This window comes from Balaenoptera physalus (genome assembly GCF_965194825.1).
Source record: "Balaenoptera physalus genome assembly, chromosome: 20".
Lineage (NCBI taxonomy): Eukaryota > Metazoa > Chordata > Mammalia > Artiodactyla > Balaenopteridae > Balaenoptera > Balaenoptera physalus.
In genome coordinates, this window is record NC_138901.1 from 50,373,605 (window position 1) to 50,603,388 (window position 229,784).

The 229,784-nt window shown below is 50.2% G+C and overlaps 2 protein-coding genes and 1 long non-coding RNA gene across 7 annotated transcripts; 1 reads left to right on the forward strand and 2 right to left on the reverse strand.

Annotated features, from left to right (window-relative positions):
* Positions 1 to 18,590: 18,590 nt before the first annotated feature.
* On the reverse strand, positions 18,591 to 24,176 carry LOC309651176. The gene is made up of 2 exons (XR_014257962.1): positions 20,609 to 24,176; positions 18,591 to 20,047 (listed from the first exon to the last, which is right to left on the reverse strand). It is a non-coding gene; the product is annotated as an uncharacterized lncRNA (long non-coding RNA).
* An 18,772-nt stretch (positions 24,177 to 42,948) lies between these two features.
* On the forward strand, positions 42,949 to 221,521 carry ABR (ABR activator of RhoGEF and GTPase). 4 transcript variants are annotated; one of them, XM_082443417.1, is made up of 23 exons: positions 42,949 to 44,179; positions 127,617 to 127,801; positions 149,806 to 149,904; positions 156,522 to 156,707; positions 161,870 to 161,977; positions 164,810 to 164,870; positions 169,642 to 169,694; positions 170,278 to 170,418; positions 172,075 to 172,196; positions 174,141 to 174,306; positions 177,506 to 177,628; positions 177,988 to 178,063; positions 178,553 to 178,657; positions 179,579 to 179,653; positions 182,173 to 182,270; positions 182,675 to 182,806; positions 212,208 to 212,267; positions 212,526 to 212,635; positions 213,314 to 213,453; positions 214,530 to 214,664; positions 215,728 to 215,833; positions 218,025 to 218,172; positions 218,805 to 221,521. In XM_082443417.1, exons 1-23 carry the CDS (start codon positions 43,144 to 43,146, stop codon positions 218,892 to 218,894), a joined length of 3,555 nt encoding a protein of 1,184 aa, XP_082299543.1. In that variant the 5' UTR covers positions 42,949 to 43,143; the 3' UTR covers positions 218,895 to 221,521. The 4 variants fall into 4 exon arrangements, with proteins under 4 accessions (XP_082299543.1, XP_082299544.1, XP_082299545.1 ...); XM_082443418.1 differs by lacking the exon at positions 42,949 to 44,179 and adding an exon at positions 87,511 to 87,848; XM_082443419.1 differs by lacking the exons at positions 42,949 to 44,179; positions 127,617 to 127,801 and adding an exon at positions 140,230 to 141,267.
* A 1,901-nt stretch (positions 221,522 to 223,422) lies between these two features.
* On the reverse strand, positions 223,423 to 229,305 carry TIMM22 (translocase of inner mitochondrial membrane 22). Of its 2 annotated transcripts, none has more exons than XM_082443629.1 (4): positions 228,737 to 229,305; positions 226,144 to 226,340; positions 225,446 to 225,518; positions 223,423 to 224,027 (listed from the first exon to the last, which is right to left on the reverse strand). In XM_082443629.1, the coding sequence occupies exons 1-4, from the start codon at positions 228,972 to 228,974 to the stop codon at positions 223,951 to 223,953; spliced, it is 585 nt and encodes a 194-aa protein (XP_082299755.1). In that variant the 5' UTR covers positions 228,975 to 229,305; the 3' UTR covers positions 223,423 to 223,950. The 2 variants fall into 2 exon arrangements, with proteins under 2 accessions (XP_082299755.1, XP_082299754.1); XM_082443628.1 differs by lacking the exon at positions 223,423 to 224,027 and adding an exon at positions 224,487 to 224,776 and having other exon boundaries at positions 228,737 to 229,036.
* Between the last annotated feature and the right edge of the window lie 479 nt (positions 229,306 to 229,784).

The window sequence follows — 229,784 nt, forward strand, 5'->3', positions numbered from 1 at the left end:
TTATTGGCTGGGCTGTGGTTCCAGCCACCCAGTTTCCTATAATTCTAATGAGTTTCCCAAACTTAATCCCATTAAATTTTCTACTGATCCTGTGAGCTATCTCAGAGCTGCCCAGCAACTTCCTCTTCCTCTTAAGTGAACCAAGTTGGGTTTTGTTGTTTATGACCAAAATCCTGACAATCTAGAGCAGAGAGTAAGTAACTTCCCTGTTGCTCCTCTCTTACTCCCAAATCAGTCCCTGTACCTACCATTTACCAGCTTTGAGACCCGGGGCAGGTAACTTAACCTCTCTGAGCCTCAGTTTCCTCAGCTACAAAATGGATTTGTAACTGCCTCATAACTGGAAGGCCCTTGGTGCAATGCCTGGCATATAGTTGGCACTTCATAATATTTAGTTATTGTGTTATTTTTATCCTGTTTCTGGAAGACTTACTCAGCATCCCAGGGGTACTTTCTTCCAAGCTTATGTAATATCCCTTTCCCCTGTCCCTACTCCCAGCCCACAAAGTAACATCACTCAGTCAAGCATCTCCTGACTGCTTGTTCCTTCTTGGTCTAAAGCTAGAATATTTCTTGGACCTTCACCTACACTCACCTCTGCTGTGCCTATAACAGTGAACAACAGAGTGGATGTTTGGGCTCTGGAATAAGACCATCATTTATTAACTGTATAGCCTTGGGTAAAATGCTTAATTAACCTCTCTGAGCCTCAGTCTCCTTATCTGCAAAATGGGGATATGCAATAATACTGCTTCATCAGATTAGTTGCAAGGATTAAATAAAACAGATGCTATGCTCTCATAAGAGGTCCTGGCTCTAACTTTCTCATCCTCCTGCAGCTCTGCTCCCTTCCCCAGGCAGCCTGGCACTGCAGCTGTAAATCATCCAGAAGCCAAGAGCACCCTCCTCCCTCCCACCCCAGTACCAAACTCCTCATCACCTCCACCCACTAATGACCTGGTGATTGGCTTCTCATTAAAGCAATGACAAAGAGGCCTCTGTGCTTTTAGCTGGGCTCTAATCAGCCATAGATCTGCCCCAGGGTCAGTCAGGGGTGAAGGAGGGATTCTCGTTCCTGGGGCCTGGCTTGGCGTTGATGGAGGGCTCTGTCTTCCTGTCTCCTGGGAGAGGCAACCACTGCCCTGAACTGGAATTCTCGGGACAGGGTCCTGCCATTGTGGGGAGGAGAAACAGGGCTCCTACTCAGTGCCCAGGAGACTGAGAGCCATGTGTGGTCTGCCTTCCTGAGATGCAATTTTCTCTTCTGTCAAGTGGGAATAATAAATCATAATACCTACCTGGTGGGGTTGGTGTGAAAATAGACATAAATAAATCAAATGTAAATTTCTAAAACTTTGTAGGTGTCCACAAATGGTAGCCATTATCGTTGTTGTGATTGCTTTCATTATTATTGGATTTTTATTTTTATTGGAACCCAAGTGCCAATTTTTCCACCTCCATTTGGTGAATAGTTTATTATGTCTCCAATGATTCGTAATGTCACATCTCTATAATGCCACCTCCAGCCATCTCTGTTTAATGCCTGTCTGATCTGGCAGTCCCTTGGCCTCATTGCTCATTTTCATAATTTTCTTGAGTATTCTTGGCTCTTTACACTTCCATGGGAATTTTAGAACCCCTTTGTTTAATTTAATCATCCATATGATTATTCTTCTGTGATTCTTTCATATCTCTTCTATGTATATTTCTTTCTCAAGGTGGCTTCCCTCATGGTGGCAGAATGGCTGCAGGAGTTCTAGGAATCACATACATACTCCATCATGCACAAAAGGGGAAGAGACTTACCCAGGTAGGCCGCTTCTCAAATCCTGACCCATAGAAACTGTGAAGTAATAAATATTCATTGTTGTTTTAAGCCAATATGTTTTGAGGTAATTTGTTACATAGCAATAGATAATGAATACAGCAGTTATACCATTTCCCAGCCTTTCCTGCAGTTGACTGAGTTCTCCTCTTAATATGAGTGGAAGTGATGTGTATCACTGCCAGGCCTGTCCATGATAACTTCCCATATGCAGCCTCCACACTCCTTCACCTTCCTCCTGGCTCAAAGACCTAGGGCAGCCATGGGAGCCACAAGCTAAAGATGATAGAGCCAAAAGGTAGAAGGAGCCAGGCCCTTCATCGCCTGGAGGAGAGCTGCCCAGGAAAACTGCCTGACCGGGAACACCCACAGTGAATGATTACACAAGTGAGAAATAAATTTTATGTTAAAGCCTTTGAGATTTGGGGATTTATCTCCTACAGCATTTAATATCATCTTTCTTTTTTGATGTGGACCATTTTTAAAGTCTTTATTGAATTTGTTACAATATTGCTTCTGTTTTATGTTTTGGTTTTTTGGCCGTGAGGCATGTGGGATCTTAGTTCCCCGACCAGGGATCGAACCCGCATCCCCTGCATTGGAAGGCGAAGTCTTAACCACTGGACCACCAGGGAAGTCCCTATTATCATCTTTTTTAAAAAAATTTTTTGTTTTTGGCTGCGTAGGGTCTTTGTTGCTGTGCGTGGTCTTTCTCTAGTTGCGGCGAGCGGGGGCTACTCTTCGTTGCGGTGCGAGGGCTTCTCATTGCAGTGGCTTCTCTTGTTGCGGAGCGCCGGCTCTAGGCGTGCAGGCTTCAGTAGTTGTGGCTCGCGGGCTCTAGAGCACAGGCTCAGTAGTTGTGGCGCCATGGGCTTAGGTGCTCTATGGCATGTGGGATCTCTCCGGACTAGGGATCGAACCCATGTCCCCTGCGTTGGCAGGTGGATTCTTTTTTTTTTTTAATATAAATCAGATTTTTTAAAAAAATTTACTTATTTATTTATTTTTGGCTGTGTTGGGTCTTCGTTTCTGTGCGCGGGTCTGTCACTGTCGCGGCCTCTCTTGTTGCGGAGCACAGGCTCCAGAAACGCAGGCTCAGTAGGGATCCTCTCTGGTCTCCTGTCCTCCCACCCCTCCCACCCCCGTCACCCCCGCCCCTCCAGGCTCCCCTAGACTTGCCCAGCCACAGGACGCAGCCCGCCCCGCCATAAATCAGGCCCTGCAGACCCTGGGTCTGTAATTAACAAGCCGAAGTGGGCGTGTCTGGGTGACCCCGCCCACCCCCGTCCCAGGGGCTTCTTGCTCCCGAAATCCTCCCCAGAAGGGGGAGGGAGGGCGCAGGGAGGTGGGGGGATCTCTCACACCCCACTAATTTATCGCCCTCTGTGTGAAGGAGATTTACGAGCTACGAGACCGGGAGCAAGTACTGTGAGGAAGGGGTGGAGGGGAAGGCGAGGGGGGGACCCAGGGGCTAGGCGAGGAGGCAGGTGGTCACCCGCCTAAATCCCGCGCCTAAATCCTGCAGGGTGGCCGTGCGTGTCCTGCCACAATTCCGGTTCATGGTCGCCAGGTCCTGGCGCCTCCCTCACCAGGGTCTCCCAGGGCCAGGCTCTGAGCTGGGGGTTCCACGTGCTTACTGATTCTTGACGATATCCTGCAGGTTCTGGTATCTGTCGCCCTTTTTTTCTGATGTGAAAACGAAATCTCAGAGACTTCGTTTGCCCTGACTCCAAAGCTTCAGTTCTGTCTATTGTTCCATCCTCAATTACTTCTTGGGGGTCGATATGAAAATTTTCCTCCAATTTAGCTGTATCATTCCCCCATAAAGGAAAGAGCCACCTGCTTGGGGTGGGTCAGGGAAGTGGGGAGAGGGAGCAGACATTCTCCAGGCACTGCAGAGGCCTAGCTTAGCTTCAGGACAGCCCTTTGCCGTGACCATTTTTATGCCCAGTTCACAGAAATGGAAAGAGTTTGCAGCTTTGCCAAATCTATTGACACAGAATCCTTTTCTCACAGAGCATCTCCCAGGACAAGCTTTCCAACACACACACCTGTTGAAAAATTGTTAATTGGTTGATTGTTAACTGAAACCAAGTAGGAATAGGGCTACTCTCAATAGGAAGGATCTTCAGATAACCTCCTTTACCTCTCTGAGACTCCATTTATTCCTCTGTAGACGGGGTAATAATAACCACTACCTCAGAGGTGATTTGTGAGGATTAAATGAGACACGCTTGGCACATCACAGGACACACAGTAGGTCCTCAATAATGGCGGTCGTGTACACTGCTTTGCCGGCACTTCCTGGAGGGAGGAGGCAAGTAAAAGACATTAGCTCTGAGACACATAACTAAATTCCTGCTCTTCAAAGGTGTTCCTTTGGGCTAGTTCAAAGAGTTTGTCGTCCTTCAAATATGGCTGGCTCAAAAAAGAACGTTTTACTCTTGGAATCAGAGAGAAAATTGGGAGATCTAGGACCGGGTGTGGAAAAGTTGGGCGGTGTCTTGGCGTCCTCTGCTGGTCAAGTAGTGGAACTCCAAGGAGACGGTCCAGCTAAGCCTCTAGGCCTGCGGCCCAAGGCTCTGACTTTTGGGGCAACATAAATCTGTGACGGGAGAGGAAATTGCTCTTTTCTGCCCCTGGTCAGCTTCCTCTTGCACTCCTCTCAGGGGCTCTCCAAACTTTTGCCACTTGCAACCCACAGTTTTTCTACATGCCCTCTCTCAGCAGATAGCCCACCCTCACCTCTTGTGTCATAAAGGAAAAACTGAGGCCATCAGGTGGGAACCCTCAACTTCCTGCTGAAGGCCTACAAAAATATCTGTCTGCACCCACCTGCGCCTCCTTTCCTCCTGCCTTCTGAAGCTAATTCCCCTCCTGGGGAATACATAAAATAGATAACTGATGAGAACCTACTGTATAGCTCAGGGAACTTTACTCAGTGCTCTGTGGTGACCTAAATGGGAAGGAAATCCAAAAAGAGAGGGGCTATATGTATACTTATAGTTGACTCACTTTGCTGTACAGTGGAAACTAACACAACGTTGTAAAGCAACTATACCCCAATAAAAATTAATTAAAAAGTAAAAAATAAAATAATTCCCCTGCTAAGCTGGGAAGCCCCTCCCCTCCCATCTCTTACAAAACCTACACTTTGTCCCTCGCTCTCCAATATTTTTTAAAAACTTTTTGAAATAGACTATCTTTTAAAAATAATTCTAGATTTACAGAAAAATTGAGAGGATAGTACAGAGAATTCCCATATGCTCTGCACCCAGTTTTCTTTATTATTAACCTCTTACCTGGTACATTTGTTACAATTAATGAACCCATATTGATACATTATTATTATTAACTAAAGTCCGTAGTTTATTCATATTTCCTTAATTTCCTAATGTTCCTTATCTGTTCCAGGATCCCATCCTGGATACCACATCACACTTATTTGGTGGAATTTCAAATTATTTGGAATTTTTCTGCACTGGAGATTTGTCTCTTCTCTCCTATTCATTCATTCATTCATTCATTCATTTCATTGTGGGCTCATCAATATTTATCTTGTATAATTTAATATAACTTTGGTTTAATACTACTTTATTTTGTTGCTTAAATTTTTCTCTGTCAAATATTTTTAACTTCTTCCTTCTTTGGTGTCAGACACATAGTGATATTATCAAGGCTTGTTCCATGATATTTATCACAGCACTATTTCAAATAGCAAATATTGGAAATAACCTAAATGTCTATCAGTTGGGTTAGAATGATTAAATGAGTTTTGGGTATAACCATTTTATGAAATACTAGGTAGCTCCCTCCAACTCCCTGTCACTTTCTTTCAGTGAAATAGATCTTTGTATACACCTGCATGGAAAAATATAGTGATTAAGGCCACAGGCTCTGGAGACAGGCTGAGTTCAAATTTTGGTACTATGGCCTTGGGCAAGTTACTTAACCTCTCTGAGCATCAGTTTTTTTAATCCATAAAATGGTGATTACAAGAGAACCTATTTCATGGGATTGTTGTGAGAATTAAATAATACATGGCAAGTGCCCAGAACTATGCCTGGCACATGGTAAGCTTCAATAAGTGTTAATTATTATTGGTATTATTATGGAAAGATCTCCAAGACATTGTGTTGAGTAAAAGGGGCAAGTTGAAGAAAAATACTTAAAGCATGTTACCATATGGTATACGTATGCATTACATAATACATAATAATAGGTAACACCATGTGCATACAAAATGTGACACTGGATCAAGTCTATTCCATATGAGGGGAAAAATCTCCCTCTGGCCGGCATCTCCTGCCATGTATGCTCCTAGAGGGAATAGTTTCTATTTATATCTCTTTATCCCAGCGACTGGGAGAACTGTGGGACAGTAATAGTAATAAAAATAGCTAACATTTATTACTCTTGGCTCTTGCCATGAGCCAGACCCTCTGCTAAGCTCATTTTATGGATTCTTTCATTTATTTCTCCCAAAAAGCCTATGCAGTAGTTGCTGCTAATACCTCCATTTTACAGGTGGGGAAAGTGAGGCTTAGAGAGGTTTAGAGCTAGCTAGCAAGCAGTGGAGCCAGGATTCAAACCCAGGCAGTTAGACCTTCCATAATCCTTTACCTAGATTCCCCAATTTTTAGCATTTTGTCCCATTTGCATTATTATTCATTTGCTCTTTATATATGTATATATTTATGTTATTTTCCTCCTGAACAATTCAAAAGTTACAGACATCCTATCCTGCTCCTTTTACCCCTAAAGACTTCCATGTGTATTTCCTACGAACAAAGACATACATAACCTGAGTACGATTGTCAAAATAATCAATACTATTATCTAATCCACAGTCCATATTCAAATTTGTCAATTGCCTCATTAATGTCCTTTTGAGCTCTATATTTTTTCCCCCTGGTCCATGCATTGCCTTTAGTTGTCATGTCTTTTTAGCCTCCTTTAACTGGGGGCAGCCTTTCCCTGTCAGAGGCCTCACTCTCAATCCCCATGTCACAGGGGTGAAGCTTAGCAGAGCAGGAATGGCACCTTTGTTTATTCGGGAAGTGCTACAGAAATTTTCAAAGCAATGACTATCTCACTTATGCAAATAAAATTGAGTCCCAGGTCTACAAGAATCAGACTGATGGGTCTTTTCCTAAGAACAGAAAAACTCCCCCCTGTGCATGAAGTTGAGGCAAGCAGATATTATCAAAGGTATGCAAACTGCCTGAGAACTAGGGGTCTAGTGGTTGAGGGAAAGGCAAAGAGAAGTCTTGACAGGCTGCTGAAACCTGGCAAGCATTGGGGGCACCTGTGAGAGGTGGGGAGTCAAGCCTTTCCTCATCCTCTCCAAGGCTATGTGGTCTCTGACTCTCTTGCCTGAAGCTGTTCCAGCGTGAAGGGGCCAAAGAGCCTTCGAGAGAGGCGTGAACAGCATCCACAAAGGAATTGCTGCTCCAAACCACCACCTCCACCCACAGAGGAGCTGGTGGGGGTTTCTGGGTGTTTTCCTGACACCCATTCCCTCTTCTCCCACCAAAATGATCTTCATTTTCTGTTAGAGGTTCACTGCTCTTTCATTCTCAGCACACTGGGTGGGATCCCGTCAGGCGGTCTCACCCTCTTGGCTGTAGTACAGGGTTCAGGTGTGGGCAGTTGCCAGCTAAAGCCAATAAGAAGCCCAGAGACGTTCGCTGGAGCTTCCAAGAATCTCAAGCCTCCATCGTCCTGTGTGGAAATTTCCTGAGTAGACTCACCTGCTGGATAGGCAAGAGCCTGGCTCCAGCTCTGGGGGATGGTTATTTCCATCTGGCAACCATGGCGGAGAGCAGGCCTGAGAATGGAGCTAGCACCAAGGAAGGAGAGCCAGGAAGGTTGGTAAGAGAAAACCTAGGTTCCTGGTCACATTATTTGAAGACTAGATCAAGCCAGACTTAAAAATCTACCCGCGGGCTTCCCTGGTGGCGCAGTGGTTGAGAATCTGCCTGCTAATGCAGGGGACACGGGTTCGAGCCCTGGTCTGGGAAGATCCCACATGCCGTGGAGCAGCTGGGCCCGTGAGCCACAACTACTGAGCCTGCGCGTCTGGAGCCTGTGCCCCGCAACGGGAGGGGCCGCGATAGTGAAAAGGCCCACGCACCGCGATGAAGAGCGGTCCCCGCACCGCGATGAAGAGTGGCCCCCGCTTGCCGCAACTAGAGAAAGCCCTCGCACGAACCGAAGACCCAGCACAGCCATAAATAAATAAATAAATAAAAATTAAAAAGTAGCTATAAAAAAAAAATAGTGTCTTAATGTCAGCTAGTTGGTGGGGTTAACATGTTAAAAAAAAAAAAAAAAATCTACCCGCACTGTTCAGTTGCATGAGCCAAAATAGTCTCTTTATTATTTAAGTAGTGCCTTCAGATGGAATTGTTGTTTGTAAAGAGTCCTAATGAATACAGATGGTCAGATTCCATTGATTCTATTTAATGGGTATTTCTTGATCATCAGGCTTTTCATGAGGGGCTGGGGAAATGCAAAGATAAACAAGAGGGGGTCCTGTCCTTAAAGAGCCCCTTTTCAGTCTGGAGAAGAGGAAGAGGGAAGAGAAGGACCCCTTGAACTTGAACCCTGCCTCTGAAATGCAAATATCCCTCTGAGGAGTTCACACAGCTCCTATAATCAATTAATAGACTCACCCTAAGCAGCCCAGCTGTGAAAGCCCATCTCTGGACATTGCTGGAGACGCTGCTGGAGAGAATTAACATCTGATAGTTTTGCTCTAAGGATTTGAGATTGAGTAAGTCAATGTGTCCATCAAGGAAATAGCAGCTGATGAAAACCCAAATCCCACATCATTCAATGTGGTTAACAAGGCTTTACTTTTGATTTTAAAGAATGAGGCTCCAATTTTGCACCTAAAAGCTGCCCAATTTGACCTTGCTAAACAGCAAAATGAAGAGCATCCTTCCACAACTGATAAAATAAAGGCAGTTAGGTTGCAAGACAAACTGTCATTACAGATGAACCCAGCTTGCTCTTTTTATTTTTTAATTTTTTTGGCCGTGCCATAGGCCATGTGGGATCTTAGTTCCCTGACCAGGGATTGAACGTGCGTCCCCTGCATTGGAAGCACAGTCTTAACCACTGGACCACCAGGGAAGTCCTCAGGCTTGATGTTTTTAAAAAATCAAAGTTTTCAAGAAAAATTCCAGCTCTGCAAGCCCAGATATTTCTGTATCCTAGAAACATCCTAAAGAATGAAGAGATACGACACAAAACGAATGCTATCAAATGCTCCCTTCGGCAGCACATATGCTAAAATTGGAAAAATACAGAGGAGATGAACAGGGCCCCTGTGCAAGGATGAGACCCAAATTCCTGAAGCATCTCATATTTTTCAGGTGCACTCATCACACACACAAAACAGTGATTATGTGAGGAGATGTATGTTAATTAACTTGACTGTAGTCATTTCACTATGTATATCAAATCACCATGTTGGACCCCTTAAATATATACAATTTTTATTTATTGAAAAAAATTTATAAAGAAAGAAAGAAAAGAGTCATCACCATAAAAACAAACAACCAAACAACCAAACATAATGCTATCAAGATAACCTTCCTCTCACTGGAAGACACAAAATAGTGTAAAGTAGTTTCTGGAATCCCTAAGCATTACAAAGTTTTGCTCCTGTTTCTGGTGAATTCACAGCAGTGAAAAATGAATATTTTGCTTTTTTTTTTTTTTAATTTTCTTTCTTTAAGGCAGCCTGTTATCTGGGATCAAATAAGAGCCTGAGTAGGAAAATAGTCCAGACCCAGGGAGGTGCCTTGTAGTCAGGTACGCCAGAGAAACAGAACCAATAGGATATGGTGATATTGTGATTTATAATAAGTATATAGTTGGTGTTCATCCCCATTCCTGGCACAAAGCTCCTAAAACCCTCGGAATTTCCTAAGTGATGAGAGTTATAAACATGTCTACTGTTGTATTAATGAGGTGACTATTAGACTGTATCTTAGGATGGGGGCTGGTTGCCAGGAGAACCGACCATGTGATTAGAGTATTGGAACTTTCAGTCCCCAGTTCCTCTGGGGAGGGGAGAGGGGCTGGAAGTTGAATGCATTGCCAATGGCCAGTGATTTAATCAATCATAACTCTGTAATGAAGCCTCCATCAAACCCCAAATGGTTGGGTTCAGAGAGCCTCCAGGATGGTGAACACATGGAGGTTTGGAGAGAGTGGCACACCATGCCCTTTGCCCATACCTTGCCCCATGCATCTCTTCTTCCTGGCTGTTCCTGAGTTCTAGGTAATAAGCCAATACTATAGTAAGTAAAATGTTTCAGAGTTCTGTGAACAGCTCTAGCAAATTAATTGAACCTTAGGAGGGTCATTGGAACCTCCAATCTATAGTCAGTCAGTCAGAAGCACAGGTGACAACCTAGACTTTTGATCGGCATCTGAAGTGGCGGGGCGGGGGGGTGCAGCCTTATAGGACTGAGCCCTTAACCTGTGGGAGCTGATGCTACCTCCAAGTAGATAGTATCAGAATTCAGCTAGTGTCAGAGAATTTTTTGGTGTGTGGAAAAAGGCCACATGTCAAAACTGGGTGCAGAATTGGAGTTTCTGGTGCAGAAAACAGTGTTGGGTATGGAGGAAGCTGGGTCAGGTTGACTGGAGACAAAAGGACCAGCAAAGAGACTACTGCACCAGTCCAGGCAAAAGATAATGGATAATGGAGGCTTGAATTAGAGGTGGAGTAGTAGGGTGGGTGGGGAAGAGGGAGTAGATTTTTAAATAGACAAGCCTTGGTGCTTGATTGGATGTACGGAGTGAAAAAAGGGGAAAGTCTAGAATGACTCCAAGGTTTCTGGCTCAAGCAACTTAAGTTGTAAAGGAATTGCCTGAAATAGGCAACTTTGGAGGAGGAACGAGTCTTGTGAAGAAAATGAGAAGCTCAGTTTTGGAAACGTTGACGTTGGGGTGATTGTGGGACATCCAAGTGGAGATATTCACAACAGGCAGAGGGTTAAAGAAGCACGAAGCCCGAGGGAGAGGTGAGTGTGGAGGTATAGACTGGAGAGTCATCGGCACATGCTGGTGGCCGTTAACACCAGGTGAGTGGATGAAATTGCCCAGGGGAAACGTGTAGAGTGAGAACAGCGGTGAGTCATTAAGAACGTTAAAGTAGTGGGTGGTAAAGAGGACCCTCAAAGGAAGCTGAAGATGGAGGTCAGAGAGGTGGAAAGGAAACCACGAGAGAAGATTCATGGAAACCAGTGAGTAGCACATTTCAAGAAGGTAGCCACGGTCGTGAGCTAGAGGCTCTGGAGAAGTCAAGTAAGATGATTAACCGTCGGGTACCGGCTGGATTTTGAGGTTGTTTCAAGATACAAGGAAGGGACTTCATTTACCTTAGGACAGTGGTTCTCAAGCCTAAGCGTGCATCAGAATCACCCAGAGGGCTTGTTTAGAACATGCCTGGCTTCCAGAATTTCTGATTCAGTAGGTCTGGGGCAGGGCCTGAAAATGTGCATTTCTAACAAGTTCCCAGGTGGTCCTGATGCTGCCGTAACGCCTTCGGCGTCACCATCCTCAGGGAAGTGAGGTAGCAGGGATGCCTTCATGGCAGCCGTACAGTGACCCAGGGACACAGGGAGAATCAGGACACTGGCTCGTTGGAATTCCCGTCATGGAGGAGGTTCTGGTCTAACAGAGGGTTGAGAAGACAGGCTCCCTCTGCACAGAGTGAGGCCAGTTTCCCTCCCGGCAGCCATACCTGAGAGGGCATCACCCTTACGGAGGGCAATTTGGCAACAGCTATCAACATAGCACTTGTATATTCCCTTTGACCCAGCAATCCTACTTTTGTGTAAAATAAGAATATACATGTTTATATATAAATATATGTACGTACTTGCATTTGCATAAAGAAATTCTTTTTTTTTTGCATGAAAAAATTCTTGAAGGATAAATGAGAAATAATAGTGGTTTCAGAGACTGGGGTGGGGGGTAGGACTGGAAGGATGGAGAACAGAGGTGGGAGATGAACATGTTACTGAATACTCTTTTATGCTTTTTTAAAAAAGCATTTGGGCCATGTGACTCTATTATCTTTTTAAAATAGACTTTATTTTTTAGAGCAGTTTTAGATGCACAGCAACACTGAGCAGAAGATACAGAGATTTCCCATATGCCTCCTGCCCCAACACATGCACAGCCTCCCCATTATCCACATCCCCCGTCACAGTGGTGCATTTGTTACAGTCGATGAACCAACACTGACACATCATTACCACCCAAAGTCCACAGTTTACAATAGGATTCATCCTTGGCTTTGTATATCCTATGGGTTTGGATAAATGTATAATGACATGTATCCATCATTATAGTATCATACAGAGTAGCTTCACTGCCCTAAAACCCTCTGTGCTCTGCCTATTCATCCCTTCTTCCCCCTACCCCCTTCCCCTGGCAACCAAGTGTTATCTTTTTAAAACTTAAAAATTTTTATTATTTAAAGAAATAGACTAATATCTTCAGTCCCGCTGCCTGGGTTTGGATCTCCTCCCTACCATGGCTGTGTAACCTATGGCAAATGGATTAACTTGCTTAAGCCTCTGTTTTCTCATCTGTAAAGTGGAGGTGCTAATAGTATCTATGTTGTAAGACTGCTGAAAGATAATCTAAAATTTGAGAAGCATTCGGCCAGGCACCTGGCACATAGTAAACACAAATCCAGGTACGTATAGTTATCATTTGTCATCTTGTCATCTCTGTGGAGGTCGCCTTCCATTGTCCCAGTGTGCATCTCACATTCATCCCTCCAGAGAAAATCTGATTGGGTGACATTGTCATTATCCAATATAGAGCATCTCTGTTAGACAGACTCTCAGAGACCCATATCATGGGTGGGTGGTCATTTTGATGTCCAGCCTATCCATAGCCACTTTGGGCTTGGGCCCCACCCCCAGAAGAAACCACTGGCACCAGAAGCATAGTCCAGTGATATGACACAAGACAAAACAAGAACTGCCCCCCACCAATGTAACCGCTTTCCTCAGAGGAGGGCTCTAGGGGTAGCAGGCACTCAGAACTCTTTGGCTTGTGCAGTACAGTTGGTTAGGAAAAGAAAAGAATCCAGAAAGAGCCTGGAAGAAAATGAGGGGGGACTTCCCTGGCGGTCCAGTGGCTAAGACTCTGTGCTCCCAGTGCAGGGGGCCCGGGGTTCGATCCCTGGTCAGGGAACTAGGTCCCACATGCCACAACTAAAGATCCCGCATGCCGTAACTAAGACCCGGCACAGCCAAATAAATAAATAAATATATATTTTTTAAAAAATGAGGGAACAAGGGATTAAAAACTCTATTATTATTGGTTTAGGGTTGTTGGGAGGATTAATGGAATCAATCCACATACAGGATTTCTCAAAGTGCTGGGTGAATTGTAAGCACTCAATATGTGGTAGCCTTGAGGATGACAATGTTGATGGTGGTGATGACGATTATGACTGTTATCAGGTCTATTTGAGGCTGAAGAACAGGTACAGGTAGAATGATGGGGAGAGGGAGATAAAGGACAGATTGTACTCAAGAGAAGGGCCATTAGGGTTTAAGGTTTCAAAGCAGGAGTAGCTTCTGGGGATGTAACAGCCCAAGCCAAGGTCCTAAAAGTGGCAGTGTGACATGCATACACCTGGCAGCTCCTTCCTCCCTGCACCTACAGATAGACTGAGTGTCCAAGATCCGTATTCTCCTAGGGTCTCACCCAGTGCCCACTCCTCCTGCCTCGGATCCATGGGGAGTGCTCTGCCACTACCTGATGCCTTTTCAGAGGTACCCAATTCTCTCCCCTCCTAGGACTTCAGAAAAGGGCCAGTGTTTGAGGTCCTCCTGCCTCAGAGAATGAGTGCTCCTGCAGAGCCACTGGATGGCACGTACTGGCAACTGGTGCGAGCTTGGGCTGCGGGGGAGGTTCCAGAACAGGAGACTATTTATAGCCTGGCACAGATGCCCAGATTCCCAGCTAAGGGAGGGGGCGTGGTAGGTGGGAAGCAGTCGTGCTTCCATCGTTTATTGTTTTATTAACCACTTAGGATACTGTATGCAGTGAGCATCACCTGGTTTCATCTCTAGTTTTCCTGTTTGCGATTCCTTCCTGCTTGTTACCTCAAGAACAACATTCTTCCCCAGGGGCCAAAGAGGGGCCAGGGAGAAAATGAAATTGACCAAGTGACAATGAATGAGGGCAGAGAAGGGATAAATATTCATCCTGCTCCATCAGCAGTGGGAGTGGGTCCAAAAAAACACTTAGCCTCACAAATTGCTCACTTATCCTCCCCATAGTGAGTTTGCTCCAAATGGTTTGGAAAACTATTGCCGCTAATCAAAGGCGTCAGGCCCTTTGCTGGAAGGGGGCCATCATGGGCCCAGCAGGAGTCTGAATTGTGCCTGGATTCATTATCTAGTCCAACGTTTTAGTGGTAGGTTTTTGTTTGATTTCAAAGTGAGATGGTTAGGTCATTATTTGTTAAATTATAGCTTTTAATTAGCAGCTCGATTAAAATGAAAAGCCTAAGAGAGGCTCACATGCCTCTAAGTTTTTGTTTGGAATTTATAATTGTTACTATTTGGAAAAGATTAGTTGGGGGCGTTAAAGTTTGTTTTTTTTTTTTTTAGAGAAAATCCTCAAATTATATGCTGTTGGGGAGGGAGTGATGGGGGATGCCAGTAAGCTAGATACAAAGGCCTTAGAAGAATGCTATCTGTATTATTACCCATGGCCAGTGTTCTTATATTTGCAGAAAAAGAGGGGGGACAGCTGTTTTATAATAATTCATACATTTTTCCCCAGGTTGAGCCCAAGATGGGAATTGAGGCATTAAGTGGTAGTGAATTTGCCAGAAGAGTGGTTAGCCAAGACCCTGGTTACAGATGGAGTTTTGTTCACCGCTTACCCATTCCTGATTCCCCCAGAAGGTTGGGAAGATGGAGGGCCCTTGATCAGCCTTGGTAGATTTCTTCCCCTTGGCAATTTGGTTTCTGCATTTGGGAGGGAGGAGGAACATTCCTTATTCCTTGCTCCAACTTTGCGGCCATCCTCCCACCTGGTTTAGCCCTTGTTCCGCTAGTTGCAGAACAATCTTAGATCCAGCAGGGGGCGCGCCACTGCCTGATTTAGAGCTCGGGCCTCCCTCCCTTGCGAAACCACACCCCCACCATCTGCACAGAAAGTGTGTTTTCTTCCCGTCTCTGTGTTCGTTTTCCTTCTCTGGTAACAGCAAGGATGTAGATTACAATCTCTGCACGTTGGGCCTCGGGCTGGGAGCGGCTGTCAAGGCAAGCGCCTCGGTTTTCTTCATCTTTTCACACCCAAAGAGAGCATCGCCACCCACCGCATGCGGGCTAAGGCAAAGAGAGGCCCCCCCGGAGTCTGAGCCATTTCCCTCAAGACTCCTTTGCTTCGTGCTCTGCAGGTCCCACCGACAGCAGGTGCGAAGCGTCTCTAGAGCGCAGGGTGAGCCCACATCCATCACCCTTCATCCGATCTCCTGTGGTGCTTGGGCATCTTGTACCATTGGGCCACAAATCCCATTAGAGCAAAGATCAGGGTTGTCCTCTGATCTATTACCGACACAAGGCTAACACGGATACGTGATACATAATGAATGAATGAATGAATTCATATAAACCTTTCTTTTAATTATTTCATTCTTTCATGTACTGAGCAAGCACTCTGTGCCAGACACTGAGGAATCAGAGATTAAAATATAATCCCAGTCTTCAAGGAGATTATAGCCTGGAGACAGAGACAGACATGAATCTGGGCAGCTAGAATTTCTAGCTTCCCCTAGTTAGTGGTTAACTAACTTCATTTAGCCAGCAAAATCACACCAGTCACATAGTAAGGGTACATACTGGCTGGACACGACAACATCCTTCTGAAATTCAACCACCTCTTACCTTGGCAGTGACCTTGACTCCCACCCTCTTTCCCAGGGTTGTGGGGCAGGGGAGGTTCCAGTGCAGATGCCCTTAGTCTCCTATTACTCTGAATCTCCAAATTACGCTCTACATCCCTTATCTCCTATGGAACCCCAGGCCACCTTGCCGAGGTCACTTTTGACCCAAAGCCCTTTCGCTGTGCGTCAGAGTCTCTGTGAGTGATTTTTCCCTCAGGAGGGGAGATGGGAAAATAGCCCATTAATAAATAACACTTTGTCCTAAAGGACTTTTGGGCTTATGCTGTTATTGAGGTTTTGTTTGTTTTGATTTTGCTTTAGAGTATAGATTTGATGTTCCACCTCCCCATCTTGCCGTCATCTTTATTCTTAATGATCACATTTCTTCCACTTATAGGAGTAATCAAAGAGGTAAAACCTTCTGCCTGAGGGGGAGAACAGCACAGATAAGAAGCCCAGAAATAGGAACTGTTTTCTGATGAGAAAATGTCAAATTTTATAGGAGATTAGCTTTGGGTATTGGAGGGAGGGTTATCATTATGGCCTGAAGCAACTATACGTATCTCTAGAGCTCTGATGGCCAAGAAAGGTGGAATAAATGTTTGGGAAGTGTTTTAATATTTTGATCTCTGAAAAAGGCTAGAGCATGAAATAAGTAAACGAAAAGACTTTAACGTTTTTTGACTCTTGGAGCAAAAAAAAAAAAAAAAAAACCCACAAAAATTTAATCTTTATAATTTCATGGTATTGAAATTTTACTAGAATTAAATTGTTTTAAATCACACAATTGCTCCAGCTGCAGCTGTGTGCACTGGTTTGAATCAAATACTGTCTGTCATTTAGATTACACTTCTCCCCTCCATAGCCCCCCAGCAAGGGTCCCAATGACTACATTTAAAACCACTGCACTACATGGTTTCGCAAGGGAATTCTAACAAACCTTTAAAGAGAAGATAATCCCAGGGCTGTTTAAACATGCTATAGAAAAAGAAGGAAGTTTTCCAAAATCTTTTAGAAATATGAGCACAAGACTGATACCAATCCAGTGAAGACTTCATTAAATATAAAAACATAGGTGCAGGTCATTAATTACTATTAATGCAAAAAGTTCAATTACAATATTAATAAAAAGAATATAGCATATTAAAATTAATATATCATATGGAGTTTGTTCCAGGAGTTCAAGGGTGGTTCAACATATGGACCTCTACTACCAAAACCCAGAACTTCCTCTTCTGGTATTAGTGGACTAGGTAATTTGGAAGAATACTTTCCACAAAGAAAAATCTTTAAGTTAGACAAAGTATAACAAAAATATTTTAATAAGAGTTAATAAGATAGGGATCAATTACCGAATGAGGTCTGGGAGGGGTTGGGAAAGCGGGTTGGTGAGCAGAGCACTTGGGGTCACTTTTTCCAGAAAATGTGCTGAGAGTCTAAGATGTACTTTGTGCAGTCCCATAGGGATGGGGGACAAAAGATGGAATCCACCTAGGGTAGAGACTATGGTTCCATCCCATAGTATTTAATTCAGATAGAATCTAGAAACAGTGGGGGAATAGATTGATTTCTCAATATGTAGTATTGGAACAACTGGGTAGCCACTTGAAAAACAAAGTTGGATTCAGACTTTACACTGCATATGAGGATAAATTCCAATTGAATCAAAGTTTGAAATGGAAGAAAAATGAAATCATGAAAATAATAGAAGAAAATATGAGAGGATTCTCTTATAACTCCAAAGGGAGCAAGGCCTTTCTCATTATATCACAAAATCCAAAAGCCACGAAAAAGAAATTGATAAATTTGGCTACATAAAAAAATTTTTCAACGCAAAATATAAACAAAGTCAAATGATAAACTGGGAAAAATATGTTCAACTCAAATCACAGGCAAAGAGTTAATTTCCATAATATTTAAAGAGGAAAAGATTACTAGCCCAAGAGAAAAGTGGGCAAAAGATATAAACAGATGGTCCACAAAAAAGAAAAGAGAAATGGCTCTTATTATAAAAAGATGCTCAACCCTAGTCATATGAGAAATGCAAATTAAAACCACATTGAGGTATCATTTTTCACCCATTATACTGGTAAAAATCCAAAAATTTGATATCAGACTGCATGGGTCAGAAAACAAGCATTCTCACACATTACCAGTAAGAAGGTAAATTGACACCCCCTATCAAGGGCAATTTGTCAGTATTTATCAAAATTACAAATGTTTGTACCCTCTGATCTAGCAGTCCCAGAATTTTTTCCTGCAGATATCCTTACACATGTGCAAAATGATATTCATAATTATGTAATGGCAAAAGAATGGAAACAGCTAAATGTTCAACAGTAAAGGATTGGTTAAATAAATTATGGTCCCTCCATATGTTGGAATATTATACAGCTGTAAAAAGAGAGTAAGGAAACTCCATGGGGCTTCCCTGGTGGCGCAGTGGTTGAGAGTCTGCCTGCCAATGCAGGGGACACGGGTTCGAGCCCTGGTCTGGGAAGATCCCACATGCCGCGGAGCGACTGGGCCCGTGTGCCACAACTGCTGAGCCTGCGCGTCTGGAGCCTGTGCTCCACAACAAGAGAGGCCGCAATAGTGAGAGGCCCGTGCACCGCGATGAAGAGTGGCCCCCGCTTGCCACAACTAGAGAAAGCCCTTGCACAGAAACGAAGACCCAACAAGCCAAAAATATAAATTAATTAATTAATTAATTAATTTAAAAAAAAAAAAAGAGGGTAAGGAAACTCCTTATGTATTTTATGGAAAGTTCAGCAAGATACATTCTAACAAAAAAAGGCAAAGTCCGGAGCAGTGTGCTACCATTTGGGTAAAAAAAGAAAGAGAGAAAAATAACATATACCCATAGTAGTTGGTATACACATAATTTTTCTAGAAGGATAAACAAAAAACTAAAATCAAGAGTCACCTATTGAGGGACATGGCCACTGAGTGGATGGGAAAAGGGTAGGAGGGAGACTTTTTACTCCCTGTGTTTTGTTTTATTTGATGTTTGAACAATGTGGATGCCTTATTTATTTACACCTCTGAGGTGTAACCTTCAGTGTCATGGCCAACCTCCTAACCCACTATTAAAGTAGCAGATGGACTCTATTTCCCAGCAACCAGAAGAGATTGCCCTGAGATGAACTCTCTTCTGGCCAAAGGCACTAATTTCTAATCACCAGCTGGGCTTGGAATGCAGCTGACATGGTTTATAAGATAGAATGGAGCTAACAGGCCCCTACGTCGATTTTACCTCTCACTTTGACTTAAGAAACAATTTTTTAATCGTGGTAAAATATACATAATATAGAATTAACCATTTTAACCATTTTTTATTGAAGAATAGTTGATTTACAATGTGTTAATTACTGCTGTACAGCAAAGTGATTCAGTTATACATATATATACATTCTTTTTTTAAATATTCTTTTCCATTATGGTTTATCATAGGATATTGAGTATAATTCTCTGTGCTATACAGTAGGACCTTGTTGTTTATCCATTCTATATATAAAAGCTTACATCTGCTAACCCCAACCTCCCACACCAGCCCTCCCTTAACCCCTCCCCCTTGGCAACCACCAGACTGTTCTCTATGTCTGTGAGTCTGTTCCTGTTTCATAGATAGGTTCATTTGTGTCATATTTTCTTTTATTAAAATTTTTTTTTTATTTATTTATTGTTGGCTGCATTGGGTCTACGTTGCTGCGCATGGGCTTTCTCTAGTTGTGGCGAGTGGGGGCTACTCTTCATTGTGGTGCACGGGCTCCTCTTGTTGCAGAACACAGGCTCTAGGTGTGTGGACTTCAGTAGTTGTGGTACACGGGCACAGTAGTTGTGACACACGGGCTTAATTGCTCCATGGCATGTGGGATCTTCCCAGACCAGGGATTGAACCCATGTCCCCTGCATTGGCAGGCAGATTCTTAACCACTGCACCACCAGGGAAGTCCCCTGTGTCATATTTTAGATTCCACATATAAGTGATATCATATGGTATTTGTCTTTCTCTTTCTGACTTACTTTACTTAGTATAATAATCTCTAGTTGCAATCATGTTGCTGCAAATGGCATTATTTCATTCTTTTTTATGGCTGAGTAGTATTCCATTTTATGTAGGTACCACACCTTCTTTATCCATTCATCTGTTGATGGACATTTAGGTTGTTTCCACGTCTAGGCTATTGTGAATAGTGCTGCTATGAACATAGGGGTGCATGTATCTTTTTGAATTATAGTTTTGTCTGCATTTTAACCATTTTTTTTAACATCTTTATTGAACTATAATTGCTTTACAATGGTGTGTTAGTTTCTGCTCTAAAACAAAGTGAATCAGTTATACATATACATATGTTCCCATATCTCTTCCCTCTTGCATCTCCCTCCCTCCCACCCTCCCTATCCCACCCCTCTAGGTGGTCACAAAGCACCGAGCTGATCTCCCTGTGCTATGCGGCTGCTTCCCACTAGCTATCTATTTTACATTTGGTAGTGTATATATGTCCATGACACTCTCTCACCCGGCACATATATACAATGGAATATTACTCAGCCATAAAAAGAAAGGAAATGGAGGTATTTGTAATGAGGTGGATGGAGTTAGAGTCTGTCATACAGAGTGAAGTAAGTCAGAAAGAGAAAAACAAATACAGTATGCTAACACATATATATGGAATCTAAGGAAAAAAAAAAAAAAAGGACATGAAGAACCTAGTGGCAAGATGGGAATAAAGACACAGACCTACTAAAGAATGGACTTGAGGATATGGGGAGGGGGAGGGGTGAGATGTGACAGGGTGAGAGAGTGTCATTTTAACCATTTTTAAGTGTACAATTCAGTGGCATTAAATACATTCACAATGTTGTGCAGCCATCTCCACCATCCATCTCCAGAAAATTTTCATCATCCCAGATAGAAAGTCTGTACCCATTAAACAACAATTCCCCATCCCTCCTTCTCCCCAGCCCTTGGTAACTGCTGTTCTACTTTTTGCCTCTATGAATCTGCCTATTCTAGATACCTCATATAAGTGGAATCATACAATATTTGTCCTTTTGTGCCTGGCTTATTTCATTTAGCATAATATATTTTTCATAAATTTAGTTATTCATTTATTTTAATTTTTGCCTGCATTGGGTCTTCGCTGCTGCACGTGGGTTTTCTCTAATTGCGGAGAGTGGGGGCTACTCTTTGTTGCGGTACACGGGCTTCTCATTGTGGTGGCTTGTCTTGTTGCAGAGCATGGGCTGTAGGTGCGTGGGCTTCAGTAGTTGTGGTTCGTGGGCTTCAGTAGTTGTGGCTCGCGGGCTCTAGAGCGCAGGCTCAGTAGTTGTGGTGCACGGGCTTAGTTGCTCCGCGGCACATGGGAGCTTCCCGGACCAGGGCTTGAACCCGTGTCCCCTGAATTGGCAGGTGGATTCTTAACAACTGCGCCACCAGGGAAGCCCCATTCAGCATAATATTTTGAAGGTTCATCCATGTTGTAGCATGCACCAGAATTTCATTCTTTTTTTATGACTAATATTCCATTGTATAGATATACCACATTTTAGTTCTTCATTCATCAGTTGATGGATATTTGGTTTCTTTCCACTTTGCGGCTATTGTGGATAATGCTGCTATGAACGTTGGTGTCCAAGTATCAGTTTGAGTCCTTGCTTTCAGTTCTTTGGGGAACATATACCTGGGAGTGAAATTGCCCTTATTTTGGCTTTTAACCAAATGAGCTAACCAGAGCAACACTCCTCAAAGATTGTGAAGACTCTTGACTGCAAGGAAAATCAGGAAGAAAGTTAAAATACAAACAATTAAACAACGTAAAACAGCCAAGCACCGTCTACACATAAATGCATCACAACCAAAATGAACGCGAGGCAACTGAATGCCACGGGCTTTGATGTCGTCGACTTTTTCCCCACAAATGATCCACAGCTGTGTTGGTATCTCAGGTTTGTCTTCATCCCAGGGCTGGAAGGATTTCAAAGGATGCCTGGCACTCCCCCTATAGGAAGCACAGATGGGTCTGCAGCTTCTACCTACTCACAGGTAAATTGGAACCTGAGCTGTGCCTCATGGGATTTTTGGCACTCAGCAAAGCTGCCCCGTGGTGACACTAATGTATCGTTTGCTGATGAGAACTCTGAAAAAGGCTGCTGGCAAGCTTAATAATTTGCTGATGGCGTTCTGACCTCCTCTGAGAGGGCTTCTGGGCAGGGGCATCCTAAACGGCATTAAACCTGAGCCAAGGTATCACCAAATTTGTGAAATAAGCACGCTGCCCTTCTCACTCCTCTGGCATCAGTTTTTACTAATCCTGAACAGTGGGTGAGTGGCTATTGGCAAGGCTGTTTCCTCTGTGTAAAACTTCTCAAAACCCTCCTACAGTGGGTCACTTCTGAAGTCCCACAGTTGGCCACAGAGAAGCGCCTGTTAGGTACGTAGCTGCCCCACATTCACCCTGTATGCAGTTCACACTGTGGCTTGCTGCCAGGCAGATGGCAGAAGAGGCTCACCCTTAACTCCAAGAAGATAAGGGAGGGATCATGTATGCAAAAGCAGCTTCCTCTGCCTTGAGGAGGTGAAAGAATGACACAATGAACTCTTGGAATCGGGAGAGCTCTTTTCTGAGGACCCTTAGTTCAACACAGAGCAGATATTTTTGTTTGCCAACCCCTCTTCTGTCCACACCACCCTAATTTCTCATGGGGGAATTAACCCTTCCCTGGTTCGCAGCCATGTGGCACTTTTTGTTTTTTGGTTTTTTATAGCCGTGCCACATGGCTTGTGGGAGATCCCTGAGCAGGAATCAAACCCATGCCCCCTGCAGTGGAAGCACGGAGTCCTAATCACTGGACCACCAGGGAATTCCCTCAGCCACGTGGTTTAGATATAACTAACCCCGCCCCACAGTTCCAGGGATGGATCCTGATTAGCTTAAGACAGAGTGTCCCAGCCCTTGGATGCAGTGATTAGTGTAAAATGAGTAGTTAACCCAAGCCAGTAAGATGCAAGGAAATGTTTGCTGGTGTTTTGGGGAAGGAGAAGCCCCCTTTTGGGGCAGAAGTATGCAAATAAGGAAGGATGTAGCCTCAGGAGTGCCTGGCAGCCATTTTGCCACCATGAGGGAGAGCATGCCTGAGATTAAAACTGAGGACGTTGAGAAACCAACAGAGAGAAATTGGGCACACTGTTTGAACCTATATCAAGCCCCACCTGAAGTTAACCCCGTCTCTGAACCGTTCAGTTATGTGAGCCAATAAATGACCTTTATTTTTTTTAAGCCAATTTGAGTTGGAGTTTCTATTATTTGCAGCATAAAGTTTTCCAGCTAATTCAAGCCTTCATAATCAATGCTACAAGAAATATAGATCTTCCAGTGAGAGAAAATTGTTAGCTGTTTCCGTGATGTGTTACTGGAAGTTCAGCAGAGGATAAGGGCAGGAAGATGGAAAGCATGTGAAGAGGAAGTTTGGTGTCTGGCCCAAGGAAGTGAGAGTCCCTACTGAAGACTACTTATTCAGGAGGGGAGTTGCTATGCCCCAGGTGATGGCATGAGAACCATTCTTGTATAAATTGAAGAAAGAAGACAAGTTTGTCTTGGTCTGATCTCCCCCTACTATTCTCATTTCCTCTATAAAATGAGGATGTTGGATTTGGTGAGCTCCAGCATTCTTAAAGAGCACAGGCTTCTGAACCTCACATACCTGAGATTGGATCCTAACATCAGCTGAGCAACCTCAGTCAAGTTACTTAACCTCTCTGAGCCTCAGTTTCCTCAGCTACAAAATATTGATATTGATTATACCTTCCACACAGTGATTTTTGTGACGACCAAATGAAATACCACGTATGAAGGTGCTAGCACAGTGCCTGGCATGTGGTAAATATTCTATAAATATCAGCTCTCCCTCCCCCATCCCACTGCCATCTCTGTAAGTATAGAACAAAGGGTGGGCAACCTCTTGCTGATGGGGCCAAGTCTGGCTCCTGCTTTTGTAAATAAAGCTTTATTGGAACACAACTGTGCTCATTCATTTACACATTGTCTGTGGCTGCTTTCTAGCTCTAAGCAGAGCATTGAGTAGCCAGGACAGAGCCTGTATGGCCCACAACACCTAAAATATTTACTGTCTGGCTCTTTACAGAATAAGCTTCCTGATGTAGAACATAAGGCCTGATCTAGTTTAAGGAACCTGAGTCATTTTGCCAGCAAGGAGGGGAAATATTGGGAAGGTATAAAGAAACTTCTTGATGCCTCTTGAATCTTTCATGCTGACTCTGGCAGCCAGTCTCAAAGGAGAATAACCCACGGCAGGAAAAAATCCCAGGGAAATAGTCAAACATGGTTCAGGATTCAAACCTTCCCCAGCACTTGAGGAAAGGGGCTGAAAGGAAGGTTGTCTCTCTAGATATCACACACACACACACACACACACACACACACACACACACACACACACACATGCACACAGCTACAAGGACGTGATCAGACTTTTTTTTTTTAAGTACTTACACAAAAATAGTAAATGTTGCAATAGGTCTTGGATGCTGTTCTGGTGAGAAGAAACAACTTCCTTTGGGGCAGTATTTTCTGTGGGTGTGGCATCTGGAAGAGATTATCTATGTCAGGGTCATGAGCATTGGTTGATCACAGGATGCTTGGGTGGCCCCAACACTGACTGTTTGGAGCTGAGCTTAGTGCCCCAAACAGGTTACCTGACCCACCGTCCAGAGCAATGTATGGTTTCCTCTGTACCTGTAACTGTATGAGAAAATGGCCCGCCCCGCAGATCTATCTGTTGCTCTTCTAGGTGGTACGACCCACGGTAATTCACCATGACTTTCCCTGCAGATTGGGTGCAATTTACACCCCTCTGAGCTGCACAGCCATCTCCATAGAAGATACCATCACTGGTAACTCAGCTTCTTCCTTAAACAGATAACATGAGGCACGCATGCCACTGAACAATGTGTTGTGTTTTTTTCCCTTTTTAAATTGAAATATAGCAGACATACAACATTATGCTAGTTTCAGGTGGTGGTGTTTTTCTTAGCAAGACACATCTTACTGGGTGAGGCCGGGGGGTGGGGGGGGGCCCTGGCCCTGGCCCTGGCCCTGGCCCTGGCCATGGCCCTGCTTGAGTAACAAAATACCTCAAGGCACTTTTTTTTCTTTGTTTTGGGTGGTTTTTGTTTGTTTGGTTGGTTTTTTTTAGCCTTTGCTCTGTGAGAGAAGCCCACCTCTGTGTATCCCTGCGTACTCGGGGCTGGAGACCATTCCCCGACCCCATCACCCCCACCTCCTGGAGAAGTAGTTCTGATTAACTTGCTCTGTCTTTCTTCCTTTCTCCCTCTCTCTCTTAGAAACACATAAACTGTGTGCTTACCTCATGGCAAGTCTCACCCTCTTGTGATGATCACACAGCCTGCATTGCCCTGACCCCAGCCCCTCCAGGATCTGGACGGGGCTGCTTTAATGCTTCAGCTGCCCTTTGGCGCTTCCTGTGCTCAGGAGCTGGTTAGCTGCTTAGGTGTTAGTTCTGCCAGTGACACCAGAGAGAGGCTTGCTGGTGTGGACTGGAGCCACCCAGCACCAGTCCTGAGCCAGGAACTCTGAAGGGAGAAAATGTTTCTAAACTAGGAACTCTCAGTGCATGGAGATGGAAGGGGTTCCAAACCTTGCCTTCAAACCTGGAAGGGATTTCAAATCATTTCCTCCAACTTCCCCATTTTATGGATGGGGAACCTGAGGGCTTGAGGGGTGGTGTGGTTTCCCCAAGACACCCAGCTGGCTCTTGGCAGCACTGCAAATCAAGTCCCAGGTCCTCTTTTCCACATCAAATGGTAAAGCACATTATTGCTGTTGTGCAGCTGCATCCAGCACCAAGTGAAGGCAGGCATTTGGTCTGGCTTTTCTCAGAACGTGGTCTTTCTCATGAAAGATAGGTGGGCACGGGGCAATGACCGACGTCTCTCCTCTCGTTTTCATCACAAAATGCCAAAGCCTGTAGGGTAGTGATTCCCAGAGTGTGGTGCTCATACCACAGGTGGGTTGTACATGAGATGATTTCAGGTGGTACCCACTTATTAAATGTTAAGAGTAATGTATTTATGTTAATGTGCACTAGGGAAGTATATAAGTGGACACCAAATCTATTCATGTTTATTATGCTTGTGTATGACTACTTAGGAGGGGGGTGGTGCTCATTAACTAAAACTATATTCAGTCAATAATAGCATGGGTGATTTGTTAATTGGGAAAAGACATACTAAGCAGATGACTGAGGTTCAGGAAATGCGGTGTGGAGAATACCAACAATTTGGGGGAAGAGACTTAAACCACTGACTTGCCAGTGATGAAGAAACACCCCCTCAGCCTCATTAATCACCAGAGAAATGCAGAATGAAAGTAGAATGAGATACAATTTTTCACCTTTCAGTTTGGTCAGGATTATATAGTTTGTTCTCACTTCAGTGGCACATATACTAGATTTAGAATGACACAGAGAGCATTGGCAGGGTCCCTGGGCACAGATGACATGCAAAGTGATGACCGATCCCGTGAGGCTGTTATGTGAGTAATCGAATTAGTATTATTGAGAACAAGGGCTCTTTTCTGAGGAGGAAGAAGGAGAAAGTGAGATCTTTGAGAGTAAGTGAAAATTCTGTCATCCTGAATATTAATGGCAAAATTCACTATACACTCATGACATGGTTTAAATATATATATTTCTTAGCTTTTTCCCCTGGAAAGACCTATAAACAATGACCAATCCAATAGCAATAAACGCCTCTAATACCTTGACTGAGGTCTCCAAATGCCATTTCCCACTAAAAAGAACCAGAGCTCTTTGGAGAAACAGCTGATTTTATGTCTAGGACAGGAAATATATAAGATAAGCCTGAAATATCTTGTCAAACAAGAAAGCAACAAAACTATCAAAGACTACTAGAGTGATGTCAAAAGGCCTCAGAAGTTACCTTGAAGAAGCTCCCGCTGGCCAAAGATGGGACAATTTGAATGTCAAGAAGGATAATAACTATAATAGAACAAAATGCATAAATACAGTTAAATCCCTGAATTTATCATTACACTAAAAACAAGTCAAAACAAAAGAAAACCTCACTGGTTACTTTTCAAGGATACTAGTGAACCAACTCATTTTTAAAAATTGGAAATAAAGGTAAAGAGTCAAGTAATCATCCTGTGTTTCATATATGAACTATACCTCTGGGTAAACAAATAGCTGATGAGGGGAAGTTTCCTTTTTGTTTTTTGGGTTTTTTTGCTCTTTTTAAAAACTTTATTTATTTATTTAATTTTGGCTGCGTTGGGTCTTTGTTGCTGCACACGGGCTTTTCTAGTTGTGGCGAGTGGGGGTTACTCTTAGTTGCAGAACACGGGCTCTAGGCGCACAGGCTTCAGTAGTTGTGGCATGCGGGCTTCAGTAGTTGTGGCTCACGGGCTCTAGAGTGCAGGCTCAGTAGTTGTGGCGCACGGGCTTAGTTGCTCTGTGGCATGTAGGATCTTCCCAGACCAGAGCTCGAACCCCTGTCCCCTGCATTGGCAGGCAGATTCTTAACAACTGCGCCACCAGGGAAGCCCGGAAGTTTCTCTTTATAGGCATTTTCCTGCTGCTACATGGAGAAGGAATGATGGCATAACACCATTTGCACTCATCATGAATGGCTGCTAACATCACAAGAAAAGACATGACGACATGATTGCCATCTGAGGGAAGAACACAACTCCACCTGCAAAGCAGTCCTACCCTCTCCCCCATATTAAATCTGATCAAGCCTCTAGATCTAACTACCAATTCACAGGAGGGACATATTAAAGGATTCCATGAGCAAAATACAGACTGTGGGAAACGCTACAGGATAAACTGTCTAATGTCTTTAACAAATAAGTTAAAAGGACAGATGAAGGCAGGGGTTGAGGGGACATGGAAGGAGAACCTATAAGTTAAAAGAGACTTATAGACTGTAATCGATGGGATGTTTTGAATCCTGATTCAAACAAACTACCAATAAAATTATGAGACAATAGGGAAATTGAAGACTGATATTTGATGATATTAAGGGACTATTTTTTTATTTTATTGAAGTATAGTTGATTTACAATGTTATGTTAATTTCTGCTGTATAGCAAAGTGATTCAGTTATACATGTATATACATTTTTTTGCATATTCTTTTCCATTCTGGTTTATCACAGGATATTGAATATATTCCCTGTGCTATACAGTAGGACCTTGTTGTTTATCCATCCTATATATAATAGTCTGAATCTGCCAATCCCAAACTCCCAGTCCATCCCTTCCCCACCCCCTCTCCCCCTTGGCAACTACAAGTTGCTCTTTGTCTGTGAGTCTGGTTCTGTTCCATAGATAGGTTCATTTGTGTCATATTTTAGATTCCACATATAAGTGATATCATATGGTATTTGTCTTTCTCTTCCTGACTTACTTCACTTCGTATGACAATCTCTAGGTCCATCCATGTTGCTGCAGTTGGCATTATTTCATTCGTTTTTATGGCTGAGTAGTATTGCATTATATGTATGTACCACATCTTCTTTATCCATTCATCTGTCGATGGGCATTTAGGTTGTTAAGGAACTATTGTTAATTGATTGAGTTGTCATCAGGGGATTGTGGTTATGTTTTTAAAAAAATTCCTGTATTAGAAATACATACTGAATTATTTACAGATGAAATGTTTTGTGTCTGGGATTTCCTTCAAAATACTCCAGTGACAGTAGGGAAGACAGTGGAGTTTAGATGAAACAAGATTGGCCATGAGTTCAAGCTGGGTGATGGGCACATGAGAAATCTTTATAATCATCCCCTTTCTTTTGCACAATATATGAAATTTTCCACAACAACATTTTTTAAAAGTTGAAGGGGCTTCCCTGGTGGCGCAGTGGTTAAGAATCCACCTGCCAGTGCAGGGGACACGGGTTCAAGCCCTGGTCCGGGAAGATCCCACATGCCGCGGAGCAACTAAGCCTGTGCGCCACCACTACTGAGCCTGCGCTCTAGAGCCCGCGAGCCACAACTACTGAGCCCATGAGCCACAACTACTGAAGGCCGCATGCCTAGAGCCCGTGCTCCGCAACAAGAGAAGCCACTGCAATGAGAAGCGCGCACACCGCAACGAAGAGTAGCCCTGCTCACCGCAACTAGAGAAAGCCCGCGCGCAGCAACGAGGACCCAATGCAGCCAAAAATAAATAAATAAATAAATAAATAAATATATATATATATATATATATACACACACATATATATTTACTAAATAAATAATAAAAAATAAAAGTTGAAACATCCAGGGACTTCCCCAGCGGTCCAGTGGTAAAGACTCTGCGCTTCCACTGCAGGAGGTGTGGGTTCCATCCCTGGTCCGGGAACCAAGATCCCACGTGACCCGCAATGTGGCCAAAAAAAAAAAGGAAAAAAAGTTGAAACATCCACTTTTGATAAGGGTCTGGAGAAATGGTCCCTTTCATTCACTACTGTTGTGAGTACAAATTGGTACAGGATTTTTAAGGGCAATTTAACAGTGTCTATCCAAATGTCAGGGGTACATATACTCTGACCCAGGAATTCCACTTCTGGGAATCTAACCTAAAGGAATACTCAACAAGGATGTTTCCTGCAACTTTGTTAGTGTTTGCAAGAAAACTGCAAATACTGACAACATCTATCAATAGTGGATATTTCAATAAACCACTGTTAGCAATAGCAGGAGTAGGCGAACGCCTGCAATGTCTGTCAATAGCAGATGTTTAAATAAATTATGGTACATCTATACAGTGGACTGCCATGAAGCTATTAAAAATAATGAGGAAGATCCACACCTGTGGTAAAATAAAAAATAAGCCTTTAGTCTTTGTCCCTAGTTCCTGGCTCAGAGCTCCTAAACCCTTGGAATTTACCGTCTGTTGTAAGTTAATGAGATGACTCATGATAGGGGGCTAGATATCTTCAGGATGGGGACTGGTGGCCAGACAAACCAACCACAAGATTAGAGGCTTAGAACTGCCTCCCACTCTAGGGAGGAGAGGGGACCTGGAGGTTGAGTTCAATCACCAATGGCCAATAATTTAAACAATCATGCCTGCATAGTGAAACTTCCATAAAAACCCCTAAACAGCACAATTCAGAGAGCTTCTGAGTTGGCGAACACATCCGTATCCTGGCAGGGTGGTGAACCCCAACCCGTGCTACACTGAGGACCTTCCAGACCTCTCCCTGTGTACCTCTTCACCTGGCTGTTCATTTGTAGCCTTTATAATAAGCTGTAGTAGTACATATAATGTTTTCTTGAGTTCTGTGGGTTGTTCTAGCAAATTATCAAACCTGAGGGTGGGGTATGGGAATCCTCAAATTTGTAGTTCACTGGGCAGAAGTGTGGGGAGCCTGGGCCCCCATTTGTGGCTGGCATCTGAAGTAGGGGCAGTCTTGTGGGACTGAGCCCTTAACCTGTGGGATCTGACTTACTTCAGGAAGTTGGTGTCAGGATTGAATTAAATTGTTAGTGTCAGAGAATTGTAGAATTGATTGGTGTCAGAAAGAACAAATCACACAACATGTATTGTCATAGAAGGATCTCCAAGACCTATTTGAGATTAATTTTTTTAATAGCAATTTTTGGTTCATTGGGAAGAGTGCAAATTCTCTTATTGTAAAACAAAACATTTACAAAGCCACAGTAATAAAAACTATGGTGCTGGCATAAAGACAGACACATAGTCCAATGGAACAGAATAGAGGGCCCAGAAATAAACCTTCATATTATGGTCAAATGATCTTTGACAAGAGTTCTAAGACCACACAATGGGGGAAAGAACAGTCTTTTCAACAAATGGTGCTGGGAAAACTGGATATCCATATGCAAAAAAAATGAAGTTGGACTCTTACCTTATACCATATGCAAAAATTAACTCAAAAAAAAAACACCCACAAAAAAACAAAAACAAAAGCCAGACCTAAATGTAAGACATAAAACTACAAAACTCCTAGAAGTAAACATAAAGGGAAATCTTCATGACACTGGACTTGGCAATGATTTCTTGGGTATGACACCAAAAGCAACAAAAGCAAAAATAGACAGATGGGACTACATCAAACTTAAAAACTTTTGTGCATCAAAAGAAATAGTCAATAGAGTGAAAAGGTAACATGGAATGGGAGAAAATAATTGCAAGTCGTATATCTGATAAGAACCTAATATCCAGAATATATGAAGAACTCCTACAACTCAACAACAACAACAAAAATAACCCAATGAAAAAAATGGACAAAGGACCAGAAGAGACATTTCTCCAGAGTAGGTATACAAATGGTCAACAAGCATATGAAAAGATTCTCAACATCACTAATCATTAGAGAAATGCAAATCAAAATGTCATTGAGGTATTACCTCACACCCATTAGGATGACCACTATAAAAACAAAACAAAACAAATAACAGTTGTTGGTGAGGATGTGGCAAAACTGAAACATTTCTGCACTGTTGGTGGGAATGTAACATGGTGCAGCCACTATGTAAAGCAGTATAGAGGTTCCTCAGAAAACTAAAAATAGAAGTATTATATGATCCAGCAATTCCACTCCTGGTTATATATTGAAAAGAATTGAAAGCAGGATCTCAAAGAGTATTTGCACGCCCATGTTCGTTGAAGCATTGTTCACAATAAGCAAGAGGTAAAAGCAGCCCAAATGTCCATTGACAGATGAATGAATAAAGAAAATGTATATACATGCAATGGAATATTATTCACCCTTAAAAACTAGGAAATCCTGTCACATGCTACAACATGAATAAACCTTGAAGACATTATGCTGAATGAAATAAGTCGATCACAAAAGGGCGAATACTGTATGGTTCCACTTATATGAGATATCTAGAGTAGTCAAAATTATGGGAACAGAAAATAGAATGGTGGTTGCAGGGAGTAGGGGAAGTGCAAGTGGAGAGTTGTTGTTCTGTGGATATAGAGTTTCAATTTTGCAAGATGAAAAGTTCTAGAGATCCGTTACACAGCAATGTGAATATAGTTAACTTTATTGAACTGTACACTTAAAAATGGTAAAGAAGGTAATTTCATATTATATGTTTTTATTACAATTTTTAAATATAATAAAATAAGAAAAATTTAACCAAAGAAGTGCAAGACCTGTACATTAAAAACTATAAAACATCATTGAAAGAAATTAATTAAGACCTAAATAAATGGAAGGATATCCCATGGTCATGGATTGGAAGACTTAATATTGGTAGGATGGTAATACTCCCCAAATTGATCTACAGATTCAGTGCAATCCCTGTCAAAATCTCCTCTGATTTTCTTTTGCAGAAGTTGACAAGCTGATCCTAAAATTCATACGAATATGCAAAAGGCCCAGAATAGACAAAACAATCTTGAAAAAGAAGAAAAAATTAGGAGGACTCACACTTTGTGATTACAAAACTTACTACAAAGTTACAGTAATCAAAACAGTGTGATAATAACACAAAGATAAATGGTATAGATAAATGAAATAGAATTGTGAGTCCAGAAATAAACCCTATGTTTATGGTCAATTGATTTTCTATTTCTCTTAAAGTATAGTTGACTTATAATAATATATTAGTTTCAGGTGTACAACATAGTGATTCAATATTTTTATAGATTATACTCCATATAAAGTTGTTATAAAATATTGGTTATGTTCCCTGTGCTGTACATTACATCCGTGTAACTTCTTTATTTTATACCTACTAGTTTGTACCTCTTTATCCCCTTAACCTATCTTGCCCCTCCTCTCACCCCTCTCCTTACTGGTAACCACTAGTTTGTTTTCTGTATCTTTGAGTCTGTTTTTGTTTTGTTATATTCTTTTATTTGTTTTATATTTTAGATTCCACATATAAGTGAAATCACACAGTAATTGTCTTTTTCTGTCTGACTTATTTCACTAAGCATAATACCCTCCACATCCATCCATGTTGTCGCAGATGGAAATTTTTCATTTTTTATGGCTGAGTAATATCCCATTGTATATATATACCATATCTTTTTTATCCATCCATCTGTTGGTGAACACATATGTTGCTTCCATATCTTGGCTATTGTAAATAATGCTGCTATGAATATTGGGGTGCATGTATCTTTTCAAATTAGAGTTTTCGTTTTCTTTGGATATATATCCAGGAGTGGAATTACAGGATCATATGGTAGTTCTATTTTGATTTTCAGTTTTTGAAGATTTTCAACAAGAGTGCCAATATCATTCAATGGGGAAAGAATATTCTCTTCAGCAAATGGTGCTGGAAGAGCTGGATACCCACCTACAAAAAAAGTGAAGTTGGGGCTGTATAAAAAATAATAATAATAAAATTCAAAAAAACAGAAACAAAAAGGAAAAAAAAAAGTGAAGTTGGGGAGCTTCCGGGTTGGTGAACACATGGAAGTTTGGGGAGAGTGGTGTGCTCAGAGAGGGCATGGAAGCTCCTTGCCTTTTTCCCATACCTTGTGTGATGAGAAAACAGCTATTTTGAGTTGCTGCCTGAGCACTTTACAGTATGACAACCTTGCACACACCCAGAGTCTGAACATTTAGATAAAGACCTGAGCTTAGGATTCCCACCCCAAGTTCCCACTTTGCTTCTCCTAAGGCATCTTTTAAAAAAATATCACGTAGTGTTGAGCCTGTGAGAAATTAGTGACCTCCGCCCCAATCACCTTATAAGTAATAGATGCCTGCTACTGTGCTCTCTGTCTCCTACTCGCTCCTGAACTGGGATGAAGGATTGCCTTCCCCCAGCTCATTGTGCCCCACCCCACCCTCTTCTGGGATCTGTAAGTAATAAATCTTGTGACTACTTCCTTTGTGTGGATGTATTGAAAGTGCACTTTCAATCAAAATGACCCCATGGGTTTCATTTCTCCAAAGTGGAAGCTCGAATGTTGAGGGAGCTACCTGCTGACCCCATGTTGGTGGCTTGAGCCCCCTCATTCAGCAGGTTATAATCTGCATATTCTTAATTCAGTATACCAGCTCCAGCTTCTCAACACACTTACCCTATGCGTCTCTTCCATCTGGCTGTTCTAGTTATAAAGCTGGGGGAAGAGAACAAAATACAACTGCAAATAACTACCTCACACCTCTTAGACTGTCTATTATCAAAAAGACAAGATAACAAGTGTTGTAAGATGTAGAGAAAAGGGAACCCTTGTGCACTATTCAAGAATGTAAATTTGTGTAACCACCATGGAGAACAGTATGGATGCTCCTCAAAATTAAAAATAGAACTACCATATGATCCAGCAGTCCCACTTTTGGCTATATAACCAAAAGAAATGAAATCACTGTATTGAAGAGCTATCTGCACTCCCATTTTCATTGTTGCGTTATTCACAATAGCCAAGATATGGAAACAACATTATGTCCATCTTTGGATGAAAGGATAAAGAAGATATAATATACATATATATAATTATATATATTATAATATTCCATTATTAATAATAATAGCATAATAATTCTGTTATTATTATATATATAATAATATTCCATTGTGCATATATACACAATGGGAAAAAGGACATCCTGCCATGGATAGGTCTTCAGGGTATTATGCTAAGTGAAATAAGTCAGCCAGAGAAAGACAAATACTATATGATCTCATTTATACGTGGATTCTAAAAAAGCTGAACTCATAGAAACAGAGTAGAATGGTGGTTGCCAGGGGCTGGGGAGTGAGAGAAATGGGTAGATGTTGCTCAAAGGATACAAATTTCTAATTATAAGATGAATAAGTACAGCATGGTGACTATAGTTAACAACACTGTATTATATATTTGAAAGTTGCTAAGAGGGTAGTAGATCTTAAATGTTCTCACTATGGGGAAAGAAATGGTAATTATGTGAGGGGATGGAGGTGTTAGCTAACCCTATTGTGGTAATCATTTCACAATATGTATGTGTATCAAATCATCATGTTGAATACCTTAAACTCAAATGTCAATTATATATCAATAAAGCTGGGGAGAAAAAAAAGAATAAAGTTGGACCCCTATCTCAAGCCGTATATTGAAATGAATCAAAGACCTAAATAGAAGAGCTAAAACTACAAAATTCTTAGAAGAAAACATCAGGGTGAATCTTCATTATTTTGGGTTAGGCAATGGTTTCTTAGATATGACACCAAAAGCACAACCAACCGATGAAAAAAATAGATAAACTGCACTCCATCAAACTTTTAAATTTCTGTGCATCAAAGAACACTATAAAGAAAGTGAAAAGACAATCTACAGGATGTGAGAAAATATTTGCAAGTTATATATCTGATAAGGGTCTAGTATCCAGAATATACTAAAAAAAAAAAAAAAAAAACCTCTTACAACTCAACAATAAAAAGACAACCCCAACTGAAAAATGGGTAAAGGATTTGAATAGATATTTCTCCGAAGAAGATATACAAATGACCAATAGCATATGAAAAGACATTCAATATCATTAATCATTAGGGAAATGTAAATAAACCAAAGCCACAATGAAATATCACTTCATATCCACTAGGATGGCTATGATTCAAAAAAAACAGAAAATAATAAGTATTGATAAACATGTAGAAAATTTTGGAACCCTCATACATTGCTGGCTGGAATTAAAATGGGGCAGCCACTTCGGGAAACTGTTTGGCAGTTCCTCAATAAGTTAAACATAAAGTTACCATATGATTCACTCCTAGGTATAGACCAGACAGAAATGAAAACATATGTCTACACTAAAACTTGTACATGAATATTCATAACAGCATTATTTATAATAGGCCAAAAGTGTAAACAACCCAATAGCCATCAATTGATGAATGGATGAACAAAATGTAGTATATTTATACAATGGAATACTATTCAGTTATACAAAGGAATGAAGTACTGAAACATGCTACAACATGGATGAACCTAGAAAACATTATGTTTAGTGAAAGAGGTCAGATGCAAAAATTTCTTTTGGGGTGATGAAAGTATTCTGAAAATAAATAATAGCGATGGTTATAGAAGTGAGAAAATATACAAAAAAACACTGAATTGTACACTTCAAAATGACAAGACTTACAGCATGTGAACTGTATCTCAATAAAACAAAACAAAAATGTAAAAACCCATAATGAATCTACAATAAAGTTACTAAAACTAATGAATAAGTTTAGTGAGGTCCCAGGATATAAGATCAATGTACAAAAACCAATTGTAATTTTATATACCAGCAATCAACAATTAGAAAATGAAATAAAAAACAACTCCATTTAAAATAGCATCAAGAAAAATAAAATACTTAGAAACTGAGCAAAAGATGTGCAAACCTACACACTGAAACTTGAACTATTGCTAAGGGAAATTAAAGAAGATATTAATGAATGGGGAGATACACTGTGTTCATAGTTTGGAAGACTTAATATGGTTAAGATGGCAGTTGTCTCCAAATTTATCTATACATTCAATGAAATCCCAACCAAAACCCAAACAGACTTTTCTGAAAAATTGACAAGCAAGCTGATTTTAAAATGTATATCAAAAGGCAAAGGACCTAGAAATAGCCAAAACAATTTTTTAAAAAGAAGGACTGTGGGAGGACTTACACTATCTGATTTAAAACCTACTATAAAACTACAGTAATCAAGACAGTAAGGTATTGCCATGAAGATAGATATATACATCAATGGAACAGAACAGGGTCTAAAAATAGATCCATACTTATATGGTCAACCGATTTTTTTTTTTTTTACAAAGCTGCCAAAGTAATCTGATAGGGAAAAGAGTCTTTTTACTAAACGGTGGTGCAACAACTGGATATCCACATGGAAAAAAATAACCTCTACCCTTATCCTATGTCATACCCTAAAATTAAAAGTGGCTTAGAAACTGAAGCATAAGATCTAAAACTATTAAACTTCTAGAGGAAAACGCCAAAGATTGGAGAAATCTTTGTGACATTGGGTTAGGTAAAGATTTCTTAAACAGGACACAAAAAGTGCAAACTATTAAAAAATTGATAAAATGTACTTCATCAAAATTAAAATGTTCACTGTTCAAAGGTTACAGATAAGAAAATGAAAAGGCAAGCCACAGACTTGGAGAAAATTATTTGCAAAACATGACAAAAGGTCTGAATAAAGAATATACAAACTATTACCACCCAATTATAGGAAGACAAACATCCAATAAAAAATTAACAAAAGATTTGTATAGATTCTTCACAAAGAAGATATACAGATGGCCATAAAGCACATGAAAAGATGCTATACATCACCAGTCATCAGGGAAATACAAATTAAAACCATGATGAGATACCATTACACACCATCTAAAATGGCTAAAATGAAAAGACTGACATCACTAAGTGTTGACAAGGATGTAGAGCAATGCAACTCTCAGACATTGCTGATGGTAATGGAAAATGGTACTGGTATGGTCAATTTGGAAAATGTTACATAGCGGTATCTTCTTTTTTTGTTTTGGCTGAGCCGCATGCGGGATCTTAGTTCCCCAAACTGGTGCCACCTGCATTGGAAGGGCAGAGTCTTAACCACTGGACTACCAGGGAAGTCCCTAGCAGGATGTTATAAAGTTAAACATATAGTTGTCATCGACCCAATAATCCCATTCCTATGTATTAGTATTTTTTAACAGAAATGAAAACTATGTCCACAAAAAGACAGCCAAATGGCCAGCAACTGGAGAATGGATAAACAAATAGGGGTATATTCATAGTATGGAATACTGCTCAACAATAAAAAGGAGGTAATTTATACCAACTCTCTCCATCTCATCAAACCAAAATTTATTTATCTGCAAGGTGGTGATAATACTTCTGTCACAGCACTATGATGGGGGTTGAATGTGACAAAGTACATTAAAATGCCTATTCACTTCACCCTGGGGGGAGAGGGAGGGAAGGAATGAAATATAAATACACGTAACAGATGAAACTCAAAAATAGGACACTGAACTTCAGCACTCAAACACCAAATATACATTCATTCATACAAAAATCTGGAAAAGGCAAAACTATAGTGACAGAAATTATAGAAACCAATTATTGCTTGGTACTGGGAGTCAGGAAAAGGGGTTGACTGCAAAAAAGCAGGAGGGAACTCTTGAGCGTGATGGAGCTATTCTGTATGTTGTTGTGGAGATTACACACGTGATGGTTTGCAATTACCAAAATTCATCAAACTGCATACTTAAAACAAAAGAATCTATTGTATTATACCTCAATAAAGGTAAAAAAAAAGAAAAGAAAATACCGATGTGAGGTCCCATTCCTGAGATTCTGGATGAATTGGCATTGAAGCAAGTCCAAGGCTGAATAGTCTTAATTGCTCCCCCAGGTTATTCTAATTTGTACTCAGGAGAACTCCTGCATTAGAGGAAGCAAGCCTGGTAGAGAGGGTCCCCAAAAAGAGGGGCCTTTTTTCTGTGTTCACACCTTTAGCACTCAAAGATGCAGGCCTCATCCTAGCCCAGTCCTCCCCAGGTTACCCTTCTCCTTCCGGCTGCACTCTGCTTCCATTCTCCTTCCTAGTCCAAACTCCCAGCCCTCTAATACGAACCTCAGATAACTCTGGAAAAAGCAAGGGAGAAGCAGTTCACACTGAAGTGTGAATGACTGATAGTCACATTTTATATTTCCATAGAGGCTGCTTGTTAATCTAAAGGAATTTTGTAAAAAGCAGAGTTCCTGACAGCATGAGCTCAGAGGTGTCTTCCCACTTTTCCTTTGGGTAAGGGTGGTTCTGATTTAAGACAGCGTGAGGTTATGGTGTAAAGAGTCCACTCACTCATTCATCATTCATTTATTCCCTTAGCAGATGTGTACTAGGCACTGACTCTGGCACCGTGTCAGGGGCTGTGGCAGTTGGAGGAATAAGAGGTACCAGCTGGCTGGAGCCAGGATTTCCTCAAGGAGCCATGGAACTAATTACAATGTGGCGTGACTAAGTTAAATCCCTCTGTAGACAAGCATGCCTAACTGGACCTGGGGAAGGGAAGGCTTCAGAGAGAATGTCACAGGTGAGCTGGGCTTGGACAGGTGAAAAGGGATCTATCTCATCCTTTCACATGGGAGGAAGCAACATGGCAAAGGAAGACAAGAGAGATGGGGGAGTAACTGGGGGAACGGTGAAGTGCCTTGTGTGGCTATCAGAGAGGGTGTGGGGAGGCTGGAGGGTGTCTTAGTGGGGGGATCAGAGGGGCAAAGCAGGAACTGTCACAAGGACCCGGTACAAATATTTTAGTCGGGAGATTATCCCAGGAAGCAGGATTGAGGGAGAGGGAGACAGACAAGAAGGGAAAGCCAATAGAGAGCTCATTATGGATTGATTACCACTGTGAACAATGGGGGCTCATTCCTCTTGGAGACCACTGAGCAACCATGCAGAATATGCCTCAGGTCCTCCAAAGACAGGAGCCTGCGGCATTTATTAACCAACTCCCATTTCCACTGGCCATGGGATGCCCCAGAATAACTTCCCCCCATAGAAGCTTTCATCTGGAATGCTTGAGAAAAACCCTAGGACAGAAAAGTGGAGAGTAGTAGGGTTGGGTGTTTGAGGTGAGACCCCAGCAGCCCTTGGGAACTGTCCACTGCAGCTGCCGCAGGAATCCAAGATGGGCCAAAGGGAGGTGGCACAGAACAGAAAAGGCATCTTCCCTGGGGGTGACTCAGATTGGGGGCCTGAATGGGTGCAGCAAGCAGAAGAAATTCAAGAAATGGGGTTGGACAAGTAGGCTGGGGTCAGAGGATCCATTGTGAGGAGTCTGATATACCAGGTTACAAAGTTTAAACTTTATTTGCCAGGCTCTGGAGCTTAATAGGTGCTCAACAAATATTTATTGAATGAATAAATGCTAATGACCAGATGCACCTGGGCCAAGCCCTTGCAAAGCTACTGAGCTTTAGACTCCAGAAAATTAGCTGTGTGACCTCTAACCTCTTTGATCTTCCATTTCTCTCTCTCTCACTATCTTGACAATAATACCTTCTTTACAGGGTTGTTCGAAATTAGATGAGATCAAAGATGCATGGCCACTAGAAGTGTGGACTCAATAAATGCCAGCCACTCTACCCCTGCCCCCATGATGACCCAAAGCCAAGTAATAAAGCTGAACTATCCACCAGCTAGAGACAATGAAGGTTGCTCCTGGGATCTGTTTACAGATGATGAATGCTGGCATTTCTGGCTATATTGGTCCTCGTGGAAAAAATTAGTGGTATTGGTAACAGCTTCCTTGGGCCAAAAGGGAATCATACTGCTGCTTTAATTAAAGGACAGAGTTGAAACTATCCTCCCAGGGAAATTACAAATTCAGAAATTGATGCTTATAGTAACTTACAGGGTTTTTTCCTTTCTGCATTTAAATATACATATGGAAACATCTTCCAATCAATATGCTGTTGACTGGGGTTATCCATGTCTGCTGTGCTGCATTTCTCCCCCATTCTGAAATCTTAACAGAGGCCAAGATCCTTGTGGACTCTGCTTGATGGAATACCCTGCACTGGCTGGCTGTAGGCATTGGGAGCACCTCAGTCCCTCCCAGTAGACAAAGATGGCGGTGGCCTCTCGGGACGTAGAGACAGTCTCGTCAAAATACGAAGCAAAGGTGGAAGAGAAAGCAGCTTAAGGGACTAGGTGAAGGACTGAGAAATCACACAAGCTGGGGAATACACAACAAATGTTGTTTAAAACATATCCATTTCTCCATAGCAATCGGGCCCAAAGACAAACACAGAGATGAGTCATACCAGTGGCACACCAAATTTAAAAAGAAAAGCAGGAAGGCAGGAAGGCAGGAAGGCAGGAAGGCAGGAAGGAAGGAAGGAAGGAAGGAAGGAAGGAAGGAAGGAAGGAAAGGAAGAAAAAGAGAAGAGAAAAAAAGGAAGAAGGGATATTGGGAAAGTGAGTAAACACAGACTTTGTCAAGGAAGGAAATTCCAGAGTTGAGAAGTTCTGTGGGAAGCACATCTGCTCCCAGCCCAGAGTGATTCACAACTGGAGCAGCCAAGCAGGAACTGCAAGGTGAGGATTCGGTCATCTGCCTGTTCATTCATTCATTCATTTCATTCAACAATTATCAGCTATCTGTCGGTCACACTCTGCAAGGAGCAGCAAGAATACAAAACTGGAAAAGACACAATCCCTGACCTTGAGAGCAGCTATGAGAAAGGGAAACAAAAGATGTCACTAATAATTGCCATAAAGTGGAACAAGGGCAAAGATAAAGACATGTACAAGATGGAGTGTGACACAAAGAGGAGGGAGAGGGGCCAGAAAAGTTTTGTCATAGGTGGAGCTGGGTCTTAAAGGAGGGTTGGAGTCCCCCAGGCAGCAGGGAGTTGGTAAGGCTAAAGCCTAGGAGAAAGGCAGAGCGGTGGGCAGGGACCCAATTTGGGAGGACCTCCTTTGTCAGTGGAGTCTGGACTCCATCCTGGAGGTTTGCGTCATGAGCCACTGGAGGGTTTTGTTTGTTTGCAGATTTTGTTTTGTTTTGTTTTTTGATGTGGACCATCTTTAATGTCTCCATTGAACTTGACACAATACTGCTTCTGCTCTATGTTTTTGGTGTTTTTTTTTTTTTTTTTGGCCGCGAGGCATGTGGGATCCCAGCCCCCCGACCAGGGATTGAACCCGCACCCCCTGCGTCGGAAGGCGAAGCCCCAAACACTGGACCGCCAGGGAAGTCCCTGCCACCGGAGGGTTTTGAACAGAAGCATGACACTATCTCATTTGTGGTTAAGAAATACTTTCTCGTATCTTTCCAACATCCAGCCTTGAGGGATAGGCTGAAAGGGATTGGAAGGTGGGAGAGGGATGGCCTGTTCACATGGTTCAGGTGAGCGGCTAGTGGCAGGGATCTGGAGAGAGAGGTCGCTGAGTTTAGCTCCAGTCCCCAAAGGGCACTGTGGCCAGGAAGAATTTCCAGCTGCCAAGTCACTTAGTCTCTTACAGGATCAATTTCCTCATCCTTAAAACGAAGAAAATGTGAATCACCGACAAGGTCCTCCCTTGCGGAGAGCACGAGACGGTTTATCAGGCCCTCTCTCTGCAGACAGTGGGACCTCACCGAAGACCCTAGAAAAGTGGTGCAGCCAGGTGTGAAGAGGAGGCGAGGCGGGAGCCCTCCATCCGCCCCACCCAGAGTGTCAGGCCAGGCGCCGGTATTCAGCTTTTTTTTTCCTCCCCAGGGGAACTGTTGAGGCCATAAAGAGGAAGCGGAGTGGAGGGTCCTTTTAGACGCCCAGGTGTCTAAGGCCCCCGCCAGTCATGGTTTGATTCCGTCACACCAAGTCACATGGGAGGATCCTCAGCTTTGAAGTCACAGGGGCCTCTAAGCAGAGCCACTTGGAGCTGTCACCCTTGCCTATTTCTCACCCGAAAAGCTCTAGTGAGCAGTGGAGAGAAAGCTTTAAAGGCTCTCAAAAATAAAAATAAAAACCCACCAAAACAGGTTTATCCCCAGCTTTGGATTAAGCAGCTCCGTGATTTTGGACAAGTTAGTTCAAGGCGCTCAATAAATCCCAGCTGAGGACAACCCCGCCGGTCAGCGCTGCAGCACCTGCCCTCGCCGCCGCACCACATCGCCTTTCCCCCACCTTTTCCTTCTCGGCCCCAGGCGCCGCCCGGACCCTAGACAGGCGAGGCTGCGGAGGGCCGGGCGACCGGAGGTTGGCTGCGGCCCAGGGCGACCCTGCGCGCTCCCTCCCCGCCGCTCCCGCCTCCCCGGCCGCGCGGCCCCGCGCTCGGCTGCAGGGAGCCGGCGCGAACTGCGCCGGCGGCGGCGGGAGCGGCGCAGCCCGACAGGCCAGGAAGGTGCGAGCCGGGCCTAAGGCGGCCAGCTTCGAGTATCGCCGGCGCCTCCGGAGTGGGCAGCACCGCAGGCCCGCCCCGCCAGGCCCTCTCGCAGCCTCTCGGCCGCCGGCGCAACCCAGAGCTCGCCCGCGAGGCTCCGCCCCCGCCGCGTCTCTCCAGACACCGGAGCCCGCGGGGCGCAGAGCAAGGCGCGGGGACTGCAGATCGCGGGTTCCGCGCGTCCTGCCCGGGGCGGGCCCTGGGCGCCCAGGCGCCCGCCTCCGCCGCCGCCGCCGGTGGCCGCTGACGTCAGGGAGGCGAAACCCAGAAGAAGAAGAAGAAGAAGAAGAAAAAAGGCACGAGGGCGGAAGGGGAAAAACTTTATTATTTTTTTCTTATTCTCTTCTGGGGCTGAAGTGAAGGGTAGGCCACTGCGCCAGCGCGGAGAGAGCCGAGCGCGACACCAGCCCGCTGCGCGCGGAGGAGCTGGGCCGCGGAGGCCCGAAGGGGCTCCCGGCATGTGGGACCCCCAGGACTTTGAGCGCCACTGGCAGGCCGAGTTCCCTGGGGAGGAGGCGCCCATCATGCAGCTGGACTCGGTGCTGGACATGGAGCGCGAGCTGGAGCGCAGCAAACTCAACCTGAAGTGGCTGCAACAGGTGCTGGCTGAGGAAAAGTTCAAAGTCGTCTACCTGCAGGCGGCCCTGGAGAAGCGGGACCTCGGCTGCGGGCGCCTGGAGGGCGGAGACGGGGACAGCAGGGGGGCCTCGGCTGATGAGCCGGCCGGGCCGGAGAGGGAGCCGGCACCGCGCGAGGAGGAGGGCGCAGCGGGCGGCGGCGGAGAGCCCCCGGGCCCCTCGCTCCCCTCCACGGAGGTGGCCGCGAAGGCCGAGAGTCCCCCCTACCTGTGCCGGGACCTTCCCACCTGGCCCAGGGCGGCGGGGGCTGGGGGCGCGGTTCGCAGCTTGACCGCCGCCATCCACCAGCAGCTACTGCAGCCTCGCCTCCTCTTCAGGCCCCGGGAGGACTGCGCGCCCCCCGGCCACGATGGCACAGTTCCCAGCGCCCCGGGAGAGGAGCGGTCCGCCCGGACCCGTGCGGGGCGGGGCTCGGAGGAGGACGAGCCGGACGCCTCGGGCGCGGACGATGGGGGCGACAGCAGTGACCACGACTTCGAGATGGTGGATTTGAACGAGAAATTCACCCTCAGCCAGTTGCTCGTGACTCCTTGCCGGCCCGGGACCTGCGATGAGGCGGAAAAGCCAGCGCGGGCGTACAGTTCCCATCGCTGGATGCACCTGATCCTCGGGAGCCGGCGGCATCCGCGCGGGAGCCGCGACTTGGAGCAGCTAGAGGCAGAGGCCAAGGACGGGCGGGGCTCGCCCCCGGCGGCAGAGGAGCTCCCCCAGCGTAGGGGTCGCGAGCCCCTCCCACCGTGGCGGCGCAAGAGGTTCCTGGGGCTGCCCGAGCGGGACTCGCCCAGCCACAGCTCGCCCGAGAGGGGCAGTGACTGCAGCCACAACAGCTCCGACCACGAGGATGGCTCCTTTGCAGGTAGGCGCACCCCTCTCTAGATCCCCGCCTCTTGTATCCTGGGCCTCGCCTGCTGGCCGCTTCCCCACCCCTCCCTGGCACACCTCGTTGGTACTGCTTAACCTCAGGCGCCTGGGCAGAAGGGAGATAAAATTTACCTGTTTACCTTGAAGGCACTTGTGGAACTTAAAAAAAAAAAAAAGAGGGTGCAAAGTGATTTCGGCTTGGGCGAGTTTAAGAAAATAAGCATTATGGCGATGGGAGGGGATGAGGGGATGATGCATGCGCTCGACCAGACCAAGGGAGGAATCTTTCACTTCAAGCCTCAGCCTTTCCACTGTATTGCAACATCCCCGCCCTCCCCGCCCCCCCCCCCAACTCATCCTCTGCAAGTCGGTGAGATTCCCTTGCACCACCCACACTGATAGTATCCTTCTCTGCACAAACTCCAGTGGTTCCCATTTCCTCCAGATTCCTTGATGTGGAAGTCTAAATCTTCCACTTAATGTTCTGAACTTATCGCTCATCTTCTCCAGCCTGTACCTTGTGTTCTGGCCAAAATGAAAGAACCTCTCACTGTGGGAAAGGTACATAATAATCCTCACCACCCCCTTCCTTTGCTGACTGTCCCCTTCCTAGGAGGCACCACCTGATCTGTCAGCTTCCTAGGCGCCTAGGAGCCTGAGTGGGAAAGGGAGGGCTTGGAATCATAGAGTTGTTGAGCTGGCCTAGTGCCCAGAGATCATGTCTAGAGCAGTGCCTTCATTTGATAAAGGAGGAAACTGAAGCACAGAAGGATTAAGTACTTGTTGGAGTGAGCTGGGACCTCCACTCGGGCCTCCTGTCATTTTCTTGCTTCTCCTCACATCTGCCCTCTCTTCTGAGGACAGGAACCTGGTCTTAGCCATGTTGTGGTGGAATCCCCTTTCGGTGGTCAGCACAGTGCCTTGCATACAGTAAGTGCTCAATAAATATTTATTGAATAAGTGGATGATTACATTGAATTTTTCTTTTAATTTTATTTAATTTATTTATTTTGGGCTGTGTTGGGTCTTCGTTGCTGCGCACAGGCTTTCTTTTTATTTGCGGCGAGCAGGGGCTACTCTTCGTTGTGGTGTGCCGGCTTCTCATTGCAGTGGCTTCTCTTGTTGCGAAGCACAGGCTCTAGACGTGCAGGCTTCAGTAGTTGTGGCGCATGGGCTTAGTTGCTCCGCGGCATGTGGGATCTTCCCGGACCAGGACTCGAACCCGTGTCCCCTGCATTGGCAAGCAGATTCTTAACCACTGTGCCACCGGGGAAGCCCGATTGCATTGAATTGAATGTGTCTTCCAGCCACCCAGCTCCCCATAGGTCGGGAGTGGGAAAAGGGCTAAGGAGGAAAGGGCAGATAAGGATGTGGGCTGTCCTGTGACTGATCCTTTGCTGCCCCAGGGACTGTCACGGTCTCCTCAGCCATAGGGAAAGCATAAATTGTCATCTGATTGGGTCAAGCTGTGACCAGGAACTTAAGATGCCTTCCTGCTCAGTGAAGGAGGAAAAAAAAGAAATCACTGATGCTGGGATTCTTCCAAAATCTCCATTATTAGATCTTATCTAGGTGAGCTTGCATTTGAATGAAAAAAACTGTCCACTTTGCTAAAAGCGCATTTGGAATGGCCATCAAGTCATCTGTTGTGATCAATTACACTTATTCATTAGCAGAGAATGGCTGCTTTTCCCATAGGTAATGCTTTTGCTGCCCATGCTAGTAACATTTTTATGTGCCCCTTTAACTTAGAGTCTGAAAATTTCACTCTAGTGCCAAGTTCCAAATGCCCTCAATGGAGGCTACCCAAGTGGCCCAGAGCTCCTTTATTATTTTTTAAATTAATTAATTAATTTATTTATTTATTTATTTTTGGTCACGTTGGGTCTTTGTTGCTGTACGTGGGCTTTCTCTAGTTGCGGCGAGCGGGGGCTACTCTTCCTTGCAGTGTGTGGGCTTCTCACTGCAGTGGCTTCTCTTGTTGCGGAGAACGGCTCTAGGTGTGCGGGCTTCAGTAGTTGTGGCTCGCGGGCTCTAGAGCTCAGGCTCAGTAGTTGTGGCACACAGGCTTAGTTGCTCCGCAGCATGTGGGATCCTCCTGGACCAGGGCTCGAACCTGTGTCCCCTGCATTGGCAGGCGGATTCTTAACCACTGTGCCACCAGGGAAGTCCCCCAGAGCTGCTTTAGAGCTGGCCCCAATCCCGTCTCCCCCCCCAGACCCACTTCAATCACCCTGCCAGGTGTGCTTGATGCACTGGATTTTCCCCGGGGAGTGACTTTTATTTCTGTGCTCTGTCTCCTCTATTCTTAAGGGCACTCTAGCACATAGAGCACCTTGATTCAGATTAGGAACTAGCATTCCCTCTGGCCTAACAGTTTACAAGAGGTGCTCCCTCTGGGTGGACCAGTGATAAAAAGATTTTCCTTCCTCTGACTGAAGACTCCAGCCGGGGCATATGTCTGGCGCTTGTGGCATTGGCTCACAGTGCCTGGGCTGTTTTTTAGGCCCCATACAGGACCCCCTCTGCAGGGCAGGCTTGTGTAGGGAACCCCTGGAAAGCTGCATGTGGGAGCCCTGCCTCCTGTCTCCCAAACGTCCCCAGTGAGGAAGCGAATGGGGTGGGCATGTGTATGCATACATGCATGCAGCGTATCCATGCATGCCTATACATGTATACACATGTGCACGTAGTCACATACAAGTGTGCACGTGTGCACAGTCTAGGAGGAAGAGCCTCCAGACATATAGGAGGCGCTGGAGTGGAGACATTAAGGGCCAAGGTTTTCCCGCTGTGGGTGACAGCCCACTGAAATCAGCGTGGTGGGGAGTGAAAGCATCATGAGGCCGTCTCTGGCCACCCTTGGCCTTCCCTGCTTTACTTTCCTCCGTAGCACTCACCAAATTACCGCCTCAGATGCTACGATTTTGCACGTGGATCTTATTCACTCTGTCTCTCTGGTAAAATGCAAGCTCCAAGAGGGCAAGGATTTTTATCTCTTTCATCCACTGACATAGCCCCAAAGCCTAGAACAGTGTCTAACACATAATAGGTGTTCCATAAATATTTGTTGAATGATATTTTTTTTTAATGGAATAGAATAGAAAACATCAGAGTGCACTGCACATGGTAATGGTGAGTAGTATTCTGTTTTAAAGCTTTGTTTCAGTTCTATATAACTGTGTGAGTGTATACTGGGTCCTGATGTAGAATGTATTTCATGCCGTGGGTTGGGCCAAAATGTTTGAAAATGCTGATAAAGACCGTGGGCTCTGAAGCTAGACTGCTTGTGTGACCTTGGGAGAAGTTATTTGAATTTTCTGTGTTTCAGTTTTCTCATCTGCAAAATGGGACTAATAAATACAGATTACATCGTACCATTGATATGAAGAGTAAATGGGATATTATTTCTAAAGGGCTTTGAACAGGCCCTGACACATAGTATGCACCCATAGTATTAACTAACTACAACTGTGGGTCATTTTCTTTGAGTTAATGCTTCAAAGCTTCCCACTCCCAGATCATTCTGGATCACAGATGATTCGGTTTTCTTTTCTTTGCTTTTTTTATTGGGGTATAGTTGTTTTACAATGTTGTGTTAGTTTCTATGGTACAGCGAAGTGAAGTAGAGTTCCCTGTGCTACACAGCAGGTTCTCATTAGTTATCTATTTTATACATATTAGTGTATGTATGTTAATCCCAATCTCCCAATTCATCCCACCCCCCTTTTCCCCCCTTGGTGTCTATATGTTTGTTCTCTATGTCTGTGTCTCTATTTCTGCCTTGCAAACAAGTTCATCTGTACCATTTTTCTAGATTCCACATATATGAGTTAATATACGATATTTGTTTTTCTCTTTCTGACTTACTTCCCTCTGTATGACAGTCTCTAGGTCCATCCACGTCTCTACAAATGACCCCATTTCGTTCCCTTTTATGGCTAAGATTCCATTGTATATATGTACCACAACAGATGGTTTGGTTTTCTATGATGCATGTGTTTTTTCTAGCAAGGCTCTGGCTCTTTCTAGAACCTTCCAGGAGCAGGGCAGGACCCAGGGCAAAGTGGTAATCTTGGCTCATGAGGCTCTCTTGCTGGGTTGGCCCTCAAATTGTTTCTCCCTCTCCACCAGCAATCAGGCCCATTATCTCTACTCAGAGAACCTCACCTGATGGGGTTTTATTGCACAATTCAGACTTTGCCTTCCTCTCAGGGTTTCGAGGAGAGCATGTGAGGCCTCACATAAAAAGGCCCAAAGGCAGAGGTTCTCCCCTCCTTGGAAAAGGCCCATTTTCTCTTAGCTAAGGGGCAGATCCCCATACCAGGACACACTTGGGTTTGTTCTACACGTAGTAGGCAAATCAGGGTTTAAGTCAGTTAGAATGCCAGTTCTTTTAGTATCTTCCCTTCAGCACCTTGCAGGCTTGGTCGGTACCAAGAAAGACTAGGCCACGTTGGCATGGATGCGGGTGGTAATGTGAATGGGGTGGGGTGGGGGTCGCAGAGCCAGAATCAGCCGTGCTGGGTCATGTGTGCTTTGAAGACAGACGTGTGTGTGAGCCCAGGCTCTGCCCCGCAGCAGGTGTGAGGCCATGGACAAGCCACTGGCCTTTCGGCACCTCAGTCTCTATTAACAGAAATAACAAGAATAGCTAATCTTCCTGGGGGCTTACTTTCTGCCCACTCCTGTTCTAAGCATTTTACACGTATTAACTCATTTATACCACACAGCAGCTTCATAAGACAGGCACTATTATTATTTCCATTTTACATATGATAAGCATGAGGCTCAGAGAGCTTAAATAACCCTGCCCAAGGTTACCCAGCTTGTAAGTGGCACTTGGGATTTTGAATCTAGGCAGTCTGACTCCCAAGTCCGTGCTTTTAAACAGCAAACTATACTGCCTCAAACAATAGCACCTACTTCCCAGGGTAGTTATGAAAAGTACCTAAAATAAAATACTTAAAGAGTTTACTTTTTACACACAGTGACCATTAAGTGCATATGTGTGTATGTGTAATGTGTATGCATTATTATTATTTTCTTTATCACTAAAGTCCCCAGCAGACCCCAGTTCATCCATGAGGGCTGCCACCTGCCCATGGGGCTCCTGTGTGGACTTGGTCTCACAGGTGAGCAGACCACCTGCTGGATTTTAGATCTCCCCTCCTCAGCTGGGAGCTCTTGGGCAGACACAACTGCACACCCACATGTGGAGGTCTTGGTAGTTTTGCTTTCATGTTGGCATGCTTCTGTGCCAACCCTGCCAAAGAGGTTGGGTAACATGTCCTTCTAGGAGTTTACATATCCCTCCTGTAGCCTGTGGCATCCCCTATGCCACACGTGGACCAAAGTGCACTCGTCCAGCAAAAGCCCAAGTCAGGCATCCTTTTGACTGGCAGCAGCTATTCATCTGGTATTCTGATGTAGTTCAGATGACAAAGTAAATATCATTAATATTTTAAATTTGTAGCGTTTTCTCCTTGCATTAAACTTTGCTTAGTGGAGGATGAACAGTCATTTTTGCCAGCCCTTGGAAATCCTTCATTCATTCACTTGTCCATTCCACTCGACAAGGATTTATGCAGGTCTTACTTTGTGCCGGGTCTGTGTTAAGGGTCAAGATGGCAAAAGTCGGTGACCTGCCCTCAAGGTTCTCACTGGCATTTTTGCTTCCAGGGTGGAAACCAAAGGTTTTTAGATAAACAACTTTCCAGCAGGTAACTTGTTAAATCCTGAAATGAGTGACTGAGTAAGGACTGCCATTTAGAACCTCAGTGACATGCGAGAGCCAGAAGAAGAAAGGATCTTAGATTTGGTCTAAGGATCTTCCTGGCCCTCTCCAGACAGATGAGGACCCTGGAGCCCTAAAAGTAACCTCAAGGTCACACGCTCATGACCCTCAAGGCAGCGTCTAGGAGCCAGATCTAGGCTCTTTTCCATTACATCCTATGGCCTTTTCTTTCTTGGAATTTTAATCAGAGAAAACTTAAGATGTGAGTCCTGTCAAACAGCAGTCCCCAACCTTTTTGGCACCAGGGACTGTTTTCGTGGAAGACAATTTTTCCAAGAACCAGGGCGGGGGGATGGTTTCGGGATGATTCAAGCACATTACATTTATCATGCACTTTATTTCTATTATTATTACATCAGCTCTACCTCAGATCACCAGGCATTAGATCCCAGGGGTTGGGGACCCCTGCTGTCAAAATCATAGTAACAGGAGCAGCAGACTGTCTCACTTAGCCTCATTTAGTGGGTGGAAGTTATTTGTCCCACTCTATAGGTGAATATGCCGAGGCTGGGAAAGGTGAGGACATTTACCCAGCATCAAACAGCTCGTGGTGGAGTCAGCATTGGAACTTGGGTCAGGCTTACAAAGCTGATACTCTTTAACTTCCAGCATGTAAGGCTGTCCTGGACCAGCTGTAGAATTCCAGATTTCTCTACTACTTGGGAGGCCCTGGCATCTGATTCTCCCAGGCTGCCAATGGAGACTTTTTAATCTTCATGGGAAATGCATTTCCTACTAGGCACTTATGTTACCTAGTTCATTTGGAACCTGATGGGTTTTTTTCCCCTTCCCATTAGTGACTAATAAGATTTTTGCTCCAGGAAGAATTCCTTGTGTTCATTGGATGTGTCTGAATATCTTAAGTCAAAGTATTGAATTTTCAGCCTTAGCTGTGAGGGAGTAATTTTTTTCCCATTCCCTGTTGTGGAGAGATATTAAAAAACTATTTGAGACACATGAGCTGGTGGTTGGCTACGATTCATCTGTAGCCAGAGCTGACATGGCCTCACTGTTTGCTTGGTTCTTTAATGCGTGCTATGCCCCACTCCTCCCCCCCACCCACCTTCTTAGCAACATCTACACCTCATGAACATCATTCGGCCAGGGGGTGTGGGTGGGTATGTTAACAGTGTCTTCCTGCTCTACAAGAGGTAAATGTAACCAAGCCTGAAAACTTTTCTATTCCTCTCATCTGTTTTTCTTCTGGTGAAGAGACTATTCACAAAGCAATTGGCTCTGTGTTTGACTCTGAATCTTTTGTGTGTGTGTGTGTTTTTTTAATAGATTTTATTTATTTATTTATTTTTGGCTGTGTTGGGTCTTTGTTGCTGCGCGCGGGCTTTCTCTAGTTGCAGCGAGTGGGGGCTGCTCTTCGTTGCAGTGCGAGGGCTTCTCATTGCGGTGGCTTGTTGTGGAGCACAGGATCTAGGCGTGTGGGCTTCAGTAGTTGTGGCACACGGGCTTCAGTAGTTGTGGCACACGGGCTTCAGTAGTTGTGGCTCGCGGGCTCTAGAGCGCAGGCTCAGTAGTTGTGGCGCATGGGCTTAGTTGCTCTGTGGCACGTGGGATCTTCCCGGACCAGGGCTCCAACCCGTGTCCCCTGCATTGGCAGGTGGATTCTTAACCACTGCGCCACCAGGGAAGCCCTCTTTGTGTTTTAAAGTCAGGATCTTCATACCTTTTCTTTTTTTTCTTTTTTTTTTGGCTGCGTTGGGTCTTCATTGCTGTGCGCAGGCTTTCTCTAGTTGCGGCAAGCCGGGGCTACTCTTCGTTGCAGCGCACGGGCTTCTCATTGCGGTGGCTGCTCTTGCTGCAGAGCATGGGCTATAGGCGCACAGGCTTCAGTAGTTGCAGCACGCGGGCTCAGTAGTGTGGCTCGTGGGCTCTAAAGCACAGGTTCAGTAGTTGTGATGCACGGGCTTAGTTGCTTTGCCGCATGTGGGATCTTCCTGGACCAGGGATCAAACCCATGTCCCCTGCATTGGCAGGAGGATTCTTACCCACTGCACCACCAGGGAGGTCCCCCATACCTTTTCTTAGCTTTGAAAGAATGGTACAAACACTTTCTGCATCTGAAAAACGGGCTGGATGTTCCCCAGCTTGCAGGGTTGTGAGGCTTACCTTGGACAAGTTACTGACTCTCTCTAAGCCCCAGTTCCTTGTCTGCCAAATAGGGGTGATAATGATAGGACTGTGTCATAGATTTGTCATGAAGCTTCAGTGAGATAATGTGTATAGGGTGCATAGCACACAGCAGAGCATGTAAGTGTTTAATAAATCTTAGATGGTATTACTGTTACTGTCTTCAGTCCAGGAACTTTCAGCTGGCTGAACCAGGCCACAGCTCATACTCACATTTCTTCATGGAATAAAGTCCCCAAGCCTCTTCATCTGCCTCTTTGTTTCCTTTCTTACCCGCCTCCAGCTCCAGAGATGTTTTGCTCCTTCAGAGGGAAACAAGCTTTCTCAGCCCTCTGTGGTCCCTGGTCCTTCCCCAGTCAAGCCCTGTCTCCCCTGCAAAACCATCATCTGTCTTCTCCTTATTTCCTACTCTCTACCCACTTGGCTTTGGCCAGTGCTCCTTCTTGCCAGTGTCTTTTCCAGTGCTCTTTCTGGCATTTGAGATGCCCTCCCCGCTTCACTTCCCCAATTGCAAAGCCAACCCTTCCTTTAAGGCCTGGCTTTTCTGTGGAACCTTGTATTGGTCAAGATATGGGTTTGCTGCATTCGACAAAACCCAAAAAAGCAAGATAGATGTTTACTTATCTCTCATGTAAAAGAATACTAGAGATAAGCAGTCCAGGGAGAGAATGGTGACTCTATGATCATCAGGAATTTAGGCTTCTTTTTTTTTTTTTTTTTTAACATCTTTATTAGAGTATAATTGCTTTACAATGGTGTGTTAGTTTCTGCTTTATAACAAAGTGAATCAGTTATACATATACATATGTCCCCATATCTCTTCCCTCTTGCATCTCCCTCCCTCCAGCCCTCCCTATCCCACCCCTCTAGGTGGTCACAAAGCACCGAGCTGATCTCCCTGTGCTATGTGGCTGCTTCCCACTAGCTATCTATTTTACATTTGGTAGTGTATATATGTCAATGTCACTCTCTCACTGCGTCCCAGCTTACCCTTCCCCCTGCCTGTATCCTCAAGTCCATTCTCTAGTAGGTCTGCATCTTTATTCCCATCTTGCCCCTAGGTTCTTCTGACCATTTTTTTTTTCTTTTTTTAGATTCCATATATATGTGTTAGCATACGGTACTTGTTTTTCTCTTTCTGACTTACTTCACTCTGTATGACAGTCTCTAGGTCCATCCACCTCACTACAAATAACTCAGTTTCGTTCCTTTTTATGGCTGAGTAATATTCCATTGTATATATGTGCCACATCTTCTTTATCCATTCATCTGTTGATGGACACTTAGGTTGCTTCCATGTCCTGGCTATTGTAAATAGAGCTGCAATGAACATTGTGGTACATGACTCTTTTTGAATTATGGTTTTCTCAGGGTATATGCCCAGTAGTGGGATTGCTGGGTCGTATGGTAGTTCTATTTTCAGTTTTTTAAGGAACCTCCATACTGTTCTCCATAGTGGCTGTATCAATTTACATTCCCACCAACAGTGCAAGAGGGTTCCCTTTTCTCCACACCCTCTCCAGCATTTATTGTTCGTAGATTTTTTGATGATGGCCATTCTGACCGGTGTGAGATGATACCTCATTGTAGTTTTGATTTGCATTTCTCTAATGATTAATGATGTTGAGCATTCTTTCATGTGTTTGTTGGCAATCTGTATATCTTCTTTGGAGAAATGTCTATTTAGGTCTTCTGCCCATTTTTGGATTGGGTTGTTTGTTTTTTTGATATTGAGCTGCATGAGCTGCTTGTATGTTTTGGAGATTAATCCTTTGTCAGTTGCTTCATTTGCAAATATTTTCTCCCATTCTGAGGGTTGTCTTTTCGTCTTGTTTATGGTTTCCTTTGCTGTGCAAAAGCTTTGAAGTTTCATTAGGTCCCATTTGTTTATTTTTGTTTTTATTTCCATTTCTCTAGGAGGTGGGTCAAAAAGGATCCTGCTGTGATTTGTGTCATAGATTGTTCTGCCTATGTTTTCCTCTAAGAGTTTGATAGTGTCTGGCCTTACATTTAGATCTTTAATCCATTTTGAGTTTATTTTTGTGTATGGTGTTAGGGAGTGTTCTAATTTCATTCTTTTACATGTAGCTGTCCAGTTTTCCCAGCACCACTTATTGAAGAGGCTGTCTTTTCTCCACTGTATATTCTTGCCTCCTTTATCAAAGATAAGGTGACCATATGTGCGTGGGTTTATCTCTGGGCTTTCTATCCTGTTCCATTGATCTATATTTCTGTTTTTGTGCTAGTACCATACTGTCTTGATTACTGTAGCTTTGTAGTATAGTCTGAAGTCAGGGAGCCTGATTCCTCCAGCTCCATTTTTCTTTCTCAAGATTGCTTTGGCTATTCGGGGTCTTTTATGTTTCCATACAAATTGTGAAATTTTTTGTTCTAGTTCTGTGAAAAATGCCAGTGGTAGTTTGATAGGGATTGCATTGAATCTGTAGATTGCTTTGGGTAGTAGAGTCATTTCACAATGTTGATTCTTCCAATCCAAGAACATGGTATGTCTCTCCATCTATTTGTATCATCTTTAATTTCTTTCATCAGTGTCTTATAATTTTCTGCATACAGGTCTTTTGTCTCCTTAGGTAGGTTTATTCCTAGATATTTTATTCTTTTTGTTGCAATGGTAAATGGGAGTGTTTTCTTAATTTCACTTTCAGATTTTTCATCATTAGTGTATAGGAATGCAAGAGATTTCTGTGCATTAATTTTGTATCCTGCTACTTTACCAAATTCATTGATTAGCTCTAGTAGTTTTCTGGTAGCATCTTTAGGATTCTCTATGTATAGTATCATGTCATCTGCAAACAGTGACAGCTTTACTTCTTCTTTTCCAATTTGGATTCCTTTTATTTCTTTTTCTTCTCTGATTGCTGTGGCTAAAACTTTAGGCTTCTTTTTGCTTTTCTGTCTCAAGGTTGCCTCATGGTCCAAAATAGCTGCTGGAAATCCAGCCATCACATTCATGTTTCAGACAAGAATTAGAAGAAAGGGAGAAAGGCCATAAGAGTGAGTAGCAGCTGTTGGTCTGCCTTTTAAGGCACTTTCCTAGAAGCCTCTCATGACAATTTCTGTTTAGATCTTACTAGCCATCTCTAGCTACAAGGGAGGCTGGGAAATGTAGTATTTTATCTGGGCATATGGCCACCTCAAATAAAATAGGGGCTCTGTTACAAGGAAAAATGGAAGAATTGATATTGAGTAGGCAACTAGCAGCCTCTGGCACAAGCCTTTTCCAAGTACTCCAGCCCATCTTGTGGTTCTTAGAGTGAGCCCCACATGTACACAATTGTTTTATTATTGTGCCATCTATTAATTCATTGACCCAATGAACAAATAACAACTGAACCACTGCTCTGTGCAAGGCACGATGCCTTTTATATGTTCACTGTTAAGTGTTGCTCTCAAACTAAGAGGTTAGCTGGCTCCTTGAAAGCAGGGATCAGGGCTTATGCTTCGTTTTCTCCCTCACAACAGTATCTTTCACAAGGCTGGGCACACAGCAGGTACTTGAAAAGTACCTGGTTGATTTTCTAATAGTCACAAAAGAGAAGCTCAGTGAAGACTTAAATTCCCTAATGTGGTACTGTGCCCAACAATTCTGGTTGTGTAAGGTTTGTTTTGGGTTCAGTCTGGTTTTGAGGAACCATAGCAAGGAGAGTGGGGCCTGGGTCATCTCTAAACATCAGGGCTGTGTTGTGGCCACACGGACTTGTCCAGGTGTTGGGGTGGATTTGGCTGTTTTGGAAACTGGATTCTGTTTGTATACTAAACTAGAATGATAAGCAGAAATGTCTGCACCCGCCTGACTTTCCTTAACACCGCTCTGTCTGTGTAGCTGTTTTCACACTGCATGAATCGCTCCTGTTATTTCTGCACTGCATAGCTGCAGAGTAAATCTTCAGTCTTTCCGCAGTGAGCGTCAGCTTGTTTGTGTTCCTGTCTTCCCATTTGATCCCTGCTCTTGTCTGCCTGAGATAAGACTGTCTGAAGGGAGGTTGTCTAGAGCTTATGTCACATCTTACGGCTGAGAAAATGATTGTTTTAAAATTTTTATTGGCACTTAGGAAGAAAGGAACTAGAAGATATTTTGCTTCTACTACCTGCAAGGCACTGTGTTACATGCTTAACCTACATGGTCACATTTAATATTCAGAACAGTCTACTGTTCTGTTCTTACTATGAAGAAAGTAATACTATTCTCATTTTGCAGATGAGGAAACTGAGGCTCTGACCTGTTAACCAACAAGCCCAAGTTTGCTTAGGGCTAAGTGGTGGAATTATTTTTTCTCCCATTAAAATAATTAATTAATTTTATTGAGAGATAATTCACATACCATAAAATTCACCTGTTTAAAATGGATAGGCATGGTTTTTACTATATTCACGAAGTTGTGCAGTCATTGTCACTCTCCAATTCCAGACCATTTTCATCAGGTCAAATAGGACTGTTTTGAGCCTAGGCTTCTCCTACAACTGTGCCACTTCCTTTTCTAATTTGCCACATGCAGTGATTTAAAATAACTAGACTGGATTTGGAGGAACATCAGGGCTTGTTTGGGTGAGATATATACATAAAAGGAGCATCGCCTCTTAAGTCACTTTCTTCCCATTACTGCAACAGTCCTGGTGCCCCTTGACTTGCTGCAGAATGGGGCTGGCTTTAATTTCTCTGGGCCCCATCCTACCCCATTTGTGTTTCCTGAACTTGGGGCAGGGGGCAGAATATCTCAAACTTGAGGTTCCATGAGCACCCCTCATTCCTGCCCTGGGGTTGTGATTGACATGGTGAGAGGCACCCTTATTCTGACCTGTATCTTATTTGTCTCTGTAGCCCCAGAATGTCGTAGTGCCTGACATACGGGAGATGCTCAATAAATGTTGATGAATACCCAGAGGTTTATTCCATTACCTCTAATCTAAATCACTGCTATAACTTATTGTTCTGCCCTTAGCTTTTCTCCTCCAGCCCCAGTTATCTTCCACATTAAAGACAAAGCGATTGCTCTAGCCCCTAAATCTAATGAGATTCGACTGCAGTGATCATACTGGTTGTCTGTCCCTTTAAAAGACTTTCCCCCAAGTCCTACCTAGCAACTGCTACTTCCATGCTATTGGCCAACAGTGGGTCATATGGCCCTTAGCTGCAAAGAGGGCTGGGGAATCAGGAATTTTCACTCTTCAGCCTCTATAGTAAAGAGTGTTATGGGAGAAGGGGACTGTGAATGGCTTTTGGAAAACCAGCCCAGTGTTGGCTCCACAGTCCTCCCCTGAACTTGCACATTCATTTGAGCAATTGATTTAAAATGGTTTGCCTCTCTGTTTTCCCCACTGGATTCCAAGCCCCTAAATTGTGTGTTAGAGGATGACCATTTTTTAAAATTCTAGTATCCCTGCCCCTAACACCATACTGGCATACTGTGTTTATTGAACAATAAAAGAAAGATTGTACATTTTCAAGTAAGAATTTTGTGGGATTGGGAATACCTGGGCAGACTATCGGGGTCTTTAAGCTTTTAAAACGTTTTTCATTTTCTCTTCCCCTTCCTCTTCTTCTTCTTTACCTTTATCTTCATCTCTTCTTCTCCCTTCTCCTCTTTTTTTTTGGACCAGTAGGACCAATCGATAAGACGTATTCTAGAGCTGTGATTCTCAAGGGATGTGGTGGCTTTTTCTTCCTGAAGGTATTTTCAAACATTACATGCCCCAAGGAGATTTTGATGTCTGCCCTTCTGGCTTACTACCACATCCACCTGCCCACCAGTTGAGAACTTGCCATTTTGTGCCCCTCTTCCCGAGAGGAGTGTGCTGTTTCCTGAAGGTGGTCAATGCACAGAAAGGCCGATATTCAAACCTGCCCAACTAGGCCCTCCCCAGCTAATGAAGAACCGTGCTAGTCATTAGGACCATAAACTAAACATTTTGGTTCCCCTTTGCTCTCCAGGAACGTGGTAGGTAGGATTATATTCCTGGTTCCCTTGAAGTTGAGTAGGACTATTTGCCTAGTTCTAACCAATGAATTTGAATGGAAGTGATTGTGCAACTTCCAGACCAGAGCATTTCATGCTGGTCTGGTATGAGACCCTTCAGAGCACTTTTTTCCCTTTGCTATTGCAATGTATACTGTTCCAAACGGTGGCAATTTTGTCAGCCTGGGTCCTAGAGGGAGGGCAATACAGAGCAGAGCTCCTATTCAACCTTCAGTGGACATGTCCTAGAGTGAGAAATAAACCATTGTTATTTGAAGCCACTGAAATGTTTGGTGCTGTTAGTTACTGCAGCATTACCTCATTTATCTTGACTGACACAAACACCTGACTTATTTTCATACAGAAGAATGGTTCTCTGAGCCTCAAAAATCAAAGTAATTTCCTGAAAACCTCTAAGTTCCCTTCTCACTAAGGCCAAGTGGTAACCATAGCTGTTTGTATGTGTATATGAGAGGGTATGTCTCAAAAATGTGAAATACAATGTTAGAAATGGCTAAGCAGTTTCACCATTGTTTCATTCAGTGATTTGCTGGAGGGATTTATAAGACTCAATAGCAGGTTGTACTCATGGCTAAGTTTTTTTTTTTACAGAGGATACAGAGCAAAAGCAAGAAAAAATATATGTATCAACAGACTCCAGAGAGGTCCAGCACAGGCTTTTGATGTCCTTCCTTGTCTTAGGCCATATTGGAATGCTCTCTCTCTAACAGCAAACGTGAAGACATATATGGAATATCTTCCCCTAAGGAAGTCTGTTTGAGTCTCAAGGTTTGAGACTTTTTTTACTATAAAGAATAGATTATATCTATGCAACTTTGTTTATTTGATTGACAGAATAAAACACACTTTAGGATAATATTTTATCCTAGTATTTATGCAAATAAACAACCTAACCTTACACCTAAAGGAACTAGGAAAAGAAGAACAAACAAAACGCAAAGTTAGTAGAAGGAAAGAAATAATAAAGATCAGAACAGCAATAAATGAAATCGAGAATTTAAAAAAATAGGAAAGATCAATGAAACTAAGAGCTGATTCTTTGAGGAGATAAACAAAATTAATAAACCTTTAGCCAGACTCATCAAAGAAAAAAGAGAGAGGACCCAAATAAGTAAAATCAGAAATGAAGAAAGAGAAGTTACAACCAGCACCACAGGAATACAAAGGATCATAAGAGATGACTGTGAACAATTATGTGCCAATAAAATGGAAAACCTAGAAGAAATGGATGAATTCCTAGACGTGTACACTCTCCCATGACTGAATCAGGAAGAAATACAAAATATGAACAGACCATACCTGTAAAGAAATTGAATCAGTAAAAACAACAACAACAACTCGCAACAAACAAAAGTCCAGAACCAGAGGATTTCACAGCTGAATTCTACCAAACATTTAAAGAATTGACATCTATCCTTATCAGACTATTCAAAAAATTGAAGAGGAAGTAACACTTCTGAACGCATTCTACAAGGCCAGCATCACCCTGATACTAAAACCAGACAAAGATACCACAAGAAAAAGAAAATTACAGGCTAGTATCACTGATGAACATAGATGCAAAAATCCTCAACAAAATATTAACAAACTGAATTCAACAGTATATTAAAAGAATCATACACCATGATCAAGTGGGATTTATCCCAGGGATACAAGGATGGTTTAATCCCTGCAAATCAGTCAATATGATGCACCACATTAACAAATTAAAAAATAAAAATTATATGATCATCTCAGTAGATGCAGAAAAAGCTTTGGACAAAATTCAACATCCATTTATGATGGTAATATATTAACTTCATTTGTGATGTTGGAATGCCTAAATGTCTGATTGCCCAGATCTCTGAGAAATGTGATTTCCTCAGGGATTTTGCACATTTGGAATGAGCACGACACTCAGAAAAGTTTCAGGAGTACAGTGCAATTTTCCAAGGTCTTTGTCTGTTGATTAGATCGGGGGTGGGGGGCTTCCTCACAACCTACTCACCACTTACACTGTTATTTCAAACCATAAAGAACAGACTTGTAAACAAAAGTTTGAAACTATCAATCTGTGATTTGGGGATACCTGACTATAATGATATGGTTTTGCCATGCCGAGTGTTTAGTACAAGTATATATTACACACGTACTTTAATCAGTATAGTCCCATAAGACCAAGTATTATTATTCTTATTCTATAGTAATAATAAGTCTAGAAACATTGAGTCACTTAGCTAATAAACAACAGGGCTAGGAATAGAGCCCAGCTCTTTCTGGGGCCAAAGTTACTCTACTCCATCTCACCACTAACTCTTAATTTTTCCAGGCTACAGCTCCTCATCTCTAAAATAAGGTGATTGGACTAGATGATTTTCCAGGCCTACTTTTATGAACACCAGTAAATTGGATGAGCTGCGACTCTGTACCAAGTAATGGTTAAGAGCTTGGCTTTGAATCAGAGGAACCTGGTTTGGATCCAGGCTGTAGGCTGCTTGTTATTTTGTGCCCTTAACCAAGTTGCTTCACTTTTCTATAAACCTATTTCCTTTTCTGTACAACGGAGATGATTATATCTCACCTGATGTTGTAAAGACTAAATGAAATAATGTACAGAAAATATGTAGCACAGGGCCTGGCATACAATAAGCTCTGTATAAATGCAAACAGCCGCTGGTATGGTGCTCAAGAGCATACTGTCTAGGACCACATTGCTTGGGTTTGAATCCCAGCTCTGCCACTTAACTGCTATGTGACTTTAAGCTAGCTTAAATTTTTTGTGCCTCAGTTTCCTTATCTTAGACTGAGTGATAATAATATGATATCAATACCTAATTAAGTTTGTGTGAAGATTAAATAACTTGATATATAAAGCACTTAGCACCTGACACTTAGTAAGCAGAGCGTGTTGACTAATTTTATTATTATCACAAACATTACTGTTGTTGGCCATTTGCATTGCTGAAATAGACAATAAGGGTGAAAAACGGTATCTTGCGCATCTTGTTGCCTGGTCATATCCTTAATTGAAACCCGAGGCTTCTGGAAATCCTGCAGTTTGAATAATCCAAGAGCTGCAGCAGTGGAGCATCCAATTACGGATGCCTCACAGCTGGAACCCTGGGGAGGAAGGTGAGGTCTCACCATTGTCTAGCTGAGGTTGTGGTCCTTTTAGGAAGAAAGCCCTGCTTTGTATGCAGCTGCCTTGCCTTCGGTTTGGCTGCATAATTGCGCCTTTTTGTTTTATTTTAAAGCATCTTGAGGAATTCAGAGCCCTCTCCCGCTGACAGCAGAGAAAGCCACTGAGTGTCACATCTCTAATGAGCCTTGTGGATACTCTGATGGCCCCACTGAGGCAGCCAGGCAGGGAGTGTGCAACACAGGTCTGTGCCTACATGCACAGGTTCCCTTTGAGCACAGGCCACCACGCTGGACTTCATTATGGGGCTCCCTGTGCACCCCCAGGATCCCCCATGCCTGTCCTCATTGTCTCAGAAGGCCATGGCATTCTTCCTGAATGCCGGGCTTGTTGGTAACCTTTGTGGGCTGGCAGTAAGAAAACAAATTAATTATTCATATCAGTGGGCCTGAAGGAGCTGTTGTTTGCGGAGTTGAGTCTTCTTCTGGCTACCAGACCCAGAATTCCCCAGGGCCTCTGGACAAGCAGAAGGTAGTGTGATCCTTGGAGACAGCTGCTCTGAAAGCAGGGATGGCAAGTGGCTGGCCCCGGGCTGCATGCAGTCTGCTGATGTGCTTTGTTTGGGCTTCAGGGGGTTAAAACAAAATTGAAACAATTTAAAATTGGGAGATTTTTACATAAAATCTGGATTTCTGAGTTTTCTTGAAAGATGGGAAGGTCTTCAATACATGGGAAATTATGGGTAGCGCTGAGTAGCTGATCCCTTGAGATTGGACATGATTTTGCTGATTTCTTCAGCTTCATCTGGCCCCTTTATTCACTCACATTGTGAGAGGTGTGTGTATATTGTAGTGAACAGAGCTGCCTGGCCTTGCATCCTGCCTCTGCCACTTACTAGTTATGTGACCTTAGGCAAATTACTTAACCTCTGTGGGCCTCAGTTTCCGCATCTGCTAAATGGGGATTATAACCGTTTACCTCACAAATCTGTGAGAACTAAATGAGTTAGAATAAGTGCTTGGAATAGTGTGCCTGTCACATACTAAGTACTGCTTAGGTGTTAATATGTACTAGTATTACACTATGTACCTGCCTAGTGTTTTAGGCATTTGAGATGATAATCCTTATGTTACACAGTTTCCCATAGAAGGAAAAAAAAAAATGTATTTATTTCCTAGTGTGTGTCTTAACTCACTAATAAGTGTTTACTCCCTCCTCCAGCTCCTAATCTCAGCACCTTGGAATGTAACAGAGTAGTGCTACCCACCGTAACAAAGTGTCAGTGGCTTAACAGGCTAAGTGTAGTATATGCACATGTTCCTGATGGGCAGGTTTGCTTCCCACGGTTGCTCAGAATCCAGGCTCCTGCACTCTTGTGGATCTGCCCTCCTCTAGAGCTCTGTGGTTCTCAGTTATCAGGGGGCACTGGAGAACCAGAGAGTGAAGACACACTTGCTTCTTAACTCTCTTAGCCCAGAACTGATATCCATTTCTTCTGCTCATATTCCATTGGCAAAGACAAGGCACATGTCCCCTCTTAGAGGCGGGGGTCCCGGCAAGTGTAGCCCCTGACTGGGCAGGTGGTTCCCAGCAACGGCCCTACTCTGGGGAGGGGGCTGGGGCAGGAATATTTGGTGAACCCTCAACTGTCTTTGCCACCACGGTCATATTAAATAAGCGCCGAATCAGCATCTCCCTGGACCTATTTTCTTGTTCCTTTTCGCCTATGAAATGTCTCCAAGGGTGACTGCCTTGTTTTTGTTTGGTTTTTGGGGGGAAGAAGGAGAGAAACAACCATTTTATTTTTTCATTTCATGCTTCAAGTTCATATATACCATAAAAGCATTGATTTAGGATATCAGAATTAGACTTGAGCAGTAGTATTTCGTCTGGGTTACTTACTTGGAGGAAAATACAACTTAGCCATGGTGCTTACATATACATTGAAATAGCTGGCAAATTAAGGGAAAAATGACATTTACCATCAGAATTTTTATATTCAAATCTTAAATCTCTCCGTCTTTCTTCCTTTATATTGGGTTAATTGTAGACATTTAGCATTTGGCCTTGTTAAGGTAGGTAATTTAAAAATTAAGGGAGTTACTCATGGGGAAATAGGAAGAGAGAGAGAGAGAGAGAAAACAATAAAATATACTAGATAAATTCTAAATATTGATGAAAGCCAAAATAAATTTTTAGGTTGGAGGAGCTCTCTAATAGCTAATCTTTAGGATTAAGACCAAAAAAAAAAAAAAAAAAAAAAGGAAAAGGGGCCTCATAGAGCATTTCATATCTCCTCAAAATAAAAAGTCTTGCCCTGCCTTTTTTTAACCAGTTTGTTTCTTTGGAACCACAGAGCCTGTCATCTTTGAAGACATGGCGATCACTGTGGGGTTAAGACAGTGTCTCTGCTGCAGTTCACACACCATCTCTGAGAAGCCAGCACAGAAGAACTTCTTCTGAGTTAGAAATGACCTTCAACCTCTGTGGCCTTAATTCAGATGAAATAATATCTGCTTAGTCACCTAAAACAGGGTCATCTTCCTGATTTTAGATGCCCCTGAATTTGCTATTTGGGTCCCAAACTGACTGACACCTCTCTCCGTACCCTGAATCACAGTCTTTGGGTGAATCAATTGCCGGCACCACGTGGAAGGAAAATCCAGAATCTTCAGTTTCACGTCTGACCACTTCCCAGCCTGACCCGACTCCCACCCCAAGCACATTACAAAATAAAGAGGTTTTAGAAACTGAAAAGTGGAAATAGCCAGGTTTCTCCCTTGGTCTCAGGCTGCAGCTTGTTTGGTGCCACGTCTTGAAGAAAGATCTCTGTTAGGAAAAAAACCTCTGTGGATCTGTCTCATGGTCAGATGGGTTGATTCTCTGTGATTCCATTCCAGAATTTGCTAGGGAATTTCAGAGTCCTTTCACTGTTTGATGAAAAGGTGAAAAATCTCTGGAGTCCAAACTGTGGTCCCAAATATGGCTCCTCCCCCAGGACTTGTCTTTGCGTCTCAATTTAACACTTGTATCATTCTGCCCCTTATTATGATCATCTCAGGGATTCCCCCATCTCACAAGGCTTGCTGAAGGTAGGAACTGGCTTATGGTGGTAAACAGTGCAGGCAGGCTGTGGCATCAGATTTACTAGTTGTGAGGATTTTTAAAAGTTATTTCGCCTCTCTGTACCTAGTGAGCACTCAATAAGTAATAACTCATTATTATTTACCCTCTGTTTTCCTAGCATCTGCCACAGTATCTTTTGTGTCTTGCCTACTTGACAAATGTTTGCTGATTAACCTGAAAGAATAATTGAGGAACTTACTAAACTATCATCCTTCTACTTCTGGAATAATCGAGATGAAGTACTGACTGCAAGTCAGAATTCTCTTTAGGGACACTGTAAAAAGACAGATTCCTGTTACCACAGCCCACTGAAGTGGAATCCCAGTGGATCTGGGCAAAACCTGGAATCTATATTTTAACAGGTCCAAGGGGATTCTCAGCAGCCAGCCCAGCTCCCCAGAGTTCGGCAGGCTTTGCTAAGTGCTTGATATGAGGTGGTGGTCGGTGTCTGGTGTTTTTGTTGTTGTTTTTGGTGTGCACTTTTATAGTTTGTTTCATTGAAAAAGAAATTGTATTACAATTACCACCAAATGTGGAAAACAGAGTTAGGCTACGTACATTATGTCTCTGTTTTTTTTTTTTTCAAAAAATGTTATTGTGTTAAAATACACATAATATAAAATTTACCATTTTTAACCATTCTAAGTGTACAGCTCAATGGTATTAAATACACTCATAATATTTTGTAACCATCACCACTTCCATCTCCATAATTCTTTTCATCTTGTAAAACTGAAACTCTATACCCATTATACCCCACCCTTCACTTCCCACTGGCTCTGGCAGCCACTATTCTACTTTCTGTCTCTAGAAATTTGTCTACTCTGTGAGTACCTCATGTAAGTGGAATCATACAGTATTTGTCTTTTTGTGACTGGCTTATTTCACTTAGCATAATGTCCTCAGGGTTCATCCATGCTGTAGCAGATGTCAGGATTTCCTTCCTTTTTATGGCTGAATAATATTCCATTGTATGTATATGCCACATTTTGCTTATCCATTCATCTATCGATGGACACTTGGGTTGCTTCCATGTTTTAGCTATTGTGAATAATGCTGCTATGAAATTGGTGTACAAATATCTTTTTGAGACCCTGCTTTCAATTCTTTTGTGTGTATACCCGGAAGTAGAATTGCTGGTATATGTCTGGTGAGGCCCTTTCTGTCCATACAGCCTAAAGGTTGACATTAAAAAGGAAGCCAAAAAAAAAAAAAAAGGAAATCTCCAGTTTACTTAAGAACTTTAGATGCTTCTAAGCAAAATGTGGAAGGAAAAGCCCTTTTGTGTTTGTGTGATTAGATAAGGAGTTGCCAGACAGTCGATTAAATAATCCATTTGTGTTAGGAGCCAGCAAGCAGTTAGAGGGAGGAAGCAGCCCAAGGTGACCTTTGGCCCGGAGAGCAAACACAGTAGCAGAAAGCTGAGTGACACTTGGATGGTGGTACAGAGAAATCCATTGAGATCTGCTATTTCAAAACACCTGGCCAGTTGTGATTTGAATTATGTAGGTGACCCTCTTGCTGCCCCTAGATAGTGATCATGGTGTTTGAAGGTGTCAGGTTCCAGGTGTGAATGCTCACCCACATTCATTCTCCCTGCTGAGCTCTGGGGAAGGAGGTCACTGGGGTAGGGTCACTTCTTTCCAACCAGGTGACAAGCGACAGCCCCTAAGTCCCAATAGGCAGGCTGAGTTTCTGCCTCTCCGAATTCCATTACTTTCTGCCTCTCTCAAAGAGATCAGCCTTCACTGATTTATCAGTAGATTTAGGTGGCATGAAATACGTGTGTGTGTGTGTGTATGTGTGTTTTCTTTGACAGCAGAGATCAATGTGATATTAAGATGACAGTTTTGCTGCAATTTGTAAATTTGCTGAGTTTATAAATAGGCAAACCTGGCGGACTTTGATAAATGGAACTTTTTCTGGTAGTTTTTAAAAGTCACTGTGAGAGCATGGAGTACTTATAACCTCCAAACCCACCAATAAAAAGGTCAACAAAATACCTTTAATCTCAATGTTTATGGGGTATCTAAATCACCAAGTATTAGAGGGTTAAAAGAGAAGGATTTGGACAATAAAACATCACCTACTTCAAAGCAGGTTCCCAAGAGTAAAGCATTGCATGTCTGATTTTATGGCCCCAAGAGACCAATTCTGGGCTACCATAAACTCCTTCTATCTGTGAAAAAGGGATGCAGGCACCATTAAAGCAACCTTTATTGACACCTGAATTGTGCCAAGCAGTGAGCCCAGGGGAAAGGGTTCAAATCTCTGCTTCAAGAGCCTTCAGTCTCACTGTGGGACTAGGCTGGTAAGCAGGTTTTCACCACCTAAGTGTATAGACAATAGAGACCCATGCTAAGGGCTCACCATCTTCAACTGTCTCATAAGACCCAAGGTAGGTCTTTATAAACTGTTGGCAGCCACTGCTGTTCAAATACCAACCACACCTTTGCTGGATGACCAGTAGTTATGAAAGTGATAGCACCGGCTCCACCATCTTGAGGGCACATCATTTGGCACTTTTCCTTATTTCTTCAGCTCCAGTGCCCACGTCCCTTCCAGCAGTTCCTGAAGCTCTCCGTCACAGAGTCAAAGAAGTCGCAGTGCTTGGTGCCACTACACCCAAGTCTCCTTAACAGGAGGGACCTCTCATTTCACAGGCCAACAGATGTCCCTGGTACACAGAGGCAGTGGGAATGCACTGACTGAGACCTAGCACAGGCTGCTGCTATTCTTGGAGAGAAGACAATGTCCATTCCTCAGTGCTGAGCTCAGCTGGGGACACCTGCTCCTTACACCCACATCCTTCAGGTCACAGGCAGAGCTGCTTCCCATGTGTCAATCTGCCCAGGAAGGCCAGGCAGGACAAGTTCTAGAATCCACCACTATATCCTTTCCATCGCTGGGGACCCATCTGGGGGGGTCAGACTACTTTTCAAACCCTCAGAACACAGGGGGGCCTCTTAAACCCTCTTTCATGTCAGTGGCTCCAAAGTGGTTGATCTTCTAAGAGAAGCTGTCCAAGGAATTATAAGGTTATAAGGTCTGTGATTCCAAGACTACTTTTTTCCCAGCACTCCTCTTGCTAGAGAAAAGGCAACAGGGACAAATCTAATCCTCAGCAGAGTATCCCAATTTCTGCTATTCCAAACAATGCCACAGTGAAAAACCACGTGTGGTACACAACCCATGTGTGCACCTGCGTGAATATTTCTCTAGAGAATATCTAGACATGGAATTGTAAAGCTGAAATGTGCATTTAAAATATTAATAGATATTGTCAAATCGTCCTCCAAAAATGTTGTTCCAGTTTATACTCTCGCCATACTTTTTGAGAGAACCAGTTTAGTCCCTCACCAATATTTGTTATTATATTTCACTCGTGCCAATCTAATGGACAAAAAAATGGCATCTCAATGTACATATGACCCCGATTACTAATAAGGTACAGTATCTTTTCTTGTATTCTTTGGCTATTCGTATTTCCTCTTCTTTGTGCTATTCTTTGCCCACATTTTAGGTTTAATGTGAATACATTTAACACTTCACCTTGAATAGTATGCTAATTCTAGATTTCCCTAAGTTAAGGAAATTTGTTGTAATTTTTATCTCTAGTTTCCAGGGGTATTTGTTTTTTCTGTTCTTTTTAAGCAGAAATAGGTGTTAACTTTTAACAATGTTTCTATCAAATATGTTAAGATATGAGAAATATGTTTTTTCTTCCTTAATCTATGAATATGGTGAATTACACAAATAGATTTCTAATGTTGAACTAGGCTTATATTCCTGGGATTAACCCTATTTGGTCTGATATACAGGGATTGGGGCGGCTCAGTTGTACACTACACAACTCACTCACATGGCATCAAGTTGTGCAGTACACAACCTGCACAGCCATGCATAGTGGTTAGTTAGGTAGCTCCCAGCTGTTTCTATGTCCTGAAACAGTTTTTATAACATGGGCATTTTCTGTTGGTAAAGGTTTGGAAGCTCTTGCAGGATTTTCCTCTCAAACCGTTATCTGTATATTTTCCTGGAAAACTGATCATCTCAAACTTTTGATCAAGTTCATGCTGTGAATTCATGCTTTAAGTTTATCCCTCTGCTCTAAACAAAGGCATGATAAATAAAACATTTTTTTAACATTTAAAAGGTATAGGTGGGCTAAAAAATAAGATATATATCTCCATGAACCAGAAATGGAATAAAAGCCAAGTGTGAAAAAGAGAGCTAGAGCCAGAGCCTGTTGGGCTCCTCCTGCTTCCTCTCCACTTGTCTCCCAGATAGCTGTCCCTGGAAGCTTTCCTGCTCCAGGATCTGCTTCTTCCCTGCGCCCTACCCCACCCCACGTGTTGGCAGCAATCCTGTCCTAGGCATGCTGTGACCTGTGGCTTCCTCTTTCAATCTAATACCCACATCCCCTCCTTTCAGGGATTACTTAGAATTCCTCATCCTTGCGAGTACCCTGTGTTATTTTCCTGGGCTGTTATAGGTTTGGGGTTACTATGTGACATATCATGTCTAGAGATTTGGGTTAAGAGGGAGAGGCATATGAGAAATTTATCACAATGGTGTAAAACAAACAAAAAAACTACATGCATTCAGTTTTCCACCTTGAACCAGAAGTTCCAAAGGAAAATTAAGTTAGAACTAAGATCTCAGTTTTAAAAATTAACATCTGAGTATCTACCATGAAGCAGTCCCTGCGTGAAACATAAATGTATTTTCAATATAAAAGATGCAAACAGTACTGAAGTCTTTGGAGTAGAACATGAAAGCTCTTGTCATTTCTTCCCCACCACTTTCAATCCTCTCTCCAGAAGGAACCTGCAGTTAACAGTTTGTTGTAGATTTTATATCCTTCTAGTCCCTTTTTGGCACATGTACAAGTATTTTTCTAATCTTTGCATTGCTTCATTTATTCTCACAACAACCATAAGAGGTTAGTATTAACCCCATTTTTTGGATAAGAAAACTGAGGCCTAAGAAGATTGGGTAATGTGCCAAGGAGCACACAGCTAGTTAGTTTGAACCCATGTTTCTCATTTTGAAAAGAGCCAGTGCCTCTTTTTCAGGAGATGGAGGCACTACTCTTGGGTGGGAAAAAAAAAAGAATGAGTCTTGTTCAGTGGTGTATTTCTAACAAACCCAAACCAGTCTGAGGGAGTCCCAAGGGACACTGGGGTCTCTCAGCTCAGCTATACTCTCCTCGAGCAGCTGTCCTTTGGGAGACCTGAGTGGGCAAGCCCTTGATTTACAATTTGAATTTCAGGCCACCCTCATCTGGATTTCAGATCTTCCGTTTTCCTAGGGCGTGTTGAAAAGACATCCTTGAAGTGCCTCCAGGAAAAGTTTTCGGGTGCTGGGGACCCTAACTAACAGTTCTTCCCCCAAGTGCCCTGGGGGAAATCCGGGAGACCCTGGCAGTGGCTTCACCTGGGAAGAGCTGGAGGAGAAGCCAAGAGGAAGTGGGCAGGTGGGCCTGTGCTTTCTCCCTCATTCCAGCTCTGCTCCACGGACTTCCACAGTGGACCCAGCACCGAGGCCAGAAAATGAAAGCTGTTTGATCTATTTATTTTTAAAGACAGAATAAAGGTTGGAGGTGGTTTCACATCCCGCGTCAGGCAGCACCTCCCTGAACGTCGCCGCTTCCTGGTGTTTGGCCGAGGCGTGTCAGCTCCCACATAAATGCCACACCCACGTATTAGGGAGAGCCTGGGCCTCCCTTCACCACCACCCCCAACTGCCGAGTGTGTAGAGAGGCCCCCAGAGCGTTGTGGCATTTGCCTTCCTGCGAGAGTCACAGAAAGCAGGCCCAAGACTCGGAATTCACCTGCATTGCAATAACTGCGTAAACCTCACAAACCCAGGCTGCCTCGCCTACCCGGCTCCATGAGCTGCAGGCCACCACGGGGTTTCTGATTTGATGTCGGATTAATCATGCGTGCAGACTGTGGCAGCGCCGGTGGCCCTCGAGGTTTAGCTGCGGGTGCTGGATTTCACATTTAAATGCCGCAGCCCCCGTCACGTGACTGCGAGCCTGCGGCCCCACCCCGTGGGAGCTGGCGGGGAGCTGGCCGGGAGCCCGGCTGCGAAGCCCCATCCGATCCGATGCTCACGTGAGCTAATGGAGAAGCTAGCAGGGGGCGGGGAGAGTTGAATTTACCATTGCTGCAGGCGTCTGGGGGCTCCTCGTTTAAATGAGAGGGCCGTTTGTCTGCAAGCCAACTGTTTCCAGCCGCAGTGTTTCTAAACAAGCCCTAAACCTAGGCAGGCTTTCATCAAGCGTCTGCGGATTAGGAATAGATGATTATGAATCGTCTTCCCTTCCCGAACAGGATCATCAAATTTCATGCAACATTTACCAAGGGCTAATATGTGGAAGCATGAGAAGGCGATGTTACACTCTGGTGGGCACACCATGGGGGAGGGGGGTATGATACCTTCAGAAGAGAGTTGGGAAGCTGTGCCTCTTGTCCACAGGGGAAATACCCTTAAATGCCCTTAAATGTGTGCCCTTAAAGGTGTGTGTGTGTGTTTTCCTGGCACATCTGTGTTTGGAGACTGTTTGCTGAAGAGTATATGAAAAGGCAGGAAGGATACCCTTTCAATTTGCAATTTAGAATGAGCCATCACACTGAAGTTCAAGATGAGTAATAGACATAGACGAGAGATTTTCTCTTTAGTGTGAGCTGTGGGACTCTAGCATAGCTGAATCTGTTATTATAAGAGGTCCTTCTGGATCACATGTCCCTATAATAATACTCAGACATGCCCTAAAATTTATAATTTATTTGTGTAGAATTGTGTGTAGTGGGGAGGGGGTACACTAATTTCTGATTATAAGAAAATATTTTTGGTCCAGGATTTTCATGGAGTGTTTACTTTGGGTAAACCAAGGTTTATAATTTTAACATAAAATTACTCATATATCTTTTTTTTTTTTTTGAACACATTTAAACACTTCAGACCTCAGTTTCCCTTTTACTCAAAGAGGGTACTCTACATAGGTGCCCTGGAGAAAATTCTGTTTGTCAGGAGAGCTTATATACTGTACTCGACTTTTCAGCTTCCATTGTCCTTGAAATCTTTCAAGGACAGTGATCTTTAGCAATGTAGAAGCTCCTGCCTCTCTCAAGTATGACAGCCCTGACTTGAAGGCTAGGAGATTATGTTTTTCTAGATGGGATCTTCTTTTTCTTATTCCAGCTGCTACTGAATAGCAAAGTATGGAGGGGGCACACTTAAGAAGAATAGTGTTGCTTTGTCTCTTAAAAATGCTAAAAAATTAACTCTGCAGTGACAATGAGACATCTACAGGAAACAAAGTGTGTGGTTTGGCTTTGGTGGGCTCAGTATAAGTCACAGTATCTCTTCTTTAGGTTTGTGGTAATCTTTTCAGCCAGGCTGTTTCACTTTTTGCCTTGTTTGGCCCTCAGGAGAGAGGTGTGAAACGTGTGTGTGTGTGTGTCTGTGTGTGTGTGCATGCAAAGTTCAACCAACATAATGATAATAGCTAACTTTGCTTGGGTGGATATAATGGGGCAGGCACTGCCCTGAGGGGTCTAACATCTGTTAATCTCATTTGATACTTTCAACCATGAAGTTGAGGCAGCTACCATAACTATCATATTACCATGAAAGAAACTGAGGCTCAGAGGTTGAATTGCTTAAGGACACCAGATCTTGAACCCAGGTCCGTTCTATCTCCAGAACCCACATCCTGACCTACACCATTAAGCTCTGCATCCGGAACAGCAGCAGCCCAGAGGCTGGCCTCTTGAAGCTGTTGCTGATGTGAGCTGCTTTGGGTGATGCAGCTGCTTGCAGGGGACCGAAGCTCCTGGTAGCAGTGCCCAAGGGAATTAGCAGGTGTCCCTACCCCCAGGCACCTGGAATGGGGGGATGGGCTAACCCAGGCCGGGAGCATCAGAGAAGAGCTGCTAGTGTGTTGGCAGTTCTGCATTTGTAAAAGTAAGTATCAGTCTCCACCTTGGCCAGGAAACAGGAACTTTGTGACAAGATCGGCACAACCAATGTCTGGCCCAAGCCGTGGCATTCTCCTCCAGGCTGTCAATTCTGCCTTATCAGCAGCCATGCCCAGCAGATAGGATGTCCTCCTGGGCAGTGTGCCCTCAGCCCCATTGTCTGGGTGTGAGGGTGAATTCACCCGGACATTGCCTCGTTTCACCTGCTATGGGGGCTGGCATTGCTGCCTTAGAGGGAGTTTCACTGGCTTTTTCTTGGCATTGTGGGGGCTTCTAAAATCTGAAATGCTTACGAAGCCTGCGGTCACTTGGGAGGGTTTGTTGGAAGCAGAAGACCATCTCTCCCCACTCCCTCTCCCAGGGCTTCCCGATCTGTGTGCCTAGAACAGGCTGAAGGTGTGGGGAAATACTGACATCTCAGCTTCAGGGCAAGTCATGGGGCAGCGGAATGGCCCCCCTCACCTCTGACAGCTGGCAGCTTTGTCTGCTTATGGCAGCATGCTGTGCAAACATTGGCATCTCCTGCACACGCCACCGTGTGAAAAAGTTTGGCCAGCACTTCTCTGTCCTGCCTTCCTGAGATGGGAACGGCAAACCCAGCCCTCCACTCATTCCGTCCCTGTCAGGGGTTAGGGTTTAGGCAATGAACTCCCACCTAACTTTGTCTTTACCATTCTCCCTGCTCCTCCCTCCCCTCCTCCTCCTCAGTTTCCTTTGCTGAAGGGCTGACATCACTAGGACAGCCCCTCTGAGGCAGGTGGGTAGCCCTGGCCAACCCCAGGACTCCCTTCTCATCTCCAAGCTGACACCCAGCCCCGAGGAAGTAAGAGGCCTCGGGCCCCATCAGGAGCAGCTCTCGGCTTCCTACCAAGGACACTGCAGATGAGACTTTATCTCTGGTGTCCCTGGTGGCGCTGACAAGCGGGTGATGTTCCTCCCTCCCCCAAGGAACCAGAGACATCTTACTTGTACTGTGAACAATCTTGGATGGCGAACTAGAGTTTCCACACACGGGCTCATCTTTGTGTCTGGGGCCAAGGTGACCCTGAGCAGAGTGAGGTCATAGCTTGTCTAGGTAGCACTTGCCCTGCTGGACGTAACAGGACAGGGGCAGAGAACGAAGGCTGGACCAGCCGAGGATCAGTAGCCTAGAAACTCCTGAGCACACTCCGGAGAGCCCTGGTGCACATACCAGAAAGGGCTGAAAAATGCTAGTGGGGTGGTGCATTAGCAGATCACATTTTACTCTTTTACTGTCTAAATTTTATTTTAATTGTGGCTTTATTAGTTTCACAACAGGAAAAACAAATTGCATAAACTTATAGTTAAAAAAACCCAACAGCATATATGCCTCACACCTTCTTTGAGGCCTCTGATGACCTGTGAAAGGCATACAAATGAGCAAATGACAGGGTGCTAATTGCAGTGTGGCTTCTGAGCCGACAGCTTAGGTGTTCTCCACAGCAGGACCTCAGCCCGGTTCCTGTTTCCCCATTCTTCCCTGCCACCTGCAGAGCGAGAGAGAACTTGTTTTCCAAAACGAGGTGTCTGTGACCCTGACCACTCCCGACAGAAGCTTCCACACCTTCACCAGCCGCGTGGGAGAGAGTGTCTTGTCCTTGGAGCCAAGCACCTTTGCCAGCAGGATCAGGCAGCCCAGGTGGAAAGTCAGCTGCCGTTAGTGGCTTGGGCCATGTTCTCCTGGACAAGGCAGAACCTCTTTGTTTTTGGTCCTAAGGCCACGTTAGAAATCAGCAGAAGTACTGTCCACGTGTCCTGCTGTTGGGGTTCATGGTCTTGTAGGAAGTCAGAGCTCCTTGTGGCTGGGCCTGGAAAGAAACGTGGCCTGCCTGCGTGTGCAGTTCCATGTGTGGCCTCGGGAACAAGGAGCCCCACCAGAGCTCCTCTGTGGCTGCTTCCTCGTCTGTGGTTCGCTGTGATGGGAGGCACATAGAGTCTCTTTTTACAAAAGCGGCCCAGCTTACCTCCAGAAAAAAACCAGCTAAGCCTCCCTGAGGGCCCCCAGAGAACTAACCTCCTGTGTGGAGGCCCTAGCCAGCCAGGAAGCCAGCCCAAAGGCTCCTGTCTCAGCAGCTTTGCTCCAACACTGCATTTGTCCCAAGAGCCAGGGATCTGAGGGGCAGAGCGGGCCCGGAGCCAGGGCCAGCTGGTGCTAAGAGGAGGCACCATGTCCTTCCTGGCCTGTCCGGAGTGGTTGCTACTGCCTTCTGCTTTGGGCTGCCTGACACAGAGCCCATGTTCAGGGGCCTCCTGCAAAAGAGACTGCTCTCTGGGGAAACTGGAAACCAAGTCAAGATCTCATTTGGGGCTGCACTGTCTCCCCCGGGTGGTCCTGGGCTCCCTGGGATGCTGGCTGCTCGGAGTGGAGAGCCACTACCCAAGGCTCTGGGGTCCAGAAAGGGGACTCTTCCCAGCACCCTCTCCCCCCCACCAGTGACCTATGGCTACCCCCATGTAACGAGCATGTGGCTTCTTGGGGGAAAGAAACTTGAGTAATCAGATAGAAATAGGAACCTGGAAAATAACTCAGCGGGGCATGTAAGGGATTGGGCAATGAGTTGTCTAGAAGACTTTGGGCCGTGAGAGGGGGGTTAGGGTGAGGAACCATGTTGCATCCGAGTCATGGCTAAGATCTAAGGAAGTGTCCAGGGCTTGAGACTTTGGAGGGGTCAGGGGGCAGAGGGACAGGGTCTTCCTGTTTGCCACCTGTCAGACTGGACATTGGACATGGGGCCCACCCTGGAAGGCATGTGCAGGGGCAGATGTTTGAAATCATTCAGAGGAAGCTGAGGCTGCTGCAGCTCCCACTTCCCAGCCCTCACCCTCTCCACGCAGAGCTTGAGATCAGGCCCTGTTTCCCGGTGGCTCTGGAATAGGAAGGATTCTCTCTAAGTGCTCCTTAATAATTCTCAGCTGAGCCTGGGCCAGGCAGGGCTGTGGGCTGCCTTTGTGGGAGAGATGCCTCAGAGATTAGCCAACCCCTGCAGCGCTGAAAAGTGCTTCTGCCCAGGTGACACTGCAGGGGCCAGGGTCAGGGACTGAAATTCCTCAGAGCCTTTGCCTTTTGAGATTCTGTGGGAAGGTTTCTCAGAAGCACAGTGTCCTTCTTTAGGAAAGTGAATCTCTTATCCCTCACAATGAGGTGTTACCTTCCCCCAAGGCCTCTAGCTCTGTTCAGAGAACAAAGAATTTTCGAGAAAGTTCTGAGTGTACTGGTCTTCTTTTTTAGGGCCAGGGCAGTGGAGGCATGAAAATTTGGATAAGGCAGGATGTAGAGCTGATACCCCAATTTTCTCCTGCATTCCCCTGACAGGTTCGCTAAGGGATGATTTTCCTTAAAATGCTCCTTACAATACTTGGCTGAACCTGAGCCAGGCAAGGCAGGGGCCTGCTTTTGTGAGAGACATACCCCAGAGACTAGGTAACTCCTATTGCATTGCAAAACACCTTCACCACCAGGGACACTCCAGCTACAGGCCTCATGCCCAAGGAGTAGTCGAAAGATCCCAAAGCTTGTCAGACTTCAGTTGAGGAGAAAGAGGATGGAAATGTACCTTTGTGTCTTCTTTGGGTTTTTTTTTGTTTTTGGCCACACCAGCAGCTTGCGGGATCTTATTTCCCCAGCCAGGGGTTGAACCCGTGCCCCCTGCAGTGGAAGCGTGGAGTCCTAACCACTGGACTGCCAGGGAATTCCCTCTGTGTCCTTTTTTGTCTGGAGAATAGCTTTAAGAGCTCTGCTGATAAATTCATGTTAGTGTCAGGTGCCAAATCTGCCTGGAATGCCCGGGAACTTGGCTCCCTTGCCAGTGAAGAATCTTGTGATGTCAAAGGCTAGGATGCCTTATGCAGTGTCATGACTGGTGGACAGGCACAGTCCATGGTAGGTATCTTGATCAGCTCAGGCTGCTATAACAAAATACCATAGACTGAGTGGCTTAAACAACAGGTATTACTTTCTCACAGTTCTGGAGGCTGGGAAGTCCAAGATCAAGGTGCCAGCATGATCGAGTTCTTGGTGAGGGCTCTCTTCCTGGCTTGTGGTCATTGCCTTCTTGCTGTGTGTCCACATGGCAGAGAGAGAGCTCTGCTCTCTTCTTCTTATAAGGGCACCAGTCCTATCATGGAGACCCTACCCTCATGACCTCATCGAAACCTAATTACTCTCAAAGACCTCACCTTCAAACACCTTCACATTGAGGATTAGGGCTTCAACCTATGAATGGAGCGGGGGGGACACAAACATTCAGTCCATAAAAGCTGTTGAGGACCTAACTCACCACTGTAAAGCAATTATACTCCAATAAAGATGTTAAAAAAAAAAGTCAACTGGAAAAAAAAAAAGCTGTTGAGAGCTTGGGCTCTGGACCCAGTCAGATCTGACTGTGAAGTTGGCTCTACCACTTACTAGAGGTGTGACTTTGAGTCTCTTCTATAAAGTAGGGATAATGATTGTGTCTTCCACATAGAAGTGTCATGTATTAAAGGTTAGAGTTACATAAAAACAAAAAGTAGAATGGTGGTGAGCAGGGGCTGGAGGACGGCAGAAATGGGGAGATGTTGGTCAAAGGGTACGAACTTTCAGTTATAAGATGAATGAGTTCTGGGGTTCTAATGTACAACACGGTGACTCTAGTTAGCGATACCGTATCGAATACTTGAAATGTTCTCAGAGAGTAGATCTTAGATGTTCTCACCACACACATACACACAAAGTAACTATGTGAGATAATAAATGAGTTAACTAACCTTATTGTGGTAATCATTTCACAATACATTCTTATATCAAGTCATCACACTGTATGCCCTAAACTTATAAAATGTTATTTGTCAGTTATATCTCAATAAAGCTGGGGAAAAAAAGTGAGTGAAAGTCATGTGCTTAGCACAGTGCCCAGAACATAAATATTGGTGAAGCCAGGGACACATTGATGGAGGGGCTTTCAGGAATTAGTGCCTCTGCCCCACAAACTCACAGGGAGGGGAGGTGGTCCTGAACCTTTGTGGGCGTTGCAGGGGGAGGAGGTGTCCCAGAAAGGTTTCTTTATAAAGACAGGCCTAAGAAAAGCTGCAGATTCTGTTGTGTCCCTGATTCATGCTGAGGTTGCACATCAGATTATCAAGTCTATATTCTCCCCCAGTTCCCAAAAGAACCTTCTCCCCAGTCATCCATTCTGGTCCCCCTCCTCATCCACTTTTTGCCTCTGTGTAATTGCTTATGCTTCCCCTCCACCCCCCGCCAGAATGCCTGCCTCCCCACCCCACCATTTTTGCCAGTGAAATATGAGATGTCCTTCCAGGCCCTCGTTCAAATGGCACTTCCTCCAAGAAGCGTTTAGTCATCAACTCAGTTCCAAGTGGTGACCCTCCCCACTCCCTCCATAACGTACTGTCTAGACCACTCTCTGGACACAGCAGGGGCTGCCTTGCCTCTTGGTGACTTCTGGGCATGTCTCAAATCCACTGTCATAAGCATCCTGAGCAAAGGAACACAGTCTTATTTATATAGGGTTCAGGGAATATTCGATGAGGTAATGAGTAACTTTTCTAGCCCACATAACCCATGGAACTTCCTGAAATCTTGGGCAACTGAGGCGTAGGAAAGAAGAAAGTTTTCCTCTCCCTTATCAGCTGTTTCCTGGTCATCTCTCAAGGAATGATAGACTGGGCAACCTTCACCCATGCATGTCATGGTGAGGAAACAGAGGCCCAGAGATGGAAAGAGAGTTCCTCAAGGTCACACAGCAGGTTAGGGGCAGAGCCAGGACCTGGATTCAGGGTGTGCTCAGTTTAGTGTGCTTCTGTTGGGGAGAGGAAGTAGAGTGTTGAAGGGCAAAAATTTGGATTCTGGGGTAGTTGGGGGTTACTGTGATAATTCAGTGATTTAATACATGCAGTCCTCAGATCAGCCCTGGCACGGTAAGCACCATGTGTTTGTTGCTGTCACCTTTATTGCTCTTCCTCTGCCCTTGGTTGTCAACCACTACCTCCTCCCGGCAGGTCCCTTCATTTCAGGGAAGAGAAGAACACAAAGGGTATTAACTACGCCAGAACTTCTTTACTAAGCAGTAGGTGAGAAGTTGGCAGGTAGCTTAGAGGACTAACCATCTGGGTTACAGACCCCAGTGGCCTAGGGTGATTTCCTGTACCATCAAGACCCAAGGCCCAACAAATCAGACCTGGACGAATAATTGGGCATTGTATTTGTTTCTGTTTTGGTGAAGGGAAAAATGAAAAGAAACCTGCTTCCCTTTTCGCAGGTGCCCAGCAGACCGGGTGAGTCTGATGTAGTGCCCTCCAGGGCTCTCAGGTCTGCCCAGTGATCACCATAGCTCAGTGCAAGCAGCAGCCACAGAGGGTCTGCCCAAGCCCTGTCCGTCTGTCTGTCCGTCCGTCAGGCAGTCTGTAGAACCTCTCAAGCTGGGTCCTCAGGAAGACAGGGTGCCCAGAATCAGTTTCCATCCTCCTTCTCCCATCACTGAGCTGAAAGCAAGATTTCCCATCTGTCTGGTTGAAGGGGCGTCAAAGTTATCACTGGAAGCTGGTGAGTGACAGCTTCAGCCTACAGCCCCCTGGGACAGGGGAGTTCAACGTAGCTGCAGGCCACTGGCATCTTCTTTCTTGGACTCCCAGTGTCCGCACCCTACCAGGAGGAGAGACAGGACAGGAACGTACCCAGAGACTGGTTTTTCCCAGAAGAGAGCTACAGTTTGCCTCCCTCCTCTAAAAACAAAATTAATTGCAAATTTGGGACAGGCCTAGGAGAAGGACTCTGAAAATTGAGACCAAAGTTCCCTTAGTGGGCTGAACCATTTCTCAGTTTCTATTCCATTTCCTTGTTGGAGTCTGATTGGGTGAAAAAGAGTGCAACATCAAATGCTGGCTGCTTAGCAAGGGAACCCTGGACACTGGGGAGTTTTTAGTTGGGATTTCGTGTGAGCAGTTAGAGAATTAATTGGAACAGCAATTCTTCTGCTCTAGATATGACTCTAGGATCCTGTTGTTTTTCTGCATCTTTCGGAGAGTGAGACCATTCTCGACATGACATTCCAACTGGCTTTGACCGTTGTCTTTTTTTTTTTTTTTTTTTTCCCTGCACTGCTCAGCTTGTGGGATGTTAGTTCCCCAGCCAGGGATTGAACCCCGGCCCTCAGCAGTGAGAGCGCAGAGTCCTAATCACTGGACCGCCAGGGAATTCCCCCCGACAGTTCTTTCCAGTTGGAGCTGGGTCGGCTGAAGCTTCTGTACTCCCGCATTCTAAGGTCTTTTTGACGAGGAGCATATTTGGTCATTCATTCATTCATTTACTTATTCATTCATTGAAACCACTATTTCAAGGTGCCAGGGGTACAGTGGTGAACAAGTGAGATGAGCTTCATACCTTCTCGGAGCTCTCAGTCTAGCAGAAGAGACAGGCATTAGGTGATTTACTAGAGCACTGAGTAATCTGAAATGCAGGCCTCCCCGGTCTGGTGGTTAGGGACAGCTTCCTAGCAGAAGTGATATTTAAGATTAGAGGGAAGATAGGAGATATCTGGGCAGAGTTGGATAGAGCATTTTAGCCAGAGATGTCGTCCTGTTCAAAAGTTCTGAAAAAGCAAGAGAGAACCAGGAGAAGAATGTGCCAGATGAAGCTGAGAGGAGGTGAGGGGCCAGGCCACAGGGCCTTGTGTGCCACTAAAAGGATGTGGTCTTTATTCTGACAGCAATGGGAAGTGTTCTCTAGTTGCTGTTTGATGCTGGAAAACTTCTTCCTCCAATTGATCATTCTAGCTATGATGTCAGCCTCATGAGCCTGCGACTTCTCAGACCAACAGGCCCAGCTCAGATGTGACCACTGTGTGGCTTCCACTGACCACTGCAGACGGTGTTTCATTTTTTTCCACTCTCCCTTCATTAGAACATATGTCACATGTGTTGGTTTCTCATGTCAGCCACTGGCACCAGACAGTGTTCATGAACCTGAGCTGACCAGCCCAGACCAGGATGCGGTGAGCTTGGGGAAGGAGAAATTAGGACTCACCGGGTTTCACGATCAGTACCTGAAAGTGCCTTATGTAAAAGACGGGTGTCACGGGACAGTTTGAGACAGAGAGCAAAGCTAGGTTGAGTCATCCATGTGGGAAGGAAGGCAGGGTGGTCCCTTGGGGGAAGGAGGGGCCGGTCTTCTGTGATTCCTTCTCGGAGTCCATCTGCTGCTTCCCAGCGGTCTGAGTTAGGCTGCCAGCCTGTCTGCCTTCCCCATCTAAGGGTCATAACGACCCAACGCACACTGGGTGCAAGTGTGTGCCTGGCTTTGGGGGAGGGGCAGCCAGGGGCACTGGCATTCCTTGTGAAGGGGGCCTTGGCCAGATCACTCCCTCTCTCCACCTCTACGGTTATAAAGGTAAAATTTAGGGAGGACGCCAAAGGCAGAATGATGGGGAATAGAAGAACGGTGGGGTGTGTGGGTGTGTGTGTGTGTGTGTGTGTGTGTGTGTGTGAGCTTGCTAAGAAACAAGCCTCTGTTCCTCCTAACCAAGTGGTGCTCTTAACACTGTTGGCATTTGGGGACAGACATTCTTTGGGATAGTTCTGCATACTGCAGGACATTTTAACATCTCTGGCTTTAAAATGCTCCTACACATTTTCAAATATACTTCCTGGTGGGGCAATACAAACTAGCCCTCCCCTAATTGAGAACTACTGTTCCCAGTGTTTATGGGAACAGGATACATACAGGCCTTATGTCCTGCGGATGACCAGCAGGGAGACTGGATAAGTCCCCCAATTTCAGAATATCTTAGGGAAGCTTTGGTCCAGTGGGATGGTTATTCTTCCCAGGCCACTCATGGGGGCTCCTGCTGTCTCCTGACCCCAAAGGGAGTTCCTCCTGACTTCTATAGCCTCATTGCTCACAGTGGTAACCCAAAAGCCCAGAGAAAAATCCGGTGGACGAAGCTGAGATTTTGGTGCGGCTATTTCCAGGCCTCTTGGCTGGACTGTGTCCAGGGTGGCAGGACTGTGTGTGGTGGCTGAGGTGCTGCTCTGTTGGACCACCAGATGGCGCTCGGGAGTCCCTGTTGTCTGCCGCAGGACCACTGGTGGCTGGAGTGACTGCAGAGGGAACTCCTCTTAAAGAGGCCTTGTCCTTAAAGAGACAGGGCCACACACCATGAACTTAAACGGTAACCCCAGAGCAAGACTGCACTGATGACAAGCACCACTGGCTAGGCTCTGATGCTCCTTTGTCCTCACCTTCTTGAATGTTGAGTCACCACCTCTTGGAGCCGGTCTCCTTGATAGCCAGCCCTCAGCCCCTGCAGCCACTCCTGGGCCTGACAGGGACAGGGCCAGCCTGGCGGGTGGCGTCAGAGCTCGTGGCAGAGCAGCGCAGGGCTGGGAGGCACCTGCAGAACTCTGGCTGAGAGAGCAAGAAGCACAGCCAGCTTCAGGGGAATGGTGACCACGGGAGGGCAGAGGGCCAGCCTGTGAGCTCTGGCCCCAGATAGACATGCCTCTACTTCACTTGGAGCTGATAAGGTTGGAACCATTGAACTTTGTCTCTGGGTTTTGGGGACTTGTAGAATCCTTCCGTCTCTTCTGCTTGCCTCTTTCCAAATGCTGACGGGGATGCTGTGGTAAGTAAATCAGGAAGGGGGCTCCAGGCCCTACTGTTGAGCCCTCTGATCTGCTCTCGGAAACCTTGCATGTTGACCCCTGGGTGGAACGATCCGAGCCATGTCAGGTGAGGGCCACTTTAGCTGGGGCTTGGCCCGAGACCCTCCTGAAATTGCAGCTTGCTTAGTATACTCCAAGGCAGCTACTCTTCCGGGGATGCTGGACTCACTGTGGCCCTAGCCATGGGAGTGGGGCTTCAACACAGCCCCCGAGAAATGTGTGGGTGTCTGTGGTGAGGAGCTTCACAGCTACAGGGACCTGGATGTCACCGTGCTTCTCCCGACCATGGTGCCAAGGGAGGCAACAAGGAGGTGAATGTAATCCTTTGGTTTACATCTTGCCATGACTCTTACATCTCTCCTGTGACTCAAGCTGACACAAAACTTTGGAAGAGACATGAATAGCGAGGAGGGCTTCCAGTAAGCCTGTGCTTCCTGTAGATCTCGCTGTCTGCTGGAAAAGTGAGGAGACTCGGAAGAGATGGGGAGGAAGAGGGCAAAGGACAGACTGTTAGGCCAGAACTTCCCACTTAGAGGTGACCCAGGAGAGGCCTGGGGAATTTTCTTCTTTCCAGGCCCAAGGGGTGAGGGTGAATCTTAGAAGAGTAAATGCTGATTTACTGTACAGAGGTTAAAGGAAATGAAGCAAGGAGACAGAAACAGGCCAATCTGGGGTCTGCCAGGGTAGATAGGAAGCCTGGAGGTCATCTCTCTGCTCCACCTGGGTGCCCACCTAGAGATGTGAAAACTGAGGCTGGAAAGTGGGGTTTGGCGGGGACTGGAGTTCAGGAAATTGTCATCGGATTGATTGCAGCTAGCTTGTCTCCAGGGTCATCTGCCCTGTTGTAGTAGATGTGGTTTTCTTTGGGAACCAGTTCTCTTTCTGCTTAATCATTGGTGGCTCTGGGGAGTTCTGGAATTACATTCCTCCTGTAGCTCCAATTTCATCCTCCCTGAGTTTAACTTCATTCTGTTTATTCATTTATTCACTCATTGCAGCCCGGTACAGAGATTACACATGTGGATTCTGGATTCAGAATCTCGGTTCATTTCCAAGTATCACCACCTGCTAGCTGGCCAATAGCATAGCCTTCCTGCTTCTGCAGGAAGGAATGGAGAGAATAGTAGTGCCTATCTCCTTGGCTTATTATGAGGACTAAGAAAGGTAGTCTATGTGAAGCAGTGCCTGGCACTTAAGAAGCACTCAAAGTTAGCTGTCATTAGTTTTATTTATTCAACATGTATTACTGAATGCCAATCTATTGGGCTTTTGGCAGAAAGCTGATCTGGGGGCGCAGTGTAGTAACGGCTGCCTTGGAGGTCTACCTGAGCTTCATTCATCCACTGGGCTGAGTGCAGTGAAAAAAGATGCAGTCCCAGCTTTTATTTATTTATTTATTAATAAATTTATTTATTTTATTTATTTATTTTTGGCTGTTTGGGGTCTTCGCTGCTGCGCGCGGGCTTTTCTCTGGTTGCGGCGAGCGGGGGCTACTCTTCGTTGCGGTGCGCGGGCTCTAGGCGCGTGGGCTTCAGCAATTGTGGCTCGCGGGCTCTAGAGCGCAGGCTCAGTAGCTGTGGCACACGGGCTTAGTTGCTCCGTGGCATGTGGGATCTTCCCGGCCCAGGGCTCGAACCCGTGTCCCCTGCGTTGGCAGGCGGATTTGCAACCACTGCGCTACCAGGGAAGCCCTAGTCCCAGCTTTTAAAGAGCTGATCTGCCAGGAAGGGTACCAAAGGGTTTTTGACTATCACAGTCTGATTTTGTTTTTGGTTTTGTTTTGTTTTGTTTTGGCTGCACCATACGGCATGCAGGATCTTAGTTCCCTGACCAGGGATCGAACCCATGCCCCCTGCAGTGGAAGCAAGGAGTCCTAACCACTGGACCACCAGGGAAGTCCCTTGTTTTTGTTAATTTGAATGCGGAGCCCACCACCACCCCACCCCTGACCACCTGTACCTCCAGCCTGCTCACACTGGTGCTCCCTGCGGGCCTCAGAGTGGGAAGAGGTGAATGGACATCCTCTTCATCAACAGTGACCCCTGCAAGGACTCCCAGGGGACTTCCTACTGTGCACAGTGGAGCTGAGTTGCTAACAGCAAGGAGGGAAGAAAAATGGAAATACCCAGTTTTGTTTCTAAGCATGGTCACCCTTTTCCCATTGGAGAGGGAGTGAGTAGCACAGCCCTGGGGATTAAGGGCAAGGCCGCTGACCTTCAGGATGGGATATATCTTCTTCCCACTCGGCCTCTCATCATCAGCCCAGTGATCCCAGCAACCTACACTTAAATCCCCCTTAAATCTGGTGGTGAGGCAGGAGCAGGCCCGTTGCTATGGGAAGCAGGGAGCCAGGACAGACTGAGTGCACAGGCCAGAGGGGAAGGAGAAGCATGTTCACCCAAAGGACTAGACAGCAAATGGTTAGTGCAGGCTTGGAGGACGAGGTGTGATGGGTGCTGATTCAGTGCCTTGGGGTGCATGGGCAGGTCCACACTTAGCTGAATCAGGGTGGCCTGTCCACGGAACGTCCCCCTGCTGCTCTGACAGATGGGGGTTGCTGGCAGAGCACTTCACCTTTGGCACAAGGCGAATGAGAATGACTCTTGTAACTCCCTCCTTCCTAGGATGTGGTATTGGGTCTCCCCCCACCTCCTCTCCATCCTCAGTGCCAGGAATCTGGAGGCTTCTGTCCTGGTCTCATATCACCCTGGTGCTTCCACACACTTGTCTCTGTAGCCAAGGTTAGATGTTAATGTCTAACATGTGTGATGTTAATGTCTTTTGGAAGCCATCCCATATAGGCATCAAGGGATCTTGAAGTAACTGCCCTTTCCTGGGACACATGTGTGAGACAGTTGTATGGAGATGGAAGAGGATTGGGAGAGTTTTCTAGAAGGTGGTCTCTAACCCACGGACCCGTAAAGATTTCCAGGGACCTTTGCCATCCTGCTTTCAACCCTGACAGTGGAGGCAGCATGCATGGCATTTTAACTGCACGAGTAGACTGCCAGGGTTCAAGTCTCAGCCCTCCACTTACTGTCTGGACAGGTTACTTAGCTGACCAGTGCCCCAGTTTGCTCATCTGGAAAATGGAAGGAGCTGAGATAACAGTGAGTTTGTCATGTAAACAAAGCACTAAGATCCAAGCCAGGTCCACTGCAGGCATTCTCTGTTAAGTATTAGAAGTGTTCCTCCTTATTTGCCTCCAAGATCCCTCTCCCCTCTCCCCTATATTTTGTTCTGGATTGGGAGGTCCAGGACAGGCTTGGACAGAAGGTAGAAAAAAGCAAACTATGGCAATGTTAAGGAGAGCAACTGTAACATTTTAGCCTGAAAATAGCTTGTTCCAGCCTTTGTAGATAAAAATGTAAAATGTATGCAAATGTATGTGACTCACGCAGAAACATACATCCATGGCCTCCTCGCAGTCAGTGCCCAGATGTGGCCATCAGGCAGTGTGCAGAGAGGGCCCAGGCTGCCTTGGTGGGGATGGGGGTTCTTGGGGAGGGGGCAGTCAGTGCTGCTGCTTCCCTGGGCTGGGCTCCTGCTTGCACGTTTCTGCTGGGTTCTGTGCCTTCCGTGTGGCAAGAAGAAAGGCCCTGGGCTCCTCTCTGCTCCTCCATCTCACCGTCCTCCCTCTGGTTCCTCCAGGAGCCCATTTGCTTCCTCTCCCATCCTGGCTCTATTTCTGGAGCATCTCATTGGAGATGCACGCCCCCCTCTCTGCCAAGCTCCAGGTGCCTGCTTGCTTGGTCCTCCCAGTCTTGTGTGCAAGTCAGAGACGGTGGGAGGGTGACAGCTGAGCAGGGAGACCCACAGGATCCAGAGCCTGAGCCAGGAGGCCTGGGGTGGGGGAGAGCCAAGTGGATGCAGTAAGGGGACAGTGTCACCTCTAGGTTGAAAAACACCCACGCAGCCACCTGTGGAGGCTTTTCACTCCCCAGAGCATCTTCCCCTGCAACTCCCAGGGGCTCACCCGACCTGCTGTGAGCCTAGTGGCCACCACGTCCCCTTGGGCAGTTCTGGAGGCCGCTACCTAAGCAGCTGCAGGGGCTGGGTGCAGGCTTCCTTTCAGCATCATGGGTGAGGGTCTGCTTCTCCTCTTAAGAACAAGATCTGAAACTAATATAATATTGCATGTCAACTATACTTCGATTAAATTTTTTTTTTTTTAAGAACTAGATCTGTGGTTGTTTGAGATGATGAGGCCCCCCCACCACCACCAAATGCTCTGGAGGTGCTGACAACACTGCCCCCTATAGAGGCCAGGGTGAGCTTCACCTTGTAGCCCTGTCCATTGACCTGGGTCCCATGATGTCTTTGCCCTTAAAGCTGCTTGGAGATGAGGGGTGGGAGGGTCTGCTCCATTATCAGAAACCTCACTATCTGAGGTAAAAGCAGGGTAAATGGTCCAGGGCAGGGTTCCCTGTGTGCCCGCTGCCTCCCTTCCCTTGGGTTCAGGAAAGGAGCTTTAGCCCCACTGCCCTGGACCACCCTAGCCTGACCCTCCCTCCCTCCCTCCTCTCCAGTCCCTTCTCCAGGGTCCTTTGTTCCAAGGAGGCCTGTAGGACCAAATCTGTAGCCAAGTTGCCTTGGGTCATTTAGAACCTGCACCCAGGGCACAGGTGTAAAACTCCCTCACTCCAACCTCTTCACAGCTTTGGGGGGGGGGGCGGCGGGTCTTAGAAGGAATTTTGTTTCTAAAGGTCTGTTCTCAAAGGCATCTTGACCCCAGCCTTCCCTCAGCTTGTGATTAGGCATACATGGTGTCCCTCCTTACATGGGCTGCGACTGGGATCCCCAGAGAAGGCTCTTGGAGGGAACCCAGCGGAGACCCTGGGGTCTCTCCTGTAACCCAGTTTATCCTCCACAGCCCCTCGACGAGCCCCGGCCTCCCGCCTTTCTCCAACCGCCGCCCCCTGGTGTGTAGGGCAGGAACCGCCCGGCCTTTAGGTCAAGGGTGTTTAAATAGATGAGGCACTGTTAAGGTTTGGAAGGAAAGAGTCTTAGGGCAGCCAAGGCTTCCCGCGGGCGGGCAGGACGTTAACCCCGTCAGCGCCGCTCCCCAGGCTTGCCTAGGGGAGGGGCCTGGGAGCCTCACTGGCCCCTGAAACTGCGCTTAGAGATCCTGGGGTGGCAGGTGATGTCACCCCTGCGGGCTCGTAGGTCTCCCCGCGGCACCTAGTCAGCGGGTTGCCAGAATTTGGCCGAGCCCAGCGAGGGGAGGAAGAGGATCCTGGGCCTGCGCCGCAGCCCGGAGACCCCCCGCGGACCACTCCTCCGTCACCGGCTGGAGCGCCTCTCGCGTGGGGACCCCGGCTGCTCCCCACACCCCTACCCGGGTCTGGAGGCGTGCTGCGGGGAGGGGGCGCGGGAGCCTCGCGCCGATTGGTCGCGGCCCCCGCCCCCCCGCCCCTGGGCGCCGTGCAGCCCCGGAGAAGTTGCTAGTTGGCGGGCGGGCTGCGGGGCCGCCGCTCTGGGAACCGCAGCGGGGCTCGCGGCGGTCGCAGGGGCCGGAAGGGCTCCCGGGGGCGCTCGCCGGCCCTCGCCCGCCCTCCCCTCCTCCTGTGCAGCTCCGGCTCGGTCCTCCCTGCTACCTGTTTCCCCGCCTCCCCCGGCTTCCACCCAGCGCTCGGCAACTTCGGCCTCTGGAGCTGGCCGCCCGCCCGCCGCCCGCGCCCTCCCTCCTTTGTTGTGCGATGAGGGTCGGGTTTCCGATCTGACGGAGCCGCCGCCGCCGCGCGGAGCCGCGGGCATGGAGCCGCTCAGCCACCGGGGCCTGCCGCGCCTCTCCTGGATCGACACCCTCTACAGCAGTACGTGTGCGCTCGGGCAGGGGAGGCCAGGCGGGAAGGGGCCCCGGCGCCCCGCGCTGCGCCTGGACGGCCCCGGGGCCCGCGATGCCGGGCTTCTCTGGGGAGTCCCGCGCGGACTGGGGGCTGCGGGCACGGCCGCCCAGGTGCCCGGCGGGCCGGCAGGCGGGCGAGCGGCGTAGGGTTCCGCGATCGGCCGCGGATGGGGTCCCTAGAGTGGACTTCAAGCCGGAGGGGGTGCGCAGTGGACCGACGGGCCCAGGAGAGCTGTGTCACCCCTCTCCCACCTGTTGTGTAACCGAGCAGTCCCCAACCCTGGGGAAGAGGGGAGAGCCCTTGTAGGGTGCTGCCTCCGCTCCTCGACTGGCTGCTCCTTCTGTCCACGTTGAAGCAGAAAGGCCATTTTGGTCTTGGCGCCTGAGTTTGCCACCTCAGGGACAGCCTGAGACCAGTGTGTTTCGGGGTGGGGGTAGGGTCGTGTGGTAAGGGAGACTGTAGGTGCACATCTCCGTGGGGGCCATTTGGATGAAGGACCTGAAAACCCCCAGCTCAGCAGTACTTCCTGCCAGGCTCATCATTATCCGCACTCTCCCCCTCCCTCCCCCTCTCCCCTCCTTCCACTCCCCCAAAAAAGAAAAAAAAACTAACCTCGGCGGCGTCTCCACCCCCTCGCTCCCAAATCTGCCGCGATCACGTGACTGCACTGCCGCTGGGGATGTGTTAACTGAGCGCTCGTACCTTCTGGGGGCTTGCGCCCAGCGTTGAGCGCCCCGACCCCGACCCCGACCCCGACCCCGACTCTGACTCCGACTTGCTTAGGTGGCTAAAGCACTGCATTTCTCCCACCCCTCCCTTGAGACACCTTCCCCTAGCTTTCAGTGGTACAGGAAGAGGGTCCTGATAGCCCCTGAAGAAGATAGTAAGTGGATTTCACCCTCCCTGATCGGTTCAGTGGGACCCTCCCACTCTCTCTTGCTAGGTCTCCTAGCCCAGAGTCCTGAGGCAGGGGCAGGGGTTGGGGGAGATAGGTGGAGCCAGGTTCTGGTTCTGGACACTGGATGCCATGGGACAAGGACATTTTTAAGGGTTAACCTGGCTCGAATTCCTTGGTAACAGTCTTATGGTGGGCGGAGTGGACAAGGTGATGCCTTGAACCCCAAAGGCTTGCCCTGGAGGCTCCTCAGTACTCAGTACCCAACCTCTGACCTCTGTATCCCCTTGGGTCCCCATCATTCCCCATACCTTTTTCTTCTCCCTCTTCTCCCTCCATCCTTTTTCCTTTCCTTTCCTCCTTCCCCCCATCCCCATCCCCATCCTTATCCTTTTCCCTTCCCTTTCCTCCCCCCAGGAGCTCTCCTTGTGATGGTCCATTCTGCTTTGGTGTTTCAACATCAAAGGGACAAAGCTGGATCCCCTGGGTGTCGGTCCCGCGCCGAGCCTAGCCACTCCACCTGCTCCTTCCCCTGCAGAGGCCAGCATCGTTGGGTGAAGGTCAGGGCCCACGGTCGCTGTGTGGTGTGTGTGCACGTGTGTTTGCCTGAATGGGGCACACATCTGTTCAGAGCCCTGCTGCAGATCAGCTCCTGACCCAAAGGAAGGATTAGTGACCTTCTCTTAGCTGTGCTCTTGCAAATAACAGTCACAACAATGCCTCATATTCACATGCAGCTTATGTTCCTGAATATTTCTGACTCTTTGCAAAACCCAGTACTGCTTTCCCTATTTCCCAGAGCATAGAATCCTATGGAAACCTGTCTCTGGCTTTCTCTTCATTGCCTTAAAGAAGACTCCCCCACCTGATCATCTGATCATTTCCAAGTTTTCCTACCACCCCCCAACCCACCCCAACACGTAACCCCACACACATACACAACCTGGAGCAAAGGAGCAAAATTGCCTGAGGGTGCTTTGAAAATTTCCGACTGGAGGAAGGTGGGATGGGAAAAGGGAATTAGACCGAGGCCTTCTTTGGGGGTGCCTGTTTATCAGCCCTGACTCAGGCAGGCTGGCATCTGAGCTGTCTACCCTTCTGCTGCTGCCCTGGCCTCTGGGCTCCTGGGGCAGCCTGGATGGAGGGGAGGGGGGACACCAACTTGGCAGCAATGTGAGGAGGAGTCCTTGCCTCCTTCTTCCAAACAGCTGATTGGAGAGCCGTAGAATGAGGCTTCCTGGGGAGGTGCTGTGCAGTCATGTTTGGGCTGTTAGCCATGAATTTTCCTCTTGACAAGAGCCTAAATTAAAACAAATACCCGAGCTGTCATTTGCCTGGCAGCATGGTTCTGTGGCTCCCAGAGGAAGTTCCTCTGCCTCTCAGGAAGCTTTCTGCTTACAGGCTCACAGGGTGGCAAGTCCCCACAAAAGCCACATCCATCAGGAATTGTAAAGGGGATGTACCCAGGGCACAGGGTAGCCAGTGTACTTCTTAGGGATGCGAATGACCCGGTGATGGAGGCTCCTTCTAAGCACTGCTCCTGGTGGCAGTGATAGTGGCATCTCCTGAGGACCTACCCTATGCCAGCACTGAGCTAGGCACTCCATCCAGTCTCTCCTTACCTCACAACTCTGCAAGATAGGTAGTCTTCTCTCCCTTTTACAGGAAGAGAGGCTGAATAGGCTAAAACCATTACCCAAGGTCACGTGACTGGTAAGTGACAAAGCTGGGATTTAGATCATACCCTAGGAAGACCCTGAGTGTCACCTAGATATGTCTGAACTTATTCAAGGTCTTGGGGTGTCATGGAATGGGGGACATCTGTCTCTTTGGTCCTCTGTCAGAGTTCTCCCCAGAATGGTCCAGCAGGGTAAGTGGTCTGAATGACTGAGCCTAACTTGACTCTGTGTCTCTTGGAGGAACTGGGGGCTGGTCCTGGAGCCAGGGCAGGGGTGGTTGAGGCTCTGTCTAATTTCACTGAGGCTGGTGATTCTCTACACCTAAGATGCCAGGCTAACAAACAGCCCCTCCCCTCACACACATCTTACCTTTGGAGTTGTCGGCTCAGTCTTTCTGGCTTTAGCATATGTGCACACTTCCACTGCAGGCTGATATGGTCACTTGGTAAGGGGTGAACCTCAGACCCCCTCTTTCCCCTATAGTAGAAGTCCTGAAGGTCTGTAGTGATGGTGATCTGTCTGACTCGAGGAGATGGGTTGGCTCCCAGCTGCCCGTGTGATCTGGGACTGATTGGAGCACGGTCTTTGCCCCTGGTAAACTAGTGTGATGAATGAGGGTTCCAGCCACCCCACCTCCTGTCTCTGGACCGTTCATTTTCCTACATTAACGTGATAGTGTCAGCTTTGCCGCTCAGTGCCTTGCCTAGATTCTTTCCCTGGAGCTGGTGTGTGTCTCTCTGCACGTGTTTTCTGCCTGTGTTCTTCATTTTATCTTCTCTCTGTCTTTCTCTCACCACTGTTTCCACTAAACACCACTTTCTCTTGGTTTTCTTCTATACCAGGGATCAGGTTGGATCATACTAAGTTCTATGGAATAACAAAAACGGGAGGTGCTCTGAAACTTTCTCTGTTCCTCTGAGTAGAGACGAAATCTTTCAGGATCTGTGTAAAAGAGAACTGAGGGCTACATTTAAGGTCTCTTCCTTTGCCATTCCAGCCTCTTTTTTGTCCCAGGCAATTTAGCTCTGGCCTCAAACAGGCCAGACTATGGAGCCAAGCAAAACCTCTAGTTATTTGGACCTCATAGAAGGCAGAACATGATCATCTGTAGTTATTAGAACCTGCCTTTGGATCTCACTTCTGTTACCCCAAGCGACATTTCCAAGGGAAATCTCTGGTGATATTTTTATGCCCCTTACAGACTCAGTGCCCTGTCCAATAGCCAGGAAAGCATCTGGGGCTGTGGGGATAAAAACTCATCTCCAGATGATCATGAACCTGCCTCAGTTTCCCACCTTATTCCTATATTAGCTGCACCAAGGACCAGGCCACTGGCCTGACAGTCGGTGTGGACCTGCAAATGGATGCTTTCTTGTCCTGTGACTAAGCCTCAGTCATGTATTCCTGCTTGTCAACACCAGCCCATATTTGACGTGGCTGCTGGAGTCCCAGAGGTGGGCCTGGCAGAAGAATTAAGTCTCCTAGTCAGAGAAATGTGATTTTTTGTTGCTGTTGTGATTGCTGCTGTGATTGTTCTTTGGAAAGAGGAAGGAATGACAGGAACATTTGTGAAGAATTAGCTAGGTGGGTAGAAGAAGGGGGGAGAGCCGGTAGGATGGAAGACTTGGGCTGTTCTCTGGGTCCAGGGGTGATTCTGGTACCTTCCTTACTCACACTTCTCTGTAAAGTGAGGCTGTGATGTCTCACGTGGGTGCCACGGGGATTAATTGGTTAATGTTTCTCAAGTGCTTTGAAGATGAGGAGTGCTATTGAACTGATCAGCTGTCCAGCTCTTCACGGCCTTTGTCACTGAACAGGGATCCACGAAAGGCTTGCAGAGGAGTTTGGAAGGGGCTGGGAAGTGTGTGAAGGGACAGGCAGGGTCAGAGTGTTGGACCAGGTTCTCAGCTGGTGCCTAGCCCAGTGCCTTGTGCCATAATAAGCCCGCAGTAATTTCCGGTTGTGTGAGTGAGTATGAGAGGGAAAAGAAAACTTCTGGGTTCTTGGCTCCTTTAACTCCTTACTCCACCAGCAAACCCCAGAAACCCATTAGCTTGTCCATTCATAAGTTTCTGGCTGTGTGGATTTGGTAATTGTAGACCCCCCAAGGGAGTCCCACGCATTGCTAGGGCTTGTGATCATGTGATTGGAAGCCTTCCCCACCAATGTTGGTGCTGCAGCTCTTTGGCTCAGCTTGAGCCCTTTGGGGCAAACCAGGAGGAAGGCAGCTTCAGGACAACTGCATGTCATCTCCACGACGTCTGCCTTAGCCGGGCCCCTGGCTCTGGTAGGCTGAGGGGAATCCATGGGGCTTGGACTTCCCACCACCTTCTACCTACAGGGTCTTGGCACTTTCCACTGAGTACCAGGGGGAGAGGCCTGCAGGCTTACCTGTCTCCAGGGCTGGATAGGAGAGGCTGATTGTTTTGACTTGTGGCCTTGGTCTGCCCTAGCTTGCATTCCTTTGGGCAAGATATGGTCTGATGGAGCCATGGATGGCCCTGATTGGCAGTGGGAGCGTTCTGCTTGTCTCTGAAGCTTGGGGAGAACCTGATCCTGTAAATGGGGAAGAAGAAGGAAATCAGGGCAACAGGCAAACTAGAGGATGCACCCCCATAAGAGGGTTGGGGATAGACACCCAAGCCTACTACTCCCTGCCCAAGGCATTTGGCAAAGAGCCCTTTGAGGTGGGGCCGGCTGCAACCGTGACCCACTGCAGATGGGACAGCCAGTTCTCTTCCCCCAGGTTCAGACCTCATTTGGGCCTCTCACTCGGTTTTCTGCCCCTGTGCTTTATTTCTGTCTTCTCTTCCTGCGCTTCCTTCCCTACCACACTGCCGGACGAAAGACGAATATGGGTTTACTGGCCATATAGAAACTAACAGGGTCAGTGTGGTCTTCGGGAGACGGGGCGGGCTCTGTGGTGACCTAATCGATCAGGTGCCCTTCCCCTCTTTCCTCCACCTTCACCTCTGCGGCTTCCGTGTCCCTCTAGACCACAGGTAGACGTAGCAGATGTGGTCAGGCATTTTGTCAAAGGTGAGCAACGTCTCCAGAAGGGGTTGGGCAGCTGGGAGGACTCAGGTGGACCAATGTCGATGGAGCTGAGTCCGTGTTACTCCAGGCAGCGTAGCTCTTGGCCTTCCTGGGGTGTCACTGGAGCTGGTACTGCCTAGAAAAGCCCCAAATTGGCTAGGGATCTGTGGGTTTACTCAGGGCTGTTGGGGAAGGATGTGGCCATAATTACCTTCATGGGATTGAAGGGCTGATCCTATTAGTGTGTTGGGCTAACCCCTTCCTCCTGGGCATTGCCTCCTGGCCAGCAGCAAGGGTTTAATGGATCAAGATTATGGAGACTGAAGATGTTGCACAATTAAGCCTAGTAATTTCCCCAGCTGGGGGATAGCTACCACCCACAACAGCAATTGATTGCCTCACTTGCGGTCACTGTTCAGGTGCAAGTTACCCTGGGCCTAAGCAGCATAGAGTCCATCTTTTTGAGTGAATTTCTCCCTTGAAGGTACAACTTTGTGAGAAAGATCCCTTTCTGAGAGGTTTGGGGTCTGGGTGGCTGTGTGCTCTTTGTGACGGCACCCCTGGAGTTGTGCAATGGGGACCTTTTAGGGAAATGTGTCTGAGCTCTGCAAAGGTACATAGAAACCTCATCCTTGGGGCTCTCACAACCACTGGGCCCAAGGAAAAGAAAGCCCGTTAGTCCGACCAAGTTCATAGAAATTAGATTTTTCCATTTGGTCTAGGAAGAGTGGCAGAAAACATAAAGTTTAACCAGTCGTACTATGTGCCAGATGCTGTGGTAGGTACTTCCTTACATTATCCTAACAGCCCACCAAGGTACCTTTTATCATCCCCCTGGTCTGTGGATGAGGAATCTGAAGCCCTGAGAGGTTAACTTATTGCCGAAGGTCTCCCAGTTTGAGCCGCATCAGATCTCAGATGGCTCCAACTCTGTATATAGCCCACTGAGCTGCCAGCAGCAATAATGATCTTAGCCAAAGCCGATGAGGACCTACTATGTGTCAGCACGGTCCTGGGCACTGCCCATGTGTTATCGCTAATCTTCAACAGCCCCTACCTTATGAGGTAGGAAGGAATTATCTCTATCTTATAGGGAGGAAACTGGGACTCAGGGAAGTTAAGTAATTAATTCAAGGTCCTCGCGCTAGAGTACAAGCCAGGAATTGAGCACAGGGTTAGCCTGACTCGAAACCACGCTTCCTCCCAGACTCCCTTGCCTTTCACGGCAGCTGGTATTTCGCGGAGATTGATTGATCTGTTCATCTCTCTAGCTAGAATGACAACTGTGGAGACTGTCTTGGCTGCCCCCGTGGTATTCGGGCAGCTCTCAGCCTCTGGGTTCCCTGTAAGTGCCCACCAGCTGGACTGCCTCTTCCTAAGGATGATTCCCAAGGAACTCTCCCCATGGGTACTTGGAACCCATATCCCAGAGTTACCTCGTCCCTGGATTATTGGCAAGAGGCACTGTTTGTTAACCCCAAAATAAATAAAGAGGAAGGAGAGAAAATAGACTCTGGGGTTAGGGATGGGGTACAGCAAAGGCCCAGTTTCCAGAGCAGAGCAGGGCAAGGGACAAGTAAGTGGGAACTAGAGGAAGAGAGGACTTGGCAGAGCCCAGGCACGCTGGCTCTGATCTCAGGCCTTTTAAAATTCACCCCCATAGTTTCCAAAGGAAAATAAAGAGAGCTCTCGGCCATAAATCAGGCCACTGCGCACCAAGGTCCTTTGCTGAGGCCCAGGGCCAGTTGGGCCACAGATCCAGCTTCTGCATTTGAACTCACCCACACAAAGCATGCTAACGATGGGGCAGCTCCAGTGCAGACCCAGAGTGCCCTGCCGAGAGTTCAGGCCTCTGGAGGAAGCCTGTGCCTGGAGCCTTCCACCTTAGCAGACCCCTCTTCGGCTGGAGCCAGAAAGGCTAAAACAAGATAGGAGGGCTTGTTGTACAAAGGGTTTGCATGTGGAGAGTTTTTGGGGTATGATAAAGGGGGTGAAAGACTGCCTTGAGCTGACAAGCGAAGCAGGAAGGTAAAAGTGGGGACATGGGGGAGGGGAAGGGGTCCCACAACTCCATTCTCGTCCTTTCCCTTTGCTGCTCAAGATGTCACTGGCAGCTTACTTCCGTCTCTGAGTCTGTGGGCATTTTTAGGAATTCCTGCTTGGTAGGGTGTAGGGACCCATGAACCTTCCCCTTGGCTCACTCGTCTGTTTGTAGGGGGGCTAATGTGAAATTTCAGCTGGCGCTGGGGCCTTACGTGCTCCTGACCCCTTCCTCCCCCCACCTTGAACTTGCTGCCCCAGCCTTCTTCCTCCTGCTGCCCTGGCGTGCTCCTGCCCTCCCTGTGGGTCCAGGATGCAGCCGGCCCGAGGCTCAGCCTTGACAAGTCCATCCTTCAAGTGCCACCCTGTGATGAACTCTATCCCCTCCCCCACCCAGAGCTTTCTCCTGTTCTTCCTGCCCTTCCCCCAGCCTCCTTCCCCCTCTCCATCACTGCTCTTCAAGGGAAGAGACATCTTTCAGGGAAGACCAATGAAACAGGGCTGCCCAAGCCTGGGAGGGTTCAGAGGGCCAGGAGAGCAGATCCTGGTGATGGGGATCCTGTCCCTCCAAAAATGACATGTCTTCATGCTAGTGCATCTCCACACTTCTTTCTGTGCAGGTGCCTGAGTCTTTCCTCACCTCAGCGGGGCTGGGAAGCATCCATTTAATAACTTGTGGCAGGGGCTACTGTTGTCAGTTCTGTCGTGAGAGAGGAGCCAGAGAGCTGTGGTGGGACCTCGACACATGCTCATGGATGGTCTGGCCAAAGGAGTCAACTCCTCCCCATTGGAAATAAGTTAGCAGAGGCCAGGGGCACCTACCAAAGGGAGAGTGGACTACATGAGTGGCTTGCTAACTCTTTGGACCACAGCCCATACAGAATACAGACATTTTACATTGTAAGCCAGGACACACACAAACTGAAACAAAAGTTTATGGGATAGTACTTACTGTTTTATCACATTTGCAATGTTCTCGTAATTTTATGCTCTTCTAGTCTATTCCATTCCATTCCACTCCATTAAAACAAACCCAAGAAGTGCTGGTCATGACCTACTACATTGATTTCATGACCTGCAATATGAAAAAAGTGGATGAGCTGATCTCAGAGGGCTCTTATGAATTATAAGGGATAATAATTTACCAAACTGCCGTGATTTATATACGTGTTGTGATTTTTGCCAGATTCACACACTTCCGTTATTATGGACCTAACTGTTTTTCTTCAATTTGACTCATTGTTTTAAATATCATTTACTTAGAAAGGAAACGAATGGAAGATCTGTATCTCTTGCAATAAATAAAAAGTTTCCTTACAAATAAATGCACTAAACACTCAACAGTGTTATTAATTCTAGTTATACACTGTTGCCCTTGGAAAGCTCTAGGTCTGAGCCTCCTATGTCTCTGTTTAAGGGAAGGAAACAGAGAATCAATGTTAAAGGCATCTAGTACCAAACAGTAGTGGGAAAGATTGAAAGGAATCAAGAAGGGAGTAATTTTCTCAACATGTGCTCTCGTGTGCTTTAATGCAGCATGGCAAGCAAGCAGGAGCTAATCAAAGGGCCCTGCGGCATCAGCATCCTCTACTTCTATCCACCCGGAGTCCTGGGCCCCGTATTTCCTGAGGTGGGAGAGGAGAGGGGAGAAGATGGTTTTTTCCTAGGACCAAATATACTAGAGCAGAGTCTCAAACTCTACTGTGCATTTTAATGGCCTGGGGATCTTGTTAAAATGCAGATTCTCATTCAGTAGGGATGGACTGAGGCCTGAGGTTCTGTATTCTAGCAAGCTCCCAGGTGATGCCAGTGCTACTGTTGACGATCTAGGGACCACGATCTGGGTAGCAGGGCTCCAGGGTCCTTTATAACCTCTCCTAGGGGACTGACTGTGGACCCTGAACCAAGTCAGACCCTTCTGTTTCCCAATAAAAATAAAAATAACAAAGCAATTGATGGGACACCTAGTGGGTACCACACCTGAGCTAGTGTTCTCATGTTCACAATCTCATTTAATTCTCAAAGTAAAGCTGAGAAAGGTTGTTAACCTCATCTTAAGGATGAGAAGAGGGAGTGGCCTCTTGTGATTGTGATTGGTCTCTGCTGGGGACTTCACCATGGGAGGCACCCACCATGGGAGACATACCAGGTTTCCTCTGCCCACCCCCTTCCTGAGTGGCAGAAGCCCAGGCATCTGGACTTTACGAGTTCCTCTGTCTAGACAAAACCCGTCCCGCTCCACCCCCACCCCCCCGCCAAGGGCCAACGTCGGTGTTAATGGAGCAGAAAGCCTTAGTTGTTAATTTTCTAGTGCATCATTGAGAGGGTTAATGAGAGACCAGCTGGTGTGCCACCCAGCCATGTGGAAGGGCCATTTCCCCTGGCATTTGGTCTGCAGACATTTTGCAGACCCTGTGGCAGCTCCTGACCTGGATGGGTCAGTGGGCATCGTGTGCCGTCTTTGGGTGCAGAAACTTTAGACACCCGAAGCAGGATCTTGTTCTGTCTCCTGCACCCTGGAAAGGAAGGATGGGATGCAAATTGGATGAAGAGCTATTTCTTGCCTGGGGACCCGCGGTGGCTGCCACCACAGCCAGGCCCTTGCTGCGGACACCTGAGCATCCTCAGGCCCCCTCCCTGATCTGAGACACCACTCCCCATCCAGTTGCCTGTGACTACACGAAACCTACTTCCATCCGCCTCTCCTTTGCCCAGAAACCTTCAGTGAGGCATTTTCTTTCCACATCCAATCCAAACTGCCTTCAAGATCCCCCATGCTGGGGGACACGTCGCAGTACCCATCCATTAAGATCTGCCAGCCTCCCAGCACGTGCCCCCTGCTCTAGCCAGTGAGACCCTCACCATTCCACAGCCAACCAATGTGCTCAAGCCTCAGCTCAAGCTACCACCACCTCCAGGAAGCCCCTGTGCGTGATTATAGCACCGGCCTTGGTGAGCAGCCCAGTTCAGAACCCAGCACTGCTTGCTGGGCCACAACAGTGAGTTCTTTCTTATTTACTGTTTTGTAGTGTTTACCTATGTAGGCTTTGTGCCCGTTGTCATTTCCTCTCTGCCAGACTCTAAACTCCTTAGAGGCACAAAGAAGAATAACAAAGGCTGCCATTTATAGGGTGCCAGACACTGTCCTTAAGCACTTGACAAACAATGTCCCGTTTAATCTTCAACACCCCCTGCAGAGGTCTCAACTATTTTTATCCACTTCTGTGGATGAGGAGACTTTTTTTTTTTTTTAATGATCCTAGAGAGGGTAAACAGTTTTCCTGAGGTCACACAGCCTAGGAAAAGCTGAGCTGGGCTCTAAACCCAGGTCTGTGTGATGCCGGAGCTTGTGCTCCTCACCAAAGGTGCTCAAGTGCCAGGGCCCTCGGCATGAGAACCTGGGGTTGGGCCCAGCATCTGTGTGTTTGCAAAGCTCTTCTGAACATCCAGTTCAATTTGGGGACTGACTCTTAACCGCTGCGTGCATCTATCTCCCTTTGCCCCGAGCACGTGGGAGCTTGGAAATGCTTTGTGGTTGGTGAGGGGGTATGAAGAGAAGGATGTTCTCGGGGGCTGCGTTCTAGCACAAGGGCCACCTAAGAGAATCACGGAGCAGGGAGGACGCAAGGAGGCAGTAGAGCTGAGCATGAGGAGGGCAGAAGGGCAGTCAGAAAAGGCTATTGGAGAGGTCCAACCAGGGACCCTCTCTCCACCGCAGCCGTAACTCAGGGCCTCACCTAGACATACGGATCAACTGGGGCATCTTGTGAGGATGCAGATTCTGGTCCAGCAGGTCTGGGGCAGGGCCTCCTGTTTGGCGTTTCTAACAAGCCCCCAGGTGATGCCCATTCAGTAGGAAGGCCCTGGGGTCCTCAAGCCCTCCTGGAGGATCTGATTCCCTCCCTCAGTAGTCTAGCACCTTCCCGCCTCCCTCCTTCCTAGAGGATCAAATCTAAACTCCTAGCACAGCACGGGAGCCTTTTCAGACACCATCTCCAGCCTCATCTCCTGGCTCTCTTAACCACACTCCCCACCCTGCCGCCGCACGGAATCCTTCACTGTTCCCCAGACACGCCATCCCCAGCCAGAGTTTGGTGCTTTTTGCACAAGCCATTACTTTGCCTGGAGGAATGTGCTTTGGCCTTTCTTGGCCAGGGGAGGAGGAAGCTGCATGTCACCTTCCTGGGAAGTTACAGACTGGGGAACGGGCTCTAGACTCCTGGGTCTGGAGAGAAGCCCTCCAGAGGTTCCTGGACCCCCTTTCCTGTCCTTGCTCCCAGCAAAGGCCAGCCATGGTCCCTGGCCCTGCAGAGGCGTGGAATCAGGCGACTTGATTGTCCTGCTTTGAACATTCGTTGTTTCTTGTCACCTTCCAGTAAAAATAGAGCTGAGAATGACTCAAGTGAAGCCGCAGCTTGGAGCCTGGAGAGCAGAGCGGAGCATGTGGGGCATTCTGTGGAGACCGGGAGGCCAGGCCATCTGCGTGAGCTCTGGGGAGGGGGCCCTGTGACCTGCGCCGGGGCTACCAGCATGCTGTGGTCATACCCCGGGCTCTGAGAGGCCAGCCCATAGCTGCTTTCACTTTAAACTTTTCTCTCCTAGCTGTGGAAATATTTCAGGACTTCCGGAGAAGTTTCCTTTGGTGCTTCCTGAGTTTTCTCCTGTGATTTTTTGCCTCCAGATTTCAGCCCCAGGCAGGGGCAGCTCCCGGAAGAGCTGCGGGTGCCGCCCTGGCTGACTGCAGCCCTCACGGGACCTCCTCCCCGTCGCCTCCCAACCTCCCTCCCCTGCAGGAAGGCTCCCCGTACACTGGTTTTGGGGAGCAGTAGCCCCCCAGCCTCTCTGGGAAAAAAAAATATCTCTTCCTGCATTCAGGCTCCCGCCTGGGGGCTGAGGAGCACATCCTGGCTGCGGGCAGGTGATCGAGGGCTGTGTCTCTGGCTATAGGCCTGTCCCCCTTCTGAGAGCAGAGCAGCTGTAGGGAAGAGGCCTGCTGCCGAGGGGGAACTAGAGCCTTTGAATACTTGCTGGGACAAAACTACCTCGGGCAATTTACTTCACCTCTTTGAGCTTCATTTTCCTCACCTGTAAAATGGGAAGAAGCTTACCAACCCCACCAATAGGGTTGCCAAATTTTTTAGCAAGTAAACATACAGGATGCCCGGTTAAATTTGAGGTTTAGTTTAACAATGAACACTTGTTTAAGCATAAGTATATCCTATGCTATATTTGGGACATACTTGAACCAAAAACTTGTTACTCGTCCAGAGTTCAAATTGTACTGGGCGTCTTGCATTTTATATGGTGTCCCTATTGCTGGATTAAATGATATGTATTGTATGTAACACTTAGCAAGGGCCCCATCTAAATGTTCCTTGCTAGTTTCATTACTTTCTTCTCTCCTCTGTGCCACCCTCTGACCCCTAGAGGCCAAGCTGATGAGATATTTCTGTGAAGCAGTCACAGAAATATTGAATTTTTTTTTTTTTTTTAAGAATTACAACATTGAAATTTTTTTTTAATTAATTAATTATTTATTTATTTATTCCTGGCTGCGTTGGGTCCCCGTCTCCGCGCGAGGGCCCTCTCCAGCTGCGGCGAGCGGGGGCCACTCCTCATCATGGTGCGCGGGCCTGTCACTATCGCGGCCTCTCTTGTTGCGGAGCACGGGCTCCAGACGCGCAGGCTCAGCAGTTGTGGCTCACGGGCCCAGTTGCTCCGCGGCATGTGGGATCTTCCCAGACCAGGGCTCGAACCTGTGTCCCCTGCACCGGCAGGCAGACTCTCAACCACTGCGCCACCAGGGAAGCCCTTGAGATTGTTTTTATAAAATTGACACAAAACAATGAGTGATTAATGGGAAAGTGCCAATAATAATAGCTGTCACTTACCTAGCACTGGCTATGTGTCCCACGCTGTTCCAAGCACTTTCTGTATATTAATCCCCTTACTCTTCACAATAATCCTATGAAGAAGATGCTTATCTCCACTTTACAGTTGAGAACGCAGAGGCACAGGTTAGGTAAATAAGTTGCTCAAGGACACATAGCTAGTAAGTGATGAGCTGGATATGAACCCAAGCAATCTGGCCCCTGTGTTCTTGGTGTTAAATAGGACATATTGCTGCATCTTGCCTACCAACTGCCACAGTTAAAGATGTAAAGTTTCTTTAAGGTCAGGGACATGGAAACCTACAGGGATGGTTTCACAAAGCAGGTGATAACACAGCACGCTCCCAGAGGGAGGTGTGACTTCCCGGGTTCCCCCCGAGATCCTTGCATGGAGAGAGGGTTCAGCCAGGCATGAGGAGCTCACGCTGCGGTTTATCTCTTCCTGCCCACCACCCCTGAATGTCACGGAGGTACTGGCCATGTGCCAGCCTGTCACCAGGTGAAAGAGCCTCCAGCTCATACCTGAGGTGCTGCAAACCCGAATCCAGGTCCTTTGCAATCTTAGTAATTCACAAATAACTGTGCCACAATGTGATGTCCTCTTCTTCTTGAGATTCTTCATGGTTCTCCAGGATAGAATGTGTTTCCTTTTATAAAATGAATGCATGTAGTTATTGAGGACTAGAAAAATACCTAAAAGTAGAAGGAAGGCAATCCATGTGCCACTGACCCACCCCCTGAGGTGAGTCTTCCTCCTTGCTCTTCTCTGTGGCCCGGGGTCTGGTCACGCAGCCCAACTGTGCGCTCTCGGCAGAGGCCAGGCTACGCGCCAGAGCACGATAGAAAACTCAAATGGCCCCATGTCCCAGCACCACCCCTGGATGCCTGTGCCAAAGGGGATGAGTTGGAAACAGGGTCTGGAAACCAGTAGGTGCCATCTCGCCTTCTCTAGAGTCCTGGCTGGCTCTTTGAGACAAGGTGAGGATCAGGTGCCCGCAGCTCCCTTCTCTCAAGGGCATCACGTGCCCGCCTGTCCTCACCCCCACCCACCCCATGAGTAGCAGTGCAGAAGTGCCCGTTGTTGGAAGGGGCTGCCCCGTCCTGTCCCAGCTTATGACCAGAGATCAGTTTCCCGAACGCTTTGTAGGTGGCACTAGAGGCTCTGCTGGCCCGAAGCCCAGATTCCAAGTCTTGCCACCTCTTTTCCCACCACAGGCCTCCCCCAGGCCCAGCTTCTCACTGTTGTGGTCTTTCCCCATATTCTGAAGGTTAACTCCAGTTAATTCAAAGAGAAATCTGAGACCAAGAGCTTGGCCTGTTGCCTCTGCTCCTACCTCCTTCTGTGTCTCTGCCATCTTCCTTTTCTCCCTGTCCCTTCCCCACATGTCCCCAAGGGACTATTCAGTAGATGCTTGTTGGCAGGTTCAGAGAGGCCCTCGTTCATTCATCAGGAGACCAGAGTCCCCAACTTAACTGCCGTATCTCTCAGCGTCCAGCGGGAAACAGATGACACACCCAGCTTGGGGGGTTTGGGGAGAGCTTGTAACAAGACTACGACCAAAATGTGGGCAGGGTGAGGGGAGCGTCTGGTTTCCCATACCTGGAGACACAGAGGCCATGTGGGCGGCTTCCTGGCAGGAGCTGCAACACAGCCTGGGTAGCCCACAGGGAGGAGCTGCGGGGGGATGTATTCCAGCTTCCCTTGCACCCCTCCCTTCCTGTGATCTCCTGCTGGGGCAGAAAACAGGGTGGAGAGGCAGGGAGAATGGACCTGGAGGGGCGCACTCCAGGTAAAATCATTCTCTCTGCATCTTTCCCCATTTGCAAAGGGAGGGTTAGAAATCCCTGCCCCGTGTATGTCCTGGGGTTGTAAAAATCAGCTAAGATGGTGAATGGTGACAGTGTGTGTTCATCATTTAATACCAGAGTAAGGGATAATTCTTATTATTGATAAACACTCACTAGGTACCCCCGACAGAATGAGTCTTACACGTTCTCACTTCTGCTGGGGAGCCTCTTATCTCCAAAGGACATATGGGTAAAGGAACAAGAAATTGCAGAAGCCTGAATTTTAATCCCAGAGCCCCTGCTTAATGTTCATATGGCATCAAGCAAGTCGTTTAATGAGCCTCCCTGCGGTGAAATGTACCTCATTGGAGTTCAGAGGAGAATGGATGCCGTCATTACTTTCAGCAGCCGCGTAGGGGGTGCTTGGAGGACCTACCAGCATGCCTCATCCCTCAGCTGAGTCCAGGCCCTGCAGTGGTGCCCAGGCTCTGGGCTGTGGATCCCTGGGTCTCTCTTCTCAGTACCATTGACCCCAGGCCCAAGGACATGGAAGCAGCTCCTAATGTTAACGGTAATAACCACCACTGACTTTTATTGAGTGCTTACTGTATACAGGCCCTGATCAGTTCATTCTCTTGGACTCACTAGAGTCCCCATGGCTAGAATAGCATTTTAATATAATTGATTTCCTTTATAATCCTGTGTATTTAATGCATTTCAAAACATTCTTAGCAAAAGGGACCATTGGCTTCACCAGACTACCGTGGATAGATCAAGGCATGAAAGAGTGAAGGGTCCCTGCTCACTCCCAGAGGACTGCGAGTTCCAGGTTCCCTGTACTCTGAACAGAATTCAGCCTTTTCTGGGTACCTCTGGGCCATGGCTGTGATGGTGGCCTTCACTGAACTGGGAGGCAGGAGACCGGGGATCTTCCCCTGGCTCAGCTACTCCCTGGTGACCTTAGGCAGGTCCTCTGTGCCTTCCACTGCAAAATGTCATGGCTGGACTACCCCTACCTGGTTTTTATTTCTATTTTATACAGGAAATGTATCATATATACGAAAGAGCATATAAAATGTCTGGGTTTGGATTAATAAAGACTTACAAGACAAACATCCATTTGCCCTCCATTAAACTTCAAGAGACCATTGCCAGTCCTGAGAAACTGCTGTGTGCCTCACTGTATTTATTTGCTAATACAAAGCACCGCAGAGTAGAGGGGCTTAAACCGCAGGGGTTGATTGTCTCACAGTTCTGGAGACCAGAAGTCTGAAATCAAGGTGTCAGCTGGGTTGGTTCCTCTGAGGCTCTGAGGGCCATGCCTCTCTCCTGGCTTCTGGTGGATTGCTAGCAAGCTTTCGTGCTCCTTGGTTGATCTGTAGATGCATCACCCGATCTCTGCCTTGATTAGCTCTATAAAGACCATGTTTCCAAAAAAGTCACATTCTGAGGTACTGGGGGTTAAGACTCCAACAAATTTTGGGGGGGACACAATTCAACCCATCAACCTCACTGCCCCCCGCCACCGTCCTGAATTTTGTGTTAATCATTCCCTCCTTTTCTTTAGAGATTTACTACATAAGTTATGTGTCCCTAAATAATATAAATGTAGTTTTGCCTGCTATTTATATAAATAGACTCATAGTAGAAGTATTTTTCTGTGACTTGCCTTTTTCTGCTTAAAATTATGTTTTTTGGGATTTGTCTTTGTTTTTGCCTATAGTTCTAGATTATTCATTGTCAAAGCTGCATAGAATTCTATTATAGGAATAAACTACAGCTTATTTAGTGGTAACAATGGTACTTCTACATTTTTGGACAAAATCCTTAGTAGGGAAATCATTTTATACTGCAACACAGCTCACACACCTTATATGTGTGTGTGTGTGTGTGTGTGTGTGTGTGTGTGTGTGTGTGTGTATCTGAATTAGCTTCATAAAACTATCCTCCCTTAGTGTGTGAGTTGCTCCTTTTCAGTCCATTTCAAAGGTGACCTGCCAAACTGATTGCATGATCCACTAACGGGTCAACCTGCAGTGGCTGCACGCTCCCCGTCATGTGTCCGGCGTGGTGGCCCTGTGGTTCCGTGCCCAGCAGGCAGGCGCACGGCATGGCCTTGCTGCTCCCCCCTGGGCTGTCTGCCTGCACACCCCTTGGCACCAGACCACGGAGGGTGCCTGCTGGTTCTTATTCTTCCATCTGTCTTGGCTGTTGTCTTCTCCCTGCTCCTGCTGGGCATGTTCTAGCTCTGGCCTTGCCCTTGTAGTTGCTGCATCTCATGGGCCGTGACCTGAGGGACCAGACCCTGCGGCATGTTAGAAATGTGTGCGCTGTAGCATTACTGATTTAGTCAGGTAGCAAGAGAGAGGGTAGTGTCTGGAATCAGACTGTCTGGATTCCAAGCTTAGCCACTCGGTAGGTGTGTGTTGGGCTCAGTTGGGGTGCTACTGAGCTCACCTGTGCCTCAGGGCTGAAATCTATCTAATTCTTTGTTAGTATCTCTGGGCACAGTAGCTATACTAGGAAGAGGTCAAAACACCCAGTTAAAAGGAAGCTGGAGGTGGATAGAAGAGCTGGTTCTGGGACTTCCCTGGCGGTCCAGTGGTTAAGCCTCTGTGCTTCCACTGCAGGGGTGTAGGGGCGGGGAAGTAAGATCCTGGATGCCCGGCGGCATGGCCAAAAAAAAAAGAAGAAGAGCTGGTTCTGCACTCAGGCTGCTTGTGTCCAGATCTCAGCTCCATTATTAACTAGCCAGGTAGCCATGAGCGAGTTATTTGACCTTCCTGTGCCTCCTCTTACTCATCTACAAAATGGGGGCAATAATAGAACTCACCACTTGCTTGTTAATAGGATTGAATGAGATAATGCTCATAAAGCTTTCAGTACAGCATCTGGCTTCGCCTTCTACCTGGTTTCCAACCTGATACTCAAGAGACAGCTGGCTTTTTCGGGGTTTTTGTTTTGTTTTGTTTTGCTTTTTGCTGCGCCATGCGACATGTGGGATCTTAGTTCCCTGACCAGGGATCGAACCCATGACCCCTGCACTGGAAGCACGGAATCTCAACCTCTGGACTGTCAGGGAAGTCCCTTTCCTTTCTTTCTTTTTTTTCTTTTTTTAACATGAAAAGAGGTTTATTTTCTCGCTGTGACCCCATGTGGAGGGAGCAGCCACCTGGCCCCAGGTTCCCTCTCAGCAAAGTCTCATTTTTTGGCACTGCTCCACTCACAAGCCCACTGCAGCCAGAGGCCTGCCCACCCCCCGGCCCCCCACAAAGTGTGTGGTCCTTAGAATACTCACCTCCCCTCTGGTGTGGGCTGGTGGGGTGGGTGTGGAATATTCGCCTTCCCTCTGGTGTGGGCTCTGGGTTGGGTGTCTTCATTCAGGTCCCCACAGGGCTCCCGTTGTTTTCAATGAGGATCACGTTGGAGTCCAGCCTGGGGGTCATCTGGGCATAGACATGTAATGCCCCGCAATGAGCACTTTTCCTTCTGTCCCTTGATAGCCAGCAGATGCCCCCCTACCCATCACCCCGCATTCTTGTTATAGACATGGATGCAATGAGGTGGAGGATGGTGTGGGGTGTTCCCAGTGCACTGCTGTCTACCACATGCACCCGAGTCATCGTTTCTCCCCAGCCCTCCACAGCTGGTCAGCCAGACCACCTGCCTTCCCTTGGAACCGCCTCCCAGCCACCTTAGGGTGTCCCCAAACCAAAATCAGATCAGGTCCCCCTCCTGCTGTAAACCCTTCCGTGGCCCCCATTGCCCTGTGGGAGGGAGGGGTCCCGCTGCCCAGCATAGCCTCTGGGCCTGTGTGGCGGGCCGCTGGCTCCTCCAGCTGCATCACTCTCCCCACCCCTCACCTTGCACTTAAACCTTCTACTTTAGTACTGCCGGCCCTCCCCCACCCGAGTGTTTCCCAAACTCTGCGTGGATTCTTCCCTCTGTGCCTCTGCAAGCCTTCTTCCCTATTTGCTTGCCTGATGAAGACCTTCAAACCCAGTTCATGTCACCTCCCTCGAGCAGCCGTCTCTCACTCCCAATAGAATGAATCACTTCTAATAATACTCAATATCAAGTAATTGTTGAGAACATGGACCCTGGAGAAAACGACCCTGGGTGTGAATCTCAGCCCCACCATTTACTAGCTGTGTGATCTTGAGCTAGTTACCTAACCTCTCTGTGCCTAAATTTTCTCATCCATAAATTGGGGGCTCTCAGAGTACCTAGTTCACTGTGGGGATTGAGTGCGTTACTACATGTACCAGGCAGGTGGTAAATGTGTACTATCTCTCCACTGGGTGTAAGTCTCCTGAGGGCCGAGGCTGAATCTGCTTTGCCTCCAAGTTGTGTCCCTATTGCCTGACACAGTGCCTGGCACATAGTAGGTGCACATCAGATATCTGTCAATCGAATGAAGGGAAGCCGTGTTTACCTTCCTTGGAGAAAAGTCCATTCAGATCCTTTGTCTATTTTTTGGTTAAGTTGGGTTATGTGTCTTTTTATTGTTGAGTTGTAAGATTTCTTTATATAGTCTAGCTACAAGTCCCTTATCAGATATATGATATGCAGATTTCCCCTATTCTGTGGGTTGTCTTTTCACTTTCTTTTTTTTTTTTAATAACTTTATTTATTTTATTTATTTTTGGCTGCGTTGGGTCTTCGTTGCTGCGCGCGGGCTTCCTCTAGTTGCGGCGAGCAGGGGCTCCTCTTCGTTGCGGTGCGTGGGGTTCTCATTGTGGTGGCTTCTCTTGTTGCGGAGCACAGGCTCCAGGCGCGTGGGCTTCAGTAGTTGTGGCACGCAGGCTCAGTAGTGGTGGCTCGGGGCTCTATAGCGCAGGCTCAGTAGTTGTGGTGCACAGGCTTAGTTGTTCCACGGCATGTGGGATCTTCCCGGACCAGGGCTCGAACCTGTGTCCCCTGCGTTGGCAGGCGGATTCTTAACCAGTGTGCCACCGGGGAAGCCCCTCTTTTCACTTTCTTGATGGTGTCCTTTGAAGCACAAAAGTTTTAAATTTTGATGACGTCTAGTTTATCTATGTTTTCTTCTGTTGTTTGTGCTTTCGATGTCATATCTCAGAATCCTTAGCCAAATCCAAGGTCATGAGCTTTACCCCTGTTTTCCTCTAAGAGTTTTACAGATCTTCGATCCATCTTGAGTTAATTTTTGCATGTGGTGTGAAGTAAGGGCCCAGCTTCATTCTTTTGTGGTGGATATCCACTTGTCTCAGCACTATTTGTTGAAAAAACTATTGCATGGTCTTGGCGCCCTTGTCAAAAATCAGTCGACCATACATAGATGTGTTTACTTCTGGACTCTCAAGTCTACTGCATTGATCTATATATCTGGAGAGCCACCTCCATCTCTAACAGTTTACCGTCTCTGCCCATCTGCTCTCGGCAGTCCTGGAAACTCCCACAAGAAGCGTTAATGGGACATCCCACAGCCAAGCGCCATCTCCCGAGTGGCCCCCCTGGAGTTAATCACTTTCCGCATTTGTCAGGGTGACCACTGGGAGGACCCAGCGTGACCCGCCCTTGAGAGCATGTGGGGGGGATGCCACGGAGACGTGCTTTCTCTCCCCTCACCTGCACGCCTGCACATCTCCTCCCAGACCAGGGTGCAAGGTCCCAGGGCAGGGCCTGTTTGTGCTGAGGCCCAGCTCCTAATTGGGTGGATGCCCTTGATGCGGGCCAGGTAGGAGGGAGCAAAGGGCGGGAAGTGGCCGCTGGGATGGAAGGGAGTGGGGCCTGCAGGAGGGGAGCATTCCTGGCACTAGAGGCATCTTCACCAGGACAGCGGCGTTGGGAGGGAGAGCCTGCGTCAATGGGTAGGCGCTAGGAGCCTAGAGAGGGCCACTAGCATCGCCAGGCTCTCATCCTAAGGTGGCTTCCGTCCCTGTTTCCTTTGTGTGTGTGTGTGTGTGTGTGTGTGTGTGTGTGTGTGTGTGGCTTGACCCCCCCCTCCTTTCTGAGGGCTTGTTCCTTCTGGTTGGGGGACTTGTGTGCTTTAAGAGGTCAAGTGGCTCTTGGCCGGTATGTCCTTGGTGCAGGACTGTTGTCTCACATTGACTCTAGCCAGTGAATAAGACTCCCCAGGGCAGCCAGAGACCCTTGCGGAGCGGGATGGAGAGCTGGGAGGATGGCGCTCTGTGATACCACGGGGACATTCTAGCTTGCAGGGAGTTCCGGATTTATGGGTGCTTTAGTACAGCTCGGGCAGAGAACACAATTGAGCAGAGAATTGTAAAGCTGCACTATACAACTTGTTGAATTCTACAGGGCAGGGCTGCCTGTGAGCTGAGAGAAGCGGGGGTGCTTAGCTGGTGGGGTGCTGGCTCAGAAGGAGAAAGGGGCCACGTTATAGTAGAGAGGCCCATGGTACAGTGTGTTCCCTGCCCCTCCAGACCTCCTAAGGCTTTGGAGATGAATCTTCCTCAAGTGGCAGCCACTGCAGTGACATTATATTTGTTAGGGACCCAGGAGTGGAATCCACTTCTTCCTTCCTTAGATCCCTAGAAGCAGAACTGGGGGAGAGCAGAGATTTCTGTAGAGTGTGTGCCCATCTCCTCCCTCTTCAGTTGTTCTCCCCACTCGCCCGCCCCTGAGTGGGAGCAGAGCAGTGTGATCTGGGTTGGAGTTGCTCGCTGTCTTAGAATTGCATCAGCCCCGCCTGGCAGGCTGGAGCGGGAGCCTGTTGCTATGGTGACCACTAGGCTTCAAACCAGTGAGAAGGATGAGTTAGTTAGTCGCAGGGTGTGGTTTTCTTGTCTTGTGATAGGCACACAGGGTCTGTATTCCCAGCCCTTCCATGGGGAGATGTGTCATCTGCTCAGGTGGGCATGATAGACAGCTGCTCCAGAAACTGTGGGCATTGACCAGGTTGGTTATGTGTGACAGAGGACACAGTTGGCTCCCTTCTGCCTCATTCTGGCGGCAGTGGGTGATTTGACCAAGTAAACCAGATTCTGGGGGAAGGGAGGGGACCAGGATGCAACCTGTCACCCAGAACGGAGGGCTGCTCTGAATCCCAGCCAATGAAACCTGCCCAGGCTGTGTCATGATTTTTTTTCGAAACCACCTGACAGAGCTCATCATCTTGCTAAAGGTAACGGCTGCTTGGCCAAGCCAGCACCGTACTTATTAGTTCAGATCTCTCCTCTCACATTTTGCCTGCAGTGGGAAAGGAGGTAAAAAAGTCTACATTCCAGCCACATTGAGCACCTTCTGTGTGCTGGGCACTGCACTAGACACTGCCTCATCGTTTTATCATCTCCTTACCTCTGCACTCAGGAGCAGGTGATGCTGTCCCGGTTCTGCAGGGGAGAAAGCCCTGGGACCCAGAGAGTTTAAGTGACTTGCCCAAAGACTTAAACCGAAATCTTTGGGCTTTATGACTGGTGTTCTTTTGGATTCCAGATGCCCTTAGAAACAGGAATTCTTAGGATGTCCAGTAACGAGACACACTGTACATCTTCTAGTGGAAAAATCTTGGCAGTGTCTCTCCCCAGAGAAACAGTTTCTATGTGGCGAATGGTTGACTGGAGCTATTTCTGATTTCTGAACGGGAAGAATGAGAGATGTGGGCGTTGCCTGCAGACAGAGGAAAACCTGGGAAGCGGTTGGTGAGGTCAGGGCAGGGCGTTGACAAAGCCCAGACTTGGTACAGAGACAGCCTGGGGTTTCTGCCTGAGGCCCTCTACGGGTGTGGATCAATTGTCAGATGAGTTCTCAACAAAGAGGGGTCTGGTGAACTGGTCCAGGGTAAGATGTAGAACCAGAAGAGCACTAGGGCCCCAGCGAGAGCCTGGCAGTCATAAGATCTGACTTGCTGAGCTCATGAGACATAGTAACGGCAGCTAATTCTCAGATGGTGCCGTCACTCTTCGAAGTGCACTTTAGATATAATTACTCATTTCATTTTCACAGAATCCCTGGGAGTTTGGTTGCTATTATTCCATTTTGAAGATGAAACAGGCACAGAGAGGTTGAGTGACTTGCTCAAGGTAACACAACTGGTAAGAGGTAGAGCTGGGGATTCAAGCCCAGGCAGTCTGACTCCAGAGCATGAACTCTTGACCAAAATGTTCTACTGTCTCTGCTCGTACCTTCTGGAAAGATGATAGCGAGTTAGCTTGTGTGGCCCACCCTGAGGAGGAGTATATACACCCTAATATACTGGCAGTGGGAAGGAAGGCTCGTGGCTGCACTTGTGAGCTTCTGTGTATTGATGGCTGTGCCCTGTGCATTTGCGGGGGCCCAGGGAGACCTGTACCTGCGTGTGATGCTCCTCCCTTCTTCCCTGTCTCCCTCCCTTCGTGTTTCCCAGGAGGCTGGGTGCTCTGCCCTCTCTGGTGTAGAGCTGTGGAGGATATTGCTGCAGACCTTGTGCCTGGATTGCTTGCCTAACTGTGTTGAAGGGCCCTGGGCTCCCAGGAAAGAACTCAGATCTAGCGCTGAGCGTGGACAGGGGCCCCAGGAGGAGCAGGCAGGGAAAGTGGGAGCACAGTTGCCGTGTGGGGGGGGGCATTCTCTTGTGCCTCTTTTGGTGCTTGGGTCACCTGTCTGCTACCCACACAACATGCAGTTGCTTCCAGACAAACTGGGCTTCCTATCTTCCCCAGGGCCAGGATTGTAGGGGGAAATAATTAAGATAATAATAAAAATAAGGAAATCAACAATAACAGCAACTAACCTTATTTACTACATGGCAGGCACTGTTCTTAGTGCCTCTACTTGAACTAACTCATTTAACTGTCACAAAAGCTCTATGAAATAGTTTTATTATTAGTAGCTTCATTTTATAAAGGAGGACACTAAGGCACAGAGAGGTTAAGCAAGTTGCCCGAGGTCACACAGCTAAAAGTGGGATTTGAATTCTGGTAGCCAGGCTGCAGAGCATATGAAAACACAGTACACAACTATGTCCTTTCATGCCTCCTAGGGGAAGCCTCCAGACCTTGTAACCCTTTTCTGCCCCCAGTTTAGAATCTTGTTTTTATTTTCCTGAGAGACTGGGTTGTGCTCACTTGCCTGCCCACAGGTCCTGTGTATGAGATGTGGCCTCTGACATCAGCCAGTTTTTATGGGAATTGTGCCCCTTCTCTCCTCTCATGCTCAGGTGCTCAGGCATGGAAGGGACGTTTCCAGGAGCTCTCCTGGGAGCAGGGGTAATTAACTTTGGCCATTGCTGCTCTGGCCTCATCCCGCCAGTCTGCCTGCACACAGATGGTTCCAGTGTAAACACCTGGGGCAGGGCAGGTCCTGCCAGCCCTGGAGGCCCTGCTGCCTGTCTCTCTCCTGTCCTCTCTGACATGTGGTCTACAGCCGCCCTTGTTATGAGAGCAGAGTTGAAACATCTCTTTTTCCTTTCCACCACTTGTGACCCCCAACCCCCCCATCTCCTGTCAGTCCCTGGGCCATGTCTGGTCCTGAGCTTGATGCTTGGAGGAGGCTGCCTTCCTGTGGGAGGTAAGGCTGGCATCTCTTGCTGCCAGGTGGGAGGATGGAGCTGTGTGGATCTGAGTAGAGGACTTGGGAGGTGACAGAGGGATAGGGGCAGAGCCAGGGAAAAGGGGTGACCTGGGGGAACTTTCATATCCAGCCATGACCCCTGGGGTTCTGCATGCTCCCCAAGACATTGCCATTGCCATTGGAAGGTTGAACTTGTAGTGGGTGCCCAGGTGCTGCCTGATGGGGGAAGGAGTATTGGAATTGAAGCTGACAGATGCCTGGCAGCCCCTTCCTAGGGCAGAGCCAGGCTTGTCTTGTGCCAGGAAGTTGGCAGCAAAACAGAAATGAGCTATGGAGGTGGAACCTGGCTTTGTTACTCAGAAGGTGACTCGAAAGCTGTCTTTGGAAACTGATGGGCTCCAGGCCTAGTTTAGTCCCTGTGCCCCCTGCTCTAATTCCCATGAAAGAGTTTCTCTGGTATTGCTCCTTCCCTATGTGCTTTTTTTGAAGTTATATTTTATTCTATTTTTAAAGTTGCGGTAGAATACATATAACATAAAATTTACCATCGTAATCATTTTCAAGTATGCAGTTCAGTGGCATTGAGTGAATTCACATTTTTGGGCAACCATCACCACCATCTACCACCAGAACTCTTTTCATCTTGAAAAACTGAAACTCTGCTCCCATTAAACACTAACTCCCTCTTCTCTCCCCACCCCCAGCCCCTGGCAGCCATCATTCTACTTCCTGTCTCTGTGAATTTGACTACTCTAAGAACGTCATATAAGTGGAGTCATACAGTCTTTTTGTGACTGCTTATTTCACTTAGTGTAATGTCCTCAAGGTTCATCCACATTGTAGCACATGCTAGAATTTCCTTTGTTTTTAGACTGAATATTATTCCATAGTACGTATATGCCACATTTTGTTTATCCATTCATCTATCAATGGACACTGGGGTTGCTTCCACCTTTTGGCTGTTGTGCATAATGCTGCAATGAACATGGGTGTGCCCTGTCTACTTTTGGGCTTACTTCACACATCAGCAATAGGCCATCCTTGGGGCTTGGTCAGGGATGGGCCCACTGACTTGGCCCCAGGAGAGTGGGTGGCTCACCAAGTTGACGGGGAAGGCTCAGTCCTCTGATGTCTGCTTCTACCAAACACTAAGATGTCAGTGCTCCTGGCACCAACCTACTTGCTTGAGAACATTCCGGATTTCCTTCCCCTCTGCCTTCAGAAGAGGGTGCTGGATTCCTGGTTCTCTCATGGACAGGAGGAGGGCAGCGGTGGTTCACCACAAGCCTGGCATGGGTGGCTTAGGAGAAAGTGACTGTCAGGTGTTGGGAAGGGCACGTGGAGCCTCTCTGAGAGTGGGGTAGCCAGGTGACCCCACATGGAGGAGCTGGAGGGCAGGCTGGTAATGCCAGGGAAGCAGCTTAGCCCTGAAATCTCTATGACTGAGCACAAGCAAGGTTTGCTACTTGCTTACCTGGTCCATGGCAAGTAAGGTGGGGCCTCTGCTCCACATGGTCACTCAGGGACCCAACCTAATGGAGACTGCACCATCTGGAACCCAAGGCCTTCAAGGTCACTGCCGCAGGGGAAGAAGGAGAGGGAGAATTGTGCATGAGGGCTGACCAGAGCAGTGGGAGTCAGGGGCGTCAGGGCCTTAAGGAGGTGAGTGTGTCTGTTTGTGTATGTGTGCATATGTGTGTGCTCCTCTGTGTGTGTGTGTGTGTGTGTGTGTGTGCGCACGCGTGCGAGTGGGCAAAGAGAAGAAACGAGCTGGCGGGGGGAACCCCATTGCCCTTCCCCAGCTTAGCCCTTACCTGGCTTTACACCACGCAGAGGAAAGGTGACTTTGGTGTTTAAGGAAGAGGCCATTGACTTGGGGAGTTCCTCTCATCTCCCCTCAGTGGGTGACAAAGCTGGAGCAGGTGAAACCACTGGCACTCTGGAGCTGAGGGGAAGGGAGAAGGACGTGAGTTTTGAGGCACCCTCTTATGGCCCTGGACAATCGTAGAAATTTTTTAAGGTCTAGGGAGACTCTGAGTGGATCGCCAGCAGCTTGAGCTGAATGCCAGCGAGCCGGGCCTCCTGGCAGCAACGGACAGAGGTGCAGGGTGTGTCTGTGGGTGTATGGGTGAGGGTGTATAAGCGTGCGCAGGTTGGGAATGTCTTGGCTGATTCTGCAGGTGAGGGTGGGGAGCCTGGAGCCACCAGGCTCTGGGATTGAAGGGAGCCCCTGATGTAACAGGGGGGGTCATAGATTCTGATCCTGGCTGCCACAAACGTGCAAGGCCCTTTGAGAGTCTTACTGGCCTCTCTGGACCTTGTATTACATGTTTGTTCTCTGAACTGTCCCTGCCTTTTCTCAGCACTAGATTGAGAGTCATTTAATTTTTCACAAATACCCAAAGGACTCATGAAACCATATATGGGAGAGGGGCTCTGAGGCCAGTGATAAATGGGATTGGATCCAAAGGTCATTGTCATAATGGTCCTTTGATTCCTCCTCCTCCATCGCCTCCTGGCTGCTCCCCCTTCGCCCCCTTGGGGGCCCAGCTGCATTTCCCACCAGCAAGCGGGGAGAGGGGAGGAAGAACAGAGCCTTAAGTCAAATCAGTCCAGGATCATTACTTGTTATCAATTCATGACAGTTTGGAGGGGAAGCAGGAGGCAAGTTAAAGCTGTTAACTCTATCAAAGGTTAGAACTCCTATAGGATTTGTCAGTGACCTCCTGGCCCCAGACCCTAAGTAATTGAATTGGCTATTATGGGAAGAGATTAGGGGATTTTTAAGGGATTGTATCAGCCAGTCGGCAGTTATCCAGCATCCTGTGTGAATACTGTGTGTGAATACTGTGCTGAGTGCCACGAATAATATGAAGTAAATAGAAGTGGGCCATCCTGGGACTTCCCTTGTGGCGCAGTGGATAGGACTTTGTGCTCCCAATGCAGGGGGCCCGGGTTCGATCCCTGGTCAGGGAACTAGATCCCATGTGCATGCCACAAGTAAGGAGCCCTCCTGCCACAACTAAGACCTGGTGCAACCAAAAAAAAAAAAAAGAAGAGGGCCATCCTTGCCTTCCAGACTCCTGCCACCTAGTGGGGAAGCCAGAATATACCAAAGGCCAAATGAATATGCACTTGACTTTCTTTGTAGAGGACTTTTATTTTATTTTTTATGTTTTTGGTCTGATTGATTGACCACTATACTGTTTGTGAAATACTCTTCTTGTCTGGCGTCTCTCATTGGTCTTCAAAGCAGCCCCGTGGACTGGGCATGGCAGCTGCATCATCCCATTTTCCAGTGAGGAAGGAGAGGCTGTGTAGAGCTGGGACCAGAACCCAGTTCTGTCTGACTTCTGGCCCGGGCTGCCAATCATTGGCTAGCAGAGGTGGGAGTGCTGAGTCCTGCTTAGGGTCTGTTCCTGTCACTGTGTCTGGTACGTAATAATTTAGGAGATGTTTGTTGAATGACTGTTGCTCATTTACACATGAAGTAAGTTTTCCTCCATTATGGTAAGGTCATCTGGTCATTCTGCACCATTATTCCCATATGTTTGGTGGACATATAACTGCATTTCCTACAGATCAATTAGGAATTTTAGGCCCCTCTGCCGGGTGGGGAATTATGTCAAAGTACAGCAAGCAATAGACTTGATCCAAAGAGCAGGCTTTAAGTTGTGGCTCAGTTGTTTATTAGCCAGGTGGCTGTGGATGAGACCCAGAACCTCTCTGAGCCTCAGTTTTCCCCTGTGTAAAATGGGGGAGTAATATCTACTCTGACAACCTCCCCGGGTTTTGAGAATGAAATGAGATCCTGGCTGTGGCCTTGATTTGTACACTGTAAAACACGGTGCAGATAATAGCGTGTCTCATCCATCTTTCTGAGCCTGGACACGGTGAAGCCGCTCTCCCTTCTCTGCCCGGGGCCGGTTGGCAGGCTCCTCCTCCCTCGCCTGCCTCGTCTGCCCCAGCTACTGATGCCCAAAACCTACGACTCCTTTGTTTCAGGCTTTGGAGTCCTGGCTTTTCCTGGCGTCCACGGCCTCTGCCTCCTTCCCCCGGGAACCTGGAAGTGGAGGATCGGTTCGCGTCTCCATGGCAACCAGAGAGTCCGAGCCGCACCCCCGCGGGGGGCCTGAGTCTGTTCCAAGCCGCGGGGGCGGAGCCAGAACTGAGCGTTCCAGCTACGCGGTAGCACCTCCAGGAACCAGCTACCGGGTCCCCTCTGCCGGGTCTTTTAGTTGCTCTTTTGCGGGGCTAGTGCCCCTGCCCCAGGCCTGCCGGAAGAGCTGGGGGTGAGGGGTAAGCCATCCTGCGGTCCAGGCGACTGCTGCAGGCCGAGTCTGAGGGCTGTTGTGTGAATGGGACAGGGGCTGCCCTCCCTGCCTGCCCACGGTAAAGCCCTGTCTGTGCGCCTCCTTCACCTCTTCACCAGCAAACCTCCCAGTCCTTCAAGGCTTAAGTCAAATCCTGCCTCTTACAAGTAACCTTTCCTGTGCTTCTCATACAGCCTGGCTGATGGCTTCCTGGGGCTCTTTCAGAGTTTAGTTTCATTTGACTTTAGGGGCTGTGACCTCAGGGTCCTTGTCTGAAACTGGTGGTTCTCGGCCTTACAATACATTAGAATCACCTGGGGAGCTTTTAACAGCCCTGCGGCCCCGGCTAACCCACACCAACTCCATATGGATCTCTGGGGTGGGAGCCAGACACCAATCTCCCCAGCGGATTCCAGTGTGCAGGGAAGGTTGGAACTGGTGTCTTGAAGTTCAAAATTTTATTTGTTTGTTTGTTTGTTTGCTTTTGTTTTGGCTGCAGCGTGGGGCTTGTGGGATCTTAGTTCCCAGAGCAGAGACTGAACCTGGGCCCACGGCAGTGAAAGCGCCGAGTCCTAACCACTGGACTGCCAGGGAATTCCCAACTTCAAATTTTAAACACTCCCATGGCCTGTGATGCCTTGCTTGATGCTAAGCCTGCTGAACGTAGGCTGACCGATGAACAGTTGGGTCCACTGATGAAGGAAAGCCTGCTAGAGCCTAGCCCAGTTGTATGTTTCCAAAGCTCTGGTTTGTTTCTTTTTTTGTTGTTGTTTTGTTTTTCAAGGACTAGGAGATCTCTGAGGGCACTTACTGCTCAGGAAGAGGACTGGGGTGGTAATGATAATAGCTACTTGTTTATTTAGCACCTGCCCTGGACCAAGTGCCTTGCATTGCATTTAGTTTTTGATGGGGACCCCACAAAAACCTCATGAGGTATAGGCATTGTGTATTATCCCCATCTTACAGATGAGGAAACTGAGGCTCTGGAAGGTTAAATAGCTTGCCCAAGGTCCCATGGCTCTTAAGTGATAATACTGGGATTGGAACCTGAGTCTAACTCAAAGCCCGTGCCCTTGACCACTGCCCTGTCCTGGCTCCCAGCTCCCTCTTCCATCAGTTGTAGAGCAGGAGGTGCTGAGAAGGAGGTGGCTTGTCCCATGGGAAAGATGCTGGTCCCAGGATGCCTCACCTTGGTGCCATGCCACCGCTGAGGGGCTCCCAATGGGATCTCCGGGGTCAGCTGGGGTCATGGGACCCTGAAAGTGTCCAGCCCTTTCTCCTCTTCCTTCAGCAACCTCTACTGACGACTGTTCTGCCCAGATGCTGTCCAAGTTCTTTAACCCCCAGGATGTTTAATGTCTCACAACCAGCCTGTGACACGGGCATTGTTATTCTGTTTCGAAGATGAGAAACTTGAAGCTTGGGGCGGCCAGAGCCAACCAGCTGACAATCCGCAGAGCAGTCCTCCCGGTTCTGTGGCCCCAAGGCTCTGGACTCTGAGTCTGCCTTGGGGATATTGGCTTCCCCCAGGTTGCTGTGGGAGAAGAGGCCAAGTTTTGTACCCCTGTGTGCCTCTAGCTGTGTGAAGGATATGAGGGTCACTGTGCTGCTTATCAGCCTCAGAACGGACCCACCTGTTGAGAACAGCCAGTGTCCTGGCCCGCTGGGAATGTGTGGGGAGTTAGAGGATCTGGGGGGAAATGGGCAGCTCTGTGCACCTCCCAGGGGAGGCGCCGACATCGGGAAACCACATGTGCACGGTTTCACAGCAGGGTCAGTGCAGGCCTCAATCCAGTGCCTGGCATCCAGTGCCCGGCATCCAGGGGAGGTCTGAGCAGGGGACAGGATCATTTGCTGGGAGCTAGTGACAGGAGTGGCAAGTTGGAAGGACTCTACCCGTGCAGGAGGGACCTCAGCTTCAGCGACACCAGTCTGTTCATCAGTGCCCTGAAAAGAAGGGCGTGGTCCTGCCCTGGGTCTTTGCAGCTCTGTCCCCCTCAGTGGGAATGGCCTCTTCCTGCCCCTCTTCTCTCACTTCTGTCAAGGCACACTCAGACCCTTCGCCAAACGGCCCTCTTCCTCCTCCAGACTTTGACACAGGTTGTTTCTTCCACTCATGGGCCCTGAGAGCAACCTGCCCAGGTGGATTTTTCTCTTTGTACAGGTCCTACACATTATAATGGTTGAAACACAGGTCCCGGAGTCAAGCCTAGCTGGCTAGTCTGTTAAGTGCACTTAACAGCCTTTAAACCTTGGGCAAGTGACTTAACCCCCTATACCTTCACTTCCTCAACTGTAAATGAGAATCACAATGGTGGTACTTAAACTTGGTTTTTAAATTTTTAAAAAACTTTGAGTGCACCAGTGTTAAGCATACAGCTTAATGAACTCTTACGTACGTCTGCTCATGTACCCACCCAGATCAAGATGTAGAACGTTTCCAGTAACCCAGAAAGTTCCCTCATGCCCCTCCCCAGTCAATACCCACTGCCTCCTGCAGCCCACCCCCAGGTAGCCACTACTGTGAACTTCCATCGCTGTTAGTTTTGCCTGTTCTTGAACTTCATAGAAATGGAATCCTACCGTATGTGCTCCTTTGTGTCTGGTTTCTTTTGCTCAACACATTGTAAGATTTATCCATCATATGGTTGCTCTGATGGTGAAATGAAGTAGTGTACAGCCCACAGCCCAGCCCAGTCACAGATGACAGTGAGCATGCTAGGACCACACTGTGAGGTCCTGGAGGGGAGGACGGAGTCTGTGCCCTGTGGCTCTGTCACCACCTGACACAGCGTGTGGCATACAGAGACTTTTGATGCTCTCTGAGGAAGTTTGATGCTGCTTTGGTGGGAAGGATGGTCAGGCCTGAGCTTCCCTCCGCTGTTCTCCTAAGGTTCCCTCCACCCGCACTCCCTCAGTTCTAGGGCAGAAAATGGGTTTATCACCTAATATCAGCCTTTGTACCTCCCCTGCTGGGGGGGGGGCAGGACCGTTCCACACCTGGAACTTATCTTTATCCTGTACCCACAGGTTCTTAGAGTGTCCAAGAGGAGGTTGGAAAGAACCCTCAAACTTCCCTCAGCATCTGTTTTTGGGGGTTGGGATACCAGGATGGATTCTTGACTGTGTCTATCAGTCGTTGGCGATGGACAGTCTCAGGGGAGGGTTGTAAACAGCTTGACACCTGTGTGCCTCCAGCCACCTGGGCGCCCCTTCCCGGCCCCCCACCCGCCCTTGCGCCTCCCAGAGCTGAAGGTGGTAGAAACGAGAGCTGGTCATTTGGGTTTGAACTTACCCCCACTGGCCAACTCTCCACATTGCCCCGAAAGAGCATGTTTGAGGTCTCCATGGTCTGTCACTGGTTGGTTCATATCCTTTCATCTGGCACAGACTCCATCACAGGCTTAGAATAGGTAACCCTACATTCACATGTGGTTCCAATCCGAGCGATTCCTAGGCGATCTGGAGGTCACAGGATTCTGCCTGCATTGTAACTCGACAGAGGAACATACGCATCCAGCATCCATTGGGAGAAATTATCTAAAGTTAGAGATGGTCGGCAACGATGTGTGGCTGGCAAGAGCCCACTGCAGGAAATGGTCCAGATCAACCGTCTTCCCTGGGTCCTACCTAACTCTTAGCTCAGCTCACAAGGCCCTTGGTGTGCTGGTCTGTGCCCACTTCTCCAGTGCAATCTGCCCCTCACCCCCCTGCTCACTCAGTGTTCCAGCCAGGCTGGGCTATTTATAGTCCCCTAAGGCACTTTGTGCCTTTGCCAAGCCTCTTCTCATTGCCTGGAACTCTGCTCCTGTCCCCCATCTGCCTGGCAAGCACCCACACATCTCTCAAGATTCGATTAATTATATTAATGATAGCAGCTAAGATTTATTGGGTGCTTACTATGTGCTAAGTGCCTTCCATGCGTTATCCAGCTTAATCCTCGCAGTAGCCCTGTGCACTCCATCTCTTTGTCATCCTCTTTCACGGCCACTGGTTTAACCAATATCCATTTGTAAGTGGCTGCCTTGTACCAGCCACTCCTCTGAGCACAGAAGAGTGGGATGTGATTCAGCCTGGATTGGAACCTAAACTGTGCGACCCCAGGGTCCTTGCTCTTAGCCACAGTGATAAACCACCTTCCTTGGAGTATCACCCGAGCCCATCCAGCCATCCTCTCACCCACACTGTTTCCTGCTCCCTCCTCTTTGCCTTGCCTGTGAGGTACTTCTGTCATAGCATCTAGGATGTTTTCATGCTTATTGGACTGCCTTCCTCTACTGGGCTGTAAGGATTTCAGTTAGGAATGTGTTCATTTTAAGTGGCAGAAAATCCAACATATAGGGGCTTATAGTTCCCATTTAGCAAGAAATGAGGTAGGCTGTTTCTAGCGTGGCTCAGTAGCTCAGGAACATCAGGGAAATGTCTGCGTTCTTTCTTGATCATTTCCTCATGGCAGCAGCATGGCCACTGTAGCTCTGGTTATCACATCTGAGTTCAAGGTATAAAGTCCCTTTTTAATTATCAAAGCAAAGGCCTTGCCAGAGGCCTACACTTACATCTCATTGACCAAAAACTATGTCAAATGGCAACTCCTAGTTGTAAGAGAGGCAGAGGAAGTGGGTATTTTGCCAGAGACTGGGTTCATTGCCACCTCATATAAAACCAGCATAAGGTAAGCAGGGAAGGAGAGAAGATAGATATTGAGTAGGAGACAAGCAGCGTCTGCTAGTAACCTAGAGAGCAGAGATCATGTATTAATTGCTCCCAAATTCTCAGAATCTGAATGCTTTAGAATTATTTTGTATTGTTGCCTTGCAGGCAACATACAGACATATGCACATACAGACATTTTTTTCAAACGTAATATACTGTACATACCATTATTAATTTCTTTTGCACTTAATAAGATGATGTAAATCATCCAGATAATTTTTAATGACTACATAGTAGTCCATCTTGGAGAAGTACCATAATTTACCCAAGTCCCTATAATTAATCATTCAGCTTGTTTTTAATATTTCACAAGCATAAACAGCCCTGTGATGAATAACCTTGTAACTTTATTTTTATGTACATTTATAATTAATTTCTTAGGACACAGTCTTAGAGTATGCTGGGTTAAAAGCTGTACCAACTGTTAAAGCTTTTGATACCAAGTTGACTCCAGAAAAGTTGTGCCAGTTCTACATACCCTCCAAGAGATTCTGAGAGTGCCTGTTCTCTTACAAGCTTGGGTATTTTCCGTGCTGATTTGATAGGAAAATTGCAAAAGATAGAGGTTTGCATTTTCTTTGATTACAGGTGAGGTTAACATTTAACATATATATGTTATATATATATTTTATATATATATATATACACGCACACATTGGGCAATTCTCTTTTTAATTTTCTATTCATTTCTCTAACTCATTTAGAAAGTTGAGGTATTCGTCTTTTTCTCATTGGATTGCAAAAGTGCTTTATATATTCAGGAGGCAAGGAGGTTCATAGGAGAAGGGTGGAACTGAGCTGTATTTGAAAGCTAAATAGGACTTCGCTGGGTGGTCAAAGGGTGAGGAGAGTGTTCTAGGTATAGGAACAGCATGTGCAAAGGTCCAGAGGTGGGAAACTGTGTGTTTGGGGACTGTGTTAATTTCATAGGGCTGCCATTAAAAAAAATCATCACAGGGAGGCTCAAGAGGGAGGGGATATGGGGATATATGTATACATATAGCTGATTCACTAACACAACATTGTAAAGCAATTATATACTCCAATAAAGATATTTTTAAAAATCAAAGTAAAAATAAAAAATCATCACAGGGACTTCTCTGGTGGTCCGGTGGTTAAGACTCCGTGCTTCCACTGCAGGGGGCATGGGTTCTATCCCTGGTCAGGGAACTAAGATCCCAGAAGCTGCGTGGCCAAAAAAACACCCAAAATTTATTTTCTCACAGTCTGGAGGCCAGAGTCCAAAATCAAGGTGCCGGCAGAGCCATGCACCCTGCCAAGGCACTAGGGGGAGAATCCTTGCATTGCCTCTTGCAACTTCTGGTGGCTCCAGACATTCCTTGGCTTTTGGCCAGATAACTCGGATCTCTGCCTCCATCTTCACATGGCCTTCTTCTGTGTGTCTGTGTCTTCTCCCTTTCTGTTTCCTATAAAGATATGTCATCAGATTTGGGTCCTACTCAATTAAAGCAGGATCATCTCATCTAGAGATCCTCAACTTAATTACATCTACAAGGACCTTTTTCCTAAATAAGGTCACATTTATGGGTACCAAGGTTAGGATTTGGACATATATATTTGGGGGCTACTATTCAGACCCTTTCAGGGACCTACCTAGAAGATGTCTGATATTACAAGGCAGCAGAATATGATTCTGTAAAGAAAGAGTCAGGTGCTGACTATGAAAGGCCTTGAGCCAGGGAGTTTGAAGTGAATGGGGAACTGTTGAATTTTGAACAGTGGGGAAACGCGATCAGATTTGCAGTCTGGCAGTCACGGGGAGAGAGTGTTGGAATTGTCCTTGTAAGAGTTGGTGAGGGTGGGAAGGTGGATGGGGAGTGGGGATATTTCAGGGTGTAGGAGATGAGCAGGAAGAGGGAGGAATCTGGCATGACTCCTAGGTTTCCAACTTGAGTGATCTGGCAGATTAACTTCAGGAAAAGCTTGGGTTTGAAGTTCCTGGGGGTGGAGTTGTCCAGGAAACAATCAAAGAGATGGGTCTGCAGCCCAGACCTCTCCCTAGAATATAAATAAAATTTGGGAGAGGGAGTAAAGTAGAGGTGACAGAAACCCGGAGAACACCAATTTTTCCCCGTCATTTTATTATGAAAAATTTCAAACATACCGAAAAGTTTAAAGAATTGTATAGTGAACAGCCATGTACCCACCATCTGGAGTCTGTAATTATCATTTTTCTCCACTTGCTTTATCACACATCTGGCCACCCCTCTGAATATCATCAACCCATCTTGTTTTTTATGTACGTCAGAGTAAGTTGCAGACATCAGTACATTTCACTTCGACACTTAAACGTGCATGTCATTAACTAGAGTTAAATATTTAGTGAAATGCACAAATCTTTGATGCAGTGTACTATTTGATGAAGTCAATGAACACATCCGCCTGTGTACCCCAAATCCCTGTCAAGATACAGAACATTTCCATCACCCTAGAAAATTCCCTGTGCTCCTTACAGTCAACTCCTGTCCCTACCTGACCCCCAGAAGCAACCACAATTTTCATTTTTTTTCCAAGAGTAAAATAAATTTGTCTGTTCTAGAACTTCATATAAATGGAGCCATACAGGATGTGTTCTTTTGTGTCTGGCTTCTTTCACTTAGCATAATGCCTGTAAGAGTCATTTCTGTGTGTCTCAGTATTTTGTCCCTTTTATTGCTGAGCAGTATTCTATTGTAAGGATGTATAGGGAATACCAATTTTTAAGGGGTGGGCAGGGAAAGAGGATTCCACCAAGGAGACTAGAAGGAACAGTGAAGACCGTAGGAAAAGCACCCAGATAGAATGTCAAGGAAAACCATCTGGATCAGTTATAATTAGGTTTGACTGCATATAACATAAAAACTAAATAACAGTGACTTAAATAACATAGGCATTTTTCTTCTCTCATGTAAAAGAAGTCCAGAGGTAGACATTCCTGGGGTGGTATGTTGGCTCACTGTGCCATCACGGGCCCAGGCTCCTAGCTTTGTGCTCAGCTATATTCAGCACTGGCTTCTATCCTCAAGGTCCCCTCATGGCTCAGTATGGCTGCTGGAGCTCCAGCTCTCCTATCTGCTTTCCAAACTGGCAACAGAAGGAGGAAGCATGGAGAGAGGGAAAAAATACCTTCCAGCGAAAACAATCTCAGCAACTTTCTTCAAAGTTCCACACATATCCACTCAACATCTCATTGGCCAGAACTTCATCACATGGCCCACACCACTAGGAAAAGTAGCCTTTTAGCTAGCCACGGAGCACACTGCCACTCCAAAGATAGTGAGATTTCTGTTACTAGGAGGGGAAATGGATATTGGCTGTCAGCAGCCTCCTCTGCCTTTTCTCTTTTGACACCTGGTGGCCAAGCCATGGTCCACTCAGCCTTCCTGTCTGTGGACCTACACAGACTGAAGGCTGTGCTTGGCAGATTTCCACCCTCCTGAGTCCCCAGGGCTCCTTCTTTCTCAAAGGGTTGGTTTCTCTGTCTTTTCTGTATCCCTTTTCCTGGTAGGATTCTCTGGGGTCTCTGGCTGGTTTCCTGGGCTGTCAGGGTCTCCAGGAGGTTGGAATGAAAGGGACAGTATCCAGGAACATTTGCAGAGAGCTCTGAGGGCACTCTCCTCCATGCTCGGGCGCCCCGCTGTTGTGGCTGGCACCCCTCTCTCCCCTCCTTGGTCAGCCTCCCCTGACGAGGGCTGTAGAAGGACATTTCCCTAGAAGATTAGCGAGATTCAGAGGGGGAAAGATGGCATTTGGAGACAGACTTGGATTCAGATCCTTTCTGTGCAAATCTCTCTGAGACTCAGTGACTCTGTCTGTGAACTGGGGATCGTGAGAGCAGCCTCTCCGATGTGGCTAGGTTGAGATGTGGGTCCAGGGGCACCACTCTGATAAGGATGAATTGGGCACACGTGGCGGAAGGCTGGCAGAGACCTTCCCGCCCTGCTGTGACCCAGGCAGCTGCAGACTGTGCGGTAGAGTCAAGCCTCACTGCTTTCCCTGTGGTCCCGTCTACCCTTGCCCTTGGGAAATATCTTGAGAGTGAAGGCTCTGGTCCTGTGACCCCTGGGAATTGGTCAGTGTACAGGAGAATCAGCGGGGCCTGCTGGAATCTGAACGGATGGCCAGGCCAGTGTTCACCACACCTCACACCCCCCGCTTGACTCCAGGCACTAACAGGGCAGCCTGGAGCCTCCTGGAGGAGAGACCGCAGGTTACCGTGGTGTTTCATTCCCTCCTTGTGCTTCTCCAAAGGGAGTAGGTCTCACCAAACAGCCGGGCTCCCTCACGGTGCCAGACTCGGGCAGCCCGGACGCTGTAGTTCCTCTTCCTTCCTCCCGCCCCCTGGAGATAGCAGAGTCGGCTCACCCCCACCTGCTCCTGAGACAGAAGCCCTGTGTCCTCCCGGCAGTGGGTCCTGTTTCCCCCGTGCCTGGCACACACACATCCCAGTGTCTGGATTGCTAGGTCCTGTGGTTCTTCACGTGCACGCCTGTCCTGGGGAAAAAAATAATAGCTCACGTCCCTGACAGCTTAATGGGCCGTCAGCACAGGACTGGAGAGGAAGTCGGCAGAACAGGTGCAGCGAGGCTGGGGGGCGCTCTCGGCTGCCAAAGGGGCAGATTGGACTGAGTGTGGCCGTGGCCGGGCGCCCTGGTGACCCGTTGACACCATTCTCAGGCTGCCGGCTGCCCCGGGGGCTGGTGTGTTGTGACAGAGGAGGAGGAGCCAGGGCCCTGCTGAGAACTTGGCTCAAGCCTCAGACCTGAGAGGGACAGTGCATTCCTCTGCCCATTCACTCACTCCACACACGTTCCCAAGATCCTGACCCACGTGGGCCGTGGCTGCTGGGCACACAGCGATGGCTGTCACCCAGTTCCGCGCCAGGTGCTCAGGGATGAATGGGCAGGATCGCTGGGGGCACTAGAGGGCCACGCACTGTAGTTCTGAGCTGGGACGCCAGGGGGGACACTGCGGAGGAAGTGATATCTGAGCAGATGATGGGACAGACCCAGCCAGGGGTGGAGGTGGGGGAGGGTCCCTCACACAGCTGTAGGAGAGACCCCCACTGGTGGGGTGTGATGGGGGCCTTTCTGAGATGCTGCCTTGCGCCCCCATGGACCCGGCCTGCTGTCCAGGGAGGGGGTGTCTGGGCGGGGGCTCTGGCCCCTGAGTGGTGCTGGCAGCGCCGATGGGGTTAACAGCAGCTTGACTTCCCTGTGGCTGTTTCTTACCTCCTTTTCCCAAGGAATCCTACATTGAAATTACAGAAATAAGTGCCGGCTTTTGAGAAGTCTGCTGTGCAACTGCGTCCCTGCCAGGCCCGGGCTGCCTTCTCGCCCATGCTCTGCCAGCCTTGGGCTCTGACCTGTGCGGAGCCTTGTTCGAGGGGTGAGGGCTGCCTCGGGTGCCGTTCCTCAGCCCCCACCCCGAACCCTGCTCTGCCCCCCCATCCAGGGATGGGGCTCAGTGTACAAATGGTACCCAAAGAGGAGGAGCTCAGGAAGTGACATCGCTCGGGCCCGCCCGCACCTCCTTATTCCCTATAAAAAGCAAAATGGTGACTCAGAGAGGAGAGTTGGAAGCGTCCTGCCTCCTGCTCCCACTGTTAATTTTTAGACTCGGAATTAGGCAGGAGGCAAAGGAAACAGCAGCTCAGAATACGCGACTGACATGCTATTAAGCGGGTGGCAACTGCGGAGCCGCTCCCCCTCGACTCCCAGTGGCCCCTGAACCGCAGCTCCTGGTGCCTGCTGGCGCTTCGGGACGCGCAGCCCTGCCCGGGCTGGGCGTGGATGGTGGGGCCCGGGGCATGGCAGCCGGGGACCGCCGCTGGCGCCCACTGCGCTACCAATCCCTGGCAGCCCTCGTGGAGGACTCTCAGTGGCCTTTCTTGTTCCTTGTCTCAGACTTCAGCTACGGGGCAGACGACTACGACGGAGAGGGGAATGAAGAGCAGAAGGGGCCCCCGGAGGGCTCGGAGACCATGCCGTACATCGATGAGTCGCCCACCATGTCGCCCCAGCTCAGTGCCCGGAACCAGGGCGGCGGGGACAGCATCTCCCCCACCCCACCGGAGGGGCTGGCACCTGGGGTAGGTACACCTGCTTTTCCTTCCGGGTTTGGGAAGAGGGGGCTTTTGGGGAGGCGGGTAGGCAGGCATGGGTGTCGTGGGCCAGGCTCTGCTTGGGGCGCTACTGGGGTGCAGGACTCGGGAAATCTGGGCTTGCTCTTGGTGCCCTCATCATCTCATTCCGGTCCTGGGCCTCTCAGAGTAGCCCCCGCCCCCCCCCCCACCCCCCGCTGCTCTCTCTGCCACTGCTGCACCTACCCCTGCCTCTTCTACCAGCCATCTGCTCCCCCTGCCTCCTGGACACCTCACTTCCTCTTTCAGCTTTCTCTCTCTGGGCCCGGGCTGGGCAGTGGCTGCACATGTGAGTTGTGGGCTATAAATGCACAGGTGCCGGCTCAGCAAACCAAGGCTGGCCTCGGTGCCGGCAGCGGGGGGAGTGAGCAGCTTCTGTAGCATTCCCTGAGGACCAAGGGCCCCGTCCAGCCCTCCTCTGTTGACTCTGGAAGGGAATGAGCCGTAATGGTGTGCACCTCTCCTCTTGTCCACCGATGAGAGCTCTGCTCCAAAGAGAAGCATTTTACAAGCAATACTGAGGATGTGCTCTGAGACAGGCGGAGGGGTAGAGATGCGAGGAGGTTTGCAATCCTTGTAATTAATGCTGTTCCTGGGCCCAGAGACCAGCTCTGTCCGTGCTCAGTTTGTGCGAGTGTGTCTGAGACACAAGAGCAAGTGAGACAGAGGGATTCCTGGGGGCTATTTTTCAGAAATTAGGAAGAATCAAAGAATCAAATTTCTTCTCTGGCGGGGGGTGGGGGGGGGGCTTGGATTGCTTGGTCCTGCTTGGTAGGGGGCTTGTCCAGGTGTGTTTTGTAGGGGGATCCCCTTTCTTCCCTCTAATACCCTCGAGGAGCAGTCACTGAGTTGCTGCGAGATACTTGTTTCCCTCCTGCAGGGCCCAGCACACCCCCACTCCAGCCAGGGGGCTGCCTGGACCCTACCATTTCTTGCGAACCCCCTGCTTCCTTCCCTCCCAGCCTCCTTGTCCACCCTCCACCCCTGCGTAGAGCTCTCACCCCCTCTTCACACAGCAGGGTGGCTGTTATAGCCTTTGGCAACAAGGGCCTTGGCAACCGGCTTCCCACTTGGGAGAAGCCACATTGTTGCCGTGGCAACAGAGGCCTAGGCAGAGCTTATCAGCTGCCAGGCAGTGCAAGTTTGGGAAGGGATGGTGGGGGCAGGTGGGAGGTGGAAGTGATGGGCAAGGGCGTTGATCAGGTTCAGGCCCCCCACAGCTGACATTCTGGGGTATTGTCCTGTCGTCCTAAGGAAGGGTGGCAGGTGAGAGACAGCCATCTTGGACCTGCGGGGCAGGATTCTTGCTACTGATGGAGGAGAGGGTGCTCTGGGACCTGAACTGACTCTAACCAGGGGAAGCAAAGTGACAGCTCTTGCTTCCCGTCTCTGCCTTTAGGTCTCTGACCACAACAGGGCTTAGAGACATCCCCCTCCCATCCCGGAGACTCAGCTATTACCCCTGTGAGCTGCTGCAGAAAGATTCACCAGGAATCCTGGCTGAGAGTTGAGAACGTGTGGCCAGATTAGAGCCACTTGCTGAAGAGAAAAGCCATTTATTTCCCTTTCTCCTCTCTGCCTTCCTCCTTGCTTCCTGTCCTGTCGCCTTCCCTTGTCACATGACCACCTTGCTGGAGTGCTTGTCCATCGACTTTCAGATTCCCTGGTGAAAGGTACTCAGGTGCTTTCTCTAGTGAAACGGGTCACAGGCATAACAGGGAGATGCCCCCACCTGGAGCTCTGAGGCTTCAGGGCAGGGACTTCCTTTACTACGATGCTGCCCATTTTGCTTGGCGACTCACAAGGGAAGAGCTTGGTTTGAGGACTTTGAAATCCAAGAGATGCTACAGTGACAACTGGTCAAAGTGCTTGGGAACCCCAGGATTAATTTTTGCACCATTGGCTAGAAATTATACAAGGTAGGGGTGGGGAGCATTAATCCAGCTTGGAGATCCTAGCGAAGATTCCAGCCCAGTGTACCCCCTGCCTGCCTACCTTCCCTCCTGAGTTGCATTTCTGCCCTCTCTGCTGTGTCACTGGCCCCACCTAGTGGACTCAGCAAGTATTGCTGTGTACATTGAGGTGCTGGAGAGAGTTGACACACCTCTTCCTGAGTACTTGGGGGCTGTTTCAGTTTAAAAAAAAAAAAAAAAGGAGAGAAAAAGAAAGCCAAGGTTTCTGCTACTTGGCTCTGCTCATTTGACCAGGCAGGTCCCCTCCCTGCCAGGCTTCCTGTTGGGGCGTTGGGAACCAAGGGGACTTTTGGACCAAATCAGATGATTGTTCTAGATATTCAGATATCTGGCCTCTGGCAGCCGGACATTCCACACCCAAATGTGCATGCAACTTGTTCCTGGAAGCCCAAGGTTTGGTCTTTATATTAGGGTTCTCCAGAGAAACAGAACCATTAGGATACAGAGAGAGAAGGATTGATTTATTATAAGGAATTGGTTCACTAGATTATGGAGGCTGAGAGGTCCCAAGATCTGCAGTCAGCAAGCTGGAGACCCGGGAGAACTGATGGTATAGTTAGTTCCAGTCTGAGTCCAAAGGCTGGAGAATCAGGAGAGTTGATGGTGTAAGCTCTAGTCCGTATTGAGTCCAAAGGCAGGAGAAGACCTATGTCCCAGCTCAAAGACAGGCAGAGAGAGTGAATTCTCCCTTATTTCGCCTTTTTGTTCTATCCAGACCTTCAACTGATTAGATGAGGCCCACCCACACTGGGAAAGCAACCTGCTTTACTCAGTCAACTGATTCAAGTGTTAATCTCATCCAGAAACACCCTCACAGACACACCCAGAATAATGGGTGGCCAAACGTCTAGGTATCTGTGGCCTTGTCAGGTTGATGCATAAAACTAGCCCTCACGGTCTTACTCTCCCAGCAGCTCAGAGAATGGAAGGGACATGAGCTTTGCATAGATGAACATGTGCTGCTCTCTAGTTGTGGGACTCTGGATCAGTGTCATAACCCCTCTGAGCCTCATTTTCCTCATCTCTAAATAGGACTAACCACCTGAAGGGTTGTTGAGAGGACGGACTGGGATAGCTCAGGTGAGGCCTGCAGCGCTGGGCCTGGCTCACTGTGGGTCCTTGGTCCTTGGCGCCCAGGGCGCACGAGACTCTCCTCACCAGCCTTTAGAGGGGTGGGGAGCCCAGAGCACTGCGAGGACCCGGTCTAATGAATATTTGCTGGACGACAACTGAATCTGCTTTTGCAACCTCCTTTCTGGGGTCAGATCTGTCCTCCCAGGTGTGGTAGCCCAGATGAAACCAGGTCTCCGGTGTTGCAGGACAAATGTTCTTCACTCCCCAGAACGCCCTGCAGCCTCACTCTGCTCTCGCCTTAGATGTGCCCCAGTGTGCAGCCCAGCGAGGTATCAGGGTGAAAGCTGAAGCCCCGCCCTGCAGACCCTCACTCTCCCCAAGCCCAGGCTGAGTACAGCTCCCTCCGGTGGCTCAGTTCAGCAGAGAGGGCCTGCTTTCACCCTGGGAAGGACGGGCGGGACTCTCCATCTCACTGACAAGCGGGGCACACGTTCCCCTGCCAGGACTGTGGTCATTCAGAAAAGCGTGTGCCCCACAAGCTATGGACTTGTCTGACTCCCCTCTTGGGAGGCGCCGTGAAAAGGGGCCACAAGGCAGAGAGAAGATCTGGTTGTCGTCTCAGTGCCACCACTTTCTAGCTGTGTGACCTGAGGGATTTCACTCATCTGAGCTCTAGTTTGCTCATCTGTAAAGTGAAGAAACTGAGAATTTCCTCCCTCCTGACCTCACACAGCTGTCGGGAGGCTTCTGTGAGATGGTGCCAGGCAGGTGCTTTGTAAATTGTAAAGTCTGTACATGTTAGTACTGCACTAACTGCTGAATTGAGGAGTTTAGTCTCCAGACGGCAGGATAATTTAAAGAAAGGTGGGGGGAGTTGAGATGATCACCACTGTCAGCCTTCTCATCTTCCCCCCTTCCCCCGCACAACCCCCCCTTCCTCACAGCTACTTAGACTCGCCCTGAGCCTTTTACATGGGGAACCAGAGTTATACTTAAACTTGGTCTTTCTTTTATTCTTTCCTTTTTTTTTTTTTGGCCGCGCCTGCATGTGGGATCTTAGTTCCCTGACCAGGGATTGAACCCGTGCCTCCTGCATTGGAAGAGCGGAGTCTTAACCACTGGACTGCCAGGAAATCCCTAAACTTGGGTCTTTCTGACGCTGCAGTCTGTGTGGTGCTCCCAGGTCCCCTCAGACACCACCTCCCTTGTGAAGGTTTTCCAGCCCATGGCTGAGCCCTCCGCTGTCTGGGGACCGTGCACAGTTACTCGTGGGGCACGTCTGCCCTGCGAGATCCGGAGCCCTGATCCCCAATTATCTCTGGGACCCCCGTCAGCAGCTCCCGGGCACCTAGGGATATTCACCCGGTGTTTATGGAATTGAATCAAGTAGCACTGGATTGGCCAGGGAGCAGGGAGGGAGGGCAGATACAGTCTCAGGGGATGAAGCTAGGACGAATTGCTGCCCCCTCTTCCCTTCCTGGTCCCTTCTGAAGCCTTGGGGTTTGGGATCTGAGGTTGGAGGACAAGGAAGTCGCTTCTAGGTGAAAGGAGAAGCCACGTGGCGAGCCGGGAACATCTGAGGTGGTGTCCCAGTCTGCTCTCTTTGGATGGCGTTCGAGGCCTGGGTTGGGTGGGTTGGCGGCTGCCCTTTATCTTTACGCCTCTCAGGAGTTTCCAGCTGCAGGTAAAACCAGAGACATCTCTCCTCAGGTTGCCGACCTCCTGCCTCAGCAGCCTGGCTCCCCATGGCCCCCTTTCTGGATCTTTGGTCCCCACTCCAAAGAGGAGGAGCTTGCCTGGCTCCCCCTACGTGCCAGGTGCTGTGCCAGGTGCCCACGGGCTTCATCGCCACCTATGCCTGCAACCACTGCGAGAGCCCCCCATTTTGTAGATGAAGAAGCTATGGCTCAGGGGGTTCCTTGGCTTGTGTGAGTTGAGGGGGATGTAAATAGGAAGTAGGGAGACGGTGCCCTGGTTGTGGTCCTCGGCCCCTCCGTGGCTGGTGCTCCCTGGCCTCTCTGGCCCATCGCACCCCCTTCACACATGGCTGGGATCTGGGCTTCCCTGGCTGGCCACACCCAGCCGACCTGGGGCATCCCTGTAATGCTCACAGCCTGTCTGGGATCGCCCTCTCCCTGCTACTGTGCTGTGCGTTTCACATTGGCCAGTAAGGCGACTTCCAGAGCAACATGTATTCGGTGAAGGTTTGCTCATCTCCTGCAGGTCCCAGGGACAGTGGATAGGAGAGTGAGCCAGACCCAGTCTCTGTCCTTGAGGCTCGGGAGTCTTTGGGGGTGGGGCAGGGAGGCCAACCGACCCGCCTAATCACACCAAGAGGTGTGAAATTGCCCCTGAGAACGCCTTCAGTTTGAGACGTTTGGCCACACAGGTGAGCCGCCAGGGGGCAGAGGCTGGATGGCCCCCTGGGCTCTGGGTTCTGCCAGGGTGCAGAAGGGCAGGGAGTATCCCAGCAGCAGGCTGGCTCTTACCCAGACTCTCTTTTCCATCCTCCTCACCTAGTTCCTCCACTAGTGGGTGCTAGCACTTTCTTTCCACGATGATACTCTGATGATGCTCTTGTGGACCTTCCTCCCACAGGGTTATGGGCTGGTTGCTTCTATCTGGAAAGCCACACAGACACCCCCCCCCCCAACCCTCCTGCCTGTGTGGCAGAAAGAAGAGAAAGAAGAGAAACGCTTCCATAGCACTTACTAAATGCCGGGCACTGTTGTAGCACTTTATAAATACTAACTCATATAGTCCTCACCACACCTTGGGAAGTAGGCACCATTACTGCCCCATTTTACAGATGTGAAAACTAAGGTGCAAAGAGGTGACATAACCCACCTGAGGTCCCACAGCTGGTCAGTGGTGGGTGCTCACCACCGCTGTTCTCTGCCACCTCTCCAGAACAGGAACCTTAGTGCCCTCGCCTTACGTCTTTCTGGCTCTGTGACTTTGGATAACCTGTAGAGTCCTGGTCCCCTCAGCTGTAAATAAGGATAAATACATCCTATCTGGAAGGGCTGCTGGGAGGACCGAGTGACACAGTGACTGTGAAAACGCACAGTCTGCACCACAAGGAGGACCAGCTCCTGAGGTGATAGTTGACTTTGAATCTCTCCTGGGATGTGAACCCGTTTCTCTATGGGCCCCCAGCTCTGGCTGCCCTCGGGCCTTCCCATCCCCACTCTAGTCCTGGCAGAGGTGGCTCAGCTCCCACTGGCATTCCTGCTGGGCAGAGGTGCCTTTGGAGGGTGTCACCGTGGATGACCAGTTTCCTTAGGTACCATCCACCCAACCTGAACCCCTTGATTCATCTTCTTGGGAGACCCTTTGCCTTGCCCTTTAAGCCTCCTGGAGTCATTTCTACTCACTAAGTATTTTCTGAGCACCCACTTTATTTATTTATTTTTTAGGCTGCGCCACATGGCTCGCAGGATCTCAGTTTCCCAACCAGGGATTGAACCCGGGCCACGGCAGTGAAAGCCCAGAGTCCTAACCACTGGACTCCCAGGGAACTCCCTGAGCACCCACTTTTTACAAGAACTTGTTCTGGGTGCTGTGGGGAATTCGCATGAACAGGGGTTGCCCCTCACTCCCCCTACACACACACACACACACACACACACACACACACACACACACACACACACACACACACACACACACACACACAGTCCCTCAGTTTCAAGGCTTGAGAGATGTATTAATACAACATCCCAAGGAGGGAGCCATGTAACCTCAGGTGGGGGAATCAAGGAGGGGAGCATGGGGAGGCAGCCTCAGAGAGTAGGTAGTGTTCTGCCTGGGCACTGGTCAGGAAGGACATTCTAGATAAAGGGAGCTGTGTAAGTTCTGGAATGTGGGAAAACCTCTGGAGGTGTGAGAAAAGGAGAATGGTCGAGTGTGGCTGGGCTTTGGGTTCATTGGAAGATGTGGGAGGTGAGGCTGGGAGTGGGCTAGGGCTCCCCCCTCCTGCACTCCCCACACACCACCACCCCTGCCAAAGAAGAGGAGAATAGCTGGTGCCTGCCAAGGGCTCAACATGTGCCAGGCCCTGCCCCATGTGTACTAGTCCTCCCTGCAAACCTAGAGTTGGTGCTAGAATTATCCCCATTTTACAGATGAGGAAACTGAGGCCCAGAGAGTTTGAACGACTTGCCCAGGGTCACACAGCTGGCAAGAGGCAGAACGAGGATTCAAATCCAACATCCAGGAGAGTTTTTTTATTTGTTTGTTTTTGTTTTACTATATAAACAGTGTCATGTAGTGGCTTATATCCAACATTTGCTTCATGTAATTGACCTCTATATATGATTTGGAGTAACTTCTGCTATAGCAGAAAAAGGGAAGGCAGAGGGAGGAGGACGGCTATCAAGAAGATGATGAGTCTGATTCCATCTGCAGCTGTGGCTGACTCCACCTGCCCCCGGCACTGGCCCCTGGGGTCAGTTCTCATTGGCCCAGGGTCTGCTGAGCTCCAGAAAGTCTGGAGGTGGGACTTGAGCTCCTGCCAAGGAAGTTGGAAGGGCCAGGGATAGGCAGAGAGGAGGGAGAGGGGGCTCCAAGCCAGGTCAAGGCCTGGAGGTGAGAATGCACCTGGCCCTTTCATGGAACAGCAAACAGCAGAAGTTGTTGTCAACAGTTTGATCAGTTGAGTCATCAGCAAGGGCCCCACTGCCCTTGTTAGGGCTGACTTGGTGGCTTCCTGCTGGGTACAGAGTGAGCAGTGTTTTAGAAAGAGTAATCTGATGTCAGCAGGAGGGATGCACTGAGACACTGTCTGGCCACTCCCTGTAAAATTCTTCAGTGCCTGCCCGTAGCAATGCTGTCAAGGCCGTGCCTGACCTGACCACTTGACCTCTGCCTACCTCTGCAGCCTCATTACAACCCCCCAGCTAGAATGGGAGCTCTGCCATGGAGCTTTGTCAGTTTTGTACCAAAATGTTTGCTCATTGCAAACTGTAGTGCCTAGAACTGCGCCTGGCACATAAGAGATGCCTAATAAGTATTGGTTGAATGGATGAAGCCTTGCCACCCAGACTGAACTCATTTCATTATGCCTCATGCTGTCCTGTCTGCCCCTGAGTCCCCCTGGCATGGCTAATCCCTGTTCATTTTCAGGTAGGAGTTTTAATGTCACCTCCTCTGGAGAACCTTCTGTGACTCCCCCCTCTGCTGCATCAGATGTGTCTTCTGTCTTGTGCCCCCAGAGCTCACTCTACTTGCCCAATTATAGCACTTATCACACTTCTTTTTTTAATTTCTTTATTAAAAAAGAAAATAATTTTTATTTTTCCTGATTACATCACTGAAAATTCTAACTTTACAGGAACATATAATATGGAAAGTGAAAGTCTCCTTAAGTCTCATCCTACAGAGAGAATGTCTGTTAAGAGACATCTTCTTTTTCCATGTGAGATATTACATATATATATATATATATATATATATATATATATATATATATACACATATATGTAAAAAATACATTTTTCTCTGTGTATATATTATATATATACTTTTTTAAAAAATGGGATCATACTATTAATACTGTTATGCAATTTGCTCTGGTTATTTAATAAGTCTTGAACATCTTGCATATCAGTAATTAAAGACCTACCTCATTCTCCTTCATGACTGTATGCAGTGTTTCTTTTAACGGTTGTACCATAATTCACTTAGCCAGTCCCCTTCTGTTAGACATTTGGGCTGTTTCCAGTCTTTCACTGGTATAACCATCATTGCAGTGAACATCTTTGTACAAAGATCTTTGAGTCCTTGTAGAAATGTTTTTGCAGAAAAATTCCTTAAAGTGGAGGTGCTGACTCAGAGGGTGAGAACATATTAAGTCACAATACATATTTCCACGTTATTCTTTCTGGAAGAGTTGTACCTTAGCCCCAGAGTTCTGAGATTGTGCCCTTCCCCTGGCCCTGCCTTGGCTCGCAGTGGTCAGTCTGTCCCTGAGACCATCAGCCCCCACGGAGGTAGACAAAGCGTCCCACTTGTGGCTGTGTTCTGGATGTTAGCACAGCGCCTGGTGCATGGTGGGCAATGAAGAGATACTTGTTGATTGAGTGGGTAAGGGAATGAGAGGATGGAGAATGAGTGTGAGAGAAGGCTGTTGGGTTTGGGGAGAGTAAACTGTTGGTGGCTTGGAAAGCGTGGATTTGGCGGGTGTCTGAAATCTCAGTCCGTGCCCCTTGTTCATGGGGGAGTGGTTCCCGCCCACTTCTCCAAGTTCATCACCTGCCCCTTTTCTGTCCTCCAGCTGTGCTTCCTGGGGTTCCTTACAAAACATTTTCCTCCCTTTGCCTGGAAACCCTTCCCCTTTTTAAGATGCTGCTCAGAGGCCACGCTTCTGTGGAGCTTTACCTCTCAGGCAGGGTTAGTGCCTTTGTCCCATGTTCCCACTGTGTTGACCAGTGAGAACACTGCCTCATTTGTTGATATGTCCTTCACCCCCTGTGGGTTGAGAGCATGCTAACGGCAAGGCCTGTGTCTCGCAGATCTGTGTATTTGTAATGCCAGGCCTTCTCTACATATGAATGAACAGATGGATGGACAGGCGAGATCGGAAGTCAAAGTGGAATATTACTGTGGTTAACGTAGGTGTGAGATTCTACAAACCTTGGCTGGGGTGGTGGCTTTGGAAAAGGAAGAGAAGGAAGAACCAAGGGGACTCGGTAAAAGGGATGTGGGGCCTGAGGGAAGGAAGAGTCGCAAGATGGAGGCCCCACCAACAGAAGTGGAGAAGCCAGAAGGGGAAGCTGGTTTAGGGAGGGGGAAGGGTCGTTTGGTCTGGAGATGTGGAGCTGAGGGGCTGCTGATGGGACTTCCAAGTGAGGAGAACCAGCTGACAGCACAGATGTCACACTCCAGCAGAGCAAGATGTTGGAGCTGCAGATGGTGATGGGCTGCCATTGGCCTAGCAGTGAGAAGGGATGAGTTCTCCAAGGATAGAGAGGAGAGGGCTGCAGCCTGGTCCGAATGGGTGAAAAAGAAGGGCCGGCCTGAGCCAGAGCGATCACAGGCAGTATCAGCATGGCCACAGAAGCTGAGGGATTTAAGAGCGTCCAGGCTGCAGAGGCTGAGGAGGGGAGAAGGAGGCCTCTGACTTTGGAATAAGGCAGTTTGGAGGCCTTTGGAGCAGCTGCTTCTCTGGAGAGGAGGATCAGGAGCCAGGCGAAAGCAGGCAGAGTTGTAGGGGACGCAGGGAGGAAGCGCATGTCCAGGGCATTGGTAGGGGAAAGGCAGGGAACACCATTGGGACTTGTGAGTCACTTCCCTCCAGGGGCAGAACTGAGGGCCTCTGAGGGGAGTCTGTGTGCCCAGTGGAGATGGAAGGGCATTCAGATTACTCACTGGAATTTCCAGCCAACCCGGGGTGGGGTGGGGTGGAGTGGAGATGCCTTGGATGTTCAGGGAGCAGCTTCTGAGAGGTTTCAGGGTTTGGAAGAAGTGGGTGTCGATCCTGCCATGCTAGGTAGGGGCATGGGGAATGGAGACAGGGCTACTCTCGGAGACTCCTGAGGGCCCCTCATGTTCCTTTGGGCGGGGGAAGGGACACCGTGCAGGGGGGCCCTTGGACTGTTAGGCCCTTCTCCCATTACACCTGCTTGTCCGAGCGGAGGGGGCAGCCCATGCCGTGCACTCGGAGCCTGCAGGATGGGAGACAGACTGGCACAGAGCCCCGGGCTGGCACACTTGTGCCCTGGGGAATGCCAGGCCTGGTTGTTCCCAAGCGCTGGGAACAGCCTCACCCGCCCAAACCAAATGAGGAATTGTGGCTGAGAGGGCCCTTCAGATCTACCCTGGCTATTTATAACCCAGCCAGGGCGGGGACAGGGAAGAACCAGGGACTGAGGGAGAGGGCGGGTGTGGGGGGGGTTGTGCCTCTGGGGAACCCCATCAGCCCTGAGGCCCCAGAGAACCTACCCCAAATCCCTTGGTCTGCATTTCAGCTATGGTGACAGGGAGAAACCTTTTACTGGTGAGGACAGGTTTTCTGCTCTAATAGAATGGCAGGAGCCCCACCTAGAGCTCAGAACTTCCGCAGACTTTTTTGGGGAGTTGGGATAAGGAACCATGTCCATTCCTCTCCTTTTCCCTCCTCGCTCTTCCTCAACCCTCCACCCAGCTTGGAGGCTCAGCCAAGGGCCCTGTTCTCAGCTGAGATGCCCAGTGGGAAGGAGAGGTGATGAGCCCAGGTGGGCCTAGGATGGCACGCTGTTAACCCCCCCTTTGGAATGCATTTCCAAACGAGCTCCAAAGAGTTGGACTCTTCCCCCTGTGGCCATACAGTTGCCACCTGGCAGGGGATGTGCCATGTGCATAAGGAGGGCAGTGGTAGACACACGAGGCATTAATGGACAACTCAGACACTGTATCATTAAGAACCACACTGGCCGGTCTGGCAACTGTGTACTGGGAGAGACACTTGTGAGCTAGAAGCATTAGGATTTTGAGGAAATCCCTGACTAGAGACATGGTTTGGGGGCTGGTGGGAGATTGGGGGGATTGGCGTGAGTGGGGCTGGAGCTTCAGGGCTCATTACTCAGAATCCGGAGTTTTCACTTGATCTGTCTGGCTGGTGGCACCTATTATACAGGTTTGCAAAGATAAGTAGTGGGCTGGTCATGTGTGAAGCTGAATTTGATTCCAAGATGCCAGGTCCAGTGATGAAATGGGACAGAGGTGATATTCAAGGAACAACACCCCACCCCCCCCACACACCCCTCCCAACCTTCTCTCAGAGAAACACAACCAACTGCAAGAAGGCAGCAACCTTGTCTGTGGGCCTGATTCAGTGCACAGATGTGTTTCATTGAGACTGCATCATGTTTTGTTTTTTAAATATAATTTATCTGCCATCATTTTTAAATTGAGAGCTATCACCTAAAAATCCGGATTCCAGCTTCTCTTGAACAATCCAAGATGGGGCAACCTTGAGCCTGCACTGCCCCTGGCAGCCAGCAGCTGGAGCTGAGTGACAGGTTTTTCGGTTCACCTGGTCCCACCCTACCTGGCTCATTTCACTAACTAATCTTACCTGCACCCTCTTGGGTGCTGGAGTTGGCAACCTTTGCCCTAGGTGTTGTGAAAGAGCTTTTCCCAGCTGCTGCCCTTAAACTCCACCCCCATGAGTAGGTGGATTACATCTCTGGATGGGGCCAGGGGACCAGAGTGTGCACTTCACCCTCTGGATGGATTTACCTTCTGTAACCATGGAAGAAGCCAGGGGAAGCAGGCTGGGGGTGGGCAGGGCTGGCACTTGTGCTTCTTTCGTGGAGAGGCAGGTCAGGCCTCCTTTGCACAAAGCCTTGTTCCCTCAGCCACGGTGGCGATGCAAAGAAACTATGGTTTCTCACCAGGGCTTGGCCTCCCTTCCTCAAAGGTGTCAGAGCCTGAGGCGGAAGTGAGAAGGGGCTTGTCGGCATCCCAAGGTGACACCGAGGTTGGCCCAGCGGCCCGCGAGGCTGTGCGGGCAGCTGCTTGTCCGCTCCGCCCCCGCCTGCCCGCGGGGCCGGTGAGGGGCTGTAAATAAAGCCTGTCTCTGGGAAGCGGACCTCCCCCTGCGCCCGGCCCGGCTGCGGCCCCGTCGCCCCTCCTCCGCGCTCCCGAAGCCTCCGCCAGCCGGCTGGCCCGGCGACCGCAGAGAGGGAACGGCTCCACCTCGCCCGTCGAGTCGTGCATTTCCTGTGTCTTGAGAGCGAACGCGAACCTCCGCGTCCAGGAGGGCGGGATCTGTGGGGCCGGTGGCGGCGGCGGCGGCGGCGGCGGCGGGGCGCCCGGCCGGGCTGGGAGCGGCGGCAGGGAACGGGGCCCCGCCTGCCTGGAGAGCCGGCGCGCACGGCAGGAAGGGCCGCGGCGGCCGGCAGGGGCGCGCGGGCTCCGGTGACAGCCCTGGAATCGCGGCGGCGGCAGCGGCGGCGGAGCTCCCCGCGAGAGGCGGCCGGGGCCGCACGGACGCCCCGCTTCCCCTTTCTCCGGGAGGACCCGGAGCCGGCGGGCGGGAGAAGGCTCATAATGGAGCCTTTCATCGGCAGCCGGTGGCCGGGCGCCAGGACGGACTCCGGGGAGGCCCGCGTGCTGGTTTAGGCCTGCCCTGCACGCTCTTCCCGTCCCCGCCTGCCGGCCTCGCTCCCAGGCGCCGGCGGCCACGGCTGCCGCTGCCGCTGCTGGTGGGACCCTGCTTCCTGTTTGCCCTCCGCGGCTCCCGCTGCCATGGAAGAGGAAGAGGAGGCGATAGGCTTTTTGGACAAGGTCCTGGAGGATGAAGATGTGTTTCTCCTGGAGGAGTGCGAGCTGGGAACCCCGACCAGCCCCGGCTCAGGGTCCCCATTCTTGGTGGCTGTGAAGGTGGGAATGTGACACGCCCTGGATGCTTGTCGGGGGAGGGGGCAGGGCTCGCAGCTCTGACTGCCGAAGCCTGTGCGGCAGAAATGGCTGATTTGTGCACAGACCTTGTGGCCGAGTGGAAGCACCTCAGCCTGAGAGGGGCTGGCGCCTGCCTGCCAGGGGATGAGAGGGGCTGTGCTCTGGGCACAGCTGTTCCTGGGGGAGAGGCGCAGTGCCCGCCGCCTCCCCCTGGACCAGTTGTCCTCAGGGGGAGTGGCTGCTGGCTTTCCCCAGGCCAGTTGTGCAGAGGGCTTTCTCTGGCAGTGACATGAGTCCCCTGGTGGGCACGCCAGTGGTGTGAGCCTGCTGCCCCAGAGGAGCTGGCCGACGTGAAACTAGGAGGCCGTAATTCCTTGTTTCCATGGCAGCAGTGGGATAAGTGCACTTGTGAAGTTCAGGCCAAGGGAGCCACTCTCTTCCCAGCAAGTGGAATCTGGTGAATCTGGGCTAGGGCACGAGAGCATTTGGAGAGATGGAGAGCCAGAGGTCCCTGAACTTCCTTGAAGGGAAAGAATTGGATCAGCTGAAGAGGGGCGGTAACGGCTGGCTTGGAGGCAGGAGCCAGGTGGCTAGGCACTTTACCCAAGGTGGGCATAGGCAGGAAGCGTCTGCCGGGCCCCAGCCCACCGACTCTGGGGCTGTGGGCATTCTCGGCAGCAATGCCTCTGTTTAATCAGAGAAGTTGCCTCGAAGGTAGAGCAGGAGGGGAGCAGTTGCCTCAATCCCCTTCTCTTCACGCCCCCCCCTGCCCCCCCCACCCCGCCCCAGGGGCCGGGATCCCACTTGAAAGCACACCAGTGCTGCCTAAGGCGTGCACACCACACCGTCCTTCCTTTCTTTCACCTCTAACCTCAGTGTTTTGCTCACCTCCTCTCTGTTCTGTGGCTCGAAGGGAGGGCCAGTGAGAACGTATGGCAGGGAGTTCACAGACTGCAAGCCAGGCTGCCTAACAGAGAGCGCCCGTCTTGTGGGGTCCGAGCCTGTCTGCCCTGGCAGCACTGCACCCCAGAGGGCATGGTGCACGGAGCATTGTTCTGGGCGGGAGGCTGTCGCTGAGCCTCTCTGGGCGTCTTTGTCCCTCCTGTAAGATGGGGATCACTGCCCTCCTCCACCCGTGCTACAGTGTGGGTCAGAGGAGGAGCTAATGGAGGTAAAAATAGACTGCAGACCCACGGGTAGATGGCTGATGTGTGGAAGGGGTGGAGCGGTCGCTGTAGGCCCGGGTGTGGGGCAGAGAGGAGCCGTAACGGGAGGCTGGCAGTGGCTGGCGCCCCATCCCTGGTTTTCTCATCTGGTGCTAGCTCGGCACACTGGGGTAAGTCACATCTCTCATTGGGCCCCCAGGGCCTTACCCTTAGGGTCTGCCCAGCCATCCCAGGAACAGGATGGGGAAAAGTCTGGTTATGAACCAAGAGCACCTGCTGGGAGCTTAGTAGTGTGTGGGATGGGACCTCCGTGGGTTCCTAATGGCCCTTCTCTGAGACACCCTCCCCAGCACAGATGGGGTTCCACTCATATGCTGCCTTATGGGTCCTGCCTTACTCTGGACCTCTAGGCTGGCTTATACCGGGCTAGCCCCTATTTCATTCTGTTTGGAACTCTAGATGTCTGCCTCTCTCCTCCAGGGCAGGGCCCTCTTGCTTTCATTGTGAGTGCTGCACAGTGCTTGGTGTGTGGCTGGTGTCCAGTGGATTGGTGGAGTGAGTGAGGCTCCACGGGGCCCACACAGGGCGTACCATGTCCCTGGCCTTATTCCATCTCAGAGGTGTTCTAAGGAGGAAGCACACGGATACCAAAGGGGCTTGTGTGCACATCACACCTAAAAATGCTGTTCCTCCCAGAGCCCTGTGAGCGCCAAGATGGAGTCTTCCCCTCTACCTCGCCGCCTCAGTGTTCCCGGACCTGTCTCCAGCACTGGGGGGAGGGGCCCTTTCCTGAGTGTTGGGGGATTCCAAGCCCCCTGTCCCAGCCTGAACACGTCTAGGATGCCCTTCTCCTCTACTAGGCTTGGCCATCTATAGAGAGAGAAGACAAACAGAAAGCTCATTGATTCATTCCACAAACACTGTCAGGTTGTGTTCTATGCAAAGCAGGCTGCCTGGGGGAGGAGACAGGTGAACAAGGCTTGGTCCTTTCTCAAAAAGAGTTCACAGTTCAGGGTAAGGGGCAAGTGCCCAGATAATAGGAATATAATGAGAAAGTAGGCAGGGCCATGAGAGGGGTTCTGATAAAAGGGTACTAAATTCAGAGGAGGAGGGACCACTTCTCGTTGAGTCAGGGCTGGACTGGGCGCGTGTGTGTGCACGTGTGTGTGTGCACGTGTGTGTGCATGTGCACGTGTACATGTGTGAGGTCAGGGCTCATTTCTGGAGGGTGTGCTCCTGTCCTGGGCTGTGGACTGGGCACACTCCTGCATGGTAGACTCTTCTTGGCGGCTGGTAGAAGTCCAAGGCAGTTCTCTCTTTGCTATTACTTTACTTCAGGAGTACTTACCTTAAACAGTAGTCGTGTTCCTGAGCACATGTCCAGATGCCAGTCCTATAAATCAATCCTGTTTTCAGTGTAATTTCCGAGATGCTTCATCTTCCTGGGGGACAGATGTGAAGATGGCAGTGGTTTTCTCCAGAGCTGGAGCTGGAGCTTGCTATGTGTTTCAACCCACAGTCCCCTTTGAGGAGTTAATGGTCTATAAACTAATAATAATGTGAATACTGATAGCAGCATCACCTCCCCTCTGTAAAGTATTGTGTACATCCCCCAAATCTTTTTTTTTTAATATATCTTTCTTATTTTTTTTTAAATTTTATTTATTTATTTATTTTTATTTATGGCTGTGTTGGGTCTTCGTTTCTGTGCGAGGGCTTTTCTCTAGTTGCAGCAAGTGGGGGCCACTCTTCATCGCGGTGCGTGGGCCTCTCACTATCGTGGCTTGGCTTGTTGCAGAGCACAGGCTCCAGACACGCAGGCTCAGTAATTGTGGCTCACAGGGCTAGTTGCTCCGTGGCATGTGGGATCTTCCCAGACCAGGGCTCGAACCCGTGTCGCCTGCATTGGGAGGCAGATTCTCAACCACTGCGCCACCAGGGAAGCCCACCCCAAATCTTTCGTATGATTCTATTTAAAGGTACCTAGGGCTGATAGGGGCCTTGCTATATAAAGGCTGCTATTTAAAGGAACTCATTTGTCAGGAATTTTAAAATCCTTTTGTAATGCAGATTAACCCTTCAGGTTAATTCTGTGCCAATTTTTAATGGATTATCTGAACCACCTGTGTTTCTTTTTCACTTGTCCAGGTCTCTGCTCCCTCCGTGTGCAGTGATGGCCATGCCTGTGTCCCCCACTTAGGTTTCTTCCCGAAGTGTGGGCCACATATGAGATGATTTGAGAGATGATTTTAGGTGGCACCTGGATATATATTTTGCACTTTAATAGTTAGGCGTAAATTTTAATGTAACTTAGAAAAAAATAGGGACTTCACTGGTGGTCCAGTGGTTAAGACTCCGCGCTTCCACTGCAGGGGGCACGGGTTCCATCCCTGGTCAGGGAGCTAGGATCCCACATGCCGCGTGACGCAGCCAAAAATAAAAATAAAAAAATGACTTGCACGTCTTTCCTGGGATTTCAAATATAATGCTTGGGATAAGGCTGTGCTTTTAAGAAGCCAGTTGTTGTAAAGAACAGTATTAAGTAAATAATAGTGCCTGTGGTATGTATGACAGAACTGCAAAGGTGTGGGATGTGAATAGCTGAACTTTGAAAACACTGCTGGACCCCATGGGACCTGCCTGCAGCTTCAGACAGCAGGGAGCCCAGAATATGGAGATCTACCCTTTAGGAGGGTCCCCCAGCAGTGCCCGCCCCACCCCCCACTCTATTCTGCTGAGGAATTAGCTGAAAGAGACCTCCCTGGTGCCTAGGGCTGGGGAGAGGAGAGAATGGCTGGGTTCCCTGCATCGACTCAACTCAGGGAGGGGCCAGCTGTCCTGAGGCTGAGGCTGATACCTGGCATGGACATAGTGCCTAGACCCAGTGGCATCCGCTCTGACCAGCCCCCCACCCCCACCCCCGGGGTGCTCCTTGCAAACTGGTGTGGCCCGTGGACTGAATTCTACTGTCTACGGAGCTGCTTGGCCTAAGGCTCTGAATTGCAAGTGGCCCTGCCTGTTCAGCCCACATTGTTGTCTTGGAGGAGATCAAGGCTCCTGGAGAGAGTCTTGACTTGGTCTGGAACCAAACCTTTGGAGACTTTATTTAGCCTCGACGGTAGAAGACCAGGCCAGGCCAGAGCCAGCTAAGCCTTACTTGCAGATACTGTCCCTACCAGAGTGACTTGGCCTCTTGGATTTGAGGCCTCAGGCTGACACTTTCAGCCCAGCAGATTATGTAAAATGCTGGGCATGAACAAGCCCCCCGTGGCTGCTGCATTTCGTAAGCTCCAGTTGGGGAGGAAGTGGGGACAGTGTCACTCAGATGGCAGCTTCCTTGTGCTGCAGGACTGGCAAGCAGCGTGGCACGGGCTCTGGGGGCCCTGAACTCCGGAAAACTCCCTTCCCTGGGGATTCTGGGTGTGTGGGCACCTCTGGAAGGCTCTTTGGGGGCAGAGACTGTCTCCTTCACTTGTCTTCCCAGTGCCGGGCACATGGCGGGGAATGAGTGAATGGATGTTGAGCCCTGGTGTGTTATGGGATAAGAATAGCTCCAGGAGGATTGAAGAAACAATTGTGAATTTCCAGGTAATTCCAAGCCAGGAACAGGTGGGGTCTGAGGAAAGTGAAGATGGACGAGGTTTTGGGCGGTAACTGACAACAGGCCACCTGGTGGTAAAATGCACAGAATTTAATTTCACATCCTTTCCCATCACCTCCACCCCCATGCCGGCCAAAATGTCAGGGTGAATGTGGCCCAGAGTGGGGACTCTTGGGGGTGACTACTTACTGCCTTTTGGGGGGTTCTTTCAAGATTGGACTCTGAGGTTGGAGTCTCATGAGGAGTGGGTCCTGCTGCAATGGGCTGTCCCGGGGCCTAACACAAGGGTCTGTGCTCATGCCAGGGTGGGTGAAGGCTTGGTGGGGCTGTGAGTCACCCCGTCTTCACCCTGGTCCTGGTCCAGCCAGCTCTACAGTTAAGCTCACGTTGTGCCCCCAAGTGACTTCCCTGAGAGGGTGTTTGCCAGGCTCTCAGGCAAATCCCCAGTTGGCAGGGAACGGGAAGGGAATGGGGCACAGGAGGGGAGCGCTGGCCCCCAACATGGAGGGCGAGTTCCCATTTGTCAGGCTGGGGAAGCAGCAGGTCTGACCTCGACCTCCACTTCCACCTCCAGGGCTGCGAGCCGTGCTCCGAGCTCCGGTCTCGTTCCTTGGAGGGGGTGCTGCCTGCCTGCGATGCCCACAGCTCTGGGCAGCTGGCAGTTTCCACTCTCTGTGCCTCAGAGGGATAATGATCACACCTTCTAGACTGTGGGATTCCAGTGAGTTAATCCACGGAAAGTGCTTAGAACAGTGCCTGGTACTTGTGAAGCCATCAATAACTAACCATTGTCTTCCCCTAAAGCTTGGCATCCATACTGGTCTCCTAATGCTGCCGAAAACAAATTACCACACATTTAGTGGCTTAAAACAACACAGATTTATTCTCTTACAAGTCTCAAGGGTCAGCAGGGCTGCATTCCTTCTGGAAGCTCTAGGGAAGAGAACCTGTTTCCTTGCCTTTTCCAGCTACTAGAGGCCCCCTGCATTCCTTGGCTCATGGCCCCATCCTTTGCCTTCAAAGCCAGCAGTGTAGCATCTTTCAGTCTTGCACTCAATATCTCCCCGTCCCCTTCCGCCTCTCCCTCTCCTTCTGTGGGCTCCATCCCTCCATAGCCTTTTCTCTTGCCTCCCTCTCACAAGGACCCTTGTGATTACATAGGGTCCACCTGATAATTCCCAGGATAATCTCCCCACATAAAAATCCTTAACTTAATCACATTTGCAAAGTCTCTTTTGCCGCATTAGGTGACATAGTCACAGGTTTTGTGGATTAGGAGGTGGACATCTTTGGCAGGACCTTGTTCTTCTATCACAGGATTGGATTACATTTCAGAGACTCTGGGAGAGGCAGCCTCCGGCACAAATTGCTAACTGGTTTGCTGATGGAAGGTCAAGGGTTAAGTCCTTTACCTGGGGAAAGGGCAGGACAGCCTGTGAGAACATGCTGGGGTGGCCATGCAGCAGGGGGAAAGCAGCTCTCCTTCAGACTTAGGAGATTTCTGGTAGCTTCAGACACTCTCCCAGCTTATGCTAAGGGTGTGCATTTGATGCCCAGAGAGGGGTCTGTTTGAGATTCCAGTTAATCATCCGAAGCTTGAAAAAGGAACAAGAGAGTGAGGAAATCATCAGAGCAGTGGACGAGACCAGAATTTGGTGTTCGAGGACCTGCAGGGGAATCCCAGCTCTGCCACTTTGTGGCTGTGTGATTCTAGGCTAGTCCCCTCCCTCTTTTAATTCTTATTTGTTTGTTTCCATTCGTATAATGGAAAAATATAGTACCTCCCTCAGGGAGGTATTTGAGAGAGGGATGAAACTAAATGAGAGAGTGGAAAGGACTTACAAGGCTTAATAAATGGCAGGTGCCCACATGTTAGGGACATCACGTGGTGCTGGGCTTTAGGGGTGTCCAGAGGAGCGTGACGCAGGTGCTTCAAAGACCCTACAGAATCACCGGGCAGGTAACAAGATAGGGCACGCGTCAGGTGCTGCGGCGGTGCCACAGATTCTGACACAAGAGCTGACACTGCAGGCCAGAGGCTTCAGCTGTGTCTTCAGGAGAGAAGAGCCCATGTGGGAGAAGGCATTTTAGGCAGCAGGGACGGTGAGAACCAAAGTTCAGAGGCTGGAACATTCCTGGCATGTTGGGAAGGCAGAGATCTGATGGCTGTTGGGGAGATTGGACAAGTTGGGAGAGGCACTAGGAGCCACTGCAGGTGTTTAAGGAAAGAATATGCTGAACCCCCATCACACTTTATAGTCATGTATTTATATTTACTCGGCTTTTGTTTATTTTGTTTGTTTTTTAACATCTTTATTGGAGTATAATTGCTTTACAATGGTGTGTTAGTTTCTGCTGTATAACAAAGTGAATCAGCTATACATATACATGTATCCCCATATCTCCTCCCTCTTGCGTCTCCCTCCCACCCTCCCTATCCCACCCCTCTAGGTGGTCACAAAGCACCGAGCTGATCTCCCTGTGCTCTGCGGCTTTGGCTTTTGTTTTTTAACGTCTTTCTTTCCCACTAGATTATAAGCCACATGGGCATAGGAGCTACTGAATGCTTGTTTCCCATTGTATCTACAGGGTCTGGTGGGCATTTGTTGAATGAATAAATCAATGAGTGAAGAACCTACTTGAGTCCCCCAGTAATCACATTTTGCAGTATTAAGTCTTTGACAAGCCTCAGGTGTAGGGTGGCGTTCTGGGAAGGTTGATGTGGCTCTGGTGAGTGGAGCGGAGGCAGGAGAGAGCGGCACTTGGAATCCGGTGGGGAGTGGGATGCTGTGGGTCTCTGCCACAGCAGAGGACAGGGTGGAGCAGAGGGGAGAATCCTTGCAAGAGACGAACAAGGACGCTTTGAAGAGCTTGGGGACACAGTGTGGCAGCGGAGGGGGAGAGAGGAGGAAGAGGAGGCCAGGAATGACTTGGGGATCTTAGGTGACAAGAAGAATTATACGTCTTTTCACTCAGGAAAAGTTTTCAAGCACTTTCTCTGTGCCAGGCACTGTGCTAGTTGGTGGCCACTCAAGGCTAAATGGGGTATGATCTCCACCATAGAGGAGAAGGAATTCTGGAGGGAGGCGGAGGCCTGTTGGCGTCTGTGCCTTACGCAGTCAGGCAGTCAGGAAATGCTGGCGGGGGTCGGGGGTACAAGGGGTAAAGTTGATGGCCCACAGCCAGCACCTTCCATTGTGGGATTGAACCCCCAGGGACAGGAAGATATAGTCAGAGGTGTAGCTGGAAGGCCACTCGGCCGGGGTCCCATGCCCATTTCCATCCCATCCTCTCTATCACTACTCCTCTCTCTTTATACATCACTTCCGCTGGGCACTTCATCTGGCCCCTGCTGTGCCCTCCATGTGACCATGCCCTGCCTCAGTCATGACTCTGATTTCCCTTCTTAACTGTCTGTATCCCATACCCCCCCCCATTAAACTGCTCCCACACATGGGGTCAGGTTCTTTTTTATCTTGCTCACTATTATAAGGTTGAATAGGTGGATGGCTACAAATAAGGAAATGTGGGGGAAAAAAGGATGGGAGAGGATTAAAGCAAGACATTAGCAGTAGGAGTAAGGGTGATTGCTTTTCCTTTTATATTTCTGTATTTTACAAATTTTCTATAATAAGTATTTGGCTTTTATCCCCTGCAAAAGTGTTAAAGAAGAGAAAAAAGGCAAGAAAACAGGCTGCTCAGGATTTTGGTCTCCTTTCTCATGAGCTGTTGGCTTTTGATCTGCTTTTACAGGTGGAAGCAGGGAAAGGCCTGGAGATGAGGAAGCTGGTTCTCTCGGGGTTCCTGGCCAGTGAAGAGATCTATATTAACCAGCTGGAAGCTCTGTTGCTGGTGAGTGTATACTCTGGGGCCTTTGTGCTCTAAAACTGCTTTTGGAGTTGGAGAGGGAGGGGGACCTGGACCAGTCCTTCCCAGGGGCGGGGTCTGTGGTACTACTCTGCCTATGGCTTGGCAGCCAAGGTCATTGAAAAGGCCTCTCAGCTCCGATTCTCCATTACCTGCCCTGGGAAAGATAGAAGAAGAAGCACCACCTGGTTGGGGGTGGCAGACACTCCATCATCCCTGACTATAGTGCAGGCATTACTAATGGATCACAGTTTTCTGTCCAGGTGGGGTCTTAGCCTCCGACTCCAGCTGGTACTCTGGGCAATCTCAACCAGTCAATCACGTTGAGACCTCTTTGTCATCCCTAGTCCCGTTCCTTCCTTCTCCCTGGAATAGTTAACCATTCTCACCATCCTGAGGCCCTCTGGCAGGAAATGTGAGTTGAAGGGCTGTCTGTATCGTTCTGAGAAGCTCTGAGGCATTAGACAGGCTGCCACCTTCTGTGAATGTGCCTTAGTTTCCTCTCCAAGACGGAGGCGTTGTTGTGAGAATGGGACTGAGAGGGGAATAATACAATGTTTTCAAAAGGTAAAAGTAACCACACAGATATAAGATGTTTTTGCCTCTGAAGAAAGTGCATATTAGATGCGTCTGGATACTTACTATGCAGAGTGATTGTGGCACGTAAAGTTCTCTTCCCTGGGTGTTGCGCAGTCTGAGACATCAGCTGATATCAGAAAAAGGAGGGATAAGAAAGGTAGATGTAAATCAGTAGAAAGTCATTCTTACAAGAATTGTAAGATACGCATTTATGTACTTGCTGCGATATGAGGTATTGTCACCTGGTGTCCCAGGGGACTTGGCATTTATTACCCCAGGAGTAACTATTGAGATGTGTAGCTGCTTTGTAACACACTGGGATGAGTTGGTGGTCGATCTCACTGGGAGTTTGTTGGTCTGCACAGTCATTTTATCAAGGGAGGAACAGTTTGGCAGGTCCATAAGGACTCCGGTCTGGGGCCAGAACTAGGGCAAGACTTGACGCTGCCATTAATAGTAGACTTATTGCCCTGTCTTTCAAACTGTGCAACTTAACCATTAGTGGGCAGTGTAATCAGTGTAGCGGGGTGAACCAGCATTTTAAAACAAATGAGAAAGAAAATGTCGGCATGCATCCCATGTAGTAAGAATAAGTACTATTTCATGCAACTTTTGGCTTGTGTGGCTATGTGTATGTATGTACTGGGCCACATGCTTTCTTACATGCGTTGTCGGTTTTCAAAACCACTGGTGGGACTTCCCTGGCGGTCCAGTGGCCAAGACTTCGCACTTCCAATGCAAGGGACAAGGGTTCAATCCCTGGTTGGGGAACTATGATCCCACATGCTGTGCGGCGCGGCCAATAAATAAATACATAAATAATTTTTTTAAAAAAACGGCTTTGGGCAAGCCATGGGTAACCTTCTTGAGCCTCAGTTTCCTCATCTGAAGATGAAAACAATGCCATTACCTTCTCTCTCTCCTTCATGGGGTTGAGAAAATCAGGTGATCCTTTTGGGGACCTAGTACAGTGCCAGGTACTTAGACACTGAAATATTATCCGAAGGAAGGAGGACAGATAGATGAAATACACCTTATAAACTATGAATTGCTGTGCCCAAGCAAAGGGGCATAGTTGTCATTACTTAAAGGATGCATATTTGAAAGAAGTTCAAAGGAACCAGACTGCCTGGCTTTGAATCCCTGCTCGACTGCTTACTAGCTGTAGACCTTCAGCAGATTAATGAACCTTTGTGCCTCATTTTGTCCACCAGCAAACTGGGTATACTAATATTAGTACTCTCTTCATGGGGTTGTTGTGAGGGTTAAGTGAGTTTGCAGGGGAAGGTCTTAGAGCCTGAGTGTGAGCAGATTCTATTATTTTCTCCTGTTCTGGGAAAGAGCGCAGGTTAGTGCCTGTTTGTTTCTATCAACCCACCAGTTCCCTGAAGGAAGGGGAGGTGCATGTTCCCATCAGAAGCGTGCCCCTCTTAGATTCCAGCTCGGTTCTCATCTGTCACTGGGCCTAATTTGAGTTCCATTTGTCTGGGTAAAGATAACAGATTTAGGGGCCAAGACACTCCCTCCCTGCCTGCCTTTCTAACAGCTCATGCTCTCAAGGCAAAAACTGTGAGGCTGAGGCTCCCAGTCCTGGGGTGTGACCCAGGGTAGGTCCCTCCTCTTCCCCCCAGCTTGTTCATCCTGGCTTGGTCCTTTCTGGAGCAAAGGCAAGAGCTAGGGAGGGACAAGCCAGGAGGCCTGGTCTGCACCTGGAGGCCCCCCCGGAAGAGGGGGCAGGACCCTCCACGGCCACGGTCTCAGATGATAAGCCTCAGGGATGAGGAATCCAGCCCTCCTCTCTCTCCTGGAGCTGGGGGCCCTTCCCAGCTACCCAGCAGCTAAGCCCTTTGCTCTTTGGGGTGATCTGACAAAGGCGTTCAGAGAAGAAAACCTGTCTTCCCCAGCTCCCTCTGCCTCCCACGCCCAGCTCTCCTTCTTGCCACCCTACCCCCATTCCCGCAGCTCTTCTCCTGAGTGTTTGTTCTCAGTTTCACACTTCCTGATACGCAGACAGCTGGGCGTGTGTAGCCTGGACTGTGGACACACAGACGCAGACAGGGAGGCCACACAGGAGGCTCTGCTCCCGCCGCCTGGGTTGCTGGCTGGGCAAGGTTTGGTAACCCTCCAGAAACCTCCAGGTTCCTGATGGGCTCAGATGACAAGGGAAGAGGCTCTGGGAGCTGGGGCTGAGGTGGGGAGTGGAGGAAGGGGGGCAGACCAAATGCACATAATTCTGCAAGTCTCCCCAGGCTGCAAGTGAGCTGGGTGCTGCCTCTGGCCTGCCTTTGCCTTCAGCACCTTCCAGCCCTGGGTCCCACCTGGCCCTCCTCTCTTAGACTCTCCTTCTGGAGTTTGCTTTATTCCTTACCTGTAAGATAGGTTCAGGACACTCCCCTGACCCCTCCACCCCCGCCCCCAGCCTGTGGTGATAGTTAACAAAGGTGCATGTGGCAGCCTCCAGGCCTCTTGGGATAGGAGGTAGAGGAAGTGGGCCGATTTCTTTCCCTGGTTTCGAAAGGCAAAAGGCAACTTGCTGGGGGACAGAAGAGACAAATGACAGTGTGAAGTCCTAAAAGGAGTTCGAACCTGCCTGGCCCGCCTTCCTGAGGGGCACTTCACGGGACGCCAGAGCCAGAGTTAACTCTAATAAAATGGGGAACTGGTGCCCCGTCCTCTGCTGCAGGATTCTGGGAAGAGGGAGGGGTAGCTGGTGTGCTGTCTCAGGAGAGCAGGGCTGCCTGTGCCTTTCTGCTGCCCTCCCCGCCCGAGGCCTATTTTCAGGGCTTCACCAGATAAAAATAACTGCCTCTAAGGGTCTCAGGCCAGCTAGGGGCACGCACCCAGCACTTTCCCTTCCCCCAAAGGCCCCCAACCTTGTCCTGAGAACTAACGGCCTGATGCCCCAAGCGCAGTCCCTGTCTGTGTGACCTGCCCCTGGTGAGCACCGGCGCTTCCCCTTTTGCAGACAGAGTGGGACTTTAGGAGGAAGCACAGCAGTTGTGTCTTGTCCCTGCATAGGCCTGAGTGCTTCCCCAGCAGCTTCTGAGCAATCCTGACCCCCCCCTTTCTTCCCCAGGACTGTTCTCTCCTATTTCCTTTATTCCCCCCGGGTGGGGATTGCACCCCGGCTGGGACAGGGACTCCGCGGTGACTTGGACCCTCCCCTGGACCTGGGTAGATAGAGGTAAAAAGGATAAAGTCTGACTGATCCCAAGGGCCAGCTCTGTATCCTTCACGGAACATCGGGAGGCGTGAGCTCAATGTCGCTGCCCACCTGGGGTGGGGAGAACATTCTTCCTTTCTCCTGGCCCCGGTTCCCTCTGTGTCCCTGCCTGGCATGCCTCCCCAGGCCCCAACCCTCCACTTATTCTGATATTCCCTCTGAGGCCCTTTCCCATCACCTCCTCTGTGAAGCCCTCTCCGAGCTGTGCCAGTTGGTTGGTACTTACAGTCCAAGTCGAGTAATAAGTGTTTCTTGCTTTGTCCACGAAAATGTTTCATTTGTGTTGGTCCAGTTTACCCAGATAGATTATAACGTTGTCCAGAGCAAGGAGCATGAGTCATGAAAATAATCTCCTAAAGGGAAAATTGGACCCCGTCACCCCCCTGTTTCAATCCCTCCAGGGAAAGCCAGGTCATTACATGGGCTTAAAAGCCGCATTCCTTCCCCCTGTGTGATCTGGCCTCTGCTCACCCCTCCAGCCCTCCTTTAGGGCCCTGCTCGCCAACCCCCTTGCTCGCAGCACACCGGCTCACTGGCTTGCTTCCAGCTCCTCTCTCTCCCCAAGCTATTCCCACCTTGGGACCAGGCATTGAGGAACTCTGCCTGAAATCCTGTCCCCTTTGCCCCCATGCTTCCATTTCAGGTCAATGTCTCCTTCTTGTCCTTCAGCAGGACATCCCCTTCTTATTTCCTTCATTGCACTTATGTGTGATTTTGTGTTTGATTGTTTCCTTGTGTTTTGTTTGTCTCCCCTACTAGATGGGAAGCTCCATGGGAGCAGTGATTAGTGAATCACTGAATACCCCCTACACCCCCTGGTCTGGCCTTACATGGGCACTTGGTCCATTATTTGTGGGGTAAATAGTAATAATAGTAGCAGCTAACATTTATTGATTGCCCTCTACGTGCCAGGCACATACTCAATATTTTAGATAAATTATGGCTTTTGATCTTCCCATCAGTGTTCTTGAGAAGGTAATATTATCCCAGTTTCACAAATAAGGCTGCTGAGGCCCAGAGATGCTAAGTGACTTGCCCACAGCTATTAAGCGGCAGAATTGGGACTCTGGCCCACACTGCCTGGCCTGCACCAGGTCGAACCCCAGCCTGCTTTCCTAGCAAAGGGCTGGACATTAAGGCCTCATTGGTTCCAGCACTGAGAGGGTCAGAGGAGGACTTCTGCTTTTTCCTGCCTTCATCATCACGTCTGGATTTTTTAGAGCTGGGAGGACAGGGGAGCCAGAAGTCAGAGCATTGTCTGGGTTTTTAAGTAGATGGGACTTCCCCTTGTGGACAGACAGATGGGAGGAGAGAGTGAAGCCTGGCTGGACATCCGGCTGCTGTGGCTGGCTCGAGCTGGGGGTCTTCTCTCAGGGTGAGCCAGCGGTAACTTCGGCCTCCCTCAGTGGACGTTTCCCTGCAGCCCAGCATTGAGTCACCCATTCTCTGCTAGAATGCTTCTCTTGTCGAAAGCTCGCTACCTAATCCTGTGAGATAGTGGGGGGCGGCTCTAGTGAGCCCATACCTGCGCCTGCAACGTCTCCTTTCTGCCCGCTGGGTCTCCAGAATGACCCAGACTAAGTCAAAGGCCTCTTTCCACACAGCACTTTATCTTCACAGTAGACGAAGGACACCAGCCATGTCTGACTTAGGCTTCTCTCTCTCAAGTAAACGTACCCCTCCCCCCCACCTCCCCACCCCCGTGCCTTCTCTATGGGGCAGGTTCCCAGACCCTCTCCCCTGAAGGGCCTTTGGTGTGCAGTCTGGGCATCTTTGGGGGCTTTAGGGCTGAAGGAAGGTCAACCATGGAGGAGCTCTTTATCCTTCAGTATCATTTATTGTTTGTTTCAATGATGAATTTTAATAGCTTTTTTTCCTGATTATAAAATTAATATTTACTCACTGGAGGTGATTTAGAAAATACAGAAATCACACTGAAGAAAATGTATCCAAGCCTCATTTCCCCTTAATGTTGGGCTTTAAGGTGATGACTTCAGCTCCCAGCAAGTGTTGGGGATGGTCCTGAGCTTCTGTCTGTCACCTCACCCTCTCCACCAGCAGGCCTTGGAGCATCTTGGTGTAGGCAAGCAGAGATGACAGATAGGGCTATTGCATGTCATCTTGCATGTCAACCTCGGCATTGAGAAAGAGTCTGAGGCTACGACAGGGCTCAGTGAGAAAGATCATTGTGATTGCTTAGCAATGTCTGCCATGGGCACAGGAGGTAGCACGGTGGCATGCATGCCACCTGCTCACTCTCTCTATACTAAGTGATGGGAACTTAAGATATCAGTGCAGCTGAGATTGGCTTGGGTCCCTTAGAAACTCTATTCCCCAAGTCCTAGAATCACGTTCTGTTTCTTGGAAGGAAATAGCTAAGGGGTTGAGTTCCCAGTCAACCCTCCTTTCCACTGAAGCATGACAAGGGAGTTTATGACTCAGAGCATGAGGCCATTGTGGAAGAAAGCTATGGACCCTGTTAAACCATCAAGCAAACCCAGTACAGGCTGAGAACCAGAAGTCCCTCAGGGGACACGGGGTGGGAGAAATGTGTGCTGGCACCACCCGTAGGACCTGGCGGGACTGCTGGACCAGGCTCCCTCTTCTTACAGTAATGGGGGGCTTGTTGGGGCCTGTGACAGCAGCTGCTCCATTCAAACCACGCTTCAGGTGCCCTGGCCTCAGTGGCCTTATCTGGGCAGAACTCAAGCAGCAGGAGGGCCTAATCTGGGCCCTGGGCCTGCTGACCCTCCGGTTTATTTGCCTCTCACCTCTGCTCTTTCTTCCTCCTCTCTCCCAGCCCATGAAACCCCTGAAGGCCACTGCCACCACCTCCCAGCCCGTGCTCACCATCCAACAGATCGAGACCATCTTCTACAAGATCCAGGACATTTACGAGATCCACAAGGAGTTCTATGACAACCTCTGCCCCAAGGTGCAGCAGTGGGACAGCCAGGTCACCATGGGCCACCTCTTCCAGAAGCTGGTGAGTCTCCCGTTGATGGAGGGCCCTTACCCGGGGCCTCAGTGGAGTTGCCGGTGTTGAGAGAGGACTGGTCAGCCCCAGACCTCCTGGCCTCCTTGAAGGCCTGGGTCATTTCTGAGTCCTGGAGGAAAGCCTGGGCTTCTGCCTTATGGGGAACCTGGGCCTGGTGCCCCGACTCCCGACCTCCCCCAGTGAAGCCCTAGACTGCTTCTAGGGCTGCCAGAGACAGGCCATGTGCGTGGGTGCCCTTGGCAGGGCACTGTTTCTCTCACCCGGGGGCTCCAGGGCTGGACCGAAGGCTCCCCTGCTGGGCTGCAGGACCCTGTACCTCAGCCGGCAGAGGGGCAAGTGCCAGGTGGACGGGCAGGGACTGCTCACCTGAGACGTCAGACGCTCGCCTCACTTCCGTGCTGCCTCTGAAGTGAAGAGTCGCGTGGGAGACCATGTCAGCTAACGATCCTCCCCTGAGGACCCTGGAGCAGAAAGCACTAAGAGCCCAGCCCACCCGCATGGCAGGGCAGGGAGAAGGAGAGAGGAGGTGGAAGTAGCGTGCGGCCTTGGTCGGGAACGACTCGCAGAGACACCCTCTCCTCCAGCGCAGTGTCCGTCTCTGGCCGTGTCCCCTGAGGACCCCCAGGCAGACCCACAGGGCCCCACTCGGCTCTCCGCCACGTAACTTCTGCCAGCCCAGCAGGCAGGGTGGAGCTCAGGAGTCTGTGGCCCTGTCCTCTGGGTATGAGTGCTGGGGGGGGGCAGGGAGCAGTGCTTCTCCTTTTCCTCCCCTGCAGTGGTGGGACCTGTTGAATGGACAGGGCTCTGCTCTTCTTACATGGAGAGGACTCTTGCTTGGATGCCCCTAGGCCACAAGCTCAGCATGCTCAAAACTGAACTCACTGGCTCTGAAGTTCTCTGCTCTTTTCCCTGCCTCTGTCTCAGTGGGTGCGGCCATGTCCCAACCCCCGTCCATCCATGACTCCCGGGGGCTCATCCTTGGCACCTCCCCTCCCCCACCCCCTTCCACCTCCCTGCATCCCAGGGAGTCCACTTCTTTAAAGCTCACAGCCACCTGCTTCTCTCCAGCCCTCTGGCGCCCTCACCTGGACCACTGCTGTGGCCTCATGCGTGGCTTCTGCCCCAGACCTGCCTCCCAGGCAGCCTCTGGCCTCTACCTAAAAGCAGGAGAGCGTTTTCGAAACTCCTGACAGGACCTCACGTCCCCCCTGCTCAGGGATTTGGATAAAGGCCAGGCTCCGAGGAGTGGCTTATGAGACCCTCTGCTGCTGGCCTCAGGCCACCCCTGGCCTCTGGCTGCTGCCGCCCCACCCTCTGCGCCCCCGACGCTGAACCTTCTGGTCTCAGTTCACACTGCAAGCACGCTTGACCTCTCTGTACTTGCGCTCTAGCCTGAAATGTCCTTCTCTGTCTTGTCTGGCGTCTCTGGTCAGTTTCTAATTTAGAAATGACCTCCGTGGAGAAGCCTTCCACAGCCTCTCAAATGCAGCCCCCTCCGTGAACACTAAACTGCCTGACTCCCCAGAACCATAAGCTCCAGGAGGACAGACTGTATTTTCTTCATTTTGGACCCCCAGAACCAGCCCAGTGGTCAATACGTGAATGAATGAGTGAGTGAGTGAATGAGTGCACCGTGTCCTTGACCCCTGGGACCAGGGAGCAGTTGGAAAGGCATTGAGGAGACATCACAGGACCTGAGGTCTGTGTCCTGAGGGACAGCAGTGTTACAGAGATGAGCACAGCTTCTAGAGCCAGGTCGCAGCTGGGTTTGAATCCGGGTTCTGCCACAGGTTAAGCTTGTGACGCTGGGCAACTTACCCAACTTCTCCTGACTCAGCTTCCTCATCTGTGAAAACGAGGATAATAATAGTATTTACTTTATTAGATTGTTGTGAGGACTGAGTGAGTTAATACCTGAAAAGTTCTTGGAACAGGACTTGGAAAATAGTAAATTAGTAAATACTCAGTAGTTAGCCATTATCATGACTGTCATTACTATTATTACTGCTATTATTATTATCGTTAGGAAGAAGCACCCCTGAAAGGCATTGTTGCCAGGGAGCTCCACACTTCTGGGTCTGGCAGCCCCAGCGTGCTGGCCCCGGTTCAGGGAGGCTGAACACACAGCCATCACTGCCCGCCTGGTCCAGGAGCCTGAGCTGATTGACTTGGTGGGCAGCCTCTCCTCAGCCCTCAGGAGGGCAGAAGAGAGCAAACCCCGGGGCGGGGTACGGGGGATGCGGGGGGTGGGGGGGCGGGTAGGAGTGAGTAGCCTGGAGCATAGTGGAAAGGTTGTCCCAGTTTATCTTTGTCACTTGGACCCTGCTGTCACCAGGCTTCCCCATTCTGGTCTGAGCTTCACTGGCCTGGCCATGAATTTGCTACCCCCCTCTTCCCTCCCCCTGCATCATGAACTGATGTCTGAAGCCCCTGGGGCTACAGGCTTGGGAGGAGGCCGGGCAGGCCAGGCATCTGGAGACAGTTTATTTTCAGCTGGTCTCCGGGTATTTGATTATCCATTACTGAGAGAAGGGAATTAGCATCTCTGTTATTTGTTTTATGGGATCACCCCAGTGCCAAGCTGCTGTTTCCAAGCAACCTCCACTTCCCAGTTAATGGCCCTGGCAGGCCAGGCCTTGGACCCTGCAGACTAGCGTGCTCCATGGAGATGGCAGTGCCTGGGATGGCCGGTGACCCCCGCACACGGACCTTCTGCCCAGGTGGCTCCTGCTTCTGGCTCACCTCCGGCTACTCCCTTCTGTAGTGGGATAGGAGGGTAGCGTTCCACCCTGAGCACCCAGCCTTTATCCTTCTGTGGGAAGGGGGACAAGGAATGTGCATACTTAGAAGAATAGCAATGATACTTTGGTTTAGGAAGTGACTGCCTAGCACGTCCCCTGTAGCTCGGGACACCAGTGGGCCAGGACTCCCTCTGGAAGAGGAAATGAACTCCATCCCTTCCCACCCCTCCCCATCTGGGATTTTCCTTTCTGAAAAGTCTGGCCCATCTGGGGCTGAGACCTGCAGGGCTCTGGCCCTGGCTTCTTCACAAGCATCCCAGTTCTCACTTTCCCCTCTGGCTTTCCTGCGCCCCACCTGCCAGCTTCCTCGAGTTCTGTCTCTGCCCTGGGTGGCTCCAGATCCCCCACCGACCTCTTTGGATCCTTGAGGAACACAGGGATTCTGCAGAAAGCAGAGTCGATCCGGGGCAGGGCTCAGGGGCAGCCCACTTCCCCCCTCGTACCTTGGTAGGTAGAAGCCTTGCAGCAGCTGAACGTCCTTGCTACTTCATTGAAAAAAATTTTAACCAGAAAATCTAGAGAATAATGTAGCAAACAATGGTGCAGTCACCTCCCAGAATTAACAGATGTTAAGCTCTGAAGATATATGGAAAGACTTTTCAATCAAGAAAATAAAGCATTACAGATGAGGATGAAGTCTCTCTCTCTCTCCCTTTCCTCTTGCCCTTCCTCTCAACCTAGAAGCAGCTACTGGCATGAATTTGGTATGTAGCCTTCTAGGCTGCAGTTCGTGTTTTTGCTACGCATATATATCTTTTTATGGCATTGCACGTACTTTTAAAGTGTATATAAGTGTGTCTATATGTATCATGTATTTTGCAATTCAATCAGCATTCATTTTGAAACTAGTCAGTGTTGCTACACAAAGATCTAGTTCATCCATTTTAACTGCACTGTGTGTATGGGTTCCTCTATTTGTGAGCATTTGTTTCCAGTCTTTTCACAAAAGAAAGAGTGAGGCGGGTAAATACCCTTGTTCACATTTTCTTGTGCACACACATACGCAAGTTTCTCTAGAGCAGTGCTTTCCAGTAGAAATATAGTGCGAGCCACGTATATAACTTAAATTTTTCTAGTAGTCACATTGAGTAAAAATAAACAGGTAAAATTAATGTTAAGAATATATTTTATTTAGCCCAGTAGAGTCAAAATATTATCATTTCAACATGTAATCAAGATTAAGAAATTAATGAGATAATTTACATTCTCTTTCTCATACTAAGCCTTTGAAACCCAGTGTGTATTTTACACTCAGCACGTCAGTTTGGACTAGTCACATTTTAGACGCTCAATATCCATGTGTAGCAAGTGGCTCCCATACGGGACAGCATAGCCCTGGGGTCTGTTTGTAGAAGAGGATTTGCTAAGTAGTAGGCTAAGCTGTGCATATTTTCAACTTTGTTAGTTATTGACAAATTACTCTCCAAATAATTATGCTAATTTACACCCCGGCAAGCAGTCTGTAAAAGTTCCTATTTTCCTACATTCTTTCCAACCCTTAATATCATTAGACTTTTCAATTTTGACCAGGTTGATGGGTATGAAGTAGTGTCTCATTGTGGTTTAATTAGAATTTCCACCCTTTGTTCTGGTAAGAGGAAATGTACATGCAGAGCACAGAGAAGGCTTTATTACATAAGTATTTGTGGAATTGAATTAACGAGCCTTGGTTTCCCCTTTTGCAGAAAGGGCTGATGGCATCTGTTCTGCCTCCCCAAGGAGGCGACGAGGCTCTGTGTGGTCCGCAGCTGTGGAAAGCTTTGTGTTAGGTTCAAAGTGACATGCAAATGTGTAGAGAGGAAGGACTTCTGGCTCCTTGAAGGCTGAGGAGGTGGGGAAAGGGACCTCAAGGGAGGCTGAGGGAAGTGGGGACTGCGCCTTTAAATGCAGTTCCCCACACTGAGCATGGGGAGTGGGGCACTGAGCAGGCCACACGTGCCCACCCCTCTCCCTGTCTCCCCCTGCTTCAGCTAATTCCAGGATGTGAAAGACTCGTGAGGCATTAAGGGGCTTCAAACCGTGCGAGACTTTGATGATGCTAAATAAAGCCAAATGCTGCAATGAACTGAATTTTAGCATGCCAACAAAGGCCGTGCCCTGCTCCCCCCAACCCCCAATACCCCCTTGTTAACCTTATTGGCTGAGCCAGTTTCCATGGAAACTACCAAGTTCAGAGGGATACTGTAGTATGTTCATCCTGCCTTTTCCTTCTGCTCCCAGCTAGCCATTTGGACTGAGTTAGAGGTTCTGAGTGCTAAGGGAGCTCCAGGTGCTTTGATTATGCTTTCATCCATTCATTAATCCTCTCTCCCCGTCCCTCTCCTGCCCTTCTCTCTCTTCTCCCTGCAGGCCAGCCAGCTTGGCGTGTACAAAGCATTTGTGGATAACTATAAAGTCGCTCTGGAGACAGCTGAGAAGTGCAGCCAGTCCAACAACCAATTCCAGAAGATCTCTGAGGTGGGCAGCTCCCTGCACAGCCACCCCTACGACTCGGGGTTTGGGGGGCTGCTCAGAGCCTTCTAGCCTTAGGGCCTCTCCTCCCCTGATTGCCAGTGAGGAAAATGGTTCCCCTGATGAGTAACACTTAGCCTGATTTGCTTTCTTGCACTTGACATTTTCCCTCTTAACATAAGAATATCGCTTTATGTATGATTTTGTTATTCTGTTTTAGGTTATTCTGTATTAGAACAGGGGAAGCAAAGAAGAAAATTAAAAAGGCAGCATTCTCCCACACTGTGGTGACCTTAAGCAAGTCACTTCCCTTCTCTTGGGCTTATTTCCTCTGCTGTAGAATGAGGTGTCTGGATTGATCCAGCTCATCCCAAACTTGCTTGACAACAAGAACCACCAGGGTCACTGTTTAAAAATGCAGATCTTCAGGCACCTTCCCTGGAGCTTCAATCCAGAAGGTTTGGGGTGGAGCCCAGGAGTCTGTATTTTTAACAAACTTCCCCAGGTGATTTTTATAATCAGGAAGATTTGAGGGAGTCTGGACTAGGTGATCTTTTAAGATCCTTGCAGTCCCATAGAGAGCAGACAAAGGCTACGTGGAGAAGAAGCCCTAGATCTTCTGGCTGGGAATATGCCTGTCCCTGCGGCTGCAGCCCAGCCTTCCCACCACCCTCCTCCGCAGGGCAAAGATGTGGCATTGTCTGCCGCCGACACTTCTATCCAGGAAGTGGCAGGGAAGGGCTCTAGGATTCCTCAGGAGCACAGCCCAGCTCACCCCTTGAGCCAAAAAGATCTCAGGGATACCCCCCCACCCCCCACCCCCACCAGGCCACTGGCTTTACAATCACAACACCCAGCTCCAAGCTTGGGGAAGGAGAACCTCTGGTTCCAAGGAAAGGGAGCTCCTTCTGCAGTTTTGGAAGTCCTGCCTTATAGGCCCCCCTGAATCCTTTGCTTTCTCTCTCAGCTCTGATGCTGGAAAAGTTGGTGAGGTGCAGGATAGTTTTCGAGAAACTACTGGGGTTATAAGGGTCATACCCAAGTTTGGAATCAGCCGGGAGGCAGTGCGAGAGTGGGGCAGATGGAGATGAAAATGCCAGCTTGATTACTAGTCAAAGACGGATTGGAAAAACGTGGACATGTGTCTGTAGCCGCACTGGATTTGCTAACACTTCCCCTCCATGTTCAAACACATCTATTGGGGGCAGAGAGAGGAGGGCTGAGCTCTGTTTCTTCTCCCAAACCTAGGGGTCAGGTGAGTCACCCTCTGCCTGGGAGGACGGAGTGGAGTGAGGGCTGGGAAGGTCCCTCTAAGTGGAGCAATGAGGCTGGAGAAAGGGTTTTCCTCTCACGGCTCCCCGCCCTCCCTGGGAACAAACTGGGTTTCCCATCTGTGTTCAGAGTGACCCTGCCAAGGCTGCCCGGGTGCCCGGGTCATGTGTGGTCCAGAGAGTGGTTGGGGGCGGTCTCCTCTTAGCCTGGGCTGACTGCCTGTTCCCTATGGTGGGCAGAAACCCCTGCGCTCTTCCCCAAGCCCCTCTTATAGCCAGCTGGCCCCAAGGGCAGAGCGAGGCCTGTGGCCTGCTGCCAGTGGCTTCTCACCCTGACTCATGCGCAGACGCCATCACTTCCCACTGGTGCTGCCACTTAATTACTGCAATTAGGCCCTCCTCCTCTGCAGCAGAGCGATTTCATACCTCTAGGCTGCACTGGAAGGGGACATGGAGAAAAATTCCCTAAATCTGGGAATCCAGACACAGCCTTGAGAAGCTGAGCAACCTCCCTTTTCCCCAGACCCACACCCCAGGCTCAGTCCCTGGGGGTTTTCTCTATCTAGAAAACAGCTTGAAGCAGGAGTAGGAAGTGTGGAGCTCCCCACTGCCTGGGCATTTCCCCCCAGGCAGAGCAGGCAACATCACCTGGTACCTGTCCTTGGCCTCACCTCGTCCCCGCCTTCCTGCTGACATGTCCCCTGGGAACCCCCCCACCCCCCCCCCCCCATCAACCATGCACTCAGTCTTCCAAGTGGGGATTGCATTACAGCTCCAATTACAGGCCACACTGGTCCAGTGGCAAGGGCTGGAGCTGGAACCTCTGACTCTAAAGGCAGATGAAAGAGGTTAGGATCAGATAAGCCACCCCTGGGGTCTGTTTCCGTCACTCACTCCCTGTCACTTTGCATGGGATCCAGGAGGGATGTTGCCTCTTCCTTCCTTGAGTTTCCTCTCTGACGCCCAGCCCAGGCACGGTGGGTGGGGAGTGCGGGTGGGGCCGTTGGCTGGGTGAGTCCCCTTCAATATGGGTAAGATACAGCTCGGACTGCCCTGCACCTCCCTGCTTCCCCCTGTGCAGGTGTGTGGGACCCTTCGCTCCTTATCTCAAGGGCTGCTCATGCCCAAGGACTAGCTGGTGCGCTGGTGCTTGTGCACTAAAACCCTGTTGGCCCTGGGCTGATGTGTACAGACCTCTGAGTAGTGGCCGCTGCTGCGGGGTGGAGGAGGGGGTGGTCCTCCTCCGGAAGGCCCTCTGAGCTGCTGGGGAGGGGCTTCAGGGCACCAGTCTGAGGAGCACCAGGATCGCAGTCCTCTCCAGTCCCTGGAAGCCCTCCTCCTTGCCTGTATCAGCCGCTGGACCCCCGAGGCTCCAGGAGGTGATGGGTGTGGCCCAGGGGCTCAGTAAGCAGAGAGGCAGAGGGAGGCCTGCACCTGTTAGTCTTTGTCTCTCTTCTCCTATTTGCACCCCTGGGTTTCAGAGCCCTGCTTCCTGCCATGCTCACGATGGGGGATGGGGAGGCTCGGGGGACAGGCCAGGTGGTGATTCCTCTCCTCTGTTTGGCAGGAACTGAAAGTGAAAGGTCCCAAGGACTCCAAGGACAGCCACACGTCAGTCACTATGGAAGGTACTTTGGGGAATGGCTTGGATAACAGTCACCTTCCTTTGTCTGGCTTTGTGGACTACGGTGCCCTGCTTGTGTGTGTGCGTGCGCGTGCGTGCGTGTGTGTGTGTGTGTGAGTGTGTGCATGCGAGGAATCCAGCCTCTGTCCCCAGGCAGCTGGCCAGCTACAAACGTGCTCCTCCCTAGGATGCCAGCAGGCGGCTCACTCCCCTCCTCCTCCTCCCCCCTCCACGCACGCAGCCCTCCGCTCCCCTCCCCCTTGCTAGAGGAGCACTCAGAAGCGGCTGCTTGATTCTCGAGGCTGTGCAGCAGCAGCCGGGAAGGTGGCTGAGTGGCCGGGCGGCTGATGGGAGCTGGGGAGCCGGGAGCGATGGCCGCAAGCTCCTGCCGTGGGGACGGAGGCTGCCATGGAAATTCTCCTCATCATTCGCTTCTGCTGTAACTGCACCTATGGTAACCCAGGCCCCCTCTCCCGAGAGGTGGTGTGTCTTCCCACCTCTGGGGGCTGGCTGGAGTGGGCTGAAATGTGGCCATCAAGGTTTGGGGGGCAGCAGGGCAGGGAGGGGGGGACAAGTGGCTGGACCTATGTTAACCCCGTGCCGGCCAGCTTCCAGCCTGGAGTTGAAGTCTGGGGGCCACTCGGGGCAGGGTGGCTTGGAGATGGGAGGACCAGGCTAGAAGGGTCCAGGTACCCCCGAGGATCTGTGGGGAGTTAGTGGCTCAGCTTGAGAGGCTGGGGGCAACTTCCTGGAGAGGCTGTTAAGGAGAGAAAGTGACAAGGCTGGGCCTGCAGGGCTGGCCACCCTGGGGCTGGAGAGGGGTCAGCAGGGGCCAATCGGAGAGTGACAGATGGTCTGGATGGCAGTGCCTTGGAGCGGGAGGGCACCAGCCCCGGCTGGAGGGAGAAGTTGGGAGTCTCTTTGTTTCGTGAGAGGCCAGGGTATTGTGTGCTTGGAGTGCCTTCGCTCTCTCCTCTCTGAATGGCAGGGGAGAACGTGGATGTGGTTGGGAGCAGGAAGGAATTGGGTTGCTCCCAGGGGGTTTGTTTCTAGCCACTGGAGACCCTTGAGCTGAGGTCTTGGCCGTGAATGCTGGTGGGAGAGGGGGGCGTGGCCGGCTGCTGGTTCATGAAGGTCACACACCCCCCATACAATAGGGGGGACGGACGGAGCAGCATCTTTGCAGCTCCCTCAGGGAGGGGGTCCTGGGACAGGTGTGTGCAGTCAGCCAGGCTCTTGCTCAGAGGAGGCTGGCACAGATCTAGGCAAGGAAGTGTCCAGAAGCTAGTGGGCCCCGCCTTCCGAGGCCAGAGGTACCTGAGGGATGAGCCAGGCTGCCTTTGGCAGGGGCATAAGGGTCAAATGTTGCCCCAGGCCAGCTGCTCTGGGCTCCTGTGGCAGGCAGCTGGTTTCAGGACCTTCTCTCCCACCAGGCGTTTTGTCTCTGCACCCCTCTCAGCCACTTTGCTCTCATATCTCCGTGGTAACCCGGAGCTCCTTGTCGAAGGCTGAACACAGGGGGGTGGCAGCATGCTGGAGGAGCGATGCTGAGGTTTCTCGGGCTCTTCCCGGAGGCCGCTGTGCGCGATCAGCTGTCCCCTCACCTTCTCGGGCTGTCCTGCATTGAAGACTGCTCGTGATGGAGATAGCCCCTGAGGTCGCCCCCCTCCAGCTGTCCCAGCAGGACAGCTGTAGTCACAGGCAGAAGCTGATCTGGGTCCCCGCCCCTCGGCTCAGATTCTGACAGGCTTGAAACTGGCCTGGTCCTAGATCTGAGGGGAAAATGCCCTTTTTGGTCTGGCCTAGGAGTTGGTCAAGTCTCCAGTCAGTCTCCCTAAAGAGGAAACGGTCAGCCCTTTGCTTCCTCTTTCTTCCCCCTAAAGAAGCTTAGTTTTAGTGAAACAGGCCTGGGACCTGGAGTTCAGGGTTTCTTTAGTCCCTGCAACAAAGTCAGCTTTAAAGTGAGCGGTCAGGAGTGAAGGAGCCCTTGCTGACCACGCTGTTTGAATCTTCTCAGCCCCTCCAAGGGGTGCTGGTCGTGGGGTATCAGGGAGGCTGTGCGACTTGGGGCTCACTCTGCAGTTGTCTGCCTTAGCGGTTGTGTGCCGAGCGTCCAGTCTGCAGGGCTCCAGGCCACACGCAGTGGAGGTGCAAGGAAGGTCACGTGTGACCCAGGCCCCTAAGAAGGGGGCTCACCTTGGCAACAAGAGAGGCCCGCTCATCCACTCCTTCCCGGTGAATCTTTCCCAGAATCCTCCCGAGGGCCACCGAGCTTTTGCAGGTGCTGCCTCCCCTACGGAAGGGGACGTCTCAAAGATAGGAGCACGTGTAGACCATGGGTAGATTCAAAACCCAGCTGTCCCTTACGGCTTTGTGATTGTGAGCAAGTTACATAATTTCTCTGTGCTTTCGAGAAGTTTCTGCATCTGTAAAATGGGGCTAGTGATAATTGCTTCCCTTTTTAATTAAAGGAAATAACGCATGTAAAACAGTGCCATTGGACACAGAGTAAGTACTCAGCAAACTAGAGAGAGGCCAGCTTGCACATGTCATGGTTTGACTTTTAGGCGCTGTGAGTGTTGCTTGTGAAAATCCTGGTTGGGGAAGGCTTTCTGGAGGAGGGGGAGAGACAGGCATTGCAACTTGGTGAATGGTGTCTGTCCCAGAAACAGGAACCCCATGGTGAGGAGGGGCGAGAGTGGGTGAAGCAGAGGCAGGAAGCAGGCCAGCCTGCTGGAGCCGTGGAGCAGGTGAGGGGGGAAAGGTGGGCTCTTCACCCTGCATTCTCAGGGGAAGCAGGTGCACAGGTGCCGTGGAGAACACGAACATCAGGGCTGCGCTGGCTCCTTCCATATCTGACGGTGGCCCCAGGGCCCTCTCGCTGCACTTGCCTCTCCCCACCCTTCCTCCCACCTGGGGCTGATGCATTAGGACTCATTCCATGGCCACAATCAAGTGGACTCTTGAGGTGACTATAGGCATATTAATAACCCGTCTGAAACCCAATCCACCATTTGTGCAGACCTCTGAGCTTAGTCAGAAACCTCTTCCTCCTGGGACCTGACAGAGGGGCAGAGGGAGCTGACACTGTAGTATCAGCTTTCCCTGGGCGGGAGCTCGAGGGCCCACCCTGGCAGGTGTCTGCTGAGCTTGCACTTTCTCTGGGGCTCCGGGGTTCTCAGGGAGTGATTTTTTTTCCCCTTGCAGATGGGCTGAGCCACAGGTGGGTACCCTAGACAGCCTCAGAACTGGCCCCCTCCTGGGCTGGTAACTGGGCTGTACCCTCACTGTCCCGAGATACCCCAAGCCTGGTCCTGTCCATTCTAGCTCCCGTAGCCCATGGGGAGGGGCTTTAGACATTGCTAAATTAAGAAAGGGCTGCAAATAAATCATGGGAGATGTGTTTGCATAAAGCGGTGGTTTTCAACCATTATGACATATCAGAATCAGCACAGGAGATTTTTTAAAATGGTGATGCCTGGGTTCTGCCCATCAGAGCCTGCTGTTTAGTTGATGGGAGAGGGGGAAACAGGCATCTGAATCTTTTAAGAGTTCCCTAGTGATTCTAATGGGCAGCCAGGCAAAGCCAGCAGATGAGGCTCGGGGCACACCACTGAGACTGCATCTTCTCCGTAGCCAGCAGATTATTCCCCAAAGTGTCCATTGAGCAATGCACAGGGTATTTATATCTAGGGCTTTGGGGAACTCTCTGGTTTGGGGGCTGGCTGGGACATGAATGTCAGCTCTGGGACCTGTCACAGCCTGGTCCCATGGGACACCCACTCTAGGGTCCTCCTCCCCAGCCCAGCATCCTGCCTCTTACTGCTCCCACGGCAGGAGGACAAAGGTCATGACCCCATGGACAGAGGTGTCCAGGTGCGGGGCCGGAGCTGAACCACCCAGGCTGGGAGGGGCAGGGCACAGCTGCTTGCAGGAGCTTTGTCTGGAAGTGTCAGTGGGCCAGCTGCCGCCTCCTCCTGTCCCTGCTGAATCCCAGCAATCCTCATTTGGTGTCCTGGTCACCAAGGGGTGTGGCCAGTGGGGGCCCTGGTGAGCTTGCATTTTTCCCAGCCTCTTCAGGGGCTCTCATACTCGAAGCCCCACCTGAATTCCTTTAGGAAATCTTTGCCCCCCAGCTGCCACTAGCTTGAGAGCAGAGCCTTTCTGTGGAGGTTGGGCATGCCTCCTTGGCCCTCAGCCAGGAGGGGGTTGAGGGCATGGAGAGGGGTCTTCCTCATGGAGATGAGGTCAACCGTGTGGGTCAGAATGAAGCATGCTGTTCCCAGCTGGCGGTGCCAGGCCTTGGACCAGAGGGATATGAGAATGATGGGGCACGGGGACACCGCCCTCCCTGGAAAAACAGTGTCTCCTTCCTGCATTCTGGGGTCCCGGGTGTGACCCCCAGAGCCCTGGAGCTCTGGGGGGTAAGGCTGTGTGATTCATCGTGGAGGGTACAGAGGAGTATCTGTGTCTGCTTTGAGCCTGGTCAGGCCAGGACGGGCCTGGGGGACGCACAGCCCTCGAAGAAATCACGTCTGGTGGGAGATGAGATGAGGAGGCAGGTGGGAGGGGGCCTGGGCCACCAGAGCTGTGTGTCCCCCTTTTGGTGTGGTCTGGCCTGCCTGGGGTGAAAATGGAGGTGTGGGTTACCATGGAACCCACTTTGGCCTCCTGTAAGCGGGTGTCCATGCAAGGGAGGGAGGCGGGCCCCCTAAGGTCTCAGGCTGCTCCCTGTGTCTCATCTGCCCTGTCTCCTCTGCCCCTGCCCCCAACAGCTCTGCTCTACAAGCCCATTGACCGAGTGACCAGGAGCACCCTTGTCCTACATGTGAGTGTGTCCCCGCATGGCCTGAGAGCGCTTACGAGTTGGATGGGAGACTGGACTCAGGGTGGGCGGGCACTGGAGTCGCTGAGAACAGCCCATCTGGGGAGCTGGGCAGAGGGTCGCTGGGCCCTGACTGCACCTGCCTGGCCTGTGGTGACCATGCTGATGTGTCCAGGGCCTAAAAATAGCTTGGCTACTAAGCTTGATTTTTGGCCAAATGCTCCCTAGGAGGCAGGCACTTCCTGCCTCCCGATCCCTTGACTGATGGTCTCCAGTGTCCTTGGAGCAGCTGTGGGGTGAGTAGGGGGGTGTCTCTCCCAGCTGCTTGGTGACATGAGACTCCACCTGGCCTGTGCTGCCCCGGGGGAAGAGTAATGGCCGCAGCAGGAATAAAGGGGCACCACTGCCCTCACCCCTGCTGCTCTGACCCTAATTTTTATTTCAGATTTTGCAGGCATGACCAGGTTAGAGTGTGGGTCCCTAGTGTCTCCCTCGGAATTCTTTTAGCGAGGATAGAGTTCTCCCCACTGTCTTCTCACTGAGCCCCAGAACAGCTCCCCGCAACTCACCACCCCATCCTTCCCAGGACCTGCTGAAGCACACACCTGTGGACCACCCAGACTACCCGCTGCTACAGGATGCCCTCCGCATCTCCCAGAATTTCCTGTCCAGCATCAATGAGGACATTGACCCCCGCCGGACTGCAGTCACAACCCCCAAGGGGGAGGTGAGCTCAGGACCCAGCATAGCCTGGCACCCAGATTGCCCGTCCCTGCTCTCCTGCCCGCTCGGGTACCACTGCCCGATGCTCTGTGCCTCTCCAACCCTGATCTCTCATTCCCAGCCAAGGAGAGGCCTTCAGGTCCTGGACTGACAGCTTAAAGTCCAGCGTCTCATTAATCTTCGTAATAGTCCACAGGAGCAGAAGAGGAAACAGGGCCCCGAAGAGTCTCTCCAGGTCTCCTGCATGAGGTCTCTCGGCTAAAAGTGTCGGAACTGGATTCTTTAGCTGGGGTTATCTGTCTGCAAGCCTCATGCGCTGACCCCCAGACCAGGGCTCTGGCTATCTCGTTCTTGAATGCAGACACCCCCCCTCTGGGCAGTATGATGTCCTCAGAGTCTCCTGGAAGATAATGGCTCAGGCTGAGGGAGCTTGTGGAGTCAGGGAGAGATGACTGAGGCTGCCAGGTGGCTGGACTGTCCCAGGTGGGCGCCTAGGTGTGGCTAGCAGCTCCAGTTCCCTGGGGGCCCTTTTTGGTGGAAGGGTGGGGACACCTCAGTGAGGGGAAGCAATGTGAACAATCAAAGGGACAGTTACCTGCATGGGTCAGCAGCCTGGCCCGCATACGGGGTTTCCTGTCCAAGAGAGGTAATTAAGTGGCGTTTAGGAGTGAAGGCTGGCTGGGTTTATGCTCCTTTTGTGACATTTACGAGCCTCCAGTGTCTCCTGGGGAGGGAAGTAATGAGGGACACATTCTGGAGAGTGACTAATAGGGTACAGAGAGCTGTCCCTGGTGCAGCTCCCAGCCCTGGTTTGCAAACCCTGGAATGTCACCAGTTTGTTGGACTCTGCGGATGTCTGAAAGAGCTCCAGAGGCCCTAGAACATGACCAGTTTCAGATCATTTGAATTGTATACTTTCTACGTGCTCACCTACATATTGCAACGTATATAGGTCACACGGCACACAATACGGGGAAGGCTGGGACAGATAGTGACAGCCCCACAGCAGCCTGCTGGCTCTGAGGGTGGCAGGGAGGAGGCTCTGGAAGTTATGCGTGGAGCAAAATGCTCTGGACCAGCCAGAGCCCAGGTTAGAGATGGCTGCAGGTTCCCCAGGACACTGTGATGGCCCCACAGAGGGAAGTCCAGGGTCAGAGACCGTATAAACGGGCCTGAGTGGTTCTGCAGGTCGAGGTTTAGCTGAAACTAGATCAACATCTTAGGCAGGGTTAGGGGGGTTTTATGGTGGGGGTGGGAGGGAGTGTTCATGACCCAGGGTGGGTCCATCCAGGTGTGAGCTGTTGAGAGCTGCAGGGAAGTGGAAAGCTACCACTTGTTGATCACATCTTACATGCCAGGCACTGTGCTAACTGTTCTACATACACCATGACTCCTACCTTGTGGGGCAAATATCATTGTCCCCATTTACAGTTGCTAAGACTGAGGCTTAGAGAAATCAGGGAAATTGCCCTCAAGATCACAGCCAGGAAGTGGCAGAGTCTGGATTTAAGCCCACGTCCCTGACCCCAAAGCCAGTGCTCTTAACCACCAGACACTACGGTCCCTCCCTGGAGCCCCACCCTCACCCCCACAGCTGGATGGGTGCAGGCTGGGCCCTGGGCTGACTCCCAGGCGGGGGTGGGTGTACCATCTCCCTCAGACGCGGCAGCTGGTGAAGGACGGCTTCCTGGTGGAAGTGTCGGAGGGCTCCCGGAAGCTGCGGCATGTCTTCCTCTTCACAGACGTCCTACTGTGCGCCAAGCTAAAGAAGACATCGGCGGGGTGAGTGTGCAGATGGGGGGCGGGAGAGCGACTAGACTCTGCCCACTGTGGAGCCCCTCAGCAACCTGGGGCAGTCTGCATTTTTTCCCCTTTTTAAAAACATATTAATTAATTTTATTTTACTTCATAGCCTTTTTCTAAAAATAAATCATGGTTTTACTTGTAAAGATAATGCAACCAGATTACAGAAAAAAAAAAAAAAACCCATCACCCACCTGAACATAAGCATCAGTCTCCTGCTGCTGTATTTCCTTCCAGTTTTTTAAAATGTTCTTATGTTTTTTCGTATACTTGTAATCAGAGTGAATACCCAATTTGGGGCTCTGCTTTTTCCATTTCACGTCATAAGCATTTTCCCTGTTGCTGCCTAATCTTCATAATCATCATTTTACTTTCCTGCGTGATGTTACAAGTAGATATGCCATAATTTACTTAAGCATTCTCCTTTTATTAGACATCTCTAAATTTTTGCTAACTGCAATTCAGTGAATATTCATTAAATCTGCTGCTATCATTTATTGAGTGGTTATGCCATGCCAGGTGCCACGACAAATGCTTTGAATATATTATTTCTAATCTGCCCAGTGACTCCACAAAGTAGGTATTATTATCCCCATCTCACAGATGAGAGAAAAGTCTTAGAATAAAGTTAAATAAGTTGCCCAAGGTCACACAACTGAAGTGGAGGAGATGGGATCTGAACCTTAATCTGACTTGAAAGCTTCTTTCCAGCTCCATCACTATACCCAGTGATATGGGTGTCTCTGTGTCATGAGCAGACAAGCTTATTCAGTATTCACTCCCACATTCTTCCACGTGTATTTCCTTATCATCTACGGTATGCCAGGGGAGACAAGCCATACGCTCAGTGTTGCAGGGAGGTGCAAACCAAAGTCCTGGGCGAAGTGAGAGAAGGAGAGGTTATTATGAGTTTCAATAGAGGGGATGACTCCCTGGAACTAGATGACATTTGAGATGATTCTAAAGCGGAGGTGACAGTCATAAGTATACGTACCTCTGCCTTAAGTTCTTTGCCCAAGGCAGACATAACTAGTGGACCATGGCACCATTTCTCATTAGACTTGGATGTGGCTTCTTTTTTATTTTTTTTTTAAGGTACATTCTCAGAGATTACTTCTCTTTTACTACTTTTTTTAAAAAATAAATTTATTTATTTTTGGCTGCGTTGGGTCTTCATTGCTGTGTGCGGGCTTTCTCTAGTTGCGGCGAGTGGGGGCTACTCTTTGTTGTGGTGCACGGGCTTCTCATTGCGGTGGCTTCTCTTGTTGCGGAGCACGGGCTCTAGGCACACGGGCTTCAGTAGTTGTGGCTCGCGGGCTCTAGAGCGCAGGCTCAGTAGTTGTGGCACACGGGCTTAGTTGCTCCACGGCATGTGGGATCTTCCCAGACCAGGGCTCGAACCCGTGTCCCCTGCATTGGCAGGCGGATTCTTAACCACTGCGCCACCAGGGAAGTCCCTTGGATGTGGCTTTATAATCCTCAACTCAGTATCCCATGTGACCTCTATTGATAAAAGTTGGCATTCAAAATAGCATCTGTATTCTATCTCTAGCCTAGAAGATAATGAATATAAGCTAAGTATAGATAGGCTAGAAGGGAAGGAAGAGTGTGGGATGGGGAACAGGAAAGCATGAGACCACTCTTGCTCATACCCTAGAGGTTTGGGCTGTTTAGGAACATCAGTTGTTCTGGGCCAGAAGAATGGCAGGCCCAAGGTCCAGAGCCCTTACTGCTGCCTGACCCTAGAACCCAACTGTCATTATTCCACGAGTGTTTCCTGATTAGGCTCCTCAAGGAGGGGAATCGTTCTTGCCTGTGATGAGTTCTTAGTAAATCCCTTTCAAGTGGTGTTTGGTTCCAGCAGTTCAGGCCTGAAGATCCAAATTCCTCTCTGGCTCACATCTCCCTCTGACTTGTTTGCAGGAAGCACCAGCAATATGACTGCAAATGGTACATCCCCCTGGCTGACCTAGTGTTTCCATCCCCTGAGGAGTCTGAGGCCAGTCCCCAGGTGCACCCCTTCCCAGACCACGAGCTGGAGGACATGAAAATGAAGATCTCTGCCCTTAAGAGTGAAATCCAGAAGGAGGTAAGCAGAGCCTGGCATCAGCTGGGGCAGGGAAGTTGGCCATTTTTATTGGGGCCCTTTGAACTGGGTGTGCCAGGGAGGTGGAGGGAGGGGAAGTGGTAAGGTTTGGGAGTCTGACAAGTGAGGCAGGATGTAAGAGTGGGAGGCCTTTCTTTATAGTCTTCAAGATACATTTATGTGCCCAGGGAAAGACTCTAACCATGACAGATTAGCACTGAGCATATGGAGGGCGGGCCAAGGAGTCAGTGCTCAGAATTCAGTGGGGTTAATTATGGGACGTTTCCTGGGGAACAGTGTATGCCAAACACTGCAGAATAGGAAAGCAAGAGAAGAAAAAGTCCTTCTTAAGGAAAAGCAAGATGTATGCAAGAGAAAGGACTTGGGAGGCCCCTCAGAAATGGACAGATCAAGTCGGCAAATAAATAACAGAGGGGGCCTTGAATATCACATGATCTAAAAATGCACAGAAGCTTGTGTCCTGACAGAGAACTGAGATTCTGTCAAACACACATGGGACATTCACAGACATTTATCATGTATTAGGCTGCATAGGAAATCTCAAATTGAAAAGATAAAATGATAGTGTACTGGTCATGTTCACAAACTACAGTGCAGTAAAATTAGAAATTAACAACTAGAATATAGTTAAATATATGCCTGGGAAGTTAAACTTTCAAGATAAAGAGGAAATCAAAATGGAAACTGCAAACTGTTTAGACCTGCATGAAAATGAGAGCACTCCATGTCAAAACCCATGGGATGTAGCCAAAGTGCTCTTTAGAGGACAATGGATAGCCTTTAATTCATGTATTTGAAAACAGTGGCTAGAGGAAAGCACCTTCCAGGCAGAGCCTTCCGCACGAATGGAAGGAAGAGCGTGGAGGGGCTTGGTTGGTTGGCCTGGTCTCTCCTCTTCACCCATCCAGGCTCGGCCTTAGGCCTAACCTCACCTGATGACCCTTCCCTGATGTCTCCCTGCTACAGTCTGGGTTGGGTGCCCGGCTTCCTGGTTCCAGACGTTTACCTCTTTGCTTGGCTTTGTTGGTACTGAATTAAAATTGCACGCTCTGCTTTCTCTTTTCCCCACTAGAATTTCAGCTCTAGTGAGGGGGCTATTTTCTTCAGTCCTATGCCCTAGTACTTAGCACGTAATAAATAGGTGCTTTGGGAACAATTGTTGAGAAATACATGACCAAATGGCCTCTGAGGATTCTTTAAACCCAGATATCTCTCTTTGAACAGGGGAGAGGAAGACCATAGTAATAACCCCAGGGATGTTTGTTTCAGGGGAATGTCCTAGGGCTGAGGGTCAGACTGCGGGTGCATCTGCCCGGAGGGAGTCCCCTGACAAGCACAGGTGTCCTCCTCCTGAACAGCCAGGCTCACCCTGCCTCGGTGGAGCCTGTTTCCCCATCAGGCTCTGTCCAGCACCCCCACTTCAGGGGCATCCTGCATGCATGTTTCTCACCCGGTCCTGGGAGCAGCAGGCTTTGTGCCCTCCGTCCTTCCCCGGGTGTGCAGACATGGCCTTCTGCTTAGCTGAATCTGTGCTTACACACCTCTACCGGCTGCTGGCTGCAGGGGTGTGCCAGATGCTTCACAGACCTCCTTATCCAGTGGAGAATGAAGACATTCCTGTGTGTGACCACAGCATGTGACACAACATGATAAGAGTCACTGGAGAGGCACAGTGTTGTTCTCTGAGTCACAAAAGAAGCAGCAATTTATTCTTTAATAATATTTTTTAAACACAATTTTTTTCTAATCACCAGTGTAACACTGGCTTATTATAACAAGAAATGCTCACAATATCAAAGTGTATAGAGTAGAACTGATCATCACCCCCCCCATTATCAACAGTTTGAGGTGTATTCTTCTAGACTCTTCTATGCTTATACGTGTGTGTATATATATGTATTTTCTAATGAGATTAGACTACACGTGCTGTTTTGCAATTTAATCTATCAGATCCTTTTTAACAGCTGCATCCTCTCGTGTTGCTCAACTACATGACAACGTATTTGAGTCTTTAGCTTGTTTCTCGTTCTTTAATCTGCACTCATATTTCCCTCCGGTAGACTCCCTACAAGTGGGATGTCTGGGGCAGAGGGTTTGTGCATTTCATTACCAGATTTCCTTCTGAAAAGTTTGCATCCGATCATGTTCTCCCCAGCATTGTGTCACAGTCACTGTTCCCCCACACTGTCACAGCGCCAGCTGTGAGCAATTGTCACAATTTTGCCAGTCTAGTGGGTAAAAAAAAATGCTGCAGAGATGCATTCTAACTGTGGAGCTTGAGGATGGTGTTGGAACAGAGACATGAAACATGATAGCAGTTAATAAAAGGAAAGGGATCCTTTATAAAATATAAACTTGAAAAACTGGAGGAGAAGGGAACACTGACTGAGAGGGGGAACAGCTTGTTAGAGAACAGGGATAATAATAGCGTGATGCTGGGGTGGAGGGTGCAGGGGGCGTGTGGCGGGACATCGGCTGGACATGGAAGCTGGAACCCAGCCAGGGGAGGCCCCGTGTGCCAGGCCAGAGGTGGGGTCTTTATGCTGAAAGGTGTCTGCAGTTTTTAAGCAGGGTGTCTCAGTGGTACCCGGGATTTAATTTATGGAGATGACTGAGTGACAACTCAGAGATGCTGATGCCACTGGAAGATTTTTATTACTTATATTTATTTTATTACTTATAGTTTCCAAGAGAAGGGGGCGTGCCATGTGGGAAAGCACCAGGTTCGGTCAAGAGGCAGAAGGAGCGTGGGGAGTGCATGGCCCAGAGCCTGGATTGTGTTTTCCACAGGAAACAACTTAGGACCGGCTAGTTTGAATAAGACAGCAGGCTCTGGGCTAGAGTAGTGGTGTCTAGTTGCCCTGGGTTATCTAGGGCAGAGGAAATATTGGATTGTGTGTGAGTTAGTTAAAGGAGATGGTTGGAGGTGTGGATTCAAGATTGATTGGTCTACACATGAAAGACACACTCACAGAGGAGTCATTTACTAGCTTAGGATTTAGTATGTCCTGGGAGGAGCAGTTTTCTCTGTGGCTGGCCCCCCAAGACATCAAATCATCATAAAATATAGAAAAGGGAAAAAAAATGATGACTACACAGGGGAATGTTGTACATAGAGCTACTGGGTGAGAAGTGGAGTCTGAGTGTGAAGAGAACCGTCTGTGCCCTCTGTCCCCTGCAGAAAGCCAACAAAGGACAGAGCCGGGCCATCGAGCGCCTGAAAAAGAAGATGTTTGAGAATGAGTTCTTGCTGCTGCTCAATTCCCCCACAATCCCATTTCGGATCCACAATAGGAATGGAAAGGTCAGAAGGGCGGGGATGGAACAGAGACAGTTCCCTTCCTCGGTCCAGGGCTGCCCACTCTCTATAGCTCCTGGCCCTGACCCGTGGGAATCAGGCCCCCAATTCCCAAGGAGGCTGCTGTGGCTCCAGCCCTGGACTCCCTCTCCCTGCTGGTGGGGAGCCAGTGCCCTCTGCTGGCCATCACTGGCACTGCCACTCCTGTCACCAGGCTTCTTAGGAGGAAGGCCTTCCTCCCAGCTGCCCTTCTCCAAGCCTAGAGGTACCTGGGTACAAAGGAGCTTCACTGTGGGCCCCAGGATCCAGAAATGTCCTTGGCCTGACTCTGGTCATCCTACTGAATTCTCTTCTCCTTTCTACAGAGCTACCTGTTCCTACTGTCCTCAGACTATGAGAGGTCAGAGTGGAGAGAAGCAATTCAGAAACTACAGAAGAAAGGTAAAGCCCTGCCCCAACTACGCTACCCTGATGGTGTCCATGGCAACAATGGGCCTTTTGCATTTCCAAGCATGTTCATGTCCAAAGTCTCCTCTTTAGCCCTCACAGTCACTCTGTAAAGTGCCAGGGCAGGTGGCACTTAATTGATGTTACTGATCAATTGAGACCCAAAGAATTTAGGTGATTTGCTTAAGGCATACGGTGAATTAGCAGTAGGACTGACCCAAAGCCCAGGGTTGTCCAGCTCTCTGTCTCTTGCTCTTGTTGTCTCGTACACACATTCATGAACCTCTCTAGTTAGACCCTCCAATTCTTACCCCTCTGACAGCACCCATGGCTATCCCCAGCTGAATGTCTACTCTCCCTCCCTGCCAGTGACCCACTCTGCCCCTAGAGCTCAGCTTTTTTCCTGCAGTAGCCCCCAAGGAAGAGCAGTAGGTCCTAGTGGACCTGTGGTGACATTCCCCTCTCTCTTGTCTCCTTCTACAGATCTCCAGGCCTTTGTCCTGAGCTCAGTGGAGCTCCAGGTGCTCACGGGATCCTGTTTCAAACTTAGGACTGTACACAACATTCCTGTCACCAGCAATAAAGACGGTAAGATCTGGAACCCGAGGTTACTCAAATCAGCAGGTCCAAGCCCCCAGGGCATTGCTGGGGCCTTGCACAAAGACCTAGCCAGACACTCGGCTACAAATGGCTGACCTCTGCTCCGCTGGGCTGGGAAGACTCAGTTGCCAGGTGCACAGAGAGTTTGAATAGGGGCTGTTCTCTGCTGAGTCTCCAGACAGCCCCAACTACTCCCTGGCCTCCTCTGGCTGGAGAGAAGACCTGGCGCCCTGGTGCACCGGGATTGTGTTGTTAATATGTTCCTGAGGTCGTCAGTTCATGGAAGCCAGTTCATGGGGCAGGGTGGTGGTGGAGGGGAAGGGTAGGTGGATGAGAGTAGTGTACGAGAAATACGGCTGAAAGTTTCCTGGGATCAGATCTTAGAAGGCCTTGAATGCCAAGCAAGGGAGTATATTGTTCAAGCTGAGGAGCCTGTGGGAGGTTCTGGAGCAGGGGAGGGGTTTGAAGGCAAGTTGTCCTCCACAGTGGGGGTCATCTGCCCCGTATGTCCCAAAGAGGAGGCGGAGCTGGACCTTCTCTTTGCTTGGCACAGAGTTACTTAATATCGGTTAATTTCAAATTTGGAAGGCTAAGCTGAGTCGGGCAGCCAGGGGATAGGCAGGATTCATGTGGGAGGGAAAGTGCCCCACGGGAAATGGGACGAAGTCCCTGGCCCAGGAGGAAGGTGTGGACTGGCCACCCAGGCTGAGTGGAGGGAGAAAGGAGCATCAGCTCACATTCCAGGAAGCAGTGGACTGTGGAAGCTTCTTCATCTGGCCACCAGGTGGTGCTGTGGGACCAAGGCACAGACTGTCTCACGCCCTTTCTGCATCCAACCAGCCTGGGGTGAGGAGGGGAAGAAGCAGGCCTCTCATCACCCCCTTCCCTGGGGCCTTTTCTCTCTTGCAGACGACGAGTCTCCAGGACTCTATGGCTTCCTCCATGTCATCGTCCACTCTGCCAAGGGGTTTAAACAGTCAGCCAGTAAGTACCCCTGACCACCAGCCCCAGGAAGAGGCTGGGTGGGCCATTGTTCATCCTTTCACAGAAAGTCCCTGTGGACCCATTGCATAGGGCCTCCCACTACTCACCTGCTCTGCTCTTGTCTGCCCAGGCTGGGGCCCTGCCAGCTCCTTTGAGATGTGAGGCATTCCCCCAAAGGCCAGGAACCAGCTCCTCTTGGCAGGGGATCATCCCTGCCCTTTGTCTCCAAGGTCTGCTCTTCCCCAAGCCCTTCCCCACCCCCAGGTATCAGAAATACGGGGCTCCAATCCCACATCTGCCGATTACAAGCTGTGTGACCTTGGGCAAGTCTCTTAACCTCTCTGAGCCTCAGCTTTTTTCTCCATAAGAGGCAATCATGCTTGTTAATACGGACCTAAGAGCAGGCTTAAATATGACCTGTATGTGTAGTGCCAGCACACTGCCACACACACTTCTTTTTCCTTCTAAATCACCATCTACTACATCAGTGCAGTTCTTAGTATTTCACAAAATACAGTTCCATTTTTATCTAATTTTTCTCCCTGTAGGAATTTGTGAGTCCGTTAGACAGCTAATAGTTTCTCCCCATTTGCCAGATGAGAAAACTGAGTCACAGAGAGATAAAAGGACTTAACATCACGTAGGATCAGAAACCCAGGGCTCCTGACTCCTCTCACTCCCTCTTTTCCCCTCTGGCGGGTGAGATCTGCCCTTTGCCTCTCTCCCTGTAGTGCACCACGGAGACGTTATGCCATTGGCTCGCAAACAGTCATTTAATAAACATTCACTGTGAAGCCTGAATTCCTGCAGTAAATCTGCCTCCCCTCTCTGTGTTCCCATCACCCCAGGGCAGCACCTGTCATACTGTTTTGTCACTTAAAATTTGCCCTCCTGCTATGAGTTCTTAGAGAGCAGAAACCACATCTCCTTAATCCTTGGATGAACAGGAGCTCAGAATGCTGAACAAAGTAGTTTATTTCCAGACACCTACTGTGTGCCTCGGTCCCTTACTAGATACTGGAGAAAATGGAAATGTGGCCAGCGAGTGGATAGTGCTTGACACGTTCAAAGCCTTTTCAGGTGCGTTATCTGCTCTGATTCTCCTGGCATCCCTCTGAGGTCACTGATGCCATTCCCACTTGGCACACAAAGAGGCTGAGGCCCAGCAGGCTCCAGGGACTTTCCCAGGGTGGCCCAGTAGGGCACACAGGTGGTGGCATCAAATCCATGTCTTCTGACACTGAAGCCCACGTTTTTGCCTCTAGAGCAGCCCTTCTCTCAGTATGGCAGGACCACCACACTCATCACTCCAGGCTGTGCTGGTGGTACATGCGACAGCTTCCAGGACCCTCCCCAGACCCACAGAATCCCCTGGCGAGGGGGTGGCCCAGGAATATTCCTGGTCAGTCAGCTCCTTGGGGCTGTGACACACACCCAAGTCTGCAGCCCACTGAGCTGGACCAGGGCCCTCCCATCTCCTGGTGCCCAGATGTCTCATGCTTACTGTCTCTCTGCGTCCTTTTGGCTGGGATGGGCCTCAGGGAGCAGGCCCATTGGGGTGGGGCATCCCACTCCCCCAGAGCAGGGGTTTTACCTCTCAAACTGGGTCAGGGTGCTCAGACATGGGGTGAGGTGCTGCTACAGGGTCTCCCCTCACCTCCAGACAGTCCTCACCTTCTCCTTCCACCGGCCCCCTGACCCACGCAGACATTCATTCTGACTCGGGGAGTTAAACCTTGTGAATCTTGAGCCATGGCTTCTTGTCATAGTAAACTCGTTACGTTAGGCCTAGGGTGCAGGCACCGTCATCATTCCTGACTTACAGGTGAGAGCAGTAAGGCACAGAGGGTAGGTGGTTTGTGCAGCGCTGGGATTTGACACGGACAGTCTGACTGCAAAGCCCTTCCTTTTATCCCAGGAACTATCCCCTGGCCCCTGACAAAGGGTTCACTCATAGCAGAATCAGTTAAGGGGCACTTGACGCCCCTCCATCTCTCAGCCACCCAGACGCGTCCCTGCTCCGATGGAGACCAGGGTGCGTTAGGCCTTCTGCATTATTCGCCTGTTCACCTGCGCCCACATCCTGTTGTGCTCGGATACCCGGTTACATCTAGTCTCTGTCACACCCAGCTAGAGACAACTCAGGGATGGCTGTACCCGCTCTCCCCTCTGTAGGAAAGCCCTTCTGATGGAGGACGGCCCAGCTGGGCAGCTCCTGGGGCCTGGGAGGGGCACTTATGTCCATCCTCTGACCTCTGCCCCTCGCCTCATGATTCACACTGCAGAGGATTGGCTGTAGTACCCCAAAGCCACCCTCCAACACACACCATTACCCTGGGAAACAACCTTGGCACCACCCATGGAGGGGAAGGCTGCCAGGGCCTGAGCCCGGGAGGGAGTGTGCGGATTTGCAGACCGCCCATGGGGATGCTGGGGGGACCGATGAGTGATCCCCCTTTCCCTCCCGGGTACCTGAGCCTCGGGCCTCACTCGGTGTGTCTCTGCCTGTCCCCCCGCAGACCTGTACTGTACCCTGGAGGTGGATTCCTTTGGCTACTTTGTCAGCAAAGCCAAAACCAGGGTGTTCCGGGACACAACAGAGCCCAAGTGGGACGAGGTGAGTGGAGGGGCTGGTGTCCCCATGGGGACCCCTGGGCTTGTTCCCCACCATGCCCATCCCACTCCTGGTGCTCATGTTCTATTGGCTGGTCCGGGACAGCCAAGCCTGCTGTTGAGCCAGCTCTGTCCCTCTGACCCCTCTGCCCTCCCCTCCCTGCTCATCTGGCTCTGATCTCGGGTTTGTATCTAGACACGGCGTTACAGCTCAAGTCCTAACCTCCACTTCCTCAGTGATTTGGAGGCCTCTGGAGCTCCAGAGAATGAGGACGCTGCTCCAGCCCTCATGACGTGGTCCTCACAGGCCCACCTCACCCCCTCTCACCCTTGCAAAGGTGGGGTGAGAAGCCATTGGGAAGCCAGGTCAGCCTTGGAGGTTCAGGACCCTGTCCCATCTTTCCCCAGGAGTTCGAGATTGAGCTGGAGGGGTCTCAGTCCCTGAGGATCCTGTGCTACGAGAAGTGCTATGACAAGACCAAGGTCAACAAGGACAACAACGAGATCGTGGACAAGATCATGGGCAAAGGGCAGATCCAGGTGAGAGGCAGGCACAGCCAGGGCACCAAGGCAAGGCTCGGGGAGCTGTGAGGAGGTGGTGCCAGTGGGGAAGGCGTCCTTCTCCTCCACCTTCTTGGTCAGGGTGATTGGCCTTTTGTGACTTGGGTTCAAAGCTGTTCTGAGAAACGTTTCCCGAGGTGGTTATTCTCCCCTGCTGGAGATGGTGTCTTATTCCAGCCCCAGAAGCCCACGTGTGCCTGGTTCCTTGGGCTTCCACATCTGGTGCCAGTGGGTCATCCACACTCCTGCAGGACGGGCTACAAGGATGACAGCTACCTTTGTTTTCACATCCCATCTTTAGCCTACTAGTGGCTTTTTCCAGGAACACTGTGTTAAGAAGGATTCTGAGGCTGTATCCATGAGAGCTGTGTTGGATTAGCCCTGTGTGCCGTGGGAGGAGTGAGACCCCAAGCATTTGCCACTGGACTGGAAGGGCTTAGGATCCAACTGAGTTGCTGGGGGCTGGTCTCTGACCTGTTGCTAGGGTTGCTGGGCTTTACTCACCTGTGCCAGGAGTTCATTGGCTTAGGGTGGGTCCTGTGGTACGAGCAGGGGCAGATCCTGAGTCAGGGTAAGAGTATATATGCCTCCGCTGCGTCTTTCGGTGCCTTACAAATGTACAGAGGGAAAAAGGCTTTGTTTGCAGCCTGTGTCTTTGGAAATTCTGCCAGTTTTGAAGACGGCTGCTATTCACTTACCTGTCGAGGGGATGCAGGGTTGGAGGGGTGACCTTCAGTGTGGAGCTATCCACATTCCATCTGGCACCTTGTATGGCCTCATGCTTTTGACACAAGTAGCCTGCTTTGGGTGTGGATTCTGTGACCCTGCAATCAAAGGAAATGCCGTTGAGCCGTGGGCCTTGGGTACTCTAGGTTTCTTTTTTTTTTTAATTAATTAATTATTTTTTTAAAACGTCTTTATTGGAGTATAATTGCTTCACAATGGTGTGTTAGTTTCTGCTTTATAACAAAGTGAATCAGCTATACATATACATATAGGCTTCTTAACGATTGCCCCAGGTGTGATCTGGGTGCGGGGAGTAGAATGAGGCTTTTTCGCAGGAAGCATTTGTTCTCTGATGCACTGTTGAGGCTGCAGAGTTTGGTACCTGACTCTTGGCTGGGTGTCCTTGGTGGCAGTGTCCCCTTGGGGACTTGCGTGCCCCCCCCACCCCGACCCCGTCTCAGGCTCCTGTGTGTGAACAAGGGAGATGGCACCATTCAGTGGGGGCCCAGCCATCTGCCTCATGTCACCCCATGTTCCTGAGCACATCCCTTCTTAATGCTGGGGACCTGCACCTCGCTCTTCAGCACCGTCGCCAGGGAGATAGTGCTGCCAGGCAACCACGAGCCGGTCCTTCATTATTTAGGAAATGGGAGCTGATGAGAGTGAGCTCTAGATTCAGTCCCGGGAAGCTACTTCCTGCAGGGAAGAGGACCGGGAGGCCCATCTCCACATCCCTGGGCCGGCCCGTCCAGCCTCAGGAGATACCCAGCCAAGAAGCATGACCGGTGGCCACGCCCCCGGGTCATTTAGTGGCTGCAGAATGAAAGAGTTTAAAAGGGTGTCCTGGGCAGCCAGCTCAGTAAGCACCGTGGGCGCCAAACCCCCAGACCCCGGATTCCAGGGCTTGAAGGCATTGTCCCCACCTGGACTTGCAGCCCTGTTGCTTCCCTCCTTCGCACTGCTGTCAGCTGCACGGGCCCCAGGGGAAACACACCATAAATCATTACATCTTGGAGACAGGAGCAGATGGAGGCGGTGGGGGAAGGGGAGGAAGCCAGGTTATGTTTGGCAAAGCAGAAAGCACAGTCTGGTAAGGAAAATGTTTCTGTGTTTAAGCTTCGAGGAATGTTAAATGCCTGGGAGTGGATATTAAAAGAAACACAAACCTTCCTGCTGCCAGCTGACCTGGGCCTGTGAGCCTCCAGTTCAGAGACAGCATCCTCTGGAGGGCTGTGAAGTTTCCCAGCCCTCAACTCCCCAAGGCCCAGGCCTTGCCCTCAGATGTGGAGCTGTCTTGCCCTCCTTCCTGTGGATCAGAGGGCGGGCTGTCCCCACCAGGGGTGTGCCATGCCTTGTAAAGTCCTCTCACCCTGGGACTACCCTCGGAGCCACCCAGGATGACCGGGCTGGGTTGGAGAGACTGCACTGAACCCCACGGAGCCACAGAACCGTCTGTTCCCACAGCCCACTCCCACCTCCCCTCCCACCTCGTGCCCAAGGAAGGGAATTGGCACCAGCCTCTGGCACTCGGTTCTGCTCCCCTTCAGCAGGCGCCGAGGATGGAGCTAAAGGTAGCCTCACAGCAGGGGCCAAGTCCTTGGGGATGTTCAGGTGGCCTGAAAGAAAGGCAGGGGCAGAAGGCCCACTCCTGTCGCTCCCACTTCTTCCTAAGCCTATCCTCCCTCAGCTCATCTAGAGAACAGCGAGGGATCCCGCCTCCTAAGCTCCAGGCATTTGCTCCAAAATGAGTCTCCGTCTCTGGGTTGGCCTCATGTGGCAGTGGGGGCAGGGACCCTGGAGCGGCAGGCTGGGGGTGAGGAAGGGGCAGCATTTAGTGACAGACAAATGGCAGCGCTAATCACCAACATGTGTGTCCAGCACTTGTGCTCTTGGAGGCCCGTTCCCAAATGTTCTCATGTGATCCTTGCAACAGCTCTGTGAGGAAAAGGATGGTCGTATCCACCCCATTTTATAGATGAGGACACTGAGGCCTGGTGCCTCCGCTGACGGTGTGCAGGGAAGGCGCTGCTCTCTCCTCTGTGCTGTGTCTCCACGGCCCAGGCCTTCCTCAGGGAATCCCTCAGCCTGGGTGAAGGGCAGTGCATGGCTAGTGGCCTGGAGAAGGAGCTGGGGCGATTTCCCAGCCCTGCATCCCTCTTTATCCTTTGTCTGGAGTCCTCTTACCTCCCGGCAGGGGACGTTTCTGCCTGGTGTACCTGGAAGGAAGCAGAATGAGTGTGCGTGGAAAAGAGTCAGGGGAGGGGGACTTCCTCTGCTTCTGCAGTGTGCCCGTCACGGACTGGCTGCTCTGAGGTGCAGGGGCCTGGCCTCAAGGAATCTACTGCCAGACTGGAAAGGCAAGAGTATCGATATATGCCACGCCACTAGGGAACAAGGCAAGATGCCAATAACGATGCTGGAGATGGTGGTGGTGCTGCGGCTGATGATGGTGGGGGTGGGGTGGGGGGTGGTCACATCAGAGAGCTTTCCGTGAGCCCGCGCTGGGCTAACGCTCACAGCTGTTACCCCGGGGATCTTCGCAGTACCCTACGGGGTAGGGAAGTTATCACAGTTTTTTTTTTTTAATTTTTATTTTATTTATTTATGGCTGTGTTGGGTCTTCGTTTCTGTGTGAGGGCTTTCTCTAGTTGCGGCAAGCAGGGGCCACTCTTCATCGCGGTGCACGGGCCTCTCACTATCGCGGCCTCTCTTGTTGCGGAGCACAGGCTCCAGACGCGCAGGCTCAGTAATTGTGGCTCACGGGCCTAGTTGCTCCGTGGCATGTGGGATCTTCCCAGACCAGGGCTCGAACCCGAGTCCCCTGCATTGGCAGGCAGATTCTCAACCACTGCACCACCAGGGAAGCCCGTTATCACAGTTTTAAAGATGAGAAAGCTGAGGCACGAAAGGGTTAAGGAACCTGCCCAAGGCCAGGCAGCCAGCGGGTAGGAGAGCCCGGAGTCTCCAGAGCCCCTGCCTTGCCCTCTCCTGGGCAAGCCTCCCACTGTTCCCTGCATAATAAGATGGAAACTTGTGCTGCAGGAATTCAAACAAGGAGGGATCATTGTGGGCTGGAGTTAGGGAGGCTTCCAGGAGGAGGTGGAGTGAGGGATTTGAGAGCACTGGGTTTTTTAAATTCCAAAAGCAGTGTTTATATTAGAAAGAGAATTGCAATAATAATAATGAGACTTGAAACATAATCACTAACCATCCCTACTCCCACTCCTCTGAAACAGCCATCTTATTTTGTGCCTTTTCCCTTCCTCAGGTATACAGATTTTTATATGGTTTTAATGATGGTGCGTATTTTGTCTTATTTTTCTGTTTTCAAGTAACATTACCATAAACCCCCTTTTTTCTAGGTCTGAATGTAGTCTTTACAATTACCTTTTTTGTTACATTGTCAGAAGTACTTTATAAAAATCATTTACGTAATGGCCAGCGCATTAATTGCCGTTTTTAAGGCTCTGTTATTCTAGCAAGGTGGGCAGGCTCTGGATCAGCAGAAAGCAGTGGGGTGGGCATTCTGGGGGAAGGGCCCACGTGGCCCAGAGCAGGGAGGGAGGCAGGAATGCACAGGGAGTGTCCCAGGAAATTCAGGATCCCGCCTGCCCTGAGCTGGAGGGGTTGTGGGCAGTGCAAGTAAGAGGGAGGTTGAAGGAATGAATGAAAGAAGACGGATCGGTAGGGTTATAGCCAGAAGGAATCCTGGAGGGCATTTCATCCAATCCTGTTTTGAGGGGAGAAGGAAACTGAGACCAGAAAGGGTGAGTGACATTGCCACAGTCACACAGCTCATTAGTGGTTGAGCAAAGGCTCCAGATTCGGGATCTTGATCCCAGTTTGGTGGTGCTTGGTCAGCTGCTGGGCAAATGAGTGAACGGCGCAGGGGGAGACCTGGATGTCAGCCTGTGACTGCAAATTTGTCACTGCAAATTTAGTAGAAGATCCCACCAGCTTGGTGCATTTCTGAGCCCTCCCTTCCCTCCCCAGACCTCCAGCTTCTCCATCCAGGCCACCCCACACTGTCTGCTTCCTCCTTGCTGCCCCGCCCCTGCCCGGCCCAGGAACCCCTCAGCCAAGAGGCCCCCCCTTCCTCTGCCTTGGCTCCCTGGCCCTAGGAGACTCCTGTATGTTTATCCCAGTCTATTTCCAACCATGCTGCTCCGGGCTCCAGATGTGCTGTCCCCAACTGGGACCTACTCGCTGGCTGATTAGCATATTCCCAGGATCCAGCCCTTGTTGACTGGCTGGGCCAGAGGGGAGAGTTCTCCCTGAGGACTTCACAGCTCAGTTCCTGCCACTGACTTCAGACTAGAGAGGGGTCTGAGACCTAGGATCCCCTTCTTGCCCCTGCTCCCCCCCCTTCCCAGCTCAGCCACAAGCCTGGGGACGGGCCCCCAACCTTCGGCCCTGTTCCCCCTGGTGGGAGGCAGCTACACTTTCCTATGAGCCTGCTGGGGGGGGGGTCCCCTGGGGCATAGGAGAGCTCAAGACCCTGGGGTGAGCTGGGGCAGGGTTCCAGGCCAAGAAGGAAGTTCTAGCTGTCCTAATGCCTGGAGTGGTAACTCCCCCTCACTCCCTCCACGCCATCCCCCCATTGCAACATTTAGGCCCGTTGGGAGCCTCGCCCTCTGTCCTCTTCCCATCTGGAGCCTGGAGCCTGTGTCTGAAGGGGAAAGGAGGGTGATTTCTTTGACATTCTTGACCTGGCCATTTGAAAGCTTGTGAGAGGTCAGAGCTATTAGAAATGACACTCAGAAGTAGGTCATGAAGGCCAGTCTCCTGCCTTCAGGACTTGGGTGTGTTCTCAGAGCCCAGATTGGTACATCTGACAATATCTAGACCTTATTTTTTTGTTCAACTGTGGTGAAGTATATATACCATGAAATTTACCATTTTCATAATTTTTAGGTTTACAATTCAGAGGCATTAATTAAGTACATTCACATTGTTGTGCAACCGTCACCACCATCCATCTCCAGAACTTTTCATCTTCCCAAACGGAACCTCCATACCCATTAAACAGTAACTTTCCATTCCTCCTCCCCCAGCCCCTGGCAACCAGCATTCTACTTTCTATGAATTTGATGATTTCTGGGTACCTCGTGTAAATGGAATCCTGCAATACTTATCCTTTTGTGATTAGCTTACTTCACTTAGCACAATGTGTTTAAGGTTCATCTATGTTGTATGGCAGCGTGTGTCAGAATTTCCTTCCTTTTTAAGGCTGCATAACATTATATGTATAGATCACATTTTGTTTATCCATTCATCCATCAATGGACATTTGGGTTGTTTCCGCCTTAGACTTTCTTACTTTTAAGTGAGGAGAAGAGCATGGTCTCTGAGGATGGAGACTTCTTAGCCTCCTTCCCTCCAGACCCAGGGTTACCACACCCCCTCCCCCACCCCTGGTTGCTCATCTCTCTCCAGCTGTAACAGAGATCAGGCCCCCAAATCCCCAGGACACAACTGGTCACCATTACCCTCTTTTTAAGATTTTATTTTATTTAGTTATTTATTTTATTTAGTTATTTTTGGCTGAGTTGGGTCTTTGTTGCTGCGCGCGGGCTTTCTCTAGTTGTGGCGAGGGGGGCTACTCTTCGTTGCGGTGTGCGGGCTTCTCTTCGCAGTGGCTTCTCTTGTTGCAGAGCACGGGCTCTACACACGCGGGCTTCAGTAGCTGTGGCTCATGGGCTCCAGAGCACAGGTTCAGTAGTTGTAGCACACAGGCTTAGTTGTTCCACGGCATGTGGGATCTTCCCAGACCAGGGCTCGAACCTGTGTCCCCTGCAATGGCGGGTGGATTCTTAACCACTGCGCCACCAGGGAAGCCCTAGCCTTTTTTTTTTAATCAATATTTTGTTATTGAAGTATAGTTGATTTACAATGTTGTGTTAATTTCTGCTATACAGCAAATTGATTCAGTTATACATATATACACATTCTTTTTTTAATATTCTTTTCCATTGTGGTTTATCATAGGATATTGAGTATAGTTCTCTGTGCTATACAGTAGGACCTTGTTGTTTATCCATTCTACATGTAAAAGCTTACATCTGTCACCATTAGCCTCTTCTAGTTGAAGAAAACAGCTGACCCCCGCTGGCTTTCTCTCCCCCGGGTTAGGCATCCCTGTCTCCTTGGCCCTCCTTTCCTAACTTGTTTGTCCTCCCCTCAGTCAGTGGTTTAGATAGATTGAGTGTGGAGTGCAGTTACCCTGACAGTGTAGGAAGAACACTGGGCTGAGGGTGGGAAAATGCATCCAGGTCCCTTGATCTTTGGAGGCCTCAGTTTCTTGATCTATTAAATGGGGGCAATTATCCCCACTCTGCCTCTATCACAGGCTTGTTGTGAGGCTCAAAGGATGGAATGTCCCTGAAAGAGCTGGTCAGTGCATATCCACGCTTTCACTAGTTTATTCCCGCATTTCTGTTTGTTGAACTCCCTCTAAGTGGCAGGCACTGTGTGGTGGATGCAAAGAATGAACAGGACCTCCCCGTGTAGTGAACAGAACAGAGGAGAATTGCGATCGTTCAGTCAGTGTTGAAGGGGCTTTGAGGCCAGACAGATCTGGGCTTCAGTCTAGCTTTCTCCATTCATTAGTTGGGTGAACAGGTTACTTTACCTCTCTGAGCCTCAGTTTCCTCATCTGTAAAACGGGCTGTAAAGAGAACAGAAGGGGAAAGTCCGTGAGGCCCTTGGCACAGGACCTGGCACAAGGCCTGTCCTTGTCTAGTGATGACAACCCTTTGCCCAAGCTGGCAGGTCCAGGTCCACTGTCCTCCGCCTTCCTGCAGGGATTCTGGGTGTAGCTTGTCAAGCAAACCCCCTTCCCAAAGGCTATCACCTGCAAGTGGCCCCTGTGTTTGGGCCTTAGGTTGGCTGAGGCTACATCTGTTTTCTTATGCTGTTGGAGTCAGACCAGCTTTGATGAACCGACCTTGGAGTGGGCAGGAGGTCAAGGTTGGGGCCTCACCACCTACCAGCCTGAGGTTTCCTGCTGTGCCCCCACCCACCCCCAGGCTGAGCAGCTCTGGGCTTGTCCCCCTCAGAGCCGTGTTCAGCTCGGTGTGGTGCGGTCTGGCCCAGAGCGAGTGATGAGCTGGGAACAAGGGGTCATTGTCAGCGGGAACTACTTCTGGTTTCAATTACTCTGCAGGGCATGAGGGAATTCGGAGTGAGCGCAGGTCAGGAGGCTGCTAGGGCAGGAGTCGAGGGCTTCCCCACCCCACGTCCCTCCCTCTGGCCCCCGAGGTGTCTGTTGTCCCCATTTGACTCTGCCCAAGGGTCAAGCATCCCAGCTTTACTGCCCTGGAGCTGGGATCTGGGGCGTTGGTCTGGTTGACCCAGAACCCCTTCTACTCTGGTTCCTCACAGCTGGTACCAGGAGTGCCTGGGTCCCTCCCTGGGTGGAACGACAGGGGACATTACCGGGTGTCCTTAACACCTTCTCCCATGCATCCTTCAGGCCACATCGACCACAGCCAGGCCCTGTCCCCTGAGAGTGGCCAGTTTTGACTCGGATGTGGGGGAAGGGCAGCTGTGAGAAAACCTTGCCTGCAGGGAGGCAGCTAGGCAGCTCCCCGCCCTGGGACTCCGCAGTGGCCATGCAGGGTGTGGCTTTCCAGCCTCTCCCCTGGAAGATGGACCCCTCCCCTGCCTTCAGCCTGGGCTGGGTGTGCACGTCCAAGGGAAACGTCTGCCTCGAGAGTCCGTGTTTTATATCCATGCTGCCTGCTGCTCTCAGCAGGTCCATGGGAGGCTCTTCCCTTCGCTGCCGTCATCACCACTGTGCCAGCCCAGAGGCACACGGGGAGGGACGGGGGCACCGGGACTGTTCCTCTCCCTGCCTCTGACACCACCTCCTCCCAGGGCCCAGGTGACTAGAGCTCTTTCAGACCCGTTCTCTGTCCAGTGCCTCACCTGCTGTCCCTCTTCAAGGCAGGTCTGGACGGCTCGGTTGTACTTGGAGAGCAGAGTGGGCAGCGGGATGCGGGAGAGCCAGGGGCAGGATCCTGCGAGGGGGGCCCGCCCTGCTGTGCAAAGGCCTTCCCAAACTTGTAGGACAACCTCTCTCTTCCGGCCCCCGCTCAGCCGCCTCCGTCTCCCGGGTGTTCCTGATCTGGGGAGCCTGGGCTCTGCCCAGGGGGCTCTGGAGACAGGAAGCATTGGGCAGGAAACAGACTGAGGTGCGGGTCTCCTCTGCCTCCTGCCCTGCGTGGGAATGCCCCCTTAGCAGGCAGGCGTGGTGCCCGCTCCCCCGGCTCACCTGGGAGAGGTGAGAGGCAGCAGAGAAGCTGATCTGGAGAGGACCTTGGGAACTGATTCCTTCAGGCCCTGAGAACAATCCCGCCTCTCCACAGACCGAAAAAGGGTGCTGTCCCAGCTCTGGGCCCGGGGGCTCCTAGACTCAGAAGCAGAAGACCCAGGTTTGATCGCAGCTCCACCATCTAATAGCGAGGCGACCTCTCCGGGGGCTCCCTCTCAGACCTGTGCAAGGATCAGATGAGTCCTTGGAGGTAGCAGTACCTGGCTTACTGCACGCTCCCAGTAACCGCTCACCTCCCTGCCGGCGGAGGCTGCCACTTCAGCCTCCTGGGATGGTCCTGCCTTTGATTTTATTCAAAACCTTTGAGAAAAGGACTTAGTAGGGGAATTGCCAGGGACTCCCTGAGTGAGGGCTGAGGCTGTACGTGAATGCTGATCGGGGGTGCCTTATGTGGCTCTCCCTCACTGTGGGCGCTGCGCAGCCCAGCCTGGCCGTGGCACGAGCCGTGGGGGCAGTGGTGGCTCTTGGTGAGGGCCCGACCCCCAGGTGCCACCCACTCCCCATGGGCTGGCACAGGGAAAGCGAGGCATAGCCTGCTCACACCCTTGGAGGTAAGAGCTGAGCTGCACTGGCTTCAGGCCGGAGGTGACCCAGAAAACACCACCAGACTGACTCCATGAGATAAGTGTTATCCTATTGTAAGGCCACCGAAGGGAGCCCACACCAGCAAAGCAGAGGCCCAGAGTTTTCCCAAAGCAGAGAGAAAAGTAGAGACAAAACATGAGCTTCAGATCCAGGACTCTGACCCAAAAGTTTCCTTAAAAAGCCCCTAATCTCCCGACTTCCACATCTACCCACCCTGGAGGGGAGCGAGGGCCAATGGCCGTGGTAGAGGAATAGCAGTTCTCATGGGAACTGTCCTCCTTTAAGCCTCTGTCCTTAAGGGAGGACCAGCGGCTTCAGAGTCTGCGGGGCTTGGGGATTACTGGGGCGACCCGAGGTGCCCCCAAGGCAGGGAGTGGTGGACAAAGGCAGTGTGAGTGGGTAGGGTCCTGGAACCCCACTTCAGCCAGGGGCCTCTGCTCCCTGCTTCTGCCGTTAGCTGACTGGGGGCAGGGAGACTTTGGCATAAGGTTTCATTTAGAAAGAAAGCGGGGCATATCCTCTGCTTAAAAAAAATTCACTGCTGACCACTTGTCTGGTCCAAGATCCTGTTTGACAGGTGTGGAAGCTAAGCCCAGAGAGGGGGAGCGGCTGCCACAGTGACGAGGCAGGACTCACACCCCGGTTCCGTGGCTCCCAGGAGCTTTCTTCTGTTCATTTGGAGCTCAGAGCTGGGTGGAAAACAGTTGTTTAATATTAGCAAAAGAGAAAAAAAGCATGGAGGCCCAGCGGACCCTGACCTACTCTCAAACCCCCCTGCCTGAGGCGGCTGTGTTTTCAGTCTGCGGCCTGGGAGGACCCCTGGAGTGCTCTGGCCCCTGGCTGTGCTGGGAGACCCCGGCCATACTGCCTCCGTCCTGGGAGCAGGCAAGCGGCCAAGGGGGTCTGGGTGTCAGTCTGGCTGTGAGTTACATCCATGAGTTGTGTGGGAAGGAATGGATGGGTGTGTGGTGGGTGTGCTCTACCCACTCTGTCCCTGGTGGGTTTTGTTTTAGGTATACAAGATGTTCCCAAAGGCTCAAGTGGATTTTCCACCCTTTTTCCGTGACCAAATATGCTGTGAGAATTACTAGGAGTTGCCAGGGCCCATTAGGACATTCGGACAGCCCTGAAGCAGGCAAGCTCTGTGGCTGTCTCAGCCTCTCCTAGAGCCACCAAGCACCCTCGAGACACCAGCCTGGGGTGGCCAGGCAGAGTGGAGGGTGAGGCTGTGTGCAGAACAGCCCGTGCTTTGCACTGTCCTGTGACTCGGCCAGGCCTTGGGAGACGGGAGGGTCATGGTACACCTTGAGGTTGGGCTGTGGAGCAAACTACCTTTGGATCCTGGCTGCCCCCTGTCCCAACATCCTGGAAGCCGCTCCCCATCCCCATCTCAGGCGGCCATCTAAAGCTACCAGTAACCACTAATCTACAGAGTTGAGGCTCCAGACCTTAGAGACCTGCAACCCCACGCACAGCTGTTAGCAGGCAGGGCCCAGACCCCGGAGTCCTGGCCTGGATGCCTGAAAGAGTCCCCAGTTGCTGGCACTTACCTCCTTGGACGGTGGGTCAGTGGTGGGGTGGCTAGGGCTCGGTCTGGAGTTTCACAGCTCCAAGTGGGCTGTGACCTGTTCAGGGTCCGTCCCACCTGGCATGTGGTGGGTATCTATTCAGTGATGAATGAATGGGTAAATGAGTGAAAAAGTAGCTTCTAGGCTCAGCTCTGCCATTGGCGACTCAGTGACTCTGAGCAAAGTGTTCCTGTCCCCAGGCCTAATGCAGGCCTGGAACATAGCAGATGCTCAAAAAGTGTGGATGGAAAAACATAAACAGGTCTCACTTTCTCATTCTCTGAAGATCTCTGCCCTTCCGATCCACAGTTTGGGTTAGGGTCGGTACAGAACAAGGTGAGAACACACGTTAGGAACGCAGGGACCCCAGGGCCATTCATCTTAAAGGGACTCTCCCGCCCCCGTTTCTCACAGTTTCCCTGCAATGTGCCACCCTCCCTGCCAACTCATACCCCCTCTGCGTGGGCCCCGGGCTCCCGTGCAGTGCCCGCCCTGCTGGTTCTCTCTCGGGCTGGACTCCGGTGCCTGTCTCTGGGCAGGAACCACCATGGGCTTCCTTTCTGCAGCCCTCCCAGCCTCACACACCACCTGCTCTCCACCCACACCCTGCCTCCCAGCTCTGCTCCTGCGGGGTCTGTCCAGCTGCTCCCCTGGGGCTGAAGGGAGCGCACCTGGCTGACCCCGGGCCACACCCCTGCCGGTCCTCGTCCTCAGCGCCATCCCAGGCTCCTCTCCAGCTCTAGCTCCTGCACCCAGCCTCTCTGGGTGGCCCTTTGGGGCTCTCCCCTCCCCCTCACTCCCAGGCTGTTCTCGCTGGGGTGCCTGTGGCCTTGGTCTAGCTGGCTGCTCAGAAACCCCCTTTCCTGCCTTCAAGTCACTTGGCTGGAGGATAGGGACAGGGAATCAGGGTTCCAGTCTGGGCTGAAGGGAGGATGAAAGTCGTTCCAGTGGGGAAAAGGAGGTCACTCCGGAGAAGTAGCAGCAGCGTCCCAAGGTTCTGAGAAAGAAACTTCCTCCTCGTGTTCACAGGCTGGAGGATTTGCCTGGAAGCCGTCCCCATCCCCAGCTGTCACCAAGGCAGCACTGGTGGCAGTCCCTGCCTCTCCTGCCCACACAGCTCAGGCTGCATATATTCCCTGTTGACCTTTTTTTTCTTCAGTGATGCCTCTGCTGATCACTTTAGCCTGATTCTGCCTCAATCATAGCTGTGCTGGGTGGCTGGTCCCAGCCACCCCAGGTGTACACCCCTCCCTCAGTGTAACCCAGGGTCCTGCCCCGCACCTCCCTGGGGATGGCCCCTCTCATTCCTTTGGCAGAGAGCCTGGGGAGGGGGTGAGGGAGGATGGGACAGTCCACTAGGAACGTTTTTAATTCCAAAGGCAGCGACATCTGTTCACGTGGGCCTTCCCACCCAGGCTCTGTTTATCCAGACAGGGGGCCCTTGCTCATCCTCAGAGGCCGGTTCTGCCAGGACGGACAGAGGGGAAAGGGGTGCCGTCACTTCCAGGGTGGCCGGCACAGCCTGAGCCTAGCCCACCCAGTGAAGCTGAGGAAGGGTCTGTGGTGGGCTGGAGGGACCAGAACTCAGATGGCTGCTTTTGAGGAACTCGCTAGGAACATTTGTCTTGCCCAACCCCCCTGCTGCAGCCTGCTCCTAGACCATTGCTTCCAGGAAGCAGTGAGCCAGGCTTGGGGAAGAGAAGGCAAGTCTGTGCTGTCCCTAGAGAGAACCCCCAGCCCACAGGGTGGAAGGAAAGATGAGCATCTCAAGGGAAGAGCCTCCCAACAGCTATCCATCTGCTAAGGCGCTTATGTCACCATGGAGACCAGTTGGCCATCTTTCATCCAATCAGAGCTTGCTTTACCCAGACAATTGTTGAGCCTGGGGTTCCTAAGACAGACAAGTATAAAGCTTTGGGAAGAGGATCTGCACTGCCCCCCTTCTCCCACACACCTGGCGGGGGACGCACCTTACTCAACATCCCCCAAACTGCATCCTGTGGCATGTGACCCAGATAGAGGACAGAGAACCTTAGAAAGCCAGCGAGGGGCCAGTTTTGAAGTTAACAGTTGGCAGTGCCCAGCACGGACCATGTGTCTGCAGCAGGTGAACGTGGTCAGCAATTATAATGGCACCTTACCGGCCAGTTACACAACCAGCACTTGCCCATTAGCTGAGGGATGCAGAGCAAAGCCAGGGAGGGTGACCTTTTTCTCTTCTGGCCCACGCCAACCCCTCCTCCAGGAAGCCTTCCCTGATTCTCTCTGACTAGAATTTTCCTCTCCTTTCTCTCAGCTTTCGTGGCACTTGATCTGTGCTGTTCTTGCAGCATAAGACTGGGTTTCTTGAGGGCAAAAACGATGCTTTGTCCATCTGGGTGTGATGTGTGGTAGGTGCACGATTGGTAAATGCCAAATGCATGAATGCCTTTCTGCCTCCTGTTAAGAGGTGTTTAAGCCTTTGTCTCCTCTCCTCTCTTGGGTTGTCAGCTTTGTCAAGCACAGCCTTTTGATTCATCTTTGTGATTCCCCAGCCCCTATCCAGGGTTGGGCACATAGCCAGGCCCTCAGTCAGTACCTCTTGAATGAAATCACTGGGATGAAGAGGTGAAGACCACAGGAATGGGTGAAGCCTTATAGGAGGTGGGTTTTGTGCAGCTGGTGGGGGCAGCTGCTGGCCCCTCATGGGGCTGGAGGGAGATTCTCTTCAGAGGTGGCCCCCAGGTGCCCTGGGAGAGCAGGTCAGGGGTGGGTCAAGAAGGGTGGCTCAGGCCCCAGCTGGGCAGGGGACACAGGCATGTCCCTGCCTTGGTGGGTCTCTTCCCCTCCCACTCAAGGCTTACTGGGAAAACGGTTGTGGCTCTGCCCCGCTTAGCTGCACTGGCTTTGGGCAACTTTAGCTCAGGTAGGAGGAGGCTCTGTGCGGCCTTGGCAGCCCAGCCCTGTCTGCACGGTGCAGAAGCAGGTGTGGAGCATGGAGCCCTAGAAGAGACGGGGCTGGCCCAGCCACCCTGCAGGGACCACCAGAGTCCAGCAGAGTTCCAGGACTCCACGTCCACCTCCAGGCAGAAGGCAGCACAGGACCAGACCCTGCCACACTGGGATATCACAGTGGTGAGGGCCTAGCCAGACCTCTGTTCGTGGCCTGGCCCAGGCTGGTCTGGGCAAGTGGCTTAGCTTCTCTGTACCCTTAGTTTCCTCAAATGGAAAAATGGGGATGTGAGGACGTACTTCCTAAGGTTGGGGGAGCAGTGAGTGAGGTTCTCCACGTGGAGGGTTAGCGTGGTGCCCGTCGCATAGTAAGCTCGGTGAAGGGCGTCTCTTGTCGTGATCAAGTCTTGGCTCCCTCTGTGGGGAAGCCACCCCTTTCTGCAAAAGCACCGCGGGCTCTAATGATAAACCCCAAGACGTGTGTGCTGGTTGACATTCAGCAGGTGCATTCCAGATGCCAGGGGCTGCTTCTGGGCCCCGACCCACCTGCCCTGGTGGCCTGACCCAGCTCTTTTCCCCGAATCCAGAGAACCAGCCACACTTCTATGGTTGTGAGCGCCAGGGCCTTTGGAGGAGACCCGTCACTGGCCAGCTGCAGTTCCGTGACCTCAGGCGAGAGCTGCGTCTCCCTGAGCCCCAGTTCTCACAACTCTAAACAATACCAGCAACGGCACAGAAGTCGTGAGGCTTCAACGCCAGCAGATATTTGAACGCCCTTTGCGTGGGACCCGGCTCACGGTTGGCGCTGCGAAAATACTGGTTTCCTTCCTCCCCCGTGCCAAGCTCTACAGGGTGTGACGCCTGGACGCCTCTGGGTTGTGTGGACCCTAATCATCTGGGGTTCAGGCCTTTCTCTGTTCTCCAAACACCAGACGCTGACTTGTTACCTTGTGAAATGAACATTCATCAACTTGAGAGTCAAGAACAAGTTCTTAGTTCTCTATCCCAAGGCACCCAGCACAGAGTGGCTTATTGCCGTTTTGTCAGTGGACGTCCTCTGCCCCCAGCAGCACAGCCCTTTTTTTGGCTTTTCTGGTGAAGGGCACCAGCGATGGTTAGAAGTGGCCCGTGAGAGGAGCACCTCTTGCTGGGCATCTGTAACCCGTGTCGTCCTTGGATTTTTTTGCTCATGTCCCCAGAGAAGGTCCATAGTAGCTGATTCCCTCTGGGGCTGCTAAAGCCCAGGAGGTTGCCCAGCTAGGGATCTTCTTTATTCTTTACACAGAAGTCCACGCGAGTCGGGCCCTGTCACTGAGTTGGCATTGAGGGAGGCATCTGGGGCAGGAGTAGAACCCCAGGGCAGTACTGGTCCTCTGCCCGGGACAAGGGCAGCTGTTGATGGCTCCTGGACCTGAGCCCTGGCCTCTGCAGACCCCCTCTGGCTTCCCCCAGCCTCCCGCAGACACCCTAGCCACAAGGCACCGCCTGGTGGGGAAGGGGTTAACCAGGGCTCTAGAGGGGAAGAGACGGGCTGGTTGAGCTGCTCGTCAAACTTACTTTAGTAGGGGTTGGAGGGAGGGCCGAAGGGTGGGTGAGGAGGAGGCCCAGCCTGCCAAGAGTTAAAACCGGGAGGTTGGGTGTTTTGGAGGGGGCAGCCTCCCGCGCCTCTTTTGAGTCACTTCCTCCGCTGGGGGGGGCTGGGGGCGGGGGCTCCCCGGCAGCCTCGGGCGCTGCGGCCGCGCGCTCTGGGCTGGCCTCCCGCTAGCCTGGCCGGGACCAGCGAGCCGGTGCTGCTCCAGCGGTGTCTCCGGGGAGGGAGGACGCAGAGGGAGGAGAAAGCGGAGCCCCGCACCGTGCGCTTCCCTGCCCGGCTCGAGTAACAGTCCCGGCGGCTCGGCTGAGGCTGCGCCCGCTCCCACCCTCCCTCCAGCGGCTCCGGAGCCCCGGCGGCCCGCGCCTCCCCGCCTCCTTGCCTCCCCGTCCCCGGAGCTGAGCTGGCCCCGCAGGCAGGCTCGCCGTCGGGCCGGGCTTTGCCGCTGCCGCCGGCATGACCGACGTCCTGCCTCAGCCCGACTGCAGCTTGAAGGCGGTGTGCGAGCCCCTGGAGCGCTGCTGCCTGGACCCGCTGGAGGAGCCGGGGAGCAAGCGGCCCCCCAACACCGGCGCGCGGCTCTGGGGCCGCGTGCGCAGCAAGCTCCTCCGCCAAAAGGTGCCCGAGGGGCTCGAGCGGGTCGGCAGGGGTGGACGAGAGGGACTGAGGCGGGCGGGGGGCCTACTGGGGTTCTGGGCAGCCCCTTTTCGGAGCTCACTGCGCCTCCTACCTGACGGAGGGACCCTGGGACAGAGGCTGGGGTAAGCTGTGGGTTGGCTGTAAGTGGCCTTAACGTGATGATTAACGCTCTTGCTACCCCAGCCTCCGAGCCCTGCTCTCTCTGCCTCTGTCCCTGTCTCAGGAAGAGGGGGGCTGTCTCCCGTGCGAGTGGACTGCCTGGCTCCTTTCTGCGCCTCTGTGGGTGGAAATATGAACAGATGGGGCGAGGGGCTCCTGGGTCTCAGTTTCCCCTACAGCGCCCAGCGCAGACCCGCCCCCCTGCGTCCAATGGCCCCCCTTCTGCTGAGGGGCACCGGCGGAAGCACCTCAGTACCACCGCCGTGTGAGGTTTCTTTGGGGTTGTGGGGAGCTGGCGGTGCTGCCGAGTCTGGGGGCTATAGGCTGCCTCTTCAGGGACCACCCAGAGGCCTGCTGGCTCAGTGCCAGTCAGGCACCAGGCAACTCAGTCAGTGTGCCAGGGGTTTCCTGACCCAGCAGGCAGCTCAGACCAAGCTGAGCCAGGGCAGACTGCCCATCGTGCCTGCCGCCCCAGACCTGGGCGGGGATGAAAATCTGAGATAGAAGCTGACTGTCCTGCAGCTGGGCAGGCTGCCGCAGGGCTGGCTTTGGGCCCTGGCATTGGGCGTCTGAGGAAGAGCCAGACCATCGCCTAGCACACAGTAAGCGCTTGATAACTGTAGACCAAATTAACCACCTAGGCAAATGTCGCAGGGTGCCTGTCCCGGCTGGCCAGGGCCATGCCTGCCCTTCCAGGTAGTGATAACAGAGGCTTGGCTAGTCTGTGTTGCTGGTGGGGATTTACAAGCCCTCCTGTGGGGGTCCGAGGGGGGTACCTCTGCGCAGGTCCTCACTGCCAGCCAGCATAGAGGCTCCTGGCACCTGCAAGAGGATGTGATCTTGGGCCCGTTGGCTCCTTATCTACTTTCATCCTCTTCCAACGGGGCATACGTGACCTCCCAGAGGGAACATCAGTCCTGGAAAGTGCTGGGCAGGGCAGCAACTTGAGCTGTCCTGCATTGGCCCCTGTGTCACCTTCAGCCTCTCTAGGGACGAGGCTAGCAGAGCCCTGCTGGCCTCAGCTGCTACCAGAGCCCTTCTGTGCTGAGGCAGCTGTCTGTGCCCGGCAGCCCGGAGCCGTCCCCTGCCTGTACCCCCTTCCCAGCCCCTGCTGAGGCCAGCAGACACCAGCCCAAAGCTCACTGTCCATTTCCAGACCTAGAGGTTGGTAAGAAAGTGACCCAGCAGGTTCCTGGCCCAGTCCCAGCCAAACAGAGTCCTTCCGGTTTACCTGCCCCTTTGCCGGGGTTGGGGGGTGGCAGGTAGGGGGCAGTTTTTAAACCTTGAAACTCCAGACTTTCAGTTCTTTCCCTGGGCATTAGTGACTACCAAAACCAAGAAGCCGCTTCAGGAATCCTTTAGCCAGCTTCACCTCTGGTGGTATCTGACAGTTCTGTGTCTGATGGTGCCCTCTGGGCAAGGGTGGCAGGCCAGCCAGGCTCTGGGCTGCTGAGCTGATTGGCATCAATGCAACTGCAGGGTGGCTCTGGCGCTGGGATGCTCTGTGTGGCAGGTGATTCAGTCCCCTAGCTCCTGCTGTGTGACAAAGTATGTTGGTGTCGCAGACACAAGGGTCTGTACCGTGGGTGACAGAGGGACATTCATTCACCCTGCTGTGCCTGCCTTGCTGTGCCCGGGGTTGGTGGGTGAGCAGGCAGGCTTGTGGAGCCAGACCCGCTGCCCACCTCCCTTCTTTTCCCAGCTGCATTAACCTATTTTTTTCAGTGCAGCAGGCTCACTGCCAGACGAGGGGGCTGGATCGGGCAGCAGCTTAGGTGGGTGGGGGAAGGGTGCCAGGTACTGCCCAGCCCGACGGGAGGGGTCACCTCATTAACTCCTCATTTAACTTTGCCACAAGGATGCGATGCTGTGGATGCCTGAGACACCTGTGGCCCTCCTGCTGCCACTTAACTAAAGATTCATGAAGCCTGTAGGGGGGTGTGTGTGAGTCATCTGGGGACCCTGTGCTGGGGCTGAAGAATCTGTTTGAATGGAGAAAGCCCGGTGTTAGCCTGTGGAGCCTCTGGCCCCAGGAGTCTGCGCTTGCTGGAAGAGGGGCGGTAGGGACCACTCGCAGACCGTCCTTTGGGTCCTCAGTGTGGGGCTCTGTTTGCCGTTGTGCTTGTCCCCGAGGAGAGTCCTGCGGCTGAAGCCTCACTCCAGACTCTGACTTGGCAGTTGGCTTGTTGTGCAAGCACTGAGCAGAGGAGACACGTGGCATTGGAGTTTGTGGGTTCTGCCAGTGCTCTCAGCGTTTAGCTTCACATTTCTACTTTCCTTTTCCTTTTTTTTTTTTTTTTGGCTTTAAATCACCCTCAAGGAGACCAGGCTCAGTGCCTGGTCTTCCTCCCATCCTGCCTGTTTCTAGATCCTTAGGTTGCACTTGGGAGGGAGAAGGACTGAACGAGGAATCCCATCCCTACCCCACAAAGTGTCCAAAGGTTTTAATGGAGTCACTTGTGGGAGCCAGAGAGGCTAGGAGTGCCCCAGGGGAGCAGCGGCCAGGCCGGAAGTTTTTTGTCTCGGGCAGCGAGGGTGGGGAGGGGCAGGAATCCATGCCCCTACTGTTGCCCTGCAGCCAAGGTGACGACGCCAGACCCAGACCAGGCCCGATACTGGCTGGAGGTGGGGACTCAGGCTGAACTGGCAGGGTCCAGGGGAGTGGGGGAGAGTTGAGGATGGTTCCTGATGACCTTGCCTCTGCTTCGAGGGGTTGCCACATGGGTCTGGGAATTCCCCGCCACCAAAGAGCTTCTCTCAGGAAGCCAGAGGCCAGCAAGGTGAATTGAGATGTTTCCTGCTGAGCTCCAGGACGAGTCCACCTGCTCTGAGATGGGGTTTGCTCCCCTCTACTTCTGGGGAAGGTCAGAGGTGCAACCCGAAGAAAGACAGGATGGGGAGCCCTCTTTGGGCCACTAGTCTGGGAACCTAGGGTTCAGGAGGGTCCCTTTCTTTGTCATCTTGATTGCAACTGCAGGACAGCTCCAGACCCCTCCCAGAGTCTGTAATATATAACCTGACAGTTTCCTAACAGGTAGCATCAGGTATGCAAACCATGTGCATGTCCCCAGGGCTCAGTCAGCCATTCACTGGCTGTTCCAGGCATTGAGGGTAGAAGGGTGCTGGGGTATAGAGAGATGTCTTGGGCTCATTTACTTTTACTTCATCATCTGGCTCTGGGCATCAAGAAAGATCTTGAAACCTTATTAGACACCAATAGACACCTCTCCTGCCCCGGCTGCCCACCTCTCTGCCCTACCCCCTTTCTCCCACCCTGCCCCCCTCCACCTTATTTGCCGGAGGGAAGGGACCTGCATCCTGTCTTCACCATTCACATGCCCATTCACACCCCTATAGCGATCCCTCAGCTGTCGGAAGCGGACAGTAGTGCCTCTCCGCGGGGCTGGAGACCCCTGCGGCCAGCCCATTTCCTCCCTGGCCTCTGTGTGGGCCAGGGTTGTGACCAGGCCGGCTGGCTGGGGGCTTGGAAGGGGGAGTAGTGAGACCTCCCTGCATCCCTGCAGCCAGCATACTACTCCCTAGAGGGAGAGGATCTTCCTCCTGGAGCCACACGGGTGGCCTCCTGACCCCCCCTGCTCCCACTTCTCCACTGAGCTGGCTCCCAAGAGGCCTGTTCGATTCCACAGAGCAGGAGTCCTCAACTCTGAGAATCTGATGACAGTTATGGAGCTCCACCCAGACCCAGAGCCACGCACATGCACAAACTGTATGCTGTTTCAGAGAGGGTCACGGATCCCCAGGTAGGAACCCGTGCTCTGAGTGCACTGGGCAAGCTGCTGTTTCTTGGCGCGGGGGGAGGTTAGAAGGGGCACCGGCCCTCTCCAGCATCTCTGTGGTCCACAGGTGGCTTGGCCAGGCAGCCATGCTGGGCTTGGTGGCCCAGCTTTTGGATGGCCTTGGACTGGGGAGAGCTGGGCCTGCCAGTGCGGCCCAAGCCCAGTGGCGCAGGACTGTCCAGAGGCCGTGAAGGCCCAGGAGGGCAGACATTTTGGAAAGAGCCCAGAAACTTCTGCAGGTGCCGGTGTGGGGGAGTTACCAGGCACTGGTCAGGGCGCCCAAGTCTGGAAAGGCCCAGCCCTCTGCTGAGTGGCCTTGCTGGATGCCCAGATTGTCAGGAGCTGGTCCGCAGGTGCTGTTTTGGCTTCCTTTTCCCCATCAAATCGTGCTGAGAGTTGGAAGGGTGTTCGTGTTCTGACAGCTCCCTTGCACCCAAAGGAACACACATCCCCGTGCCTGGAACTTGCCTGCCCAATCCCCGGGAGAAAGCCAGAGTCAGTCCTGGATCCCAGTGAGCCTTAGACTAAGGCCCCATTGTCCTTGGTCCCCCCAGGTGGGCCTAGAGAGGTGGGAAGTGACTGTGGGAGCTGCCGGTGGGAGTCTGCTGCAGAGAGGCTGGGAGGGCCCTGTAGCCCCACGGTGATTTCACCAATTCTGCTTTGGTTGAGAGAGAGTGGAACTCATGCCTGAGCCAGAAGCTGGAACCATCTCTCTTCTGGACAGTGACCCCAGCCAGGGTGGGTGCCTCAGATGGGCACAGCCAGAGCAGCGACAGCCACAGATCCCCTTCCCATCAGACACCTGAATGCCCCCTCTGTGCTCTGCCCTCCTCCTTGGAGCGGCCCCCCTCCTCTCAGGCTGGTGTAGCCTAGGAGGCCGGAGAAGGAAGGGCACCGGGCTGGTAGGAGTCAAGAGGCCTCGTTTTTCTAATCCTGAGTCTACGGTCTTAACTTGCTGTGTGACCTTGGGCAGATCGCTTCACCTCTCTGGTTCTCTGGCATCAGTATAATGAAGGAGCTGAACAGGATGATCTCCTAGATCCAGTTCATATGATGATTTTGGCCACGTCTCAAGATTCCTACGCCTAAGCCTTAAACTCTCAACATGCTGGGAAAGTCTGGGTGGAAGAGGTCACAGGGCTGCCCCTGGGCCACGGCCAGCCATTCACTGAGCACGGGAGGAGAGAGGCGAGCAGGAATGTGGGGCTTCTCGACCCCTGTCCCGAGCAAAGGGCATTGCTTTCTCCAGCCTGCATAGCCCAATTTGTTCATTTGGTCTCTGAATATTGATGGGGCATCTTCATGTGCTGAGCACTCCAGAGGCAGCCCAGGCAGAGGCCTTGCTCTCAGGGAACTTGCTGTCCATAGGAGAGTCAGGCAATAAATGAGATCACTTTATGCTGCACAAGTACCTCGAGGAAGATAAAATTGGGTAGCAGATTAGATAATAAAGCAGAGGGGAGAGGCCTTGCTTGAAGAGATGATTTTGAACTAAGATTTAAATGACAAAAAGGATTCTTGAAAGATCTGGGGACAATGCCTTCCAGGCAGAGGTGAAAACCCTGCACCCTGGGGGGACCATGGTGTGTTCTGAGGCAGACGGAGGCTGTGTGGAGCATCGGAAGTGACCTTGGACAGAGGGGGCAGCAGCCTTGCAGGCCTTGACAAGGAGGTGGGCTTCTAATCTGAGTGCAGCGGGAAGCCACTGGCGAGTTTAAGCCCAGTTTTAGTGATGCTGACATGTTTTGATCGGGTGCTGAGTACCAGGCATCATTCTTAGCTCATGATGTGAGTTAGGTGATAACCCACGAGGTGCTGTTAGGCTCAGAGAGTGACACGATGAGGTCCCACTGAGTGGCTTAGTGCAGGAAGTGCTTTTAGCCATCATGCCCCCCTGCCAAGGAGGAGGCCCAGGGCCCACTCGGGTTTGCGGCTGTTTCTTGGTTGTCTGGGTGGTCATGGGGCCCCACTGGGGTCAAGGCTGCGTGCCCTGGATGGGGAGCTTCCGGGGGTGTAGAACCCAGCCTCGCGAGCTGTGCACAGAAATGGGCCTGCATGTGGGGCCTGGGAAGAGTCCACCACGAGGCCCCTCAGAGCGGGTACAGGCGGTGGGCTTGCCGAGCCTCATTCTCACCAGCAGGCTCTGTGCCCAGACAGCGTTCCTGGCCTGGGCAGGGAGGATGAAGTCAGCTTCAGAGAAGGACTTTCATAATTCTCACCAAACCACTCTAAGTCTGGAGGGAGGCCGCTGAGCCCATGGCAGTCCTAAAGGCCCTTGGCCTTTCTTTCCGTGGCAGCAGCATGAGACTTTCCGGTCATACCTCGGGGAGCCTCTCACTTGGGACTTTGACCTCTAAGGTGGCCCCTTCCCTTTGGGGACTGGGCTGCTGGGGGCTGCCCCTGTGTTGCTTTAGCCCTGACCAGTTCCTTTCCCAAGAGTGACCCTGTGCGTGTCAGCTCGTGGCCCTGAGCTGGGCGGGACAGCTTCCTGGCTGTTGGTTTGAGGCCTGGTTCTGGGGTGAAGTCTCCAGGCAGGGCAGGCCGTGGAGGGCAGGCCAGCTCTGAGGAGGACGGGGCCCCGGGGCTCGGGGCAAGACGGGCCCTCTCTGAGTTCTGTCTGCAGCTGTGCCGGCCTGAGGGCTAAACGCGCGGCGGCACAGAGCAGGCTGAGCCCTGGAATGCAGGGCGCTGGGGGGGCAGGTCACAGTGGGTTCCACAGGGCTAACCTGGCTTCAATAAACGCCTCATTCAGAGCTGCTAAACCCTTCCCATATGTGGGCCTCAGGGAACTTCACAGTTCTGGGGGGCAGGGGAGGCAAGCTGAGGCGAAGTGGCCTCATCCCGGTGCCCGGCAGGACAGTCTGCACAGGCCTTCCGTGTGGCTGTCCTGGAGAGGGCGCCTGACCCTGCAGGGCCAGGGCTGGAGGGACAGAGCTTGCTTGGACTTATGGTGGGGGGCCCCGGCCTCTGGGAAAATGGGGTCAGTTTACTGAGGCTGACCGTGGTCTCCCCTAAACCAGCTGTTGAGCTAGAAGCCAGCATACAGGCCCCAGCGCCCCCTCCCACTCCGCCCTGCCTCTCTTGAGTGTCTCTCAAGCGGCCACGTTGACAGAACCCTCCAGTACCCTTCCCGGGGGGGTGGGGAGGCAGGCTCTTGGCAGTGCCCTGTTTGTTCCCCCTGTTGCCAGCCCTACCATGCCTCTCACGCCTGTGGTCTGCCCCAATGACAGGCTGGCTTTGGTGTCCCAAGGGGACCAGCCCAGAGCATGTGCACGCACTTGGGGGAGGGCAGGAGAAGGCCAGCCGGGGCCGCCACCGTGGCCACTGACCTGGGAGCCACAGGAAACATACCCCCGTCAGACAAAACACCCGGCTCAGGGCCTGGTCTCCACGGCCCAGCGCTCAGCCTCCGGCCGGGTCCCCAAAACACAGCCACACCTCTGCCTTCTATTCTGTGTCCTGTTCGCCTGTGAGGGTGACAACTTCAGCTATACTATGGTTCACTGCACTTAGTTTTTATCAGCCCCCAAAACAACTCTGGGCTTCAAGTGAAGTCCATGCCACCGTCCCAGGACGGGCCCAGGATGCCAGGCCCCAGACCCAGAGGGCAGAGGGTAGAGCAGTGCTCAACGAAAGAAAGAGTAGGGCCAGGCCCAAGAGGGACAGGAGATCAGGGGTCGTGCACAAGGAGGTGGGCTTCCTCAGGGCCTGTGCTGTGGAAATGACAGTGTGAGGTTTTGAGGGAAGAGGCTCAGCGCCAAGGGGCCACAGGGTGGGAAAGTGGGGTCTTGGGAGCCCTTGGGAGCCCAGGTGAATACTGTTTTCACGGGTCCCTGTCACCCGCAAGCCCCGTGTTACCTCCCAAAGTAACTCTGCCGCTGCTCTGTGTTCTGTGCTGGGACTGTAGCTGCCAGTTGTGACAGGTTATCCCGCACTGACCCCTCCTTGTGGATTGAGGAGCCCACGTGAGGGCCCGCAGGAAGGGGCAGCAGCAGAAACCATCAGGAGACCGTCGGGCGAGCTGCGTGGTGGAGGGAGTGTGGGATGGTGGGAGGACCGTGCCCACCGTCCGAAGGACTCTGTCACCTACTAGGGGGAGCAGGAAGGGGGCCCCCAAACTCGCCGGTGCCTCCGAAATCCCAAGCACTAGGAAGTGGCCGTGAACAGCTTTGGAGCCAGAGAGAAGGAGAACATTAGGGTCTCCTGCCCCAGGCTGGGGAGAAACGGGTGGGAGGAAGGGCTTAGACCCCTCAGAGGGGACCCCTGAGGACATTCCTGAAACGAAGGCCGCACCCGCCACCTGGGGGGTGTTTGGGTGCACATAGAGCGTCCTCCCCTGGGCTCAGGGCCTCAGAGCCTCTCAGCCCCCTGTAAGGCTGGGGAGCCCATTTCCTGTCCTAGACGTGAGGCTGCTGAGGCCCAGGAAGGTGAGGCAGCCTCCCAGCCACCTGCCAGATTCTCTCTCAGACTCTGTGGGCTCCTTGCCTGGGATGCAGGATTCCCAGCAGGGGCCCAGGATGTTGTTGCAGGGGACCTGGGGGGTTCTCTCGGGGACATCAGTCCCAGAGGGCAGCGGCTTCTCCACAGGAGAGGTCTGAATGTGCAACCATGACCTGACCAGGTCTAAATGCAAAGGCAAAAAGGACATAATCGAGCTGCTCCCAGAGGCTGTGTTCAGCCACTCGTTTATAACTTTCTCCAGGATGTTCTATGGCTTGCTTCTGTCTCCTGCCTGTGCTCCTTGGGGCGAGCCCCACTGCGTTTTTGTTACCTGTGTGGTGAAGGAGGGGCCCCTCTTGGGGGGTTTCCCCAGCCTGGCCCTTCACAGCCCCATCTGTGTCACTACCTCAGGTGATCTGGTGTCCCCCTGGTACCTGGTCCCCAGGCGGGGGGGCACAGCACCTATCGGCTGGGACTGGAGGGTGAGAGGTCAGGTGTTCCTGTCCACTGACATCCAGGGAGCTGGTTCCTCCACCCCCAGCGCTAATCTAATCAGGAAATAGCAAAGTCCACATTTCCCAGGGGTTATAAATAACCACAGCAATTCAGACAGCATTATTTCTCTGGAAAATGTGCCATGTCCCTCTCTACTCTGCACCCTCCCTTCTCTGTATTTAAATGACATCCTGAAATAGACTTGGTTTCTGGAGGCTGCTGGCCTCCTGGGAGACAGGGCTTCATTGTTGGGGCACCTAGGGGCTGGGCAGGCCTCCCCACGCGGGTAGCAGGGCCCGCACCTGCAGAGGGGGTTTGGAATAGGGCGGTGGCAGGACTCACAGTAAAACATGACAGTGCCACCTTACCCAGACCTGGCCTCAGACAGGCTGAAACAACAGCAAGCTGTGCAGGGGACGGGGTCCTAGTGTGGCAGGGAGGCAGAGGGGAACTGAAGGTTCCTGAGGCCTGGAGTTATCTGGGAAGGCTTTCTGGAAGAAGCAGGGCTGGGATTAGGCCTTAGCATCAGGGTTTGCTAAGGCCCTGTCTCAGATGCTCCCAGGGAAACGTAGGGTTGCTACTTGGCAGCTGGAGTAGAAGTGATGGGGAGGGAAGGAATGAAAGAATTGTACTGGGGTCGGCCTGCCAGCGCCCAGGTCAGCCTGTGGTGCCAGACCGTGGAGGGCCGATGTCTCCTTTCTAGATAAATCATCATCACAGCAGCTGCCTTGCCAAGAGGCAAGGACGCCAGGCTAGGTGCTGTACACCTAGCTGGGCTGGGCAGGATCTTGCAGGTTTAGCTGAGGCGAGTCAGGAATACTTGATTTTGTACCCCAGCTCTCACTTCCTAGGCGTGTAGCACTGGGCAAACTCCTCGTTCTCTTTAAGCCTTGGGGTCTCATCTGTAGAAGGGGAGCAGCTAGAAAGGCTTAAACCTCATGGGCTTGTTATGATGATTGATTGAGATGCTGTATGTAAGGGGTTTGTCATAGAGCCAGACTTACAGGAAATGCCCACAACACGTCAGTCGCTGTTACTATTTTTCCATGGCAACGCTCTGAGGCAGGTATGGACACCCCTGTAGGGAAATTGAGGTTCCAGGAGGTTAAGTGACTTACCCACATTCACACGGTTGAGTGGAAGAGTGAACATTTAGACCCAGGTCGGTCTGACTCTCATTCCCTGCACGTTCCCCACTTGGGCTATGTCCACATAGCACTCAAGGACCCAGGGAGGGACCACTGGCTCAGTCCACAGCAGCTGCCAGGAGGTGCCAGGTCATGGGAGGCTAGGCCAGGGGAGGGGCACTAGGGTCCAGGAACACAGAATTGGCCTGAGGCTTATGCTGATGCCTGGAGAGACCTGCATTAGAAGCAGGTAGTCATTCCAGAATGTGTGTCCCAAGGGTAGTATCTGCCCCAGGGGACGAAGAGCAGTGGAGATGTCTCTACGCCAGGTGGCCACTGCTCGAGGTCAGGGCTGGGGACAGACCAAGGCCCTGTGTCCAAGACCCAGGATTTGGGAGGGGATGCGCCACAGGCCCGGTGAGGGTTGGGACAAAAAGTTTAGGGGAGGAAGGTGTCAGGGGCCCAGTAGGACTTGGCTCTGAGCCTTGTAGAACGGAGAGCCGGGGCAGCAGCCGGGCTGTGGGTCCCACACGCTTCTCTAGCATGCCTGAGGTGGTATTCAGTCCTCTCCACGCCACCCTCCCTCTGTCCTGTTCTCCAGGCTGGGCCTGGGCCCAGATGCAGGGCCCAGACCCTGTCGGAGGCTTGGGTGCCCCCTGTCCCCAGCGGGTGTGTGGGTGATAGAAGGTGCGGGGGTCCTACCTCGAGCTGTAAGAAGCCCCGGGGCCCAGCCACCCTGGACTGACTCGGGTCCAGCTTTCCTTTGTGGCAAGGGGCCTGTTAGAGCAGCAGTGTTCAGACCATGGCGCACATGCCCTGGGGGTGCAGAGACGGTCCAGGGGTACGAGGGCAGGAGAGTTTGAAAGCAGTCAGCTTGCAGGTCCTCAGTTCCCAACAGTGCTATTGCCAAACAGCGACCCGCCAGAGAAGGGCCTTGCACCACCACCTCGCTCTGCAGGGGAGCCCGAGGCTTCCTGGGCACTCGGCTCAGGGCTCCCAGGCCTCCTGGGTGGCAACAGAGGGGCCACTTGAGGTGCTGATGTAGGAGTTGAGAAAGTAAAAGACTCTAAAAGCTGGGTTTCCGACCCTTTCGCAAGTCACTTGGTTTCCAGTTCTTTCTTTCCACAAAAGTGATGGAAATGGTCAGCTGAGATCATTTAAAATAAATATTGATAATAGGTATCTATGCAATTCAAGGCAAATACCGAGGAAAGAGGTTAAAGAATTGCAAACATTGCAATAATAAAACTGTTTTCAGCCCCATCTACTTTATGTGAACAAGATGTTTCATCCTTTACATCTTTAAAGACCAAACCAAGGGACTTCCCTGGCGGTCCAGTGGTTAAGACTCCACACTTCCTCTGCAGGGGGCATGGGTTCTATCCCTGGTCGGGGAAATAAAATCCCACAAGCCGCACTGTGTGGCCAGGGAAAAAGAAAAAAAAAAAAACCAAGCTCTTTAAGCAATGCTAAATGCTAATTAAATCATGTCACTCCCTGGGTAAAAATCTCGGTGGACTCTCATTAGAATAAAACCTTAATTAAAAAAATAAAATAAAAATTAAAAAAACAATATTGATGCTAAAACCCCATTTCACCCTAGCAAATATTCGTGTACATACATGAACTAAAACAGAAAAAATGCTCTACCCATCTCATTAAGCGATGTAATTCCACCAAAATGGTACTTTGCTGCTGAGTATTTATTAAAATTTGTAATGTGTTGGTTAAATTTTTAATTATGTATTGCTAATCATTGTAATAACCAATTCAGAATATGTTTCAAACATTTGGAGCCTAGTGGTCTCAGGAAATCTTTCATTTTCATTTATACAGATATTTTTGTTGAAGCAAAATATAGGGTGAGGAATAAAAGACTTTAAAAAAGAAAAATGCAAACTAGGGCATATTTCTTTGGGAGAAATAGACTAGAAACACAAAATCAAGGAGAAAATGGAACGTTGCAGGGTTTCTACAAGGGAAAGAAGAACTTGTTTATGTGTTTTTTAAATGGATGATGGTGGATATCAAATCACTATGGAATTTGGATTCCACTGAATACATTTAAAAGAATGATGTAACAGTTTTATTTTAAGATGTAAATATTTACATTATTCTGGAAATTATATTCTTTGCAGCTATTTAAACTTGCTCTGGAAATATTCAGATGTTGACTTAAAAATGTGCCAGGGTGTGCATTGTTTTTCCAAATTACTTTATGGATGCACAAGGAAAAACAGTTTGAAGGCCACTGAGCCAGAGAAACGGCGTCCCGTTTGGTCACCTGTGAGGGATGTCTCTGTGCTTCCCCTGCCATCTCCACCTCCCTGGGGCTCCTGCCCAGTTTGGGGGCCTCCTCTACAGAGTGTTTGCTTTCTGGGAGACCAACCATTTACCCGTTATCTTACTGAGTCTTCACGACAGTCCAGCAAGGCAGGTTCTTTACTGGCTGCGGTGAACAGATGAAACAAATGAGGTTTAGCAAGGTGAAAACTTTCCAAGGTCACACAGTCGGCAGTGGCAGAGCTGTGATTCAGACCCAGGGCTCTTCACCTCTATGTGGCACCGCCTCCCGTTCACCACCTCCAGGCACACGGGCTACATCCCCTGCTGTCAACTCCAGTTCAGGAAGTTGAGCAAGTTGCTGACGGTTTGTGAGCCTCGGTTTCTGCATCTGTGAAATGGGGTGATAATACCCATCTCACAGGGTGGGGTAAGGAGTGAATGAGAGGTGATGGGTGAATGTGCCTAAGAGCGCACCCCACCTCCTTCCCAGAGTGGGGGCAGTCTTGCACTAGCCAGGGCAGGAGGGGCCTGGGGGCTGGAGCCCCCTGAAGGACTGATGTCAAGATAAGCATCAGCCCCCAGTTCCATCTTCCTGACCTTTTAGCCAACTTCTGAGCTGTGGCTGAGCAGCAGGGAGAGCTCTGGCTTGGTCTCAGCTGTCATCTCTCTCTCTCACGTCCTCTTTCTTTCTTTCTCTGCAGCTGGATCCACAAACTGTAGAAACGAAGAACTGGCACACAGATGTGATTGAGATGAATGGGGTGAGCCCAGAGAGATAGGAAGTGTCTGCACAGTGGGTGGGCAGCCTGGCCTCTGCTGGTGCCCTGCGGGGGCTGTCGGACCCCCGCCTCCTTAGCCCAGCCCCTCCCCCCTCTCCTCTGCCTGCACCCCTCCCGCTCCCACCCTGTAGGTGTTTCAGGGAGCCCTGGGTGGGAGAGGTAGCCCTTGTTTGCAGTCCTGGGGGGCACTCCTCGGGCACTCATGCCCTGGGGGATTGTGCCTGCCTTGCCCCCAACCAGATCAAAGTGGAATTCTCCATGAAATTCACCAGCCGAGACATGAGCCTGAAGAGGACCCCGTCCAAAAAGCAGACCGGCGTCTTCGGTGTGAAGATCAGCGTGGTGACCAAGTAGGTGCTGCGCCCGGGGTCCCTGCCAGCCCTGCCCTTCAGGCGCCCCGCCCTCGTCTGGCCCCTCAACAATCACTTTCCAGTTCAACAGTCACAACGGCCAGTTTGGAGGGCAAAAGTGGCCTGCAGAGGTGTGTTCTCTGCCTCACACGATGCTTTAGAAATAAATGAGCCAGCACTTAAGCACTGGGAGATTGCACATGGAGATCCCAGATCGTCAGCTTCTTGTAATAGGTGGGAAGATGTGACAACTGTAGGCCCGAGTCTTGGTGTGACGGTGGCAGGCTGGAATCCAGGAGTGGCTGCTCCTTGGGAGAGGGCACCCTTCAGCCCCCCGCCCTCCCCTTGTCTCCAGGACCTGGCCCACTCCCCTCTGTAGGTGACCTGCTCGGTGCCCCCACAGCATTTGAATCTGAGCCCTCTGTTCTGAGGAACACTCTTCCTTTAGTCTTTGGGTTGATCTCCTAAAACTTCCTCCCTCGCACCTTTGTCCCCTGCTGTCCCTCAGCGTGCAGGCAGGCTGTTGGGGTGGGGTGGCGTGGCCTCTTTCTCAGCCCTCTCCTTGCCCCCCACCTCCTGATCCCAGAAGCCAGAGCTCTCCAAGGCCAAGGTTTGAAGAGAAGGGGTACATACCGCTCTCACTCCATCCTCCCTCCCCTCACATCCCCTCCCCACCAGGCGGGAGCGCTCCAAGGTACCCTACATCGTCCGGCAGTGTGTGGAGGAGGTGGAGAAGAGGGGCATCGAGGAGGTTGGCATCTACCGGATATCAGGGGTGGCCACAGACATCCAGGCGCTGAAGGCCGTCTTTGATGCCAGTGAGTCGGGGAGGCCCAGCTGGGCAGCAGCGGGGAGGGGGCGCTCCGGCAGGCTCGTGGGGCTGGGAGGAGAGCGCAGCGGAAGCGGGAGGCTTTTCCACGGAGAGGCCTGGACGAGCCAATGGCAGAGGAGCCTCGGTCTGTGAACTACAGCCCAGCATGGCATGGGGTGACCCCCTGCCCTCCAGTCTCTTGTCCATTGCTACAGATTAGGAAACTGAGCCTCAGAGAGGCCAAGTCACTTGCCCAGGATTACTCAGTATATAGGCTTTGAGCCTGATTTCAACTCATATCTTTCGGGTTCCAGAGTCTGTGTTCCTGGCTTTCTTGCTGGCTCCCTGGTGCCTGGTGGGCTGCAGGGAAACTAAAGGGCTTTAAGCCTGGGTTGGCTGGCACGGGCACCCCCGCCTTCTCCCGGGCCCCCAGTGCCCTCTGGGAGGGGCACTGCTGCCTCTCGCTTTGACTGTAGGCTCCTCGGTGGTGGCGCCTGACCTTTCTGGTTCTTTCCCCTATCTCGCCATTCAGGCTGCAGCAACAGCACACCCAGTAGTCAGGACACCTGAACTGGCCGGGCAGTGCTGATTCCATGGGAGCTGAGAGGGGGCCCGGTGGGTGTGGGCAGCTGCCTGGCAGACGTGTTCGGGGAGCCTGGGGTGGGGAGCTGGGGACGTGCTGGCACACGGCTCCTCTGTGCCACCTGGAAGCTGAGGCTTTGTCGGAACATGATTTTAGGTATAAAAAATGTGCAGCGCCTTCCAGAGAGGGGCTTAGCAGTGGGGAGATTCCAGTTGGAAGGAGGGCATGTGACACGTGGTGTGAGTGTGGCTCCAGGACTCTGGATGATGATCTATGCTCCCCTCCCCCCACAGAGCTGAGTCACAGGCCACCTGTGGGCACTACCTACATCCTGCCATTCCTGGGGAGACCAGACCGGAGACAGAGTGGGGGGGTGTCCCGGGCAAGCTGTCTCAGGATGGATATAGGGACGGAACAGGGCTACTTGCCCAGCTGAGGGCTGCGTGGGGGACGGAGGTGGCTCAGCCGGCACAGCCCCTGACCTCCCGTCTCCCCTACAGATAACAAGGACATCCTGCTGATGCTGAGTGACATGGACATCAACGCCATCGCTGGCACCCTCAAGCTGTACTTCCGGGAGCTGCCCGAGCCCCTCCTCACAGACCGACTTTACCCAGCCTTCATGGAGGGCATCGGTGAGCCTCCAGTGGGGGCCTGAGGGCTGGGCTGAGCCAGGCCTCCCTGACCAGTAAAGAGTGAGAGAGGAGATCTGTGGCTTCCCTTGCTTGTTGATCAGCCCAGTGCATGGGGCCGTGTGGCTGAGTGGCCTGGAGGGCAAGGTGTGGCCTGCTGGGGCCTCATCTGGAGGCTGGACCCTCTCTCCCCTGCCCCTTTCCCGTCTCATCCCTCTGGGCTGCCCTCTGTGCTTCCTCTTTGGACACTGACCTCCTTGCCTAGAAACCCAGGCATCCAGGGAATTCTGCCCTGAGGTGGGTGGTCAGGGGCTGGTGCCCTGGGGCCAAGAAGAAGTGAGCTGGTGTACACTTGACATGGCCTGTACCGAGCCTTCCAAAAGGAGCACTGTCTCATCTCTGACCTATGCCCAGGGTGGGGAGGAAGCTGGGAGCCCTGGCTGGCAGGGCTCCGGCCTCTACCCACCTGGGCCAAATCCTGGCCTGGGCGCATCCCTCCTGCCTTGTCTTCTCCTGGGTTGGATCACAGGAATGAGGAGCCCATGGAAGGCAGCTCACTGCTGGGCTCCGGCAGCGGAGGTGCTTGAAAAAGAACATTCAGGGAATTCCCTGGTGGTCCAGTGGTTAGGACTCCGTGCTCTCACTGCAGAGGGCCTGGTTTCAATCCCTGCTCAGGGAACTAAGATTCCACAAGCCGTGTGGTGCGGCCAAAAAAAGAGAGAGAGAACATTCATGCCATGACATCACTGTCTTAAACTCAGCCTTACAGTCCAGGTATGGGGAATGGCTCCAGCCCCAAAGGCCTCTGCAGGGAGGGGAAGAACAGTGTCTGCTGCCCACCAGCCTGCCTCCTGGCTGAGTTACAGGTTGTGGTGGGGCCTCCTGTAGGAACCTCCAGTAGCCCACCGTTGGGGAAATACCAGGCCCTTTCCTGCAGGGTCTGCTCCCCTGACCCCCTGCAGCCTGGGCTTTTCCGCAGCGTCCCGCAGCCTCCTGACCACAGGGCACCGGCTAAGGCCTCCCCGCCCCGAGCCAAGCCCCGCCCCAGCGCCTTCTCTCCCCACAGCCCTGTCAGACCCTGCTGCCAAGGAAAACTGCATGATGCACCTGCTCCGCTCCCTGCCAGACCCCAACCTCATCACCTTCCTCTTCCTGCTGGAACACTTGAAAAGGTAATGGGGAGGGGCCCAGTCCAGGGGAGGGGGCAGGGAGCCAGGGCAGGCTTCAGCTGGGGGGAGGACACATCCGCTGGGGAACCCACATCCTCCGTGCCTCCAAGTGGGTGCTGGTGTCTGCTGGGACACCATAGCAGGGTGAGAGTTTGCTCTTCAGATTCTTGTGTTCACATTCTTCTCTTTTGAGAAATACTTGGGTCCTAGTGGCAACCTCAAATACTGGCCACAGAATGCTTAGAAAGGCAGGGCTAGAGCCAAGGACTGTAGGTGGATTTTACAGTCAGTAGGTCATTCGGTCCACTTAGCATTTTTTAAACGGAGTAGGAGAGACAGCCTCGGGGTGCGCTGCGAGCAGCAAGTGTGCCTATTGTTCTGTTCAGTTACGCATGTTGCATGTGCTGGACGATCGGGTCAAACGTGTGTGTGCGTGTGTGTGTGTGTGTGCGTTTGTGGGTCACAGTCAAAAAAATCTGAGGCCCGCTGGTCTTGACCCACAGCTCATCGAACAGATAGGGAATCTGAGTCCCCAGCCCAGCAGGGACTTGCCTGGGGTTAGCAGCAGCTCTGCCCTTAGAAGCCACATCTCCCAGATCCTAAACTACAGCCCTTCCGACCTTCTCCTCTGCCCCCTCCACAGTCAGGTCAAACCAACAGCTGCTCAAGTTACGCCTGCAGCAAAGTTCATACTGGAAGCTAGCCCTGACGGTGACCTTGTCACTAACTTTTTTTTTTTTTTTTTGTCACTCACTTTTGAGTCCAGGACCGATCCCAGGTGTGAGTGGGGAGGAAAAGTCCCCAGGCGTCCTTTAAGTCCATTTGCCACCCGGGACCAGGGAGCCCCTGGTGAGGGGCCATGAGCCCTCAGGCCCAGGCTCCCAGTGGCGGCTCGGCCACCAGGCCAGGCCAGGCTCTGGAGGGCCAGAGACCTGGGAACGCCTGGGCTGCTGTCTTGTTTTTCCCATTATGAGACATTTTCCCTCTGGTTTGGCCAGGACCGAAGTCCCAACCAATTCCCAAATAGTTTGGCGAGCACTGCGGGGAGGATACACAGAGGAGGGATGGGAAGGAAAATTCATTAGGTTTTCCACCCTGGGAACCGGGCACACTCTGTTCCCACATCTGGGCCCTGGCTGGGGTGTGTGTGTGTGTGTGTGGTGAGGGGCTGGGCCAGCTGCACAGCTGCCTCCTGGCATGGCAGTGTTTTTCTGCCTGTTTCCAAAGCAGTCAGCAGGCGCATCCATGGCTCCGGCCTGGAGGGTGGAGTGGCGGTGTAGTGGGAGTGGGGCGAGGGGCGCTGTTCGGGGTGGCTGGGTCTCAGCCCCAGAAAAACTGCTTGGGACCTGGGGGAGGCACAGGGCCTCTCTGATGAGTTGGGTGGTACTGAGCCTGCTGGACACCAGCCACAGATGGCAGCCCCTGCTGTCACTCGGGAAATATCTACAGAGCATCTGGCTTATTATGCAAGAGAAGCAGAGGAAGATCCAAAGGGAGGCAGCTCTGGAGCCCCATGAGGCAGACCCTTCTGGAAAAGCTTGGGAGAACAGCCCCTGGGCTCCATCTGGGATGAGGGTTGTTCCTGCCACAGCGCAGCAGGCAGAGCCTCAGGCCTTTGCCCCCTGCCCAGCCCCGCCTGCTCGGACTCTTCCTCAGGGCCCCACTCCACGGCTGGGCTGATTGTGGGGAACGCACAGGGTGGGGAAGACCATGGGCTCTGGAGGCAAACTGCCTGGGTTCAGATCCCAGCTCTGCCACTTGCTAGCTGTGTAACCTCGGGCAAGTCACTTAACCTCTCTGTACTCTGGTTTCTTCATCTGTACAGTGGAGATGATAATATTACCTACCCAAAGGTTTGTGATGAGCATGAATTATTATAGGGAAAGTTCTTGAACCAGTGATAGTATCTCTAAGGCAAGGGAGTTGGAGTGGGTCCTTCTGGCTCTGACAGTTTACCATCAGTTCAAGGGGTGGCCCAGGAGCTGGGAATCTGTTATTGGAACGTACTGGAACATAGCTCGGAACTTGGTCCCTTGGCTGAGTCCCCTCCCTACCAAGCGGTCTCTACCCTCAGGAGAGGGAGGCAGTGACCACCTGTGGGAATCCTTCCAGGAGTGGTAACAGCCAAGGGTCTGGAGCCCCACACGGCTGCCAGAAATGACTTTTTTCTCCCCTCCCCTCCCCTCCCCGCCAGGGTTGCTGAGAAGGAGCCCGTCAACAAGATGTCCCTTCACAACCTGGCTACTGTGTTTGGCCCCACGTTACTGAGACCCTCAGAAGTGGAGAGCAAAGCACACCTCACGTCGGCTGCCGACATCTGGTCCCACGATGTCATGGCACAGGTACCTACGCGCTGCCCAGGCCTGCGGCTGCTGGAGGGGAGAGACAAGCCTCCCTGAGGGGTGGAGAGAGAACAGCTAGGACTCCTAACCCCCTCCCCTCCTGACAGCGGGGATGATGGTCTGTAGGATGTCACCAGGGAGGCAGGGCTCTGGACAGTCCTGCTGAAAAGTAGGAACCTAGACCAGGGGCCCAGAGGTTGTCTGTCTCAAGTGCTGGCTGCAATCCTGGGAGTGCCTGGGCCTCAGAAAGCAAGCCTAGGGGTATCAGAAAAATCTGGGGCCTTGTCCCCACACATGGAAGCTCTAGCATCGCTTCCAGGGTCAGGAAGCTTCCCTGGGAGCCCTACAAGACCCAGGGCAGGGTCTGGTCTGAAGCAGGGCTGCCAAGCCAAAGCCAAGCTCTGGAGCAGGTTGGAAGTCTATGACTGAGGTTGGGGAAGTGGCCCCAGGCTCCCCACCCTCTGCCCTGCAGCGCCCTCTACTGCTGCAAATGGGCAGTCACACCTGGGCTTCTGAGGAAGGGGAAGCGGGGAGCCACAGGGGCCCAGCCTGGAGACCACGTCTTCTCAGCGGGTCGGAGGAGGGCCTCCAGGGCGAGGACCCCAGCCTCAGTCTCCCTTGTCTTCCCGCAGGTCCAGGTCCTCCTCTACTACCTGCAGCACCCCCCCATTTCCTTCGCAGAACTGAAGCGGAACACACTGTACTTCTCCACCGATGTGTAGCCCGAGGTGGGAGCGTCTGGGCGGGGTGGCCCGAGCCAGCCTCTCCAGCCGGGGACCCAACCCAGACTTGAAGGACTACAATAGAGAACTCCCAAACCCAGCGCTCCAGACTCCAAGGGACACAGATTTCCAAGAACTGGAAGACGTGCATCTTTTGTGCCACCTTGTACAAAGCCAGCTGACCCAGCCCCAGCCTTGCTGCGCACCCCGGGCTCTGCCCTCTGTTCCTCTAGTTGTGTCTAATGCTCCGTGCTGTTCGGGAATTGTTTTACGTCTACTTGTCATGCAGGAAAGGTAGTGACCGACCCGGTGTGGGCACACAGACAGCCTGCTTTGTTCTTTCATTTCCTCCAACACTTTCTTTCCTCCTGAGTCCAGTCCAAGGGCTTTTATTTTGCGCTCTGTGACTGCTGCCAGCTTCTCCTCTCTTGGCCCTGCTCCCAGATCGCAGTCATCCTGGCAGCCTCCCCTCGGTCTTCCTCCGCCCTCTCCTCCCTCCCAGCCTGCCTGCATGCATGTGCAGCCTTGGTTTTTGATCCAGCGCCTCGAAAGCTCTGAGGAGGCCCTGGGCGGCGGTGGCAGTGGTGGCCCGTGCCATGCCGCTGCCTGCCGCCCCCGGCCTCTCCTTGCCCTCTGCCTGCGGAAGCGCACCTGCTTGCCTTGCCGCCTGTGCAAATGTTGGACAAGGAGACGGACTCACGCTAATCCTCGGCTTAGCACAGGCTGGAGAGCGGATTTCTGGGATTTTTCCACCTGAGAATCTCCATTTCTGGGTTTATCTGTTCTGTCTCCAGTACCAGTGAGGCATCTTTGACTGTTTCTTCTGCTTTTCAGTTCCTTTTCCGTTGGTGTTCTATTTCCTTTGAGTATAAAGACTCACAAGTGACCTGCTCTCAAGGTAGCCAGAGGGTCAGGAAAGAATTGGGGGAGGTGGGAGGGTCAGGCCGCCGAGGAAAAAGGACAGGTGGGACGTTGAGAGGAGCGCCAGGGAGCGCTGGGTGTCCTGGGCTGGGGGGAAAGAGGCTCTCGGCAGCAAGCAGTTGTGGTGGCTTTTCTCGTGGAGCTGGGCTTCTGGGAGGGCAGCTACTATGGCTGAAGCAGGTGTCTGGAAACAGGCAGGTTCTGTCCAGGAGGGCTAGACCTTCCCGGTGCCTCCCGTACCTCGTGGCACCTTTGCCTTAGGGTTTACACTTTCTCCACAGCCAAGCACTGCCAGGGGCAGCCCCCACGGCCACGTGTGCTCCAGGCCCTGGGAAAGGCAGGCACGGTCCAGCTAGCCAGCCGTCATGGTGCTGCCTTCCACCCCCGGCTTCTAGATGCAGCCTTGCGGGTGAACTCGGGGAAACTCCAGGAGCTGGGGAAGAATGAGGAGACACAGGTACCTGCCTCTCTTGGGACTGGGTTTTGCAGGGGACCCTCGTGTGGACGCTCTGCTCCAGAGTAGGGGATCAGCAGGTTCCGATCCCAACGCCGAGGCCCGCTGCTCAGCACTGGAAAGGAGTGAGAAGTACCCCCAAAGTGCAATTTCTTCCCACCTGAGCAGCGGCCGCCGGCCTCTGGCAGTTAGCCTGGGAGGGCAGGCACTCCCGGGCTGCAGAGATTGGAGCTGCAGTACACAGCTCCCTGGCTCTCCTATGTGGCGGAGACTAGATTCTAGGCCCTCAGGATTGGAGAGAAGAGCTCCCCTAGCTTGAGCTCAGGGCTGTTTTAAAGAAGGGTTTAGGGCCCTAAAGCCGTAGCACTTGCTCAGTGAGAGGAAGGGCCCTTTCTCATCTTGTTTACACCTGTTGCCCAATCATGGGCAGAACGGTACACATTCTGTGCACATCGGAGGAAAGAGATGCCTAAGAGGAGGGAAATACTGACCCCCTAGCTGCCTGCTAGCAGCTTAGCAAGGAGCCCTGCTCCCTGAGACGGGGGAGAGAAAGAAGGCCGCTTGAGTCTAAAGATCCCCAGTGTCTGATCACCCCTGGAGTCTGCTCGGCACTCGGGAGCTAGTATGTGGCACGGAAGGCTCTTGCTTCCACAGCCATTGACTGGAATGAACTGGGGGCCCAGCTAGAGCTATTTACAGCCCCAAATGGGTGCCTCCCACCTCCCCAAAACAAGGGAGGTTTGCTTCTCAGCATCAGGTAGCTACCGCAGCCCCCCAACCTCAGTTAGGCAATGAGAATGGGAGGAAGGCCGGAAGGGCTGAGAAATGCAAAAGGCTCAGAATATTTATAAATTCCACCCCCAAGAGTGGGGAGGGTCGGGTACCAGACCTGGACTGAGCTGCACCAAGGAAATAGCCCATGGGTTCTCCTACGAGACAGGGACTGTGCAGCCCAGAAGCCCCAGCCACTGTGCCCAGCAGGGCAGGCTGTGCCAACAGAGGCCCATCAGACAGGCTACAGGAATCCTGCACGCCTGTCCTTGCTGGCAACAGCTGTGGGCTGCCGGTGTTTGCTGATACAGGTAGGATGGGACACTTCATTAATATTTGACTTTAATAAGTTGGTAAGGATATATTTTTCTTTGGTCTATGTTCTGTTTCAACTTACGTAGATTATAAATTGATGTAAACCACGTGAGAGGAAAATGTTAATAAAAAAAAATGCAAAGCCCCAACATTTGCACACAACTCAGCCCTGTGGTGTGGACGTTTGTGTTCTCAGGAGTCCAGGGAAGACCACCAATCTAAATATTTAACTCTTCCAGCTGCATCCAGATGTGCTTCCAAGAATCTATTTACCTAGTGAACTCCCCCTTGAGCTTCCCTTCGGCCTGTGGGGACTGTGGCAGTTTTGGGGGGAGGTGAGCCCACGCCCTCTCCTTGCTCTTTCACAAACGCCTCCAGCTCAGTCACCAGCCAGTTCTTTTCATGAAATACAACTGCCCCACCAGGGACGTGGCCATCAGTATGCCTCAGAGAGATGGCAGGAAGTTGTCCATTCAAGTGGAGGCTTATTTTATGTAAACTTTTCTCTACATTTTCCTTGGAAGTAGGTCTTTGGGGCAGCCTTTTGTCCTAATCTGCTTGTTGGAGAGGCTGGATCCCCTAGAGGGCCCATCCTCCCTGTAAGAGAGCTAGTGGGGTTAATGTAGGCTCCCACCAGCCTAAGCCATTGGACACTGTGTTTATTCTGGAGATCAGGAACAGATGTCTCTGAAAATTGGTGTTTGGTTTATGAGCTCATACTGCCTCCTTAGCCATCTAAAACAGGAAACTATTCATCTCCTCTCTTGATTGAATAGTCAACGTGGACAATGCTTGGCTTATTGAACTGATGGCTACTGACAGCCCGGGGCTCATCTTTTTCAAGGCAGTCGTGAGGGCAGAGTTTCCTGTACTCAGTCAGTCAATGTATTTGACCCCACGCACTAGACTGGATGGTAGAAGATGCTGGGCTTCTAGCACTGTAACAGGTGCCAGGGTAGGAGTATCTACTCTTGCTCTAAGTGCTTATAGGTGACTTATTTGCGGACGGTAGAGGAAACACTCCTACATTTGTTCTCTGACCTGTGAGGATACTCCAGCCAGCCTAGCAGCAGTGAAGCCTCGTGACTGAGACTGGGACAGGCATTCTATAGAATTCCCCATAGAAGGACATGAGCCTTGTGTACTAGCTCGCTCATTCCAAAGGCAACAGCAGACGTGGCCAGAGGAAGGTGTTACCAGCTGGGTTTGACATTATCTCACACACACACTCACTCAGGATGTCTGGATGGTTCAGCTGAGTCTGAATTATGGTTAAGGGTGGGTGAGCTGGAAGACAGCAGACCAGGGGGCAGAAAGCCAAAAACAGGCAAAAAGGCAAAGGTAGAACAAAGGAGACGTTACCACTGGCTTAAGGTGGCTAGAATTACGTGTCCCCCACCAAGCTACCTGCCTGTCCTGAGTTCATCTTCACCCCACCACCAAGGCACCCGAGTAAAGCAGCACCTGTGGCAGATCCCAAGTGTAAAAAGCTGTTTCTTTGCATATGGCACAGAATTAGGCTGAGCTGCTACTGTCAGAAAAAGGCTACCAGGTCAAGTCAAAAACACGGATATGTTTAAGGGAGAAAAAAACCACTGACGCCAGAGAAACAAACACAGTGGTGGTGGACAGCTCCTCAGGGCGGTCTGATCGTAGCCAGTGGCCGCTGTGACTTAGTCACCAGGATGACCAGAGCAGGACCCTTCACACACTGTGTCCTCGAGCCGGGCCTGGTCTGGTGGTCAGAGCAGAACACCAATGTGTGGTTTAGACCGCAGGCATTCCCACTGGCCCGCCCACAGGAGGGTTGTTTTAGAAGAGGCCAGCAGGGGTTATGCGTGGAATTTCAACGCATCCTAGGACACGGCTAGGCTGGGCTTCTTTAGGGGAAGGCCCTGGCCAATGCAACAATCTCAGTGAGGATAACACTACTCTGCAGACCCTGGGAACCTAACATTCCCAAACTTCTCAGGAGTTTGCTCACGCTTTCCCTATGTATGTTCAATCTTTGGACACCTGGAACCATTTTTGGCAATTGTGGAATTTGAAAATAAAAATAAGCCAACCTTTTAAACTGTAAAATCAATACGTATATATACGTTTTTTAACAAGGATAGCAGAACACTAAACAAAATGACACAATCGGTCGGATGGCATAAATTCACTTTGCCCTGCCCCAATGTGCGAGATGGATGACGGCACGGAGGTCCAAGGTGGAACAGCTTCCCGGGTATATGTCAAGTCCCTTCCGTTCCCACGGCACCAAACAACCAGAGGGCCAACTGTGGTCAGGACTGAACCTCTGCGGAACTCAATTCCTACAGGTCAACACGCTGACTCCTGATCTGCCCGAAAGAGAGAGGCTGGCGTGGCACAGTCCCCCACAGCCTGGCTGGAGTCCAGGAGCAGAGAGCGTGGCTGCTCGGAGGTGGCAGATCGCAGCCAGGTGGTTCCCTCACAACACCAACTACGTGAGGGAAAACAAATGTCTTCAGTCTCTGAAGCAAGTGCCCCGGAATGGTAGGGCAGAAACTGCCCTACACAGAACAGCTCTGATCCTGGGCTGGCATCGTCCTTCCCCGGAGGCAATTGCTCTCATCGTAGGTAATAATCGATTGCAGCAGAGAAAGCAGCAAAACCTCCACAACCAATGACCCCAGCCTTTAAGCCAGCTGTAAAGCAAACACAAATGACATTACCTGTGGTGACAGATGCTGGGTCAGGCTGCACTCAGGAAAAGTTTGGGTACCCGCAGGTGCAAAGAAACTGGCGTACGTGTTCTAAATCATTCAACCTAGCAGAGAGCTGGAAGACTTCAGTGAAGCTGTGCACACGATCTGATCCAGTGTGCTTTTATCTAACTGTACGTTCGTTTAACTTTTCTCATTCTAAAGAATTACTATTTCCAGCCTCGTGAAAATAGCCCCTCACAGGCAGGAAACTGGTTAAGAGAACCAGCCCTTAGCATCAAGTGAAAGCATATGGCCTGTTACCCTGATTTGTTTATGGAATAAATTCCTGGGAAGGTGATCAAAGCAATCCTAGAGGGAGCTGAGCCTCTCAAAGGCCCTGACAAAGCTGAGACATGGGAAGACCAAAGGGGAAGTTACTCCATAAATCACAAATGGCTGTTTGAGGAGGAAAATCAGGTTTTAATGATAGCAAATCATCCTGCCTCTCAGAAAATGAGAAAAAAGGCTTTTTGCTTTGGGTAAGTCCGGGCACAGCAGATGGAGAGCAGCCCAGCAATGTACACTGTTAAGAACGCTAAGTCACTGACGCCCTGCACCACACTCTTGACGGACACACCAACAGGGAGAAGTGGCAGGGAACCGGTTTTTTTCTTTGTTGTTTATAGATGATAATCCAACATTTCTAGAATACCTATATTTGGCTTTCAAGGGGTAGAAATCTAAGAACCCTAAGGTGCAAAAAGACATTACCGTGATAACTTATACACAAAATTAAAATGACAGTTGTATAGTATGAAGAAAGATGTCTAACTGTCTGCAATGCATGGAACTGAAATTTCAGCAGAGCCTGCTATTTGGACAAATGGGGCCCAGCTATGCTTCTGTACTTTCCTGCATAGCAACACACACCTGTATTATTATGAGGAAGTTCTTCCCGTGTGTTCAAGATGGGGGCAGTTCTTTTTTCTAAGATAGATCTAGATCTCTCTGTGGTTCTCACCTGGGGGTGACTTTGTTCCCCAGGGGACATTTGGCAATGTCTGGAGATACTTTTACTTGTCACCACTAAAGCATGCTACTAGCATCTAGGGCGTAGAGGCCAGGGATGCTGCTACACGTCCTACCATGCACAGGACAGCGCCCCCCTCCCCCTAGCAAACATTTATCTGGTCCAAAATGTCAACAATGCCAAGGATCAGAAACCCTGATCTAGATACTAGAAGTTTCCAAAACTGAGTTAACACAGAAGCAAACGTGATTTACTTGTCAGAAGGGAAGAATATCAAGTGTCCACATATGCCTTGGGCTGTCCTTGGAATGCTCATATGTTTAGAAATGTCAACTTCAGCATGTTGTCCAAGGCCACAAAGAAAACCATCTGAGAATTGTTTACTAACCTCTAAAACCAATGGCTCCTCCAGTGATGCAGCCACTAATGACACTGTTCTTCCAATCTGATTTTCCCCGGTACTGTGGGTGGAGAAGAGCAGTTCAGAGCCAAAGAAACAAGCCAGACAAGATGATTAAGGAAAAAAAAGACGGGGTTTCTGGCTGGCTAATTTAGTCCCTCCCCAAAGGAAACCTATCTTTTTCTCTTTCAAAAGTATAGTTCCTAAAATTTGAATGTGTTCATAAATGCTTCCTGCAGGTGGTACCAGAGCGCTGAAACCAAGTGTAACATTTGACAAGTAATCAACATCTCTTCTCAGTTCCCCAGTAAGTATTCTGTTTAAAATCATTAACTGGGAATTCCCTGGCAGTCCAGTCGTGAGGACTCCATGCTTCCACTGCAGGGAGCCCAGGTTCAGTCCCTGGTTGGGGAACCAAGAGCCTGCAAGCAGCGCGGTGCGGCCAAAAAATAAATAAATAAAATAAAATCATTAACCAACTTCTAGCCTACAAAAACAAGTAAAAAATAATGCAAGCCCAAATCATAAACGCACAAAAAGTTTACATTAGGGACTATTTAATGGAAATTTAATCTAGCAAGTATTGGACATTTCTGCCCTGCTTTCTAGTAGCATTAAGAGTATTTCTCTCGAGAAGTCCTAAGATGGAAACAGGCAAGGCTTTGTCAGAAGGCAGGGACACTTACAGATTCTACCAAACACTCAGTGCAAGAAAACATGGCGCCCACGATGGCAAAATTTTTGGCGTAGGACATTCCTCTCTGCCCCATGTCTTTAAGAACTTCTTTTGCTGTAGGCGTGCGGTAAGGATCCTTAGGGTCAAAGCCCACATTGGTATCAATGCCGGCAGTGAACACCCCAAATGCACCTCCCAAGACAAATCCTAAAAACAAACAGAGATGAAGATTTCTTTGGTATGTTTTCTGGATTACTGTAATGGGGTCATACTCAAATAGCACCTTTTGGATGGCCACCAGCGAAGAGGACGCCCCCTCTTGCCTGGAAAACTCTACTTGTCTGGTTTCCACATTACAAAATCCAGGATCTATCCCGTTGGCAGCTTCTTTGACTCTTCTTGGATTTCTTCCCCCTTTCATTTTCTAACATTCCTCAAAATTCAGTCTTTAACCCTCTTTCTCTCTCTACATTCTCACATGTAAACCAGTCACCCTCAAGTTCAGGTATCAACTTTGCAAATCACTCCCTTGACGACGGTGACATCCATAATAGTCATCTGGTAAATACCATGTGCCAATTACTCTGACGCCTTATAGTCACAGCCTCATTTATTCTTCACAATAGTCCTGTGAGATAGATATTATTATCCTCTCCTTTCTGTAGCTGAAGAAACTGAGGCTCAGAGAGGTTAACTAATTTCCCTAAGGTCACAAAGCTACCAAATGGTAAACCCCACACTGCTGTCCACAGCTGACCTTCCTGAGCCTGCTGGACATTTCCACATGGACGTCCTCTTGCCACCTCAAGGTCGGTATACATTGAATGAAATCATGGGCACCTCACCTCCAGACTTTCCTGCTTATGGCTCCTTCTTTCCAGTCACTCCTGCTCCAAACTTCAGGGGCATTTCTGACTGTTTCTTTGCTTCCCCCTGTAACCCTATGTCCACAATTATCATCCTAGTCTAAGGCCTTTATCACTTCGCCCCTGGAGCACTACTAAGACTCATTCATCATTTCAACAGATATGTATTTATTAGGGTCAGGCACATGATGAACAAAGACCCAGTCCCTGTCTCACAGAGCTTCAGTCTAGCAAATTCCCTATATGGTCTCCCTAGCTACAGACTTTCCTTTCCTTCATCACACTCCACCTTGAGTCATCATGCTCATGACCACTTGTTACCCTCTAAAAAACCATCAATGGGGACTTCCCTGGTGGTCCAGTGGGTAAGACTCCACGCACCCAATGCAGGGGGCTGGGTTCGATTTCTGGTCGGGGAACTAGATCCCACATGCATGCTGCAACTAAGAGTTCGCATGCCGCAACTAAAGATCCTGCATGCCGCAACTAAGACCCAGCGCAGCCAAAATAAATACATACATACATAAACATTAAAAAAATAATTTAGGGCTTCCCTGGTGGCGCAGTGGTTGAGAATCTGCCTGCCAATGCAGGGGACACGGGTTCGAGCCCTTGTCTGGGAAGATCCCACATGCCGCGGAGCAACTAGGCCCGTGAGCCACTATTGCTCAGCCTGCGCGTCTGGAGCCTGTGCTCCGCAACAAGAGAGGCCGCGATAGTGAGAGGCCCGCGCACCGCGATGAAGAGTGGCCCCTGCTCACCGCAACTGGAGAAAGCCCTCGCACAGAAACGAAGACCCAACACAGCCATAAATAAATAAATAAATAAAATTTTAAAACATTTAAAAAAAATAATTTAAAAACCATCAATGACTGCCCTAATACCTGCAGGCAAAAAGCCCAAATCCCCCACCCCACCCCCAACTTGAAATGCTGTTTCTCCTCCTCTTTGTCTAACCCCATTCTCTCAATCCTCCAAGACACGCTCTAGTCTCACCTCCTCTTTTGGCCTTCTCCCAACCAAAAAAGATGTTTTTTTCTTTCTGCTGTACTTCACATGTGCACTCTCACTACATTCCTTTCTTAATTGCCTTTCATTCTCAATGAGACTTCAAATCACCTGCAAATGGCCACCCTCTTTACTCTGCATACAGGAGGGACACCTACATTCTCAAATCCTCAAAACGTTAAAAAAAAAAAAAAAAAAAAGCCAAGTCCAGACTTCTTTCCCCCTCTTTCCCTGCTGTCTAGTCACACTGGCCTCACTGGCTTTTCTGTTTTTCCAACCTCAAGCCACTTCCGGCCAGACCTTTGCAGGTGCTGTGCCCTATGTCTGCAGAGCTCTCCTCCAGGCTCCTTCTCAACAATTTTCTATGTATATTAAAATGTTAGCTTCATGAGAACAAGGATCTTGTTCTCACCCTGTCTTTCCACCGCCTGACACGTGATAGTTGCAAAGTAACTGTTGAAAAATGATTATTTAAAAGCGAATGAATGAAGTCAACCATCTTATAACCCCCAGGTCCCGACCCAGGATCGATTCTCTGATCCAATTTCCAGAGGCGAAAGCCAACCTCGGGGTCTAGGGAGGCGCTGCTCGAGCTCACTGAACCAGGCGGGGGTGGGTCAAGGTCGAAGCCCATGGACTCCTCGCCTCCCAGGCGCGTGGTCTTCTTGGCAGGGGACCCCTATGCCGCCCAAGCCCTAAGCCTCCCAAAGGCCCCCCTCCTCGCCTCACCTCCCAAGCAGGCCAGCGCCGCCTTGAAGGCGCAGCTTTCCATCGCCCTCTCGACCATCTTCTGCTCCTCACTCTTGGCCGGACTCGGGATCCCGCCCAGGCTCCCAGGCTCCAGGAGCCGGGGCTGACGCTTGTCACCCACCAGGTACTGCAGAAGAATGCTGTACTGCAGCGGGGCTTCGGCGGAGGCCGCCGCCCCAGGAGCGGAGCCTCCGGCACTTTGGGCCGTCTCCGCCATGACTGTGGCTGCCCAAGAAACCTGGCGTCCTTCTTCCCACAGCAGATTCCACAAGCTTCCCGTGGGGCCTTGCGCTCCCAGCCACCGTGCCGCAACGGCAGATTCGCCACACCGAGCGAGTCCGAGGAAGCAGCGGAAGCCAAGTCCGTTCGTGCACACCCGGCGGAAGAGCTATCATGTTCTCCCAAAACCTCCTGTGAACACTGAATCAGCCTTGTGCAGCAGTCCCAACGACACTGACAAAGATTTAGAGTCACCAGAAAGCACCCTCTTCGGGGTTGCAGCGCGGTGCGTATCAGGATTTGTAGTTTAACACGTACACCCCAGACATTTCCCAGGAAGCCTTGCGCGGGCACTAGCGTCTCAGCCTTCTCTCGAGCTCCTGACGCGCGGGAGGGAAGGGAGGCTGCAGCGCGCCGGGACGCCAGCAGGGGGTGCGCGCGCCCCGCCACTGCCCTTCCAGCCTAATAATTCCTAGCGTGTGTTGTGAGATGCCAATAGGGGAAGGTGCTTTGTAAATCAACGTGAAAGCGTGGTATAAATGTATGGAATAAATGTTTTATTCAATAATTAAACCGTTGAGGGGAGAGAGGAGGAGCCAAAAAATGAGTGAAGCTATTTAAAAAAAAAAAAAAAAAAGGAATTCACTGGCGGTCCAGTGGTTAGGACTCCCCACTTTCACTGCTGAGGGCCCCTGTTCGATTCCTGGTTGAGAAACTAAGCCTCCGCAAGCCTCGCAGCGTGGCCAAAAAACAAACAAACAACAATAGTGATGCTAACCAAGCTTAATATGAGACAATGATAGGCAGT

What these genes read in the sequence shown, in the direction of transcription:
- TIMM22 (XM_082443628.1), bottom strand. Translation starts at nt 228,974, where the DNA reads ATGGCGGAGACGGCCCAAAGTGCCGGAGGCTCCGCTCCTGGGGCGGCG. An exon ending in GGCGCTGGCCTGCTTGGGAG is followed by an intron (nt 226,341 to 228,736) that starts GTGAGGCGAGGA and finishes GTTTGTTTTTAG; the next exon opens with GATTTGTCTTGGGAGGTGCA. An exon ending in AGGAGCCATTGGTTTTAGAG is followed by an intron (nt 224,777 to 225,445) that starts GTTAGTAAACAA and finishes TTTGCACCTTAG; the next exon opens with GGTTCTTAGATTTCTACCCC.
- ABR (XM_082443417.1), top strand. Translation starts at nt 43,144, where the DNA reads ATGTGGGACCCCCAGGACTTTGAGCGCCACTGGCAGGCCGAGTTCCCT. An exon ending in CGGAGGGGCTGGCACCTGGG is followed by an intron (nt 127,802 to 149,805) that starts GTAGGTACACCT and finishes CTGCTTTTACAG; the next exon opens with GTGGAAGCAGGGAAAGGCCT. An exon ending in AGCTGGAAGCTCTGTTGCTG is followed by an intron (nt 149,905 to 156,521) that starts GTGAGTGTATAC and finishes CCTCTCTCCCAG; the next exon opens with CCCATGAAACCCCTGAAGGC.